We start from the raw sequence: 233,026 nt of genomic DNA, 5'->3' as shown, positions 1-233,026 counted from the left end.
AACATGAAATTAATATCAAAAATATTTTTTTCTGTTAATAAATTGTGAAAATATAAAAATTATTATATTACAAAATTGAAATATTATTGATAAACATATTTTTTGCATTTTAAAATAAAAAACGAATTTTAATAATTTTTCTTTTTTTTTTTCATTTGTTCCTCATCATTTTTGGGGAAGAACATTTTTGTTTTATTGTTCCTTATTTTTTGAAGAATATAAAAGAATGTGAAGGAAAAAATATTACTTTCAAATGGTAAAAAATTTGTGTAATAAAACGGAATATCACATTTCTCCTCGTTCTTAACCTAAATTGTGGTTACCTTGAAAAAACAAAAAGAAAAGTAATAAAAAGAACAATGTGGAATAGAATAAACAGTTTTTGAGGAATGAAAAGAAAATCTGCATAGTAGGAACTAGGAACAAAACAGTAAATGGTAACCAAACAATAAAAATGTTTTTAAAATATATTAAATATTAAATAAATTAAATTTCGATGATAATACTAATATTATTTTTAATGTACACATAATAAATTTTAAATTTGATTTTAAAATAAAATTTGTAAATTAAGTTTTAGATATATCATATTAAATATTGATAATTAATATGAACATACAATAAAATTTTAGAGTAATTTAAATATGTTTTACTGTTCATACAGTTTTCAAATAGAGTCTTAAGATTATTTTAAGATAAAATTCCTATCAAAATTTTTTTTATTTCAATACATGGTGAAAATATGAAAGTTTTTATATTAAAAAAATTGAAATTTTATTAATAAACATATTTTTTATTTATTTTACAATAAAAAAACGAATTTTAATATTTGTTCTTTTTTTTGTTCCATTTGATCCTCATCAATTTTGGGGAGGAACATTTTTGTTCTATTGTTCCTTATTTTTTAAAGAATATAAAAGAATATAGGAGAAAAAATATTACTTTTAAATGGTAAAAAAATTGTGGAATAGAGAAAAATGTGATCTTTCTCTTCATTCTTTTTTTTAATTTTGGTCACCAATTGAAGTTATGTTAGAAAAAGAAAAAAAAACAAAAGGACGAGCCAGTTAAACCTTTATAGTGGTGTGGATATTGATAAATAAAACTAGCTAGTTTCTTGGTTAACAATCTTAACACATATTTTTTTTTTATAGTTACAAGCATTAAGGATAAGTTCGTTATAAAATATATTTACGTACGTACTGTAGAAGGATAAAGAGGGTTTTAATTTATTTTCGGTTTTCAGGAGATAAATATAAAACATTAACCAGTAAAATTTGTATATGATTTAGTGAGTTTTATATATCTTGCAAATTACATGCAGTATATATTATCAACATAGGTTTGGAACACACAAATCTGTGAACAAACAACCATGGGAGCGCCTTTATGTCTTGCCGTGAGGAAAAAGAAAAAGATAGCGAAGGAGACCATTGCCTTACCGGAGATCCCTGAGCAAATGTTAATCGAGATTCTGATAAGACTGCCGGCGAAATCTCTCATGAGATACAAGTGCGTCTCAAAGCTTTGGCTTTCCCTTATCATCTCTCCATACTTCACCAACCTATTCCTTAGATCCTCACCACCCCGACGTTTGTTCGCGTATATAGCGGATGACAGACACAGGATCGGCAAGTATGCCTTGCTCACATCATCATCATCATCGAGTCATGATCACTCAGTCGTCTCAGTGATCGATCAAAATCTGTCTATGCGGATAATAGGAGGCTACTTTGTGAACGCTGTTCGTGGCTTGGCGTTTTTCAGAGCTGGGAGAAGAGTGCAAATATGTAACCTTCACACGAGGCAGCATGTGGAGTTGCCTATTATAAGATCTCAAGTAAAAGGTAACAGCGTGTGGAACTATTCTGGACACGATCCTGTTCATGATGTATACAAAGTGCTTAGCCTGGTTTGGGAGTTCACTAACGAACGTAGAGTGAGGTTAGAACATCATGTGTTGGTACTTGGAGCTGGAGCATTATGGAAAAAGACTAAATGCCACATTCCTCATAGTCCTTACAAACGAGGTATTTCCATTAACGGTGTTTTGTATTAGAGTGCTCGGACTGATGAGAACAACAAATATGTGCTTATGAGTTTTGACTTGACTTCTGAAGAGTTCAATTTGATTGAATTTCCCAATGGTCCCGGCTTCGGGAGCTTGTGTCAGATCGATCTCATGAACTACAAAGGAAGAGTAGCTATTTTTAACAGATACAGACTACTTTGGACCCATTCAGCAAGTTCTCTTGTGGTGGATGTTTGGGTTCTTGAAGACTCTGACAAGAGTCAATGGTCCCTCGCCAAGACTATTGTCTTGCCTGTTTCTCAGATGGATTTCACGCTTAAAGGTTATCAGTTGCATACGGATGGCACTAGTCTCACTGGCCAAGTTTGGTTGAGAAACGGAGATCCCATGCCCGTTCGCTTATACGGTTATGATACAGAGAGGAATGAGATAACTCGAAGGATTGAAGTAAAGCTATCATTGCTTGGTAGGTTTAAGAAGACAAACCATTGGTTCTGGTCAACATTTTGGGATGATATTGAGAACATCATGTACTTGGAAACCTAAATACAGTAAAACCTCTATAAATTAATACTCTATAAATTAATAATCACTATAAATTAATAAATTTTGCTGGTCCCAAGTCGGGCCAGTGTAAAAATTAACAATATTCGATAAGATAATAAGATAATAATTTTTTTGAAATCTTAATGTAAAATATGGTCCCAATAATATTATAAATTAATAATCATATAAATATATATATATATATATATATACTGATATAATAGTGTATGTTTCTCCTAAAACTCATTTCTATAGAACATTTGTAATGTTGTATTTTCAAACTATAATAATATCTCTAAAATATTTTATAACATGTCATACAAATAATTAAATTTTAAAGTTTTAATTTTTAGATATGCATCATTTACAATTTGATAATTAGACAGATTATTAAAATATGAGAATTAATATTATTATTATTCATAAATTTGAATTTATGTATGTCATGTGTATAAGTCAATTTGTTTATAGTATTTGTAATTTATTGTCAATAATGCTTTATAAATATTACAAGTTCAATTCCTAAACCATAAAATTTATAACATCCGAAAGTTTAATCTTATTTTGCTATAATTGTTCCAATTCATAATTTTAAAAAAATAAACAATTAAAAATATATCTATAATTAATATCACTATAAATTAATAAAATGTCTTGGTCCCAACATTATTAATTTATAGAGGTTTTACTGTATAGTAAGTCATTTTTTTTTTCATTATAAATTAAGTGGATATACATGGAAAATGTAGTTTTAAAATATTTGAATTTGGTACATGAACTTTTGATTTTGTGCCTAAATATACATAAACGTGTTTAATGACTAAGGATACCTTTGAACCCAAGACCTTTCACATACAGAAGAAAGTTAAATACCACTAATCTACAGAAACTTTTGTTGTAACATCAACAAATATATATATATATATATATATAAATAACAATGGCGGTTCATCTTCTTCAATCTAACCCCACATCTTCTTCCTCGTAGTAACCATGGGAACTATATCCAGAAATCAAACTGTTCCAAGACACAAGATCTCTACCCAACAATCTCATTCTGGCATACATATCCACAACTGCATTACCTACAATACAAATCCGATTCAAAACCCATCTCCAGCATCTATTCATAAACCAATTCTCCAATCTCGCACAGGCTTTGATAACCGAAGGAAACCTGTACTCATCAGGAGAAACCTTGCTTTCCTTGAGAAACTCGCCGGAAAACAGAGAGGGAAGAGGCAGGTTCACGAAAATGTGCGATTAGAGAGAAGAAGATGAACCACCATTGTTATTATTTAGCTTTCCTTTGTATGTTGAAGGTCTTGGGTTTGATGGTAGCCTTAGTCGATTTGCTTCAATTTTTAATTTCCCAACATAATCCAAAACGACGTCGTTTCATTATTTCTGTACACGTGGATTCCACGTCATAGTGAATTAACGGAAAGACAAACAGAGTTACTCATTAAACACGTTTATGTATATTTAAGCACAAAATCAAAAGTTTATGTATATTTAGGCACAAAATCAAAAGTTCATGTATGAAATTCAAATATTTTAAAACTACATGTATGTTTAAGCATAGTCAATAGTCCGATGTATGAATTCAACGTATCGTAATTGTCCAGGTATGAATAAGACGTTTTCCGGATATACATACATAAACAAGCAAACACTACATTCACACAGTAAATGCAATGCCTTTTTTTTTGGTATCTAAACTTAAGTTGAAGAGTGGAGCTTCATCCTTCGAAGAGAGAGGTAGGCTAAGAGACGGTAGCCTATAATCATAGCTACAAGAGCGCTCACTTCCTTAATCCCACTCTCAATTTCTTCCCCGTTTACGTTTTCCATGATATCTTGATATTGTACCTTCACTAGGAGCTTGTATGTGTGGTAGTTGAATGACATGAAACGTATCCAAGCGATGAAAACTGGAACTTTCTGCCAAAGTATATAAGAGTGTCAATTAATGCATTAGAGCTGTCAAATTCCTCATAAGAAAGTTCTTGACTTTAATTTGGAAGCTGAGTATTTTTACCTTCACGAAAAAGCCACCAGCGAGCATGAAAGTCATTACAGTTACTGATGCTAAAGTTGTAGCCTTCTTCAGATCCATTAAGCTCGCCCCTATTGCTAATCCAAGTCCCTAAAACAACATTCTCATCATTAGTTGTTAGCATTTTCTGTTCAACATGTCCTTTGTTTATATGGACATACCTGAGCTGCAACGATGCATAGGAAGACCGTGAGCACACTTAGGAAAAAGGATTCAGCACTTAATCTCAATCCAGCCATAAAATATACAACAACTAGGAAAAGGACAGGTAATATCAAGTCAAGTGGCAGGTCGCTTGTGGTTCTAGCCACAAAATATGCACTTAATCTGTACATATTTGACTCTCGTTCCTTGCTCAGCATTGCTCTCTCTTGAGGAAAAGTGAAGATCGCTGTGAATACAGGAAAGAATCCCCAGAATACGGCAATGAAGAAGAGTAGCCCTACCTGAGATGCAGAGGGAGTTCCATTTTCAAGATAAGAGATGATCAATTACAGCTCATTTCTAGACCATAAACATGTATCTATACGACTATACCTGATCTTGTAGGCCTTTGGGATGATGAATGTCTGATTGCCACCAGAGTAAACCTAAGATGATGGCAGTTGAGAGAACTTGAGTAACTCTCAACCAGCTGAAATAGTCATGTCTCCGTTCTTTGATTCCTCTTAAGGAAAGTAAACAATACTGTTCCCACCAGCTTAATCCCCATTCTCGTTTGGGGCAAGTTATCATCAATTTAACTTCTTCGTCAAGTGGAACTGGTGCCATAAGTTTCTTCTTTTCCACGACTGAAATCTGTGTCTTGTAAGCTTCCTCAAGATACTGTGTTTCCACATCAACATAACATTTCTTATATATAGATTTAAAGGAATCTTTTCTTAACGGCTGTAGCCGAATTATCTTGGTATGTTAAGGTAGCTCATCCTTATCTCACCTCATATACAATTGTAGGAGTTGGCTTGGAAGATCTTATCTTGCTGCAAGACTTTTCCATCTTCATTTTCTCTTTAAGAGCTGAGGGAATGGAAATATCGTTCATGTTTCCATTAGCTAAGTCCAATAAGAATTCTGCAGGGTTCATGGCGAGTAGAGGAGAACATCCTATGGAAGAGAAATAAGACATTGCGTCTGATGCTTTCCCAAAGTAAAGCAAGCTTCCTCTACTGAGTACAACCAGCTTGTCAAATCTGTGAAAGAGCCTGCTTGACGGTTGGTGAATTGTTGTTACAACAGTTTTCCCCGCCTGCATGCCAACAAATAAGAACTAGGATATGATCAAATCCAGACCAAAAAAGGATTTGGAGCTGAAAAGAGTGGATGTCTCACCTTTGCTATACTTTGTAGCATCTGAACAATCTTAAGAGCAGTAGTAGAATCCAAACTAGAGGTGGGTTCATCAAGGAGAAGAAGTGAAGGATTAGTCATGATCTCATTCCCAATACAAACCCTTTTCCTCTCCCCTCCTGAGACACCGCGCACAAATGACCCTCCAATCATTGTGTCTTGGCACCTAAAAGAATAGTCACAATCTTCTAATTAGGATCCATTCTCAAGACTTAGCTTTATCATAAGATGAAGTGCCTAATTTGTTAGATGGTAGTACTAGACAATAATGTACCTTTCCAATCCAAGCTCTTGTATCACACTAACAGCTCTTTGTTCCTTCTCCTGCTTTGTGAGAATTCTAGGAAGACGTAAACGAGCTGTGTAGGTCAGTGTCTCTTTTACAGTTAAGTGAGGGAATAGAGCATCATCTTGAGTCACAAATCCAATCCTGCCATGGTGCTTTCCCGTGTCAACTGTACACGTATATATGAATCTACATATTCATCAAAAGACCAAGCTGGAATCTTCTAACTACCTGGTTTTCAAGTGCTTAGAATATGGCTTATCATTGTAGTTAACCAACCCACCGATGTTTTGCTGATCAAATCTGCCACCAAGCACATTGAGTAGTGTAGTTTTTCCACTTCCAGAAGGTCCCATGAGAGCTAGAAGCTCCCCTGGATATGCTGAACCACTAATCCCATTTAATATGCTCTTTTCTGATGAAGATGTCATACCTTTGGTCGTTACCTTATATGTGATATCTATGAACTGCAAGCACATAAAAATATTTGATTTGGTTATTAAGTTTTGTAAGCAAAAGTTCCCATATGCCTGAATTCTCAAGAAAACCATTATGCCTGAATTCACATAAATATGACTTAAATTATCTCTGATTTATACAAGACATTGCCAATATAACCATACCCTTTTGGTCCAGAGCTTCACATGTTGCCGATAACCAGCAAATGGTAGTTGAGCCTCCTAAGCTTGACTTTTAGGCACCAATGTTAGACCAATAAAGAAGGCAAACAGAGGTTTCCAAATGTCTTAATGCAATGATGAAGATTATTCTAAATTTAGGGATTTCTTCATCATGGGAGATAATTCTTATTTACGAAGCATCATATGAGATACAACAGACCCATTGAAGTTTGAACTGATCAATGGCAGCAAAATTTAATATATTTCTATGGACTTTTTGGTGTTGGTGGTTTAATTAGATATCTCCATCAGTGCCTGCGCTCAAATAGAGATATCATATAGATCAATTTCCCATGTTTTCCCATAATATTGTCTATCCACGGAAATGGGTTACCTTCAGATATATCGGAAAGGTTGGTTCTGCCTGAAACTTGACCACATTATTGGTTGCTGCTTCAATATCTTCCACTGAAACATGAACGATAGACGAGCAAAGAACCCAATAAACTCCAAAGTTGACATCAAGACTTCAATCAGGTGTTGTGTTAAATGGTTTTCTTACAGATATCTTCATTGCTACATCGTTCTGAAGCAATGATCTCTTCGTGTGGCACAGTAAAGCCAGTGAAAGAGAAGGAAATTCCATGGGAAGCACTGGAGGCTCGGCTAAGAGCAGCACCACCAGTGAGACCAGCAAGGTCAAGAGCAGGGTGTGCACTCTTGGCCTTCCTTATGTGAGTGTTCCTTCTGTATTTGCTGCTGCTACTGTGGCTCGACGATGATAATGTCCTTGCCATCACATGCTGCTTGCTCCCATGGCTGCTTCCATCATCGTTGCTGAAATCAAGTGAACTAGACTTAAGAGCTTCTGCGAGTGTCTCAGATTTGGCCTTGACCAAGCCGGATGATGATGATGAGGTTCCCAAATCCATCTTGTTTTCCCTACAGTTGTTACAAAATCATAGGTCAAAAGAATTGTACTTTTTCTGTTGAACCATTAATTGAGCATAAAGTATCATCATTAAAAGGGTTTACCTTGTGTTGAGGTTATGGGAAGCTCCCTGTTGTGTAGTTATGTTTGGAGCTTGGACACACACAGATACATCACCTATTTGTAGAGTTGGGAATGGGAGAGTAAGTAATACGAATATACGGTATATACCACTGGATTGATATGTACATGCTAAAACCCTTTGGGACTTAGACACGTGATAGACATGAGAGCTACGAGCTAATATCTGGCTAATGCATTTTACAGATACACGTTTTACTTTAAAGAAGAAAACTAGTCTTATCTTCTTTGATAACAATTATTAGGAAAAGGCCAAAACCTGACTTTCGGTTCAACAAAGAGGGTAGGAGAAGAAGAGCACGTGGATCTTGATTTCTCTTACACCAATAAAGAAAGATTTGTCTTCCCACTTAACACTAATAAGCATTATGCTCTAAGCACATAGCTAATCAGTATTGGTTTCGTGTAAGTATTATACAAGCAGTAAGATGATGAACTCTAGGTTATCAAAATGCAAATAGATAGGAGCTTCAGTTTCTTACCATGGTTTTCACCCTGGCCTAGATTCCAGCAATTTTCTTGGACAAGTGTTATATTTATGTTGGTTGCTCAATTCCTCTCATCAATCTAGACATCATAACCTTCAAAGCAAGTAAAGTTGTATTTGGTAACCTTTGCTCCTATCAACTGGCTCATTCCCATCTGCAGATTTGGAAATCAATTCCGATAGACAATCACAAAGCATCAGACCAGACATGATTAATTCCGACAGAGACTAAACGTGAAAACAAATTACATATAGCAGCAATTGATTATAATAGTCCTCGACGGGCGGTGCGACTACAGAATCGAAGATCTCACTCACCTTCGACAGTGCCAGGCTCCATCAAATAAGCTCTCGAGTTGAGCCATAAGCATACACGCGCTACAATGTGTATCGAAGATCGTGTTTTTGAAATAGATTCAAATTCATTGCAGAAATTAGCAATTTTATGTCTTGTTGAAAGAAAGGTTTCAGTTTTTGAGGAACGTAAATCTGATATCTGTGTTTCTGAAATCCGGTTCGAAGTAAACCGAAGACAGAACAACAAACCTACAGACTTATCAACCAAAAATTTGAATATCATAGTTGGTCCAGAATTGGTTAACTGATACCCAAAAAAAGTCAATGAGTTAAACCAAAGTTGACTCTTATTGGGTATCACTATCTTGTTGTTGTTAGAATGTTAGCTAAGAAGAAGGAAATGCAACAACAAATCTCACACGACACAGAGCCTTAACAATGATAAAATTGAGGAGATCTTTTCACTCTTATTATTTACTGTAGAACAAAACGAAACAATTTTATGAAATTGATAAACTAAAAACCAAATCGGTTTATCATCACTGAATCTCCAATGAAAGATCTCAACACTGCTTAAGTGAATGGTGGTGTACTTATTATTATTGTTATCATTGGCTCACAAAATCACAGTAAGAGAAGAACAGAGACAAGAGAAAAAGAGAGTGTTGTTTTTTCCAGGCCGGAGATTAGAGAAACATGATCAGTATCCCCAGTTGTCATTACGGATTTCGTCATCAAACTTCTTTTTGAGTTCTGGGTGCTTCTCAAAGTACTCGTCTGCTGTCATGGTGCTCAGCTTTTTCTGATTACACGCCAACACACACAAGATAAGATGATCATTATATCAGAATCAACACATAGATAAGAAAGATCATTATATCATAATCTTGAGTTCAAACAAAATACACAGTAAATCAAACTTCATATAAGAGGATTTGTTTTTATTGGGGTACTTACGCTAATCTCTTGGACGTCAGCAATTTCTTTCTCCAATCGTTCAGACTCCTTCAGCGATTTCTGTTCTGCTTCTTTCAGTTCCACCAACTAAACATAGCACGAAACAAAGCACAAAACAACCACTGTGTTAACTGAAAGAACTCATAAAAGGGAAACTTATAAGAAAACAAACATAAGAAGTCAAGTTCCTCAGGTATTTGCTCACCAAAGCATCAAACTTTGGCTTGTATTCAGGAGTGACAGTGTCAACGAACTTTGGAATCTCAACGCCTGCAGCAAACAAATAACATCAATAAAAGATACAGCTTAGTTTCTCATATTCTCCTTTGGTAAATGTCCACAATTCAGTTGCAAGCCACACTACAGAGCAGATATCTCTCAACACTTTCTAGTAAGGTTTGAGAATCGAATAAAGGCAAGCAAAGACTTGTGTTTGCTAAACAAACTAGATAAAAGAAAATACATCTTTTGCAAATGTTAACAAGGCAAGGGTCTATTCAACATTAAGAAATGCAAATATATAGAACTTACTGTCATAAGCTTCCTTGTACATGTCCACAATGCCAGACCCAATACCCTTTCTGTAGAAATCCCAATCTATGGGTTCAGGTTCCTGGATAAAAAATCAACCAAAACGAAAAACTCACTCCAAAAACCAAGACATTAAACAAGAGTTAGGGATATGTTGAACTAATCAGAGTACATGGGCAGAACTAGGATATCTATCAATAGAACAATGATCAACAACAGTGTATTCCTCAACACAATCCCAACATTTCAAATGCAAATGAGCGATAAAACAAAGATCAATCACAATGTTCTCTGATGAATACATCTTTAAGGAAATAGATCTTAACCAAAATATTCAACTATGGGGACAAACACCAACAACAACATCAACAAGATATAAAAACGAGTGCCACCACAACAACAATCTGAAAACGTAAAAAAAAAAAAATCGTGAAATGGATCACCTGATCCACAGATTCCAGAATATGTACTAATGGCAAATCGAAATGATAAAAGATCTAAAAATTCCCAAACCCAGCAGTGACAAAACCAGATCAAAGAGAAGATCAGAAGAAGGTAAATCGAGAGAGAGAGAGACCTGGCTAAACTTGGTCTGGAGCTGCGTGTTAACCTCATCGAAAGCACGACGAAGGTTAGAGAACTCTCTGCGAGCCTCATCGGTGACAATAACCTTAGCCATGCCATCCCAATCGATCGTCCTTGAAGCTTTGAAAGCCACATCCGCGATTTTCTTACCGGCTCCGCTCATTTTTTTCTCGGCTCTTCTGCTCTCAATTTAACCCTCAGAATACACACACTGACGAATGCGAAGATGAAGAAAAGGAGGAAGAAGATGTAAAAAACGTCGTCTGATCCGACCAATGAAGGAAAGCCCTAGAATCCTTAAAAGGCATACATGCCCTTTTATTTCTCTTTCTTTCCACATTAACCCCTTTATTATTTAATTTTTCTGGAAAAAACCCCCCATTAAGTTTCAGTACTGTGATTCTTCTACGTTTTAGATTTACTTTAGCATTAGCAACAAATCTTAATGGTTTACACAAACACATTCTTATAGCCGTAATAATGAAATAAAGAACCAATGAATTATGTGCAAATCAATCATTAATTTTGCTTTTATACTTGTCTCCTCAAAGTTACAGACATAATCAGATGTTATTAACCAATTGAAAAAAAAAAAATAACAAATAATTAAGTTTTGTAGTAGTCAAAAAAATTACCCAAAAAAACAAATAAAAGCCAATAGTTATTATAAAACAAAGACATAACAGAATCTTCTCTGAATTCACCTCTCTGCATCAGACTTTTGCCTAAATCAACCAACGTCAGATATAAACTATGTTATCCATGATCCTCTGCTTAAGCAAGATTAGTATCTTTCTTAGTAACATTGCTTTCCAGCTTCGGAGGACCTGAAAACCGCCTTACAGTCTTTGGAGATCCCGGGAAGGAAAGCCGCTTTTTCGCTGTCTTCTCTGAGCTTAAAGGACTAAGGTTTGAGAACCGAGCTCTTGCTTTGGCCGCTTGTGTAGGCGCCATGTAGCCTGGAACTGACTGAGAGAAACTACTGGTGAAGCTTTCATCGTCTCTAGTTGATGGAACTGATCCACAAGTGCTATGCCTACGGTTGCAAGGTTGTTCTGATTGGATGCTCAACATGCTCGTCGAGTCTTCGCTAGGGGCTCGCCTCACTCTCGGGCTTGATCCTCTTCGACTGTTTGGTGTCTTTCCTCTTGGTGAAACGTTTTTACCACGTGGAACAATCTCAGACATGGCACGGCTAGCTACACTCTTCACAGAAGAGTTTTTGTCTGCATTGTCTGGTGTGACTGCCTGGTTTTCGTTTGGTCGAGCAGCCATCCAACGTTCTAGCCAACTCCAACCCCAATGTGGATTGTTAGGGTCCATGAATGTCTGAGAACCCAATTTACTTGAGTTTTTCCATGTATTCTGCATAATTAACAGTTTTCACCATTTTGAGATTTGTAAGTCCTTCTGGTGTAAAAACAGATTAGAGTAAGGCAGGAAACTATGTTTGGTACCTGATGAGTATATGCATATGCAAGAGCTTTTTCTCTTCTCATTGTTGCTACTTGCTTGTTCAACATGTTTGCTTCAACTTTATCCCGCGACAGTGTACTATCATCCCAATTTTCTCCAAGCTATTTCACAAAATGTAATTACAAATCACTAAGTTTGTAAGCAAGAAACAAACTCTTCACAGGCTACTTTGAAACCAAGATCACAATGTGACTCTCGCAAGCCTCTCGAGATCAAGAAAAAGTCAAGTTTGTAACAAAATCTATAACATGTTGCAAGGATTTGGTTACCTTATTAAAGTCTTTATTGTGCTTTTGTTGGAGCTGCCGCGTTAAAGCCTGCTTATTCTCTGACAACCGAAGCCTCCGGTCACGTATCTGATATTGTAGTCTAGCTAGTGTTTGCATGCTTTGCAATGTTGATGTGGCTTGACGTTTCACACATTTCCCCTGAACTAAAGATTTTAGCCTCACAAGGCCTCTCAGCGCACGCAATGCTCTTCTTGCCTGAGAAAAAAAGTAACCAACACAACAAGTATGAACATTTTTCAACAAAAGTATGGCCTTTACAGTTACTAAACTTGGAAAAAAGTGAGGAAAACAAAATAATACCATATATCCTCTAAATGATGTCTGAATCTTGATAGCTGCGATCTCTTCTTTTGATTTCCCAGGGAAACGTGACAATGCAGAGAGACGAACAACTTCAGCAGCAGCTTGAGCAGCTGCAACGGCTGCCTCTGCAGCTGCAGCAGTAGCAATAGCGACAGAGTAAGCATGCCTGCTCTGTTGCTCCTCAATCTCCTTTAGTTTCGCGTCTTGGACAGCACGAGAAGAATCTGCTTCACCAGAATTAGTAACAACATCCAACTTCTTGGATTTACCAAACCATCTCTTGGCCTTATGTGGCTTCTTCTAATAGAGTTAAAAACAATACCATTTTCCGTGTCAATAATACAATTACATCAAATTCTGGTGAAGATAGTGTTTAAGTAGCAAAATACCTGTTCTTTCTTTTGTTTTGGTTCAGGACTTAAGGCTTTCTTCACAGCTGAAAACCAACTCTTACCCATTTCTTTTTTCCAAATGTATCCTGCAAATGCAAAACCACAGAGGTAAATTCCATGACCTATCTTGATATAAATTGCTCAATTAAACCTAAAGATTCATCAAGACTTAACCTGAATCTAGAACATTAAGGGACACATTGATACAGCTTAATTCAGAATTACAAAAACTTGAGCTTTAAATGGAGTGTATAAGACTCTCAATATTATAAATCAAGCTAGGATCTTCTTGAACAGAGAAAGCGAGAGATAGCAACCAAAGTTTTTTTTTTTGAAGGACAAAAAACTCGGAGAAAAAACCAAACTTTGAAGACGTTCTTCTCTGTACAGTAGATCAAAAACTCAGAATCTGAGAGGTAAAGATGAATTCAGTTTCAAGAAAGGCAATGAAAGACACAGAAACACACATATAGACACTTGTGTAAACTGCGTAGTATGCACGCGTACTTACACTTGGGAAGTGACAATTATTGAAACCCGGAAGAGAAATCCAAAAAATAATACTAAAAAAGAAGAAAAAAAAAATCCAAAAGAATGAAAAGTGAGAGAGTTTTTGTAAGGATTCAGACAAAGAAAGATAAAAAGGATATGGAAGTGAAGGGATCTGTCTGGTACAATACAAAATCTGGTAGAGAAAAAGAAGGAAGGCAACAGATCTTGAAGAAGAAGGGGTCCAAGGGAATGAAACAGTGCCCGTGACAAAAGGTTATATATATAAAAAGTATAAAATATACCTTTTCTTCTTAGTTGGACATATTACCAACTTGTACTTATTTAATTTCTTGTACCAAATGTTTAATAAGTTTTGTTTTAATGGGGGTTGCTTTCAACTTCAAGTGTCCTTTGTGTAACGAACTGTTATTTGTTTTTTGTGCTTTGGTCGGTTTATTTTTGTTTTATAAAGTCAATTTTATAGTGAACTGGTAGGTTTAAATTTCAGTCTAAACACACAAAACAGTATAAGAGTTTTTCTTCTTCTTCTTCTTCTTCTTCTTCTTCTTCTTCTTTGGTCTATAATTATATGACTCAAGATTGAGAAATGACGACGGCATGGCAATTGAAGAAGAAGAAGAAGTGGATGGACTGCACGTTTATTAACGTGTCGGTGGTTGTTGGACTATAAAACTACTTTATCTATCCCTTTATCCGACGAGTTCACATAAATAATCTCAAGTACATCAACTAAAATTTAAAATTTGCATATGAGCAATGTGTACTTTAGAATAAAGTATTATTATATAATATTATTAATTAGGTAACTTCAGAATTAAAAACGAGACTTGAATGATAAAGTGATTTAAAACAACTTTTCTTTCCTGTTGGAAGTAAAAGAAACCATATCAGTTCACCTTATGGAGTTTAATATCTCTTTCCTTCTTCTTTTTCGAGATGCCTTTGATTGCTTCTTCACCGTGGTGGTGGTCAGACTGTCCAATCGAACAACTCCGGCTTGCTTATTCAAGTTCAAGTTTACAAACTCACTCATTAATTGCATTAAGAAGTTTGAGATATTAAGACCTTCCTTTGATAGCTTTTTCACCGCAGGGGAATAACGAGTTCCGGATCCCCGTTCCTGATTCAGGTAGTAGTAACCAGTTCTAAATGCCTGATTACAAACCAACAACCATCAAGTTAGTAAGTATAAAGAGGTTGTTCAATCACAAATGTACTTCATGATGACACAAGCAGCGAGCGAGAGGGGATAATAAAGGATACTTACTCGCATTACATGTTCTTTTCCTCTTATATTAATGTCAAAACTTTCATAACTTTTGTAAGATAAATCACAGGATGTGCAAATAAAACAGTTAGGTCTTCTTGTCTCCAGTCCATTACCACCTAAAGGAACTATTGCAAAGAAAAAAAAAACAAACAAAACTAGTTCATAAACAAAACTACAATTAGCTCAGAAAACAGGGTTTCAACAAAGAGGACAAAACATACCTTCCAGTGAGGTTCTCCAGGGCCACCCTACATAACCGTTAAGAACTTTAGCCAGAGTATGTGTATATCCCAGAAGGATGTTGTATCCTTTCTCTCGAAGAGAGTGAAGAGCGGGAGACATGCATTCCAAAAAAGAGGAATTGGTTATAAGCATTATATTAGCCGGAGGTGGATTAGTATTTACCCAAGTTAACACATCTTCAACAATGCTTGCGCAACCTGTTTCAGTCAATACAATTAGGAAAGCAACTCAAATACTGCCAATTGAGAATCCAAACCCCTAGCTTATGAATAAATAAATATATATAACAGATTAAAACTAAAGAAGATTAATGAAGTACCAAATGGGACATGCTTAATAACTATTCCACTTGAAGCGATCTCACTCATGACGCGAGAAGAGGTGTTACTTAGGCTGGCACTCTTGTCGCCATAAGAGGAGTTTCTTATTCTTAGGCTGACACTGCAAATGGCAGTGATGGTAAGAGGATCAGAGTAGCCTAAATTCAGCAACATCTGATTTATACGCAGAGACACGAGAGAAGCATCATAACCATCAGGAACAGGACATCTGTCCATGTCCCACCACACCACCCCCTTGTTCGTCGGCTGGGAAGAATCAGCTACAGGAGGATTAATAACCACCACATCCTCCAACGTTTTCTACAGTGTGTTTTTGCATCAACCAGAGTCAGTCTGGTTAATCATTATTATAAACAAAACAAAAAAAAAAGAACTTGCACAATCGTTTCAGAGAGCAATCAAATTACTTGCCTTTAATTGTTTCCTCATCGTGATGGCAATATTTGACTCCAGATAGGGGGAATCAGGTCCAAGTAAAAATTCCTGGATACATACGGTCAAAATTAGATGATTTTTCTTTGAAAGGTCAAGAAGATAATCAAGAGACAAATGTCGTGTATACAAGAAGAAGATAGGAGGCAAAAGGATGCTTAATTTACTCCCAGTTCATGTTTTTCACCCTTAAGATGATTTGTGAAATCTTTACGGGTCTCGAAAGCCACATGGCATAGTGTGCAAGAGAAACTGGGAGATTCTAGAAGAAGCTGTCTTTTTCTTGTCAGCTGAAAATTATAAGTATTTGCCAGTAAGCTTTCCCAGAGCCACCATTGAAAAGAAGTGATCACTCCAGGCTGGGGTTTATGGGGATAAACAACAATGATGTTGTATCCTTCCTCTTGTAGTAAGTTAAGAAAGTAAGCCACCGTGTCCGGTTTAGCGGAATCCGATATGAGCATAAACGTAGGCGGAGGTGGATTACAAAGTTTCCAAGGAATCAGATGGGTGGCAACACATCTTAGATATTAAAACTATATAGTTTGGGACTCTCACTCACAGTGTAGAAAATTAAGAGACAAAGAAGAAGACTAACCGTTTGGGACGTTTCTAACTTCGATCCCAGAGGAAGACAGCGCTGTCAAGACGTGATCAGGGATGTATTTTAGGTTGCCAATGGCAGTGATGGAAAGAGGACCAGAGTAGCCTAAACTCTGCAACATCCGATCTATACACCGACCGACAAAGGAAGCATCATAACCATCGGGAAGCGGACACATGTCTATGTGCCACCACACCGTCGTTTTAGATTTCCTATACCTACGAGCCGCTAATTCAGTACTTTTATAGCCAGTTACATGGATGACTCCTTCATCCATGGAGTGAGAGAGCATGAAATCTTTCTCTGAGCTTATATTAAAGGAAATGAGAGGAAAATGCTTTCGAGAAAGAATTGCCAAAACGTATTTCTTGTTATCAACCTTGGCATACAAGTAAACCGGACCATTCTTGTTTACACCTTTACCGAAAAAGGCCTAGTAGATTACACAGAGACAACAAAATTTGAGTATGCTTGATTTCATGATCGGCAGGGAAAGTAAGAGAACCTAAGGAGTTTGGAAAATTACCTAAGAAAGGTGGATGGTCCCGTTGAATCCACGCTCCACTTTTAAAGACTCCCCTGCCTTCACTTTCACTTCTAATAATTAAATTAGAATATATTTATAGGAAATTAAACATAAGAATGACTTCAAAACCATACATAGCTAAGAATCGACAAGAAGAAAAGCTCTCACCCCAGAACTCCATTTGTGTTGGTACGTCGCAAGCTAGTTTGTCTCCAGGCAGAGAGACACCGACCTCGATCCGTCGCCGCCCTTTTATGCTCCAAGTTTGCATACATATAGGGGTTCGAAACGGGCCTAACTAAATGAGCTATAAATAATTTTACACGATGCCATCCAAGACAGGAAATAATTAGAGATAAATATTACAAAACGTAATTGTCTGACATCTGGGCGTTTGGTCTAGTGGTATGATTCTCGCTTAGGGTGCGAGAGGTCCCGAGTTCAATTCTCGGAACGCCCCGCTTTGGCTATTCTTTTTGACTTTTGATTATTGTTTCGTCGTTTTGCTGCTCCTGGTAGAATTTATTTACACAATTTTGTCAATATAACCATTAATAAAGTAACGCTTGGTACGACTTTTTTCTTTTTTTTTGGACGAATGACAAAAGTCAAACAGTTTATATAAGTTAATAAGAAAATAAGAGATTAGATTTTTTTTTTTTTTTTTTACAATCAATCTTTAGCTACAAGTACGACATTTTTTTGGGATCTTAGCTACAACAAGTACATCATAACATATCTAGTAGAGTTGGGGGTAGATCTGTCCCCAAAACAATGGGGTTGTCTTTTCGTTTAGTCGTCGTCGCCGTAAACGAGCTGAGTAAGATGAAGAAGAAGAAGACGAAGGTACAACTTGGAGGAGATAAAAGAATAAGAAGAAGAAGAGCCCTCTTGAAGCCCAATTGCGAAGCGTGCGGCTTTGAGAAGATCCCTAAGCATTTGTTGATGGATATCCTGGTAAGATTGTCGACGAAACATGTGTTGAGGTTAAAGTGCGTCTCAAAGATCTGGTCTTTCCTCATCTCCTCCCGATGTTTCACTTGCCTTTTCCTTAATAAGAAGACTCCGTCACCACCAGCACGACGTCTGTTTGTGTATATTGTGAACGAGGAGAAACAATCCGAGTTTCCGTTGCTCTCATCATTGCCGAATCCTGGCTCGAACGACATCTCTTTGCTTGACCAATATATTAAAATGCAGGGGATTGGAGGTTACATGGTGAACGCTCTTTGATGTTTGGTGTGGTTCAGAATCGGTACAAGGCTGCAAATTTGTAACCTCACAACCAAGAAGCACGTGGAGTTGTCCGTTATAACATCTAACATTATATTTCCCGAAGACAACGAAGCAAATCTGTGGTCCTATTTTGGGCACGACTCTGTTCACGATGAATACAAAGTGTGCTTACCACAGTTTGCGAGGTGAGCAAGGAAGATGGGATGCTGAGATCGGAACACCAGGTGTTGGTACTTAGTCCTGGAGCTTACTGGAGAAGCACTCAAAGCACCATCCCTCATTGTCCTTACACACAAGGTTTCTCCATCAAATGTTGAAAGAATTGACTGTCGAAAAACGCTCTCTGTCCCTTTTCCCGAGACAACCCGAGTTTTTTTCCTCCGCCTTGTTTCTCATCGTCGGTCGGTCCCTCGCCGACTTGGGGCTCCTGTTAATGGGTAAAAAGAAGAAACCGCGTCCCCTGGTCCCACCTCAGCCTCAGTTCCCTCGCCAATCTCTCAGTAAGTCATCCTTGAAAGCTGCTCTGACTGTTCTGTCCATCTCGTCGGCGACTTCTTCCGTCAAGGGATCCACCTCTGTCCAGGCGGGTTCTTCCCCTCAGGTTGTGTCTGCAGATCTCTCTCAACCCCAGGTTGCATCAACAGATCTCACTCGCCCTGTTCCAGATCTGGATCTGACCCGTACCCTATCTGCGAAAACTCCACATTCTCCAGCTTCGGCTCAGGTTCCTATTTCTCCTCCGGTGACTGCTAAGGCGCCGGTTCTAAATGCGGCGACTAAGGCCTCAACGGCTAAGGATCCGGTTTATGCCGTAGGCACCATCCCCTCTGCTCCGGCGGAGGAGGACTCCATCTCCTCCTTCTCTCCTCAAGAGTCCCTTCCTGTGGCTATTTCCACCAAATCAGATAAGGCGTTTGTTATTCTCCATTGTTCATACGCAAGTGTGGCCAAGCCAGGAACTGTTTTGGGGAAAGTTGGTTGCCCAACTAAGCATGTTTCTGGTGTCCCGTTCATTCTCATCCCAGATGAGAGTGTTGCGGCAGCCAAGGTGGAATTCAAGGACTATGTATACGCTCAGTTCCACGGCCCTCCTCTGGAGATGGGTCGAATTATAGGCGTTGTTAATGCTCTTTGGGCTCGCTCAGGCCCCAGAATCTTCGTCCATCATATTGGTCCTGGTACATTTCTTCTGCGTGTCACCAATACCAAAACTCGCTCGATCCTCTTGAGTCGGAATCTATGGAACATAGCCGGGCATCCCATGTTCGTCGCTCCTTGGTCTCCAGACTTTACTCCAGAGAAGCCCCCGCTAACTAAAGCCCAGGTCGTTGTGGAGTTTAGGGGCATCCCCTACTACTTGTTCACCGATGAGAGTCTAGCTAGAATTGCCTCAGGTGTGGGTGAGCCTGAATCTCTTCATCTGGAGACTGCGAGGAAGGGGACATTTGAGGTTGCTAAGGTTGTTGTTGAGGTTGATTTGCTCTCGGAGCTGCCTTCTAAGCTGGTCTGAGGTTTCAGCGTCGGGAGAGAGCTCCAGATTGATGTAGCATACCCGTGGCTTCCTACCAAGTGCACTTTGTGTGATGATTTTGGCCATTTTGTTTCTCGTTGTCCCAAGCTCCTACCAAGAGGGGATCAAAGCACACTCACTAGATCAAAGAGTAGAGAAGGACGTGGCGCCAGGAAAGGGCCTCATCAAGGTAGGCGTCCTGTAAGATCCAAGAGCCCTGGTAAAGAGGTTCTTCCTCCCAATGTTTCACGGGATCAGGCTCTTGATAACCAAGGAGATTCGCATGTTGAGGGGCAAGATCCACTGGAACAATCTAAGTCAGCTCACCCTTCCTCTTATGTGCCGGTTGGCGTAACAAAAGTAGAGGAGCCGTTCATTTTGGTTAGGCGTAAGCATAGCAGCCGTAAGGCTACGAGTAACTAATTATTAGCCGGTAAGTATGTTTTTTGGATGGAACATTAGAGGTTTAAATAGCCATAGAAGGCAAGTAATGACGAAGGAATGGATTAATTTCCATCGGCCTCTTTTTGGAGCTTTTTTGGAAACTAAGATACAACTAAATAATTCTCGGAGAGTTTTGAAAGCGGTTCCTCGTGCTTGGAAGTTTTGTGGGAATTTCGACTATCATAATACGGCGAGAATTGTGGTGGTGTGGGATCCTAGAGTTACAGTAGTGGTTTATCACAAGTCTGCTCAAGCTATCACCTGTGGCTTCTTTTTGCAGGTGGAGAACATAAACCTCACAGTCACGTTTGTTTATGCTTTTAATCTTACAGAGGAGAGGAATGCGCTATGGGAGGAGTTGATCCACCTTCATGCTTCTACCCTCTAGCGTCTAATCCATGGGCAATGATAGGAGACTTCAATCAGATCCTTCGTAGTGAGCATCACTCCGGTTTTCCAGATGAGCCTGTGGATATTATAGGAGTCAATGACTTTGAGTTAACCCTCCAGGGATCAAATCTCTTTGAGGCACCATCTAAAGGCCTACCTTTCACCTGGTGGAACAATAGAGATGAAGATCCAATCTCTAAACGCATAGATCATGCTCTGATTAATGAGCATTGGACTCAGAGCTTTCCTGATGCATTTTCGGAATTCTTGGAACCAGGTCAGTCTAACCATGCCCCCTGTTTGTTCTCGGTCCCAAGCCTTCACAGAGTGGTTAAAAGGCCTTTCAAGTTCTATAACCACATTGCGGAGCACCCGAAGTACTCTGATCTCATTGAGTATGAATGGTCAGCCACATCCATCATTGGTTCTGCCCAGTTTAAGTTGGTGCGTGCGCTAAAACTTCTCAAACCTAGTCTTCGTTTACTAAACAGGACGCATTTTAGTGGGATCTCCTTGAGGGTAAAAGAGAAAGCGGAGGAAGTTGCAGTAATCCAGAGTCAGTTGCTTATTGCACCATCGGTGGAGTTAGCAAGAGAGGAGAAGTTAGCTTCTGAGGAGAAGTTAGCTCCTTTCTGCAGAGGAGAAGTTTTATCTGCAAAAGTCTTGTATCCAGTGGTTGGCTTTAGGAGACAGGAATACCTCCTTCTTCCACAAGATGGTGATGCAGAGGAAATCCCAGAATCATATACATTTTCTTACGGATGGGAATGGAAGCAGAATCACATCTCCGGAGGAGCTCAACTATCTTGCTGTTGATTATTTCAAGTCCGTGTTTGGTTCTACTGACTTGCACGAGTTGCCTGCTACCATTGAGGATCTGCAAACCCTGATCCCATTTAGATGTTCGCAGTCTCAGATATTTGATTTGCTGCGGGAAGTGTCTGTAGAGGAGATTAGGGATGCACTCTTCGCCATGCCTGCAAACAAAAGTCCTGGACCGGATGGCTTCCCTATAGAGTTCTACAAATGAGCTTGGTCCACTGTTGGGGATGATCTAATAAATGCAGTGCAGGAATTTTTCCGTAATGGTCGTCTCCTCAAGGACATGAACACTACTGTAATCTCTTTTATACCAAAGTCTCCTCAAGCCTCTGCTCGTTCGGAGTTCCGGCCTATCAGCTGTTGTAATCTTGCGTACAAGATTATTTCTAAAATCTTGGCAACTCGACTCAAGCCCCTGTTTATGGAGTTTATATCCCCGAATCAAACAGCTTTTCTAAGTGGAAGGAGTTTGGGGGAGAACATATTGCTGGCCTCTGAGCTGATCCACAACTATGAGAAGGTGTCTTGCCCTAATAGTTCCCTCCTCAAAGTTGACATAAGGAAGGTGTTTGATTCAGTTTGTTGGGATTTTGTTCTTAAGATTCTGGAAACTCTCCAATTTCCACCGTTTTTCAGAACCTGGATCAAGGAATGTATCTCCACTCCAAGGTTTTCGATTTCCATCAACGGCGAGCTAACAAATTTCTTTGAAGGGAAGAAGGTTTTAAGACAGGGAGACTACATTTCTCCGTATTTGTTCATCATGGTCATGGAGGTGCTATCTAAAATGTTGGATCAGGGATTAGTAGATGGTGTGTTCTCTGCACATCTTTTGTGTCTCTCCCCTCAACTAACTCATCTGGCTTTTGTTGATGATCTTCTTGTCTTCTCTGATGGTGCGGAACACTCTCTGGTTGGAATCTCTGATATTTTACAAAAATTTCGACACCTTTCAGGTTTGGATATGAATCCAACAAAATCAGAGCTTTTCTTAAGAGGGTTTGAAGAAGCAGAAGCCGTTAGGCTTTCTTACCTTATTGGGGTCAGGCTTGGTCAGTTTCCAACTCGGTATTTGATTCTTCCTTTGAGCCCTACCAAGCTTACCATGGCTTCTCTTCAGCCTTTCATTCAGAAGATTACAAGCCATCTCCACTCTTGGACCGTGAAATATCTCTCTTATGCTGGAAAAATCCGGTTGATAGTCTTGGTCATTTATGGGAAGGTAAACTTCTGGAGTCAGGTGTTTGTCCTTCCAAAAGGGTTTTATAAGAAGGTTGATTCTTTATGCGCCGCTTTTCTTTGGAAGAATGCGACTGAGTCTGCTAGAGGAGCACGAGTTGCTTGGAAGGATGTTTGTAAAACGAAGCAAGAAGGTGGACTGGGTATTCGTTCTCTTGAGGAGTTTGCCACTGTGTTTAGGCTGAAGCAAGTCTGGTATCTATTCTCTAGAACGGGGTCTCTTTGGGTGCGGTGGTTAGATCACAACATCTTTGGGAGGAGGAATTATTGGCTTATGGATGTTTCTCCTCGGCTCTCTTGGAATGTGAGGAAGCTGATTGAGATCAAGCCCATCTTGAAAGAAATGCTTAGGTGTCAACTCAGGAACGGAGTGAATGCTATGTTCTGGTATGATCCTTGGACATCTCTAGGACCACTCATTGATCTCCTCGGTACAATGGGTCCTCATGAGCAGCGAATTCGTAGGGAAGCTTCAGTGTTCGAAGACACCCGAGACGGTCATTGGTGTTTTCCAAGTGCTAGAGGTCAGGATCGCTATCAATGGAGGCTGCCATCAGGTACGTTTTCGGAAAAATTCTCTACCAAGGGTACTTGGCAACCAATGCGGGAACAAGGCCCTTTTGTGCCTTGGTACAAAGGCGTATGGTTTAAGGAATCCGTTCCGAGATTCTCCTTCATTCATTGGCTAGCAGCTCAAGGTAGACTGACAACCAGAGACAGGCTTAAGACGTGGGGAATGAATGTCCCTTCTCTTTGCGTCCTCTGTGACTCGGGTCTGGACTCGCATACCCATTTGTTCTTCGAGTGCGACTACTCCAAGGCTATATGGGTTGCATTGGCAGGAAGAATCTCGCTGAACCCTCCGTCTACGCTTTCTGCGACATCAGGTTGGGTTCTCAATGTCCAGTCAACTCCACCTCACTATGCAAGCAAGATCCTTAAACTTCTCCTGCAAGTCTCAATCTATATGATCTGGCAAGAGCGGAACCACCGTATCTTCTCTGCATCACGGTCACCGGTCTCTGCTACTAGGATTCTTGTTGATCGCACCATGCGCAAACGACTCATTTACTTCTCGCCGGAGGATCCCTCTATTGACCCTCTACTTGGGTTTTATTTTGGTTGTGTCTCTCGCCAGGATTTAAACATGGTTTAAGCTCAATACTTTTTCATAACTTGTTCCATGGTTCTCTCTATTTAGAGCTTGGTATGTTTTTGGGTTTCCATTGTACAATGTAGACCTTTTTTATTGGTATAAATTTTAACATTTACCCAAAAAAAATGGTTTCTCCATCAACGGTGTCTTGTATTATGGCGCTCGGGTTAGTAATAATAGCTATGTGGTGATGAGTTTTGACTTGTATTCTGAGGAGTTCACTGTCATCAAATTACCCGTGGATGAAGCGAACCCAGGTCTCATGAACTACGGAGGGAAGCTAGCTGTTTTTGAATATTCCACCAAATCTCTTGCCTCTGATGGTAATATAGACCTATGGATTATGGAGGATGCCGACAAAAGTTTATGGTCCAGCAAGAAGTCTTTTTTTTTTGCATGTTTCTCAAATGAATTTTGTCAGTTACTATCACATGGTGATGCAAGGCACGAGCCGCAGGAGTGAGGTTAGGTTGGCATGTGCAAATATAGGGCTTGCTCAACCAGTCCATTATGTCACTTATGATTTGGAGAGGAGTAAGATAACAAGAAGGGTTGAAATAAGCCCATTACGTGACAGGTTTGGAGTAAGAAAGGGCTTGCAGTCGGATTTTTGGGAGGATATCGAGACCGTAATGTATTTGGAAACTTAAAAATGACTATGTCTCTCGTCTTCTAACATGCGTCCATCCAAATGTGTTTTGTGGATAGCTTCTTTCTTTTGTTTGTCTTCCGTTTACGCAAGTTAGCTTTGATAGCTTTGCCCATATTCAGCTTTATTAGTATAAAACATGGATTGACTTCAAAGTTCAAACTTAGCATGGGAAAATTCGAATTATATCCTCATGAATTAGAGAGGTCTGGTGTCCAAAGAACATAATCAATGCAGCAAATGGTACTCAAAAAGCTGTACATGTGTTTCCCTCTTAACAACTCATGTAGTATTGAAAAAATCATACATGTCATCAAAAATCATTAAGTGAATAAGTGAAAGATAATTAAAGATTGCTAGAGAGTTTTGTTGATTAGTTTTCTAAAATCTTGTAAAATCCTCCAAACAATCCATGTATTTTTATGATACTTTCCATGACTTTATTTTGTAAAAAAAGTGTCTAAAATCATGAACCAATAACAGAATAATTGAACTCATTAACAATCCTAGATTCTTTTGTTTTAATTGAATAACACAAAACTTTTAATGACTTTATAAAAGTCTGAATCCAATAACCCAAATTTGTAAAGATTTTAAATGATTTTTTATAAATCACAATCTAATTAACACTAAACTTGACTTTTTACAAATCACAATCTAATAAGATTAAACTTTAACGGAGTATAATAAAATTTTGATCTAATAACACCAGATTCTACGTAACATTTAAAATCTTTAAAACTCTATTCAAATCTTAAACCAATAATCCCTCATAAATATTTACCAAATTTGAACCCAAGCCCAAACAATAAAATTGGGACTTTTATATTATTTTCTCTTAAACTCAGCGTTTGGAAAGATATATGTCGTTTTCCATCCCAAAAAACGACAGGTAGTCCACCAGCCTCCCTAGACCGCCACACGGCTCTTTCCTTTTGTACAGATACACAGTATCCACAACCATCGTCGTCATCATCATAATTCTCATAACTCCATAGCCATCGTTCTTTGTTTCAATTTGTTCTTTTTTTTTTCCGGGGATTTAATTTTTGTTTGTTGGTCGAAAAACCTGTAAATGGCTGACTCAGAGGCAGAGTTAGGTCATGCCGCCGGCGAAAATTCACAAGGTTTCACTGTTGACAACGAGTGCATCAGCAAGCGCGTCGACGAGGTTAAAAATTGGGTTGATTCGGTAATATAAACTCTTCTCCTTTTAATAAGAGTTTTGATTCAATAATATATTTCTTTGTCTTTAGGGTTTTTCCGATCCTGATTGTATTGTCTTTCTTGATTCTGAATTTGGGTATTTTTTTTTCGTGTTAGTTACGATTGCTTCTTATAAAAATCCTATTAATTTGGTATGGAGATTTTGATTTTTGGATGTGGCGGCATAGGTATATAATGTTAGATTCAATGGATGGTTAATTTGGTTGTGTTTGCAGCTTGCGGATAAACTGAAAGAGGTAGAGGAGTTTTACTCAAGCATTGGTGTCTCTATCGGGAAAGATTCAGAAAAAGGGAGACATGTTGTTGGGATTAGGAAGCTTCAACAAGAGGCTGCACGTAGAGATGCTGTTGCTGCTAAAAGAATGCAGGACCTCATGCGTCAATTTGGATCTATCTTCCGTCAGGTTTATATATATAAAAAAAAAAATATCATCTTTTTTCACCTTGTGTGCTTCTTCAGCAAGGGTTTTAAATTCATTGGTTTGATTGTGTTGTGTTTTTTTTTTTTTTTTTTTGGATTTCAGATAACTCAGCATAAGTGTGCATGGCCATTTATGCAGCCTGTCAATGTTGAAGGTCTTGGTTTGCATGACTACTTTGAGGTCAGCTTTCTGATTTTCTTGTTGATTTCTTCTTTTGGTATTATAACGTATAACTTTAAATGCCTTGTTAGAGCCTACCAAAATTTCACCTTTTGATTCTTATTTTGGTAGAAGATATAATTCGACTTTACAGTTGAGTAAACGAACCTCGGAGCTACCAGAATTTCATCTTTCTTTATTGTGATATTCTTAGGGTATAATAGCAATGTACATCTGACTAGATAGCTAGTGATCAATGCAGGTGTAACTTGCTAAAACGTCTTATCAAAAGTACACTACTATGTTTTGCTCTGTAAATATGTTTGAGGTTTTGTGTGTGTTTTTTCCTCGGTCTTACATTCTAAGTTATGAGATTATCTTTTTTCTGAAGTGGATCTCCTTATAACATGTTATTGTCTGATTGTAGATAATCGACAAGCCCATGGACTTCGGCACGATAAAGAATCAAATGGAGGCTAAGGATGGTAACGGGTACAAACATGTTATGCAAGTATATGCTGATATGCTGTTAGTGTTTGAGAATGCAATGAATTATAATGAAGAATCAAGTGATGTTTACAATATGGCGAAAAAGTTACTGGAAAAGTTTGAGGAGAAATGGGCACAGTTTCTTCCAAAAGTTCAAGAAGAGGTAATAGTGTTTATATTATCTTTCACTCTATATTCTCTTCATGAAGCTTAGCACCAAGGCTTGTTTTTAAGTTAGACAAGTTCTTAACATAATTGATTACAGGAGAAAATACGGGAGGAAGAAGCGAAGCAAGCAGCAGCGGAGGCGCTGCTAGTAAAAGAAGCATCTCATATCAAAACAACTAGAGACTTGTGCAATGAGGTTATTATTTTCAGATATTAGTGACCCTTTTGTATTTTTAACCTTCTTAACTAATAAACCGATATATTTCTGTCCAGATTTGCCATGCTGATGACGAGCTGGAGAAGCTAATGCGTAAAGTTGTGGAAAGATGCAGGTAGGCCTAGTCACTCTTAAATTTTAACTTTTGTGTCCTCTGGTCAATGTGTCATTTTTACTCATACCCCGGTGAACGATTTTGACAGGAAAATCACAACCGAGGAGAAGCGTAGTATTGGGTTAGCATTGTTAAAACTGTCTCCGGAAGATCTACAGAAAGTGTTGGCTATAGTTGCTCAAGCTGACCCGAGCTTCCAATCTAGAGCAGAAGAAGTGAATATTGAGATGGACGTACTGGTAAAAGTCTCTTACTGAAAAGCTACCGTCATTAGTGTTTTCTGGTTCTTTTTTCTTAGCTAGTTTTCTTTGTATGGCAGGACGAACCAACACTATGGAAGCTAAAGTTCTTTGTGAAGGTTGCGTTGGAGAATACAATAAAGAAGAAGAAAGAGGAAGAGACAAAGAATTTGATACAGAAGAAAGAGGCTACAAACAAACGAAATGCGACTAACAAGTTAGCTGAGAGGAAAACAAAGCGGCCACGCCAATGAATCCACAATTTCTCATGAGACCTCCTGAACTGGAAAATCTTCAATGAGATGAATCTCATTTGTATATACGTTTTTGTAGTAGTCTTTCTAAGTTCCTGGGTTCTACTAAGTACTAACATTTGACGAATGCAAATTATAAATAATGCTTTTGCCCTCTATTTATGATTCTATTTTGGTTTATTTAGACAAGTTTATTTAATTAAATTTACATAATAAAATGGGGAAAGCTCGCCTCAGATTAAGTATATAAAGAGCGCTTTGATTTCCTCTGTCTCCATCGTCTCCTCTGTCTAAGAGAGTCTGAGAAAATGGAAGATGTTAAGGTAGAGATTAAGGAGGTAAAGAAGATTGAGAATGAGACTTTGGAAACGGGTTTGGCAGAGAGATCGATGTTGCTAATGAAAGCTCCTTCTCTCGTCGCTCGCTCTCTCCAATCTCTTCCTTTTCCTGATGATCCGTACCGTCCTGACGCTAAAGTCATCCTCTACCTCGATCTTATCGCTCACGAAGACGAAGAGACCAAAGTATATATGCTTTTCATCTTCTATCCTTCTCTGCATGCGTATCTCGTTTTGTTGATTCTTTCTCCTCAGCAATGGGAGTGATTCTCTCTATTTAGGGTTTTGTTGTACCATTTTTGGATATTTCATCATTTCAGAGTCTTGCTTTTACATTCTCATTTTGATCAGAGATCACTAAACATAGGTTAAGTGTATAAAACCATTTCTGCTAATTAGAGATCTTTCTCTGTTGCCTCTAGATGCTGTCTTGTAGGTTTCTTTTAACTCTGCAAAATGCTTTTGGTAATTTTTGAGATTGCTTTATATGTGAACTTTTTCTTTTTAGTCACTTAAAATGTGTTTAAAAATATGTTACTCTTTTGCCTTTCACAGTTCGTTATGGAATTAGCTCGAGCTGAATCTGGAAACATGCCAAGGCGTTACACTTTAGATATGTCTAAAGAGTTCGTCCCTATGAATGTTTTCTGTGAATCTTCAGATGGTAAGTAGAACACTTGTCCACACATTGTATTCTGAAATTAATATTACTACCGGTTGGTTTGGTTCTTTTCTATGGCATGAATCTTGGGTTACGTTCGTTTCATAATTGGCATTCTCATATCCTTGTTGTTGCGTTACGTACGTTTATAAGATTTTGGATCATTATGTGAAGAATTTAGCATTAATTTGTTCATTTACACTCCAGAGGTGTACGGTGTACCTGATTTTGTTTGACAGTTATGTCTTCAACAATGTTCTTTGTAGGAAAGATGTCAGTAGAAGGGAAGATAAAAAACAAATTTGACATGAGACCTCATAACGAGAACATTGAGAGCTATGGTAGATTATGCCGTGAAAGAACAAGCAAATATATGGGCAAAAATAGACAGATCCAGGTTGTTGTAAAGATGTGTGTGGTAACATGGATTTTCAAACAAACCTCCTCTGCATTTTTGGATGATCATGTTTCTGGCTTCTTGATCAGGTCATTGATAATGCCAGAGGAATGCATATGAGGCCAATGCCAGGAATGATAATCCCAACGGCGGCTCCTGTATTTATCTTTTCCCAATTGAAAACACACACATTACTGTTGCTTAAGGATCTTGACATTTTTTACAAGTCGTTCATTTGTATCATCAGGACAAGAAGAAAATCACAAACAGGACATCAGAAATGAAGAGAACAAGAAGGGACCGTAGAGAGATGGAGGAGGTCATGTTTAATCTCTTTGAAAGGCAATCAAATTGGACTCTGAGGCAGCTCATTCAGGAAACTGACCAACCTGAGGTAAGCAGAAAGAAATGATTACAGACTTTTTTGTATAGTGCTTGACTGAGAATTTTGGAAAGAGAAATAAGAAAACAAATACCAAAACAATCAAAGTTTCTGCTGCTTAAGGTATGGAATGTGGATTTGGCGCAGCAATTCCTGAAAGACTTGCTGAGAGATCTTTGCATATACAACAACAAAGGGAGCAACCAAGGAACTTATGAGCTGAAGCCTGAGTACAAGAAAGCCACACAGGAATAGGTTTGGTCAAAACAGGTTTTGGATAATAATTTAACTAAGCATGATCTGATTTTCTAGTAAAGGTTAAGCTTAGTTAGTTACATGAATTGTAACTGCTCTTCATGACTATAACAAGAAATGAAAGGTTCATTTAATAGTAGGCTTTAAATCTTCACAATATTAAAAAATATTTTCTAGTCATGTTTTGTAAAGTAATTTAGGTTCCAAACTCATAAATCCAAAAGTTGTGGCTTTACTTGTGCTTAAAGATAATTTACATCAACAAAGTAAAACATGAAGAATTGGATTCGAGAACTATCTAACCAAAACATTTAACCATTGTTTTACTTTTTTTACAAAAGAAAAATTCATAAGCTAAAAAGGTTAATTTATCAAAAGATTTTTGAATAACCGAGTTTGGTATGGGCTTCATAAGCAAAATCTTGAAAATTTGATTATTATGTAATTTAGGTTAGGATTGGTCTATTTTGGTTTGGTTCAATATATTATCCTTCAATTTTTGGGGTTTGATTTGGTTTAATTTACTCGACGACTTAAAAAAAAAATGGGTAAAAAAAAAGACATAACAAACAAAAAAAAAAAAACTCGCACCGGTGGTCCCGGTTAAGATGTCGCCGCCACCGTCGCCGCCGCAACAACGTATCGGATTGCCATGGCCCGAGCTCAACGATGGTTTGGAATACAAGGACATCGTCTCATCTTCTGAGTCAGGTCTGCCAACTATTACTGCTTCAGGATTCAAAAAGTTTTTGGTTCTTTTGTTTTGAAATTGTGGATTTTTTTTTTTTTTTTTTTTTTTTTTTTTTTTTTTTTTTGTTGTTGTATACAGAGTTAATGACGGTGTCAGAATTCTATTTCACCAAGTACAAGAGCTCAGCTCCACTGCTAGGGTTCCAATCTTCTTCCCCTACTAGTCTACAATACCGTTTTCACGTTTCATTCTTTTAAATTCTTTTTTGTTTTTTTTGTTTTCAGGTGGATTCAACGAATTCAAAACGGACAGGTTTGCTCTTTATAACACATTTTTGTCATGCTTGATTCTGGAGAATTGTGTAATTTTATTTCTTATACGAAACGTTTTTGCAGATACAAATCGATGGGGAAGTTGTGAAAGATCCAAACACAGTTCTTAGGTTCAGTTTTACTAGTACATTGATTTGAACAATTACAAATTGTTTAGCTTTTTGTAAAGGTGTTTCATCTTTGTTTCTACCTCAGGAGTGGTTCGAAGTTAGTTTACCATAGGCTTCCTTGGAAGGAACCTGACACGCCTTACTCGCTAGATATTTTGTATGAAGACGATGATTTGGTAACCTCCTTGCTCTGAACAAAAACATAGAAAAATCTTGTCAAGTTGTTTAAATTTGGTATTGTAATAAATATCGTTTTTTTTCTCTTAACTTTGTCCCCAACAAACGAGTGATGTGTGTCAGTGTGTGTATTTGGTGGATTTCATATGATGCAGATCGCTTTGAACAAGCCTTCTGGACTTCAAGTATTGCCAGGAGGACTTTTCCAGCAACGGACTTTGTTGACGCAGTTGCATTGGTGGTTTGGTAAAAAAGATTCTTCCACCGGTGCACGTGAATTACACCCTGTCCCTGTACATCGACTAGGTAGAGGAACATCAGGTTAGTTGTATAGACTATTTCATTTGCCCAACTAAGATGCTAGTGTATTCTCTGCACCTTCATAAATTTTGCACTCTTTCACTAGATTTCTCAGTTAACATTGGGAAAGCATCTCTACATTTGTTTGAGTGGATGGATTCTTTTTTCAGGTATACTTCTCTGCGCAAAGACAAAGCTTGCAAAAACGAAACTGGCAGCTTATTTTGCTGAGGGAACATCTCTTGTCGGGTCCGGGTAAGTTCAAACATTATATCTGGCTTACTTTTTGTCCCAGCTCATTCTTGAAAGATTCTTGGTCTTATATGTATACTTTTCTCACTACGTTCTCAGGAACTATTTTTTTTATTCTTACAGTAACTTGGATCAAGATTGTGGAACCGGAAGAAAACTTACAAAGATATATCGAGCACTGGCAGATGGTATAATTGAAGAAGATGAGGCAAGGCCATATTATTGTTTTTGCTGAGAATTCATTTTCAAATGCTATGAATATACCTAAATATGCTACTGAAATAGCGTCAGTGGACATGATCCTTCTTTGTTTACATTTTGAAGGTAGTAATCCAACAGCCTATCGGAGTGGTTCGATATCCTGGGGTCGCAAAAGGATTATATGTTGCTTCTCCGGAAGGTTAGATCTACTATCTTCTACCATTAGCTAGAGTGACAGAATAATCCACACTAATTATGATTTGTTCTCACTATATAGCGCCTTTTTTTTTGTTTTCGTCAGGCAAACCTGCTTTCAGCAAATTAGCTGTTCTGGCGAGGGACAGGCAAAATAATTGCACCCTAGTCAAGGTTTTCGTCTGTTCTATCTTATTTCTAATGTCATATGTCACAGAGGGATAATGCAGAAAGCGTATGAGATAGTAAAAACCAAAACGAATTTCTTCACAATCACCTGTTTTTATTCCAAAACAGGTAGATATACAATCTGGAAGACCACATCAGATCCGGATTCATCTTGCATACATTGGACATCCCTTGGTAGGTAAAAACTTCTGTTTCCTTCTGGTCTGCCACACGTTTTGAGCTGGTATTTTGTGTGGTTTTTGGATATATAGTCCCTCGTTATAAACAACAGATATTTTCTTGCAGCTTAGTTATTTATCAACTAGGCAGTTGTGGTGGAACAACTGAATAGAAAGGGTTGGAATCATGTTTTGGTAGATAAAAATGCCTTACTCCCACTTGATGATTCAACAAGTTATAATTATGAGCTATATACATATAGTTACAGTCTAGGACATGAGTTGCTTATTGCATAGTCTAGGAAGACTGTTGCTACACATAATGTTAATAGGATATCAGTGTAAGTCAGCAAACATGAACCTTAGAAACAGGTGGCTTACGTTCTGATCAAAGTGCAGGGGACCCTCTTTATGTTGCTGGCGGACAACCAAAGTGCTTTGATACAGATCTTGTAGATGATGCTGCGGCCTTTGCCGAAGATGGGTACGAACTCGGATCACTTTTCTTCCTACTTATATTTTCCTATACGTTTTCTATATTAAGTCAAACAATATCCAAGCTAACAAATGTAGTACAATGTAATCTGATAGGTAGTTAAGTAGTTCATGTGGAGTGTAGATTGGTCTGTAAACTAGATGCGATAATCTGTTATGACAAATGTCGTAATAATATTGAATTAATAAATGCACTATGGCTGAGTATATCGCAGGGGATACAGAAGGCCAAATCAGCCTGTTCCTGGGGATTGTGGATATCATCTGCATGCTCATCAAGTGGAGCTACTTAACCTGTTGAACATTAATAAGGTAACTCATCTAGATCATACTTAAGCCTCAGTGGTCTATTAGTGTCTTTACAAAAGTTGACAAGCTTTTTACCAGATCTCTTAGTCCTTATATCTAAACCATCCGATTGTTCATGTCCTTACCATTCTGCAGGTAGTAAAAATTGTAGCTCCACTACCAACAATTCTCCAAACAAGCTCCGAGGCACAAGAAAAAAGTCTACCTCCTGCAAGTTAAGTTGAATTAATCTTTCACTGTACAACATTAGACATGCTTGTTCATCAAGTGTTATCCTTCTTGAAAAACATACAGAGAGCTAAGCCTAGCTCTTAGACTCTGTTATTATCAGCAATATTACAAATACAAACATCAGCTATGAATTTTTTCTGCAGGCACCTAACTTAAGCTGAACCAAAAAAAAAAGTTGCCTATATTAACTGACATTCTAAATTAAAAAAAAAAAAAAAGATGTTAAAAGAGATATAATACAGATAGGATGGACAAAACAAAGAATATGCCAATCCTCCAAAACAAACTAATCATGACCCTAAGAAGCTTTTAAATCACGTGGCTGCCTCTGCTACACCATTTACCCCTCCTATGTTACCTCCATCCTTAGCACTTGAGGCCTCTGCTCTATCTTCGTTAAGCTTCCCAAAGCTCAAAATTTCACCACCATTAACATCCAGCCGAATCTCTTTACCAACTTGCTGCTTAAGATGCGAGGAAAATGCTTCAGGGCAACTTGCAAGCAACTTGGCTGACTCCGGCAAAGATGTGAGCCCGGTTTGAATTCTGTTGCCATCCCAAAAACCGTAGCTCGTAATAGGAACATTCTGAAGGTGTTGCTGATTAATGCAATGATGTCTTGTATCATGGTCTCTGCTCAAGGTTGATGATGACCTGACACTTCCACAAGGATTGTGTTTTTGTTTTATTCCATTCTCATCAGCAGTAAGTACTGTACCAAACAGCTTCACATCACCATTCTTATCGAGTCTCTCAGTATCAGACAAACTAAACGAATGGCTCCTGCTATGACCAGATCTGCCCTCTTTATGGGATACTGCCAGAGGATTAGGAGCTGAACTAGTACATTTGTTGAGTGAGAAACCTTCACCTGTACGTTGGGCTTTCACAATCAAATCAGATTTTGACCTACTTATCCTGCTCGGAACTTGGATGACTGATCTCTGGGGAATTTGACAAGATTCCGCATAGTTTGCATTTAGATGACCATTCTGCTCAGGGTTTACATCTCCTATCACCTGAAGTTGCCGATCGAATTCCAGATTGTCCTTGGAAGACTGCCAACCCAAGTCATGTGTTTCGACAGCTTGTCCAACAAGAGAATGTCCAGATTTGCCCTCTGTATGGCAATTTGGATTTCCTCGTCGTACACTGACACCTATAGGGTTTTCTGTACACACCTCAATCGGAACATGGTGCAGACACTCAGGGTACTTGAAACCTGAAGGTGCACTTTCAGGTTCAAGGCCAGAATTTTTGGTTTTATTTGCAGCTTGCATCACTCCATCCTGATTCTTTGAACTAAGTTTAGGGATTGCAGAGCCTTGATCTCCTGAGCCCTTTCGTGAGCTTTCTGCAGGGGTTTCCACAATAACACTGGAAAGAACACTTAGGCCACAATACAAGGGCTCAGAAGATACAGCAACAGATGTTAACACACCTTCATCAATTTCCATTGACAGTAGGTCATTGCTCTTGCTTTTCCCGGCAGCCTGAGACTGGCTCTCAACAGTATTAATGGCTACCAAATCTCTGCAAGATTCTGAAATTAGACCCGGTAAACCACCATTGATATATGCATTGTTCACGGGATTACTACCGTCTTGCATATATGTCAACCCATTCTCTTGCTCTGATCTACTAAGGTCGGCTTTCACATTTGCAGAGCCTGAATGATTAGCACCATCCTGATTCATATTAAAAGGTGATGTAGGAGAATTCATATCCATCTTTGCACAAACTCCATTATTGCATATGCCAGAGTTACTCTCCATAGGACAAGGATCTTCCAAATCGCTTCCACCACCCTCATTGCCATTATCAACACTTACAGATGTGCTTACATTTCCAGATCCAGACTGTATAAATTCCAACCCAAGACATTTCCGAACTTTGCTAAAAAAAACCCTACACTGATCCGGAGACCTTGATCCGACATACCTCGATATTGAAGCAAAATTCTTGCCAAATAACGAAAACCCCTGTATAAAGGCAGACCTCTCATCATCTGTCCAATGAATAGGACCCGTTTCCCCACAGCTCTCTTCCGAACATGAGTCATCTTCTTCATTGCTGTTCTCATTATGTAGAGTATGAGATATCCGAGGTTTCTTCACAACAGGGTTAAACTTCAGATGATCCATACACCTCTCTCTCGAGCTCACGGAAGTCCTTAAACAAGAATTTATTTGCTCTGATAACAAAGGACCAACAGCTAAAACATCTGCACCAACAGTTCTCTTACGAGGGAAATCAAAACTGTAGGAGCAACCTTCAGAGTTATTTCCATCATGCTGCAATGAATTAGAACTGCTGCAACCTCTAAGGGTGATCCTTTTGGAAGTGATCGGCCTTGTTGGTGCATCCTTTCCCGCGTTTGCTGCTACAACGGAGACAGCCCCTAAAAGATCAAGAGAGGCAGCCCCCATTTCACGTTTCCACTTTTTCCGTGGCGCCAACATGTAGGTATGCTTCCCTTCCTTACCATAAGCACGCTGCTTCTTTATTTTCCCAAAACAATCAGACTTGTGATTTTTGTAGTAGTAATCAATACAGTCCGCAGTTGTCTTTTGTTTAAGATATGAAGCAATCTTCTTGAAATCCTTCCCATGCAATGCTAGCATTTTGAGAAATATCTCTTTCTCCTCTGAGGTCCAAGGATTAATCATTGTTCTTTCCTTCTCAACGTCACATGGATCTTCAACCAGTCCATTGCTAGAGATAAACCTCGAAATCACCCTCTCTTTCTCATCCAAAATCATAGCAGGCATTCTCAAAATGTCTCTAATAGGCTTTAGATGGGTACCCGGAAGTAGCTTTTCCATATAACTTACAAGTTCAGTTGTGGGGACTACACTATCCCTTCTTGGAGCTGCACATGTAGAGTAAAACAGTTATTAGCTTCAAAATTTGATGAAAAAAAGACATCAAATTTGATCATTATCCCAAATTGTAGATGTTTTCTCTCAAGAATTCACGCCCTTGACAAATCACACATTTCAAGTCCTTACAACTGAGTCAGTATTTACCTCAGGAAAAGCGAGAAAAATTAAACAGAGTTAACTATTCTACAGAAGGACATACCAAGACTGACACCTTACTATGACAATATAAAAGCCAAATTTTATCTCAGACAAAGACAAACCACAAAAAGCATAAAGTACCAGAGTAGATAGAAGAGAGAAAAAGAGATTTGAAAACTTTACCTGAAGAAGAGAACCTCAGGCGTACAGGTTGGGGAAGCTTCAGATATCCTCCATTTTTTGCATTCGGATATAGTTCTGTTTTTTTGCTAGACTTTGATTGGTACTTTGTTGACGCTAGCTGATGCAAATCTTTCTTCCATGAGAGCTGAAACGCTTTAAACTGAAGGAGCAAAATTTTCTCCCGAGCTCGCAAAAGCTCTACCCTATCTGCAATTTTTTCTTTGACATGAGAATCAAACTGCGTCTGACATATGCTAGGGAATCTTGAGTCATCAAACGAACAGAAATTTCTTGGAAGCAATTCATTGAATACTCCAGAAGATTCACAGGCATATTTCTTATTGGAAGAATACAACGTAGCACAGAGTAAGTCCTCATTGGAGGCCATGCTATCAGCAGCAGCAGAGAGCTCAATAGTTTCCTGACTGACAAAAGCAGGTGTGTTAATCTCTTTGGAAGAAGCAGCTGCCTTCATAGACGTCATGGGCAGTAAATCTTCATTGCTTTCGACAGTGGCAAAAGATTGGGATAGGGATTTAACTTCTCCAGGATTATCTTCAAAAACATCCACAGGAACCTTGGCTAAACCGGACTGATGAACAGGAGATCTCACCAGTGTTTCAGCAACACAGGGAGCTGCTACCTTAGGACCTAAAATACAAGAAGCTTCCTTCTCCTTGGGCACATTTGCATCTCCCTCACAAAAGTGTGAACTGGGTCCAACAACATGGCAGTGTCTTTCACCTTCAAGCTTTAGTGCCCTATGTTTGTTTTCAAGGAGATCAATTTCCGATTCAGTCATCTCCACAGCTTTCAAAATTTCACTTTTCCAGGAAAGTAATCTGTTCATTGATGTCAATTGGACAGAACTGGAATCCCCTGTACCAGGATCATCAGTGCAAAGCAACTCATTGAGCAAACAGCCAAAACGTTCCATTAAGATGTTATCGAGCTCCTCTATATTGATTGGAAATTGTTCAAGGTGAAAACTAGACACGGGACTAGGTGAACGGCACATGTCACTGACATCACAACCAGCTATAGCCGCCTTCGCAGATGATTTATCTGCAAACCCTGGAGACACACACAAAAACAAAAGTAAGTTACATTGTCCCCTGGAGAAGATATGGAGTGAATGTATACAAAAACAAGTGGAAAACATGGTAGAAAGAGAAAGGGAAATCAGTGTCTACAAGAACAGATACATGATGGAAGAACTCCAAGTAATAGGAAAGCAATGCAGGTAACTCCAAATAAAACAAAGTTGAGAATAGCATGCAGAGGGAAACATTAACAAACTGTACCATACCTGGTGATGAACTGCAAGCTACAGAGGATGGAGTTGTAGGTGAACCATAATCTGGAACAGTGGCTGCTGTAGGACTTTTATCAGCAATATTTTTGTTCAAAGAATGCAGTTCCTCTGAACCGTTCTCCAACAATGTTGTTCCATCTTCATTTGTGTTAACATCAACTCTCTTTTTCTCATATTTTGCAAGGCCCTCACCCCACCCGAGACGTTGTTTCTTTCTAGAACTCATCTCCTCAGAAAGATGAGTAGTTGTGGCACAGGCAGTAGCATCTCCTGAAGAAGATTGAGTCACAGTAACAGTTTTAGGAAGAGCCTCAGTCTTCCGATCACTGGAGTCAACAGCCCCCAAGCTTTTTAAGCTACTTGAATGACTAAAACCGGAACTCTGAGATGCAAAACTCCCCGAACTGTTCCACAGTGGAAGTTTCCCAATCGCTCCCAGAGCACTCTCCTTTGCACATTTCCTAGCACCGTCTAAATCACTGATACCATGTAACCTATTATCTTCTTGCGGGTCTTTCAGATGAGGCTGTTCCCAAGACCCCTCCAGCTCTGCATTGAGGATTGGGGGATCTAATGAATTATCATTAGCTATCCTTCGACCATACATCAAATCGTTGCATTGCTTTGCTGGAGAACAAACCTTATTGCCATAATTGTTCTCCGAAGATGGCCGTTCAAACAAGCTAACACAGTCAGAATGGGGATCTGAAGGAAGTGATAGCCTTTGATCTGAAAATTTCTGCTCACTTTTAAACTTAAGTGACCGTACTGGGGTATAGGCCATAGGGTCCGGCTGATGAGCAGAGTTGGTTGGATCGAAAGAGTTCACGGCAGTAGTATGAGTATCAGAAGCGTGTAGCGGCCTTTCATCAACTGACCTCCGACCATTTCTAATACCAAATTGCCTCTCAAAACTTCTAGAAGATCCGTTGCTCATCTCCCATGTATTGCATTTCCATTCCTTCTGGCTTACAGAAACTCTATCATCCCGGCAATTCCTGGTATATCTCCAGTCTCCACGTGATGCAGATGGCCTATAGTAATCATTGTCAAAAATACGGGCACTGGACCGAGAAGATGTGTATCCATGACTACTCTCCTCCGCAAACTGGTGCCGTCCACCCTGCTTACCATGACCTTCAGAAAAAAAAAAAAAATTTGAAGAAAAAGGAATATGAGAATCAAAAACTAAAGCAAGACCTATGTACATCCAAATATATAACTTGCAAAACTAAAAAAAAAAGGCATCTCTCCACAAAATTAAATTTGTCCTTTTACTGCTGGCAAAACATGTAGTATAAGATTCTCCAAAAGTCAGTCAAAACTGAGGATCATCCAAACGAGAAATCAATTTTAGTAGACAAAATAAAAAAAATGCAACAAAGCTCACACAGGGGTTTCAAAACTGCAAGATTATGACTTATCTCCATCCAAATCTATAACATGTAAAACGAAAACTAAGAGAACTCCACGCTGTTAGGCTCTTTTATTTGTTTAGAGATTACAAAAAACACAATTGAAGCTACAAAAGTCCTCTCGCTATCAAACTATATCTACCTGAGTATTAAAAATTGCTCCTTTCAATAGTAACATCATCAAATCACTTCCTGTCAATCCTCAGAGCTGGGGTAATGCTCCCAAAAAAAAAAACCTAAACTCAATCTAAGAAACGAGGATTCGCCTCTAAATCAACAAGCCCTTTATTTTTTAAAAAAAAGGGAAAAGTAAATATCTAACAAAATCCATAGAAATAGAATCTACCAAAAACGGAGCCGGCGGAATCAACGCCCTAATTAGAGAGAGAAGAAAAAAAAAAAGAGAAAGAGAGAGAGGGGACTTACAAGAAGAAGAAGAAGAAGAAGAAGGCCGGCGGAAGTCACCAGATCCCCAGCGAGAAAACTCGCGGGGAACATGGTGAGAAGAAGGAGTAGAAGAAGGAGAATCCCTCCATCGAAAAGGCGAATCAAAAGAAGATGGTTCAGGCCTATCGTGTTTCCTCTGCCTCAAGAGCTCTTTCCGATCCCACGATGCGTGATCCTGCGGCATCAAGTTATCCAGAAGAATCGCATAAGAGTAACCTTCCCTTTTTAATCCCCCAAACTCCAGATTCCCCCTCCCCCCTTCCCGTCGTCACCCAAAAAAAAAGAGATAAGGCCTCGAAAAAAAAAACAAAAAAAAAAATCAAAAGAGCGCAGCAGCTGAGGAGGGGAGGAAACCAAAACCAATGGAAAGGCTTCTTCTTCTGATAAACAAAAATCAAACTTAGGGTTTCGTCAATCCGAAGTAAACCCAGAAAAACAGAATCAAAAACAAGGCGGAGGTGGTGGTGGAAACCTGTAGAAGAGAGAGAGAGAGAGAGAGAGAGAGAGAGAGAGGAGCCCAAAGCTGTATTGTAAAACAACAACACTAGTGAGAGAGAGAGAGAGAGAGAAGAGAGAAAGAAGAAGAAGGATGAGAGAGAGAGATTTCGCCGGTGCTAAAAAAAGAAGAAACCAAAAGTTGGATTTTTTATATCGGCGATTTCTCTCTGTATATATGTATTTTAGCTTAGCTCCCCAAAAACAAAAAAGATAGAGAAGAAGAAAGAAGGATTGAAAGAGAAAAAAATAATTATCCCTCTCTCTCTCTCTCTCTCTCTCTCTGTAACCTAAAGATGCCAATTAAACTCTATTTCATTTTCTTTTTCGCGTCCGCTCTCTTCTTTTTTTCTTTTATATATATATATATATATATTTTAAATAATTGTAAATAATATGGCCAAAAAGTAAAAAAAAAAAATGATTTTTACTTTTTTTTTTTTGTCTACTACAACGAAAGTATTAAATTAAAAAATTAGTAAATAATTATAACCAATGAGAAGAGTGATAATTATTTTAATTAAAAATTAAAACAAAACTTTATCTTCTTCATTGACTTGTGTTAGTTGATTGATTAAGCTAATAGAGAGAGAGAGAGAGACGCCTTCACACCGCAGGCTCTTCTCTTAAAAGATCTTTTCTTTTTTTTGGGTCTTCTTTGGTGTGTGAGATGGCGCATCAAGACAACTTTGTTCATCATCATCATATGTATAGTTTCTGTCTTTTTTTTCTTCTTCTGAATCGAATCACATTTGGAAGGTGGTTTTTGATCTGTTATTAGGAGTTGATGTTTGGTTTTTGGTGCATTGTATAATAGTAGGTCTATTGATTCAGACGCACGAGATCCTACTTTAGTGACTATTGAATTTCTTCGTGCTCGTTTACTTGCTGAAAGAGCTGTTTCCAAGAGTGCTAGAGCTAAGCTTGATGGACTCGCTGATAAAGTTTGTGTTCCTTTTTCTTTTACATCATATTGATGCTTATTTGTGTTTTGCCTGTGAAGTTCTTTTTTGTTTGAGCTTATGTCTTGTCTTGATCTTTTTTTAGGTAGCAGAGCTAGAGGAACAGCTAAAGATTGTATCTTTACAGAGAAAAAAGGCTGAACAGGCAACTGCTGAAGTTCTTGCGATCTTGGAAGAAAATGGATACACTGATGTCTCTGATGATTATGATGGTTCCAACTCTGATCATGAATGCTACTCTCAGACCAATTCGGGTTAGAGTTCTATCTGACTGGAGCTAAGTTTTTTTCTGAAGTTATATTGAATTTGGTGGGAGGGTTTAATGAGATCGAGCAAACTCTCAGTTTTGGAGTTTTTATTTCTTTTCTAGTGTTTGGCAAAAGTTTATCCTGGAAAGGTCGCAGGAGGGAACCGGCTTCTTTTGACAAGATCAAGGAGAACCGGAATAGGAGACATCTTAGAGGTTTCGAGTCTCCTTATTTTTCCTCACCGAGACACCGACAAGGAAGATCTTGTCGGCAAATAAGACGCAGTGAATCTAGGTCTGTTTGTTATCTTTAGCTGTTCAGTGATGAGTAGCTATCATTGTGTGCTTGCCAATCAAAAACCATATTGTGCAAGCATTTCCTTAGAGATTTGAGATTGAAGGTTTTTTTTGTTATCTCCTGCTATATACATCATATATTGGCCTGATGGACTTATTGGTAAAGCTATTGTAAAACTTGCTTGTATATGTTGTGTATTATATAACCAACATTTTTGTACTTTTCAGAATTGCATCTGAAGATTACAAGAGAGATGGAAACTCAGTTGACTTTCAAGAAAATGGAGTTCGCACTGATGTTCTTCCTCAAACGAGTGAAGAAGCATCCCAAACCGTGGTTGATGTAACTGCTGTGAAGGGAGACGAAAGTTTGAACAAGTTGTCAAATTCAAACGGTTTAGACAAGGATAACAGTATGGACATCAACTTGGAGAGAGCGTTAGAGAATCGTGCCCAGGTTATCGGGTCTTTTGAAGATATGGAAGAGACTCAAAGGGAATGGGAGACAAAGTTCAGAGAGAAAAAATCATCTGCCCTGGTATGCCCTATGTCTCAATTTTTTGACCTCTTAATAATGTTTGAGGGATCTTATATGTAAACTACAACATCAGTTGTGATTATGATATTTTCATGCTTATATGAATCAAAACTTCAAAATGTTTAAAAGGGAGTTCATGATAATTGTGCATATATTTCACCTTTTCTGCATTTGATGCACTAGCTTAGCATCCATCACGAAAATGCATGAGAATACATTGAGTTTTTTTATCTGTCTTTCCATTGTGGTAAAAAGTTATGGAAATTGTTTGCATTCCTTCTTCTTTGTATTTACTCTCTTATAACCATCTTGTTCTTGAAGACATTATCTTTAATTCTTTAGTTCACAAAAATGAATAAGGTCCAATAAAATTAAGTCTCGGTCATACACACATCAAGTAAAGTTAGCAAACAGACCAAAAAATTTCAGTGAGTTCATCCTGATTAACATTTCTTGCCCTATCTTGCAGGATTTATGTGATGTAGGAAATCATTCAGATGTGACGGATGAAAGTAATGGGGAAATGGCCCAGGCTCAGCTTCAAGATTCTATGGTAGTCCCCTCACTCCGTGATACAAGGTCTATAGCCAATGAAGTTGACTTTAGGGAACCGTCTGAAACTTTGTCGCATGGTTCGCCTGATAATTCAGTAACATCACCTGATAAGTGTTGCAAAAGTTGCGGTTCCAGATCTGTGGAACAAGATGCTTACCCTTCTGGAGACAAAGGAAAACAAATTTCTGAGAGCCCTAAAAGTGAGTATTCCCGTTCACAGAGCAGTAAAGGTATCAATGAGCACTCTTCATCAACTATTAGGTCACCTCCTGTAACACAACCAAACTCGAGAGGTGGTTCCTTTTACAGTACTACCACTACTATCCAGAAAGTAGAGTATCCATTAGTTCCGCGGAAAGAGGAGAAGGCTGATACTTGTGAAACTGTACTCACCGCTCTAAAGCAAGCTAAGTTATCTCTGCAAGAGAAAGTCAATAGCCTACATATCAGAAAACCTGAAAGCTCATATCCTTCAACACCAGGTTCATATACGAACACATACACACTACCAATAGAACCAGCATTTAGTACTAAACCATCTCTCCCTGCTTCCATGTTAGAGTTTCCTGTTGACTGTGCTGGACTTTTCCGTGTACCCACTGTTATTCCATCTGATGCGTCAAATAGGAATAATTTTCTAGCTTCAAGTTCTCAGAAAGCTTTTGTTACCCATATGCCTGAGCGAGACATTGCCCTAGTACCTGGAAATCTTCTAAATGCTGGCTTCCAAAGCCAAGTAGATACTAGTCCTCCTTTGTCAGTGGATGACCGACTTTTGACCACCCCGTACATCGGTGGACCAAAACTATGGTCCAGCTTCAGGGCCGATGGTCCACCGATGGTTGATGTTCCAGGATTCAGACTTTATAAAGGTACACCAAGAGTTTCAGGCGGTGCAATCTCTGGTGGAACATCTGGTTTTGAAGGTAACCAAGTATCCTCTACTAGCTTCAGCTTAGATAGACGAGCAAGTATATATACTCCCGTGAATCCTAGTAGAAGCTTGTATCCCGATTCAGTTCAAAGTAGTAGAGAATTGTATTCGACTCCTTATTACACCCGCCCGATTGGGCTGCCTCCTACTGGTGGTTCAGATGATGGCTTATTTAGGCGAGTATGATTCTGCTGGATGGTTGTGATCAAACCTGCATACCGTTATTGGTCATTTTAGAGTGTTGTTTGTATACACTGTTTGTAGGCTATGTCAGCTTTGTATGGACTTGGCAGAAACAACGTCAAAAACTCAAAATACTGTAAAAGAGAGATGCAAAACTTGTGTATTTGATTCATAACTCTGTAACCCCATAGGATCATCTTGGTCGTTGATAATGTATGAAGTCCCGTTTATTGATTAAGTTTGTGCGTTCATATGATCAATTTATGTTATTCAACAGGCCAATGTGTGCAAAACGATTATCACAAGCCGGAAGCCAATGATACTGTGCAACCATATCTCTAGAACACAAAACAAGAAAGAGATTTGTCCAGAAAAGCAAAAAAAAAAAGAAAAGGGAGCTTTTTTTGTTTCTTTTCTTTTTTTGAGCGTAGGAGAATTATATTCCTTACAGAAAGAGATGAAACTCAAGACTCAAGTACATACAATGGAAAATAAGAAATCTTCACCCTTAAAAGTTTTCGGTGTATTTTGCTATACAGAACCAACATGGGCAACATTTCATCGTGTTCACGCAATATGACTAGTTTTCATCCCCATCAGAAGATTGATCGTCATCATCTTCTTTAGGAGAAGGTTGATCATCATTACCCGTCGTGTCGTCCTTCTTGCCACTTCTCTCGTTCCTCTTATTCCATCTCGCCCAGGCCCATTTCAGGACAAGAAACCCTCCAAGTGCATATACCTGAAACAGTTTTAGGGAATAATTCAGCTTTTTGCAGGAATTGAACAGCATCAGAACAAATAAAGCACACCACAACCTAAACATTTACAGGTGCAGGTACCAAAGTCATGCTATTAAATTATCAAGCTAGCCATTGACGCTCTGCTTAATAACAACCTTGCAATCCATTGGGAAAACTGATCACACTGTGGAATAGTTAGGAACACAATTGAAAAGAAGCACAAACCAAATAGCATGCTACTCCAACCAATCTCCAATAACCCACACAAATGAGGCATCAACCAGCTAAATTGTTAAAGGTCATCTTAAAGCATTCTAATGCATACAGCTGGTAGAACTTAAAAGACACAGAATCATAACAAAAACTGCAAACATTTTTCAACATTCAATGAAACACTGAAAACTAAATCAACTTTTGCAAATCAAGGATATCAACTTTTGCCTATTGGAAAAGAAAAAAGGCAGAATTGTTTCAAGTAAACAGGACGCGTTAATCTGAGCCACGCATAGAGTCATAATTATGAGAGCATCTGCCTTGAATCAGCCATGGTCCCTACCATTCACATTGCTCCCCACATAACAAATCACCTCTCAGCTCTCACCAAACCTCAATTCACAATTTATCTAAAGAAAGCCCTAAATGAAGTACACATCTGTCATCAAAATCACCTGCCAAAGGATGACGGAGTTGGAAGTCCTGCCGGAGCTGGGCTCAGCTTCAAACTTAATCGGCTCTGCGCTTTTGGGTGGATTGTAAGGGAAAGAGACAGCTTCGTAAGTCGACGACTTCTGAGGCTCCTTGTCGCCGGAGACTGCCATGTGTTTAGAAACACCACTGGCATCAGTAGCAGGCTTAGGTTTGAGAAAAGGGAACAAGTTGGTGACGAAAGGAGGAAACTTTAGGGTCGGAGATGATGAATCAGAGCCATGAGAACGGTCTTGAGCTTCAGCCATTGTTCCACCGTCTTTTAGGGTTTTGAATCGGTGGTTTGGATTAGGCTTCTTTGCCTTACTTAGTAGGTAGATAGATACAATTGTCTGGTGGTCACTTCTCTCCACTTCTCCTCCTTTGTGTATCGACACGTGTCACATGTGTTGTCTTTTCTAGTTTTTGTCTCTATTAATTACCCCTCAATGGGCTGGAAAGCCCAATCTGGCCCATCAATTTTTTTTTTTTTTTTTTTTAAAAAAGTCACCGTCTTCAATGTTTTTTTCTTTTAATTGAACCAGAATCTGAGAAATTCGTAATCATCAAGTTCTCAAGCCTTAGTTTCGCAAATTCAAAGGTTGTAACTTTCTGGGGATTTCGATGTATCATCCGACGAGGGGTGGTGTTCGTGGTGGTCGAGATCGTAAGTTTTCGTTATTTATTTGTTTTGGATTTCGCTTCTATTTACAAGATCTGATATCAAGTTTTCAATTTTAGGGTTTCTATGTACATTCATCTCAAGTTCTTTGCTATTTCTTTAATTTGATTTTGATTTTGGAGGGTTTTTAATGAATGATCTAGGGGTTTGAGGTTTGTGGGAGAAGCTAAATTTTTTTCATAAGATGTAGTTAATCGATTGGGATCCTCATTGTTGCCCTATATGGTATTTTGGTTTTAAATTAAGATGAAGAACATGAGTTGCTTATATTGATTATGCATAATGGAGAGACTGTATTACTAATTGTGAATATGTTTATTAAAATGTGCAGAATTCAGTTGGGATGAAGTGAAGGCTGATAAGTACAGGGAGAATTATTTGGGTCACAGTATCAAAGCCCCTGTTGGAAGATGGCAAAAAGGTACTTTATCTTATGACACTGAACTAGTCAATCGTTAAGTTACTCCTTTTGATATCTTCGCTACCTTCTGCTTTTCTCTGTGAGGAATCTGTGTGTATTTTATCATGATTTTACTATCCTTTCTTGCTTTTGGATTTTTGGAAATTGATTGAAGTTTAGGGAGTTTTGACTGACATTCATTTTACACATACAACAACTGAACAGGTAAAGATCTTCACTGGTATGCTAGAGATAAAAAGCAAAAGGGTTCTGATACGGATGCTATGAAAGAGGAGATTCAAAGAGTTAAGGAACAAGAGGAACAGGCCATGAGGGAGGCTCTTGGCTTGGCACCAAAGTCCTCTACAAGACCACAAGGCAATCGCCTTGACAAGCAAGAGTTTACTGAACTTGTGAAGAGGGGTTCTACAGCAGAGGACTTGGGTGCAGGGAATGCTGATGCAGTGTGGGTTCACGGCCTTGGCTATGCAAAGTAAGTTCTTTTTTTTTTTTCTGTGTGATGATCTCTACTTTTTTAAGTCTGTTAATATTTTTGGTCGCTTCATGCATTCGTACTTGTTAGTTTACTTTTGTTTTTCTTCTCACATTTTTAATGCAACCTTGTACAGAGCACCACGACCTTGGGAAGATCCCAGCACCCTTGCATCCTCTCAGAAAGAAGACGCAGAGCCAGCAGGTTTGCCAGCAGAAACATTTGGGGTCAAAGCTGTTGAAGATGCACCGGATGATGTTGAGAGGGACCAGAAGAAAGATAGGCATGAGGAAAGGAAACCTTCAAAGAGAGATAAGGAAGAGAGGCATGATAGGCGTGAAAAACGCGAAAGACATGAGAAGCGACGCACTCGTGATTCAGATGAGAGAAAGAAGCCCAAGAAAGAGAAGAAGGATAAAAAGAGGAGGCATGACTCTGATTCCGACTGAAGTTAATTGCAACGGTAATGGATTTTTTTTCTCTGAGGGAGAGTGGTCGGTTCTTGTTTCCAAAATAATAAAATCCAGCTGTGTTGCAAGAGTTAAATCTGTTGGTCATTGCGTATCAGATCATGGAGCAAAGATATCAATGTGCTATTGTTGTTGAATATCGATGGAAATCATTTGGAGAACTGAGTCAATGTTTTTCTTTAAATATGTAAAGATAATGTGATTTGATATTGTAGCAAAACCAGATCTGTGTTGTTTAAAAACCACTTAATGTTACATCATGACCAAAGCATTAGTGTTCATAAAGAAAAAGGGGTATCACATTGCTTCAGAAAAACGTAAATCAGCAGGGCCTGGTCCCAATATTCCTTTCTGTTCACTAATCTTCCCTAGTCCTTGTGATGAATCTTCCGCACTTGTGTCAGTGTTTACCGGCAATTCTCTCTGCACAGATCGTGAAGAACGATTTTAAATGGACCAAATATAATAAAATCCGGGAAAGGAGCTGGAGATTAAGGCAACAGTTGTGTTAATAACTAAAGCATAGTTTTTCTAGTCATGCAGTCTATATACTAAAGCCATAGCCAGAATCTTTTTGTCAAGTAACAGGGAAGTAGAAAGTAGTAGGACTTGCCTCATCATGATTATTGGAAACCTCAAAAGGTACAGGGGTTGTTAGAGGAGGTTCAAGATCTGGGTCAGGCTTTTGAAATATGAATGTTGCATACAGCCCTGTGAAAATAAGGATAGATAAGTATCTAAGAAAAGTGTTGAAACTGGAGATTAGATAAGATAAGATGGCATAAGATGATGACAAGGTTACCTAACAAATCTAATGCTCGTGGAAGAAGTTTTCCCCTAGGGTCAACTAAGTTCGGGCCAGCATTCATCAGCAAACTTCCAGTGTGGGCTCTGACAATGATCAGAATCAGCTATGTACTACAGCCTTAGAAAGAAACCACTATATGTAAGAATTTCTAACCTGTTATCATCATAAAAATCTGTTAAACTTTGAATCTCCACATACTCAAGGCCAGCCTCCCTTGCTAACCTGAATAAAAGATACCAAAAACAAAAAAGAAGAAGATTGTAAATCGAATGTTACGTACATATTTGACGTCATTTGTAGCTCAACTAGAAGCAATGTCACGAGTGCAATAAAGATCTAATTTACGTAAGATGTTTAAGAATAATTAGAATCCCCAAGGTAAACAAGTGCACATTGTTGATGTGGTAATGCCATATCATCCCATTAGTGCTACGCTTTGCTGAACAAATAGGTAATATCATAGTGCACGAGAACCCACCTGATTAAGCTTGGGAAGTGAACTAAGCAATGGTCTTCAGAAGCATTTTCACCAGAAAATTTCAACTGGTACTTCTTTCCAAACAGCGGAAATCTAAAAGAAGGCAAAAAGCCCAAGTTCAGAAAAGGAACTAATATATATGGCAAAATGAAGTTTTCTCAGAAAAAGAATGCTCACTTTTCTTCCTCCAATTCGAAAGTGATCACGTAACTTTCAGACCGAATGTAGTTGGGGAAAATATTAGGCTTTGTACCGCTCCTGTTGTGGTATGCTTCAACATTTTTCTGGTACTTTGCCCTGTTTGACGAGAATGTTAAGGAGCACAAAATATATAGGCAGTCAAATGTTGAACTTGATGAACTGAAAATCTTTTTATCAATCGACAGAGGAAACATTAGAACAAATAAAAATTACCCATTCTAAAACAGTTCCACACAATATAGGTACTCAAAAGACAAACATACACCCTTCCAATCAATTGAGATGATTTCTCATGTATAATTTAATACTAAACATACACTTGACAGTACACACATCAAACTCGGTGGCAGGTATTTTGTGATAAGTTTTCATACACCAGTAGAGTGACATGAAAGGGATTAACACCAGACAATCTTCTCTAATATACAATTAGCACACAAACTGGCACAAGATTCATTTGGAAAAGAGAAATTAACAAGGACAGCAGAAGAGCACAACAGGCATTCATGCTAAGACACAATAATAGATAGGAAAACCTCATTACCATATAGTGGACGAGTCAGGAGTAATACCGAAAAAATAACCCCCAGGTTTCAGTAAACATGCTACATTAGTTAGGAGTCTTCTCGCACTCTCCTCAGTTTCAAAGCATAACTACAGAAAATAATATTTACTTAAAAAAAGGAATTTAGACCATCTCATCCTTGCTCTGCTACATTCCATAGGCACAGAGAAAACAAACGACAAAATCTCAAACCTGCAAATGGCGCCAACAGGAAACTAAATCAGCCTGCCCCAATTTCTTCTGTAGCTGGGTTTCAAGATCGTCCTGTAACACCAGTGAAGCAACAATTAAGAAATGAGCTCCAGATTACTTAAATTTAGCTGATACACAATGGAATAAAACAAAGCAGAGCAGGCCTAGCCTTGGAAGGATCAGCTTCAAAGAACTCCACATCGTAATTCTTCCTCTGACTCTCCCAAGCTTCTCGTACAGAAGAAATCCCAGAAGACGATGTGTCTAATTCCCCCAAAAAAATAAAATTAAAAAAGCAAACCCCATCACTCGGCCGTACTGATATATTATACAGTATCTAACACTGAGTATATAAGTTAAAAAAGGATGGTAGTAATACCAATTCCGATGTAGTGACCAATCGGAGCAGCTTCCCACTTGTCGGTGTCAGGAGCTTCGCCACAGTACAACTCGCAAACCTAAAAAAAAAAACACGGAGAGAGAGAGAGAGAGACATAAAGGTTGAGACTTTGTAAAGGAAAAGGAATTGAAAGTAAGAGGGATTGTTGTTTGTGTTAGATACAGTGGTATAAGGATGTGCGAATATGTTGATTATGGCCGTCTTTGCGATATCGAAGAGACGATGATGACTCTGCTCCGGTTTTGAAACCGCGAAGCCGCTCATTTCTTTCTTCTCCGGCCGAAGTTTTGAAAATTACAAGTATAGCAACCCATTTATACTTTTTTCTCTTCTTGTCCCAATAATATACACATTTGTTTTTTATGTTTTGAATATTTCTTTTATATCCTAAAACATTTTTAAAAATTACTAAGTACAACCCTATTTTGCAACGCATTACTCCGAACTACGGAGGACCTCTATAAAATTATCCAAAAGTTTGTAATTTTTGAATTTAAAAACTTTACCGATATTTCAATATTAATTTTGTCTAATGCTCAACTTCAAACCCATGATACTGATATGAGAGGTAAAAGGACCTTTTATCATTTCACTTTCACCTGTTTTGTTATCGACAGCTGAAGTTATTTATTTTTTCATGAGACTGGACAAACAAAAAATACCTCAGGAAGAATTGTGAACCAATCTGTAGGACGGATTGTAAACCAAACCCATTTTTTCGTAGTAGGAACCAAATAGAAAAAAATGAAACATGTAATCAGAGCTCATCCTGTATAGCAGCAGTTCTAGTTCTGGATGTGCACGTGGGTCGGTTCCAACTCCAAGGTTTATTATGTAGCAATCCAAGATCCATTTGATAAACAGTTGAACCTTCTTACAGAAGAAGTCTTCGAATATCCTCAAAGTTTGAACGCAATTCAGACAGAAACGAAGCTGAAATGAAACCGGTTTCATAAAAAGCAATTAGTAACAAAAAATAAATACAGTGAATGATAGCAGTAGAAACTAATGAATGTTGCATTACCTCCAACTTGTCCATCAAAGATCCGATGATCAGCGGATAGTGTTACATTCATCTTCGTTACAACCGAAGGCTTCTCAATTCCTGAAACAATGATAAAAACATGTCATAAACTCATCAGACTGGTGTACCAAAGGTGGATATCCAAAAGGATGTTACTATCTCACCGTCTATTCCCATAACCGGCTCAACCACTTTATTTCCTCTACCAATTGCTAGTATTCCAGCCTGCAAGACAATTGACGGTCCTGGAGTTTATTATCCAAAAACATATATGCGTCTCTATAGAGGCTAAACTAAATATTCCACCACACAAATTACAAACAGCAAAACTAAATCTTCAGTCTGTAATTTAGGGAGCATTTCCAGGGCTATGATTACCTGAGGGGGGTTAATGATTGCGCAGAAACTGTCCACAGGATACATTCCTAGATTTGAAATGCTGGAAAACAATAAAGTATGGTTTCTCGGTAAGTAGGAAAAGTTTCACATAATTGATAATTTCAGACGATGCTTAATAACTTTAAAGAATGAATACCTGAATGTCCCTCCTTGGAACTCATGAGGAGCAAGCTTTCCAGACCGCGCCTTTTGTGCCAGCTCCTTAACCTGCACCGCAGATCAATTTCAAAAATCAAAATTAATATAACTATTGATAAACAGCACATGATATATGGTAAGAACTGATCAAACAAGTGAGCCTCTATAGCCTGCCATATTGGTCAAACTTCAGAGAGAATAAGAATTACCTCTAAGGAAATACCAGAAATAGATTTCTGGTCTGCATTCTTGATAATTGGAGTCATTAAACCCTGCAACACATGCCAAGATGATGAGGGATAAACTGTTGACGTAATCAGAAAATCGAAGACACAAGTATACCTTCTCAGTTGCAACTGCAATGGATATGTCAACACTGTCACACATAACAATATCTCCTTTCTCAGCATCCCAGAAAGCTGCCAGTAATTGAGAAAGAGAACTTTAAGCAACCGTAACAAAGGCTTGAGCAAGCAAAAGAGAAAAAACAACCACATGATTGCAATCTACAAATCATTACATCAAACTCAAACTGAAAATATCCTACTCGTAAAGACTAAAACCGAGTCTAACATGCATTATCAGTCATATTGAATGATACTGTATTACAATCTCAAAACATCTTTAATAATTACTCTCAATGGGGGCAAAAGGCATTGCAAGTAAAATCCAACATGGGAGCTGAATTTCCTTAAAGAGGACGAACTAAGGTTTTAATCTAGCTCATAACTAGGGATGGGAACAAACCATGGTTATTTTTTTGCTGAATCATTTACGAGGAGAAAATAATTTCTCACCATTAGCTTGTCGTACATTCCTCAGTGCGACTGCCACTGCTTTGATAACTATGTCATTGACAGACACTTTAACACCATGGTTTTCTGCAGATCATGAAAGCACAATTCAGTCTGAGCCTCCCAGGCTGTTAACAACTACCAGGATGTGTGGGATAAGGATGTAGTCTACAAACCTTGAAGTTCTTTTCTAAATGCAAGAAGAGGATCCAATACTACATCTGCAGACACAAGCAAATGCTTAAACAGCAAATAAATACACAAGGAAAATACAAAGGTTGTGAATCACCAACCTGATTGTAAATATAAATGGGGTATCTTCTGTTTTGATTCCAATAAACGTTTTGCTATAATCTGCCAAGTGGAAAAGGTCAAACAGAAGACAAGATATCATTATGATCCTAACAGCAATAATCAATACAGAAAGTACGCTCCCCTTAAGGAAGAATGCTTCAACAGGAAATATTTATCATTCCACATAGAGAGCAATAAATATTTCAACTACCTTGCGAATTTGACTATTGGGAAAATCTTCATAATTATCTGACTGAGTCACAGGAGACTTTGATGTAGAGGAGGATTTGGACAAGGTTTCCTTTGATGGTTGTTTCTTTTTCGTAGATGCAGATGATTTAGAAGCTTTGCCAGAAGCAATTGCGGCCACAACGTCTGATTTCAGTAATGTACCGTAGGGACCCGATGCCTCAATTGATGATGCCTCCAATCCATGTTCTAAAATTAATAGTTTTGCAGCAGGACTGATCTTTGTGAAACCTGCTTTCCTCCCTGTAGGTTTATCTACGACACTGTGAGGGACTTCTTTAACTGTCTCAACCTCAGAACCACCTGTGGAAGAAGACTTGATGGCTTCAATACTTTCAGCATCTTCAACCTGCAACGAAGAAGGATTAGTATCTAATATCCCTCAATCTGCAAGCAATTGCATTTTCAAAGATTTTTTGTGCAGGCATAACCTTAACTTCAGGCAATATAACGTAGATTTAACTAGAAGAGTGCCGACCAACTTATACACAAAAGGCATTACCGGCTAACAAATGGATTAAATAACCAGTAGTAAAACAATTTTCTGGCATCAAGAATTTAGTCAGTGTACTTTTGAACTAAAAGACTTACTATAAGGGCAATCGGCTTTCCGACCGCCACATCCTTGGAACCTTCAGGAAGTAGAATCTTAGCCAAGTACCTACACCAAGAGTCATCCATCAATCTTTTACTATTAAGATCATTCATCAAATACTAATGCAGCAGTCCAGGTACATCTTTTTTTATTGAGGAAGCCCCTACTCATACTAAGAAATATGTAATCAATCTTTAAATCAGTAAACACTATAACAGTGATAGTATCACTTAATCCAAACAAAAAGAAGTGATATCCACAGATTATGAATGCTATATAGAATGAGCATCAACAGTTTGCCTAGAAATAGAAATATTGTTTATGCTCCAAGTGATTGCTAATAGGAATAAGGCAACAAGATTTTTAGTATACCCCTCTTCAAGGCATTCAAATTCCAGAGTGGCTTTGTCAGTCTCGATCTCACCTATGACATCACCCACTTCAATCTGTTGACAAGGAAATGAGAAGAATCAACACAGGCAAGTCCGCAAGTGCATAATCACCAGATTCCGTGTGGTGGAAATTACACAAATCTACTCTTCAGACTTGGGTCACCAGAAACTAACCTTGTCACCCTCTTTTTTCCACCATTTCGCAATGTTACCTTGGTTCTGCACATCAATTGACAAATAAATGATTCAGGGTCTCAGGATACAAGTGGATGCCTTCTCTTCCAAAAAGCTAGCACAAAATATGGAATCTCATACCATTGTAGGAGAAAGTGCTGGCATTTCTAAGACGACATGTGGAGGAAGATCTGATGCAATGGGCTGACTGGAACTTTTTTGTTGTGTGCTTTCGTCAGGTTTCATCTCTTGATGAGCTGATGTTTCCTCTTTACCAACTTGTCCACCCTCTACTGTGGCAGGAACGTTTTGAATGTCATCTTCCTCCTCAACCTTAATTACAATTATATAGTTTCTGGGAAAGTTAAACTCGTATCCATCAAACTTATGAAGCAAATATGTTGACCAAACCCTAAACTCTATACGCTACACCCTAATAAACCCTACCAAATATCATGTAGGGGACATGACGTGAAAACTCAGTATTACATGAGGTAATATTAAGAAGAAACAGCATGAGGATTGGAGTTATTTTTTCCACCATAAATATTGACAACAAAACACCATAGATCTCTTTGATTCGTTAACTCTTCCAAGATGTAAACCCAGGAAACAAAAGAAAATGAAGAGGCCAAAACCAGACTAGATAAACAAAGAGGAACTTCTAATGAGCGTAGGTCGATGCATGCATCACCTTTTGTGAGATCGTACTTGATTTCTTTAAATGAATAAGATAGCCATTGTGCTTACCATTATTGCAATCGGTTCATTAACAGGGATATCCTTTGATCCTTCAGTGACTAAAATCTTGGCCAGAAATCTACAGGATCATGCTTCATTGTAAGCCAATTGACATTTGCATATACTTGTAATGAGTCATATGAATTGCCAAGGTAAAATGGAATAAAACTATAAATCAAAACACAGAAATCATGAACCGGATTTTTTAGAATTACCCTTCCTCTTGACTCTCAAATTCTACAGTGGCCTTGTCTGTCTCTATCTCACATAGTACATCACCCACCTCTACCTGTCAGGATGAACCAAAATTCATACCTGTTACTGAACTTCCACATTTTTTTTTTGGGTCAGCTATATAATATATTATATCGTATTTCTTGTATAGTGATCAGTCTAAAATAACATCATACAAGTCGACTGAAGTTTTGTCAACCAGAAATTAGAAATAACACACCTTGTCACCTTCTTTCTTCATCCATTTCACAACATTTCCATGACTCTACAAAACCCCAAAAACATAAAACACTGACTTCTTGCATGGAGGCCAAGTTTCTTTTACAATATTGAAGTCCAATTTCCTACCATCGTGGGAGACAACGCTGGCATTGCAAGAACCATCTGTGTTGTGGATCCTACAACCCAAAAACAAATGAATTACTGGAACAATTTTGTATATTCGGTTGCCTCTCTAGTCGCTATATATTAGAGTATGATGGAAGCAAAAACATCAGAGAAAATAGTGCTATGGGAATTTTTTTGCACCTGCATCAACCAACATTTCCTATAAGATAAGCGAAAGTTGCCATCAATTATTCTTATCACCCACTTAATATTTTTGTCTTGGTAACTTTAATGGGGCTAATACAATTTTACAACTGCAGCAGGTTAATTTATCAGATGAAAGTCCCACAAATCAACTAGTTTAGTTATTCTAGTATGAAATTGCTTTGTAGATTCATTTTATGAAGATCGTTATTCCATAAGATGACATAACAATCTAGGAATACCTGTTGATGAAAAGTTTTGCACGCCAAATCGCAACTACAAGAAAACAGTGTATGTGAGATCAAGGGATCAATGAAAGTCAATTAAAAAAAAACATTACTAACTTTTGAACTTACAATTGGCTTTGGAGGACTATCATCCATTCTTGTAATCATGTCTATGGAAGCAGACCTGAAAATTTAGATGAGAGAAAATCTGAAAAAGGACAAACAGCTATTCCCCCCAGTTATTCCCAAAAAAAAAAAGAAAGGAAACGAGCTCAGTGGATACTAGTGAGAAACGGATTAACAAATGAAAAGAATTACATAACCATCTTAATTTCAATTTAAATATAACCTTGAGTGCCTACGATCACACTGGTTTCAATATAAAGAAAACCTTTTCCTTAATTTTCAAGGTAAGGGGAAGTCATCATTGTATAGAAAAACTCCTCGTCAAACAAAAAAGAGAGATCTTAAAGGAAAAATCTACGGGATAGAACCAAACCTAGAGAAAACGATGAAACAGGAACTGGAATAGACAGTTAATGCTGTTCTTAACTAAATATTGATTTTACAACAATATAGGTAAACTTTTTCGGAAACCATGTTAAATTACCAAGATTTGTGGTATGGAACACATACCTCACACCGTTACTGCTACCAATCTTGTCGTCCAAGTGGTATAGTCCATTGGAAAAGCTGTATCAGAAAGTTCATGGTCAAAATTATTGGATAGCTAAATAAATCACACCAACTTCGGTTCAATATTTTTTTCTTTTTCGTTTCCGAAATCCATTCATATAATCCAACATCTATCAGATGCTTCTCGTTGCAGAATACTCAACGACTACGACTACGCTGATTACTTGCATATTGTTAAGAACCACAATGCCAGTTAAACAGGATGGAAAATTCATCCTTCATAATTTTCAAAAACTTGGCAGCCAGTTGGTGCCAATACTGAACAACCAAGAAGATTATCTAGCTAAAGGTATTGGAATTAACAGATACTCGAAGGACACTCACTTCCTCTTCGATGCGAGTAACATAAAATGGAAATTTCATCTCACAGACTGGAGAGATAAACATCGTAATGCCATTTCAGAAAACAAACTAGTTTGATTGGTTCCAGCAAAAAGAATCCAATTGATATCGTCCAAAATTAAACTACTAAAAAGCACTTCGAGAAGTCAATGGCGGATTGTTCAAAAACGAGAAAAAAACAAATTTTGAAATTCAACTGGAAGACTAGGTCGCTTATCAAATTGCCAAGGATCGCACAAGGAAGAGAAACATCAAAACTTAGGCGGGACGAGAGAGAGAGAGAGGGGGGGGAGAAGACGCGTGAGCAAAAAAAAGCGTACCGAGTATGGAATCCGGAGGCAGGAGCAAAAAGACGAGCTCTGAGAAGCGAAGAAGTGCGGGTGATCGCAGAGCGCCGGAAGAGAGGAAGCACCATGACAGCACTTCGAGAGAGAAAAGGGTTTGACAAATCACAAATGGGAGCAGAGAGAGAGAGAGAGACGATGGAATCGAATCGTAACAACTTTAATTTTCTTTTTTGGTCAGATCGCAGCGACGGCACGAAACGATCCTCATGAAGGAAAGTGTTCTGAATTCATCAGATACGGCCCGGTCCGACCCGAATCGAAATCCGGTAATCGTTACTGAACCGGAATATCACCCTTTTAATATCGTATTTAATTGTTCGGTTTGATTGAATGAACAAAGTTTTATAAACATTTATTTTGGCAGTCCCCTCGAATAAGGGTTTAATTGGTTGTCTGCGACCACCTTTTGCGTTTGCCAAAGGTCGCGGTTACATAATAATAAATTGCTCTCTTTATAGTTCTACCAATCTAGCCAAACAAAAAATGGAGATTGTTCTCTATAGTCTAAAGTGCATAGTCCATACCGTTTAAAAGTTGGTGCATTAAATTAAAGGAGAATTACAACCCCTGAATGGGGCGATAAGATTAAGGAAAATCTATGACTAATCAGAAAGATTTACCGTTTTTAACCATAATCAGAAGCTTTGCCGCATATAAATAAACTAGTATTAGACCCGTACTACGTACTGGAAATTATTTTCTAAACTTAAAATGTTATATTTTTAACAACTAAATGTATTTAAAATGTTATAATTGTTTTATCAAATTACCTAAACAAAAAAAAAATGTTGATCTATCAAAACAATCAACACATCACCACAAATTCAAGGGGGAAAAGTCTGTTGCATAAACAAAACCCCTTAATACGTGATGATGCATCTACTCATGTGTTTAATTTAGTGAATTTTGTTAAATTATTTGGAAAATAAGTAATTATCACGTATACTAAAGATAATATATATAGAAAAGATTTGCATTATAGTAAGGAACTAACCTTGTTTCACTTTTCCGTTCAAGGTATTGAATTCATGTATCTGAGTCGTATATACATGTTTCCAGTGAATACCTATAATAGAAAAGAAAACAGATGAAAGAACGATATACAAACTCTATATAATAATTGTCTAGAAAGAAAAATGACAATCTTAGATCTTTTGACTTCATCAATAAAATTTGCCACCCTATTTCACGTAGACATAACAGAAGAGTTCTAATATATATGATTGTGCTATTTTGGATCTAATGATGTAGTTGTTTTACCTCTACACTCTCATTGACCTTGTTTTGCCAATGGGTCGATGTTGTTTGTTGTTTGCTTTGGGACTGTATGCATCTGATATAGTCATTGCTGATGGTTCCGTCTGTAGTTTTTGTTCATTAATGCTTCCAATATGAAGAGAGATTGAAGTAAAGATATTTGAGGTGATGGAGGGATCTTGGATGAACCACACTTACCCAATTTCGACAGTAGAGGCGTGGGAGTTTATTCTCGGAGGCGGATTGCTTTGCGTTTCTGTGTAAGCCTAATCTTGATTTGAAAAATAAATTGGAAGTTTTTGTTAAAAAAAGAATAGTAATTGATTCTATATATGCAAGTAATTGTTTGAAATTTTAACTGAGAGCGGTTGAGAAAGAGATAGTGGGTGGTTTTGCTACTGGATAACTGTTAGGTTTTGTAATAATTATTTAGTTTGGAGAGATTAAGCAGAAAATTGTAGATGCTAGCTTCTTTGATTAATATTGTCCTTTTAATGATTATTTAGTTTGTAAAAATACATAATTAATAATTGATAAATTTAAAATGTTGACAAAAAAAATGATAATTTTAAAATATATACGTTAATTTTTTTCCCAAAAATATGGTTAAAAATACGAAATTTTAAAACCATGAGTTGTTAAATTAAGAGCGAATTTTATAACTCTTTCCTTCAAATTAGGAGATGTGGTCTTAGAAAAATTGAATTTGCAGCATGATTAAAAATTAATAGTTTTGATATATTATTAAAAAATCTTTTATTTGAGGCAGTTAAGTTATTTCACGTTTTCTTGTTCTGTTAATTATTTAAACTATGAAGTAAAAGCCACATGTCACAAATTTATTAGCTAAGTGACTTGTGCTTTATATTATAAAGGATATTTTACAAATTAATTTTCAGAAAAAGTCAACAATTATTTTGGCTCTAACTATAATTGTCTTGATGGTCAAGAAACTCAAGATCAAAGTCTTAATAGTTATTAAATTAAAAATAAAATATCTTAATAGTTATTAAATTAAAAATAAAATATGTTGTAACTACAAAGTATATTATAATACAAATACGTCTTTATCCTAACATAAGTCTAATCCTCAAACTTCTTTTGTTCTTAATTAGTTGTGATCATGGCTTCCATCCTAATCAATAAACATATATGACTTTTTTGAAATCCACGTAGAATCGAGTCTTGTTAGTGGTGTTCACCAGAGATCGCCGGACTTGTGCAAATAAAATGGAAGCGATTTGACCAAAAAGTGGTGGATGCTTCTGAACGGTTTGTTCTTGAAGGGATGTGCACGCCTTCGACATTATGCCAGTATGACTTTCAAGAAGACATATATATTTGAGGGTTTTTTTTAATGCTCTCTTAGGCTTAACCTAAAACGGCTTAAGCCATAATATAAAAAGATCTCACGATTAGTCAAAAACCTGAAAAATTGGGAGGAGAAAAAGGAAAGGTAGGATTGTGTTCTCGTGTCATGGTAGGGGGAGATAAGAGATCTACTTTATGGTGAGCTCAAAAGAGGATGTAGAAGGGGTCCTTCAAAGGGATGTTAGAATGTCTTTACATGTAATTGGTGGCTACATGGTGAAATCTCATGTCTAAAATATGAGTCCTTATGAACAGTGCCGGCGCAATCAACGGAGTGACCCGGTGCGATCACAAAAAAAGTCCTATATTTTACTAAATAATCAGACAAAAAAAAATATGTCACTATTGCTTGCTGGAGTTACATGATTTACCCATCGGATAATGAAGACCACCTGATTAAAAGGAAAATAAAGCTGTAATATTTTGCTTGTTGAGGATTGAGAAGCAGGTGAGATGGAATAAAAAGAGGAAAAGAAGCAGTGATAGTTTAGTTTTAGGTTTAGGAAAAGAAGCAACAGTTTTTTGGTCTCTGTGCAAATGGACTTGTTGCACTGGTCAATCGCCGGGCCTGCTTATGAATAATGTGTACGTGCATTGCAATATTGAGAGATTCTTTCTTAGAATCTACACCAAATGTAATGAAGACTGAAGAGTATTTCATATAATTCCGGATATCGGGAATATTTCAATTCAATACTAATTTGGTTTCGATTTTTGTGGTTATAAAATTTTACAATCCATTCGTATAATTTGATTCCTTTCGATTTAGTTTTGGTTTGATGTATTTTATTGTGTGGGAACAATGAGATTGACACGAATGGGAAAGTCTGCTATATAGATCACGGAAGCACGATGTGACCGTAGCGTACTTCGGTACTTTGTATTAAAATTGGTATCGGAACAGGATCTTAGGAATATCCTCTCCCACCACCGGTCTTTGACTTATGTAATTATCTCTAACTACACGACTTTTTTTATAGTTAAAAACTTAAAAACAACAGCTCAAAATCTCCGTTTGTTTCTTCTTTTTGTCAAATCTGAGATTTTTGCAAATCCCATTATCATTATAATACCCCAACAAAACCTATCTGTCCCTAATTTCCAAAGTCAACTCCTTTTTTGTTTTTGTTTTTCTCTCTTCTGCTCTATATATAAAGGTTCCAAATTGGTGAGGAAGAAGAGAAATAGACCAAAGGAGAAATATATATATATATATATATCAATCCAAAAAGGAATGGAGATTGAAGAAGGGAGTCGTGAGAGTGGGCATGTTGTATGTGGATCATGGATCCGTCGCCCGAAGAAAGTTAACTGGGTCGTTATCGCTAAAGCTTCTAAACGCCGTGGCTCTTCTCCTGCTCTCCTTAACATCTTCTCTTTCGACCCCGTCACTGCTTCTCTCTCCTCCTCTCCTTTGGTAAATTTCCTCTTTTTACATGATTGGTTTTTTGAAATTTTAGAAACTGGAATGATACGTGAGCGAAATTTTTAATTGGGGTTTAGGGTGAATCAATAGTCTAGTCTAGTTATTTCGATTGGGAAATTTCGGTTCTTTTGAAAATCATGTAAGAAATCTAGGGTTTTTTTCAAGTTGTTCCCTTTTGATTCTGTGAAAGGTGTTAACTTGTGTCGACCAATGAAATAAAAAACAAACCTTTTCTTCTTCTTTGATCAAAGGCAACGCACACGCTTAAGGAGAGTGATGGTGATCCTGTGACTGTTACAGTGCATCCTGGTGGCGATTATTTCATCTGCTCAACCTCCAAAGGTGGTTGCAAGTACGTCTCTCTCTCTCTCTCTCTCTCTCTCTCTCTCGCTTTTATATCCACAAATTATTATATGATTAAAAGACATTCTATAGTTCCTTCCTCTGATACTATGTTTCTAATTTTGTTGAGTTGGTATTGTTAAACCTATGACACGTTCTCTCAATCTAGTCATGAGAACTAGGCATCAAATGACTAGAGCTTAACATTGCTTCTCTCATTACCTCAAACGATTTTCTCTACCCCTTATGTTTGCTGATGTTGAATTAATTGTACTAGTGCTTGAATTTATTGTGTTTTAGGTTTGGTTTATTATATTATCTGCATCTACTTTTGTTGGAGATTGTTTGATGCCTTTGTATAGTTGGTCTCTTTCTAGTTTAATCTTTGTATAATATTTTGACTTTCCTTTCTTGCATCTCTTTTGCAACTCAACTATTCTATCTGTTACTTGCATGCTAGATAATTGGAATCGACTTCCACCATTTTTGGACACTATCTTGCGCCAATACAAATTTTGTTTACGGTGTAGATGATAAAGAGAATTTATCTGATTTTGCAGGTCCTTTGAGATTGTTGGAGGAGCAACAGGTGTTACGATCTTAGCCAAAGAATTACTTCCTCTCCAAAATGCTGGACTACAAAAGTGTATGGCCTTCAGTTTTGATGGGTCTAAATTAGCTGTTGGAGGATTGGTAAGGAACTGCTTTATAAGAATTTTTTTTCTTTCACTTTTGCGAAAATTTTAGTTGTAGCTTACTACAAGCTTTATTCAGGATGGATGTCTCAGAGTTATGGAGTGGCCAAACCTAGGTGTAATTTTGGATGAGCCAAAGGCACACAAATCCATCCGGGATATGGATTTTAGGTAACGGCCAGAGTGTTCTCTACCATCATCTTCCTTTTATATTCTTTTCAGTTTAAACCATAATTGAGGTGGTAAAAAATGGTATTCTGTATTGGAACTGGGACTAGGGTCATACAACACAAATAGAAGTTAATGGAGATTGTGAAACGAGCCACTCAGTGCACCTTTCTCATATTTGCACCCTTTTTTTTTTTTGTAGTCTGGACTCAGAGTACTTAGCTACAACATCAACTGATGGATCAGCTAGAATATGGAAAGCAGAAGATGGTTTTCCTTTGTCTACTTTGGAACGTAGTGGGGTATGTGATTGAGAGAGTTGAAGTTTGCATTTGCATCCCTATATTGTAAATTAGTAATATCCAATGAAATCTGCATGGAAGAGGAGTTCCATATCGATGGTTTCTTCCAACAATATAATTCTGATTCCTCTCTGTCTAAATTATGTCTTTATCGTGTTTCTTATATTGGCTCCTGATGTATCTTTTGCCTAATTCTGATATTATTCATGTCTGCAGGATGAGAATATTGAACTGTGCCGTTTCTCTAAAGATGGAACTAAACCTTTTTTGTTTTGTGCTGCTCAAAGAGGTATATAATATTTAACACTTATGAGTAAACTATTTGCAAGCATCACTAGTGTTTTGAATTTATAACATCAGATGAAATCTTAAACAATTGGAATCAGGTGAGACGCCTTTGGTCAATGTTTATGACATTAGTACATGGAAGAAGCTTGGGTTCAAGAAGCTGTCAAGAAAGACTGCATCGACAATGGCAGTGAGCTTGGATGGGAAATATATTGCTTTGTGAGTCTTTCTTCATCCCGGGCCGGTTATTGCTGTCATGCTTCTGATTGTGCAAAGATTAAATCCTCAAATTTTGCACCTTTTTTTGTAGGGGTGGCAAAGATGGAGATGTATCTGTTGCTGAAGTTAAGACAATGGAAATCTACCACTACAGTAAGAGGCTGCATCTTGGGCAATCTATTGCTTCACTTGAGTTCTGCCCGAGTGAAAGGTATGGCGGATCAGTTAAAAAGAGAATGATAATCTAATTCCTTTAGAGTAAATAGCATTGCTTCTATTGTTGATTTTATCTAATTGGTTTTTTTTTTTGTTAACTTGGGGCTTAGGGTTATGCTGACAACTTCGAGCGAATGGGGTGAGATGATGACCAAGCTCAGTGTACCAAAGGAGTGGAAAGGTTTGTTGCTGATCTCTCTCTTTGTGGCACATATATAGCTTTAAATACCTCTCTCACTAATATTATCTTACCTGTTTGATGTGCAGAGTGGCAGATTTATGCATTGTTGTTTTGCTTGTTCATGGCATCAGTCGTTGCTGCATACTTTTTCTTCGAGAACTCGGATTCTTTTTGGAGGTTACCAATGGGGAAAGATCAAAAAAGACCAAAGATAAGTCTTTTTGGAGATTCATCCACGCCTTCTGAGGATCATAGTAGGTGGAACTTGGACCTATAGAACGGTTTATGTAAATTTATGAGACAATTCCTCTGTTTCATTTTTTTTTCTCAAACTTTGTTGCAATGTTTTATTTTTCTTTTAAATCTTTCCTCGGTCTCATTATTATTCTGATTTCACCTGACAATCTTTTGATTCTAAAATTAAAATTCGTTTTATGGTTTTGGCGTTTTGAACGGTCTTTGATTTCATTATTGATTGTCATTACTGTTGCAAATTACTTGTGAGTTCTGATTGAAAAAAAAAAATATTGAAATACACATTGAAAGATATTTTTGTAAGTGATGACGTCACGTGATTTGTCTCAACTCTTGGAAAAAACTACATTGAAAGGTTATAAGACTTATATATATACGTGGGTGTAATCGCATCTTTGTTATCCAAAGTTTTTTAAGAAAGGAAAAAAAGTCTAAACCCTAAAAATCGAAAAGATGACGAAAACAACGAAACCTAATGCTGCTTATTCTTCTTCTTCTCATCAGAGCCTAAGCTTAATGAAAAGACAAGCGACTGTGTTTAAGAAAGCTCGCGAGCTTTCTGTGCTCTGTGCGATCGAAGTTTGCGTGATCTGTTACGGAGCCGATGGAACGCTTAAGACATATTCAGAAGAGAGGGAGAAGGTCGAAGCCATCGCTCGAAGGTACGCTGCATTGAGCGAGACGAAACGACGCAAAAGAAGCGTTGATCTTCACGAGTTTCTCGCAAAATCCAACAAGAAGAAACTGGTGAGACCGAGACGTGTATCCAAGTTTCCAGTTTGGGACCCTAGGTTTGATAATTACTCTGGTGCGCAAGTCACGGGACTGGTTCAGTCCTTGGAGCGTAACCTAACCAGATTACAAGATAGGTTTCGCGCAGTTGAGGAACAGAGGAAGATGAATCAAGGACCGAGTGCGAGTAGTAGCACTACTACGAATACGATCAATCAATATCTGCTTCCACAACAACAACAACCAAACCAGTTTTCCATGTTTCTGTTTAACCATGAGAACGGGAATGTCTCGCAAATCCCATTAGGTTTGATGAACCAAGGGCAATCTCTGATGGCTCCGATTCCGCCTGAACTACTAATGATTCACCTGAATGCTGATGTGGGAAACTACAACTTGGGGTCACTTGGGGTACAAGGAGCTTTTGGTCCTCCACTTTATGATCTCTCACAGCCTCTCTTTTCTTGATTTGATTAGTGCAAATTATCTAGTGATTTTTTTGGATTATGTCTCTCTAGTCTAGTGTGTAATATGTTTTTTTTGAAATATGTCTGTCTGTCTGTCTAGTGTGTAATAGATTTGGTGACTTGCTGCAATACTCTCTCTACTGCTGTCATCTATACTTGTAAAGCCTTAAGTGGCTATTTTTAATCAATCGATTTAATCTAATCTCGAGCTAATTCATCTTGTTTCTAGTTACCTGCAACTATGAGTCCTTTGAATCATCACTAGTCGTTTTGAAATATATAACAAGGTTGGTTGTTCCAAACAAGGTAAGTGATGATGAATGAGGTCGTGTCTCTAACCGATTGGAAGTGGGCTGTGTCTTTGATCTGCAGTCACTGATGGTTCAAACCTTCACGTGTTACTTGAACCTTCACGTGTTGAAGATGTTGGGGCTGGAGAATCAAGTTTTGTGTTACGGTTTGTCAAAGATCAGTTAGGTGAATTATTCACCAGGTTTATGGTAGTTTCTCCAATGGTCTTACCTGCCTTGTTTGTTGTTTGTTCACATTCTTTGTATACTTCTTTGACTTTTATAAATATATATATATTTTTGTTTCAGGAATCAACCATAGGTGCAGATTTTTTTCTCACAAACACTTTCTAACATTATATACGCTTCATCCCCAGGGATAATGGTAAAGCCCTTGAGACACATCACTAAAGCATTAGTAAAATAATGAAGTTAAGAAGAATACATCACATCACTTAATTTACCACACACGTCTCTGTGTAAGCTCTTTTATCTACCTCAAGTTGAATTGTGATCTTATTATTAAATCTTTCCTCGGTCGCATTATTATTCTGATTTCACCTGACAATAACAATCTTTTGATTCTAAAGTTAAAATTCGTTTTGCTGTTTTGGCGTTTTGAACAGTCTTTGATGTCATTACTCATTATCGATTGACTTTACTGTTGCAAATTACTTCTGAGTTCTTCTTATTGCAAAAAAAGAAAGTTCAAAGATATTTTTGTAAGTGATGACGTCATGGGATTGGTCTCATTTATTTTATTATTTTTTTTTTTTGTCGACCTTGAAATTTCCAAGTCGTCCCTGCCATGGTCTCATTTAACTCTTGGAAAATATATAAAAAACGAACCTCTTACTTTTCATATTAAGAAAAGAAACTTCCAACAAAAATAATTTGCAAAAATAACCTACTTTAAAATTAACGGTGCTCAATTAAGAACAGACCCTAAAAGCCAGTTCTGAATCTAGAAACAAAGCTTATGTGTTAAGAGGGTGTTTTTGGATTAAAAAGAAGTTTGAGGTTATTTATATAAATAATATTTCCACTTTACGTAAGAACCAAAAGTGATTGCATTCCCGGTGCGGACCGTGGGGTCCCCAATGGGATCGTCGTGACCGTCGGAGTCACACTCACCAAACACATTTTTGGACCTTTAATTAATTGAAAATTATTTTTATCACCAAAGATCTTTTCTTTTATCATCATAGACTCAAAAAGAGTGTAGTAGCTTCGTCTGCTTCTTCTCAGATTTTTTTCCTTACACTCTCTCAAAAGATGAATTGCCTTCAGAATCTTCCCAGGTATCTTCTTGCTTTTCACAAAAGTAGCAATCTTTTTTTGAAAATGTTGTTGATTTGATTCGATTTTGAATTTTGTGTGTTTGATCGTTACTTATTTCAGATGTTCTGTCTCACCTCTGCTGGGATTTGGGTGCAATCAAAGAGATCTTTCTCCGTCTTCTTTGAAGATGATGGTACCATTTCCGACCAAAGCCAATGATCCTAAATCTCGGCTCTTTTTACAGGTTTTTCAATGATCCATATTCCTGGCTGTTTTCACAAGTTAATCAGTACTTTTGAGAATGTTGTATAAGTAGATTCCTTTTTCTAAATCAAGAAAATGTTGAAACTTGTGAAAATGCTTGGACTGAAGGCGGTATCAGAGTCAAAATCCAGCTCAGAGATGAGTGGTGTTTCAAAGGAGGAGGAAGAGAAATCTGATGAATATAGCCAAGACATGACTCAAGCTATGGGTGCTGGTAAGTCAAGTTTACCTGTATATGTTTTAAACCATTCAAACTCTATTGATGTCTACCAGTTGTTGCCTGATATTGGAATATTAATTTGGTTCATTAGATTTTGTTTTCTACTCCTATTGATTTGTGCACTGATTGGTTCACATGTGTTTTCATTTCAGTTTTAACTTACAGGCATGAGCTTGGAATGAACTACAATTTCATTCGTCCAGATTTAATTGTTGGATCGTGCTTACAGGTCTTTTTTATAGTCAAATGATGATTTCTTTTTTTTTTTATGGAAGTGTGTTACTTTATTGGTGTTCTTACTGTCTGCTCTGCTCTTCTTAATTGCTAGACCCCTGAAGATGTTGACAAGCTTCGTAAAATTGGGGTCAAAACCATATTTTGCTTGCAACAAGATCCAGACTTGGAGTATCCTTCCAAAGCCCTCTTTTTCTGTTCATGTTTATGTTTTCTTCAGTTTCCTTCGGTTTGGGTGAGAAAGAATGATCTGCAGTGAAAAAAAATACCTTGACCAATACTTCCAGATATTTTGGCGTAGACATAAGCAGCATTCAAGCATATGCTAAGAAATATAGTGACATTGAGCATATTCGCTGTGAAATCAGGTAAGGCCTTGGTAAACCAATGAGACATCTTTTTGATGATCTAGCTGTGAATTTTTGATATATTGGTATTAGCGGACGCTAATGAATTGAGGGAGAGATCATGAGTTGATTTTTAGTTTCCTTAAGACCTTTCTTATTGCTTCTACTTCATGAAAAGCCTATGAGGTAGGGTGTTTTTTTTTCTTCAAAATTATCTTTTAGGCAAGGGGACAAAAGTTCACTGTTGGAGGGTAGTTTCAGTATCCTTTTAGGAAAGCTATCTTTAAATTCCTATTGTTTTGTCAGTAAAGTATTATACTTTCTTTTTCTCTTTGGGCTCTTTACTTTTATCACTTTTCGTAGGCAAAATGAGAGCCAGTACACTTTTGTTTGTCCACCTATGTCTATTTGCGAACTATAATAAAGTAATGTGGAAGTTACTCATCATCTTAATCTCACTAATTCTTTTTACTCCTAAAGACTTGGAAGTTGGAACCACCATTATCCCTTTTCATCATATATGATATATATGAGACTGTTCAGGAGCGCATGCGTAAAAAAATTCACCATGAAGGCACTCACTCACAACGTATGGCTTGAAACATTGTAGTCTTTGATGTAACAGAGACTTTGATGCATTTGATTTGAGAATGCGTCTTCCTGCCGTGGTTAGTATACTATACAAAGCTGTTAAGCGAAATGGAGGAGTTACATATGTGCACTGCACCGCTGGAATGGGAAGGGCTCCTGCAGTTGCGGTATGTTTCAGAAACTTTGTTACTGTGCTATTCTCTTTCTCACCCTTTTGTTTCTGTAGCACATCCTTCACTGTGATTATTCCATGAGCGTAAATGTATTGCTTTTCAGTATTGAAATTGAAACAATGTTTCAGTTCTTGGAAGACTGTTGCAAACAGTAGTTGTCTTATTTTTATGTGTTTTTTTTGGTTGACTAATGAAGGAATGAACAAGTGTTGCCTTTATGCTTATATTAATTTCAATTTCAGTTGACATACATGTTTTGGGTGCAAGGCTATAAACTTATGGAAGCTCATAAATTACTCATGGTAAGATACTAATGTACTTGTGGTTTCTATTTTCTCCACATGATTTTCTTGATACCTATATAAACTTATAAAGTAACCCAACATGTTAATTTATTGCAGAGCAAAAGGTCGTGCTTTCCGAAGCTGGATGCTATCAGAAATGCAACAATTGATATTGTGAGTCATCGTTTAACTTTCACAATGCTTGCTATGTTAAGTTTATCACTTCCATTGATTAGCGTTAGTTACAACAATTTTTGTTTAGTTCCTTGATTCCTGATTATTGTTTCATATATGAACATAAAAGCTCACAGGACTCAAGAGGAAGACTGTTACTCTGACACTGAAAGATAAGGGGTTCTCCTTGGTAGAAATTTCTGGCCTTGACATTGGATGGGGACAGGTGAATATATTTCTTCTCTTTTTTTTTTAATTAAATAATATATTATGATGCCTTGCTCTTATACTATGGTGTCACATATAAGCTTCAAAACTAGGATACACATTTCTCATTGCTACTGAAAAGAAATGCTTCTCTGATAAAAGAATTGGAAGAGATAAGGGTTGCATATCAGAGAAGCATTTGGGATTAAAAATATGTACAATGCAGATATTTTGTTCTAATTTTCACCATTTTTTCCCTTGATGTAGAGGCTACCTCTAACACTGGACAAAGGAACAGGATTCTGGACCCTAAAGAGAGAACTGCCTGTGAGTTTTCGTAATGAACTGGAAATCTTAGTGTCTGATTTTGTTATCATTTTCTGACTAGGGGGCCACAATTTTGAAACGCAGGAAGGACAGTTTGAATATAAATACATTATAGATGGTGAGTGGACACACAATGAGGCTGAACCGTTTATAGGACCTAACAAAGACGGCCATACCAACAATTACGCAAAAGTAAAATGTCTCTGTCTCTTGAAACATAGATTTAATGAATGAGTTACTAATGCTGTGATGTTGTTGTGTACTAATGAAACAGGTAGTGGATGATCCAACAAGTGTGGATGGTGCAACTCGGGAGAGACTATCGTGCGAAGACCCTGAGCTGTTTGAGGAAGAACGGTCAAAACTAATCCAGTTCTTGGAGACTTGTTCTGAGGCTTGAGAGTTAAAGAGCATCCGACTAGACTATGTGAATGTACAACTTACTAGTAACACACACAATAAAATGCTTCGTGTAACATACAGTAATGTTTTAAGCAGCAAAAAAAAGCATGAAGTTAGTTGAATTATGTTCAAGTATAATATATACATAGAGTTCATCACCATGTGAAGAAGATTTGTGAGGGTCGAAATTGATTACTGGGTAGAAAGTAGTCAAAGTGAAATCAGTGAGGGTCTACATTGATTAAAATAAAGTATTTGGGGTCAAATTGAAAATTAAATAAAGAAGTAAGGAAAAAGAAGATGACGATTTTGCCACAAAAGTTAAAATAAATTACCCAAAACTCCCGCTTGCGCCTCCCAACAACACACACTCGCACACAGTGGTGTTCTGTTGTCTGTGTGTACTGGGGCGTAGGGTTTTAGTCCATTTGCAAAGATGAGTCGTGAATTCTAATCTCTCTCTCTCGCGGTGGTAGGTAAACCCTCGTCGTCTTCGTCTTCTTCTTCTTCTTCTTCATTTCTTATCTCTTCGTCTTTATCGATGGAGTTTTTGCTTTTCAATGATTCAGTTGGGAATTGTCCTCTCTCTTTAATGTGTTAAGAATTCTGATTGAGAGTCTTCGTTGTGCTATCTGCTGTTACAAAATGATGAAGTAAACGGATCTGTCTTAAGGATTTTGTTTATTTGGTTAGACTTGTACTGTGTGGATTTTGTTTATTTGGTTAGACTTGTACTGTGTGGGTTCTTGTCTGATTCTGATTTCACTGTAGTTCATCTGCAACAGGATATATATAAAAAAGGATAAAGAGAGAACATGCAATCTATCAAGACTAGTTACGTTGGGCAAGTATTTGCTCTAGCTAAGCCTCACGATTCTGGAGGCAAGAGGACTCGTAATCGGATTCCCAAAGAGGAGAGAAAAACACTGGTGGAGTCTTTTATTAAGAAGTATGAACCTAACTCTCTTCCTCTAACTAAAATTTTGATTTTTTTGCCTTTTTTAATAATAGCTTTTTGTAATTGGTGTTTTGTTTTCAGGCATCAGAAACTAAACAATGGGACTTTTCCTTCACTTAGCCTCACTCACAAGGAGGTGGGTGGGTCTTTCTACACTATCAGGGAGATTGTCAGAGAGATTATCCAAGAGAATAGAGTTCTTGGTTCTGGTGACTTGGTTCTTGAGGGAAATGGCTCCTCTGACCGTTTGCAAGATCAGGGTCTTTCAAGTTCAATCATGATGGATCCTGTGCCCCCTTTATTTTTGTCCCCAAACGGATTCCATTCTGCATCAGATCAAAGTTATGATTTTTCTTCCGAGGCTGAGGAGATGAAGTCACCTGAAATTGGTAGCCAGGCTGCTCCAGAAGACAGAGGATCTGATTGCAGGGAAGTGAACGGAAAGAAAATTTTGGAAGAAGACATAGGGCTCGTAAACCAGTCAATGGACTCCACTGACATATCCATGACTCAGCTTGCAGCATCTAGCAGTGAAGAAACTGATATCAAGCGTGCTGCAGAGCTACAAGATATAATGGATACAGTGCAGGATAAAGGACTCGATGTGGACAACAAAGACGAAGAAATTGAGGAACTACCTTCCATTGAATCAGACGGCACAGAACTTAACAACGAAGAAAGAGTGAATGATGCTGAAGCAGCAATGACCGAAACTGTGAACATAACGGTGAACACATTAGGCACAATTGATAAGCCAGCAGAAACAGTTGGTGAAACTGAAACATTTCCAGTAAGATCTGTAACTTCAACGATGGACTCACCGGATGCACAACTTAGTGAGTTGGTCAAACTTTGTGAGGGTGAGAAAGGAACTAAGACAGAGGTGGAAGCTGATAGCAGCAAAACAAATCATGTTGAACTTGGGGAGATTTCTTCATCCACTTCTCCTTTACTTGAAGAAAAGAAGACTGAGGTCATTGTTGAGAAAAGGCCAAATCATATTTCAGTCCCTGTGGAAAAGAAAAATGGAGAGAAAATTGTTAATCCTGCTTCAGTAGATGTTGAATGTGCTGACACCGAAGGAACAGTGGTTGTGAATCCTGTGATTGGCAACATCCATGAGACTAAGGAATTTAGTAATGGGTCATTGAAAACTGAGCAGACAATGACAACGTCTGGCACTGAGGTAAGCTTCACCAAGTATATTTATGTTTTTACATTCTATTGCATACTGAAACAAAACAGTCTTTATGGATTTGGTGTCCAGGCAAAAAAATTGTTTGTGTTCAGCAGGTTGTCCTAATTTAGTTATGTTGGCTGCAGGATTTCTTAGTTAGCATCTACTAATTCCTTATTTTAGTTTAGGATAAGTATTTCATGATCCTGGCAGAAGAACATTAGTGATGACATAACCTCTTGAATGTTTTTAGATGTTTTGGTAGTCAATTTTTATGCTCTAACTGTGAGATTAAGGTCTGTATATATATGAGAAGCTGTTATTTGTACTGTTCTTAATAACTGAGTTTAACTACTTGGTACATGAAATATCCACACAAGGATGATAACTTTGTAACCTTTTAATTTTGTAATAGTCGGGAAATCATAAGCACGACAGAGCAAAAATGGAAACTATGAGTAGCTATACCGGGAATGAAGTGGCAAGTGTAGAGAAGAAGGCAGCCATGGAAAAAGTTAAAGTCGATGCTTCAGATAGTTCCAGCTCTCAAAAAGAAAACAATGCAACATTGAACAGAATTAAACCGTGAGTAAACACGCTCTGAATTCTCAATCTTGTTTTGGGGTTGTTGGTTTATTGTGTTTGGCTCTCCAGAGGGTTTCACATGCCTTACCTTCCGTTCTTCTTCTTTTTTTTCTTTTTTTTGCAGTGAATCGTGGAAAGGGGAAAGACGAGAAACAAATCCGCTTTTGGCAGTTCTCAAATCTTTCTTGACAGCCTTTGTGAAATTTTGGTCCGAGTAATAATATTGCAGAGATCTGTTACATTAGCTTTTAGTAGTTTTCATTAGTGAGAGTTAAGGTTAAAATAAAATATGGTTTAAAATGTCATGTACAATTTTTGTGATGAGTGCTTCGGTTATATGTAATGGGTTGAATCTTCTATTCAAATATAGTCTAATGAGAGAGGAAACATCAAAATTCTGAGGATAATCCTTTTAGAACATTTCAACACACTAGCGTATCTAAACATCATGGATTCCAATTCTTAGAACCAGCAAAATCTCGAAGTATTTGATTATCTTGTTTGTTGTATTAGATTTGCCTGGAGAATGTGAGCTTACATCTCATTGGTTCATTGTTAACTACATGAACCGAGCTTTGGTTTAGTTACACCACACCAACTGAATGATGCAGCAAAACCCGCCACTTCAACGGTAACATGCACCAAAGAAGCCATCTTTCTGTTACAATGACTCATATTTTTATTTGATTATTTAAACAAAGAGCACAAGGTTTTGATGCTTATAGTGAAATGGAAAAAGAGGCAACAAAGATGGTGAATGGTGGAGTTAAGTCAAAGTCACGCAAGGGCCTTCCTGATTTCCTTGGATATGTGAATTTGAGATACGTCAAGCTTGGTTACATTTACCTTCTCTCTCTCTCCCGTTCCTTTTGTTACTTCATTCCTCCTTTTCTTCTTCTCTTTATCTTCGTTTCTAGATTTCTCCCAATCTTGGCTTTTCCTTTATCCATCTTATTGCTCCTCCTCATCTATCATTTTCTTACTCCTTCCTCTGTTTTCCTTCTCGATTTCTCATGTTACCGCCCACCCGATCATCTCAAGGTCATGTCTCTTCCCTCTCCATCTTTCTTGACTCTCTTTCTCCTTCTCATTGTTGTGTTTGTGGGTGAAAATTGTACAGATCACAAAAAGCGACTTCATCGAGATGGCAATAAAGTCTGGTAACTTCAACGAGACTGCCATCGAGCTTCAAAGAAAAGTGCTGCAGCAATCAGGCATAGGAGAGGAGAGCTACATGCCAAGAGTGGTGTTCAAGCCTAGTCACAAGGTCAATCTTCGTGATGGTCGTGAAGAAGCAGCAATGGTGATCTTTGGAGCAATCGATGAACTTCTTGCAGCGACAAAAATCAACGTGAAGCACATCAAGATCCTGGTTCTAAACTGCGGAGTCCTCAACACCACGCCTTCTCTATCAGCCATGGTTATTAACCATTATAAACTGAGGCATAACACAGAGAGCTACAATCTTGGTGGTATGGGGTGTAGCGCCGGAATCATAGCTATTGATTTAGCCAAAGATCTTTTGAATGCTCATCAAGGCTCTTATGCTTTGGTGGTGAGCACTGAGATAGTGAGCTTCACTTGGTACTCAGGCAATGATGTCGCATTAATTCCACCAAATTGTTTCTTCCGAATGGGAGCAGCTGCAGTTATGCTCTCTAGTCGGCGTATCGATAGATGGCGATCCAAATACCAACTTATGCAGGTGATAATAACAAACAAAGTAACAGTTTGGAATTCTCTTGCTCTGTTGCTTGGTTTGACTAATGATGACACTGTAATTGATGAAACATAACAGTTAGTAAGAACCCATAAAGGCAATGAGGACAGAAGTTACAAGAGCATGGAGTTGAGAGAAGACCGAGATGGGAAACAAGGACTGTATATATCTAGAGATATAATCGAAGTTGGTCGCCAAGCACTCAAAGCAAACATTGCAACACTTGGTCGCCTTGAGCCTTCTTTTGAGCATATATGTCTACTGTCATCGAGTAAGAAAGTGCTTGATGAGATTCAAAAGGATCTCAAGTTGACGGACGAGAATATGGAGGCATCTAGACGGACACTGGAACGTTTCGGGAATACATCAAGCAGCAGTATATGGTACGAGCTGGCTTACTTGGAACACAAAGAGAAGATCAAAAGAGGTGATAGGGTTTGGCAGATCGGTTTCGGGTCAGGGTTTAAATGCAATAGTGTTGTATGGAAAGCCCTTAGAAACATTGACTCTCCAAGGCACAATAATCCATGGAATCTCTAAGGATTCGTCTATACCCCAACTTAAACGTTAACTACAGTGTATGATACCATTAATAAAAGGAAACAGAGTCACTTGGTAAATATGCACACTCAATTTATATAAATAATGTGATTGCATTTGAACATCTCTGCGATGCTAGGATCTTACATAAGGCAAACATCCAATAAAGAGATGCAATCCACTCTTGCGTTGTTCATCTCATCAGCTAAAAACTAAGCATAGCTACATGGTATTGAGAATTGTACACAAGGATGAAACTTAACCACCTTTTATATATTGTGTAAACAGTAAAGTAGTTGTAAGAATGATACACTGTAGTAGCAGAAGCTGCAAGCCTAGAGGAGAAAAGCAACCATGAAAAAATGGTATACTAGAAGCTTCGGATGCTTGCTACTACACATAGATGCTACTATCTGGAGCCACTACACCCTCAAGTTTCCATCCGCCAGTCCCCGAGAGTGCAAAAGCCTGTGATGGGCAAAAGAAAGTTTGGTGACTCCAGAACAAAGAAAAAGCAAGCTCATGAATATCTGAAAAAGGGATGGAATCTACAAACTTCATCCCAGGAGTCACCAAAAGCCTGAAGCAAAGCAGCATTGCATGTTTTCAACTTAACAGAAGCTCCAGAGAGCATAGAGGCTGCTTCTTCCCAACCTTTATTATGCCCCATACACCTGTGTAGCAATTGGGTGAAGAATTGATAAGACAGCACAAAGAAGATGAAGCAAATAAAGAGTGACAGAGAGAAACTAATAATTAAAACTAACATGACAGTAGTAATGTCAGGTGTTGAATATTTGGAGATAATCTGATGAAGATGCTCGGCTGTTTGGCCGTCCATAGCAGCAATGGAGTAAAAGCTCGGAATGAAATGTACATTTGCCTCCATAAACTCATCCACTTGCGCTTGCATTGACTTCAGTGTCTCCCGAGTTCGAGTGGCGTCGCTGTGAAATGAAACATTTTACCACAATTTCTCAATCACAGAAACGAAAAAAGCAATTTGAGGAACTTAGGGTATTGGAATTAAAAAACCTTGAGAGAATGAGTTGGGGAAGCCAGCCAAGTGAGGAGAGGATTTGAGCAACCTTGGCAGCATCAACTTGTCCGGCTTTACTTAGAGGACGATCATGGTCTATCCTTGACACACATAGAGAGACATAAAGGTTTGGTTTTTTTAATCAATTTTGAGGATAAAGAAGAGAAAGAGAAGATTACCTCTGAGGGAAACATCATCCCAGGAACTGTGAGCATGACGGAGAAGGATAAGACGGCGAGAGATTGGTGTAGCAGCAAAGTCAGTGGTCGCACGAGGTGGAGCAGTTGAGCAAGGATTAGAGCTCCGATTTGGGATGGAGATGAAGGAAGGAGGAAGACTCTGTAAACTAAGCATCTCCTGGCTCCGCTTTTACCTGATTCTATTAAGTGAAAAGACTGGTACTTTATTGCGTAATGATAAAACACAAAAGCAAATTATGAAGATAAGGTCGATTGATAAAAAGGTAGAAGAAGAAGGACCCAGAAAGAGAAAAAAAGATTTGAACTTTGAGATTTCTGAGAATTCGTTAGTTGAGATTCTGATCAGTTTTGCCTACGAAATCTCCGATGAGATTCGACTGTGTCTCGAAGCTCTGGTCTTCCCTGACCGTCGGTATAAGTTATCAACTAACTTAAGCCAAAGGTATAATAAATCTATAACCCCAAACGTGATTTTTATGAGCAAGCTTCACTCTCACTTCCAACTTCCAAGTACGGACTTGATCATGTTTGTCTAACATCAATTTACATATTGTCTAGACAGGATCGATCAGAACATGAATGTTCCATTGCATTTCTCTTGAGTTTGTTTTAACCTACTATGCGTATCATTGAGTTCCATCAACATCTTTTCAACTTTAGAATGAATACAAGATATTTCCTTGGTTATCATCATTGAGTGTCAACATACTTTTTTAAACTTAGAAAGAATACAAGATGATGATACTATGCTCTAATGATTTGCATAACAAACTCCTCAAAAACGATTCTTTTCACGCTCTTATGATGTCAAAGGCTCGTCTTACACTACTACGCCTTATTCACCCGAATCTTCTGTCCTTCCAGCAACTGCAGTTTAAAATCTCAGCGTGAGAAAAGGTTTGATTCTGCACACTCTATATTTGTAAGTGAAGAAGTATGAAACACTTACAGAGTTGTTAAGAGCCAAAATGGCAGCTTCCACATCTTCTTCTGAAGAGAACGTAACAAATCCAAACCCGGTAGATTTCGAAGTTCCAGGTACTCTTGAGACCTTGGCACTTACTACTTTCCCTTTCTCAGAAAACAAATTCTCAAGCATCTCTTTTGTAACAGTCTTTGCTAGATTTCCAACATACACTTTGTAAGGGCTATCTACAAATGCGGAATCTTCTGACTGAAGCAATGATAAATCAGGAGACGATGCTATAGGTTTCTCTGTAATGTTAACCTTTATCTCACGCCCTTCAACGGTCTGAGGTAATATACAAAACATACGCTCTGTCATCTCTTACAACTTAAAACGAACAATACGAAGCAATTAGGGAGTTAAGAAAATAGCTCTTACATTGCCATTCAATTTCTCAACCACAGCATTGGCATCTTCAACTGATTTCATTGTAGCAAACCCAAATCGGCGGCTTCGTCCTGAATACTTATCATACATCACCTGATTAAAAAACCAACCCCAAAACATGACCTCAAATCACTATTCTTGATGCGGGCTAAGTAACTAAAGAAGGAGATGTAATTAAGAATAAAAACCTGAACTTTTTCAACAGCACCGTGTTCTTCAACAAGTTTGGTGAGCTGCTCGTTGTTCACGGTCCTGGGTATGTTACCGATGTAGACACGCCTGGCGGCTTCTGAATTAGGGTCCAAAGTGGCGGCTTTTTCTTCTGTCTCCATTACTGCATAAGGAATGAACCTTGTTCTAGAGCTCCGGGAGATGGTTCCGGCGAGAGAAGAAAAGGATTTTGAGGAGAATACATTGACCCGTGTTAGCGAAGGGGTGAAGGATTCGGACTGGAATGAGAACACTGTAGGTTTGATTGAAACAACATTTGTTAGAAAAGTCGCCATTGTCGGAGGGAGTGAAAGTGTTGATAAGGAAGAAGAAGAAGAAGGAGTTGTGGTATCATTAAGTGTCTCTCTCTACATTATCCATTAGCCGTCTCTCTCTCCTAACCTCTTTGAACAATTGGGCCTTAAAAAAGCCTTAACTTTGGGCCTAGAAATCTTCTAGAGGGGGAAAGCTGTGACAGGACCAGAGTGACCGACTCTCTTTGAGCCTCGCTCGACTCGTCCCGGCTTTGACGCTTGGTCGGTTGGTCCTACTTTGAGCCTGTCTGCTGTTTGGGGTAGACCCGGGTTGTGGAAGACTTAAGTTTGAGTAGGGTTGATCGCTTTTGGTTTAATGGTGGGTGAGATTTTAAAGTACTCACACCATCTAGAACAAAACAAGCCAACCCCTAAAACAAAACAAGATACTTTTATTATGTAAACTATTAAGCATCCAAAGTGATGCTGAAAAGACAGTTACATTTATAACTGTAAGATTGTGAGCTTATTCTAGTACACAGGGCTAGTAGTAGTAACTAGAAAAATCAATGACGTTTTTGCGGAATAAAATTACATCCGTAGAAAAGTGTGGGGAAAAAGAGAGAAAAACAAAAAAAAAACCAGACATACCTGGATGGAGGCCTTTACCCAAACCAAATCATTGAGAAACATAATGGGAAGAAAACAAAGCTTTTAAGGTACAAAAGTGTTGTCATGTAATGAAATCAGCAAGTGGTTTATCGACTTCCAGCGACAAAAAACCAAACTTCACTACTTAGAATCCTGCACTTTCCTTTCTTATTTTTTGGATTTTTGCTTCTTCCTATCCAAAGATGCTAAACCGGCACCTAATCCTGCAGGAGCCAGGTTCTCTGTTTTCCCATTTTCAGAGGTTTCTTTCTTCTCTTGTACCTTTGCCTCCCCGTTTTCTCCACCTTTCTCAGAAGAATCTGTGGTGGCGGTATTGATCATGTTTTGGAGTTGAGAGAGCGGTGGCATGGGTTGAACTGGAACACCACCATGTGGGCGAACCAGTAGCCCCTTCGCAGCTGCTTTCTTCCTAACTTCAGCTGCAGCCCGAGCTGCTCTTTCATCAAATCCTCTGCCCCGAGGTTGAGTCTCCCCAAGGACAGCCGAGTTCAGTGCATTAGACCTCCCAGTAGCTGCTGCGTTTTGGAACGCATGTATCAGGTCTGGATGTGCCTATTGCATACCAATCAGGAATATGATTTCATTAGTATTTCGGTGAAGAGCCTAATTATGTATATGTTCCAACTCTATAGCATCATTAATAAAGGAGTTTTTGATTTTCAGTAAAATACGCCAATATCTAAAGCCGCGAGTATACCTTTAGGAGATCAATAGCCTTTTGTGTGTTTGCTGCATTGGCTGCCTGTCCTTTCTGCTTTTGTGCAGTCATCTGGCACAAAAAAACAACCAGAAAATTTGAGATATACAACCAATATATCTCATAAAAGAACAACCATAAATAAAAGAGGTTCTCCTAGTCATTATCATTGCATCAAACCTGAAGCTCGCGCATCTTAAACGTCTTCATCCAGTTTAGAGAGTCTCGTGTCCTAGAATCATCGTCTCCCAATTGTTTGACAAGTATGTCATAGGTTTTCTTCTCATGCTGACAAAGAAAGAAAAATTAAATCAGAAGGTGAGACAGGTAGAGGGTCTAGAAGCCTTTAGAAAATTCTTAGTACCTGGTGTGAGAGCTTGAATGCGCCCATACAGTTGAATGCAATGGCAAGAGCGTGATAGCATACTGCAGTCTGAATGTGTTCAGCACCAAGAAGTCTCTCATTTTTCTTCAAAGCCTCTTGAAGATAACGTAGAGCAGTGTCCATTTTGCCCATGTCTTGATACATCATGGCAACATTTATAAATGTAGCTGCAACATCTGGATGATCAGGGCCAGATGAAAGGCCAAGTAGAAGCAAGGCCCGACCCATGTTCTGTAGAGCAAGTTCTGTCTGATTCAGTCCATGGTAGAAAAGAGCCATATTGCCATAGCTGCAGTATTAAACATTTAAGTCAACGGCTGAAAGTACAATAATTTCAAACTCAGGTCGAGAGAGAATATAAACACAAATGAAACATAGTTGATACCTGTGAGCAGTGTCAGGATGGTCCAACCCAAGGCATCGCTCATTTATAATGAGCTCCTTGTGTTGCTGCATTATTGCCCCAGCCATATCTCCTGCATGGTACAAAACCATGGCCAGGTACCTGAAAAGCGAAAGAAGACAAAAATCTTAAGGCAAATAAAACGGAAGTCCATAGATATTTTTCCAGTATAAAACAAAAATCAGCCAGAAACATACCTGCAGCAGTTTGCAACTTCCCTGTGCATAGGACCAGTCACCTGAATCAGAAAAAATAACATGAGCACCTTTGGTGATATATTATTTTGACAGTATAAGATGCATATACAGACTACTTACCTGTTGAAGTATCGAAAATGCCTCTGAAAAGTATGTGTAGGATTCACTAAGCATGCCCTACAAAAGTTTTAATCATTTTGGTAAATACAAGACAATGAGTTTTCGCCATGATGCAACTGACGCAAACAAAAACAAGAAGCTTATGGAAGAGTTGAATGTCAACCCAAATCAATATAAAATTCTCTCGAACTTATCCAATACAAACATATTGTCAAGAATTAGCAAGCAGAAGTATCACTGCTATCAGGATATAAGAGCATAGACGAGCACAACAATGTAAACACAGACGGAATAGCTAATGTGAAATAACAAAGGTACCTCAGCCAGTTGGACCTTCCCCATCTCAACAAGATCTTTAGCCTCAGAGCATACAGGCACAGAGTGCTTGATTACTGGCCGAATATCCAATATATCGGATGTCTCAAAAGGCGATGTTGCACTAAAATCGTATTTGTGAGCAGCAATACTGATACCAACCTATTAACAGAAGAATGGAGAGATTAATAACAATAACGAACTGGCTAATCAGGGGTTCCCTCATAAATAAATTATGAAGCAACGAGAAAAGTGTATCTACTTAATATACCTTTTGGCAGAGGTTACGAAGAACTGATACTTTTTTAGCTGTAGTTCTTGACAGCTCGGGCAGCTCAAACTGAAAATAGACTCACATCAATTACAGATGCTTAGGTAACCCAGAAGGTAACAACACTTCCATAGACAATGAATTAAATGATCTTAAACTTGATAATGACTCTTTGGCTTACCTCATATTTGGCTTTGGCAAATTCCTGAATGTCAGACCACAGAATGTTGGAATCAACCATCATATACGATGAGAAATTTTTCTTTGCAGAAGCTTTTCCTTTCCCTCTTCCTTGAGCCTTCTTGGTGACGGATTGATCCTGTCAAAATTCAAGGGTCAGGAAAAATAAACAGGATTTGGTTCATGAGAAACTTTTATCGATGGATGCAAAGATTAGTATCCTACTTCAAGATGAACAAACATAGAACTATAATAAACAAATTATGATAGCACACAAGAACCTTCTTTTGATTTTTGGCATGCGAGCTATTGGCGCTAGCTTTTCCACCAGCAGCTTGATAGCTTCCGAAGAAACAATTTAGGAAATGAGCTACTGCTGATCCAATATCGTGGTCCTCTATATCTCTTAAAATGTCCTGCACAATGATGTAAAAACTACTATAAGCTTGTCCACAAATACCCCAAATCTTATAGTATGATTTTTACAACATTCAGAATTACCTTCAAAATATGCTTTGCTGATCTCACGGTAATCTCATTAAGACATAGATCCCACAAATGAGACAAATGCTTCACCCCATTAGCAACCTGGTTGTGCAGTGCTTCAATTAATATAGCCAAACATGGAGATAGCTACCAAAATCATAATGACAGGTGACGAACTTACTCTTCCAATGTACCGAACATTAACACCATGAGCATGGAGTGCTTCTGTCAAAGTTTGACCATCCATTGGAGAAACTTCGAGAGTGCAAAGATCTTCTATAAATTTTGGAAGGACCACATCCACAAGGTATGAACTAACTTTCTTCACATTTTCTTCATCAGCAGCTATCTCCTGTTTAACCCAAAAAAGAGTCCAATCATGTAAATAAATTGTAAATATCTGAAAAAAATAACTTATAAGCAATATAGCCTACCTCTTGATTGCCACCTAGTGTGAAGTCAGTGAAGACATTGGGGTTAAATGCAATTTCATCACATGATTTGGCACTTTCAGAAGACTGGGCTGCAGAATCTTCGGTGGTGGTATTTTCCTTTTCAGAAATAGTTTTCTGTAATGAACTCGCAGATATCAGCAATGACAGTTTCAACTCAGATACAACTGTTCTCAGACATTTCTATCCAACAGTAGAAAGCAAGGATGGGAAAGCATCTCAAAGCAAAAACAAAAGAGAATTCAACAACCCATTCCAATTGTATAATTCAGTCTAATATAAGTTAAAATGTTATTTCTATCATTGTTACAGGGTTCAATCCTATTTCGTATTTTGTCTATCTGCCTTTTCACTTGAAAACATTCTACGTCGATACAAGTCGAAGTGAGACACAGCATCCCCATAAACTAGTAGCAGTCAGTGCACACAATAAACAGAGTATATCAAGCAGATGTAAAATGCAAAATATCAGCATAGCATACAAACAGCCACTCAAAATAGAGACATCAATTAGTACGAAATAAGCTAAAGCTTAATGCACATATCTATCAGGATCAAGAAGTGAAACATATACCTGATCAGAAGTTGAAGCCCCATTTTCCTCTTCATCTTTCAATGCATCACCAACTTTAGAAGTATCAGCAGTAACATTAGAAGAATCGGAAACGATATCAGTCCCTTCGTCAGTCTTGGTTTTACATTTTGATTTTTCCAGTGATTCCGCCTTCATGAAGAAAATACATGTTAACAGAAAAGTCAAGTGTATACTCTCTCTAAGGAATAAAGAATTTGTACCTGGCAAAATGATGTGATCAGTTCTGGTCTTAGGACACAAAAGCGTGACTCTGGACCCGTATAATTGGCATCACGAGGCGTCACTCTCATCAAGTCCAAGAGATAATGCCTGTTATCACTCCCAACAATCCCCTTGCACTCTACTGGTGCAGCCAACTTGAAGACATTTTCGGATGCATCAATGACGGAATGTTCCTTAATGTGAAGAAGTTTTGCAGCCTCTAGCACCTGAAGAAGGGATTAATCACGATTAAAGAGTTCAGCTAGGAATAAAGCAGTGTTATAATAATACACAGATATTTATCACTAATATGTAGTTCTAGAGTTTTCACATTCAGCCTACATTATCCAACAACAAGACAGACTATATCAATTTACCTTAGCATGAAAATCTTCATTCCAGCATATTTTCTTGCCATTGTCGACTGAACCATACAAAAGCGCATCTGATTTATCCCCTTGAAGAATTCCCGGTAGCACACTCTAAAACATTTTTTTACACATTAAAATGCACACAAGCAAGACACATACAATCTCAAGAATAAGGACTTGGCAGTTCAAGTATTAGAACAAACCTGAGCAACAACCCTATGACCTCTGTAATCAATAATGGCCATTGCCAGATTATATAGCCCTGGGACATCTGCTTCTTGATATAACTTTGTGCCTTTCAAGTCATTGTTTGCAGAAGCGTATGTTGCCTGCTCATTTTCAACAAGTGGCGCCTCATTGCAGCTGTTAGGCTCTTCATTATCGCAGGTTCCTTCCGCGCATGAAACCTTTTCAGATGAGGACACCTTCTCAGTCACTTGATTAGATGCACGTTTCTTGGATAGCTGTTCAACATCGGCATCAACAGCAAAACTGAAAAATATATTGTTGTGCACATACCTACAACAGTATAACAATAACAAGTTTTTCAGATATACAAAAACTCATGCATAAACGCAAATCTGTAAAAGGAAAATATTAGATGCTCTATCATTTCTCCACTTTTATAAAAACAAAGGGAATTACTCAACTGCCAAAAGTTTCACGCAAGACAAAAGCTAGAATTAATAAAACATATGTGTTGCCTATGGAGAATCAAATATAAAGGCCAAACAATTCACACTGACATGTGCAGACATTCTGGATCAGTTGGGTTTATAGGTGGTATGCATCGGCTGATTACACCAATAGCTCCGTTAAGCGCTGCATCGACAAAGTCAGAAGACACTTTGTAAAGTGCCCTGTCACGTAAGATCCTGCAAAAAAAGGAAATGTTTAATAAAGGAATAGAATCCCACAAGAATAACTTTATGCTACCAAAAAATCAATGTAGTCAAATATCACATGTACCTCTCCTGAGGAGAAGTGTGAGGGAACTCTCTGCATGATTGCAATTCTTCATTCCAATCTCTTTGCATACCAATCAGCTCACTACCATAGGAAATGGTCAATGCTTCTTCGGCTCTAGCTGCATCGCGCTTGTGATCTGAGTCCAGATACAAGAGTCCTTGCTCAGATATAACAGAAATAAATCTTATACAAGTGTATCTTTTGTAGAAATGGGGAGCCAAGGCCAAATAGTTTCGAATTTCCTAGTTTATCAATCACATATAACAAAAATTATCTTCTCATACATCAATAGTTATAGCAGAAGTACATGTTCAACATATAAACCAGAAAATTAGTACGCTGTCGATAAACAAGCAACACAATTGACCACATATTACCTCTAAATTAATTTATAAAAATTTGTCAAACGAAAAAACACCAGAATGATATTATCTAAGGTAGTGCAAGATACGTCTTGGGACTTAAGAGTCACAAAAGGAACTTCTAAAATATATCACATATAATGCAATCAAGATCAAGGCAATCTTTTACCCCACTACTATGGCTTCCATGTGAATATTTTAGAAACATTATTATCACTGCTTAAAACAGGATCACACATAGTAACAGCCTCTGAAAAAACAAATGATCTACTAAATCAAACTCACCGGGAACAGGATACGTTCTTAGCCATGAGTGTGGTGGCAAAAGCGATTGGACATTTTCAAACGGATGTGCAGAGGCTTTCTTTTCCATGACTTCACGGAAAGCTTAAAAATTAAAAGAAAAATAGAAGCTAATCAACAGACTAAAAGCCTATCACATCATAAAGAGTAACTAATAGACTTAAGAAGAATGGTGTCTATACTGTTTCCCACCTTTTTTAAACTTAGAGCTAAGTTTTTGCAATAGTCCAATCAGTGTCGCAGCTTCTAATCCAGATTTGCTTGGCCTTGGATCGAGAATATTCCCTGAGCTAGAATTAACATAAAATGTTTTTGTTGTGCCCGTAATGCAGTACTTGTTACCTTCCAATGACACGACATCCAGGTATATTAAATCTCCTACAAGCCTGAATCAAATAAATTCATAAGAAACAGCACAAAATGGTAAATTTATGGCTTTACGAAATTCTAAAAATAGGTTGTTCTATACCTTCTGTGGCTGGGAGGAGGATTGAATGATGAGAATACAATGTTTTCCACGCATTTGATCTCTTCTGATGCAGAATTTATCAACTTCCTGAGAGAGCCAGGCACATCTTCCATAAAACCCAAACATTCAAGTTCTGGAACGTCAGACTTTGGTTTATCTGTTTCAAAATAGAGGCCATAAAGAAATCGTTCGAGATCACATGAAAAGATTAGTAAAGCAAAACACCATCAGGAAAAAAGATTCAGATTCAAAACCTCCAGGATTCTGAACTTTGTTCAGTGCTGCGTCATACTGCAAGGCAAGTGTTGTTGATAGGGAAGAGTGAAGTGTTGAAAGAGACAAAAGATCTCTGGCTCGGTGAACATGAGCCCTGATAGATCTATCGTCATACAATGCTGTCCAAAGAAACAAAGCAAGTCAACTTTCAGTTTTAAGTCTCAAAAAAAAAACAAAAAGACGAAGAAAAGGACAAACTTAGCATACCTGCAACCATCTCTAAAGAGCAACCACCAGTGGTAATGTCAGCTACTTCGGAAATCTCATTGTAGTCTTCCAAATGGTGAGTCTCTCCATCTTTATTGCGGAGTAACAACTCATAACAAGTGAAGTAGCACGTTTCTGGAGCATCAAGAAGGAATTGCCTTATATCCATCACTGAGTCTCCAGGATTCAACTGTAAACAGATCCATTGGAGAGATTCAATAATAATTCACACCAATATAAGAAAAAAAAAAACAGTTGGAAAGGGTAATGCTTTACAAGTATTAAAGCCCTGGAGAAACTGAAACACTAATTGACTGGCCAATAGTATATAAGCGAGAAAGAAAAAACAAAAAAAAAAGTCGAACTCACTTGAAGCTCCATTTTACCCGCACTTTGTGTTTTGACAGACACAGGATAAAGACGGAGCTCACCTGTAAAAGCCAAAGCATATTACACATCAAATTGGAGAGATATAATATAGATTAGGTGCTTCTCAGAAAACGCATTAGAACTAACCTTGCTTGGGTTGGGCATCGTTATTTGCTACTTGTGATTCGCTTTCGTCAGCCTTAGGAAGCGGAGGAGGAACTTCATTGGCTTCAGGCACGACAGAGTCAACAGCAGCAGCATTGAGGGTGCCATTATCGGGAGCAGGAACTGTAGCTGTAGCAGGAGCAGGAACAGAAACAGGAGCAGGAGCAGTAACAGGGGCAGTGACAGGAACATCGGATTTAACATCAGTTGAAGTGGTGGCAGAGCTCTGAGCAGCCGCTCTCTTGGCCTTCGATTTGTTCGACTTCCCAGCCATTTCAACTAATGGAGTAAAGAATCAGAAACGATTTCAAAAAAAAGTGATTGAATTGGAGAAATAAGAATCATTAGACGGAAACAGAGTAAAAGAAGCCAATACAATCCAAAAGGGGGAAAAAAAGTCACAGATACGTAGTGAGATGGAGAAAGACCAATTCGCAAAATACTAAAAGTAGAGGGTAGTGTAGAAGATCTAAAAGGGGAATTTTACCTGGAGGGGGTCAAGAGAAATGGAGCGACGGCGGAGAGAAAGCGGCGGAGTAGTAAACAGATGAGGTTTAAGGAGGGTTGAAGTGAAAGAGGCGGCTGATGATGTTCTTCTTTCTTTTCTTTGTGTTAGAGCTGCTAGTAGTTTAGTAAGAGAGAGACCAATCCTTAGATTTATTTTCTAATGGGCTTTGTTTGGGCCATTTCAAGAGCTGGAAATAAAGATACCTGTAATTTATTTGCAAATCATTGAATTTATTTATTTTTCGTCAAAAAAAAAAAACATTATTTAAGCAAGTTTAGAATACATTCATTATACACCACATTAGATCACAATTAATCAATGCCGGCTAATCCAATCCATCATCATTTAGTAATTTAGTATCGATCTAATTGCTTCAGATTCCTTTTGGATTGTGGCGAAGTAACTAATAATAAGAATCCTCATCATTCTACTTGACAACTATGGTTTTGTGGTGTGTGCCATTTCAATAAAGATAGCCTGTTCAGTTCCACTTTACAACTACGGGGTTTTGTGGTGTCATTACCGCTTTTTATTAAAGCTTTTAGAAGTCTTTTTTTCTATATATTGATAGTTTGATACCAAAGAAGTATCTTTTTTTGTTTAGCAAAAAGTAATATTTGGTTTATAATGGAGTATATGTACAACAATTCCATAATCAGTACTATAATAGCATATGGGATTTTTATTAATAATGTCATTTTCATTCAAAAATTTCTCCCAAATGCCAGTTTTTTGTTCTCCCGTCAAAAATGTCAGTTTTGTGGGGTAAGTAGAGAACAAAAAGACCAATATACCCTTGAACTAAAGAAATAGATGATTTAAGGAAAAAAAAAAATTGGAGGAGTGGTGAATTTTGCAGCATAAAAAGTCACATATGTTGAACTTATGGTGGACCAGATCTAATGCTCAATCATGTTTAGTCCATCTCCAATTTGTCCTTTGACCTCTAAAGTTGACCAAATCTGCTTGGTTTGACTCTACTTGTCCATCACCAGGTCTGATTACGTATGTACCAATCTTATTATGCCTTTAGTGGACCAGATTTACTGCCCGAAAAGTTTTTGTCCACCACATTTATGTCCTTCGTTCTTTAGTAGACAATATCCGCTTGGTTGACAACATTTGTCTATCCCAATTATGTCATTCGCTCTCGTAATGGACCATACCGCTTGGTTGACGATACTTGTCCATCAGTAACATGAAACCATTTTCTCCACCCTGCAGGCTTTCTGCCGCAAACCAATCTCATTGTGCCTCCGGTGGACCAGATTAAACGTTCGAACAGGTTAGTGGATAACATTATGTCCTTCCGTCTCCTTAGTGGACCAATCTGCTTGGTTGACAATATTTGTCCGTCAATAACTTTAACTTGGTCCACCTCTACAGGTGAAGCACAAACAGAATCGTACGACCAACCAGTGGATAAACAAGTTATTCACCAATGTAAGCTGTCATCCTCAACCAAGTGAGGTGAATATTATAGAACACTAGGGAGGTTCGCAACACCGCCGTACAGAGCGACTGAGATGGAAGAAGATGAGTATAGAGGTTCATAGCACCACCATAGAGAGCCACTGAGAAGGAAGAAGATGAGTATGGAGGATAGCAACACCACTGTGTATGGCAACTGAGATGGAAGAAGAGGAGAAGTCTTGAGCTAGAATAAGAGATCTAGGACTTGAAAAAAAAAGAGATCTGAAAAAAAAAGAGTTTACGTTTCAACTCTCAGAAAAAAGCTAAATAAATGAATTAGTTTTAGGTTAAAAGGAATAAGGGTATAATAGTCTTTTAGATATAGGCTTGTGACATGCGAGAAAAGGTTTTAGGAGAAATGGCATTGGGAAAAACTTTTGGTACTGTGTATAGCAAAACTAATAATTTTCTCATAACATATTATAGTAGCCACAATATTGATGAAAATCATTATGGCAGAAACACATCATATTAGTCGGAGTGTGCTTATGAAACATCAGTCACATAAACATATCATATTTGTTTTGGCTTTTTTTTTTGTTTTTGAATTTTTGGTAAAACAGATATTGATATAAAAAATAGATTACCGGATACATAATCATTTCAAAACAATTATATTTATGCAAGCCTAAAAAATTATTAGTTCGATGAAAAAGTGGAGAATAACCATCTTTAGATTTATAGGCTTATAGTTGATTGGTTATGTTTTCCTTTTGCATACTTTTTTATTGGCTATCAGCCTATAGGTACAACTCCAAAATGTTTTTAGCATAACTTTAGTTAGTAGTAGTACAAACAATAATTGATTAAAATAAGTTTGTAAACTGTCTTCTGAAGAGTTTTAGAGCATGTGATATTTGCCAACCACAACTTTGAAAATTATTATTAGAAATCTAAATATATGTATGAATAATATAAGAAACAAAGCCGATTACTAATGCTAAAAATACTAATGTCGGCTGTTAACGGTAGAGAGCAACGAGGTTAGAAAGAGATGAGGTTTAAGGAGGTTTGAAGTAAAAAGAGGCGGCTGATGATGTTCTGACTCTCTTTTCTCTATTGTGTTGGAGCTGAGTTTGTTTAGTAAGAGAGAGAGAAAGAAACAAAACTAATCCTTCTTTTGGGTTTTGTCGTGGTTTTTTTTTTTTTTTTTTGGTAAAACAAATATTGATATCAGAAATATATTATCAGATACATAATAATTTCAAAGCAACCATATTTATGCAAGCCTAGAAAATTATTACTTCGATGAAAAGTGAAGAATAACCATATATTATATTTTGATTTATAGGCTAGTAGTCTATAGGTACAACTCCAAAATGTTTTTAGCATAACTTTAGTTCGTAAAAAACAAAATTATTGTTTGAAATGAGCTTGAAAACTGTCTTCTGAAGATTTTTAGAGCATGTCAACCATAACTTTAAAAATTGTTAGTACAAATCTAAATATATCTATGGAATAATATAAGAAACAAAGTTGAAGATCGACACTAAAGAAACTGATGTCGGACCGTAATGGTAGAGAGAACTGATTTTTATTTTTTTTGAAAAAGAACAATGTATGAGGCTTTTTAAAAGCCGGAAAGAATATTTAAGTTGAAAAGATGCGTAAGCTGGAAAGATGCATAATTTATTGCAAAGAATGTAAAAAAAAAAATCATCTGAATTTAAGCAGATCACAGTTAAACACTAACCATAAGATGTGAATAGTAAATGTAAAATTAGACATATATATCTTAACATATCATTTGCAAATATCTTTAAATGACTAAAAGTAGGAAAAAAATAGACTTATCATATATCTGATGGTACTGATTAAAAATTATATTGTAGGATTAAAAATTGAAGTTTTGACCCTTATGCAAAGATCTTACCAACCAATAAGGTAGCCTATGAATTCATCCAATCCTTTTTTTCTTTTTTTCCTTCCGACTCTTTCTTTGAATTCTTTTTGACATTGTGTCTTTCTTTCCTCATATCACTTATCCTTGGCTCTCCCTTCTCTTACCATAGACTTGACCCACCCACCTTCAACAAACTGTTAAACCAGCCAAACATCTTCATCAGTGGGAAGAGTTTACACCCTCTGACATATTACAAGTATGTTTTTTTCTTTTTTTTTTTCTTTTTATGGTCTTGGTTGATTTTATTTTAACTATTACTAATTTTCAACATGCAAATGAATATATATGATTTTCCTTCATATTGGCTCCTATGAGCTGATTTTTTTGTTGTCAAAAAAAAAATATATATATATATATACTTTAAAACTTTAAAAAATTTGAGAATATTGTTGTTAGTGTTAAATTAACACTGTTAATGTTAAAGTATCATGATACCAATTAAAAACAAGAAGGATTTGTACATATTATCTAAAGTTATAATATACTGTAAATAATTACAATAATAACAATTATTTATCATTTCTAAATTGAAAAATGGTGATTTTTTGAAAAAAAGAATGTTAATGTTAAAGTATCATGAATTGATACTAAATTATTGTGACATAAATAGATAGAAATTTTTAAAGAATCAAGAGAACATAAGAATCAGTCGGCTTTGTACAAAAAAAAAAGTTGGCATGCTTTTGGGTCAATTAATATGAAAAAACTTGTTTGAAATGAGTTATGCATTGATATATTCTAGACTCAAATTAAATACAATTTTCTTTCAAAAACTATGATTTCAAATGTTTATAGCAAAAACTGAACATAATTGACACACATGGTATGTGTTCCGTAATTAGAAAGTAACTAAAATTTATATAACCATAATATGTAATTTCTGATTTAGTTTTGTTATTTAAAGCTCTGTTTGATTTGATGGATTTGTTTTTGTTAATTTAGAATGGATTCGAACCACAACAACGTTTACAAAATCAGAGAGGTTGATATAAGCTTCCCTTATGAAGTCTACCAGACCCAACTCTTTATGATGGAACATGTAATCTCTACTCTGGAATCTGCTCTTAAAGATGGTTAGTCTCATGGTCTGCTAGAGTCTCCAACTGGTACGGGAAAAGTCTTTCACTGCTCTGTTCCATCCTCGTCTGGAGATCTCATAAATTCAAACCTCATTCAGTTGCTCCAAAAGTTTTTTATACCACGTAAGTTTTGATGTTCTTCGGTAATCGGGTTTTTTCTCCATTTGTTAATTATATGAATACGAATGTAACTACTTTTCTTTATTTTTTATCTTGTCTTGTATAGCCGATTGTCAAGGAATACAAAAAATCTACATACAGAGCAAAAATGACAATATTGGGTTCACGACAACAATACTGTAACAATCCTGATGCACTTGAGCATTATGATATAGATGCTCAATCGTAAATTTCTTCCAAATCATTTGATTATTTAATATGTGAATTTATGAGCTATCTATAATACGCGTTTCTAACTTTTCAGCCATGTGCTAGTAAATGTTGCACAATGTGAGCCTGAAACATCAAAGTCACATAAACATATCATATTTGTCATATTATAAATTTATAGTAATAAACTAATGAAAGTAAAGTAGCCATCAGTTTTACACATGGATGTTGTAAGATTTGTGAACTTGATCGAATATTGAAGCTCTAAAGAGTGGGAAACACACGGAGTAATTGTGAAGCTATTTTGGTTGTGAGGTAGGAGAGAGGTGTGAAACGGCATGACATGCACACCTTTTAATAGCATGTATATAAAGAAGCATGATCTCTTTGTTGCGTTATCTCACTACCACCAGTGTTTACATGATGATGAAAGCTATGAGAGTAGGGTTAGCAATGGCACTGCTCATGACCATAACCGTTCTTACCATAGTCACAGCACAGCAAGAGGACCTGCAGCAACCACCTCCACCACCGATGTTGCCTGAGGAGGAAGTGGGAGGATGCAGCAGAACATTCTTCTCCGCTCTGGTGCAGCTGATACCATGTAGAGCAGCTGTAGCTCCTTTCAGCCCGATCCCACCGACCGAAACATGTTGCTCTGCCGTTGTCACACTTGGTCGTCCTTGTCTTTGCCTTCTTGCCAATGGACCTCCACTCTCTGGGATTGACCGCTCCATGGCTCTTCAGCTTCCTCAGAGATGCTCTGCTAATTTCCCACCCTGCGATGTCATTAACTAGAAAGAACATATCTTCCTTTTCTTTTTTTAATTTACCTTTCAATCTAATAAACACGCTGTTTTGTGTATTAGGCTTCCAAATCATTAATAAATGACAATCGATTAAAAATCTTAGTCGTTTCCAATAATAAATCCATTGTAATGTATATCAACTGAAATTTCTGTCAAAGATATATATTTGCACACTGAAACGCAAATTTAATCCATTACCAACACTTCAGTTTATCATCAGTCCAAAAACTTGAACATTCTTTTTAATAGAATAGCAAAGCTCAGCCGGTGCTGAGATGAGAGAAAGGTAATAGTTGTGCACAGCATGCTGATTGATCCTTAGTAATACGCCTTCCTGGGATTTCCCTGTAGAGAAATAGACGCAAGGTGAGTAAAAAGATGTGCTATTACAAATAGAAAGGAGCTAAAGATAGCACACGTACCAATGGATTGGGTCTGTGTTTGTAACCCAGCATCATCCGCTTCTTGTACTGCTCGTATATATCATCCTCAGGCATAACTTCTCCTGGAGCAGAAGCCCCAACTCCCAAGTTGTTTGTCTTTACATCTCCTGCCATTATAGGGTCTGCCATCCCCTTTCTGGAGCTTCCTATACCTTCACCTGTAATCCAATCCTCCAATTTTCTAAGCTCCTTGTCTCCATAGAGACACAAGATACAGAAAGTAACAAGGGCACAAGTTTACAGATAAAGTGAGGCAAGTAAGCACCTTCTTTCCAACCCATCTTTGACAAGAGCTTATGTCCAACATTATCTGCTTGAATCTTGGCCTTCTCAGCAGCCTCCTTTGTGGCTTTTTGTGCAGCTGCATCGTTACACTTCGCAAGGAACTTATCTAACTCCTCGTCAGGGATATAGTCACCCATGTGATGACCTCTCTTTCCCGGGTCTGTGGAGGGAGTTGCTGAGGACAAACGTGGTTGCACAATATAAGACATCACAGCTGCCTAAAACAAGAAATAACAATAGGATTCATTCTCACCAGACGGGCCTTGAAGTGAGGCTGGCGGGGGCATTTCATCTTTCGACTGCCTAGGACGTCTCATCTTTTCTTCTTGGGCAGCCTTCTTCATGTAAAACTCCATCATTGATATAGGGTCTGCACCCCTCGGCCCACTAGAGGAGTCACCTGCAGATCAAACACATGTAACCCACAATCAAAGCTAGATACCAGTGATAGGAGGGAAACCTAGGCCAATAAAAGCGAGTGAACATACTGTTGCTGGGTCTTGTAATTGCTGCCTGAGAATATCTAGAAGAAGCTCCAGGTTCCTCAGGAGCATCATAGAGGGCTGAGGCAGGGATCTGATAACCTGTTTGTTGATGAGCTGGCTTTTGCAAAGTGATTGCTGCTGTGGACATTCGCGGGCCTGCATCACCTGTAAAGATAAAACGAAGGAAATTGGCACTAAGAATACAGTTAGATATGGTAGCAGGAAGAGCAGCCTCACATAATCTCACACTACATAACACATATAAATTATATTGTAGGATTAAAAAAATTCGGAAAAAAAAGAAATGAGTCAAATATTTTCTGCACACGCTTGGCTAAACATGTTCCGAAATAAATATATGGATAAATAGAACAGCGAAAATCAGTTGCACGGCTTTTGTTCTATAGAAATACAGAAATCTAATACTTACTACTGTGAAGTACACCAGAATCCTTGGTTTGTGAAATTGATTTTTCCTCTTCAGACAGCCTGAAGACATAGTACTTGTAGTCCGCACAGTCCTCGTCAAAAAGAAATCTGTTTAGGAAACAGGACACAAGATACATAAGGTCAACAAACAAAACCAAGAAAAAGAAAATACCGATGAAGTATGTGTATAAAAGAGGGAAACCAGAAACGTTAAACTGTAGATGCTCCAAAAGCAATGAAATACATACTTGAATGGTGTCTCCCCAGGATTCTTTTGCCGTGTAATATGCTCAAATGGCCTTCCATGCTTAGCAACAAAGCTTGCTAGTTTATCAGCAACTTTCTTCACAGTAGGATCACTGGGCGGAGGTGGTGCTGCATATCACTTATAAAACTGATTAATACCGAGTCCATGAACAACGAATGCAAATCACTCTTGTAGCAGGCGTGGGAGATATGCCAAATCATTCCAGCAATTGGATTGTTGGTTAAGGAAGACACTGCATTTAAGTAGACAATTAAATTTCCAGACTGTTTTGTCCTTTCCATTCCAAAAGAAAAACGCAGGTCCATCAATAAAGACATATGCTGACAGGAACTTGGGACTATTGGCAACGTAGGACTCCTAGGCTTTCCTCGTGTCATATAAGACACACCGATTCATCAATAAAGACATACAACAGACAGGAAACTCGGGACTCTTGACATCATATGGCATAACTGTTCTTAACCCTCATGGATCACTTACTAAATGGAATGGAACCATAAAAAAGCAAGATAAACTAGAATTATCACAGAGACTTCCACAAAGAACACTCAAACAAAGATATCTAAATAAACAGCCATTACCAACATCAGGCACTTTTGCTGACTTTACAGGCGTGTCTCTCTGCTCTAACTTTTGACGCTTGGCAGATCCAAAGCCATGATCATTTTTAGCATCCTCCTCATCCTCATCGTCTTCTGTACCAAGCTTTATAGGAGGTGCAAGAAGCTTAGACTTTTGCTTCAAGCTGAAAGCAAGCTTCCCACCTTTCTTCTGGGCATCATTGGTCTTTAACCCAATGGAAATCTTACTAGCAGAAGGTCTGGGATTCGAAACCCCAGTTAAAATCTTCACCGGCTTAGAATCCTGTACAGATACAACCTTATCTTTCTCTTTATCTTTTTCCTGTTGAAGCTGTCTGAATCTTTCCATGAACGACCCATCATTCACAAAGATGCTAGGAGGTGCTCCTTTCTCCATTGCCAATAAACCAAGTGCAAATACTTGTATCGAAATAACTGTTGAACAGATAAGCTCTCAAACTATTTAGAAACCAACACAACCTAATTGAGCTCGATATACATATAAGAAAATACAATCGCACACAAATTCGTCTGATAGGATTCAATAAAATCAAATTCTAAAGGAGCATTAATCCATAGAAGTAACAAGGTCGAACAAACAAATCTAGAAATCTAAAAAACCAAGCTTCAGAAATTAATCAACAAAAAATCCAGAGTCCACTAAGAACAACAAAGGAAAAAATTGCACGAAGAACCTAGGTTACAACGATTCAATCGAGTCGGAAACAAACGAAATAAAATTAAGATCTATAAAAACAATTGATTCAGAGAATAGAAAAAACAAATCGAATCAAACGGAAAACAGATTAGCGATCTTATCACCTGCGTTGATTTCCCGGTCAGAAGTCGTCGGACAAAACGGAAGCGGGAGGCCAATTGATCGGAGGAGATTGAATCGGAAAAAGATGAAGGTCGTTTGTTGTGCGCCTAATAATCTATACACGCAAAGGACTCCCTTATTTCTTTTTCTTTTTCAATTAGGTACATAAAGTTTCTTATGTCTATAGTAAGGCCCGAAAGTTTCATAGCTGTTTATTTTTTTTCATCCTGGTAGAGTTTAACTGATTGATACATTAGGATCTAAAAATAAAATTAGAATAACATATTATAGTTGAATTAAATAAATCATCTTTAGTTGATATTTTCTTCGACAATGAAGAAAATAAATTTCATTGTGGTCTACCTATCCAAAGAACCAAACATATACAAAATCACATTTCGGATTCAAACCCGATGTTCCAAAATCCTTCAGGAGTCATTGGAGGAGCGTATCTATAACGATGCCTCGACACGCCTTCATGGTGCTCACATCTCAAGCTTTTGTTACCATTTCCATCATTCTCAGGATGAACAGCATCATAGAATTTCTTGCATTGTTTACACTCTACCCCTTTCAAATTCTCCCTCTCAGCTTTTTTCCTCACCGACTCCACATGTTTGAAACTTTTCTTACTCGTTTCTGCAACTTGAATTCGCTGCCTTGATGGACTCGGTTTAGGATTCATGTCCTGTGTCTCGTCGTCTGAATCATCTTTCTTAGCAACATTGTCAACATGTTTTATTTCCACAGCGCCCCTTTTGACATTCTCAATGGGAGTATCTAGAAAATCATCATGAGGATCATTGCCTCCAGGAGATTGTCGAGACCTTGTGTCTCTCCAAATGGAAGCTGGACGCTTTAATCCGCTTAGCTGTGGAGATTTTGCAGCAGAAGGGCCACTTCTAACACCAGGTGACTGCACCATTGGAGAGATGGAAGTGATAGGTGTCTGCACTGTTTTGATTATACTCTCTTTCCCACAGTTGCTGCCACTCGTGCCAGTACCAATTCTCACTTTATCTGCTCCTTCATTAGTTTCTGAGTGTTTCCTTTCAAGAGCTGTAATTTAAAAAAAAACAACAAAAAAGTGGATGATGGTTTTACTAATGGCACAAGAAGCAGTCAGTTGAAGCATCATGACCTATTAAAGCAATTAATTGAACACAAGAAGTTTAATTAGGAGAGTCAGAGACTGCCAAATACTTACAACTCGGGATGGCTGGTTTCTCATGTTGTCCCATTTGGTTATACTCACCGTCAAGGCTGCTTTCGTGAAAAACACTGTCAGCAGCAAGACCAAACTTTTCGCAGAGATAACCATACTGCTCTTTCAGCTTTTTGTAAGAACTATGGAGCTCTTTTCTTTTCTTTCTCTCTATAGCTAACTCAGATGATTTCTCCTCACTTCGGCAACGTAAAGCTTCCAAGTCAGCAGCCAAGTAGCTTCCGTGTCTGACCTGCTTCAAAGGCATATCGTCCTTTGCTTTACCCATAACCACTCTCTTTTCTTTCTCGTGATCTGCAATCTTCTGTTTACACTCCAACACTTCCCTCTCAGTCAAGTTGAGTCTACCCTGCAAAACCTCAAGAGCCTTCTTCCCTTCCTCAAGCTCGTCGCTCTTCTGCCTAAGTAGCTCTTCAAGTCTACCAACATTCTCCTCAAACACCTGCGACCTAATTGTCAACTTTTGTTTCTCTTCTTCAACCCAGCTTAACTTCCTCTCACTGTCTGCTACCTCTGCAGACAGATACTCCATTTTCTTCAGAAGATTCTCAGTCACCAATGTCTTCTTCGAAACATCCTCAGCCTTCACCTTAAGGCTCTTCACTTCGGTAAGAATCATATTTATCCCATCTTCACTAAGCTCATCCGAACCTTTAACCTGTAACAACTGAACTAACCCACAATACAAATCTCTAGCATCATTAACTTCCTTAGATCTACTCTTGAGCTTCTTTTTCAAATGATCAATGTAGTCTTGTAAACTCGTCAATCTAAGAGGCATAAAGGCAGTGTTGTCAAGTTGTTCAGCTAGCTTCTCCTTATCCTTGATCAAATCAAGATTCTCAGACTTAATCAGCTGATTCTCAACCTTAAGCTCCTCAACCTGAGATAACAGAGATTTCTCTCTCTCTTTCCACGCATCACAAGCACCAAGACGAGCCTCTGAATAAACCTTTTCCAATGCTTTGGATCTAGATTGTATATTTGGAAACAACTGGCTACAAAAAATGTACTCGATCTGAGATATTCGATCTTTGGCTTCTTGAATTGTAGCAACCATTATGGTACTAAGACCAGTTATGTACTTGGCTTCAATACCATCAACTGTTTCATCTCCCATCTTCATTCAAACTGTAAATCAGAAAATGCAAAAAATGGATCATCAACAAAGCCCCAGAAAGTTAGGGTTTCTAGTCAGATTAATCGATTACATTACTAGGGTTTTCAATTTCCTGACATGTCGATCTCGAATCAGTTCTTCTACAAATCAATTGGATCTATAAACATTGGAGAAAACGAAGAGGTGTAAACTTACATTTGGAAATGAAACGACCCAGAAGCTTTTGATTGACTGATTCGGGAAATGTGAAAACACCCAGAAAAGACTAATCTGGGAATTAGAGAGTATCCAAATTGGTTTTAAGATTATCGCGGGTCTCTTTCCCTCTATAATTTCGGAATTTTCGCGCGTTGAGATTTTTTAGTACTTCGAAATTTCAAGTTTCAGTGGAGGGAGGAGGCTTGCCCGAGAAGCTTGCTAGAAGACCCGACCCGATTTTAAGTTTGTTGGAGCGGATAACTCGCAAATCCGACCCGATGTTATGGCCTGTTCGGGGTAAAGGTAAAGGCCACAGAAGCCCATAATATTACACAACAATTCCCACGTCTCGTATTTTTCCACGTGGCGTGGCTTTTGGGATTGTATTAAATGATGAAAAAATAGAAACCCCAATGGACGACGAGAGGTGTGAATAAATAAAGCTGCAACGGTAACAATAGAGAGAGCCACGTGCACATATGGCCTTGTAACGTTCACTCCCAACGGTTACAATCTTCTTCTCCTTCTTTTTCTCTCCATCCAAGAATTCTTTCTCTCCTCTCTGTGTGTCTCTCTCTCTCTCTCTATCTCTCTGTATTTCTCTAATGGAGCCTGCTCAGATCGATTGGAAGCGAATCGATTCTCGTTTTGTTGAAGACGTCTTCTACGAACACATCAGAGCGCCTAAGTGGTTCGATTTCTTGGCTCCAAGCCATTTAGACACTGTTGACGACGATGCTTGGTTCTGCAAACCTGGTAATATTCAAGAAACTCTCTCTTTCCCCAATCCTTCGTTAAATCTTCTGCATATCTTTTGATGGTTTCTTTACTAATTCTGGCTTTTATCTCAAATTCAAGACTGTAATCACCCCAAGAGACCTGAAGACTTTTTCTCAACGCCCACTTCTTCCAAGGTTTGCTTCTCCTTCTTCTTTTACTTTCTTGTTTCCTCACAAAGATATGAATCATAATTGAAGTTATAGTTTCTTTGGCTGCCCAAAGGTTTAAACTTTACTTAACTTTCCCGTGTTTCTTTCTGTTTTTGAAGCATCCGGGTCTGAGGGATACGAATGAGACTCTAGGAGTTGGAGAGCAGAATCAGAGGTACAATTGAGAGAGATGCTCTTTTTAACTCTCTACTTGACTCTATGGCCTTTGACTGACTCTTATAATCCCATTTACTTGTAGGAGGAGGGGATATGGCTTATCACCGTCTACTCCAAAAACCCAAGAAAGTGAAAATCAGAACCCAAACTTAGCCACACCTCCAAGCTACCAAGTCAAATCCTGGAGATCAGCAATTAAATCAACTTCCGTCAAGAAACCGAATAAAGAAGCACCGAGACTAAAGAGCACACAATCTGCTAGGCATCTGTTTTCAGGAAGAGACATATTTGGGCACATCTCAGATTTCTGCTATGAGTTGAAGAGATTAGCCACAAGGGTAACTGAGAGAGAAGATACTGGGAAGTCCGAAGTGAAGGAGACTCATCATCAAGTGGGTGGTGGGGTAATAAACCAGCCTTACTCTGCTCATGACTTGGAATTGAAAAAAGAAAGAAAGCCATTGCTTGAAGTAAGCAAAGATAAACTCCAAGAGTCCACGGATGTTAAAGGAAGCACCTTTAAAGAGAACCGTAGAAGAAAGAAGTAAGTTTTACCATGTTGCTGCAGTATAATTGTGTTTATGCAAAAACCAACATAGAATTTAGTTACTAAAACTTTGGGGATTTCTAATTGGGATTTGCAGGAGAGTGGATGATGCAGAGAACATTCCTGTCTCACTTAATGTGGAGACTGTACTAAAGAACAAAGGAGAGGATGGTAGAAGAAACAAGTACGTTTTTGCTTCTCGATTAACTTTCATTTTATCTGTTTCAAGTCTAAGATATACTACTGATGAGGTGAGGTAAGTAAATAAAAGTACTAAACTTTGGATTCTGTGATGATGTTTTCAGGAGAATGGATGATGCAGAGAACATCCCTGTTCCTCTAAAACTGGAGACTGTAAAGAACAAAGGACACGAACGATTCCTGCAGCAAATCAGAACAAACCCACCATCTCCTCAATGCTTCTCAGAGAACCGGACAGCTTCTTTGAAACCCTTGAGGACCAAACCTACGGTATGTTATCAAACCCTTTCCTTTTCCTTGCTAAAAAAACAGCCACATACTAACCTTAATGTCTAACCCTTTAAGTCAAATTCTGCAACACCAAATTGAGTAGTGGGTTTCTGTCTTTGTGTACACAGGAAGTGTTGAAGAGAAAAGAGGATGAAGCAGAAGAAGAGAAGAACAGAAAGAGTGGAGAAGCCAAGGAAGCAGCAAGGGGATTGGACGTTCTCTGGTTCTTAAAGCCTTGCACTTTAGCCAACTAAAAACAACTTTTTTCAAAAATTCATTCGATATTTGATTCATTCTTTTTGTTAATTTCCTTTGTTTCAACTGTAACTACTACTAAACGAGATGATAATTTTGCTCAGATTCCCACATATGTAATCCCTGAGCAATTTGATTCAATCTCTCACTTTTCTTTACACATACACCGATTTGATTTTAAAAATAAAACAGAGATTAGAGAACAAAAAGAGGGAGATCTGTCTCTAATCATTATTAAGATCAACAACCACCAAAAAAAAAAAAAAAAAACACCTAAAAATCAAAAACATAATATATGTGATGAAAAAACACAAGAAGGAAATTACATATATATCTACAGAGAAAGGAAGAGAAGACGAACACAAATTTTTTTTAAGAAGCGAGAGGGCGAGAAGTGGAGAAGAAGCAATCAAGAAGCCTAGACCAAGCAATTCTAGCGCGAGGGAAGAGTCTCCGGCTATAAACCCTACCTTCCATTCCCATCTCTTCCATCGTCTCCACGAACACCGTCAAACATCTTACCGGTGGTATGTACAGAGTTAACGGCGCCGCCGAGAACGCTATCGTGAAAAACAGCTGTAACATTCTTTTTTTCTTTCTCTCTTTTTTTTTTTGTTTGGGTTGTTTCAGGGGAAAAACGCAGATCTTGATTTTGTTATTCTTTTGCTTTTGTTTGGGTTAGTATTATTATTACAAGTACCAAACAAAAATAATTGTAATAACGTAATATGATTCGATTACTAAGAAAAAAAAAAAGAGATAAAGAAGATTTGGTTTGATAATCACGTGCTATCTATCCTTCTTTGAGTTCTTTCCACAACTCCCAAATTCAATTTTAACTTTTTATCATATGTTTCCTGCGATTTCTAGTATCTACTGCTTTATTGTAGAACCGGACACTTTTAATCCCTAGTTCTGGTAGTATTTATTATTTGTCGTATCATAAAAATGCTTTACATTCTTATCCGTAGAGGTCATACGACGTCACGTCTGTTGTTAACGCGTGGCAATGTCCATGAGTTGACTTTTCATATCATTGGTTAAAAAGGATTAGGTTTCACACAGAGACAACAACACAAGATCTTTTTAGACACATATTGATGTTATTCAGACATAAAATCATGTTAATTGCATGTTCGAATTCATCCTTCTAACTTTTTATCAAATCTATTACAATTTTGAAACTCTTATTTCCCTCAGCAGTTCTTTTATACTTGTTCCCAGGCAAAAAAGAAAGAAGCTAAAGTTACATACAGATTCTAAAGGTATAGAAGGTAAAGAAGAAGAAGAAGAAGCTCACGTTGTTTCCAAATATGGGTTACTTTTAAGAATACATATCCCTCACGTTCTTGTCCTCTTTTGTTTCTGATGAACAAATCGAACCCCTTGCTTCCCGAGCTCAACAGTCTTCACTTTTCCATTCTCCAGCGTCACCATCAACTTCGATGTGCCTCCTCCTCCTACTTCACTTACCACTCCTTTCTCCCTGTTTTCTTTGTTTGTTACCTTATTTGTTAGGAACCCTGAATAATTTAAAGGTGTTTTAAGGTAAAGACAAAAAACAACAAATCACATATACCATGAATTATCCGAGGCCTCGTGTATTTGAACCTTTTTCCCTTTCGCATCTTTCCCCAATTTCTTCAGAATCCAACTAGCATCAAGCATTTCGTCTAACAAACTGTCTTCACGTGACAGCGATGCATCTTCATCTTCATTGAACCCTGACTTTTCAGCTGGAGGTGATGCTCTTTTCCTCTTAGACCTATGTCCTTTACCAGATTTACCTCTTTCATAGACAATGCTAGGGGCTTCACCTTCTTGGCTCTCCGGATTATGTTTCTTTATTTTCAGTTTCAACAATCGTCTTGAATCTTTCTGCAATGAATCATGCGAGCCACTATTTAAATCTCCTCTGCTATCTGAGTGTCTCCCTATGATTCCGCCCTCAGCCTTTGAAGTGGCCACTTCACCTCGAGACCCTCTCTTTTCGTCATTATTCTTTCCCAACAAACTGCGATGCGGTTCTTGGGACAACATTTCTTCTGTTTGCAATTTCTCTTGCTTTCCTGAAATCACCAAAGCTCTTTTTATTACTAATATCAATTATAAAAAAAAGAAGAAACTGAAGAAAGTTTAACGTAAATCGTAGAGAGTATATTTTTCTTATATAAGTTTATGATAAGATGCAAAAATTTACGCTAGACATACCATTGGATTTGGAAGAAAGCTTTGATACATCGCAGCTCGTAGAGTTTGTAACCCCTGTCTTTCGAGGACCTATACTTATCACCAATTTTTTCGCCTTCACAGTATTCAGCTCTGTAGTGTGTTTTCCAAATTTCTCACTATCTGAATCTTGAGGCTTGCTAGTTTTTATCCTGAGAACTCTCAATGGCTTCTCTTCTTCACCATTGACCACAGCCTTCTCAGAAACTTTTCTTTCCACAGATCTAGGCTGATTGATAAGAGAGGCACCACCAGTTTGCCCAACTACCCCAGCACTAGCTTTCAGGCTAGCAATTAGCTCTTTCTCAGCAATATCTTTTCGCTTCCAGATTTCCTGTATAGCATCATCAAGATCCTTGACCTGGCATTATAAACAAAAATCAGAAAGAGAAGATGGGGTCACCAAATTATCATTTATGGCAATCCACTAGAGCATCGGACAGATTTAAGAACAAACACTTGAAAAAGACAGAGGACCCATGAAACCTACCTGGTAGCATTCCCCACGGCAAGTAGAACATTTGTATTGAAGATTCCCATCCACTTGAAACTGCATGTATTTCTCTTCGCTGTGATATTTGTTTGCAAAGTTAGTGTTATTTAAAATAGTTGGAGACACACTTGAAAGACATGCTTACATGACACAAAAGTAATATTGCATTATTAAATAAATTAAAGATATTGACCTGATTCCATCACACTGACAATGAACCCAGCGCTGGCAAAAGTCACAACACACCATTGGTGTTGCTTCCGAGTCCCTGTAAACCTACGTAACGAAATCAAAATAAATTACTCAACTTGATTCAAAGGGAGCCAAAGAATGTAAGAAAATGCTGCATTTAACTGCCTTTGCGATACAGATGTCTGAATAGTATAGGATAACAACTCAAAAATACATAATAAACCTCGAACAATTAACTCTGGGCAAACATAACCAATTATGATGCATGGAAACCGAGTACATGGTTCACTATCAACAAGAAGAAGAAAGAGATACCTTCAAACATACAGGACAATAATTTCCCTTAACAAACAACCTTCCACAAGCATCACAACAAGTATGCCCCAAAAACCACCTGCAGAGTTAAAAAGGAATGATAAGAGATTAGTGCACTTTACATGTATCAAATAATAGTAGGAATCACAAAGCAAAAAGAAGTTAAATACCGTAAGCTCTGGCCATTCCCAGGGACTGTAGACCCACAGCTGTAACACTTGGTGTGCTTCGGACACAAATAGGGTCCAGAACTAACATTCTGTAAACATTCAGAGACGAGAATCAACCAATTTGCAAAAGATAGGAACCTTATATAGAGAAGCAACAAATACTACCTTGTGCCGAGGTTGTTGGCAATCACAATGATAAGCAGCATCACATCTTTTGCAGAACATAAACTTCTTTGGATCCCCTAAAGTCCCGCAGCCCTAGAGGAAACATGACCAAGAGAATGTAAATGATCAAGAGGTAGTTAAACCAATTAATTAAAATGTTCCAAATCATCTTTTTTAGATATATCAGATACATGATGAGGAAAAGTCAAATGTAACCCAACATGTAAAAGAGCAGGAACACTTGTTGAAAAGGAAATAGAAGTGTAGGAATAGTCATTGCGCACAAAGTAGTGTCCAAACTAACCTCACAGATTCGGCAAGAGGGGCAAGCCCAAGAGCTCCAATTAAACAAATCTGAAAGAAAAAAAAAAAAGCTATAAGAATCTAGGCAGTTGGCAGAAGAAGACTCATAAGCATTACATTCCAATGAAAACGATACCTCTATGTTGAGCCCAAGTCTTCAAGCAGTTTCTATGATACTTCTTGCCACAACATTTGCAAGAAAGCATCTTGGCTTTCTCACTCTTCCCAACTTCAACCAAATAGCACATGTGACACGTTATGCTTCCACTGTGATGGTCATGATCTTCTCCACAGAGCTCTTTGACAGTAACCTACATAAAAGACATACACAAGAAACAGACTTATCAACATTACTGAATACACACGATATTTCACAAAGACAGAGATGTATACCGTTCCACTCAATACTCAAACAAAGGCTGCAATATCATATAACCAATAGGCATGTGCAACTACCAAGTCTAGCCTAACTAAATCATTATCTCAAGTTAACCACACACTCGTTCAATTCAATTGACAAAAGCAGCAAGCAACCACACCTCTAAGTCGTCAGAAGCATCATTAACAGCACAGCAATCCACCACAGCTGCTTTCTTCTGCAACACAACAGTGCGTTTGGCTGGCACCAAATCCGAAGATGCAGCAGCAGCAACAACCTCAACCGCCGAATCATTCCCTCTAGCCGCAATACGAGGACCAGTATCAAACACAGCGAGCTTAGGGACATGGATCTGAACGGTACCACCGTCCGCCGAAACCTCATCACCCCAGGGGTCTCGCAAGAAGTCTTGAAGAGAATGGATCTCGTTGAGAAACACATCTTTCACTTGTTTACAATGAAGATTCCGAGAAAAACCCAACACGCAGAAGCAAATTTTCCGGCTGCGAAGAAAAGAAGAAGAAGAAAACCCCCAAAAATAAAACCAATTTGAACAATTCGATAAGTAACAAAAAAAAAACAACAAAGCCAGCCGAAGACTATAGAAGAGTAACGACGAGGCGCCAAAAGAAAAAGAAAAAATTAAAGAGGGTACCATGTAATTGGACAAGCTACGTGAAAGGCCATAGTCGGTTTTCAAGTTTTTTACGCGTTCGGGTTCGATTTTTAGGGATCTGACTTGTTGTTTTTTTTTTTTCTTTCCTGAAATTTTTTGTTAGGTTTCTCCCACAATTAAATCACACGCTTGTGTAAATAACATAAACCTAAAGGTCCAATTTGGTAATACTTTTTAAGAGTTCGGCCCGATCCGAGCCAAAGGATTTAAACCAATAAGAATAGAACACGTGGACTACTATGGTTTTCTTTAACTTATAAGACGAAACGTCGTCGAATTATATTTTCATTGCCGAGAGAGAAAGTGAAAGGTCTCTCTGCTCTGCGGCGAAGGACGCTTGAAAGTTGAAACCTCCGGTTAAGCCATGAATGCTCCTGACCGATACGAGAGATTCGTCGTCCCTGAAGGAACCAGGAAGTAATGAAATTCGAAAGCTTCTTATCGATAGTCTCAGTTTTTTAATTACTGTGCTAAACCCTCGATTTTTTTTTTTTTTTTTTTGGTCGTATGTTATAGGGTTGCTTATGATAGGGACACGAAGATCATCAATGCTGCTTCCTTCACGATTGAGAGAGAAGACCATACCATTGGTAACATTGTCCGCATGTACGTCTTTGTCTCTTTTTTCTCTCAAGAGATAAAAATCCCTAAATTTTTGTTCTGAATTTTATTTTATTTTTGTTGAAGGCAACTTCACCGCGACGAGAATGTCTTGTTCGCTGGATACCAGCTTCCTCATCCTCTTAAGTACAAGATTATTGTGAGGGTAAGCTCAATTTCCTCAAGTTTTGCATGTTACTACTGTAAAGCATGTTGCCTTGAAATTGGAAGGATTAATCCTGTTCTCTGTGTTTTTGCCATTTCGTTGATCCTTGTATTCATTTTAGGAACTTCAAAACAGTGTCTGATTGTTTGAGATGTGTGAAAATTTCTGAGTAGTATAACAAGTGGGATACACTTGTTGATTTTTAGGACTCTTGGATGTTGTTGTTTAAGTGTGAAAGTGGTTCTTCTGTGTGTAGATTCATACAACAAGCCAGTCTTCTCCGATGCAAGCATACAACCAGGCCATCAATGATCTTGACAAGGAGCTCGATTATCTGAAGAACCAGTTTGAGGTACCTTGGTTTCTCTCTTCACACTTCTGTATCAGATTTTATTGTTTGTAACTCACTTATTTCATCATGTGGTTGATCAGCTAGACGAATATCAAATGCTATTGATGTTGTTTGATGTACCTCGTCTTATGGTATATACCCTTTTGTGTTTTCAGGCAGAGGTAGCCAAGTTTTCAAATCAGTACTAAGGAACTCAGAGGTCTCCATCAGAACTTCGGGAAGAAAACGTTTTGCATTGTCCTTTGCTAAGCACCAATCACAAGACTTATAATGAGCTTGTGAAATTTTCCCTAGTTTATGCTTTGTGTAAATCAGAAACAAATCGCCCTGTAACTTGTTTTAACTCTATGTTTTAAACACCGCTTCAGGCTGCTAAGAAGTAATGCTTCGATACCACTTCTTTTTACCATTCTATCTACATAAACCACTTAATGTTTGAACTATTGTACAAAGTCTCTTTAGAGCTGTGATGGTTAGGATACTACTCTTCCCAAGCTACTAAAATTAGTGCAATTGTACATATATTCACAGGATGTTGAAATCATCATGGAGCCCATCAAGCTGACCCCGAGTACGCTGCTGCTGAATAATTAACATTGATGTGTTGCGTGAGAAATCTGATCCGGAAAGAACGTCACCTATGGGACCAAGCTCTGGACATTGCTGCCAGTCGTTGAGGCCAGTGGTTAACCCACTGCTTGCTCTTCCCCCTCCTCTTCCGACAATCACCAGCCCATACTCTCCATCTAGTGATTTAAGTGCTGTGAAAGTCTCAGAGGAGTTTGTGAGATGCTTCTCCATGTAAGACACTCTTCCACCTCCAGCTATGTATCTTTCATAGAACTCAGCGAAGCATTCATCATCAAGCTTCATTTCCTCTTCTTGCTCTACCACGCTCGCTCTGTTCAGGATACTACTGCGTTTTTGTGCGTTCTGGGAGCTCTTGTCTTCCAAGAAACGTATCACCTTCAATTTCACAACAGGATGTCGAGCCACTTGTGCCGCGAAAGCCAGTGCCTCCCTGTCGTCTCTGCCACCTATGAATATTATAGCAATGGCCATGGATGCTCCTGGTCTCCATGCCTCTTCTGTTTGCCCGAACGACCTATCCACAAGAATTCCCACCGAACATGGTGCGTTCTTCAGAATCTGCAAACGCAAATGCCTAATTATACCAGTGACGAGAAAGGAAAATAGACTTGTAATAGTACTTGGTGGAACAATTACCTTTCGGTTCACATGACGGAACCCAGCATTGCCAGAGTCAAGAGTGCCATCAGGATTCAGCCGTTTATGGAACGGTAGAATTATAATGGAAACCATAAGTTCATCAGCCAAACCGCAAACGTCCTGAGCCATGGTCATAAAAGTGGACAATGCAAGCATCCTCCGCACTGTCACACCTTGTCCGTTGCGAAGCTCCCCGTACCCATTCACAGCTGCCGTTATACTCTCTCTCATTTCCGCCACCGACCTATCCGTTACCGTCACTGAATCATTACTCTGACCACCTCCTCCGCCCTTTTTCAGCGTGGCAGCAATCTCATCAGTCAGCTCCACCATGTCAGTCGCATAAAATATAGACCCTGGCTCACGTCCCCCATGGCAGATCTCCATAAGGTTGAGCGTGGAACCGATGTTGTGCGGACCGTGAAGACCAATCAAGATCCGAAGTTCAGTTGTTGGATCAAGCCATTGAAGCGCCATGATGTGCACAGGCACCCGCTTTCTAGCACGTTTGATGATGTCCATGACCACAAATGGGGAGTAGATCACTGTGAGGACAATGACAAAAATGATCATTGCACCGGTCGTATTTTTCACCCTGTTTGTCTGCATTTGCATCAAACGGAAAGAACGAGAGTAAGGATCTTGCTATGAAGATAAACAATGAAAAAAACTAAAAGGAGACAGCTTGATGGTACCCGGATGGCCAAGGCTGCCAAGTAGACATGAAAATGGCCTTTAGCGGTCAAAAGCAGTCCTAAAGATGCGGTTTCGGGGACATGATAACCAAGTAGTAAACCACACAAGACTGTTCCGGTGACTTTTCCGACTATGACAGTACCGAGAAGAGAAAAGAACTTTGCCCACGCCATTTTATCCCCGATGTCAAAGTTTCTCATGTGGATTATGAAACCAACCCAAAAGAAGAAGATAGGATAGAAGACCGTGCTGAGCAAGTAATTGATTTTGTTGATGATCCATTTCGACATTCTTCCTTGGTTTGGAAGGAAGAGACCAGCCGTGAATGCGCTGAGAATTGGGTTGTACACTGACTCAGCTGGCCAAAGTGGGAAACTACAGATCAAGACGACAAAAGCGAGAGACATAACAAGGTGAGATCCCTTGAGTGGTTTGCCTTCGGGGTTCTCGTTGTTGACCCAATTTAGAAATATTGGGGATACGATTGAGGTGAAAGTGACCTGAGCGAGGAAGAGGCAAAACATGAGGAGGGCTCTGAAGAATCTTTGGAGAGGTCTAGCGAGAGGTTTGTCCGTAGGGAAGAAAATGAATCCGAAGCAGTAAAACAAGGTAGAGATCATGTCCGTATGGACACCTGCGGCTGATGCGAGTTTCCCAAGATCGGATTTTCTGATTTTGAGATTGGCGATGACGCGGGTTAAGATTGGGGAACCAGTGCTTGATGCCATGAGGGAGAGGGCGAGGGAGAAAACGTAAGGACCAGTTTTGGTGTAGTGGAGGAAAGGAGTTGTGACAAAGGCGAGAACAAAGGTCGTGGTCATGCTTGTGTATGCTATGAATGCGTCTTTGGTTGGTGGTCTGAGAAGAACGCTTGGATTCATCTCTAGACCCATCACAAACATATGGCAGATCATCCCGAATTCGATTATGTTGTTGAGGGTTACAGAGTAAGGGCCCGAGAATGCCTCTCGAAACTTGGGAAGATTACCTAGAATCAGCCCTATCTGATGCATACAAAAATTGAGTTAATATGGAAAGATCAAAAGAGATAATATATACGAAGAACAAGAAGAGATGGACATACAGAAAAGTCGGTGGTGAGGTAAGGTTGGCCAAGAGGCTTCATGAGATGATGGAGGAGAGTTCGGATGACGAAAATGGCAATGAATCCAAGAAACTTCAATGCCTCTTCAGGCTTGTCTAGATTAAGGTACCATTTGTCTCCGCAAACGTTTTTTGTTGTAGTTGTATTCATTTCTCTCTCCCTCGATAGCTGCCTTGTATATTCGTATAGGGCTTATTGTGTCTTGCAGAGAAAGAAAGCTTTTCGATTTTGTGTGTTTGTTTTGTTTTTTTTTTCTTTTTCTTTGAGTTGACAATTTGGTTTAGGTGTTTGAGAATGAAAGGATGTGATTTGTTTTTACTCAGAAATTGGTGGAGACACTTGTGGATCCCTTTATTCGCGTTCCTTCTCAATCTCTCCCCCATTATACATACACCATTCATCCTAGCTGATGAAACTAATATGACTAGTTCAGACAAAAATGTATATTACACCACTTAAATAATATTTACTTTCAATATTCTAACGGTTTATACTATTCTCAAATTTGAGCCTGTAATCTATTTTTTGGCTGTTGTTATCTTTCAGAAGTTTCGGAGTTGACTGGAACGTTAAGAATCAGCTTCCACATTTTTCTCTTCATGACTTGGAACATTTTTTAGTTGTTTTCCGTTACAAGACTTGTTGTACAGAGTGTTTACTAGGAATAATTTATATTTCATCCAAAAATGCAAAACATAAGTTCTCTGCTTAAGTTCACTCTCCTCTCCTCCAAATCCACAACGACGACAAACACTTCATATTAGCAACATTTTGTATGATAAAGCTTGGACGGGGTCAGTCAAGGATGGTAAGTTATATTTTGGATGGTGAGCCATCTCAAAACGGTAGTGTTATTATAACTAAAGGTGATAGTGAAGTTGAGGTCAGTAAGCAGGTCATAAAGGGCGGTCACGGTTCCAAACCATCCAAGTACTTGAAAATGCCTCCGTAACCGTAAGTAACCTTTTAGCTTTCTGCTGATCAGAGATTACTGATTGCTACTGTCACTGGATCCTTGATATGAAATTGGATTCAGAAAATTGGTTAGTTGTAATCCTTGATATGAAAGTGGAATTTGCGTGCTATATAAGAGGGTGGTTAATAACGTAGAAGCGGGGTTCAAATGTGGTGTAAGTTTGGTGAGATTGCAGTTATTTGTATAACACAATTAGGCGAAAAGCACAAAAGTATGCTCCGGATGACAAGCCGATCAGAAGGGAGCTATGAGCAGAGCAAGAGAAAGCTGCCGGATATTTCAACGTCACGGAGTTAAAGCATACTGATTGAGATATGAAAGTGAGAGATTCAATTCTTAACAATTCAAAAAGACCAAAGTGAAAGATCATTAACTCTCAAATTTTCTGGAAGTTGGCAATGGAATCTTTTTTTAATCTTATTAATGATTTGTGCAAGATTAACAAAACCCAATCAAGAATTGGGGAAGCTAAGCGTAGGCTCCTCCTACTACCAAGAGGGATTGGGGAAGCTGAGGTGTTGCCAAGAGAAGTAAGCACAAACCAATAGCTGAGAGATGTAAACATAAACAGCAAAAGAGAGACTCATAAGCATCAGATCCTTCACATCTCCTTTCTTCTTCTTCTCTCCTGTCTTCAGATCCTTACCAAACTTCTCAACCTCTGAAATCAACCTTCTAACTGTCCTCTGTATCACTCCTCCTTGATCCTCCTCACCCGGTAATTTTTGTTTGCGACAAGAAATCACTGTCATAGATCTAACGCCGTGTCTGCTTGTGCTTGGTGCTTGTCTCTTTGTCCGGTGGTTGTAATTCCATAGTGGGTAGTAGAAGGTCGTGGAGATAGCCGCCATGGAGAAGAAAGATGAATAGAATAATCAAAAGCGAACAGCAGCAGCAGGGGAAAGAAACAAAATATCTGAATCTTTGATTGCATGACGACACAAAATGATTAAACAAATGGGTGGTGATAGATCTACTCTAGTCTAACACACACACACCCAGAGTCTCACGTTTGTAAGCCAAGGCAGTCCGGTTTGGTCATTTCGGTTTTTGTTTGTTTTCGATTTTGATGTGAATTTTCGTAAACCGAAATCGTGGATCCGGACCGGTTCAATGTTTTTAATATCATATCCAAGTATCCCAACCCACTTTCTCTATTCACACGCACTGACACACACACACACACCAGATTGATGACTCAGTGGATAAGCATAGAATAAAATATTTCAAAGAAACAAAAAGAAAAAAGGTCCCCAAGAATATGTCTCTGTCCTCTCTCTCTCAAGTCTCAAATCCTATTATTAACTTTAATTAAAATCAGATAACTTTAATTAAAATCAGATAACTTTAACCGAATCAACGCAACAAACAAACAGCGATAGAGCAACTGTGTCGACTCGACGATTGCCCCCAAAAAAACCATATTTATATATTATTTTTTTTTAAAAATAATAATAATTAATTTCACGTGTCCCCATTCGCTGACGTCATATTTCTTTTTTTTTTATTGTCAGATCAGATTTTTTTTTTCCTGATTCATTCATTCAATCTTCAACTTCAACTTCATCTTCATCTTCATCTTCATCTTCTTCCTCGGAGAAAAATTTTCAAATCCTTTGTGTTTGTTTTTTTTCTATCAGAGACAGAGAGAAATGTTCTCTTCATCTACACTCGTGTATTCTCTATCTCTCTTCCTCTCAATTTCTCTCTTCTTCTTCGTCTTCCTTCTCTCTTCCTCTAACCATAACCTCATTTCCACCGCCGATGACCTCGACGACCTCTCTCTCTTCCACCGCGCCTCCGTCTCTTCCTCCTCCTCCAACAACAACAACTACCGTCGTCTCATCTCCCTCTCTTCGTCTCCTCCTCCTCCCTCTAAGATCGCGTTTCTCTTTTTAACAAACTCCGATCTAACCTTCTTACCTCTCTGGGAAAGCTTCTTCCAAGGTCACCGAGATCTCTACAACGTTTACATCCACGCAGATCCGACCTCCTCATCGATCTCTCCGCTTCTCGATTCATCAATCAACGCTAAATTCATCCCGGCGAAGAGAACCGCGCGAGCTTCACCGACGCTGATCTCCGCCGAACGAAGGTTACTAGCCAACGCGATCCTCGACGATCCGAACAATCTCTATTTCGCTTTGATCTCGCAACACTGTATCCCTCTCCATTCTTTCTCTTACATCCACAACCACCTCTTCTCCACCGCCGCCAACTCCGACCAGAGCTTCATCGAGATCCTCTCCGATGAGCCTTTCCTTGAGAAGCGATACATCGCAAGAGGCGAAGACGCGATGCTTCCGGAGATCCGGTACCAAGACTTCCGTGTTGGATCTCAGTTCTTCGTTTTGGCGAAACGTCACGCTCTGATGGTGATCAAAGAGAGGAAGCTATGGAGGAAATTCAAATTACCATGCCTCGATGTTGAGTCTTGTTACCCTGAAGAACACTATTTCCCTACTTTGTTGTCTCTCCAGGATCCTAAAGGATGTAGTCACTTCACACTCACCCGTGTTAATTGGACCGGTAGTGTTGGTGGTCATCCTCACACCTACGGTGCTTCCGAGGTCTCGCCGCAGCTGATTCACTCGTTGCGGAGATCTAACTCGAGTTTAGCCTATTTCTTCGCCAGAAAATTCTCGCCTGAGTCACTGCAACCGCTTATGGAGATAGCTGATGCTGTGATCTTTAGGGATTGAATCGGTGAAAAGTAAATTAGGTAAAAAAAAAAGTCACTGAATCTGAATTGGGAAATGACCAAAATGTGTATATATGAGTTTGTTGTTGGTCAAGTCTCTTATCTATATATCTTCTTGTTGTGTTCAAAGGTAACATCAGGAAGGTTTTTAGGAGAAGCAGTTTGTGTTGGCCCTCGAAGAAGAGTGGCAAATAAAGATGGATTACTCTGAGTGGGTGTGTGTGTGGTGTTTCATTGACCCTGTAGATTTCAAAAGGGTGTGAAATTGCTGTGTGTTTTTTTTTAAGCTTTGTGATCTTTAGGGAAGGTAGATTTGGTAATGGATGTAAAAAAAAAATGAAAATGTAAATAGCCCCAAAGGCAAAGTGAGAGCAACATCATCATTAAGATAAGCTAAATCGGCTTTCTTTTGTATTTTCAGCTCCCTTTCCATGGGAGAGATAGAGAATTTGGCAAAGGTCACTTCTCTCTCTTTTGTTTCGAAAAAGTGTGAATGGAAAAAAAATCTTTGTTATCACAAGTGTTTTTTACTCCATGGATTATGAATTTATTGTTAGTTGCAGCAATGTAGCAATTTGAACAGAGCTTCAGACAGCTTTTAAGATGGGTTCAGAGGAGAGGCTTGAAGTCATCACCTCCCTAGTGTTTAATCTTTAATGTAATGGAAGTTGGTCACGATTGGGTTGTATTTTAACAATCAATAAAGCTTCCGAATTAGCATCAACTTCATCATTAGTTTCAATATAAGTATGCTTTACAAAAGGATTGATAGTGGGACAACCCTCTAAACTTGACCTTACTTTATGTACCCCAGTACAAATGAAATGAGCACGAAAACGATGCATAAAAATATCATCATGGCATTGCTTCCAGATTTTCCCACAACTTGAAAGCTCTTCTGATGACTGGATCAGCTGAAAACCCTTCTGCGTAATCCGCAATCGCGATTAACAGGCTCCTCAATTTCTCTCCATTATCCTATAGCACATCAAAAGATAAACCTCCGTTACTTGTCTCTCTTTCCTTCTTTTTTTTTTCTCAACTAGTATATTGTAGTAGATGTAATCATTCAATCGTTATACAAACCTCTGGTTTCTTAAATGTAAGATCACTCGTGTCAAACGGTACTATGTAATCTGGGAGATCGGATCGTAAAAGTGCCTGCCATTAACAAATTCATCATCCCTACCCTATGAAACTCAATATCTGAAATGAATAAAAGTAGAAGAAAAAAACAAAACAACCTACCAATTTCTTGCTTAGCATGGCTTGCTCCGCGTTAGCTATTAGGGACTGTTGCAAAGACAAAGGAAGAGTTCAAAATTAGGCCTTGCATATCACAAAAGTACTAGCTTGCCTATGCAACATCACTTCACTCACCTCCTTTATTTTTCCTTCCTTAATCTCATCAATCGACTGCAACAGATTCTCTACCGTGCCTGATAATCCAATAATAGTGATTAATAGGAAACATGGGCTAGACGCAAAAAAAAAAAAAAAAAAAAAAGGAAACATGGGCCGCAAATCAATGAATTTAAAGCATATAGAATGGTTCAGTGACTACCAAATCTAGATATCAGTTCCACTGCGTGCACATTCCCAATGCCATCAACTCCTGCATAACACAAACATCATTACATCACTTTAGCCTTTTTCTGTGTGCACTTTTGCTAAACGTTTGTATTTAGCCAAATACACAATGCAGCTACGAAAGGGAATTTCCCAAAAAAATAACAATTTTGTGAGGGGTAGAAGAGGTGGGCTTAACCTGGAATATTATCAGACTTGTCTCCAGCAAGAGCGATGATATCAACAAACTGTGCTGGTTCCAAACTGCCGAACTTTTTAGCAAAATCTTCCATTCCAAAAGAAGCCATCCTGCCACAAGAAGCAGTAGCATTGACACAATTTAGTGGAAGAAAACATACAAGATGCACAGAGCAGCCATATAATATCTTTAGGAAATGTCTCAGCGAAATATTTCTTGATTACATAAGAAAACCTCTCTAGTGTCTAGCAAGGTTTTCAAAATACGCAAAGTTCTAAAACGAGGCAATGATTCATCTAACATGTAATTTCATACTCTGATCCGCGTGGGGTTAGTCGAAGAAGACGCAACGAGGGAGAAAGAATTTGAAAGAAGTCTTTGTCCGGAGAAACAACTCGGACCTGTAAGGGAATAAAAAAAAATATATGATCAGTCCACTTTTAGGAAAAGGAGAAATTGAACAGGCCCTGAGCATTAACTAAGCAGTAAACACTTCTCGAATAGGTGAAAATAAGTACTTTGAAACCGGCACTAATGCTTCGCTTAGCCAATGTTCCAATAACATCATCAGCTTCTACACCTGGCACCTGTCTTCATGGAATTTCTGTCCATTAGAGAGAAATCATCACAATAAAAGGAAATATGGCAATCATGAGTACGCTTTACCTCTATAACCTTTATAGACATTGCCTTGATGGACGCTTTGAGGTATTGAAGTCCTTGTACTATGGTATCAGGTGTGGGAGGACGATTACTTTTATAGGCAGGGTAGAGAGTATGACGGAAGTTCATGCCTATAAATTTTTAACACAGAACAATAACAGGATACTGATGAGATTACATAAAAAATATCCTTCAAACTCTGCACTAAAGGAAGGGAGAATCATGTCGAAATTAATAGAGCATAACGGCCTAAAATCATATTTATGAGAAGCCAGGTGCTACCATCACGTAGAAAGAAAGAGAGTTTTGGATATGAATATCTATGTCAGCATGTATAGAACAGTAACAACAAAAGACAGCAGCATACTGAACGCTCATCATCGGAGATGGCCTAATCTTTAATATAAATATAGCCAAAGATCGCAATTGAAGCGCATATGACTGACCCTCTATCTCTACACCTAAGTTTATGACTGCCCAAAGCTGCAAGCAAAATACCCAAAGGTAGACAAAGCTGGCATTTCACTTCAAATGTCACCCTTGGCAAGTAAGCCATAACTTCTCCTAGACACACAGCAGAAATCACTTCAAACTATGAGTATATGTTTATAGAAGCCATATACTGAAGGCTTATATAGCGATTTGAGATCCTCAGCGATGATAATTACATTCATCACCATCGAGTTAGCATACTAACCAAACTCTCATGCAAAAATAACCATTTCTAATACTATCAACTGATAACTATAGTTTGACTAAGGACATGGAGCTTACCTTTTGCAGAACGATAACCTGTAGATGAATTAGTAGTAGTGCCATAAGGAACTCCTGAAAAAAAGGCTCTATTTTGTTAATAACGAATAAGCTATAGACGTAAAGATCCACAAAGCATTTAATCTTCCTGCCTCGCATATTTGTCAGATCACCACTATCATGCATTACTAGAAGGCTTTCTAAATAACTTAGTAAAAGATCTCATAAATAATACAGCAATGATTATCAACATCAAGTAATCAATTTTTGGTCATATCATTATCTAGACCTCCACCTGCTAGCCTATTGAATACAAGTTGTCAGTAGTGGCCAGAAGTTGTAATCTAGAACTTTTATCCATTCACTAAGAAAAAAATGAAGTTAAGAAAACATCAGCACTCAACATACTCCAAAGTAGTTTTTGGGCCACAACATTTTAACAAGCTGAAGACACTTATTCATCTATTCATCTGTACAAAGATAGTGAAAATAAAATATATAGATGGCTAGCGGAGCAATCAGCATCAATCGATAAGGGGCAAGCATTCACATACTTGAGTAATTAAAATCAGGAAGCAGAGGCCATAACTATCGAATTAGAACTAGATTAAGGGTCTATCGATGAATTTGGTTAAATCATCTGACAGGCACATATAAAGTGGTTAACTATAGACACTAAAAGTCCCCAAAAACCTGAACACTTCCTACCCCACCACAGAAAATAGATAGAAGTCCATGAATTATGGAAGACTCGTAGTCTGGTTACATTAGAACTCACCATCATGGTCGAACACCACCTGCATGGACACAGTTAATTAAGTCAGCAGGGGCTATCCAACATTAAGAAAACTACACAGGCTTCATTCGACTATCACAGATACAAAGAAATGAGATATTCAACAGGAAATAGAATATACCGCCACATGGGATGGGAGAAATTTCAGAACATCAATTAGCTGCAAATGAGAACACAATGAAAGAAACAAAGGTAAGAAAATCGAATACTAAGATTATAACAGGAAACAAGAAAGAGAAACTTTAGCCTTAAGAAACACAATTAAATGCAACCATGTTTACTTGATCAGCCATCGTAAATGCTACAAGAAGCTTTTCACAATCATCAGACTTAAGTACAATATAAAAGAACATCTGGAGAACAATATGAAAGATCTCACTTACAAGAGAAAGAGATGAAAAAATTGTTAAAACCCAGTCCGCGTTTCCATCAGCATGAGCCAGATGACCATGATTCAACCTTGCTGCACATTGCCCAATCAAAATGTCAGAAATTGTGAGACTCGAGGGAAAAAAAAACTTAACATTATATGTAAACATGAGTAGCATCAATACCTAAAAGCTTATAATAAGCCCTGTATATAATAGATGTCCCATCAATAAGCATCACTCTGCCATTTGAAGAAGAAGCAGCAGAAGTTGCTGCTCTTTCTTCTGACTTAAAGGAATTTTTTATCAACTCTGGCGCAACATCTTCAGTTTTAGACGAAGCCAATATACTTCCACTAGCTACCTCATTGGAAAATTCAGAAACAGCTGCCTTCAAATTACAGGCTGAGCTGCAATAGTACTGATTACCACATATGTGGGTAGTAACATTAGCAAAGCCTTTAAGATCAATTTCGAGTTAACAGAAATCGATTTGATACAGAAAAATCTGAGTATTACGAAACGATAACACACTAACCACCAAAGCTTACACTAATCAGCTCAACTGTAGACAAACACATAACAAGAGCAAAAAACACAGCTAAAACGAAAACTCTTAAAAGAGACTTGAACGAAGCGATATAAGAATCACCTTCGCAGAGCGTGAAAGGGAAGGAGAGATGAGAGAGCAGTTTCGATTACACAAAATCGCAACTCTCCGAGGTAAACAGAGATTTCTCAATAGCAAACGGGAGTGATGGTACAGATGCAGCGTCATGACGTCACTGAAAACACTGTCATGAAACCTGAGCAGAAACACATTCACAAACAATCAACAAAATCAGAAAACCAAAAATCGAAAGAAGCGAGAATCCACAACAAAGGATTGTGAAAGAACCTTCCAAAAATGAGAAAAGGGTTTCTACAAGAAGAAGATTTTACCGCTTTCTCTGTCTCCGTGTCTTCCTCGAACAATATCGTCTTCCTCCCAAAGAAACAAAAAAGTTCGCAGTGTTGAATTTAGAAGACTACAGAATGGGCCCAAGAATGAGCCCATTTAAATAAGAGCCCACTATATAGTCGTCTTCATCATACCAACAAAAACCCTTCGTCGACAGAAGAAGAAGAAGAGAAAACCCTAGAAAGTAGAAACGAACGACGATCAAAAAGATGACGCAGAAGAGCAATCAGTTCAAGGGCCAACAGAAGAGGAAAGCTATTGCTCCTAATCGCCATGGCAAATCCATTCAAACTCGCAAAGGTATTTTTACTTTCTTTTTTCTTTACTGCTTACAAATGAATCCCTTTGTAAACTTATCATCTTCCTCCAGGGAAGAGAAATGTGAAACCATCAAAAATGACGAAAGAGATGGACACTGATCGGGTAATCTCTTCTATTCTTCAATCTCCCTTAATCTGAATCGATTTGTAAGTGAAAATTATGAGCTTATTGATTGATTGATTGTATTTGTGTTGAATAATCCTATCAGGACCTTACCAAATTCATAAACCATTGCAATGAAGTGAAAGCAGCTAATGCAGCTTGCAAAGAAGGTGGTCAACTTAATATCATCAAAGCTGAATCTCAAGCTGAGCCATCCAAGAAATCCTCCAAATAGACCAACCAAAAACAACAAATCGCTTTTCTTGTGTTTTCTTTTGTTTCAAGTGTTTCAAATTTTTGTAATCCTAATGCTATATGTTACCACCAGTTTTGTCTCATACAAACAAGCAATATTTTATGATTTTCACCTAGATATTGAATTTCCATACACTTATGAATTTGCCATTGTGAGCTGTTACTACCTTCTTCATCCCAACTGCTAAGCAACTGATTTGAGGCCGAAGTTTCCTTTCGATTTTATCGATTTCGATATCGTGACAAACTCTTTTTCCTCTCCACCTTTTCTCAATCGCCGCTTGGTTGTTGTTACTTCTCAATGTTGTTGAGAGTCCCTTATCGTCCATTATAAATCTGGTTAGCACTCTTCCACTCTTCTGATCTATCACTCGCAGCACACCGTCTATTCCACCAGCAACCATAATCGATGCATCATTTTGCAGCTGTTGTATCGAGTACACCACATTCGGGCTCACTCGTTTTTCCCACAACCTTCCCATTTTCCTGTGATAAGGATTTTGGGTTATTATTTGCACATCTCAAAATTTGTTATAACACAACCTTTGGAACAAACTCAGACATCTATTTCGGCATACCTGAGGTCCCAGCATGAAACATATCCACCAGTTGTTCCAGTGAAGGCGAGATTAGTGCTTTGGTTAAAACTGATGGTCTGTATACCTGTGGAGATGGGAGGTTGCTTTAGGAAATTTCACTGGTGATGCAAATCTGAATTGAAGTTTGAGTTTACCTCCTGCAGTTATCGTGGATTTAAGGGTAGCCACTGGTTGATCCATCAATGGGTCAGATACTGTTACTCTCCCGAGTGAAGACCCACTAAGAAATTTTTGGTTCTCGCTCAAAGACAAGCACGTTATTGGCCCACCGTGAGTCCTGCAATTAGATAGTTGACAACATTAGCCAATTTGGTAGGAAAGCTGTGAATAAGTTCTCATATGAAATTGTAAATCCAAATATCACTCTCAGGAGTTGTACAACATACTAGAGACAGAATATGTAGCTTACCTAATGATCTGCGAACAAGTCTTACTATACATATCAAATACACGAGCTGTTCCATCCTCACATCCAACTACAGCTTCTGGATCAATGTAACTGGTTGATAAAAGAATCAGACACCTGTATCAGTGTGGGTAAGGAAGCCAGCCTTACAGTGGCTAGTAGCTAAGTCGAAGTATCACACAAGTTATTATTATCAGGTAACATGGAATATCAGTTGGTCCTTCTATAGCAAAATGATCTTTAGATTTCAAGAAACGGGGAAGGTTATTAAGAACTCGATATTTCAGGCGTACATACCGCATACAAAGGCCTTTAGGAAAGGTGCCTTCACGTGATGGAAAAATGCTTCTTTGCCCGTTTCTTCTCCATATGCTAATGCGGGTACCAACCAAGCCAACAATCTCCAAACAAAAGAAAGAAAAAAATTAAAATGAAAACAGATTAGACTGCTATACTATAATGGTGGTTTCAAAAATTCAAATGCTTGACTCGGAAAAAGTTTATGTATCATCATTGATCATTCAAAATCCATTTTTTTGAGCTCATATCCAGTTTCTTGAATGTAACCTTGAAACATCCATGAAGGTTAGAGGTTTTACCTTACTCTCATCAAAATCGAAGTCGATCAATGATGAAACATCAGGAAGGGAGTATTCTTCCATGCATTTGTAGCTTTTTAATGACCAGAGGCGCATAACCTGATAAAGTAGTCAGATTACCCTTAAAGCCAACGCTAATGAGAAAACACAGAGAAGACAATACAATACCAAAAAAAATCCCAAACCTTATCACCCACACCAGTAAGAAGCAAACCCTTCTTCATTCGACACTGAGAAACCCTGTACATAGAGAAACCATTAAAAACAAACATGGCAGAGTCCAAACAAACAAACAAACAACAAAAGGGGAAAGAAAAAAAATAGCCTCAGGCTCACCGGTGTGAATGAGCTTCCCATCGCTCAATTTGGATTCGACCCCTTAGTAAAGCCAGCTTGTGATGTTTCATGGCGAAATCCTCAACGTCTACCTCAGCTACTGAAGTGGAACTGCTGCTGGGGAAGTCAGAAGAACCGAGATGGTGCATCTTCCGGCATGAAGCTTGCAGCAGCTTCAGCCTCTTGATTACAACATTCCTCAAAAGAACAATTCGAAAATGGGGTCAATACTGAATTGCAGAAGATTATAGAAATACACAAACCATGAAGCTAGGTATTGGATTGGATTGGATTCGATTGGAGTACCATGAATTGCAGACGACGGTACAGTGAACGAGGTTAAACAAATCAAGGAAAGAGAATATGATGCATAGTATGTCGGCGTCTAGTGATTCGATCGAAGTTGGTGATACTCTAATACGTCTCATCTTTCTCGCCGACGATTCGCCGCCGGACTCTGTTACCGTCGACATTTTTTTTTTTTTCTTTATCGCGTTTTCTGGGCTTGTTATTTTTTTTTATGTTACGACCGTAACCGAAATTTTAAACCAATCTCAATTCCAGTCCGAACCGAATGTTACTACTATGACCCAAACAATAAGAAAATTTCGTACTTAAATTACTGGAACTCAATTAAAAAAAAAAAAATCAAAATTTTGTGTTTAAAAAAACTAAATTAATGAAAATAATGTAATTGTACTTAAAAGTATTAACTAAAATAATTGAGGGATTTGTATCACATTTAAAAAAAAAAACGTTCATCAAAAAAACATCAAACCAAACTAAACCAAAATACCCTGGCCCTATGAGAGTTGCATGAATAACTAAAATTGCATTTAATTAACATGTAACATTTTGCACACAAAAAAAAAATAAATAAAAAAAATAAAATAAAATAAAATCAACATGTAACATAATATAGCTGGACTGTGATATACACAAATGAATGTTGTTACAAAAATCAAGGGGTAAGAGGAAGAGGAGAGTTAAGGAGAAATTGTTTGAAAAGAGTAAGAGCAGGCTTAGGTTTGTACAAAGGTACTTCATGACCAGCTCCTCTCACTGTGGCAAACCTAAAATTGCCTCTGTATACTTCAGTGTAACTTCCCACCTGTCCTTCACTAAACCAAGGAAGCCATTCCTTTACAACCGTTAGATTCATCATCTTCAACGCATACATCGTAACCGTCACCGGAATCACCGCATCCGTGTCTCCACTGAAAACCCAGATTCTAAGTTGCTCATGACTTATCAGCTCTTTGAGAATAGGTAGCATTGATGCAGATGTATCCATCTTATAAGTACTTCCAGCTTCACTACATAGCGTCCACGTGTAGGGAAGTTTCGACGTGAATGGAACGCTGAACCTCGGGCAGGTTAAAGTATGCTGTCATGTAGAACTCCCCGCACGGATCAGACTCCATATATAGCCGTTGTGCATTCTTTGGATTGGTTAGTAAACGTTGGGTTTAGGCACTTAGGACGAATATATATGTTGTATTTGTTCAGTTGTTCTAAGGCATCTTCGATTTTCATACTCATATTGATGCAGTCAACCTCATGTGGAAGGGATTCATCATCACTTCCGCAGCTTTTTCCGTAGCTAAGGAAAGTTTCTTGTGAGATTATAGCATGACTGGCCAAAAACTCAAACCCACCCTTCAACTCGGCTTCCTCGTCCAGACTCGGGTTGCCAATCAAAATCTATAATTGTTAAAATTGACATCTGTGGCAATGAGTTACTAACTTTAAAAACCAAGATTTTAATAATTTCAAACACCTCTTGATTTCATCTATTCCAAACTAAGTCTTATTAAGTTTATTATAGGGGTGACAGGTTACAAATCAGGATGTAATTACAAATCAGGGTGTTTTGGGGAGAGGAGTATTATAGATAAAATTGGTGAAGAGTGTAAGTGCACGTATAGGGTGGTCCCTAGTCACACCATGACCTGCTCCTCTCACAATTGCATAGGACAAGTTTCCTTTGTAATCTAATGTGTAGCCTCCCACCTGCCCTTCGGTGAACCACGAACGCCAATCATTTACAACCGTTAAATTCATATCCTTGAGTGTGGCCAGTGTAGCTGTAAAAGGCACCACCGCGTCCAAGTCTCCACTGTAAAACATCATTCGGAGACCCTTACCCATCAGCTCGTGAAGAAGAGGAATCATTGAGGCATATTTTTCAGTTTCGTTCCAGTCGGGATTCAATTCATAATTGCAATCAGCCCACGGGTACGGTGATTTCGTCGTGCTGGCAATGGCATGTATCGCTTCTTGAACCTTTCTCTTGTTAAGATAAGCATGTATGTAGTTTTTTACGCACGGATCAATGTCCATTATTGTCCTACATTTCTTGGGTTTGATGCTCGATGTGGAGTTTAGGCATATCGGAGAGTGTATGTTGGACAAGTCCACATATTGTAATTTAGCTTGGTGCATTGTATCAATATCCATGCACTTTTCCATATCTTCTGTCTCGGTATCTGTATTCCACTCGTTGCAGAGTTTAACGTTGTCCACATAGACACCACGACTCTTGAGAAATCCTTCGACAGAATCGTCTATGGCTTTTACATCGAGTGCTGGAGCACCAATCATCATACCTCGTAAGTTGATGAAGGTTTGGTTGTTACGGCTAAGGATAATCTGCGCAAGTTGGGGACCATGGTGGCCCGCGTAACTCTGACCGATGATGAAAATTTCTCTTCGTTTATATTCCGGAAACCTTTCAAGCCAATTCACCAAGAACATATAATTATCTTCTGCTGATAGTGTGTCCCCTTGCTCGGCAATTTGTTTTGCATCTAAAGTTTTTGAGTACGAGAATCCTACAGTTGCCGGCGATTCTAAGAACAATATGTTTGCCTCTGCATGTAAATCCAACATACGTGTAATTGCATACATACTAATCTCATTAACTATATATCTTGTGAATTTACACCAAAAATACGAAGTAATTAATAGACTTTGATAAAGTATATATATATGTATGTACTTACCGTTGTTCCATGAATAAGGATTGCGGAGTAGCGTTTTGCTGTCGTCTAGTACGCGGAATGGACCCATTCCTTTAAATGCCACAGATTGTAGAGATGAGCAGCCTGGTCCTGTATGTTTAATTCTCAATGATTAAGAGAAAAAACGATTTCCTAAAAAAAATAAACTAGATGGTAGTTAGAAGACTAATTATCTTTTCTAAGTTTTTAAAAGTCTGATTATATGAATTTAAATAGCTCCAATATAAAAAAAGAGTTTGTACGTAGAGGAATACATATTATCTATGTGTATACCTCCGTTTAACCATAACACGAGAGGAGTAGAGTTACTAGGTTTGACGGATTCCACGAAATAGTAGTATAAAACCCGACCGGCCGTTTCGTTCACAGCCACATGACCGCCGTACTGTCTGAAATTAACGTTAGAAGGTTGCCCGGGGAGCTTCTTGATTAGATCTTTCTCCTTTGGCGATAGGACTTCACCTGACGAACCAACTCCTAGCTTCGACCGGGAGAAATGGGTTTCGCTCGTACTATAGATTTGTGATGCCAGAGACAAGACTAGGAAAACACAAGCGGCCACGGACCAATCTTGACGTTTTCCCATTCTATTATCTTAATTGGACTCCTTTAAGAAATAGGGTTTAAAAAAAAAAAAAGGAGACAAAAGAATTAGACAATGAATGGCAGCATTTTATAGATTTACTTTTTGTTTCTTGACATCTATTTTTAATCACCTGTTAAACAACTTACACAATAAATCGGGCACATATAACTACCAGTGCACCATAGAAAAAGGATAACAATACTTTGTTTCAACCAAGCCATTGCATTCACATTTACAACTGTATTTTTTGAATAAAAGAAACATTAAGTTCTATTTATTTTTAAAGAAAAAAATAAAACCAACTGTAACTAACTTATAATGGACAAAACGTTGCTAACTAAAACATATTAAATAAAACTTATTCTGAACATAACACACACCAAAAAAATAGTGAAAATACTAAGAAGAAATTTGAGGAACCAATTTGTAATAAAAAAAAAACAATTATAATAGTAGTGGTAGATTATAGAATTTTAATTAAAATTTAAAACTAATTCTATTTTTGAATAAAAAAAATTTAAAACTTAGAGTAATATTATGAATTTGTAGATTTAAGAGAATCAAAATAAAAGAATATGAAAATAGTTATGATATGTTTTGATAATCAATATATTATAAGCGAGATAATAAAATGTGAAAAGAGAATGGTTGCAAGAGATGACGAGTATATACCATAAAATGAAGAAAAATTAATTCTGAAATATGTTAAACGAATAGATAAATTATATATATGCTAATCAATAAAATAAATTTGACATCTTTATAGATTTATATTTTTAATATTGACTAATTGTAATTATATTCAACGGTTCATGTTAATAATAAAAAAATTATAGTCCGGCTTGTTATAAATCTAGTATAGTAAGGAGTTTTAAAACGATCAGCTGATTATTATTATATTTCTGTTAGAAAAACAGTTTACTTTTTCATTAACTTTAGAGAATAGATTTTAAAACCCTCTATTTTAATTTGGGTTCTTCCATAAGTTGTAAAAAATAAAAAACAAAACTGTACTATATACTGTATAAATTGGATCAATGATATGGTTTATAAGCATGTCTTGAGTACATTGGTAATCTCATTACACATGGTACATGTAAGACGAAGAATATGTGTGAGCTACCGTGAGTCTGTGAGACTGACAATCTTGAGAATAGGTGTTTTGCAGGAAGATTATTAGTGTATAATTGGTGACTTTAATTAATGACACCTTCTTCATCAGTGATAAAAACTTCGGAAGGAAATGCTTTACAGAATATCATTAATGCACATGTATACGACACTACCATTTAGATCATATCATCTCCTTCCAACTTATTATTCCTTTTTCTTTTTCCCTTCCAAAGTTGAGTAATTATATTTTGAAATTGAATTTTTGATTAGTGAACTTCAAATATAAAGTAAAAATTAGGAAAATTAGAAACAGAGAAATATTTGAAAACAATTTACGTTTAAGATAGAATTTAGAGGTGGATATATAGAGTTTATGAGGTTGGAAATGCTTTTAAGTAATTTTCCACTCTAAACTAAAACATATAAAATATTTTTCAAAACTATTATAACTATTGTAAATTCACATTTTTGTTTAATTTAATTTAATTTGTGTGTTATTAAAATTACGGCAATCAAACAAAGCATATTTTAGAGTATTGGTTATAATTTCATATCCAAACTTATATGAACCAATAATTTACCATAAAATATTGGAAAGATAATTATCGATTTTAAATTATATACAGAAATCAATTTTAATTCGATTGCATAAATATAGAACTAAACATACCAACTTTTTTTGTTGGGACAAAAAGAAGCTATCATACCAACTAAAACGAAAGAACTTATTATACCAACATAATTATTGTAACAGTGTTAGTGCACAAGGATAAGTTTCATTAATAAATACCAATGAATAAATATCAATTTTAAAAGTGAATAGTTTCACTTATTTTCACACATGAATATATAAAATTTTGGGTAAAATTTCATTTTTTTAATAGCTATATTTTATTCTCAAAATCTAATTTGCGTAAGAGCAATTTAGAATGGATAGATATATAACTTTGGAATGGAATAAATTTGAGTATTTTTGAAATTTTTACAGAGTTTTAGACTATCAAAACATAAAATAATCTCTTATCCAATCTCTTAAGTCATATTTTATAGATAAGAATTTTTTTAATTGAAATACATGTTATCTACGGGTTTTGCAAATTCAACATGGCGAATGCAGATATTGCTCATGTGGTTTTCGGGTGATGAGTTTTCCACAAGTACAAAAATAGCAAAACCATTACAAGGTAAGCCTATAAATGTGGGTTTGTCATGCTATACAATTTAAGGTCATCGAGTTTAGGAATTTTAATCATTATAGCATATTTTATTCATTTTGATAGATAATTTTGAGAAATATAAAGAAAATTTGTATAATATCCACTAATTTGTAAAAGTTAATTATCCAAACAAAAATTACATGAAGTACGATTGTACGAGTATCCCATCCGAATCTTCTACCTATTTCTTTATCTATTATACTAAAATATACAATCTTAAATGGGTAAAGTATTATTAAAGTCACAGTTATGAAGTAGAATAAACATGACGTATATGAGATGTGACGGTTTTTTCTGTTCATATATAAACATTCTATTTTCATCTTATTTTTTTAATTGTAGTTGTTATACTTTTCTTCTAAAAACAAAACATATATAATCATTCTTTTCGTCTAAAAACAAAAACATATCAAATGCTATACTAATACGAGTTTAGACTATAAATGTTACTAATATTCGTTAAAAATATGTTTATAAACAGTATTCCGCATATACGTAATATATTGCAAACTTAATAATAACCTTAATTTTTGAAATCAACCCCACACGTACGTACGGATCCACTAATAAAAATTTAAATTGTATGAGATAAAATATATTTAATATCTGTAGCCAAATTATTTTAATTCAAGCTAAATATATTATTTTAGATTTCATTAATTATTTTAATTAGTATGATAGTCTAATAATTAAACCACAGTTATGAAATAGAAAATCATATATGAGACGAGACATACCATTTTTTCTTACTATTTTTTTGTCCCAAACTAGACATATTACCTTTTTTAAAAAAAAATAGTTGCCTTTAGTCAAAATAATAATAATAATAATTTTAGAAAATAACTCCGCAGGTACGATGCCAGTCTGAATCTAGTTTACGTTTAAGATAGAATTTAGAGGTGGATATATAGAGTTTATGAGGTTGGAAATGCTTTTAAATAATTTTCCACTCTAAACTAAAACATAGGAAAAAAATTTAAAACTATTATAACTAAAATAAATACAATTTTACAATAGGTTATGATAAGAACAAAAAAATGACAGTAATGGTAGATGTTAAATGAATAAAATCATAAATTGACCAAACCACAAAAGAAAACAAGAAAAAAAAATGGCTTCAAAGCGAAGCACTTGATTTAAATTTTTTAAAAATAAAAAAAAATCATTCCACGGGTCGACCAACCGTCTCGACCATCATACACGGGTTTCCAATGCTTAACTCATCCCACCGTCGTGACCTAACGGACTTAGTCAACCCCGTGAGCCACCCAACCACTTCTTCCATTTCCGGCCGTTTCTCTCTACACGTTCTCACACACTTAGCCGCCACCAATCCCAGATGATTCCTCACGCTTACATCCATCGGTGGTCCGATTCTCGGATCATAAATCCCACCGATTTTGCCTCTTTTTATCATCGGAATCGCCCAATCCACTATAAACGACGGCGAGTACCTAACGTCGATTGCTTTCCTCCCGCTGATTATCTCCAACAACAAGATCCCGAAGCTGAACACATCCGTTTTACTGCTTAATCTATCAGCCGTTACGTAATCTGGATCTAAGTACCCCATTGTTCCTGCAGGTGGTGTTGATTTCACTTTCTGATCGTTCACATTGCATCTGATCGCTAATCCGAAATCGCCTAGCTTCGCGTTTAGACTCTTATCCATCAGTACGTTTGCTGATTTGATATCTCTGTGTATGATCGGTGGCTCCTGTGAGTGTAGGAGATGTACCGCTTTCGCGATCTGGAGAGCGATTTTGACTCTCTTGCTCCAGCTCGAGATCGGGGCCGAGTTCGAAACGGAATCGGAGTGAATCACGTCGTATAAGCTCCCGTTCCCCATGAACTCGACGACGAGAAGCGGATCTTTGGAGTTATCGGCGCTAAAACCTAACAGATTCACGAACCTAGGGCTACGGATCCTGGAGAGAGTCTCGAACTCGTTGTGGAACTCGCGGCTTATTTCGCGAGATTTCGAAGGTCTCTTGACGGCGACGAGACGCGAACCGATGACAGCTTTGTAAACGCTTCCATGGCTACCACGGCCAAGGAGATTGCTGATGTCGAATCCACCTGTGGCTGATTCGAGATCGCGATGGAGGAAACGACGGAGCCTGGGGCGGTCTTCTTCGGTGGGAGATTCGGGAGGAGGAGCAGAAGAAGCTTTGCTGGAGGAAGATGAGACGGCGATTGCGATGGCGGATCCGGCTTTGCAGGAGAGGTAACCCATTGAGTTGAGAGAGCAACAAGGTTGAAGGAAGACGAAGACGAAGAAGAAAAGGGAAAGGTGTATTTGGGGAGCTTAATGGCGTTAGAAGTCATTTTTGTTAATTAAGGGAACAATTTGATTAGGAAGTGGAGGGGTCATGACTCCTTTATTAATTATGTCTTATTTTAATTATTCGTAAATCATCCCTCTAGTTTATTATCAATCTATTTACTACCGTATAACTAATAAATCGATCAATTTACACCCCTAGTCTTAAGCTAAAGTTTGTATTACAGCGGTCGAGATGCTACCACATGGCATTTTTAATTGTTTAGCGCGATGAAAGGTGACGATGGATGAGATGACGTGTAATAATTTTATTGGTTAGACACGTTGTTAAGGAGTGTTTAGTTTCGTATAAAAAAAAAACCTGAAACAAGAAGTGTTTATGAGTTTTGTAAAAAGGCAAAAAACCTTAAACCTTAGTTTTGTACTGATGAAGTCTAACGCCGGGAAGACTAATAAGATGCCGAAGATTAACTATTTCCGATGTATGTTAGTATTGGTGGTGATGTCGCTGGTGGGTTATTCGATAGCTGAGAAAGTTAATTCCACTGGGGGAATGGTTTGGTCTAGTGCGAGAGATGAGGCTGAATTGGTTGAAGATTCCGGTGTTGTGATCGGAGAGCAAGATCAAATCGACGGTGGATTCTCTTCACTTGATGGGATGTTACACTGGGCTATTGGTAATTTTATTTTTCACAGTTTTGTTTTCTTTAGTCTTTACAATTTTTAGTTTTTTTGGTCTAGATCTGATTGTGTGTTAAGTATCACCTATTATAATAGGTAACTCTGATCCTGCGACATTGAAGGAAGCAGCTAAAGATGCAGAGAAGATGTCTCTGGATGAGTTACAGAAGCGGCAATTGGAGTTAAAGGTGCAGACTTTGCAACTCTGGCCTTAGTTTCTGCTTGTTTTTTTTTTTTTTTTACTGGAATCCCAATCTGAAACTAGTAGTCTTGAGCAGGAGCTGGTGGAGAAGCTGAAAATGCCATCAGACGCGAAGTTGATGCAAATAGCTATAGATGACTTGAAAAACTCGTCCTTGTCTCTTGAAGATCGTCACCGTGCTTTGCAGGAACTATTAATCCTTGTTGAACCGATTGATAATGCAAATGGTAATTGGAATTGTTCCTTTGTTTTACATGAGTATGATCAATTGTTGTTGTTCGTTGAGTTTCTCATCATTCTTCTCTTTGTGTAGATTTGAGCAAATCAGGAGGGCTTAGAGTTGTAGCAGGAGAGCTTAATCATGATGACACAGAAGTGAGGAAACTAGCTGCGTGGGTGCTCGGGAAAGCTAGCCAAAACAACCCGTTTGTTCAAGAGCAGGTTTGTTTTCGTTGGACTTGTAAAGCTGTGTTGAACTTGAAGTATAAGCTGTCTGTAAAAAATCATGTTTCTTGTTCTGTGAATTTGGTATCAGGTTCTTGAACTTGGAGCTTTAACAACACTGGTAAAGATGGTAAACTCCAGCTCTGTCGAAGAAGCTGGTAAAGCACTCTTTGCTGTTTCTGCCTTGATACGCAATAATATAGCTGGTCAGGACAAGTTTTATGCAGCATATGGATACATCATGCTTCAGGTAAATACATCATGTCAAGTTTTGTTCATCATTTCTCTGATTCAGAAAAAAACCAATCACGTTTTCTTCCTTCTGTAGGATGTGATGCGCAATGAGAGCTTGGATATTAAACTGAGACGGAAAGCTGTATTCTTAGTGGGTGATTTGGCCGAGTCTCAACTACAGAACACAGAGAAAGCTGAACTTCCTATTTTCAATGATCGTTTGTTCCTAAAGTCTGTGATCGATTTAACCGCTGTGCTTGATCTTGATCTCCAAGAAAAGGTAGAACTCTAACAGGACCTCATGATCTTTTTTTTCTCTATGAATCTTGACACACATCTCCTTCTCACATATGCTACTCGGAAAATATGTTTCAGGCTCTTACAGCAATCCAGACTCTTCTTCAACTTAAATACTCTGAGCCTCAGATTCTCAAAGAGTTCTGCGGGTTGGAAGGAGCATTAGAGAGAATGAAGCTGCAGCTGGAGGAATCAATGGCGGATGAAGACAAGAGAGACTATGCTGCAGATGTCGAGAGCCTTCGTGGTGAAGTGGAACTAATCTTCCGCCAAAAGCTTGGACTTTTATAAACCATGACCAGTAAGAAAGCAACTCCCTGTGCGTTAATTTCTGGTTGGAAAAGCTTTAGCTGTAGGAGTTGTAGACAAATCTAACTGTCTTAGATAGAGTTAAAGATGTGTAACTTAGGCGGATCCTACTGATCCGTTAAATTTTGCATGTTATTGCCTGGACTTGAGAGGTTTTCTTCCCCTCGTCTAATTCCATATCGTGTTTGCAATGTTTTTATCTTTTATGTGTAGTATTATAAACTTCCACTATTTGTTTGATTCATGTTCCATGTAAATCAAGTAGTTGCAGAAACATACATATTTTAGTGATAGGAACAAAAAAAATAAAAGTCACAATAGAGATCACTCAAGATTTGCAAATGGCAAGTTTAAAAAAGAGAAGCCATCATGCTCCTGATCTCAGCTGCAACCGTGCCTATAGATTTGTACTCTTCAATTGCTCTATCAGCTATGTTGCACCGCTTAAACTCTGGCAAGAACAGCCACAAAGCTGTCACTATCACAAAACCGAGTGTCAATAACTGACTGATTGCTGTTTGGAGTTTCCACCTTCCGTTAATAGTTTTCTTGATGATAATCTCCACAGTCGTGCAGAATCCGTGTATAAGGAAGAAGCACATTACCTTCCAATCTGGCCTCAACCGTCCCATGTAGAAGAAGATGAGCTCGTGCATTATCCCCGAGACAACGAACGTCCCAAAAATGGCAGGAACCCTTGACCAGTTCCGACCCAAGACGGAGAACAGCTGGACCATGGGATCATACACGGTCGGTCGTAGGATTCCAGTGACCATCAAGTTCCATCGTCTCCCCCAGAAATCTTGAAGTGATGTTGCGAGGTATGGCTCGTTGAACTGTGGCTCAAGCTCAAGATCGGACATGGCTCGAACCACAGCAGCCATGGCGGCTAGGATGAGTTCGAGGGTGATATAGATGTGGATCGCGTAAAGAGTCAACAGGGCTTTGTCAGGCAGTTTGCTGCTGTAATCATAGACTTTGATGAGAAGAACCAAAAGAAACGCCTTAATGGTATAACTCAAAGGACCCTCTCTGGATCCTCCTCCATGGGAGCCAGATTTTGGAGATTTAGGGCTCAGCTGAATCTTGATGGGTAAGCAAGAGACAGCTAAGAAAATAGGTAGAGATAGAGGTTTAGGGTCTGAAGAGAGAGGACCACGTCCTAATGCAAAGAGAAAGACCTTAAAATTAGCGAGCCAACCGATGAGGAAAGCCGTGATGCCGAGTAAATGTATGGAAGGTTTCATCAACAAAGGAACAATGAAGAAAAGGAGCAAAACTGGGATGATCAGAATCAGCCGTTGGATTCCTTTTGGAACCAATCTGGCAATGAAAAAAGTGTAACACAGTGAGATAATTACTAAACCCCATGCCTTAATGAAACTCACCATTTCTTCTTCTTGAATCTAAGTCTCGGTAAGGGAAGAAGATGATGACGATGATAAATAATAAATCAGTAAAAAATTGACACCAAAACGTGTTTGCGATAAATTTATGATAAAGACGTGTGATAATATATATATATATGTATTAAATAAACCAATGAGAAAAGTCTTCTTTCTTTTATTTTTTCTATTCGAAAAAACAATTTGACAATTGACATTAAAGAACCAAATTCTCTTTTCTTTTCTTTAATATTAATCATTGGAGATATGGTAAAATGGCTTATTGGTTTATTCCATCGTAATTTTTTGGTCATAAAGATCGTTTCATCAAGGCAAAAGGTAAAATCATCATCGGCTCTTCTAAACTTTTTTTCTGTAATCTCAAAATCACAAAATCCTATCTATCTTTCAATTTGGTTCTTTCATCTTTGCAAGATTTCAGAAGACGACCAAACACTGTAAGATTTTTTCTTCATTGGGCCATCTCAAAACATTTTAAAGATTTGACTACTGTTGTATTCATCCACTATGTTAATCAGCAACATATTCTTCAACACCATCATCATCCCCTTTAACCTTAATAATATCACCCTAACTCTATGTCACAATTTTTGAATAGAACAGGTGTTTTCTTTGGCGATCTTGAAATTAGAATATATAAAAAAAGATGAATATGGGTGAGGAAGAAGTAGAAGTTTGGGGTGGAGCATCGAGAGGATGTAGCCACACTCACAGCTGTAACCCTCCAGGACCAGAAGATGCTTCTCACTCCCACACATGCTTTCACACTCATACTCATCTCATCATCCCTGTATAATACACATCTTTGCTTGATATATTTGATATTATGGTTATGATAATTTGAATGGATTGTTATGGAACATATGAGTATTGATATATTGCAACAGGATCAGCAAGAGAATGATCATTCTGACAGCAACAACAAGAAACGGTCGTGTGGGAACAGAGAGGCAGTGAGGAAGTACAGAGAGAAGAAAAAGGCTCGCACCGCCTACCTTGAAGACGAAGTTAAGAGATTGGAAACTCTGAATGAACATTTGGTTAGAAAGCTTCAGAGCCAAGCAATTGTGGAAACGGAACTCATCAGACTGCGGACTCTTTTGGTAGAGATACAGGAGAAGATTGATGGTGAACTTGGTGGTTTCTCCAATCAGAAGCAAAATAAGCAATGCACCGGTTCTGGTTTTGTGTTCAAAGAAGGTGACATCTCCTATGGTTCTGGTTTTGTGTTCAAAGAAGGTGACATCGCCTACTATTTGGTTTTAGAAGATGAAATTAGTTATCAATATTCTGATATGTTTGATTGAATGGCAATGGAAAGAAGAAGAACTAGAAAATAGCTTATAAAAAAGAGTGGTGATGATAGTAAGTAGAGAATAGCAGAAACACTTAAGTTAAACGTTTTACTCATGAATTTTACAAAACGCTAAAAACAACAAAACTTATAGAAATGCAAGTTTTTTAACAAAAATTTTAACACATAAATTTGAGAAATGTTGTGAATTATTAAAAACCACAAAATCAGGTTATCGAACAATGAATACTATTCTTTCTATACGATTTGTTTAACGTATGTGGAATGGTAACACAATGTAATCACACAGATGGATGCAGTGTGGCAACAAGTAATATATTATGTGAAGCGGCAAGAGTGGAGTGCGAGGATGGCCAAACACTTCATGATGCTGCCATTCACTCCTTTGTTCCTCATTCACCACCATTCTCACATTAAGCTTTTACGGGTTGTGGTATTGCGTATATATATATATATACATTATGGAATTTAAATTAGGGATGTAAAGGTTGGAGTCCCATATAGTTAATATATATGCACAGATTGTAACTTACTCCACACATGTCTACTTTAAGGGTACCAAAACATATTGATGTACATTTTGATTTGGAATGAAGAGGAGGGGGGGGGGGGGATTGTGAAGTTTGTATGTACGACGATGATTGTGGGCTTAGAAAATCTTCGGGGGTCCATTTAAGATTCTCTACATGTGGGTATGGTGAAAAACCCAAGAAACGATATAAGATAAGGTAGGCATCATACATACATACATGTGTTTATCATATTTTTCAGAGGAAAATGAAATCTATTGGTGTGTAATGGACTGCTTCCCCAATCATTGAATTTTTATGCAATTTGTATCAAACATTTGCGCATAGTATTTTAGTAATCATTCTCCCATGTAAAAATTTAGAAGCGAATCAAATATTTATGGATGGGTCAATGATAAGGCCGCAATGTTAGATTTTTTTGGGTGGTAAATAATTAAGCAAAGAGTTTAAAATATTGAAAAACACACATACACATAATCATAGAGTGAGGTGTTAGGTGCCTCGGCTCCTGTGACTAGACTAGACCACTGCTTTTTGACACCCTAAAAATAAACTATTATAATCATTTGCTTTTTCCATTGTGGGTCATTCTTCTTTTACAAAAAGGTCCTTTGAAAAATTTTAAATTTTCAAAAATAATAATTCTTTTTTATCCTACATTAATTTAGAACAATCATGTCTTTTCATCTTTAATCCTACCCCCTCATGTATATAATATACTCCATATTTTGAATATCTTATTAAACAAAAAAAAAAAGTTTGAATATGTGAAAGTGAAACTACTTGCGTAAGATTTTTTTTTAATTATATAGTCCATTATAATCTATTACAGAATAAATATTTTAGTTTCATTGATTCAGATAAGAAACCTATGGAATTGGTCAACACATGCCATGAGATTATTTATTAAGACAGATTTAATCATCATGACACGGTTTTAATTAATTTCATGTGATTCAATGAAGCATGCAATAATGATTGAATCAAAATATTTAAGCCAGTACTGCAAAAAAAACAGTACTACTAACTAACTAAAATTTAAGTGTCTCACCAAACTAATTGAATAAAAGCAGAGAATTAAGCTGGACATGGCATGCTTTTTATGTTTCCCTAATTAGTCAAATTTCATCTTAAATGAACAATAACAAATCCTGCCGTTTCATTTTTTAAGAAATAAGCAAATTAAATTACAAGTTGAAAGATTACAAAAAAAAACCAGGTGTTTTATTTCATTTTTAAATTTAAAGTTTTAAACACAAAAGCTTTATATATACTTAAAATGTGTCCCTACCCCAAAAAAAAAAAAAAAATAATGATGAAAATGAGAAAGAGACAGTAGGAGAGAGTGGGAGACCCCAGCCGATACAGCTGGGCTGCATATATATTAGTATCAATCACCGGCGCGTGAACAACACATCTCAACGGCAAAACGCGTGTAGCTTTGTGTCCGAATGAAATGAACAAAAAAAAAAAATTGGGGTTGTGTCAGAGAACGTGCACTGCAACCATCTTTTGTTTTTTGTTTTTTTTTCTTTCTTGCTTTTAAAACAGTTTTATGTTTTTATTACACAATCTCTATCTACCTCTCTGTGTCTCTCTCTCTTGTTCTTCCACTCGTGAAAGACCAGAGAGTTTTTCTCCTGATCCACAAAGCAAGAACAACAACACAGAGATCCCAAATCCGGAAGATATCTATATATTCTCGTAAACTCAGTTACTCAGATCCACTGAAACTTAGAATTAAGTACGTACTTCTTCTCTTTTTCTCTTCTTAAAACTTGTTTTGATGATAGAGAATAGAAGAATCTAATAATATTGATGATGACATCTTTCTTTCTTCAAAAGGAGCAGTAACGGTCAGTCTTTCACCTGCAGCAAAACAAAAATTCACTCTTTCTACTGCTGCTGCCTTATTAATAATGTTCTTCTCTCCGCCACAGAGATTCTTCAAGTGTCGTCGATCCTTTTGACTTTTTTTCTTTCAGGTAAAAAAATTTACAGTTTTTTATTTCCTCATTCGAAAACTAGTAAACAAAAAGTTACGATTTTATTCTTTATATTCCATGTAAAAATTTCGGCATGCAATAACTTTCTTTTTTTCCTAAAAAAGATTTTACCTTTTTCCTTTTTTCTCCAACTCTTTTTATTAAAGTGTTAATTTTTTTTAACCTTTCTTCTTGTTTGAAGCACGCGAGAATTAGGAAACAAACAAAAATAAGAATATCGTAGTAGTAAACTTTTTAATACTATTTTCTTCTTCTTATAAACTTTTGTTATTTACTGGTGTTTCGCAGGAATCAAAGATGAAAAAATTATAGTTAAGGTTAGTAAGTAGATAGGATTTGAGAATTAAGAAAGAAAAAAAAAACGTAAATAAACCCATTAGACTAAAATCCAACACAAGAAACCAGAGAGACCTCTTAACGACAACAACCTCTCTGTACACAAGACTACAAACACTCTCTCTACAAAAACACACCACTCTTTCCTTCTTCTTCTTCTTCTTCTCTCTACTACACTTATTTCATCTAATCCAAGAGAGAGAGAAAAGCCATGGATGGGTATGAAGCTACTAGGATTGTACTCTCTAGAATCCAAAGCTTAGACCCTGAAAACGCATCGAAGATCATGGGTCTTCTCCTTCTTCAAGATCACGGTGAAAAGGAGATGATAAGGCTAGCTTTTGGTCCCGAGACTCTTGTTCACTCTGTTATAGTGAAAGCCAAGAAAGAGTTAGGTCTCTTGAACGGTTCTAGGTCTCCATGGAGTCATCAAGAGGAGTTAATTAGCCCTAAGAACAACCGTGGCTCTTCTCTCAATCCTGCTTCTTTGCCCTTTTACGCTAATGGAGGAAGGTCTTCTAGGGATTTAACCAACGACTTCGACCTTTTGGATGATGTGAACCCAAGAACTGATTTTTTGGGCTCTGTGCATGCTAGAAGCGGTAGCTGCGTTTTGGACGGTTTAGGGTATGGTGGTGATTCTGATTTAGGGTTTGGAGGTGTGCCCTGTTCTTATTTCGCTAGAGGCTTCTGCAAAAACGGAGCTAGCTGCAGATTCGTACACAGTGATGGAGGAGCCGATTTGGTTGGCTCTCCAAGCAGAATCGAGCTTCTTAGGTCTAATTCGGTTCCTCCTAGACTTGCTCATCACTTCATGACTCGCTCTTCTCTCCCGTCTTTTTCACCTAAAGGTGTTAACTTGCAGCAGAGCGATGCTCAAAGGTTTGACCTTTATTCAACTGTTTTTGATATGTTCAGTTATATTTTAAGTGTGTGTGTGTTTTTTTTTTATAACTTGTGTAAATTTCCTGGGCAGAGCTGCTGCTGCTTTGATGTTAGGAGATGAACTGCAAAAGCTTGGAAGGTGGAGACCTGAAAGGATTGATCTTTCTGCTATGGCTTGTCCAGCTTCGAGACAGATCTATCTGACATTCCCTGCCGACAGTAGGTTCAGAGAGGAAGATGTGTCCAATTACTTCAGGTAAATTGCCAACAAAACACATTCAACTTCTCTTTAGTCTGAATGTATGTTCTTGTGTGTGACATAAGATGTTGTTTTGGTGGGGTGCAGTACTTTTGGACCAGTTCAAGATGTGAGGATACCATATCAGCAAAAGAGGATGTTTGGATTTGTGACATTTGTTTATCCTGAGACTGTTAAGAGCATTCTCGCCAAAGGAAACCCACACTTTGTGTGTGATTCAAGAGTTCTTGTTAAGCCTTACAAGGAGAAAGGCAAAGTCCCTGACAAATACAGGTACTATACTAGTAGTAGTAACTCTCATACTTAAGTTAAGCCTGATTGTTCCATGAATCCTTGTGTTTACCACCCTTTTTATCCGTTTGTGTAGAACTAACCAAACAACGGAGCGTGAATTGTCCCCAACAGGCCTTGACTCTAGCCCCAGAGATGTGTTAGGTAAACAAACACTAAAACTTGTTTCTTTTTGTGTTTACTGAAGAACCATTTTCTCTCGCTGCCATACTGATTTGGTTGTGGTGTTAGGAGGGAGAGGGTTTTATAACAACAACACCCAAGATGTGCTGTGGAGAAGTAAGTTTGAAGAAGAGATTCTTGAGCTACAGAGCAGAAGGCTGATGAATCTGCAGCTTCTTGATGTCAAGAAGCATTTCCAACTCAATTCCCCTACCAACATTCATTCACCGAATCCTTTTAGCCAATCACTTATCTCTCCACGCCCTTTGTCCGTGATCAAGAGAGAGTATGAAGGAGGAGAGAAAGGGAAAGGAAGTTCTAAAGAAGGATCTGATGATGATACAATGAATCTACCAGAGAGGTAATGAGTTTTCTACAAGGAAACTGTTTGTGTGTATTTGAATCTGTGTGGTTGAACTTTTGGGGAGTTGTTTCAGGTTGGAGGATAGCTTGCCAGACAGTCCATTTGCATCGCCCGCCCACCATTTGCTTATGTTTGCTGATTCTGCAGACAATAATGGATCAGATTTATGGTCACCTTCTTCTGATAATGATGATAATTCTACTCCTTCCACACTCTCTGAGTCCTTCAACTCTTTCAACTACCAAATGCCGAGGTTTTTAAGATTCAACCACACTCTATGTTTATGCTATCAAGTAAATGGTATATCTAACATTGCGTTCATGAATAATCTCAATAGGTTGCAGCCGATTGGTATGTTACCCGGTAGGGGTGGACCAACCTGTCGTGTTGGGATATAAACAAAACAGGTAAGAAGAGTATAGATGAATATGGATGGTGGAATACAAAACAACAATCGTGTTAAAGTTAACAGTTTATTTTCATTGTTGTTGGTTGCAGGAAGAGAGAAACAGAGGAAGTTATAAAACTGATAATATAGAGACTCTTAATAACCAAAAAAAATGCAGAGGTGTAAAAAATAATGCAGGTAATTTGATGTACGAGATAGAAGTAGAGAAAGAAGGAAGATTGTTGTACCATTTCTCTAGTTTTAATGTGTAATGTGATGATGGACCACACAAGATGATGTAATATGAATATGATATGGTATGATATAATATATATATATAGGACAAGAAGTGTAATCTCTCTAAAGATATACAAAAAGAAAGAGAGATTATAATTTGAGTTTGAAAAGTCAAATGTGTTCTTGTCCTTGCTAGTTGTTACCCTCTCACTCTAACTACTCCCCAACTTGGAAACCCAGAGATATCAACTTTTGGTGATTTCTTTCTTCAACTATAATCTTTGTTTACTAGGTTTTCTACCCTCGTTTATAAATGCAACTTTGTGAGGTGGAAAGTGTGAAAAAGACTAGGTGATGTATCCATGGTTATTACCGTGATTGAAGGCAAAGAAAAGATGAATGTTAATGGACATATTGCATGTAATTCGATATCATCATTATGTGTATTCTTAATGATTTAGCAAAAAGCAAGGACAGTGTAGTGTGTGGTGGGGCACGCGCGAGAGAGTGAGTGCCAAGAATTATAACACAACATGACAAAAATAGTTTTGTAACTTGTGGTCTACTTACAACTATGTCGCTTCTCTTATGTGAAAGTTGGAAAAGGAAATGTTTCAATTCATTATATCACTCTCCAATGATCAAACGAGTGCCAAGGCAATCTTTCATGTATGATGTGAAGGCCATCTTCTTGCCATGGATAACTGATTTCGTTTAAGGTAAAACTGTTAGTATTGGCTATTCCAAAAGTTTGAAATGGTTCGAAATTAGTTGTGCGGAACTTCACACTTAATGCTGATTATTTTTTGGTCAATTTACACGAAATTATTACAAACACTTGAAATTATATAAAACAAAAGGAATAAAAACAACTTCGAAAATAGAAAAAACAGGAGAGAAAATAATAATGGGATCCCACGAGCCAACACACAGGCCATGTGGTGTGGGGATGTATATTTCAGAAGTTGTGTTTTGTGGAGACATGTCCACATATATACTCCAAATTTCGGTTTAAAAATATATCTGTGTAATTTATAAATCAGATGATACGTGAAATGTCAACTTCATGATGACTTAAATTAGTTTTATTGCTAACTAATTTATCCTATCACCAACTAAAAACAATTTTTTTTTGGACATCAAATTTTATTTCACTAAATTATCGAAAATATATAATGTTTTCTCTAAAGATTATATATATGTGTATGGTAGACGTAGTTGCTAGAAGCCATAAATCTATATTAACATTTTTAAAGTACATTTTGTGATATGTCATTTAAGTTTTGCTTATTTAAAAATTTATTTATAATATTAACCCCAAAAAAATTCTATAAATAACATTGTAGAGAAACTCAAATATAAATCTTTCTTAAATCGACCAACATTTGTTACATTTATTGCCATAAAATGTTAACAATATCTATACATTTTGATTTTTCCAAAAACAGATATACTAATTAAAGTTTTAATCCCATAAAATCACCAAAACTATCTTTAGAACTTTTGTTTGTATAGACTTTCTATAAATATTTTTCCTTTACATATTTTGATTGTAAAATGTAGATTTAGTCATCTACATTACTTGATTTGAGGTACTTAGGAGTTGATTCCTTAGATTTCTCAAATTATAATAAATAAAACTAAATAATTATCCCGTGGTGTTTCTATAAATTGAAGTACATTTGGTGTCCTTTAAGTTATACTTATTTACAAAACTAATCCTTAAAAAATTGCACATACGAAGAGAATCAATTAGATTCCTAAAATGTCTCTACATATTTGGTTTATAATTTCTTAAAACAATTTATATATTAAGAAATTTATTACACTTAATAACATATGCCAAAAATATCTATACAATATTTTTTTTCTTTTAAAAACTCTAATATTCAGTAATAACTATACTGTTTCATATGAACAATTAAAACTTTAATGGTTATTAATATGCTGATAAAAAATGCAAAAATAATTATTTCACGGGTTAAATCTAATAAATTGGAGTATTTATAATATAAATTAATATGCAGTATACTGCAAAATAACTTTTATGAATATAATTCTTTCACGGGTTAAATCTAAATAACTTTAAACTTACGGATTAAATTATAAACACTAAAAGTTTAAAAATATAATAATGTAAGAATAATTCTTTCACGGGTTAAATCTAAAAAGCAGTAAAAATTTATATTTTTATAACCATAAGAATTTCGATACGGTACAAATGTAACATTAGTATAAATAAAACTAAATAATTGTCGCGTGTCTGCGGTATACAACTGATCAAATTTTACAATTAACAATTAAAATACAATTATACAATCTTAAACACTAAATAAAAGAAACTAAATTAACAAACAAATACAACTTTTTAAAATTTAATTTTTTTTGTTGTAAAAATATTGTCTCGCGGTGTACCGTATGTTTAAATCTAGTAGAAATGTAGATTTAAGTTTTTTTTTTTAATTGATCGTCTCCACTACAATACACAGACGTAAACTTACTGTTACGTAAAAAGATACCACTAGTAAATCTCACTAGATAAACTTATGAAAACGGAGATAAGCACTCATATACTTTGTACATTTGCCAGATTGATAGCATCTTTTTGTTTTTGGGGAGTGTTTTAGTGGAAAAGACATAAATTTTCTAAAACTGACCAAAAATGTTTTTACCATTCCTTACGGACAAAGGCACTCACACTTGAGTCATCACTCACGTCCGTACAAATTAGTTTAGTGGCAATTAATTTTGAGGAGAGTGACGAAATAAAATCGGATGGTAGCATCGTTGACCATTCGTAATTGGTTTATTGCACACACTTGGTGGTCGACTCATTAAAAATCGAATCCCTCATCTTACCGAACCCAACTGCAAAGTTTAAATGAAACCAAAAACCAAAAGAGGCCAATGATCGGCGCGTGGGATGTCTGGGAGAGTGGAAGCAATAGAGAGAATAGTTTTTTAAAAAACAAGATATTGTCAGAAGGGGTTGAATGCTGCAACAGAACGTGCAATTACCTTTTATTGTCTTAAAATTTTGGACCCATTTCTTCTCTCTCTCTCTCTCTCTCTCGTTTTTTTGTTTCCTTTTCAAATTATAGCAAATTCTACAAAAGTTGAGTAAGAAAAATCTGTTTGAGTATAAATAGCAATATTAAGAGCGAATAGAATGTGGAAGGGCTACGTCATTTTTATTGATTGGTGGTAGAGTAAAATGAATGATCACTTTCCTTTTATTTATTTATATACAACCATCGTCGACTCAACAACATGCGTGAAGTCATTTATTTTGGTTTCTTACTCCAATATATTTCTTTTAACTTATAAACTTAGATACATGCATAAATCGATACAACAAAAAAGAATAAATTATTTCATCAAAAAGGATTATATATTTTTTGTTGCAAAAAATAAAGGAATATTGAACACTGGAAAAGATAGCTCCAAAGTTTTGATGTTGGTCTAAGAGCAATTCCTAGGATAGGAGATGATATGATTATGATGATCACGTGCATTGTGGTTTCTCATTTAGAAGCATTTGATTTGGCCCAAAAAAAAAAAAAAATCTGGTTCTATGAAATTCAATGACTAGTAAGTTTGATAAGTTTGGTCCCGTGAGCAAGTACTTTTTATTCGACGCAAATGGTCCTCAATTTCATTTGTGACCGGATAGTTTATATAAATGGGTGATTAAGTCTAGGGTTGTTGTTGTTGGTAATCACTTAATTGAAAAATTGGGAAATGGGTCATCTTCCTTGCACAATTACTGAAGTGGGGACATATGATCACAAAGGTCACAAGGCCTTAAGGCCCATTTAAACCCAAACGTAAAAAATTTGGGCCGTTACAGAAACGGGAAATTGAATAGACCACCACCGACCGATTCAACTTCACTGCTCCGTGTGTGCAATTGGTTCCCAAATTTCTCCCGCGGACCCCTAATTGTCTCCAAAATCAATCACCGTCCGTTTGAGATTTTTCTCAATGGGAAAGTGGAATCACCGATCGAGATACAACCGTCGCAGATCTCCTGAGCGATGGTACAGCGAACGTCACTCTTCTTCTTCTTCTTCTTCTTCTTCTTGTGGTATTCTCTCTCTCCTTCTTGATTTCAATATTTTCAAATTTCATCTACTCTTGATTTTGCTTAATTTAGCATCTTACAATTGTATTTTTTTTTTTTCCGAAGGTTATGGTGAAGAAGATGGGATTCCAGTATGGGAAAAGAGATTCTGTGAAGTGATTGGATCAGTACCATGGCAAAAAGTGGTTGAAGCTACTGACTTTAAGAGCTGGTATAGTGGTAATGTTATCACTTGGAACGATTCAGCTTGCGAAGAGACTTTTCATAGTGAGAAGAAGAGGTTTTGGTCTCGTGTTAATGGTCTTCGTTGTGATGTTTCTCTTCCTGATCCGGATCTTTATATTAGTGGAGTTGATTGGGATACTTTTGTTGACCCTGAACTCATTAGGGATTTAGAAACTGCTTACTTTGCTCCTCCTGATGCCGAGGTAGAGTGTGGCTTTAAACGTGGGCGGCGAGATAGGAATTGGAGTGGTTGTGACTTAGTAGTGCCTGTTGAAGAGACTCCATGGGAAGACAGTGCGTTGGGAAATAGATCGAATGGTTGGAATCTATCAGAGAGTGGTGCTGATCATCCAAAAGATAGGGTGAGTTATTTGGAAGCCAAGCCTAGCTGTGGAAATGAGAAAGCAAATGATTCAACATCTTGGGGTTGTTGGACGACTGAGGCTCAGAGGGAGAACCAGTGGAAAACTAAAGATAGGGTTAATGGCAGTTGGGAGAACTCAGGTCAGGGAAACGATGATAATTCAGGGCACCAAAACAAGAAAGCGAGAGGTTCTGAGAGTGTACCAGCTGAAGAGTATGAAATGCTTGACAATCCTTGGGAAGCCAAGCCTAGTTGTAGAAAGGAGACAGCTAAAGAGACCACTTGGGGAGGTTGCTCTGGCAAGGGATGGGAGGATAGAGGTTGGAATAATGAATCTTGGGGCAGTGGCGGATGGGAAAACCAGGAGTGGTCTAGTAAGGGATATAGTCGTGATAGAGGTTGGAACAATGACTCTTGGGGCAGTGGTGGACGGGAAAACCAGGAGTGGCGTAGTAAGGGATATAGTCGTGATATTCGGGAGCCAAAGGGTTATAATCCATGGAAAGCTGGTTTTGTGCCTGACAATACAGCTTTGAGAGATCATAGGGCAAATGCAGGCGGTTGGCAAACACGACGAGCGACTGAGACAAAGCAAGGAAATTGGAATGTGAAAAGATCAAGTGATGGTTGGGGTGGGCAAAACAAGGAAAGAGATAAGGTATATGGACACCATTCTAAATACAGAAACCCTTGGCCTAGAAGAGATGATTATCAGAACAGGAGGGTCCATTTCTCAGCTAAGTAACTCAAACGATCCATTTTTTTTTTTTTTCATGTAGTTTTGTGTTTGGAGTATTTAGCTTCTTGTGGTATGTGCAGACAAGTGTAGTTTAAGCTTAGCTATTGACCTTCCAAGGTAACTCAAAGGCAGGGTTTTTTTTTTTTTTTGTTTCCAACTCAAAATTAGCATATATGTAGATTATATACGAGTACCCTTTTGTGATGATAATGTTCGACACATACTTGACTATTCAAGGTTTTTGGCTTGCCTTTGATGCTGGATTCATAATTAATATGTTAAGATAACCTAATTTATTCCAAGTTCAATAAGAACAGGAATATACACACATGATACACTTATGTTTTGTTTGGCTCCATGCATCCCTTCAAAGCTTTCTCATCTCATTTTTATATTACAAAACTGCGATATTCTGCTTTATAGATTATATTTTTGAATAAACAAAGCTGGGTATATGCTTCACTTTCAAACCAATTGGTTGGTCCATAATGATGGGTGCGTCTAATAATACAAACTATTATTAATTGGACATGGTTAAAGCATTGCGGTGATGGAGAAAGTTGCACAACTCTTGCTTTGCTAATTGGACGGTGATCAAAGCTCAAAAAGAGGCTGAAAAACAATATTTTTGTCCAACGCAGAAGCTATCATTCCCATTGCTACAGTTTCAATACAAAGCAAGGTAACAAAAGCATCAAGACTTCTACTCTATATCATTAGGCACCAAAACAGTTGGTAGACACAAATGTTAACAAAATAAGAATTCAATTCATATATATTTCTTGGAGGAAAAAAACCCCTCATGACTTTACAAAAAATGAATAACAAATTACAAATATAAACCAAAAACGTATGTAATGTATATGTAAAGTAAACCCACAAAAGAACACCAAACACTAAAATCTTTTCACTCAAACCTTTTGCATCAACAATGTCTTAAAACTTTGTTTCTTCTCTTCTAAGTTGTCATGTTTTGGGACCCACCAAACCCTGAGGCTCTTGTCAAGACCTCCACTGTAAAGCATGAAGCCAGCACCGACATTGTTAGGCGAAGCCTGCAAGCATTTGACCGGACCTTCATGGCCATCTATGACTCCGAATTTACAGAGTATTCCACTCTTTTCTCTCCTCCACAACCCAATGCTCTTATCAGCCGATCCACTACACACCATTTCCCCAACCACACACATGCACAGAACAGCCATCTTATGACCTTTCATCTCAAACCCTAATCTCCACTCCTCAAACTCTCCTCCTCCTTTCTCTCCCTTCTCCCATCCCATCACAAACCCATCTGACCCTCCTCCGTATACCCATTTCCCGTCGCCGGAAACCACCACCGAGTTCACTGAAACCTCCGCACGACCCTCCAATGTAGCCTTCAGAACATGTAAAGAAGAAGAAGAAGAAGAAGAAAGAGTAGACTCATTCTGTTTTCTCTTCTCTTTCCCCCAAATCTTGATCTTCCCATCCGCAGAGGCAGAGTACACTCTACCATCTCCGGCTACAAGACCATTGATTGCGTCGTCGTGAGCCTTGATTGATTCAAGACACTTGAGATCCGACAATCTCCAGACTTTGAGAGTCTTATCCCACGATCCAGAGTAGATAATCCCAGCGTGAACCGCAAGGCAAGAAATGCTATCTGCGTGTTCGATCCAGAGACGCTTATGGTTCCTCCTCGTCTGAACGTAATTGCTCTGTTTCATAAACTTTCCCAAATAGTCTTTAGTCGTGGGAAGCGTATCTACAAGCCTGAAAGCATTCTCAGAGTTTCTCCTAGAAACTTTCCAGACTCTGATTCTGCTATCTTGATGCGCCGTAAACACTTTACTTCCGACGCTCACAAGAGCCTTCACAGAGCCATCTCCTTGTCCAAATTTGGCAAAGATCTTGAGATCAGGCTGTTGCCAAACGATAATATCTTTCCCCTGAGACGCACTCAGCAAGAACTCACCACAGAGCGCTAAGGAAGAAACAGAGCCGACGTGGGCGGAGAGAACAGCGAGTGGTTTGTACGCGCCGGTGATCGGCGGACGGATAGTTCCGAGGACGAAGCTTTTGGTGGAGGCTGATGGGCTGAGAGAATCGTCTGAGTCGGTATTGTTGCTTGTTGTGGAGGAAGAAGATGAAGACATCAAGACTCCTTCTTGGATTGATCTCACCATCGCATCAATGAGAGGTTTCGAGACTTGTTTTGTTATTTTTTTAGTTTTGGAACAGAGAAACCAAAAAATGGAGCGTTTGAGGAATTGTGAAAAGAGTATTTATTTTAAAAAGAGGGTTAAAGGGAAGAAGGGGAAGGTACAACGGCTACATTTGACAGATGGCCATAGCCTCCTCTTTTTGCCTTTTGGCTTATCATTTTTTCTTCTTAATGCGCATTTTTATATTTAATAAGGTTATGGAATCTTATAATATATTGAAACCCAACCCAATTCGAGAGTCTTGAATTTAACGCGAGTATATAAAAATTTAGTAACCGATTTGATAATGTGGTCTCTTGTTTGACCAGCGATGTCAATTGGACTTGATAATGTGGATACTGTAACGTTACGGTACGGATTATGAAGATAATTAAGATAAACTATTAATATACCAAATTTGTTACGAGTGAGTTAGAATAAGTCGGTAGTGTTATCAACAGAGAGTCAGAGACCTAGTTACTAATTTAGTTGTTAGCATCGTTAGTTATATATTAGAGTTAAGAGTTAATTCTCAAATGGTACAATATTCCGGAGACGGTTTAGAATGAGTTTATCTTGTTTGTAAAATTGGTAGGCGGTGGTCCATTCTTATTTGTGCTAGTGTGTGTGTCCTTTTCTCCCGTTTATTTGTATTTGTATATGATATGATTGGTTGCTAATATTGGTGGGAGAAGATGAAGATTATTTTACAGGGAGCTCTGCCATATAATACGGGAATCGAGATTATCGGCTTTATAATTAAATCTAAACTAGTGTGATAAAATGGAATATTTGTACTTAACAACAGTTAAAAATAGATGAAAAGGTAAATACAAATTAATTACATATCCCCATTCCCATTCCCCACTAACTTAGAAGCGGAGTGGGAGCGTATAGGTTCACGTGACTCCGATTCCGAATAATTTTTATGTCTACGACTCATACCAGTCTACCACATCAAAACATAATAAAATGTTTATGATAATATGACATAACCCATGTTTTCTTCGTAAATTGTTGAGTTTTGATAACTAGTGAGTACTACTATTACAAGGAGAAGAGCATGTAGCTTAGGTACCAACATAGGCAATGTCGACTCACACCCAATTAAGAATATATAACACCGCTTTATAAACATCCTTCTCTCCAGTCAGCTTACGACCAAAGTAGTGACTAGTGAGGGGCATTTTGATACTATCTAGCCACATTTCTGATGACCATATTGTATAAGGGTAGACACAAAGCAAACCAATTTTTTTCTCAATCTTTCTTTATCCGTATTCGGCTATTAAATAAACTAGTTATCGTATTCAGAATAAAAAGAACATCCAAAATTTCAAATTCTATCATTTCTGATTTGTTTCGTTCTTAACTGATATTAAAAAATTTAGTATTTTTTTAAATATATATTTATCTGGATTTTTTTGAATCTTATGAAAAGGATAATATGTCTCAAGTCTAAACCGATCACTACATCTTTTTATATTTTGCCAAGTCCCCTAATATTGTATGGACACAAACATAAATGACCCCACGATTTGTTTCGGATTAAACGTAATTCACATAATCACATTTATACATTGTTTCGCTCTCACCATATAACGAACAAAAACATAAAGAAGATTTCCAAGGTGAAGACAAGGGTTATAATTAATACACAAGTCTTGATATCCATTCACAACGTCGTCCTCTTACAGAACCGTTTTCTGGACTGCTCTGGAGAGTCATGTTTGTCCGAGGAGAAGAATGTTTTCCTAATTAACTCAATCCGGTTTATCATAGTGATATACCTTTTGAGTCACTTGCAGAAATATTAAAAATCCATTTGTATACAATCTGGTTTGCTTGTTATGGTAACAAGACATACAACTTTCCAAACTTTATTATCTAACACACACTTTCACGAAATGGAATTATCATCTATAACTTGAGAGAAGTTGACATAATTTATCTTTTCTTTTGATTGGATAATTATGCAAAATCAAGGACAAAACACAATGGAAACACAAAATAATAGAAAATCAAGGGCTAATGCAACTTGTTGTTCTTAATGTGCGACTTTTAAATTTTAATACTACTTGACTCTTCAAACCCGAGCATTACTCTACCTTTATTTTCGCAATAATCAAGATCCTAATTTATTTTTTCTTTGTATATTTTTCCAAACTCTATGAAAATAATGAAAAAATAAGCGTTGAAGTCATAAGTTTGAACAAAGACGCGTGACCTGGAGTCATGCTCTAGAAAAAAATATCACAACTAATGAAAACGCAAGGTCATGAGTTTTGACCTTGACCGGGCAAGAGCCTAGAGCCAAGAGGTGATGATGATGTTGATGTACTTATATGAGATAGATGCCCCCTCTTCTTCTTCTGCATCACAAACAGATTAAGAAAAGTTTTAATCATCAAATTTAAAAGAGAGACTTTGACTTTTCTTTGCGATCGAAGATGGCCGATGCTTTCACAGATGAGCAGATCCAAGAGTTTTACGAAGCCTTCTGTCTTATCGACAAAGACTCCGATGGTATCTTTCTCTTTCTTGTCCGATTTGTTACTTGTTACACAAGCTTTACTCAAATCGATTGGACCGATGATGTTATAATGATTGCGTGTGAAACAGGGTTCATCACGAAGGAGAAGCTAACGAAGGTGATGAAGTCCATGGGGAAGAATCCAAAGGCAGAACAACTGCAACAGATGATGAGCGATGTCGACATCTTTGGCAACGGTGGTATCACTTTTGATGATTTCTTGTATATTATGGCTCAAAACACTTCTCAGGTAAATTGATCAAAGAAAGTACCGTTTCGTTATTATTTTCAAGATTTTGGTAATTTTTTTTTTTTTTAAAGTTTTAAATGAAAGTTTTTGTATAGGAATCGGTATCGGATGAGTTAATAGAAGTATTCAGAGTGTTCGACAGAGACGGAAACGGTTTCATATCTCCACTTGAGGTAAAAAAAAATTATAAATTCAACAACTTCTTTTATTATTTTAAACCAAAGATCATAGTCATAACGTAGAAACAATATACATTACAAAGAGTTATATAATAAGTGATAATGTAGATTGGATATTTCAATAGACCGTATTATATCTATCATCCACACGGTACTAAAATTTTTTTTGTCTCATAAGCAACTCCATTGCGCTGACGGTCCTTAGTTTTTTTTTTTCACAGACCGACACCACAACAATTGTCAATTGTACACACATTGTTAAGGCTGACCCATACTATTAAATAACAAAATGTCGTTTGTCTGAATTAATTAGTTTTTATTTATCTTTAAAATGTCGTTTGTGTTTAAAGGACATTTAGCTATTAACTACTAAAGTTGTTGTTGTTGTTGCCATTTCTCCTAATTATCTGTAAACGAAAATGCAGTTGGGAGAAGGAATGAAGGACATGGGGATGAAGATAACTGCGGAAGAAGCGGAGCATATGGTCCGAGAAGCTGATCTCGATGGCGATGGTTTTCTTTCTATGCACGAGTTCTGTAAAATGATGATCGCTGCCTCTTATTAGCATGTTTTTGTGAAATGCCATGATATAAGAGTTGTTTTTTTTGCACTTTACTACAACTACTTTTGAATATGTTAAAGAAAGATCCTATCATTTGTTTCTTCCGTATTTTCCCAACATATAATAAGAGTGTGACTTTTATATCTATGATATTTTTCGAGTCAATAAACAATTTCTTTTTTTCGAACCAAAAATCCCAAACTGAAACAAAATAAAAGTATGGTCTATTTGAACATATATTAATATTTTCTAAACCGACCAAAGCCGAATAAGTGTGAATAGAACCGAACTAATTGCTTATAAAATAAAAAATAAAACCGGAAATAGATATATCTGACTCGGTCACAGAGGGTTATGTTCCATCTCCAACACTAAAATTTGCCACTTGCCAACCCCCTAATCAAGAAGCAGTGTAAAGAACTCAAAACCAGTGGTTGTTCGATATGTGAATGGCGAGAGAAAAATAAAACGGTTGAATCTCTCGAAGTTGTTCATAACCTATCAGCTTTGCTATAAATTGTTGCTCCAATTTCCAATAGAAGTCCCCATCGTTGAAGGTTAAGTAGCTTTGCTTCTTTCTTTTTTTCTGCCGACGGTTGTTGTCGAGTAGGCTTTCAAACGGATTCTATATTTATGGTGTTTCTTGATTCATGTATGTCACTTTCATTGATATTTTTGATCTGTCTCAAATCATGGTTCCATCACAGTGGACAGAAAACGATTGTGAAGCTGAGCTAGAATCTTTACATTGATTGTAGCACTTTGGTACTTGCTATATTTACCTTTTAGTAGTGTCTAGACGACATGTCTTTGGATAAATGGGCTGGGGGACAGATTGATTACAATCTTTAACTCTTTAAGAGTATAAGAAATTAGGGAATTTATAAGCTCTTGAAGAACGGATGTGTTTTGCCTAAGAAATGTATTGATTCTTATGAGGGGGCACAACACACTTATTAGAGAATATTTTGGATCCTTGTTGAGTGTTTACTTCTGTATACATCTTTTCATCTATGTAAGATTCTTATTAATTCTTCTTCTTGACATGATCAATATCAATATCCAGCGTGCCATGTTGATGTATTCTTAACTGAGTTTTACAACAAGATGAAAAGAAAAAGAAAAAAACATTTATGAAAGGCATAAATGAAGATGAAGATGTTGATGCAGTCGCTGCATTAGTTCATAGTACCACAAGAAGTAGTTCAACGAAGCAGATAACATGGAACTAAAAGAAGGTTAGCAGCTAAGGCGATTAATTTTTAAACCATGCAGATTATGAAGAGTATAAGCTTGGAGAAGAGTCTAGAAGCATGAAGAGATTCCTTTCTAGTAGAAAAAGAAACATGAAGAATAATTTTCTATTCTAAAAAAAAGAAAATTTGCAAAGAGATTTGACAATTCCTATTAGGATTATAATAGGAATTTAAGCTTGTATGGCCACGACCTATTGTGTATAAATAGGGGGCTAAGCATTGTAGAGGTTAGCACAAAAGAGCAATAGAATTCTTAGATATTAAGTTTATGTGGTTTCTTGTAGGAAAGCATAACGCTTAAGGGGACTAAGGAGTTTTGTCTTGAGAAGTTCTTGGATTGTGTATAAATCCATAAACATGAGAGATTAGATAATTGATTGAGTGAAACTTGTAAGTTTACTAAACAGATTGTCTAATAAAAAAGTTTTATTTTGAAGAACCCTTATCTTAGTTTGTGACTCAGTTTTGTGTCTCAGTTTCCTTACATATCAATAGCTCTTGCGTTTTCATGCCACTGCTGCTGGAGATGTTGCAGATGGATTGTGATGGAGAGGGAAGATTCACAAGTTGATGTCTAAAGTTTGGGGTTGCATAGATCAGCAACTGGCTGCTGTGGAAAAGAATTTCAGAGCAGAAAAGGGAACTGCTAATCACCGCTAAATAGGTTTCTGTTCTTGAACTTTGTAGCAATTTCTTCATCTTTGATGCTGTTTTTCTGCAAGACTGCAGATCAGATTGCTCACTCATGTGGACTTGTCTTGGCATTGACTCAAGTAAGCGAAAGCTCATCTTGACATTAATGATGTGAGAAAGACAGATCAAATTTGAAAAAACGGTTTAGGGGAAGAGTCAAAACAGAGAAAGAGATCAGCCAACAACATCAATGGGTCCAGGGTTCAGGGTCCAATTCTAAAGGTAACGACAATCATATTTATCACATATATACATAAATAAAATAATCATTACCGTTTTCTAGTTTACACTACTAAATTACTAATTATTTGATAACAAATTATTGTAAAACAACATAAGACAAAACAAAACAATAAAAACAAGGTTATTGTGAAAGAAGAAAGTGAGCTTCAAAAGTACAACTAAAACCAAAAGGGATCCATCTAGTTAGGAAGTAGAAGCCAAACTCTCGTCACTAAGCAGCTCTTCCCAGAAACCATCATCCAACTCTCTCTCTACCACTAAATGATGATCATCTTCTTCCAGCAGAATCCTCTGTTTCCCATAGCCTTGCATCTCCAGAGCCAGAGCCTCCAGTTCCGACACCGAAGAAGAACCTCTTTTCCACTTTGCTGTCTCATCCTCGATCTCCTTAATCCTCTTATCCCTCTGTTTGAGGAGCTGATGCAGAAACGAAGGGCTCTGCATTGCTCTAGCCAAGAACGACATCATCTGCCTCTGTTTCATCTCAGCTCCTTCTATCCTCTGTTCCATAGCTTTGACGTAGCTTTTCGTAGTCTGGTGCTGCTGTCTCAAACTCATCAGCTCCATCATTAGCACCTGCTTCTCCCTGCGGAGCTCGTTGCAAGCAGCGTCATGGCCTGATGGAGTTGATGATGATGATGATGATGATGATGAAGAGAAGTTGGTTCTTCTCTTGATGTTTTTCAGTAACTGTCTTTGTCCCACCAAGAACCCTTCGTTTGCAAATTCCCATCTCTCAGCTTCTATCTTTCTGAAACCCTGTTTGTTTTGTTTTGCACTTTAGTACTCACTCACTCACAATTTTGAATCTGATAAGGTTTTGAAAGTCTTTAACATATTCTCAAGTTGACATAAACAAACATCAATTATTGGAGTGAGTCTTTTTCAATGTTTTTTTTATATACAAGTGGGCAACCTTAAAGCTGATTAGTGAATAAACAATTGGTATTGGTATTGGGATAAGATTGATGACGGTTTCTTGCGAATATTTTACAACGCAAGTTGACACGAGACAAGCTTCTGGAACTTACTAAACCTTCTTTTAGTCCACTACCTTACGGAATCTACATTTTCGATGTTTCTAGAATAGGAAGCTACCAACGGATTTTTGCAGTAAAAAAAAATTGAAATTTTGTTCACATTACCAAGTAAAAATGCAATTTGGTGTAGTTTTCCAGCAAACTATATAATAAGATGAAAGTAAAAGAAAAGGGTAAAACAGAGCAATGCTCTGTTTTTTCGTGTTTGGTCACTCAGGAGAAGATAGAACAAGAAGATGAAACAGAGATAAGAGAGAACACTCACATAAGTATTGAGCTGTCTGATGAAACTTGAGAAATTGCAGTGTTTGAAGTGTCGAGGGAGAAGAACCGTAGAGAAAGAATACAAATCCCAAACGACAAAACTAGTGCCTCCTCTGTTCCAAGATACGATCTGGTCTGTGTTTGGATCATCAACCATCTCAAATGTCTTGGTCAGAAACGGAGGTGGACCAACTTCGTGTAATCCCTCCATTGGTTGTGGTGGTGGTTGATCATAGCCTTCCGGTACAAACGGATTCATCGCCTTTGAATTAAGACAAGGTTCTTGGTAATAATATAATGCGGGTGTTGGATCAAAACAATGATGCCAAAATTTAACCGATCTCCAAAATTGGCTTCATCTTGGGAATTTTTGAAATATATGAACTGGTTCGGTGGAGATTGAGTTCGTTTATGGCAGTTGATGAGGAGAAAGGGGGGCAAAAGTGAGGAAGGTAATGTCCACGTAAGCTATTTGAGGTGGCTTAAATAGGAAGAGTTGAAAGAGAGTGATGACACTAATTTGATTAAAAAATTTGGGAAAAAAATAATATTATAGTACACTAAGCCTTAGAAATAAGAAACTTCTGGAAAGGGTTTGGTGCATTTTCGTAGAGTGGAAACTTCTGGAACTAGAAATTTGCGGGCTGTACGGTATGGTTTCACAAAAGAAGTATAGGACCCCCGCCCGATTTGTTATTTTATTGACAAATATACGACTTAGAGAAGAGTAATGCAATGGCCATTCCTAATTGGTTCAATCTGGCTTTTATGTTGATGTGGCGGCCGGTCCGTCTAGACATTTGGTTTTGGTTCTATGCTTCTTCTTCTTTTTCTCTGGCAAAACGGTTTTGGTTCTCGACTTCTAGTTTAAAACCCAAGTTTACACGGATATAAAAACCCAACAAAAGTATATATATTCCAAGAATTACAAAGTTTCCGTCAATTAGAAAGGTTTTTCCACTAATTTCTGACTAGCAATAATCTAGACATTTTTTTACAAAGATAGTCACTGTTTTATAAAAGTTCTAGCTGTGAAACAAATGTAAATAAGAAATTTTCAAAATTTTGAAAGAAAAAAAAAAACCTAAAGGAACTTTGTAAACGCAAGAGTATAAAGCAAATATTCAAGATTTTTAAATGCCAATTACAGTATAAAAATCTTATTATTAGAATAAGTTTTACTCTTCTATGTAGTTAACTATATTTGTTTATCTTTATCAGTTTGTTCTGTCTGAATTGGCCGGTTGAAACAGTATCTGGAGCAGAACATCGTTGTTGTTTTTTTTAAAACATCCGGAGAACCTAATTTTTTCTTATAAAGAAAAATATAATAGCAAATTCACTTACAAACAAATTATATCGTTTTGGTTTGACCATATAGAACGCATCCTAATTCGTTCGCTTGGACTTTCCCTAGAAACAGTAGGCTCCGTAGCCACCATTTTGCTTCAGATAATCCTTCGGACATGTGTCGAAAATGCTAAGTGACACTTGATGCATAGTGGCGATGCCTCCTGGTACGTGTTAGCGCTCAACATCTGGCTTATAACACGATAGTTTAGATTTACGAATTATTTTAGCATCTTCAAACTTAGCTCAAGAAGCTCTGAACAACATATAGCTTTCTTCTGAACCGAATGTTCTTGTTTAAAATTTTATAAATAGATAATTAAAGAAGAGAATTTTATCAATTATGTCATATACATACAGTATCAATCTTCTGAACCGAAGTGTCATTTTTTTTGAATCATTTTTCCGCCTGTCACACTTTCTATGTTTAAAGACAATTATATTCTTATGCAATTCTTTAACATAACAATTAAAAAATAAATATTAAATTATTTTTTTTTACAAAACCTAAAATTTACTTTTCATCTTCTTCTTTCATCTCTCTTTCTCGTTCCAACGACAAAACTTGGGATTTTTTTCTATCTTTTCTCTCTAATTTTTTTATTGAAATCCTCAAACTTTTCATCTTTTAATCTTTATATCATGTATGTCTCTATTCAACGATGACATACAATTGAGATCAACCCTTCTATAAATCGTTTCTTCATCCACACCATTCTTTGGCCATGTTCTCCATCTGAATCAGATCTAATTGACTAAGTTTAAGTCCATTTTGTTCTAACTTGATCTAGCAGTTTGTCTCGTTCCAGATATGTTTTCATTGAGGTTGGGTATGAGTTTTTCCATGTTAATTGTGTTTCTGCTTTTGGTTTCATTCAAAAACAGTGACTCAACATTGAGCATTCGATAGACCAGATCTAGTGGACCAGATCCGGTGGACCATATTCGATGGAGCAGATCCGATGGACCAAATCCGATGGACCAAATCTGATGAACCAAATCCGATGGACCAGATTTGATGGAATAAATTGTCCATTTCCTGTTTCCTAACTTGTTGTCCATTGTGCATATATATTGACCAACTAATTGCCGCAAGTCATAGACCAGATAATGACACAAGTGATGCACCATCCACATTCCAGCCAGGTTTTACTCTTTGGACCAGAAATTTGTCTTTCGATAGACCAGATCTGGTCCACTTAATATCTGGTCCACTTAATATGTCCATTTCATATTTTTCCTAACTTGTTATCCATCATGTTTTTTATTTTGATCGACAACTAATTATGATTCATAATAGAATGTAATAGCCTTTGGTCTATCTATATTTGACATTTGTCTATTTGTTATATTACTTCTGCTACTTACAACTTCACTTTCACTACTGATGGACAATTGCAAACATTGCACATATTGTCTATCATAACTTGTCTACTACATTTAGTCTATTAAAAGAGAAATATGTGTTGGATGACATAAATGAAAAGACAATAAATGACATAAAGATATATGACATCAAATTATGGACCAACAATTTATATGAGAAAGAGAATTATGTCCATAATTAATGTTGTCCACCGCATAAATTGTCATATCGACATCAAACAATTAATTGTTTTTTTTTCTCCTTCTTACTTATAGAGCTAATATAGTATTTTACTGTTATGGCACATAAATAAAAATAGCATAATCGAAAAGGTAAGAAAAAAAATAGCATTTCTCATAAATTTAATTATGAAAATGGCATTTCTCACCAAATTCCGAAACATGTACAAGTTTGTTTCAGACTATTAACTGAATGTTCTGCCATTTGGTCATTGCAAAAGGTTTCACCTGTTTGAGCTGTTGGTAAGACCCAAATATGAATATTGGGTCAGTTTGGACCTCAAAACATATAAGTTGTCATGTTCAAAACTTATCAAGTATTTTTCTTCACTATGTGATCGATGTAACTGTAAAGTATTATATACTTCATTTTCTAGTGCTTGGGACATATGAAAAGTTCAAGGAAAGATTGATACTCAAATAGTATTATCTTACAATCGTTAGATGATTAACAATTACAAATTGATGTGATTGTGGAATTAAGTTTGTTTACCGAAGTTTGTGATAAATCAGAATTTTATGTTTTGACAAAAGCAAAACCTCAAACATTTTATCGTACAATTGTTAGATGTTTATTATTATTTTTTGTTTTAGAAATATTGTCACACAAAGTCAGCTTAAAAAGTTGATCACATGTTACTAAAAGAAAAGAACAACAATTGAGAGAAAATGAGTGTTGTGTAATGATGACCCGTAGTTTGACTTATAAGACCCATATAAATCTGAATTACTCTTGTACTGATATAAAAGAAATCTCAATATATAAATATGTATGAAATTTTTTAGTACTTGAATGAATGGTGGAGACTTAAAGGAGAGAATGAGAGTAATATTAAGAGAATGAAAGAGTATTTGTAATAAGAAAGTAAAAGTTGTATATCACAATCACGTACAATGTTTCCTCTCATCACATATTTATAGACACACAATTAAGGATGAGTCACTTAATCAAAAGAGAGAAACATGACAAGTGTTAAAACATGTGTCATGTTTAGTGATGAATAATCACTTCTTTATAACACTCCCCCTTGAATATTCATCACTAGAGAATTACGTACTGCCTCGTTAAAAACCTTATCATGGAAAAACCTATTGGGATAAAAACCATGACAAGGAAAAAAGAGTACAGTGACGTAATATCCCCCTGGAAAAAATATGAATGGTCTTTTCTTCAAAGATCTCGTAGATGACGCATTCCGATGCTATGAATATGCTTCCTGAATATGGTAGTCGGAAGTGATTTTGTAAAGAGATCTGCTGCGTTGTCACTTGATCGGATATATTGGATATTGACTTCCTTGTTCTTCTCGAGTTCTTGAGCGTAGGAGAAGAATCTTGGAGGAATATGTTTTGTTCTGTCGCTCTTGATATAACCTTCTTTGATTTGAGCGACACAAGCTGCATTGTCTTCGTATAGTGTCGTTGGCTCCTTATTGCTGACCATTCCACTTGCATCTTTTATATGGTTTGACATGGATCTGAGCCATACACATTCTCTGCATGCTTCATGAAGCGCTATTAGTTCTGCGTGGTTCGAAGAGGTGGCGACCAAAGTCTGTTTTTGTGAACGCCACGAGATTGCAGTTCCTCCAATTGTGAAAACGTATCCAGTTTGGGATCGAGATTTATGTGGATCCGATAAATATCCTGCATCTGCAAAACCAACTAGACCAAACATAGAGTTTCTTCGATACAACAATCCCAAGTCAATCGTACCTTGAAGATAGGGGAATATGTGCTTAATTCCATTCTAGTGCCTGCGAGTAGGAGCTGAGTTGTATCTTGCAAGTAAATTAGTTGCAAATGCAATGTCTGGTCGGGTACAATTTGCAAGATACATAAGTCCACCGATAGCACTCATATAAGGTACTTTGGGACCAAGTATTTCTTCATTCTCTTCACAAGGTCTGAATGGATCTGTATCAACATTCAGAGACCTACCGACCATTGGAGTACTCAAAGGAGTCGCTTTATCCATATAAAAGCGCTTTAAAATCTTTTTCGTATAATTTGATTGATGCACAAATACTCCATCTTGGAGATGTTCTATTAGAAGACCGAGGCAAAATTTTGTCTTTCCAAGATATTTCATTTCGAATTCTTCTTTCATATGAGTTCTAGTATCATCAATCTCCTTTTGAGTTCTAATTATATTGAGATCATCAACATATACAGCAATGATCACAAATCCCGATGAGGATTTCTTTATAAAGACGCAAGGGCATATTTCATTATTTACACACCCTTTCTTCAATAAGTGATCGCTTAAGCGATTATACCACATGCGTCCGGATTGTTTTAATCCGTAAAGTGATCGCTGTAATTTTACCGCATATATCTCATTAGGCTTTTCTTTTAAAATCTCAGGAACCTTAAATCCTTCTGGAATTTTCATGTGTATTTCATTATCCAATGATCCATATAAATACGCTGTCACTACATCCATAAGGTACATTTCTAAATTATTAGAAGCTGTTAGATTCATTAAGTACCTGAATGTAATTGCATCCATGACCGGAGAATATGTTTCCTCATAATCAACTCCCGGCCTTTGAGAAAAATCTTGTGCAACAAGTCGGGCTTTATATCGTGTTATCTCATCTTTCTCATTTCTCTTTCTCACGAAAACCCACTTGCACCCAACAGGTTTTATATCATTAGATGCAGTGACAATAGGTCCGAAGACATTTCTTTTATTAAGGGAGAACAATTCAGTTTGCATTGCGCTTTTCCATTTCTCCCAGTCAGGCCTTTGTTGGCACTCTGACACAGACCTTGGATCAGGATCATCATTTTCATAATCAATCTCTTTAGATACAGGAAAAAAAAATTCCATTATCATCATCGATTTCATCTCTAGCCCATAATTTTCCATCTTGGGCATAGTTAATAGAGATCTCATAATTTTCTGTATCGTCTTCCTGATGACTTTTCTCTTTACTTGGTTTCTCTTGAACCTTTTCATTTCCGTCTCCCATTTTCTTTTTCTTTCGGGGATTTTTATTTTTAGAACCTATTGGCCTCCCCCGTTTCAATTGAACTTTAGGCTCATTAACCTTTTTCCCATCGATTTCCTCTCTAGGAATTGCAACTCTTGATGGTGCATTTGCAGCGGGAATATGTGATTTTGTCACCCTTTTTGTATCTGTGAACGCATCTGGTAATTGATTTGCCAAATTTTGTAAATGTACAATTTTCTGAACTTCCAGCTCACGTTGATTCGTAGGGGGATCAAGATGTACCAAAGATGGTGTATTCCATGTAATCTCTTTTGGTACCTGTTTAATTCCTCCCCCTAACGCTGGAAATTCATCTTCATTAAAATGGCAATCATCAAAACGTGTTGTAAACATATCACCAGCTTGTGGTTCAAGATAATTTATGATACTTGGTGATGCATAACCGACGTATATTCCCAATCTCCTTTGTGGCCCCATTTTTGTTCTTTGCGGTGGGGCTATAGGAACATAAACCGCACATCCAAAAACACGGAGATGAGAAATGTTTGGTTCTTGACCAGGCGTTAATTGTAAAGGGGAATATGTCTTGTATGCAATTGGTCGTATTTGGACCAATGCTGCAGCATGCAATATAGCATGACCCCATATAGAAATTGGGAGTTTTGTTCTCAATATCAACGGTCTAGCAATGAGTTGTAACCGTTTAATCAAAGATTCAGCCATGCCATTTTGTGTATGAACATGAGGGACCGGATGTTCAACATCAATTCCCATTGACATACAATATTCATTAAAAAAGCTTGTGAAGTGAATTCACCAGCGTTATCAAGCCTTACTTTCTTTATGGCATAATCAGGGAATTGTGCTTTTAACCTGATTATTTGGGAAATGAATTTTGCGAAAGCCGTATTTCTTGTTGTCAAAAGACACACATATGATCATCTACTAGATGCGTCAATAATTACCATAAAATAACGAAATGACCCGCATGAAGGGTGAATAGGTCCACATATATCACCATGTATTCTCTCTAACAATATTGGTAATTCATTCCCGACTTTGGTTGGCGATGGCCTAATTATGAGTTTTTCTTGAGAACATGCATCACATGAAAACTCACTAGAACAATAAATTTTCTGGTTTTTTAACGGGTGGCCATTAGAATTTTGCACAATTTTTCGCATCATGATTGAACCAGGATGTCCAAGTCTCTCATGCCAAATCTTAAACGTATTAGTAAACTTTGAGTTTACTATAACATACAATGCGAATACATTTATTTTTGTGCAATATAATCCATAGGATAACATTGGTAACTCTTCCAATATATGTTTTTCCTCGGATTTGATGCAAAGATATTCAATGTCATTCTTATTCATAGTCTCTATAAGATATCCATTTCTTCGGATATCTCTGAAACTTATCAAGTTTCGTTGAGACTTAGGGGAATATAATGCATCTTTTATTTCAAATTTTGTTCCTCTTGGCATTAAAAAATTGGCTTCGCCAAAACCCATTATAATCTTTGCATTTCCAGATATAGTGCTCACGCCTTTAGCGGAGTCATTCATTTTGAGAGAGGAGAAATATTTTTTATCTCTAAATATTGAGTGCGTAGTAGCACTATCTGCTAGACACATTTCTTCATCCTTAATCTCAAAAGTTGACATTTTCTGGAGATAAAACATTCATAAAATATGCATTAATATATAACAAAGTCTTAGGAGATTTAATATATATTACAAAAAGACTTTAAACACCAAAAGTTTTACAAGCATATTTTACATAAAGATTTTAATCGCATGATTTTCCACTCTCTTGATTGACGAGGAAATCTGCGATATCCATATGAGTTTCATCATTGAGACCATGGTAGGAAAGTCCAGCTTCATTTGAGATGAGATTGGTCTCAACGTCTCTTTCTTTTTCCTTTTGAGATGCTTGATATAGATCGGCCAAATGCTTTGGTATACGACAAGTTTGGTACCAATGACCTTTCATGCCGCATCTGTAACAAATACTCTCATCTTTTTTTCTTTATAACGCGGCTGGCATCATTTACACGAAGATCGTTGTTGGCTTTGCCAGCGTTGAAGCTATTAGGATAGTGACATCTTCCTCTACCTCGGCCACGACCTCCTCCACGCCCACGACCACGACCACGGCCTCGACCGCGTCCGCGTCCTCGTCCTTGCCAATTATTATAATTGGATGAAGCAACATTCACTTCTGGAAGTGGAGCTGATCCAGTTGGACGAGTTTGATGATTCAGCATCACGAGTTGATTATTTTGTTCAGCAACAAGAAGAACGTGCATTAACTCAGAATATCGAGTGTATCCTTTGGTCAGGTATTGTTCTTGCAGGATTATATTTCCAGGATGAAAAGTTGAGAGCGTTTTTTCGATCATATCATAATCGCTCACTTCTTCGCCACACAAAGCCATCCTGGAGGTGATTCCGAACATAGCAGAATTAAATTCACCAACACTTTTGTAATCCAAGAACCGGAGATTTAACCACTCATGTCTAGCCTTTGGTAAGATCACATATTTCTGGTGATCAAACCTATCTTTGAGTGATTGCCAAAGATCTACAGTATCTTCTTTCGTGATGTACTCGTTTTTCAGATTATCGTGGAGGTGGTGGCGTAAAAACACCATGGCCTTGGACTTATCCTCATCTGACGTCGTTTCCGACGGATCGATGGTGCTTAAAAGCCCATCCGATCTCAGATGCATTCGTGCATCCGATGCCCATGTCATATAATTTTTTCCAGATACATCAAGGGCAAGGATTTCGAGTCTGGCGAGATTTGACATAATTATCTACATGAATAATAAGTCCGTTATTAATTTATTCATGAGATTTTGAGGGGGCAGAGTCTTCCATAATATAATATAAATCTTAACATATGATCGAGAAGGCAAAGCCTATCTTTCTGATCAAGAATGTAGATCTATATGATCAAGTAGGCAGAGCCTACCATTATGATTAAGGAGAAGACATAGTCTTTTTACTCCGTAAATATCTCATATATATATTCTTGAATTTAAAGGAATTTAAAGAAATTTTAAATAAACAAATTCGACATAAATTAGATGTTATCTCAAAATAGTGATCTGTATAGAAACGGTTGGATTGGTTGGAGCAGAGAGACGATCGTGCTGATAACGTGATATAAAAGAGATCTTAATATATATATACGTATGAGATTTCTTAGTACTTGAATGAGTGGTGGAGAATTAAAGGAGAGAATGAGAGTAATATTAAAAGAAGGAAAGAGGACTTGTAATAAGAAAGTAAAAATTGTATACCACAATCACGTACAATGTTTCCTCTCATCACATATATATAGGCACACAATTAAGGATGAGTCACTTAATCAAAAGAGAGAAAATGACAAGTGTTAAAACATGTGTCATGTTTAGTGATGAATAATCACTTCTTTATAACATGTACAAAATTTACTATAAGCGTGAGGTTTTTGCTAAAATCAAAATAATTTCTATAATCAAAATAACGTGTTGAGATGATGACACTTCAAAGTAAGGAAAACTAACAAAGTAATAGTAATGATTAATCCAGTCGACCAGGCATTTGCGATCCATGTGTATAATTTGACTTTAATGAGACCGCCTGCTTCATCTCCCATGCAAAGCGTACCGAGACATCACACCACTGCCTTATATTCTCCTATCCAAAGTAGTCGGTCCGAATAGCGAATGCCAAGACACAAGGAAAAAAAGGTGAAATTAATCATATCTGACAGAACCATATAACAACAAAAAGTCCCAAGTCTAAATAGTAAAAATTGTATTGTTACTATAACTCTTTTCAATTTGCAGATAACTCGTTACACTTAGCAGATAACTAACCCAACTATATAACCTTTAGTAGAATTCAGTGGGTCCATTGCCCCAATCCATGTATTGGGAATCTCCTTTTTTAGCTAAAGTGGATGGGACTTGAAGAGGACATGCCTATACTTTTTTCAATAATGGGGATTACAACCCAAACTTATGATCATTGTATAACTTGTATTTGTAAATCAGTTATCTATAACCCACGTAAGATGTAATTATATAAAGATTTTACTTTGTGAATGGGAGATAGTTTATTTTCATTGTGATTTCAGTCATAGATGTAGTTAACCACTATCTATACTAGTATTTTTGCACCAGTTTTTGCTCAAAAATACTTTTTGGAAAATTTTTACATTTAATACATTGACTTTAATATTAGTTACCAAAAATTTCAAAATTAATTATAGGTAAGATTTAAAAAATAAGGAAATCTTTCTATCTCATTCAAACATAAATATATGATTCTCTTTCATTTTTATTTGAATTTATATTTAAATTATTTTGAATTATTCTATAATAAATTTAGTTAGTAAAAATTGTGATTTTTTCTTGCATATGATGTAATACAAATTTTTAAAAACAGACATATATTACTCAATAGATGAATAAAAAAATACGGGTACAATATTTCACATCGCCTAAAAAATTGGGCAATAGTTCAGACTCCAGAGTTATACTATAAAAAAGACAAAAATGATTCATAATACAAATGAGTAGAAAGCTTGATTTATCAGACATTCAAACTTCCAAAACTTTTATTTGGTTTATTCCGGTTCTTTATTTTTAAGATTTTTAAAAAGTTAAATATTATAAATATTTAAAATTTTAAAAAGTTAAATATTATAAATAGTATATTTTATAAAAAGTATAAATATTTATATTTTTTAAAAAGTTAAACTTTATAAAATGTTAAAAATATTAATAATATTTAAACGTTTATAGAGTTTCAAATATTCTAAATATTTAAACTTTATAAGAAGTTTAAATATTATAAATATTTCAACTGTTAAAAAAAGTTAGAAGACCTTTAAAATATTAATAACATAATTAAACTTTTACGAAAATTCAAATATGAGAAATACTCAACCATTTTAAGAATTCCAAGTATTATAAATATTTAAACTTTATAAGAAGCGCCAATCTTATAAAATGTAAATGGTTACAACTTTAATAAATAACATATCAACTCAATCTAATATTTATAATATAAAACAATAAATATTAAAAATAATGATCATATAGTGCGAGTTAAAATATCTCGGACAAAGTTATATACCGGGACGGATTTTGTCGATATTTATATAAATTTAAAATATCATTAATTTGGTGTTAAACGGGTAAAACATCATTTCATTATTTTGGTTAACACTATCGGTATCCCAGAACAGACATATCTAATTAAATTGATTAATAAATATTATGTAAAAAAATAATTTATATAGCAGTATTATATGGTTTAAACTTTAGACCATAAAATTAACAATTATTACATAATTATAACATATTTAACCAACAAATATAACTTATAATTTAAATGTTTTAGTTATAAATAATTTGTCTCGCAGTGTACCGCGGGTCTTAATCTAGTGTACGTTTAAAATGACAAGCTTATAAAAAAAACACAAGAAAGAAAAAAGGCAATTGTCATAAATACCACTAAAATAGGTTTTTATTCCAAAAATACCATAATTTAGTTTTTTTTCCAAAAATACCACTAAAATGTAAATTTTTCCAAAAATACCACATAATTGAACTAAAGTTCTAATAATAAAAACTAATTCCTAAATTCTAAATATTAAACCCTACCCCTAAAAAGTATACCCTAAAACTAAATGTGTCAACCCAAACCTAAAAAAAAACTAAAATGTGGTATTTTTGGAAAAAAAAAATTTTAGTGGTATTTTTTTTTGAACAAATATAAACATATGCTATATATTTGTTCAAAAAAAAATAAAAAAAAATAAACATATGCTATATATTGATTCACTCTTTCTTTGTCTAAGAAATTCCAGTTGGTCCACTCCACTCTTTTGGCAGAGACATGCACTCGATATTTTATATATTACCTTGGAAAACTATTTTTAACGGTTGGATTACCGTCTACCGATTTCATATTTATATAAATATTTTCAAATCATTTGACAAGTTAGAAACACAATATTGTTGTACCAAAGATTAACATATATAAAAAATAAAATAAGAGTCTTAAAGTTTCTGTCAACTCGAGTTTAGCTAGTGCTCAATTAAAGGAAATCTACGCAGGCGTTTGAGTAAAATCTATTGATGTTGTTATGTTGTTATGTCCACATCATCTTATACGTTGCTGCCATATAATTTAGTTTATACATATTCAATTACTCAATAGACATACGCACATGTGTACAATTCTGATGGGTCCAGCAAGTGCCGTATTTGTGTCCGCACAATATGTGACTTACAAATTATGCATCCCGAAAACAATGGATACGAATCATGTAACCATGCAACTATAAGGTAGGGGTATATAGCGTTAGCTAGGGTACACATGTGTATGACACTGTAGATTGGTAAAGGGGCCGATGTCATAGTACATATCATTGGGGTGTGATATGAGAACGCATTTATGTTGTCTGCCAGGAAATCACACAAACATATCAGAAACGATACTTCGATTTATATTTGTAGTCAACGAGTTATAGTATATAGCAAAGTCCAAAACACCAGGTACGATGTAAGTGTTATGTACACTTCCTTTGTTTCGGACTCCAAAAATAGAGTTAATAATACGACAATTGTCCGAAGATAGAATTTTAGATTAACAACGCATAAAGTGGTAATAGCCTTTGAAACAATGAAACGACAAAAAGAAATTATAAATCAATATTTGCAACTAGTTGCTATGTTTTGAAGAAAAATCATTAGCTAATCTGCTAGAATTTGCTTTTTGGTAAATTACCAAGGATCTTATCAGTTTTCCTTTTTTTGTCCACAAAAAAAGTATTGTGTTAGTGATCGTTGCATCTGTCCCTAGTGTGAGATTGATGCGATGTATAGTCAATTTAGTTGTTCTCTATACTGTAATCTTGTGGTGGTTGTCGGCTAATGTGTACCATCGTCATGATAACACAGGCCATAACATGTCCTTGTAGCCCAAATTTTGTAATTTTTTTTTTTCTAACCAAATTATATAACTTTAAAACATTTATCCAAATGTTACATCATTCGTATTCACTTGTTTCTATTTTCTTCATATAGGGTTACTCATATAAATACGCACATTAATTCAAGAACTCCACCAGGTAAATAATTAGAAAATTTTGTTTTTAGGTAGTTGCGCTGGAGAAGATTGGTAGAGTGCCCGTAACAATGGTCATAAATGATTTTGCATGTTTTGAAAAAAAAAACATGTTAGTTGCTCCTATGGCATATTATCCAAAAAGAAAAGAAATTGCTCGTATGGCATAATTCAACCAAGTAAAAATATTTTTTTTTAACGCAAAAGCCTATGGCGACGAATTCTTTTTATGACGACGACACATTTGATTTGAGCATCACATTTAACCTTGTGTTATACATTGTTTATTCTAGTATCCTCGCTTTAATTATAACTAAGTTCGGACCCGCACGTACGTGCAGAATTATGTTTATAAACCAATTTATTTAAGTATTTATAATCAAACTCATACTAATTAATATTCTAGTTTGATTTTTGGTTTAGTTTATTAATATTTGAAAATTTGAAATAATAATGGTTTCATCAAAATTTTAAAATTCGGAACGACATAATGATTGGACTGATAACAAACGAAATCAATTGATTAGATTCTATTAAATTTGTGAACTATCAAATCAAATATATAACCGTTAACAACGATGAAAACATGTTTGAGACAAATATGAATATTTAATGGTGGGCGTAATTCTCTTTTCATTTTGTCATGTTCCATCATATCCTATATCTGTTCTCAAATTTCTGTTGCATAAAAGAATACATTCCTAATATGGGACATTTTGAAAATAAGACAAATTTGTATTTTTGATCGAAAACAGGATGGGACCAGACGAAAACGTACATTCTCAAACTCCCGTATGGAATAAACATAAATATAAATTCATAGTATATTTATATATCATATGTTATAATAAAAATATTACAAAATTAATTGACTTCTTTATTCTTATTATTTTATATATGGTTCACCTATATTAGATTATGTTTTTTTGTTTTAATATTTTAAACTGTTATAGAACATATTTTATGTATTTTTTATTTCTAATTTATTTTGAACTTATGCTAGCTCAATTGAAAATAGTAAGATTTATTTTAGAACAATAAATGTATTTTATCATGTAATAGAACATGTCAAGAATTAGAATTATTTATTTAGTATGTGTAAACATATTTATTTAGTATAACATCCGTAACCCAAATTTTTGTCATTTTGGTTTTTAGTTCAGTTTCATATTCGTGTCATTTTTTTAATTATGTAAGTAAGTTGGTATATTTGGCAACATGAATATATGTCATGTTTTTTTTTTTTTTTTTTTTTAATTTTTAAGTGTGCTCCCCATTTAATAGTATAGATGACTAATACATCACATTTACCAGCAAACCTGAAAAATATTAATAATGAATGTCTCAAATGCTTGTCCTACCAATGGTATATACTAGTATATGCTATTGAATCGTCGGAGACCAAACTTAGATAATATATATATATATAACTATATATAAGTGCAGGAAAATGATAAAGCTAAGATATTCAACGGTTTTTGTGTGGAAATAAACTAAACAGGTTAGCACAATCAAGATTTGAAAGTAAGATAGAAAGCTGAAAGTATATGCTAATGAATAATTAGCAAATAATGCAGATTTAAGACTAGGGGTAAGATAACCACATTAAATTTTGTTTTTATTTAACTTCATGGTGTTAGGGAAAAATCTAACAAGATTTTCAGTGGATATTTTAGAAAACATGGAAAAATTATATTGTGTGATGATATGCACGATGATTCGATCCATGGGAATTAATTATAAAGTATATCTTAGATTCAAATAATTATACTATATATTGGTTAACGTAGTTTATTCGGTTAGGTTTAGTGATATCACCGAAACATGTTTTTTATTCAAGATATTTTTTAGATTTCAGTGAAAGGTAAATATATCTAGCAGCACTAAACAATAAACATATTCTACTCGAATGAAACACCAATAAAAACACTAAGCAACACCATCAAGGATATGTTTTGTAAAGATCTAATCTCTATATTTTGATTTATTAGTGACATTGATCGAGTGCACAAAACTTTTGTTTTCCGCTTCAATGTGGTTAACAACCAATTCATGTCGCTAAATCTTATATAAAAATATTTCTGACCATACTCCTTCACAAGTCAAAATCATCTCTAGATCTCAAAAGATCACCCAAAGGTATATTAAGACAACATTAGAGGTTTAGTTTAGATCTTGGTATATTAAGATATCTCTCCCTATACAGTTTATATATTTCATGGATGATCACTATTCATGATAATCCGAAAACCTAGCGCATGCAGATCAAAATAGTTCTTTATATTCTTAAAGAACAATTTTAACTTTGCCATTAAAGAAGGAATTATTTCAATCATGGATACAAAGCCAACTTATATCCGTAGTATTTTGTCGTTGTGGCTAAATCATTTTAAGATAAGCAAAGAATTGGTAATGTCGGTGAGGGCATCTCCAACCCACCTATATATTTGTTTTTTAACTCTATTTTAGAGTAAAATCTACTCCAATCCATCTCTATTTCTACCTTTATAAAAGAGATCTCTATTTTTTCCTCTATATATATAGAGTAATTCTATTTTTTCCTCTATAATAGAGTTGAACTTTTTTATTTATAAAATGGTCCTTAAACTTTAAACACTTTTATATTTATGATCACAATAAATAAAATATATATTTTAAATAGTTTAATAATAATTTAATGAAGTGGAGGTTTTTATTCATACCATAATATTATTTTTAATACAACAAAGAATAATTATTTAATATATAGGTACATTACTTCCGGATCCACCAATATCCCTAAAAATTTGTCCAATCGAACCAAACGACGTAGATGGAGGAGGAGCTTGCTGGTTTTGTTGTTGATCGTTCCGTTTTTGTAAAATTTGCGCTTGTTGAGTCTGAAGATATCCACGAACATTTGAATGTACGAAATTCAAGTCACCAAATAAAATTTTGTTTTCTTCCTTTAGCTCTTTCAAAGCATAATTTTTATTTTGCATCTCCAAATGTTGTTGTCTTTGTTCACTTGTCTTCTTTAATTGCTCCAAAAATTGTTTATTTCCTTCTTCTAAAGTGTTGATAATCGATGTTGTTTGATCACCAATTTTTCTTTTCATTTTGGATTTTTTTACCCCAAGAGGTCGTGGAGAGGAAGATCCACCAACAATCTCATCATCATCATTCCAAATTTAGTGAAGAAGAAGATAAATATAGAGATGCTTGTGTAGGAGAACCAATGGTAGGATTATCTGATTCTAACGAGAAGTTCCACCTCCAGGAGTCCAAATGGCGGAAGATGAAGATATCCGATTCCAAGAATTTCTAGGTCGATTTAGAAAAATCAAAGATAAAGAAGCTCATTTCTCACTTCGAAATGCATTAATTGAGCATTTGTGGGAAAAATACACTAATGTCGATGGTTAAAAAAATCTACTATTTTTTATTATTTTATATGATGCAATGTATTTGTTTTAATAAATGTGATATTTAAATAATATTTATGAATATTAAAAATTTAAATAATATCATAATTTTATGAAAGTTTCAAAAATACTAAAATAAATGGGTTAGTTTGCAACTTTTATAAGTAAAATGTATTTATAGTAAAATAAAAAAGAAATCTCTACGGAATATTCTTTTTTAGAGGAGAAAATAGAGGTATCCATAGGAGCAAAAGTCACTTTTATTATAGAATTCCTCTATTTTAGAAGTAAAAATAGGGAAAATCATTGGAGATGGTATAAGTAAAATGTCAAGGTTGCTTATTGAACCTATACATTAATTACTTCTCTTTTCGTCCAGTCTTTTTTTTTACAGCCGTCTCTTTGTTGAAGTATCGTTATTAATATGAGTGGAGCCTTCATCAATTCTATTATATATGACGCTTTATCCATACATTATTATCTTTGTGATGCATGTGTAATTAGTAATTACTGACTAGCAATCAGAGAGTAACTCTTTCATCATTATTATCATATTTCGCGGTTGTTTTAGCGTGAAACAAAGGCCATTGTAAGTGGAAAAATAAAGGAATTAAGTACGTAGCAAGCTGATCCATCGTTTTCTGTGAGCATTAAAAGAAAAGAAAAGCACATTATTGATGGGAAAAAAAAACAATATACAAAAATACAAAAAAAAAATCCACATGTCATTATTGTGGTGGTGTAGTTAATTTCCGTTTTTAGGCAGAAGCAGATATGGCTGCTGCGGCTGCGATTCGAGCCGCGTCACATATCGCCTGTTTATATTCCGGGTCAACAATCGTCTCTCCTTAACTTGACCAGAGTCTTTAAGTCATTTTCCTTTAGGGTCAAAAACCGTATATGTACTCCGAAACACCTAGCTTTGTTCACGTAAACAACTAAACAAGCTATAACTGGCTGGTTACATCTTCGATTTAGAGTTTCGGTTTACACAACCAATTAATGTTCAACAAACGGTTTTTTTCGTTATATATAGCAGAATTTGTTTATGGGAAGTTATAGAACTTGTGAGGGTTAGACTGTTAACATTACAATACTAGATATGTATAGTTGATTTCACCATGTTTGGTTGTCAAAGCAACATATCAAATGAACTTGCTTGCTACCTATATGCAAATAAAAAGTGTGGTCAGGAAACAAAACAAGTCATATACAAATTTGAAGCTAGAAAGATTCGGTAGGAACAAGTTATACAAAACTTATTCATGTAATAAAAAACAAAAACTAAACCATCGTTTACCACGTGCCCATCCAGCTGTGATTGCACTTCAACTTCTGGCTAAGAAACGGAAAGACAACATACCAATTTCGTCAATTAGGCTCAACTTTTCAATGGTGAAAGTGATTTTGTATCTGCTGAATAAAGTATAGATACACTCATTCATAAAAGGATATAAAATCTTTCAGTTAGAAGGTTAGCTAGTCTTCAGCTTAGATAGATTAGTTTTGGAACGTTCAATCCAAAGAGATTGCTAAAGCAACATTGTGTTTCATGTGTTTGCAACCGTTACCAAAACTCAACAGTTAGGAAACATACAATAATTAATGAAGTGGTGTCAGAAAAAAAAAATGTAAAATATTATATGCCGACTAAAGCATTGCGACCATTAGTTGTTGCTGAAATCGTCATCTTCAACTCCTCTTCAACTCCTAACGTTAGGCACGTTCACGAAAAGTTTTCGAAAAATATCCCACAACGCCAATTTTAAACCCTGAAGATTACATATTTACATTTGTATATATTATATATAGTTTTCTAATCTAAAGGAAAATGTGACATGGCAGTGAGGAGAAACTAAACCATCTTTCCTAATGGACAAGTGTCAGCAGAGCCATACAATTATAAAGTAATATAATGATTAAGGGGGGAGCGATGATGATATCATCAGTAGCTGAGTTGAGGGTAGAATGTGTAATTTACGAAAATGATTGAAAGTGGAAACGTAAGCTTTCTGGCTTTCGCGTCTTCTATCTGTGTCCGGGACAATACATGCATCAGAATCACACATCTGTGAATCGGAGCTTTATCCACTTATTGTAACTATATTTATCTTTTCACTTTCACGGCTAGGTCAAACTAATGTAACTTCAAATTTATTATACCTTCAACTGTTTGTGTAAATAATACACACATTAATCATCTTAATTATAAAAAAAATGTCATTGTGTACTAGTTTATCCCCCTACTGTGTTGTTGTTAGTTGTGTGATCATTTTTAAATGTGAACAATAACAAAATTATTCTAGAACCGGAGTAAAACCAAAAATTAAGAATAATGGATATCTTCTTCAACCAAAACAAAAGAAAGAATAGTGGATATCGTAATTTTTGGATATATGCGTTTATTAAATTATATTATGAGATAGATTAATTAAGATGCATGCATGAGTGTTTTTTTTTTTTTTATAACTTTTCACCGAGTGATCTATTCCTATAGTAAATCCAACGCTTTTGAATTATTTTCTCATATATTTATTTATTTACTAATGCAGACACTATGCTCAAACTCCTATAAAAGGAAGAAACCACCTTAGCACTTCTCCTCATTCCTCACTTCCAACCGTCCAAAGCAAAAAATACCAAAGCAAACAAAAAAAACTTCCTAAACCCAACTCGAGCGGTTTTCAAATGGGCACGGAGGACTACACATTCCCTGAAGGAGCGGAGGAGCTTCACCGCCGCCATCACACGGTGGAGGCTCCACAGCCTCAACCGTTCTTGAAGTCACTTCAGTACTCACTCAAGGAAACTTTGTTTCCGGACGATCCTTTTAGACAGTTTAAGAACCAGAATGCATCAAGAAAAGTGGTGTTAGGCCTCAAATACTTCTTGCCGATTTTTGAATGGGCTCCACGCTACAACTTCAAGTTCTTTAAATCAGATCTCATCGCCGGAATCACCATCGCTAGCTTGGCCATCCCTCAGGGCATCAGTTACGCTAAACTTGCCAATTTGCCCCCCATCCTTGGCCTTTGTAAGCGTGTTATTATTCACTATTTTCTTCTAATAATTAACCGCTAAATTTCTGTATTTATTAAAAATTAGCTTCTGTGATACAACCAAACTCTTAATAGGTTTGTGTATTTATTGTACTGTCTTTGTGTTTTAGATTCGAGTTTTGTACCGCCATTGGTGTACGCGGTGCTAGGGAGTTCAAGGGATTTGGCGGTGGGTACGGTAGCGGTTGCGTCTCTTTTGACAGGTGCGATGCTGAGCAAAGAAGTCGATGCTGAGAAAGATTCTAAGCTTTACCTTCACCTTGCTTTCACCGCCACTTTTTTCGCCGGCGTTCTCGAAGCCTCTCTCGGCATTTTCAGGTTCTTTTCTTTTTTTTTTTACTTTATTTATCCTTATTTCAATTTTGTCTTTTTCATATGGTTTTGCTTGTGTAAAAGTATATGGAGTTATATTATACAGTATATTTGGATCCAAAGCATGTGGACAAAAGATTCTGGCATAAAAAAATATCTACCAAATAGTAACTTTTTCTTACCTTGATTTCTTCCTTTTGTACGTGAAAAAAAAAAGCACTCTAAAATAATTCACAAACCCCAAACTTGGAGTGAAATACGTCATAGCGAGTTCACGTGAAACAAAGATAATAATAGTAGCTGATTAACGAGCCAATATGGACAAAGCTAGATAATTATAGAAAAGCTTACGGTAATATAATTACTCGACTGGTATAATGATTGGTTTAATAAAAATATACTATGCAACAGTGGAGAATCATACTAGAATACTGTAATATAATTACTTTAATTGACTGGTAAGAACGGTTGAATATACATGTATACAAATCATAGTGTCATTGATTCAAAAGAACACGAGAGATTCACTTCTGTCAGCTCTGTGACGTATAGAAATAGTATATTATAGGTCGAATCTTTTATTTGGTTCCCCAAAATTTGGGTATACCTGGCCAGAAATGGATTAGGACCTACAGGCTTTAACTGAGGTCGGTGAGTTTGATCATGATGACATGTATTAAATAATGCAAACTGATTGTAACTGATTGTTAATTAATTAGTACGTAATACACAATATTAAAAATAAAATAAAAGAAACAAAAAATAATGAAAATGAAAAATTTGCAGGTTAGGGTTCATAGTGGATTTTCTATCGCATGCAACGATAGTAGGATTCATGGGAGGAGCAGCGACGGTGGTGAGTCTTCAACAGCTTAAGGGTATCTTCGGACTTAAGCATTTCACTGACGCCACTGACGTTATCTCTGTCATGCGTTCAGTTTTCTCCCAAACTCACCAGGTGTCTCTCATTTCCGCTATGTCTTTATTACTAAATTATTAGTATATCATTAGTTTACTAAATACTCCATCCAAAATATCATCCCCGAGGTCGATGATTGTTCTCTTCATTAAAATAATCATGGTATTAAACAGTAATTAAACATGTGTTTATGTTTTGTTTGTTTATTTGTTTTTTGTTGATGTGTAGTGGAGATGGGAGAGTGGCGTTCTCGGATGTGGTTTCCTTTTCTTTCTTCTTTCAACCAGATTTTTCGTAAGATTGATTCTCTACCTTTATCATTTAAATAAGGGACTACGTAATTAATACTAGTGCATCATTTATTTGGACTTGGACGCTACAATGATCTTTCGTATAATTATTCCATTACTACTTTATTGCTCTTCGTCTTTTTCAATCTTTATTTTCTGGAAAGAATTAAAAAAATAATGTGACGAGCGATTGGAAGTAATCCTTAGATGTAATTAATTACACTATATTAATGGAAAACCTGATTCATGCTTTAACTACGAATTGATGATGCAGAGCACGAAGAAACCAAAATTCTTTTGGGTGGCGGCTATGGCTCCTTTGACCTCAGTGATTCTTGGAAGTCTTTTGGTTTACTTCACTCACGCTGAGAGACATGGTGTTCAAGTGGTATTATTCATTCTCTCTCGGATCACCTTAATTATCTTTCAAATTCGAAAATAAGAATAAATAAACAAAATCATTCTCAATTAATTAAGACATATAGCGTGTATGTATGTATTTCACCAAAATCTATAAACAATTTAATTTAAAGAAAAAGAAATAAGTTAGGTAGAATATTATGGTCAGAAAAGGAACAAGAAGCATGAAGTTGAAGGTATAGACTTATGACAAAAGATGTGGGCTCATGGACTTTTGTAGTTTTGTCCGAAAGGGAGAGAGATATGATAGAATAAAGTAAGGTGTACCGATTGATTGTGCAGATAGGGAACCTGAAGAAAGGGTTGAATCCACTCTCCGGTTCTGATCTCATCTTTACTTCGCCTTACATGGCGACAGCTGTTAAGACTGGCCTCATCACCGGCATCATTGCTCTCGCTGTAAGCCCACAGTCTCTATTTTTTTTGTTTTATTCTAAATTATATACAAAGTTAGAGATATATACAGTATATAGATATGTTATTATTACTATGGAACTATAGACTAGTTGCAAGTAACTGGATATAAGTTTTAAAGCTTGAGAGAGTACTAGCCAAGATATAAGATAAGACGAAGATATAAGATATAGTGTTATCATTAACTTATAGATGTTATATACTCTCTCGTTTCAAAATACAACATGTTTTAATTAAAGCACGCAGATTAAGAAGTCTTTACTTTTAACAAGTTCAACTAATCAGAAACAATACTACATAATATAAAATTCTAAACTAATCTAAAAGTTACATAGAAACTTGAAAATATTCTATATTATGAAACAAAAAAATTCTCTAAAACATCTTATATTTTGAAACGGATGGAGTATAATATATTCCTTATCTATTTACATATATGCTTGTTATAGCAAGTAAATTAACTAACTAAAAAAATCAAGCTACCTATTCATATAAATAACGATTTTGATTGTAAATAGTGAAACTTAAAAACTTATCAAAATAAAATAAAACTCATGTGTAAAATGCAGGAAGGAATAGCTGTAGGGAGGAGCTTTGCAATGTTCAAGAACTACAATATAGACGGGAACAAAGAAATGATAGCGTTTGGAATGATGAACATCGTTGGTTCCTTCACATCTTGTTACCTCACAACAGGTAAGTACTCTACTAACACACAGCATATGGCTTCTATATATGAAGACAATTAGCACATTAGTCACATTACAATACATGCATGTTATATCATTATAGGGAAAATCTTGTAATACAGTATTTAATTAATTACGACGTACCATGCTACTAGGACCGTTTTCGAGGTCGGCCGTGAACTACAACGCGGGTTGTAAGACGGCAGTGTCCAACATAGTTATGGCAATTGCGGTTATGATCACACTGCTCTTCCTCACGCCGCTTTTTTACTACACACCACTCGTCGTCCTCTCGGCCATCATCATATCCGCAATGCTCGGACTCATTGACTATCAAGCTGCCATCCATCTCTGGAAAGTCGATAAGTTCGACTTCCTAGTCTGCATGAGCGCTTACGTTGGGGTCGTATTCGGCAGTGTAGAGATTGGACTCGTCGTCGCAGTAAGTATATACCTTATAGTGCCGAATTTACCTAGACTTCATTATCTTTTTTTTTTTATTATTGCTTTCTATTTGCGTTTGTCATTTACACACTTGCAATTTACCAGAATATTTTAAGACATTTTGCAACTTTAAGAAATATTTTTTCTAAAACAGCTTTAAATGTTATTTTTTTTCTTTCGCCGTGATGAAGGTGGCCATATCGATAGCAAGGTTGTTGCTGTTTGTGTCGAGGCCAAAAACGGCGGTGAAGGGAAACATACCAAACAGCATGATATATAGAAACACTGAGCAGTACCCTTCATCAAGAACCGTTCCTGGTATTCTCATCTTAGAGATTGATGCTCCAATCTACTTTGCCAACGCCAGTTACTTGCGTGAAAGGTAACCTAACCTTCATTCGTATACACATGCCAAAGATTGAGGATTGGTTTTGAATTAAGTTTTCAATACATCTACAGAATCATAAGGTGGATCGATGAAGAGGAAGATAGAGTCAAACAATCAGGAGAAAGCAGTTTACAATATATCATACTCGATATGTCCGGTAATGATATGATACTGATTTTCTCTGACACTAGCTAGTATTGTTTTCGCTCGAGTCTTACTTTGTGTGTGTTTTTGTAAAAAACAGCTGTTGGTAATATTGACACAAGCGGTATAAGTATGATGGAGGAAATTAAGAAAGTCATCGACAGAAGGGCGTTAAAGGTAAACACAATACGTCGCCATATAATATAATTACATTTTAAGGATATATATGCGCTATCCGCCTATCCGTTACCTCATATTATTCCTATTTTTTTTTTATAATCACACAGTTAGTATTGGCAAATCCAAAAGGAGAGGTAGTGAAGAAATTAACCAGATCCAACTTTATCGGTGATCATTTGGGAAAAGAGTGGATGTTCTTAACTGTAGGAGAAGCCGTGGAGGCTTGTAGCTTTATGCTTCACACGTTTAGAAACGAACAACCAGCCTCCACTAAAGAGCCTTGGAACAACGTATAGTACTCCTTATTTTTGTTGTCGTTTGTGTGACTTCTCGTTATTAAGTAGTTTCGATGTAAACTCGTATATCCAGGAAACAAGTAAAACATGAAACACATTTTGTAAGATTTGATTGTGAGTCAAAGTGACTACTTAAACATGATACGAGTTTACGATCAAAGACTACAAAACGAGTTTACAAACATGAAACATAGTCGTTTGTGTGACTATGATAAGAACGTAAAAGACTTCTTATCTGTAAACCCTCATTACAATGAATCAACCCCTGAATTGATAAGGTAGGAGTTACAGTTCTCCTCCCTTAACACCCAAGAACAGAGCACATACGCTCTAATTCTTGTTTACACATCAATGATCACCCAGGATGCCTCTATGTTTCATCTCCATCTCTATTTATACCCTATTCTTCTCATGCTTCTCTTTAAATCTGCACATGTGCCTCTCACATGTGCACACCTATCAGACTACTCCTTATTAAGTAGTTTCGATGTTTATGTTTTCAAGAACTCGGAAGAAGTTGGTTCTGATTTCCACCAGATTATCCGGTTAATTAAGAACCAAACTTGGTATACTTCGGTTATAGTTGGCATTTTAAATTTTGGAGCAGCATATCTTAAAAGGCCACAAAAGCTATAAATAAAGGCCCATCAGGCTAGAGAACAATCAAGGGGTTTGACGATAATAATCCTGTACGTCAAGGTCTACCATACGAAGCTTCTTTGCTCCATACAAAACAAGCCACGTAAGCGTACAATCGGATAGAGGCAGAGATTCACGATACTCACGATGTATTCTTTTCATGACTTTTGTGTCTTTTACTTTACAACCAATAATAAAACGCCACGTAGATGAATGCTTCGTTATGAAAAACCTAGTGTGGACACGGACACCAAAAGCAGAGCAAAGAAGACTTTTGTAAGAAGAAAAAAACAGAACCTAGAGAGAGAGAGAGATGTCGTCATCTTTGAGCAACGACGAGTCAGGACTCGGTGAGTCAAACTCTTCGAGGGGAGCAGATGGTGGTGACTACACGGGTTACGAGTCTCGATTCCAGTCTCAGCGGTTTGACTCGTCCTTCTCTGATTTTGACTCCCAACCGGAGAAAGACTTACCAGGCGACGATTCGTCTCCTCTGTCCAACCAAGGGGATTTACCGGAGACTCAATCACCGCCGTTCATAAACGGTTCTGATGCTACGAACGGTTCGATTTTGCCGCCTCCATCGGATATGGAGAAAGAGGAAGGTTTTGCTTTTAGAGAGTGGCGAAGGTAAGCAGCTTTCTTCGTGCATGCAAGCTTTTTGATACTCTACTTGATTTATCACTCTGTTTTCTTAAACAAAATAATTATATAATCATCTTTGAATTTCTGGATTCGATTCTTAGAGATTTTCGTGAGTTTTGGACCAGTCTTATAATTTGCTTAAAACCTTAATTTAGCAATTGACTTAGTCTAAGTTCTTGACTCCAAACGTTGACCAAATATTACATGGAATCTCTTAGTTTGTTCAGGATAGTAACTTAGATGGAATCTTTGGGTTATGTATGTAGTCCATGTGATTGTGTGGTTGATTATAATATATGTCTATATATATATATTGAATAGCTTACATGAATAAGTCTTGTTATGATGTGTATTGAAGGCTAAATGCTCTGAGATTGGAAGAGAAAGAAAAGAAAGAGAAAGAGATGGTTCAGCAAATTATAGAAACAGCAGAGCAATACAAGGCTGACTTCTATAGCAAGCATAACGTTACTATTGAAAACAACAAGAAATCTAACCGCGAGAAAGAGAAGGTGATTTTGTCTTTGTAAACTTGTTGTTGTTATCATTCAAGATTGTTGTAGATTAGGTCCAAGAATATTGAATTTTGAGTTCTATAACAGATGTGTTTGTTTATTTTGGTCAGTTGTTTTTGGAGAATCAAGAAAAGTTTTACGCTGAAGCTGACAAAAACAATTGGAAGGCGATTGCGGAACTCATACCTCGTGAAGTACCAGTTATAGAGAGTAGAGGGAAGAACAAGAACAAGAAGCCAGCTATAACTGTGATCCAAGGACCAAAGCCTGGGAAGCCCACTGATCTGTCTCGTATGCGTCAAGTGCTCACGAAACTCAAGCACAATCCACCAACTCATATGAAGCCAAAATCACCCTCACCATCCGGAGCTGACTCGAATGGGATCAGTGAACAGGTCACAGCTACAGAGAAGTTGTAGTTTGTGTTTGTGTGACAAGTTAGCTTCTTCTTTATTTAGCGTAAACCGTCTTTGATTTGTCAAGCTTCCACATGCTCAGTCCCGAATTTTTGCTTGTTTTGGCTTACGTCTATGGTCTTACTCTTTTACCATTGTTAGCTTTTCCATACAGTTTTCAACTTTGATGTACAAAGATATGTAACATATCCAATAAAACTATACAAATGCGTGTGAAGTGAACCCCCTCGGTCTATATTATAACTATAGAATAAAATTGACTATTCCAATAAATTAGTAGAATTAGCTATTATTGATTGAAATCAGGCCCATACTATTATGACCAATAAATAAAGTCAAGCCCAAAGAAGACACACACACACACCGCACGTGACACGTTTTGGTCGCATCGCATTCGCATCCTTATCGAATCTCTGTATCATTTGGCGGCAACCGTTTGATCGCAACCGTTCAAATCAACGGACCTTCATTGAGTATGATCATATATAAACCGGCTATAGCAGGTAAAAGCACCTGGGATATTACTGGACCTCTTCCTTCTTTTAATTAAACCGGTGATCGCCAATACTAGGTTTTAACAGGTAACCGGTAGTAAGCATCTCTTTCCTTTTTTTCCCCTCATCTCTTATGCTGCTGCTCTCTTGATCGTCTTCTGATTCTGCTAGGGTTTTCTGAGATCTTCCGTTTCTTCTTCTTCTCGAATTACTCTTACGGTAATTTTTATTTTTTCATGATAAGATTTGGCTTTTAAACTTTCTCTGTTGTATTATATATGTTGAATTTGCTCTGACAATTTTTTTTTTTTTTTTTTTTTTTTAAATTTTCTGAGATGAAATTATCAAAATTATACAAAGATATTGATTCGATTTCGGTTGGTTATGTAGTTGGTGCGATGAAAACAACAAAGGGGAAAGATAAAGTTAAGACCACAAAAGAAGCCTTGAAGCCAGCCGATGACAGGTTTGATCGCCAGTACAAGCTTATAGAGTAATTTTGTGAGAATTTGTGTCTTGCTGAAATTGGCCTTTCAAGTATCCTTTTCAAAACTGGCTTTGCTTCAGCTGTAACTGAAGTAGTTTGTGATCATTAAGGCGTTGTTGATTTTTGTAGCTTTGGTTGGTTAGACCGGTTTTAGCATTTGTTGCTTTGTATATTATTATTGACCAAAAGGTTTGGTGTCTGTCTGTCTGTTTGTTTGTTCAGGAAAGTGGGAAAGAGGAAGGCACCAGCTGAGAAGGCTAGCAAACGAGAGACTCGTAAAGAGAAGAAAGCTAAAAAGGATCCGAACAAACCCAAAAGAGCTCCTAGTGCTTTCTTTGTCTTTCTGTATGTATTCTGCTGGATGGTTTCCTTTGAAAGAAATTGATTCCCACTTGAATTATTCAACTTCTTATAAAACTGTTTTTCATAATTTACTGATTTCTTGTTTCTTCTTGTTTCAGAGAAGATTTTAGGATAACATTCAAGAAAGAAAATCCAAATGTGAAGGCCGTCTCTGCAGTAAGCATTTCGGAGATTCCTTGAAAGTTTACACGTACTTAGTCCTTGTTATATGAAGTTCTTATGGTCTTACCTTGTCTTTTCCTTGTGAAGGTTGGGAAAGCTGGAGGGCAGAAATGGAAGTCAATGTCTCAAGCTGTAAGTATCTGTCGAACTTTCCTCTAAATTAATGCTAAAAGAACTGTTGGGAGTGAGACTAATAAACTTGGTGAATAACATACCGATCCAACCTGTGCTAAACTAATCCATGGAGTTACCAGAGAAATAAAATATTGGTTATAAAGTCTCCGAAAACACTACTTGTCAACGCTCTGTTGTGATGATTATACCAAAAAGGTGTCTACTGTGACATTGACATGTGTTTCACCTCTTCCATTCATAGGAAAAAGCTCCATATGAAGAGAAAGCTGCAAAGAGGAAAGCTGAATATGAGAAGCAAATGGATGCATACAACAAAAACATGGTAAGCCCTAATCCTTTCCTCGCATATATAAAAAACTTTTACATGGCTAACTCTTTTTTATTGCAATGGGAGCAGGAGGAAGGGAGTGATGAATCTGAAAAGTCTAGATCTGAGGTGAATGATGAAGATGAAGCCAGTGGGGAGGTAAAATTCCGTTAAACATTGTAGAGTGTCTCTATAGTGTATTTATACACGACCCATTTTCTCTTGTTGTGAGTGTTTGCTTTCTGAAGATGTATGGTTGGCTTAATGTTTCTCTGCAGGAAGAACTACTAGAGAAGGAAGTAGCAGGTGATGATGAAGAAGAGGACGAAGATGATGATGACGATGATGAGGACGACGAGGAAGAAGAGTAAACCGGGGATGGAAATCAGATTTTGTATCTCAAACTTAACTGAGGGTCTGTAAGCTAAGTATCTTGTAATTTGTGTGTCGTAAACTATAGATCTAAAATCGTGTGTTTTATCTTTTCCTTTTCCTAAGAAAGCGAAACAGTTGTTAGCATCCCTCGGGATGTTTGTTTCAGCTTTTTTGCACAACAAAATGTAACACTGGCTGCTTTAGTGATCATCCAAATCAAAACACAATAGGTATATGATAAACTCTCCCTGTATCTCCGGTCCCTTGACTTTCAAGGTTCTTTCAAAGTTACGTGAAAAGCCTAACTTTGTTTCGCTCTAACAATGTAAACTTCTCAATAAAATGTAAAACTAGCACTCAAGCATAATTATCCTAGCGGCTCCAAAATTTTCAAGTGAAACAATTATGTCCCAAAAGTGGTTATTGAGCTTGGTCTCGACTCCGGTTATCATCGGTGATCTTTTGAAGCTGCTTCTCACTTGTGGCGATAAGGCGTTTTACCATGTCGAAGGTTGTCAGCCTAATGCTGCAAAACAAACATAAACAGCAATGGATGTTTCAGCATGCCTCTACTTATTTGCAATGTGAGTTTCTAACGTTTAGATTAAAACAGTACTCAAAGATCCAAGTTAGAGACCTAAAGAGTCTCAAGGCATATGTACATAACTGTGTTTTGCATATACTAGCATTACAGGTTGATTACAATATTATCATAACAGCAATCTGACATCAGAAGTCTAACCTGCTGTTTGGAAGAGTTTTCAATGCATTGGGTAAAAAGCCACGGTACAAGCCTATAAGCCCATCACGGTCTATAATTCCTGCACAGCCAGATGTAAAGATGATTCAGTTCAAAACTTAAGTCTTTTGCTTCATACACAACATGCACTGTAAGTAAATAGATATCTTTTGATGAAGATCTTGCTACATAATGAGTTGGATGAAGAAATAGACTAATTTACCAGCAAATGCTTCTGGAATTGACTTGTATGGAGTCCCTCTCATTTGCATCTGCCGTCTCACAGTGTCTAGAGGGTAACATGTCAGTGTTGCAATACCAGCTGAAAGAACAGCTGTGAGCAGAGAAGATTGTGCCTTTTGTCTATATTCCTCCGGTAAAGACTTCTTCACCCTGTTGTTAGTTACGGGGCAAAAGATATATATTAGCCCGGTTCAACTTGTTTTGGTATGAGTACTTAAAAACAGATAGGAAGAAAGTTTAGAAAACTCACAAATCGAAAATACAAAAGTTTACAGCAATGTATGGAGCTATCCCTACTAGAGAAGGTCCTAGACCGTAATAGAAAGATGCGATTCCTTCATCACGGAGCATACTCAAAGCAACCTGAAAGAGTTTACATTGCACCATAACTTTCAATATATGCATGAACAATAATGATCAAATGAAAAACCATTTCACCTGAGACATTGTTCGGTACCCAGGTTCAACAGCCAACCTCAATCTCAAAACATCTAGTGGGTATGTCAACTGCAGAAGAATCAAATAACAAGAATCAGACATAGCATACATCAAGTAGACAAAGCATTTTGTACCTATATTTCAGACATACATCAGTACAGCCCCCATCATAAGGATGTGAGCTGCTGATGGAACCATTTAGAGGAAACAGTTAGGCTCCACAAGTAGATAGGTAAGCTTAAGAATTTGCTAACCAGGTAAATATATATCAAACCAGAATTACTTACCAAAGTAGAAGTCATGCCAGCACAAGCACCCGCTGCAAGTCTTCCGATTACTGAGAGCTGGTCATCTTTACCTTTGAACAAGTTCTGAATTCAAAAATAAGGAAGCATCAGTCAAAGGACACAAATAATAGAGAGACAGAGCAAAAAAATGTAGAACTCTTGCTTTAAGCTGAATGTTATCAGTTTCAATACAGGTAACAAAAAAAAAAACAGCTAATGCAATCAAGCAAAGTTTCCTAAAGGCAGTCATATAAGCTAACTCTCACACAAGCTCCCTGTTGATAAATATATCTAGCAACTAATCTGTCAATTCAGATATATTTTATCATCTTGAAGCTATGCTTGTACAAACATTATTTTATTATGTCTGTTTAATACATAAACCAAAAAAATGACACAGACTCACCTTGTAACTCTCGTAAGCCAAAAGCTGAACCGCGCTGTAAGGTAACACTCTTATAACCTGATGCCACATTTTCAAACTCAATATCCAAAAAAACTCACTCTCCCATGTATAAAAAACACACACACACACACACAAGTTTCAGAGCAAAAAAAAAAAAAAACAGTTAAAGAGAACCTGAGGTAAGTTTCCCTTCCAGTAACCTTTCATTCCTTCTTCTTTAGCTATCATAGTAATTGCCTACCAAAAAAATCCATTTCCAAATAAACTCTTGCATCATCTCTAACAAGAAAGACTAATAAGTTACATACCTCTATAAATCCTATAGCCTTCTTTGCACTCTGTTGTCCAAGTCGTATACCTTGTGTCTGCAGATTAAAACACCCTATTCAAGATTAAAATAAAACACTTTCCAAGGTTCACCTTCATCTTCTTCTACTGTAACACAGTAAAGCATAAAAGAGTGTACGGGTATAAAAAACCTGCATAAGAAGCTTGATACGGTCAAGAGGAGCAGTAACAGTTTTAGCGGCGGCTCCGGCGATAGCACCAGCGGCGAAGATTGCGGCATCTTTGGGGACGAGAGCAAGTATAGCAAGAGGATTGTTCAAGAGCTGAGCCATCGTCGGAGCGAGTTCTCTCTGCTCGCACTTCTCCACCATTGAAATGCACGCGAATTTTCGGAAACCGACATCTCCGCGAGCGGACACGGCGCGACGGCGGGGGAAATGTACGGTGCCGGATTTAGCTGGGGAAGAGGCTAGTAGAGAGGAATTGAGGGAAGGGATACGGTGGAATGTGAGAATGGCTCTGTCTTCTTCCATGGTTTTTGAGTAGATAAGGCGAAGTAAAGGTTTTTTTGGTTTCGAAAAGAAGAGAAGCCGTTCTGTGTGATTCCGTCAAATGGCGCCAGTACAGTAGGGGTCGAGTCGATAGCATTATTGGGCTTGATGGGCTTTTTTTACGAGTCTCATAATGGGCTTTTTTTGCTTAGAGAAATCAGAAATGTCTTTTATCTTTTCTCCTCCTACCGTTGAGGGCTATGCTATGAACTTTGAGTCAATGTTGTATGTTAAAACTTAATATACCTTAAAACTTAGGGTCAATTGGAAAATAATTATTTCTTACTCTTTAGAGTTTAGTCTTTATCAATTGAAAATAGCCCTTTATTACTCACTAAAAAAACCATAGGATATACAAGATAAACATAAAATGGCAACAAACAGAAACAAGATACATATAGGGACAGAAATGTGACTTGTACATAAGAAACCTATCTTCATCAAGTTTTCCTCTCATCATTTTCAGGCTGAGGAACCTCTCGGACAAGTCTCTCTGACGAATTCATTCAAATTGTATCGCTGATTTCTGCCGTTACATTTTTGTTTTTTCAAGTCATTTGATGATGATATATATATATATTACTTGGTCTTCATTTTTAAGCTGAGAAGAATCCACTTCCCGGATTGTTCTTGGGTTGAATCCCCACGATAGTTCCATTTGGTTGTTCTGTGAAACAAAAAAGTATCATTTAAGTATTTGATCATTTTTTTTAGTAATGGTTAAAAAGATGGGATTTGTTAAGTTACTTACTTTGGGGGATTTGGTCGACGAAGAAACATGCCGCGATGATGACATAACACAACAATAGAACCAGTCCCTTCATGTAATGAGAAGTTCCATCCTAACCATCCCAAAAAAAACAAACGATGGTTGAGTATATTTATAGGGACACTGAACTTTTAACTAATACTGAACACTCATCAAGATATCTTAATTTGTTAAATGTTCAGTGTTAGATCTCTTGAGGAAGATAGTAGTAGTGTAAGACAAAAAGTTTACCTGTAAAGTGAAGGCTGTGATGATAATGGCCAAGGCTAGAGAGCTTGTTTCAAGGATATTGAAGTTGAGATCCATTTTTATTCCCATGATCCATGCTACTATAACACTCAATGGCACCTGAGGAAACGCACACATTATCATATTGTCTTAGACTTGTTATATTGCATGCAACATTTCGTTCAATCTTTTATTCTTTTATTTAACAAAATAAAAAAGGGAAAGAAGAACTTACCACGAACAAAGAAATCTGAGTTGCAGAGCCCAATGCGACTCCTAGAGATATGTCCTGAATTTACATGTTGAATTTGTATATTAATATATTTGCAACAAAAATATTTGTTTACAATGCTAAATATTGTTGTGGGTTCATTTGGAAAAAAAAAGTGCATACTAAACATTAAACCAAACAATAGAAGGTTAGAAAGCAAAGAAAAAGGGAAACTCACAAGCTTGTTCTTGAATGCGAAAATGATGGCTCCTGCGTGCTCAGCTGCGTTCCCAACAATTGGAAGCAATATGATGCTTATGAAACCCACTGACAGTCCCCATGAATCCGATGCTTCCTGACCAAGATATAATAACATCCATGCAAGTAACTTGAGTCTTTTTCATTTAGGGACTTATTATATAACATATTACATATATATCGACTTGATTAATTACCTCTATCGTAGCCACAACATACTCCGATAGCAATGCGATGACAAGTGTCATCCCAACAAGCCAAGCAAATCCACTCCAAAACCCTATCACCGGAGTTTCTTCAACAGTCACCTCATCATCATAAGCATCATCATCATCATCCTGTATCTGTTAAAATGAATATAGCTAGGTACATTACGAATTCGCATTCTACTTCTCATCGAGCAGAGATAAACATATACTTCTCATCCATGTTAATTGTGTTTCTGCTTTTGGTTTCATTCAAAAACAGTGACTCAACATTGAGCATTCGATAGACCAGATCTAGTGGACCAGATCCGGTGGACCATATTCGATGGAGCAGATCCGATGGACCAAATCCGATGGACCAAATCTGATGAACCAAATCCGATGGACCAGATTTGATGGAATAAATTGTCCATTTCCTGTTTCCTAACTTGTTGTCCATTGTGCATATATATTGACCAACTAATTGCCGCAAGTCATAGACCAGATAATGACACAAGTGATGCACCATCCACATTCCAGCCAGGTTTTACTCTTTGGACCAGAAATTTGTCTTTCGATAGACCAGATCTGGTCCACTTAATATCTGGTCCACTTAATATGTCCATTTCATATTTTTCCTAACTTGTTATCCATCATGTTTTTTATTTTGATCGACAACTAATTATGATTCATAATAGAATGTAATAGCCTTTGGTCTATCTATATTTGACATTTGTCTATTTGTTATATTACTTCTGCTACTTACAACTTCACTTTCACTACTGATGGACAATTGCAAACATTGCACATATTGTCTATCATAACTTGTCTACTACATTTAGTCTATTAAAAGAGAAATATGTGTTGGATGACATAAATGAAAAGACAATAAATGACATAAAGATATATGACATCAAATTATGGACCAACAATTTATATGAGAAAGAGAATTATGTCCATAATTAATGTTGTCCACCGCATAAATTGTCATATCGACATCAAACAATTAATTGTTTTTTTTTCTCCTTCTTACTTATAGAGCTAATATAGTATTTTACTGTTATGGCACATAAATAAAAATAGCATAATCGAAAAGGTAAGAAAAAAAATAGCATTTCTCATAAATTTAATTATGAAAATGGCATTTCTCACCAAATTCCGAAACATGTACAAGTTTGTTTCAGACTATTAACTGAATGTTCTGCCATTTGGTCATTGCAAAAGGTTTCACCTGTTTGAGCTGTTGGTAAGACCCAAATATGAATATTGGGTCAGTTTGGACCTCAAAACATATAAGTTGTCATGTTCAAAACTTATCAAGTATTTTTCTTCACTATGTGATCGATGTAACTGTAAAGTATTATATACTTCATTTTCTAGTGCTTGGGACATATGAAAAGTTCAAGGAAAGATTGATACTCAAATAGTATTATCTTACAATCGTTAGATGATTAACAATTACAAATTGATGTGATTGTGGAATTAAGTTTGTTTACCGAAGTTTGTGATAAATCAGAATTTTATGTTTTGACAAAAGCAAAACCTCAAACATTTTATCGTACAATTGTTAGATGTTTATTATTATTTTTTGTTTTAGAAATATTGTCACACAAAGTCAGCTTAAAAAGTTGATCACATGTTACTAAAAGAAAAGAACAACAATTGAGAGAAAATGAGTGTTGTGTAATGATGACCCGTAGTTTGACTTATAAGACCCATATAAATCTGAATTACTCTTGTACTGATATAAAAGAAATCTCAATATATAAATATGTATGAAATTTTTTAGTACTTGAATGAATGGTGGAGACTTAAAGGAGAGAATGAGAGTAATATTAAGAGAATGAAAGAGTATTTGTAATAAGAAAGTAAAAGTTGTATATCACAATCACGTACAATGTTTCCTCTCATCACATATTTATAGACACACAATTAAGGATGAGTCACTTAATCAAAAGAGAGAAACATGACAAGTGTTAAAACATGTGTCATGTTTAGTGATGAATAATCACTTCTTTATAACACTCCCCCTTGAATATTCATCACTAGAGAATTACGTACTGCCTCGTTAAAAACCTTATCATGGAAAAACCTATTGGGATAAAAACCATGACAAGGAAAAAAGAGTACAGTGACGTAATATCCCCCTGGAAAAAATATGAATGGTCTTTTCTTCAAAGATCTCGTAGATGACGCATTCCGATGCTATGAATATGCTTCCTGAATATGGTAGTCGGAAGTGATTTTGTAAAGAGATCTGCTGCGTTGTCACTTGATCGGATATATTGGATATTGACTTCCTTGTTCTTCTCGAGTTCTTGAGCGTAGGAGAAGAATCTTGGAGGAATATGTTTTGTTCTGTCGCTCTTGATATAACCTTCTTTGATTTGAGCGACACAAGCTGCATTGTCTTCGTATAGTGTCGTTGGCTCCTTATTGCTGACCATTCCACTTGCATCTTTTATATGGTTTGACATGGATCTGAGCCATACACATTCTCTGCATGCTTCATGAAGCGCTATTAGTTCTGCGTGGTTCGAAGAGGTGGCGACCAAAGTCTGTTTTTGTGAACGCCACGAGATTGCAGTTCCTCCAATTGTGAAAACGTATCCAGTTTGGGATCGAGATTTATGTGGATCCGATAAATATCCTGCATCTGCAAAACCAACTAGACCAAACATAGAGTTTCTTCGATACAACAATCCCAAGTCAATCGTACCTTGAAGATAGGGGAATATGTGCTTAATTCCATTCTAGTGCCTGCGAGTAGGAGCTGAGTTGTATCTTGCAAGTAAATTAGTTGCAAATGCAATGTCTGGTCGGGTACAATTTGCAAGATACATAAGTCCACCGATAGCACTCATATAAGGTACTTTGGGACCAAGTATTTCTTCATTCTCTTCACAAGGTCTGAATGGATCTGTATCAACATTCAGAGACCTACCGACCATTGGAGTACTCAAAGGAGTCGCTTTATCCATATAAAAGCGCTTTAAAATCTTTTTCGTATAATTTGATTGATGCACAAATACTCCATCTTGGAGATGTTCTATTAGAAGACCGAGGCAAAATTTTGTCTTTCCAAGATATTTCATTTCGAATTCTTCTTTCATATGAGTTCTAGTATCATCAATCTCCTTTTGAGTTCTAATTATATTGAGATCATCAACATATACAGCAATGATCACAAATCCCGATGAGGATTTCTTTATAAAGACGCAAGGGCATATTTCATTATTTACACACCCTTTCTTCAATAAGTGATCGCTTAAGCGATTATACCACATGCGTCCGGATTGTTTTAATCCGTAAAGTGATCGCTGTAATTTTACCGCATATATCTCATTAGGCTTTTCTTTTAAAATCTCAGGAACCTTAAATCCTTCTGGAATTTTCATGTGTATTTCATTATCCAATGATCCATATAAATACGCTGTCACTACATCCATAAGGTACATTTCTAAATTATTAGAAGCTGTTAGATTCATTAAGTACCTGAATGTAATTGCATCCATGACCGGAGAATATGTTTCCTCATAATCAACTCCCGGCCTTTGAGAAAAATCTTGTGCAACAAGTCGGGCTTTATATCGTGTTATCTCATCTTTCTCATTTCTCTTTCTCACGAAAACCCACTTGCACCCAACAGGTTTTATATCATTAGATGCAGTGACAATAGGTCCGAAGACATTTCTTTTATTAAGGGAGAACAATTCAGTTTGCATTGCGCTTTTCCATTTCTCCCAGTCAGGCCTTTGTTGGCACTCTGACACAGACCTTGGATCAGGATCATCATTTTCATAATCAATCTCTTTAGATACAGGAAAAAAAAATTCCATTATCATCATCGATTTCATCTCTAGCCCATAATTTTCCATCTTGGGCATAGTTAATAGAGATCTCATAATTTTCTGTATCGTCTTCCTGATGACTTTTCTCTTTACTTGGTTTCTCTTGAACCTTTTCATTTCCGTCTCCCATTTTCTTTTTCTTTCGGGGATTTTTATTTTTAGAACCTATTGGCCTCCCCCGTTTCAATTGAACTTTAGGCTCATTAACCTTTTTCCCATCGATTTCCTCTCTAGGAATTGCAACTCTTGATGGTGCATTTGCAGCGGGAATATGTGATTTTGTCACCCTTTTTGTATCTGTGAACGCATCTGGTAATTGATTTGCCAAATTTTGTAAATGTACAATTTTCTGAACTTCCAGCTCACGTTGATTCGTAGGGGGATCAAGATGTACCAAAGATGGTGTATTCCATGTAATCTCTTTTGGTACCTGTTTAATTCCTCCCCCTAACGCTGGAAATTCATCTTCATTAAAATGGCAATCATCAAAACGTGTTGTAAACATATCACCAGCTTGTGGTTCAAGATAATTTATGATACTTGGTGATGCATAACCGACGTATATTCCCAATCTCCTTTGTGGCCCCATTTTTGTTCTTTGCGGTGGGGCTATAGGAACATAAACCGCACATCCAAAAACACGGAGATGAGAAATGTTTGGTTCTTGACCAGGCGTTAATTGTAAAGGGGAATATGTCTTGTATGCAATTGGTCGTATTTGGACCAATGCTGCAGCATGCAATATAGCATGACCCCATATAGAAATTGGGAGTTTTGTTCTCAATATCAACGGTCTAGCAATGAGTTGTAACCGTTTAATCAAAGATTCAGCCATGCCATTTTGTGTATGAACATGAGGGACCGGATGTTCAACATCAATTCCCATTGACATACAATATTCATTAAAAAAGCTTGTGAAGTGAATTCACCAGCGTTATCAAGCCTTACTTTCTTTATGGCATAATCAGGGAATTGTGCTTTTAACCTGATTATTTGGGAAATGAATTTTGCGAAAGCCGTATTTCTTGTTGTCAAAAGACACACATATGATCATCTACTAGATGCGTCAATAATTACCATAAAATAACGAAATGACCCGCATGAAGGGTGAATAGGTCCACATATATCACCATGTATTCTCTCTAACAATATTGGTAATTCATTCCCGACTTTGGTTGGCGATGGCCTAATTATGAGTTTTTCTTGAGAACATGCATCACATGAAAACTCACTAGAACAATAAATTTTCTGGTTTTTTAACGGGTGGCCATTAGAATTTTGCACAATTTTTCGCATCATGATTGAACCAGGATGTCCAAGTCTCTCATGCCAAATCTTAAACGTATTAGTAAACTTTGAGTTTACTATAACATACAATGCGAATACATTTATTTTTGTGCAATATAATCCATAGGATAACATTGGTAACTCTTCCAATATATGTTTTTCCTCGGATTTGATGCAAAGATATTCAATGTCATTCTTATTCATAGTCTCTATAAGATATCCATTTCTTCGGATATCTCTGAAACTTATCAAGTTTCGTTGAGACTTAGGGGAATATAATGCATCTTTTATTTCAAATTTTGTTCCTCTTGGCATTAAAAAATTGGCTTCGCCAAAACCCATTATAATCTTTGCATTTCCAGATATAGTGCTCACGCCTTTAGCGGAGTCATTCATTTTGAGAGAGGAGAAATATTTTTTATCTCTAAATATTGAGTGCGTAGTAGCACTATCTGCTAGACACATTTCTTCATCCTTAATCTCAAAAGTTGACATTTTCTGGAGATAAAACATTCATAAAATATGCATTAATATATAACAAAGTCTTAGGAGATTTAATATATATTACAAAAAGACTTTAAACACCAAAAGTTTTACAAGCATATTTTACATAAAGATTTTAATCGCATGATTTTCCACTCTCTTGATTGACGAGGAAATCTGCGATATCCATATGAGTTTCATCATTGAGACCATGGTAGGAAAGTCCAGCTTCATTTGAGATGAGATTGGTCTCAACGTCTCTTTCTTTTTCCTTTTGAGATGCTTGATATAGATCGGCCAAATGCTTTGGTATACGACAAGTTTGGTACCAATGACCTTTCATGCCGCATCTGTAACAAATACTCTCATCTTTTTTTCTTTATAACGCGGCTGGCATCATTTACACGAAGATCGTTGTTGGCTTTGCCAGCGTTGAAGCTATTAGGATAGTGACATCTTCCTCTACCTCGGCCACGACCTCCTCCACGCCCACGACCACGACCACGGCCTCGACCGCGTCCGCGTCCTCGTCCTTGCCAATTATTATAATTGGATGAAGCAACATTCACTTCTGGAAGTGGAGCTGATCCAGTTGGACGAGTTTGATGATTCAGCATCACGAGTTGATTATTTTGTTCAGCAACAAGAAGAACGTGCATTAACTCAGAATATCGAGTGTATCCTTTGGTCAGGTATTGTTCTTGCAGGATTATATTTCCAGGATGAAAAGTTGAGAGCGTTTTTTCGATCATATCATAATCGCTCACTTCTTCGCCACACAAAGCCATCCTGGAGGTGATTCCGAACATAGCAGAATTAAATTCACCAACACTTTTGTAATCCAAGAACCGGAGATTTAACCACTCATGTCTAGCCTTTGGTAAGATCACATATTTCTGGTGATCAAACCTATCTTTGAGTGATTGCCAAAGATCTACAGTATCTTCTTTCGTGATGTACTCGTTTTTCAGATTATCGTGGAGGTGGTGGCGTAAAAACACCATGGCCTTGGACTTATCCTCATCTGACGTCGTTTCCGACGGATCGATGGTGCTTAAAAGCCCATCCGATCTCAGATGCATTCGTGCATCCGATGCCCATGTCATATAATTTTTTCCAGATACATCAAGGGCAAGGATTTCGAGTCTGGCGAGATTTGACATAATTATCTACATGAATAATAAGTCCGTTATTAATTTATTCATGAGATTTTGAGGGGGCAGAGTCTTCCATAATATAATATAAATCTTAACATATGATCGAGAAGGCAAAGCCTATCTTTCTGATCAAGAATGTAGATCTATATGATCAAGTAGGCAGAGCCTACCATTATGATTAAGGAGAAGACATAGTCTTTTTACTCCGTAAATATCTCATATATATATTCTTGAATTTAAAGGAATTTAAAGAAATTTTAAATAAACAAATTCGACATAAATTAGATGTTATCTCAAAATAGTGATCTGTATAGAAACGGTTGGATTGGTTGGAGCAGAGAGACGATCGTGCTGATAACGTGATATAAAAGAGATCTTAATATATATATACGTATGAGATTTCTTAGTACTTGAATGAGTGGTGGAGAATTAAAGGAGAGAATGAGAGTAATATTAAAAGAAGGAAAGAGGACTTGTAATAAGAAAGTAAAAATTGTATACCACAATCACGTACAATGTTTCCTCTCATCACATATATATAGGCACACAATTAAGGATGAGTCACTTAATCAAAAGAGAGAAAATGACAAGTGTTAAAACATGTGTCATGTTTAGTGATGAATAATCACTTCTTTATAACATGTACAAAATTTACTATAAGCGTGAGGTTTTTGCTAAAATCAAAATAATTTCTATAATCAAAATAACGTGTTGAGATGATGACACTTCAAAGTAAGGAAAACTAACAAAGTAATAGTAATGATTAATCCAGTCGACCAGGCATTTGCGATCCATGTGTATAATTTGACTTTAATGAGACCGCCTGCTTCATCTCCCATGCAAAGCGTACCGAGACATCACACCACTGCCTTATATTCTCCTATCCAAAGTAGTCGGTCCGAATAGCGAATGCCAAGACACAAGGAAAAAAAGGTGAAATTAATCATATCTGACAGAACCATATAACAACAAAAAGTCCCAAGTCTAAATAGTAAAAATTGTATTGTTACTATAACTCTTTTCAATTTGCAGATAACTCGTTACACTTAGCAGATAACTAACCCAACTATATAACCTTTAGTAGAATTCAGTGGGTCCATTGCCCCAATCCATGTATTGGGAATCTCCTTTTTTAGCTAAAGTGGATGGGACTTGAAGAGGACATGCCTATACTTTTTTCAATAATGGGGATTACAACCCAAACTTATGATCATTGTATAACTTGTATTTGTAAATCAGTTATCTATAACCCACGTAAGATGTAATTATATAAAGATTTTACTTTGTGAATGGGAGATAGTTTATTTTCATTGTGATTTCAGTCATAGATGTAGTTAACCACTATCTATACTAGTATTTTTGCACCAGTTTTTGCTCAAAAATACTTTTTGGAAAATTTTTACATTTAATACATTGACTTTAATATTAGTTACCAAAAATTTCAAAATTAATTATAGGTAAGATTTAAAAAATAAGGAAATCTTTCTATCTCATTCAAACATAAATATATGATTCTCTTTCATTTTTATTTGAATTTATATTTAAATTATTTTGAATTATTCTATAATAAATTTAGTTAGTAAAAATTGTGATTTTTTCTTGCATATGATGTAATACAAATTTTTAAAAACAGACATATATTACTCAATAGATGAATAAAAAAATACGGGTACAATATTTCACATCGCCTAAAAAATTGGGCAATAGTTCAGACTCCAGAGTTATACTATAAAAAAGACAAAAATGATTCATAATACAAATGAGTAGAAAGCTTGATTTATCAGACATTCAAACTTCCAAAACTTTTATTTGGTTTATTCCGGTTCTTTATTTTTAAGATTTTTAAAAAGTTAAATATTATAAATATTTAAAATTTTAAAAAGTTAAATATTATAAATAGTATATTTTATAAAAAGTATAAATATTTATATTTTTTAAAAAGTTAAACTTTATAAAATGTTAAAAATATTAATAATATTTAAACGTTTATAGAGTTTCAAATATTCTAAATATTTAAACTTTATAAGAAGTTTAAATATTATAAATATTTCAACTGTTAAAAAAAGTTAGAAGACCTTTAAAATATTAATAACATAATTAAACTTTTACGAAAATTCAAATATGAGAAATACTCAACCATTTTAAGAATTCCAAGTATTATAAATATTTAAACTTTATAAGAAGCGCCAATCTTATAAAATGTAAATGGTTACAACTTTAATAAATAACATATCAACTCAATCTAATATTTATAATATAAAACAATAAATATTAAAAATAATGATCATATAGTGCGAGTTAAAATATCTCGGACAAAGTTATATACCGGGACGGATTTTGTCGATATTTATATAAATTTAAAATATCATTAATTTGGTGTTAAACGGGTAAAACATCATTTCATTATTTTGGTTAACACTATCGGTATCCCAGAACAGACATATCTAATTAAATTGATTAATAAATATTATGTAAAAAAATAATTTATATAGCAGTATTATATGGTTTAAACTTTAGACCATAAAATTAACAATTATTACATAATTATAACATATTTAACCAACAAATATAACTTATAATTTAAATGTTTTAGTTATAAATAATTTGTCTCGCAGTGTACCGCGGGTCTTAATCTAGTGTACGTTTAAAATGACAAGCTTATAAAAAAAACACAAGAAAGAAAAAAGGCAATTGTCATAAATACCACTAAAATAGGTTTTTATTCCAAAAATACCATAATTTAGTTTTTTTTCCAAAAATACCACTAAAATGTAAATTTTTCCAAAAATACCACATAATTGAACTAAAGTTCTAATAATAAAAACTAATTCCTAAATTCTAAATATTAAACCCTACCCCTAAAAAGTATACCCTAAAACTAAATGTGTCAACCCAAACCTAAAAAAAAACTAAAATGTGGTATTTTTGGAAAAAAAAAATTTTAGTGGTATTTTTTTTTGAACAAATATAAACATATGCTATATATTTGTTCAAAAAAAAATAAAAAAAAATAAACATATGCTATATATTGATTCACTCTTTCTTTGTCTAAGAAATTCCAGTTGGTCCACTCCACTCTTTTGGCAGAGACATGCACTCGATATTTTATATATTACCTTGGAAAACTATTTTTAACGGTTGGATTACCGTCTACCGATTTCATATTTATATAAATATTTTCAAATCATTTGACAAGTTAGAAACACAATATTGTTGTACCAAAGATTAACATATATAAAAAATAAAATAAGAGTCTTAAAGTTTCTGTCAACTCGAGTTTAGCTAGTGCTCAATTAAAGGAAATCTACGCAGGCGTTTGAGTAAAATCTATTGATGTTGTTATGTTGTTATGTCCACATCATCTTATACGTTGCTGCCATATAATTTAGTTTATACATATTCAATTACTCAATAGACATACGCACATGTGTACAATTCTGATGGGTCCAGCAAGTGCCGTATTTGTGTCCGCACAATATGTGACTTACAAATTATGCATCCCGAAAACAATGGATACGAATCATGTAACCATGCAACTATAAGGTAGGGGTATATAGCGTTAGCTAGGGTACACATGTGTATGACACTGTAGATTGGTAAAGGGGCCGATGTCATAGTACATATCATTGGGGTGTGATATGAGAACGCATTTATGTTGTCTGCCAGGAAATCACACAAACATATCAGAAACGATACTTCGATTTATATTTGTAGTCAACGAGTTATAGTATATAGCAAAGTCCAAAACACCAGGTACGATGTAAGTGTTATGTACACTTCCTTTGTTTCGGACTCCAAAAATAGAGTTAATAATACGACAATTGTCCGAAGATAGAATTTTAGATTAACAACGCATAAAGTGGTAATAGCCTTTGAAACAATGAAACGACAAAAAGAAATTATAAATCAATATTTGCAACTAGTTGCTATGTTTTGAAGAAAAATCATTAGCTAATCTGCTAGAATTTGCTTTTTGGTAAATTACCAAGGATCTTATCAGTTTTCCTTTTTTTGTCCACAAAAAAAGTATTGTGTTAGTGATCGTTGCATCTGTCCCTAGTGTGAGATTGATGCGATGTATAGTCAATTTAGTTGTTCTCTATACTGTAATCTTGTGGTGGTTGTCGGCTAATGTGTACCATCGTCATGATAACACAGGCCATAACATGTCCTTGTAGCCCAAATTTTGTAATTTTTTTTTTTCTAACCAAATTATATAACTTTAAAACATTTATCCAAATGTTACATCATTCGTATTCACTTGTTTCTATTTTCTTCATATAGGGTTACTCATATAAATACGCACATTAATTCAAGAACTCCACCAGGTAAATAATTAGAAAATTTTGTTTTTAGGTAGTTGCGCTGGAGAAGATTGGTAGAGTGCCCGTAACAATGGTCATAAATGATTTTGCATGTTTTGAAAAAAAAAACATGTTAGTTGCTCCTATGGCATATTATCCAAAAAGAAAAGAAATTGCTCGTATGGCATAATTCAACCAAGTAAAAATATTTTTTTTTAACGCAAAAGCCTATGGCGACGAATTCTTTTTATGACGACGACACATTTGATTTGAGCATCACATTTAACCTTGTGTTATACATTGTTTATTCTAGTATCCTCGCTTTAATTATAACTAAGTTCGGACCCGCACGTACGTGCAGAATTATGTTTATAAACCAATTTATTTAAGTATTTATAATCAAACTCATACTAATTAATATTCTAGTTTGATTTTTGGTTTAGTTTATTAATATTTGAAAATTTGAAATAATAATGGTTTCATCAAAATTTTAAAATTCGGAACGACATAATGATTGGACTGATAACAAACGAAATCAATTGATTAGATTCTATTAAATTTGTGAACTATCAAATCAAATATATAACCGTTAACAACGATGAAAACATGTTTGAGACAAATATGAATATTTAATGGTGGGCGTAATTCTCTTTTCATTTTGTCATGTTCCATCATATCCTATATCTGTTCTCAAATTTCTGTTGCATAAAAGAATACATTCCTAATATGGGACATTTTGAAAATAAGACAAATTTGTATTTTTGATCGAAAACAGGATGGGACCAGACGAAAACGTACATTCTCAAACTCCCGTATGGAATAAACATAAATATAAATTCATAGTATATTTATATATCATATGTTATAATAAAAATATTACAAAATTAATTGACTTCTTTATTCTTATTATTTTATATATGGTTCACCTATATTAGATTATGTTTTTTTGTTTTAATATTTTAAACTGTTATAGAACATATTTTATGTATTTTTTATTTCTAATTTATTTTGAACTTATGCTAGCTCAATTGAAAATAGTAAGATTTATTTTAGAACAATAAATGTATTTTATCATGTAATAGAACATGTCAAGAATTAGAATTATTTATTTAGTATGTGTAAACATATTTATTTAGTATAACATCCGTAACCCAAATTTTTGTCATTTTGGTTTTTAGTTCAGTTTCATATTCGTGTCATTTTTTTAATTATGTAAGTAAGTTGGTATATTTGGCAACATGAATATATGTCATGTTTTTTTTTTTTTTTTTTTTTAATTTTTAAGTGTGCTCCCCATTTAATAGTATAGATGACTAATACATCACATTTACCAGCAAACCTGAAAAATATTAATAATGAATGTCTCAAATGCTTGTCCTACCAATGGTATATACTAGTATATGCTATTGAATCGTCGGAGACCAAACTTAGATAATATATATATATATAACTATATATAAGTGCAGGAAAATGATAAAGCTAAGATATTCAACGGTTTTTGTGTGGAAATAAACTAAACAGGTTAGCACAATCAAGATTTGAAAGTAAGATAGAAAGCTGAAAGTATATGCTAATGAATAATTAGCAAATAATGCAGATTTAAGACTAGGGGTAAGATAACCACATTAAATTTTGTTTTTATTTAACTTCATGGTGTTAGGGAAAAATCTAACAAGATTTTCAGTGGATATTTTAGAAAACATGGAAAAATTATATTGTGTGATGATATGCACGATGATTCGATCCATGGGAATTAATTATAAAGTATATCTTAGATTCAAATAATTATACTATATATTGGTTAACGTAGTTTATTCGGTTAGGTTTAGTGATATCACCGAAACATGTTTTTTATTCAAGATATTTTTTAGATTTCAGTGAAAGGTAAATATATCTAGCAGCACTAAACAATAAACATATTCTACTCGAATGAAACACCAATAAAAACACTAAGCAACACCATCAAGGATATGTTTTGTAAAGATCTAATCTCTATATTTTGATTTATTAGTGACATTGATCGAGTGCACAAAACTTTTGTTTTCCGCTTCAATGTGGTTAACAACCAATTCATGTCGCTAAATCTTATATAAAAATATTTCTGACCATACTCCTTCACAAGTCAAAATCATCTCTAGATCTCAAAAGATCACCCAAAGGTATATTAAGACAACATTAGAGGTTTAGTTTAGATCTTGGTATATTAAGATATCTCTCCCTATACAGTTTATATATTTCATGGATGATCACTATTCATGATAATCCGAAAACCTAGCGCATGCAGATCAAAATAGTTCTTTATATTCTTAAAGAACAATTTTAACTTTGCCATTAAAGAAGGAATTATTTCAATCATGGATACAAAGCCAACTTATATCCGTAGTATTTTGTCGTTGTGGCTAAATCATTTTAAGATAAGCAAAGAATTGGTAATGTCGGTGAGGGCATCTCCAACCCACCTATATATTTGTTTTTTAACTCTATTTTAGAGTAAAATCTACTCCAATCCATCTCTATTTCTACCTTTATAAAAGAGATCTCTATTTTTTCCTCTATATATATAGAGTAATTCTATTTTTTCCTCTATAATAGAGTTGAACTTTTTTATTTATAAAATGGTCCTTAAACTTTAAACACTTTTATATTTATGATCACAATAAATAAAATATATATTTTAAATAGTTTAATAATAATTTAATGAAGTGGAGGTTTTTATTCATACCATAATATTATTTTTAATACAACAAAGAATAATTATTTAATATATAGGTACATTACTTCCGGATCCACCAATATCCCTAAAAATTTGTCCAATCGAACCAAACGACGTAGATGGAGGAGGAGCTTGCTGGTTTTGTTGTTGATCGTTCCGTTTTTGTAAAATTTGCGCTTGTTGAGTCTGAAGATATCCACGAACATTTGAATGTACGAAATTCAAGTCACCAAATAAAATTTTGTTTTCTTCCTTTAGCTCTTTCAAAGCATAATTTTTATTTTGCATCTCCAAATGTTGTTGTCTTTGTTCACTTGTCTTCTTTAATTGCTCCAAAAATTGTTTATTTCCTTCTTCTAAAGTGTTGATAATCGATGTTGTTTGATCACCAATTTTTCTTTTCATTTTGGATTTTTTTACCCCAAGAGGTCGTGGAGAGGAAGATCCACCAACAATCTCATCATCATCATTCCAAATTTAGTGAAGAAGAAGATAAATATAGAGATGCTTGTGTAGGAGAACCAATGGTAGGATTATCTGATTCTAACGAGAAGTTCCACCTCCAGGAGTCCAAATGGCGGAAGATGAAGATATCCGATTCCAAGAATTTCTAGGTCGATTTAGAAAAATCAAAGATAAAGAAGCTCATTTCTCACTTCGAAATGCATTAATTGAGCATTTGTGGGAAAAATACACTAATGTCGATGGTTAAAAAAATCTACTATTTTTTATTATTTTATATGATGCAATGTATTTGTTTTAATAAATGTGATATTTAAATAATATTTATGAATATTAAAAATTTAAATAATATCATAATTTTATGAAAGTTTCAAAAATACTAAAATAAATGGGTTAGTTTGCAACTTTTATAAGTAAAATGTATTTATAGTAAAATAAAAAAGAAATCTCTACGGAATATTCTTTTTTAGAGGAGAAAATAGAGGTATCCATAGGAGCAAAAGTCACTTTTATTATAGAATTCCTCTATTTTAGAAGTAAAAATAGGGAAAATCATTGGAGATGGTATAAGTAAAATGTCAAGGTTGCTTATTGAACCTATACATTAATTACTTCTCTTTTCGTCCAGTCTTTTTTTTTACAGCCGTCTCTTTGTTGAAGTATCGTTATTAATATGAGTGGAGCCTTCATCAATTCTATTATATATGACGCTTTATCCATACATTATTATCTTTGTGATGCATGTGTAATTAGTAATTACTGACTAGCAATCAGAGAGTAACTCTTTCATCATTATTATCATATTTCGCGGTTGTTTTAGCGTGAAACAAAGGCCATTGTAAGTGGAAAAATAAAGGAATTAAGTACGTAGCAAGCTGATCCATCGTTTTCTGTGAGCATTAAAAGAAAAGAAAAGCACATTATTGATGGGAAAAAAAAACAATATACAAAAATACAAAAAAAAAATCCACATGTCATTATTGTGGTGGTGTAGTTAATTTCCGTTTTTAGGCAGAAGCAGATATGGCTGCTGCGGCTGCGATTCGAGCCGCGTCACATATCGCCTGTTTATATTCCGGGTCAACAATCGTCTCTCCTTAACTTGACCAGAGTCTTTAAGTCATTTTCCTTTAGGGTCAAAAACCGTATATGTACTCCGAAACACCTAGCTTTGTTCACGTAAACAACTAAACAAGCTATAACTGGCTGGTTACATCTTCGATTTAGAGTTTCGGTTTACACAACCAATTAATGTTCAACAAACGGTTTTTTTCGTTATATATAGCAGAATTTGTTTATGGGAAGTTATAGAACTTGTGAGGGTTAGACTGTTAACATTACAATACTAGATATGTATAGTTGATTTCACCATGTTTGGTTGTCAAAGCAACATATCAAATGAACTTGCTTGCTACCTATATGCAAATAAAAAGTGTGGTCAGGAAACAAAACAAGTCATATACAAATTTGAAGCTAGAAAGATTCGGTAGGAACAAGTTATACAAAACTTATTCATGTAATAAAAAACAAAAACTAAACCATCGTTTACCACGTGCCCATCCAGCTGTGATTGCACTTCAACTTCTGGCTAAGAAACGGAAAGACAACATACCAATTTCGTCAATTAGGCTCAACTTTTCAATGGTGAAAGTGATTTTGTATCTGCTGAATAAAGTATAGATACACTCATTCATAAAAGGATATAAAATCTTTCAGTTAGAAGGTTAGCTAGTCTTCAGCTTAGATAGATTAGTTTTGGAACGTTCAATCCAAAGAGATTGCTAAAGCAACATTGTGTTTCATGTGTTTGCAACCGTTACCAAAACTCAACAGTTAGGAAACATACAATAATTAATGAAGTGGTGTCAGAAAAAAAAAATGTAAAATATTATATGCCGACTAAAGCATTGCGACCATTAGTTGTTGCTGAAATCGTCATCTTCAACTCCTCTTCAACTCCTAACGTTAGGCACGTTCACGAAAAGTTTTCGAAAAATATCCCACAACGCCAATTTTAAACCCTGAAGATTACATATTTACATTTGTATATATTATATATAGTTTTCTAATCTAAAGGAAAATGTGACATGGCAGTGAGGAGAAACTAAACCATCTTTCCTAATGGACAAGTGTCAGCAGAGCCATACAATTATAAAGTAATATAATGATTAAGGGGGGAGCGATGATGATATCATCAGTAGCTGAGTTGAGGGTAGAATGTGTAATTTACGAAAATGATTGAAAGTGGAAACGTAAGCTTTCTGGCTTTCGCGTCTTCTATCTGTGTCCGGGACAATACATGCATCAGAATCACACATCTGTGAATCGGAGCTTTATCCACTTATTGTAACTATATTTATCTTTTCACTTTCACGGCTAGGTCAAACTAATGTAACTTCAAATTTATTATACCTTCAACTGTTTGTGTAAATAATACACACATTAATCATCTTAATTATAAAAAAAATGTCATTGTGTACTAGTTTATCCCCCTACTGTGTTGTTGTTAGTTGTGTGATCATTTTTAAATGTGAACAATAACAAAATTATTCTAGAACCGGAGTAAAACCAAAAATTAAGAATAATGGATATCTTCTTCAACCAAAACAAAAGAAAGAATAGTGGATATCGTAATTTTTGGATATATGCGTTTATTAAATTATATTATGAGATAGATTAATTAAGATGCATGCATGAGTGTTTTTTTTTTTTTTATAACTTTTCACCGAGTGATCTATTCCTATAGTAAATCCAACGCTTTTGAATTATTTTCTCATATATTTATTTATTTACTAATGCAGACACTATGCTCAAACTCCTATAAAAGGAAGAAACCACCTTAGCACTTCTCCTCATTCCTCACTTCCAACCGTCCAAAGCAAAAAATACCAAAGCAAACAAAAAAAACTTCCTAAACCCAACTCGAGCGGTTTTCAAATGGGCACGGAGGACTACACATTCCCTGAAGGAGCGGAGGAGCTTCACCGCCGCCATCACACGGTGGAGGCTCCACAGCCTCAACCGTTCTTGAAGTCACTTCAGTACTCACTCAAGGAAACTTTGTTTCCGGACGATCCTTTTAGACAGTTTAAGAACCAGAATGCATCAAGAAAAGTGGTGTTAGGCCTCAAATACTTCTTGCCGATTTTTGAATGGGCTCCACGCTACAACTTCAAGTTCTTTAAATCAGATCTCATCGCCGGAATCACCATCGCTAGCTTGGCCATCCCTCAGGGCATCAGTTACGCTAAACTTGCCAATTTGCCCCCCATCCTTGGCCTTTGTAAGCGTGTTATTATTCACTATTTTCTTCTAATAATTAACCGCTAAATTTCTGTATTTATTAAAAATTAGCTTCTGTGATACAACCAAACTCTTAATAGGTTTGTGTATTTATTGTACTGTCTTTGTGTTTTAGATTCGAGTTTTGTACCGCCATTGGTGTACGCGGTGCTAGGGAGTTCAAGGGATTTGGCGGTGGGTACGGTAGCGGTTGCGTCTCTTTTGACAGGTGCGATGCTGAGCAAAGAAGTCGATGCTGAGAAAGATTCTAAGCTTTACCTTCACCTTGCTTTCACCGCCACTTTTTTCGCCGGCGTTCTCGAAGCCTCTCTCGGCATTTTCAGGTTCTTTTCTTTTTTTTTTTACTTTATTTATCCTTATTTCAATTTTGTCTTTTTCATATGGTTTTGCTTGTGTAAAAGTATATGGAGTTATATTATACAGTATATTTGGATCCAAAGCATGTGGACAAAAGATTCTGGCATAAAAAAATATCTACCAAATAGTAACTTTTTCTTACCTTGATTTCTTCCTTTTGTACGTGAAAAAAAAAAGCACTCTAAAATAATTCACAAACCCCAAACTTGGAGTGAAATACGTCATAGCGAGTTCACGTGAAACAAAGATAATAATAGTAGCTGATTAACGAGCCAATATGGACAAAGCTAGATAATTATAGAAAAGCTTACGGTAATATAATTACTCGACTGGTATAATGATTGGTTTAATAAAAATATACTATGCAACAGTGGAGAATCATACTAGAATACTGTAATATAATTACTTTAATTGACTGGTAAGAACGGTTGAATATACATGTATACAAATCATAGTGTCATTGATTCAAAAGAACACGAGAGATTCACTTCTGTCAGCTCTGTGACGTATAGAAATAGTATATTATAGGTCGAATCTTTTATTTGGTTCCCCAAAATTTGGGTATACCTGGCCAGAAATGGATTAGGACCTACAGGCTTTAACTGAGGTCGGTGAGTTTGATCATGATGACATGTATTAAATAATGCAAACTGATTGTAACTGATTGTTAATTAATTAGTACGTAATACACAATATTAAAAATAAAATAAAAGAAACAAAAAATAATGAAAATGAAAAATTTGCAGGTTAGGGTTCATAGTGGATTTTCTATCGCATGCAACGATAGTAGGATTCATGGGAGGAGCAGCGACGGTGGTGAGTCTTCAACAGCTTAAGGGTATCTTCGGACTTAAGCATTTCACTGACGCCACTGACGTTATCTCTGTCATGCGTTCAGTTTTCTCCCAAACTCACCAGGTGTCTCTCATTTCCGCTATGTCTTTATTACTAAATTATTAGTATATCATTAGTTTACTAAATACTCCATCCAAAATATCATCCCCGAGGTCGATGATTGTTCTCTTCATTAAAATAATCATGGTATTAAACAGTAATTAAACATGTGTTTATGTTTTGTTTGTTTATTTGTTTTTTGTTGATGTGTAGTGGAGATGGGAGAGTGGCGTTCTCGGATGTGGTTTCCTTTTCTTTCTTCTTTCAACCAGATTTTTCGTAAGATTGATTCTCTACCTTTATCATTTAAATAAGGGACTACGTAATTAATACTAGTGCATCATTTATTTGGACTTGGACGCTACAATGATCTTTCGTATAATTATTCCATTACTACTTTATTGCTCTTCGTCTTTTTCAATCTTTATTTTCTGGAAAGAATTAAAAAAATAATGTGACGAGCGATTGGAAGTAATCCTTAGATGTAATTAATTACACTATATTAATGGAAAACCTGATTCATGCTTTAACTACGAATTGATGATGCAGAGCACGAAGAAACCAAAATTCTTTTGGGTGGCGGCTATGGCTCCTTTGACCTCAGTGATTCTTGGAAGTCTTTTGGTTTACTTCACTCACGCTGAGAGACATGGTGTTCAAGTGGTATTATTCATTCTCTCTCGGATCACCTTAATTATCTTTCAAATTCGAAAATAAGAATAAATAAACAAAATCATTCTCAATTAATTAAGACATATAGCGTGTATGTATGTATTTCACCAAAATCTATAAACAATTTAATTTAAAGAAAAAGAAATAAGTTAGGTAGAATATTATGGTCAGAAAAGGAACAAGAAGCATGAAGTTGAAGGTATAGACTTATGACAAAAGATGTGGGCTCATGGACTTTTGTAGTTTTGTCCGAAAGGGAGAGAGATATGATAGAATAAAGTAAGGTGTACCGATTGATTGTGCAGATAGGGAACCTGAAGAAAGGGTTGAATCCACTCTCCGGTTCTGATCTCATCTTTACTTCGCCTTACATGGCGACAGCTGTTAAGACTGGCCTCATCACCGGCATCATTGCTCTCGCTGTAAGCCCACAGTCTCTATTTTTTTTGTTTTATTCTAAATTATATACAAAGTTAGAGATATATACAGTATATAGATATGTTATTATTACTATGGAACTATAGACTAGTTGCAAGTAACTGGATATAAGTTTTAAAGCTTGAGAGAGTACTAGCCAAGATATAAGATAAGACGAAGATATAAGATATAGTGTTATCATTAACTTATAGATGTTATATACTCTCTCGTTTCAAAATACAACATGTTTTAATTAAAGCACGCAGATTAAGAAGTCTTTACTTTTAACAAGTTCAACTAATCAGAAACAATACTACATAATATAAAATTCTAAACTAATCTAAAAGTTACATAGAAACTTGAAAATATTCTATATTATGAAACAAAAAAATTCTCTAAAACATCTTATATTTTGAAACGGATGGAGTATAATATATTCCTTATCTATTTACATATATGCTTGTTATAGCAAGTAAATTAACTAACTAAAAAAATCAAGCTACCTATTCATATAAATAACGATTTTGATTGTAAATAGTGAAACTTAAAAACTTATCAAAATAAAATAAAACTCATGTGTAAAATGCAGGAAGGAATAGCTGTAGGGAGGAGCTTTGCAATGTTCAAGAACTACAATATAGACGGGAACAAAGAAATGATAGCGTTTGGAATGATGAACATCGTTGGTTCCTTCACATCTTGTTACCTCACAACAGGTAAGTACTCTACTAACACACAGCATATGGCTTCTATATATGAAGACAATTAGCACATTAGTCACATTACAATACATGCATGTTATATCATTATAGGGAAAATCTTGTAATACAGTATTTAATTAATTACGACGTACCATGCTACTAGGACCGTTTTCGAGGTCGGCCGTGAACTACAACGCGGGTTGTAAGACGGCAGTGTCCAACATAGTTATGGCAATTGCGGTTATGATCACACTGCTCTTCCTCACGCCGCTTTTTTACTACACACCACTCGTCGTCCTCTCGGCCATCATCATATCCGCAATGCTCGGACTCATTGACTATCAAGCTGCCATCCATCTCTGGAAAGTCGATAAGTTCGACTTCCTAGTCTGCATGAGCGCTTACGTTGGGGTCGTATTCGGCAGTGTAGAGATTGGACTCGTCGTCGCAGTAAGTATATACCTTATAGTGCCGAATTTACCTAGACTTCATTATCTTTTTTTTTTTATTATTGCTTTCTATTTGCGTTTGTCATTTACACACTTGCAATTTACCAGAATATTTTAAGACATTTTGCAACTTTAAGAAATATTTTTTCTAAAACAGCTTTAAATGTTATTTTTTTTCTTTCGCCGTGATGAAGGTGGCCATATCGATAGCAAGGTTGTTGCTGTTTGTGTCGAGGCCAAAAACGGCGGTGAAGGGAAACATACCAAACAGCATGATATATAGAAACACTGAGCAGTACCCTTCATCAAGAACCGTTCCTGGTATTCTCATCTTAGAGATTGATGCTCCAATCTACTTTGCCAACGCCAGTTACTTGCGTGAAAGGTAACCTAACCTTCATTCGTATACACATGCCAAAGATTGAGGATTGGTTTTGAATTAAGTTTTCAATACATCTACAGAATCATAAGGTGGATCGATGAAGAGGAAGATAGAGTCAAACAATCAGGAGAAAGCAGTTTACAATATATCATACTCGATATGTCCGGTAATGATATGATACTGATTTTCTCTGACACTAGCTAGTATTGTTTTCGCTCGAGTCTTACTTTGTGTGTGTTTTTGTAAAAAACAGCTGTTGGTAATATTGACACAAGCGGTATAAGTATGATGGAGGAAATTAAGAAAGTCATCGACAGAAGGGCGTTAAAGGTAAACACAATACGTCGCCATATAATATAATTACATTTTAAGGATATATATGCGCTATCCGCCTATCCGTTACCTCATATTATTCCTATTTTTTTTTTATAATCACACAGTTAGTATTGGCAAATCCAAAAGGAGAGGTAGTGAAGAAATTAACCAGATCCAACTTTATCGGTGATCATTTGGGAAAAGAGTGGATGTTCTTAACTGTAGGAGAAGCCGTGGAGGCTTGTAGCTTTATGCTTCACACGTTTAGAAACGAACAACCAGCCTCCACTAAAGAGCCTTGGAACAACGTATAGTACTCCTTATTTTTGTTGTCGTTTGTGTGACTTCTCGTTATTAAGTAGTTTCGATGTAAACTCGTATATCCAGGAAACAAGTAAAACATGAAACACATTTTGTAAGATTTGATTGTGAGTCAAAGTGACTACTTAAACATGATACGAGTTTACGATCAAAGACTACAAAACGAGTTTACAAACATGAAACATAGTCGTTTGTGTGACTATGATAAGAACGTAAAAGACTTCTTATCTGTAAACCCTCATTACAATGAATCAACCCCTGAATTGATAAGGTAGGAGTTACAGTTCTCCTCCCTTAACACCCAAGAACAGAGCACATACGCTCTAATTCTTGTTTACACATCAATGATCACCCAGGATGCCTCTATGTTTCATCTCCATCTCTATTTATACCCTATTCTTCTCATGCTTCTCTTTAAATCTGCACATGTGCCTCTCACATGTGCACACCTATCAGACTACTCCTTATTAAGTAGTTTCGATGTTTATGTTTTCAAGAACTCGGAAGAAGTTGGTTCTGATTTCCACCAGATTATCCGGTTAATTAAGAACCAAACTTGGTATACTTCGGTTATAGTTGGCATTTTAAATTTTGGAGCAGCATATCTTAAAAGGCCACAAAAGCTATAAATAAAGGCCCATCAGGCTAGAGAACAATCAAGGGGTTTGACGATAATAATCCTGTACGTCAAGGTCTACCATACGAAGCTTCTTTGCTCCATACAAAACAAGCCACGTAAGCGTACAATCGGATAGAGGCAGAGATTCACGATACTCACGATGTATTCTTTTCATGACTTTTGTGTCTTTTACTTTACAACCAATAATAAAACGCCACGTAGATGAATGCTTCGTTATGAAAAACCTAGTGTGGACACGGACACCAAAAGCAGAGCAAAGAAGACTTTTGTAAGAAGAAAAAAACAGAACCTAGAGAGAGAGAGAGATGTCGTCATCTTTGAGCAACGACGAGTCAGGACTCGGTGAGTCAAACTCTTCGAGGGGAGCAGATGGTGGTGACTACACGGGTTACGAGTCTCGATTCCAGTCTCAGCGGTTTGACTCGTCCTTCTCTGATTTTGACTCCCAACCGGAGAAAGACTTACCAGGCGACGATTCGTCTCCTCTGTCCAACCAAGGGGATTTACCGGAGACTCAATCACCGCCGTTCATAAACGGTTCTGATGCTACGAACGGTTCGATTTTGCCGCCTCCATCGGATATGGAGAAAGAGGAAGGTTTTGCTTTTAGAGAGTGGCGAAGGTAAGCAGCTTTCTTCGTGCATGCAAGCTTTTTGATACTCTACTTGATTTATCACTCTGTTTTCTTAAACAAAATAATTATATAATCATCTTTGAATTTCTGGATTCGATTCTTAGAGATTTTCGTGAGTTTTGGACCAGTCTTATAATTTGCTTAAAACCTTAATTTAGCAATTGACTTAGTCTAAGTTCTTGACTCCAAACGTTGACCAAATATTACATGGAATCTCTTAGTTTGTTCAGGATAGTAACTTAGATGGAATCTTTGGGTTATGTATGTAGTCCATGTGATTGTGTGGTTGATTATAATATATGTCTATATATATATATTGAATAGCTTACATGAATAAGTCTTGTTATGATGTGTATTGAAGGCTAAATGCTCTGAGATTGGAAGAGAAAGAAAAGAAAGAGAAAGAGATGGTTCAGCAAATTATAGAAACAGCAGAGCAATACAAGGCTGACTTCTATAGCAAGCATAACGTTACTATTGAAAACAACAAGAAATCTAACCGCGAGAAAGAGAAGGTGATTTTGTCTTTGTAAACTTGTTGTTGTTATCATTCAAGATTGTTGTAGATTAGGTCCAAGAATATTGAATTTTGAGTTCTATAACAGATGTGTTTGTTTATTTTGGTCAGTTGTTTTTGGAGAATCAAGAAAAGTTTTACGCTGAAGCTGACAAAAACAATTGGAAGGCGATTGCGGAACTCATACCTCGTGAAGTACCAGTTATAGAGAGTAGAGGGAAGAACAAGAACAAGAAGCCAGCTATAACTGTGATCCAAGGACCAAAGCCTGGGAAGCCCACTGATCTGTCTCGTATGCGTCAAGTGCTCACGAAACTCAAGCACAATCCACCAACTCATATGAAGCCAAAATCACCCTCACCATCCGGAGCTGACTCGAATGGGATCAGTGAACAGGTCACAGCTACAGAGAAGTTGTAGTTTGTGTTTGTGTGACAAGTTAGCTTCTTCTTTATTTAGCGTAAACCGTCTTTGATTTGTCAAGCTTCCACATGCTCAGTCCCGAATTTTTGCTTGTTTTGGCTTACGTCTATGGTCTTACTCTTTTACCATTGTTAGCTTTTCCATACAGTTTTCAACTTTGATGTACAAAGATATGTAACATATCCAATAAAACTATACAAATGCGTGTGAAGTGAACCCCCTCGGTCTATATTATAACTATAGAATAAAATTGACTATTCCAATAAATTAGTAGAATTAGCTATTATTGATTGAAATCAGGCCCATACTATTATGACCAATAAATAAAGTCAAGCCCAAAGAAGACACACACACACACCGCACGTGACACGTTTTGGTCGCATCGCATTCGCATCCTTATCGAATCTCTGTATCATTTGGCGGCAACCGTTTGATCGCAACCGTTCAAATCAACGGACCTTCATTGAGTATGATCATATATAAACCGGCTATAGCAGGTAAAAGCACCTGGGATATTACTGGACCTCTTCCTTCTTTTAATTAAACCGGTGATCGCCAATACTAGGTTTTAACAGGTAACCGGTAGTAAGCATCTCTTTCCTTTTTTTCCCCTCATCTCTTATGCTGCTGCTCTCTTGATCGTCTTCTGATTCTGCTAGGGTTTTCTGAGATCTTCCGTTTCTTCTTCTTCTCGAATTACTCTTACGGTAATTTTTATTTTTTCATGATAAGATTTGGCTTTTAAACTTTCTCTGTTGTATTATATATGTTGAATTTGCTCTGACAATTTTTTTTTTTTTTTTTTTTTTTTAAATTTTCTGAGATGAAATTATCAAAATTATACAAAGATATTGATTCGATTTCGGTTGGTTATGTAGTTGGTGCGATGAAAACAACAAAGGGGAAAGATAAAGTTAAGACCACAAAAGAAGCCTTGAAGCCAGCCGATGACAGGTTTGATCGCCAGTACAAGCTTATAGAGTAATTTTGTGAGAATTTGTGTCTTGCTGAAATTGGCCTTTCAAGTATCCTTTTCAAAACTGGCTTTGCTTCAGCTGTAACTGAAGTAGTTTGTGATCATTAAGGCGTTGTTGATTTTTGTAGCTTTGGTTGGTTAGACCGGTTTTAGCATTTGTTGCTTTGTATATTATTATTGACCAAAAGGTTTGGTGTCTGTCTGTCTGTTTGTTTGTTCAGGAAAGTGGGAAAGAGGAAGGCACCAGCTGAGAAGGCTAGCAAACGAGAGACTCGTAAAGAGAAGAAAGCTAAAAAGGATCCGAACAAACCCAAAAGAGCTCCTAGTGCTTTCTTTGTCTTTCTGTATGTATTCTGCTGGATGGTTTCCTTTGAAAGAAATTGATTCCCACTTGAATTATTCAACTTCTTATAAAACTGTTTTTCATAATTTACTGATTTCTTGTTTCTTCTTGTTTCAGAGAAGATTTTAGGATAACATTCAAGAAAGAAAATCCAAATGTGAAGGCCGTCTCTGCAGTAAGCATTTCGGAGATTCCTTGAAAGTTTACACGTACTTAGTCCTTGTTATATGAAGTTCTTATGGTCTTACCTTGTCTTTTCCTTGTGAAGGTTGGGAAAGCTGGAGGGCAGAAATGGAAGTCAATGTCTCAAGCTGTAAGTATCTGTCGAACTTTCCTCTAAATTAATGCTAAAAGAACTGTTGGGAGTGAGACTAATAAACTTGGTGAATAACATACCGATCCAACCTGTGCTAAACTAATCCATGGAGTTACCAGAGAAATAAAATATTGGTTATAAAGTCTCCGAAAACACTACTTGTCAACGCTCTGTTGTGATGATTATACCAAAAAGGTGTCTACTGTGACATTGACATGTGTTTCACCTCTTCCATTCATAGGAAAAAGCTCCATATGAAGAGAAAGCTGCAAAGAGGAAAGCTGAATATGAGAAGCAAATGGATGCATACAACAAAAACATGGTAAGCCCTAATCCTTTCCTCGCATATATAAAAAACTTTTACATGGCTAACTCTTTTTTATTGCAATGGGAGCAGGAGGAAGGGAGTGATGAATCTGAAAAGTCTAGATCTGAGGTGAATGATGAAGATGAAGCCAGTGGGGAGGTAAAATTCCGTTAAACATTGTAGAGTGTCTCTATAGTGTATTTATACACGACCCATTTTCTCTTGTTGTGAGTGTTTGCTTTCTGAAGATGTATGGTTGGCTTAATGTTTCTCTGCAGGAAGAACTACTAGAGAAGGAAGTAGCAGGTGATGATGAAGAAGAGGACGAAGATGATGATGACGATGATGAGGACGACGAGGAAGAAGAGTAAACCGGGGATGGAAATCAGATTTTGTATCTCAAACTTAACTGAGGGTCTGTAAGCTAAGTATCTTGTAATTTGTGTGTCGTAAACTATAGATCTAAAATCGTGTGTTTTATCTTTTCCTTTTCCTAAGAAAGCGAAACAGTTGTTAGCATCCCTCGGGATGTTTGTTTCAGCTTTTTTGCACAACAAAATGTAACACTGGCTGCTTTAGTGATCATCCAAATCAAAACACAATAGGTATATGATAAACTCTCCCTGTATCTCCGGTCCCTTGACTTTCAAGGTTCTTTCAAAGTTACGTGAAAAGCCTAACTTTGTTTCGCTCTAACAATGTAAACTTCTCAATAAAATGTAAAACTAGCACTCAAGCATAATTATCCTAGCGGCTCCAAAATTTTCAAGTGAAACAATTATGTCCCAAAAGTGGTTATTGAGCTTGGTCTCGACTCCGGTTATCATCGGTGATCTTTTGAAGCTGCTTCTCACTTGTGGCGATAAGGCGTTTTACCATGTCGAAGGTTGTCAGCCTAATGCTGCAAAACAAACATAAACAGCAATGGATGTTTCAGCATGCCTCTACTTATTTGCAATGTGAGTTTCTAACGTTTAGATTAAAACAGTACTCAAAGATCCAAGTTAGAGACCTAAAGAGTCTCAAGGCATATGTACATAACTGTGTTTTGCATATACTAGCATTACAGGTTGATTACAATATTATCATAACAGCAATCTGACATCAGAAGTCTAACCTGCTGTTTGGAAGAGTTTTCAATGCATTGGGTAAAAAGCCACGGTACAAGCCTATAAGCCCATCACGGTCTATAATTCCTGCACAGCCAGATGTAAAGATGATTCAGTTCAAAACTTAAGTCTTTTGCTTCATACACAACATGCACTGTAAGTAAATAGATATCTTTTGATGAAGATCTTGCTACATAATGAGTTGGATGAAGAAATAGACTAATTTACCAGCAAATGCTTCTGGAATTGACTTGTATGGAGTCCCTCTCATTTGCATCTGCCGTCTCACAGTGTCTAGAGGGTAACATGTCAGTGTTGCAATACCAGCTGAAAGAACAGCTGTGAGCAGAGAAGATTGTGCCTTTTGTCTATATTCCTCCGGTAAAGACTTCTTCACCCTGTTGTTAGTTACGGGGCAAAAGATATATATTAGCCCGGTTCAACTTGTTTTGGTATGAGTACTTAAAAACAGATAGGAAGAAAGTTTAGAAAACTCACAAATCGAAAATACAAAAGTTTACAGCAATGTATGGAGCTATCCCTACTAGAGAAGGTCCTAGACCGTAATAGAAAGATGCGATTCCTTCATCACGGAGCATACTCAAAGCAACCTGAAAGAGTTTACATTGCACCATAACTTTCAATATATGCATGAACAATAATGATCAAATGAAAAACCATTTCACCTGAGACATTGTTCGGTACCCAGGTTCAACAGCCAACCTCAATCTCAAAACATCTAGTGGGTATGTCAACTGCAGAAGAATCAAATAACAAGAATCAGACATAGCATACATCAAGTAGACAAAGCATTTTGTACCTATATTTCAGACATACATCAGTACAGCCCCCATCATAAGGATGTGAGCTGCTGATGGAACCATTTAGAGGAAACAGTTAGGCTCCACAAGTAGATAGGTAAGCTTAAGAATTTGCTAACCAGGTAAATATATATCAAACCAGAATTACTTACCAAAGTAGAAGTCATGCCAGCACAAGCACCCGCTGCAAGTCTTCCGATTACTGAGAGCTGGTCATCTTTACCTTTGAACAAGTTCTGAATTCAAAAATAAGGAAGCATCAGTCAAAGGACACAAATAATAGAGAGACAGAGCAAAAAAATGTAGAACTCTTGCTTTAAGCTGAATGTTATCAGTTTCAATACAGGTAACAAAAAAAAAAACAGCTAATGCAATCAAGCAAAGTTTCCTAAAGGCAGTCATATAAGCTAACTCTCACACAAGCTCCCTGTTGATAAATATATCTAGCAACTAATCTGTCAATTCAGATATATTTTATCATCTTGAAGCTATGCTTGTACAAACATTATTTTATTATGTCTGTTTAATACATAAACCAAAAAAATGACACAGACTCACCTTGTAACTCTCGTAAGCCAAAAGCTGAACCGCGCTGTAAGGTAACACTCTTATAACCTGATGCCACATTTTCAAACTCAATATCCAAAAAAACTCACTCTCCCATGTATAAAAAACACACACACACACACACAAGTTTCAGAGCAAAAAAAAAAAAAAACAGTTAAAGAGAACCTGAGGTAAGTTTCCCTTCCAGTAACCTTTCATTCCTTCTTCTTTAGCTATCATAGTAATTGCCTACCAAAAAAATCCATTTCCAAATAAACTCTTGCATCATCTCTAACAAGAAAGACTAATAAGTTACATACCTCTATAAATCCTATAGCCTTCTTTGCACTCTGTTGTCCAAGTCGTATACCTTGTGTCTGCAGATTAAAACACCCTATTCAAGATTAAAATAAAACACTTTCCAAGGTTCACCTTCATCTTCTTCTACTGTAACACAGTAAAGCATAAAAGAGTGTACGGGTATAAAAAACCTGCATAAGAAGCTTGATACGGTCAAGAGGAGCAGTAACAGTTTTAGCGGCGGCTCCGGCGATAGCACCAGCGGCGAAGATTGCGGCATCTTTGGGGACGAGAGCAAGTATAGCAAGAGGATTGTTCAAGAGCTGAGCCATCGTCGGAGCGAGTTCTCTCTGCTCGCACTTCTCCACCATTGAAATGCACGCGAATTTTCGGAAACCGACATCTCCGCGAGCGGACACGGCGCGACGGCGGGGGAAATGTACGGTGCCGGATTTAGCTGGGGAAGAGGCTAGTAGAGAGGAATTGAGGGAAGGGATACGGTGGAATGTGAGAATGGCTCTGTCTTCTTCCATGGTTTTTGAGTAGATAAGGCGAAGTAAAGGTTTTTTTGGTTTCGAAAAGAAGAGAAGCCGTTCTGTGTGATTCCGTCAAATGGCGCCAGTACAGTAGGGGTCGAGTCGATAGCATTATTGGGCTTGATGGGCTTTTTTTACGAGTCTCATAATGGGCTTTTTTTGCTTAGAGAAATCAGAAATGTCTTTTATCTTTTCTCCTCCTACCGTTGAGGGCTATGCTATGAACTTTGAGTCAATGTTGTATGTTAAAACTTAATATACCTTAAAACTTAGGGTCAATTGGAAAATAATTATTTCTTACTCTTTAGAGTTTAGTCTTTATCAATTGAAAATAGCCCTTTATTACTCACTAAAAAAACCATAGGATATACAAGATAAACATAAAATGGCAACAAACAGAAACAAGATACATATAGGGACAGAAATGTGACTTGTACATAAGAAACCTATCTTCATCAAGTTTTCCTCTCATCATTTTCAGGCTGAGGAACCTCTCGGACAAGTCTCTCTGACGAATTCATTCAAATTGTATCGCTGATTTCTGCCGTTACATTTTTGTTTTTTCAAGTCATTTGATGATGATATATATATATATTACTTGGTCTTCATTTTTAAGCTGAGAAGAATCCACTTCCCGGATTGTTCTTGGGTTGAATCCCCACGATAGTTCCATTTGGTTGTTCTGTGAAACAAAAAAGTATCATTTAAGTATTTGATCATTTTTTTTAGTAATGGTTAAAAAGATGGGATTTGTTAAGTTACTTACTTTGGGGGATTTGGTCGACGAAGAAACATGCCGCGATGATGACATAACACAACAATAGAACCAGTCCCTTCATGTAATGAGAAGTTCCATCCTAACCATCCCAAAAAAAACAAACGATGGTTGAGTATATTTATAGGGACACTGAACTTTTAACTAATACTGAACACTCATCAAGATATCTTAATTTGTTAAATGTTCAGTGTTAGATCTCTTGAGGAAGATAGTAGTAGTGTAAGACAAAAAGTTTACCTGTAAAGTGAAGGCTGTGATGATAATGGCCAAGGCTAGAGAGCTTGTTTCAAGGATATTGAAGTTGAGATCCATTTTTATTCCCATGATCCATGCTACTATAACACTCAATGGCACCTGAGGAAACGCACACATTATCATATTGTCTTAGACTTGTTATATTGCATGCAACATTTCGTTCAATCTTTTATTCTTTTATTTAACAAAATAAAAAAGGGAAAGAAGAACTTACCACGAACAAAGAAATCTGAGTTGCAGAGCCCAATGCGACTCCTAGAGATATGTCCTGAATTTACATGTTGAATTTGTATATTAATATATTTGCAACAAAAATATTTGTTTACAATGCTAAATATTGTTGTGGGTTCATTTGGAAAAAAAAAGTGCATACTAAACATTAAACCAAACAATAGAAGGTTAGAAAGCAAAGAAAAAGGGAAACTCACAAGCTTGTTCTTGAATGCGAAAATGATGGCTCCTGCGTGCTCAGCTGCGTTCCCAACAATTGGAAGCAATATGATGCTTATGAAACCCACTGACAGTCCCCATGAATCCGATGCTTCCTGACCAAGATATAATAACATCCATGCAAGTAACTTGAGTCTTTTTCATTTAGGGACTTATTATATAACATATTACATATATATCGACTTGATTAATTACCTCTATCGTAGCCACAACATACTCCGATAGCAATGCGATGACAAGTGTCATCCCAACAAGCCAAGCAAATCCACTCCAAAACCCTATCACCGGAGTTTCTTCAACAGTCACCTCATCATCATAAGCATCATCATCATCATCCTGTATCTGTTAAAATGAATATAGCTAGGTACATTACGAATTCGCATTCTACTTCTCATCGAGCAGAGATAAACATATAACTCTTAATTAGGCACCTCTTGAGCCTCAAACAATTGGCGGTGAGTCCACAGCTGGAAGATGAGGTAAGCAATGTAAGCAATAAGCATAACGATGCTGCTTGTCCGCGACAGGTTAAGAGACATGTTGTTAATCAGAGAGGTCGATACTTCTCCGGTCGCTGCATATTTTAGTAATAATGGCAGTAAATGACATAACAGACCCATAAGTAGCAAGAAGAAGTTCACGTCGGCTTGTTTCTGTAACAATCAAGAAGAGAAACATCACATAAAACATCTTTAACTACCGGTTATTTATATCCGGTTAACAACCTGATTTTGTTTACTTTAAGGGTTACATACCGGTATGGTTATACTAAATTTGGTTTTGTCCCGAATTGTATTTAATTTGGTATGTTAAATTTACCATAAGAATTAAACTAAACCGGGTTTTAGTAATGAGCGAGGGTGTATATGTACCCGGTCGAACCGTTGCTCGCGTCGGATATTGGCGATACCACCACAGAAGAGGGAAGTGCCGAGAACCAAGAGAAGGTTTGAGAGAATTGAACCCAATAAAGAGTATTTCACCACTGCCACTTTGTTATTGGCCAACGCTAGTATCGCGATTATCAGCTCCGTAGCGTTTCCACAAGTTGCGTTTAACAAACCGCCCACTACCAAAGCAAAAATCAAGTGACGTTTTCTTAAATACTGATTTGATTTGGAGATAAATAATTTAATGATATTTAACGTTACCTGTTGGACCGGTGTAGAAAGCTAGTTGCCTGTACAAATGAAAGGGACGATCATGTTATATACAATCAAATTGTAACTAAAAATGTAATTGTTAGCTTATTGAAAAATATGATTCTTGGTTTGTGTCTAAGTATGTCCTCCTTTAAGAAATTGGTAAAATAAACAGAAAATAGCTTTTTAACATCGTTTCAAACTGTAAAGAATCTTAATAGTGATTTCACAAACGATACATAATTGACACTTTTGTCAACACTACTAAAAAAGATTCCATTCAATATCCAATAACTTGTGTACTAAACGATACATATGAATATATAGTAAAAGAAATATCAAAAGAACACTTGGAGTATATGAAATAGTGAAATAACGATAAATATGAAATGTGGGACGATAATTTTACTTACTCTGTCAAAAAGCTAACTCGCTCAGCTAGAGGTGTCAGCCCAATCAAGCTCAGTCCAAATATCAACGGCTGTCACACATTTACAAAATATAAAAAACAAGAAAATATTTTAGTAAATAAAATAAAGTTTTGACGAATAGTCGGTAACGGATAAGCACGTTGCAAGAATGCACCAGAATCGGAAAACACATAAATCATGAATACTCCACAAAGAAAAAACAAAGTAGTAATCAAAATAAATCACGGGATTTAGGTAGTAGGATAATACAAAATATCCTGCTCAGGAATTTTTTTTTTGTTTCTAAAAGATTAATGTTTTCAAAATTTTAATATATATTTTCCTTTTTTTAATATTTATTTGAGTAAAAAGTGAAAAATAGGAGAGATAAGAGAGGTGAGAGAGAAAAAACTTACAACTTTACCTAATTAAAATAAAAAGTAAATAATGAATTCATTATATTTCTTTAGAGAGTATAACCTATATAGTGTTGCCCGAGACAAACCATTTAACACTATTCGACAGATGTATCCGTATCATGAAACCATTTAAATTGCGCATAAATACGTATCTAACTCCAATTAAAGTTTGCTTTAACGTAATACAAGAACAAGTGATTTTGTTCTTTGCTACTAAGCCTACTATCTTGATCAATATAGTGCAAACTAAATCTAAAAACCTTAATCAAAATTTTGTCTTATATAATTAGATAAAATAAACCTTAAAATTGGTTGGGAAAATTCTTAGTAAAAATTAAGGATTATATTCATTGGGAAACTGAACAAGAATTGTCTAAATTCTCTGGAAAAATTCACCAAATACAAAAATATAAGAGAAGAGCTTACACGACCGTAGTGGTAAGAGTTGGCGAGAATGGCGAGAGGGATGGCGAGAAACAAGAGAGTGAGCTTAGTACCAAGAATGACTTCTTGGAAGTTAGAGAGAATGTTCTTGAGAGTTTTGCATGGGACTTTTTGAATCAGTCTCAGGTCTGATTTCTTCCTTAGAGACGATGAAGACATGTTGTGTGCTGTTCTCCCATGTCGCAGCTCTCTGTTCGACCCTTTTGCCGTCGCGTTCCCGTTCTCGGCGGTCACCCATGGCTCCACGATACTTCCCATAGCTTAAAGACTTTTGTGATTCTACATCTGTTTGTGTCGTGTCAGATTTTGTATAAATAGGTGGCGACTCTGTGTTGTTGTTATGATTTATGTTGGGTCCATCCATGTACGCAACTTCCCGGAAGTTTCCTCTCTTTTTTTTAATAGAAATATTTGTTTTGGTAAGTTCTTGCTTTGTTTTGACGATTTTAAATTTTTATAGGTTTGCTTCAAATATGTATGTATATCTCTTATCATATATTCATATCCTCTCTTTCTAGGGAAATTTGTATTTGAGTCAATTAGTAGTAAGTACACCAATATACTACATGGGAGTTGTATCCATAGTTTTGTTTTTATCACACTTTTTCAAAAGTAATAATAACTAAACTAATTTATTAAGTTATTAAATACATATATGAAAATAAAATGAAACCTATATTATATTTTGCTCATATTTTCCTTATATTTTGCTTTGTTTTTGTTTATATATTGTCAATTTACCTTTTAATATCAAAAGGTTAATTAACTGCTGCTTAAATGCAAAATTATGTTGATGTAGTGAGCTGTGCAAGCCTGCAATCTTCATATTAACCGACATGTCTAATTTGTGTTTTCAAACCAAATACGCAATTAATTTATTTAATTTCATTTTTATGCTTTGATAATTCTTAAATTAAATAAATCTAGTTAACTAATCTCAGCGAGATATAATCATTTTTTCACTTTATCCGATCTACTCTTCTGCCAACATAATTAACAACAATCAAAACTCACCATATATTTTCGAATACAATTGTCGCGATGATTGGGACATATATACCAAAATCTAAACCTAGAACCAAACCATTTCCAAAGAATTTCAAAACTCTCGAAACATTCCACGGAAGAATTTCCGTTTGCCACACAAGGAAAAGTTTTCCTTAGAGATTTTATATATCAGTGTTGGTGCGGGATTGAGCACCCCCGACATACCGAACTAAACCAGAAATACAATTTGGTTATTTAACTGGGAATCCGGTTAAGTACTCAGTTAGGTCATTTAAGCTCACTTCGGATAGAAGAAGCCCAGCCTCGAGGGTGAAGAACCGACTTCCACTTCGCCCGGCGGCCGATCTAAGAGATAGAGTAACTTTCCTTATTTCAGTTCGTCTGATAAGGAAAGTTAATATATTCTGCGATTTATGAATATGTATAAAGGGGGAAAGACTTCTCCATTGTAAAACATCATTTATTGAATACAATTATTCAGTTCTCTTCTTGTTCTTAGCAATAAAAACCCTAATTCTTCTAATATCAAAGCTTAGGTTAGTTTTCTAGAGAGTTTACTTTACTGAATTTGTTTTCCCCCAAAAACAAATTCATTGTGGAAATCCAGTTTCTACAATTGGCGCCGTCTGTGGGGACCGCAAATCGTCTCTAAAAGTTATTCTCTAAGAAAAACAATCTCATCCGAAAAAGTTCTCTGAAAAGTCCACGATAATGTCTTCACTCATCACCGAAGTCACCGGCGCGAACCGTACCACCTACAACACACCCGACGTCACGGGCATTGCACCTGCTCAAGACAACGTTGCAACACAGAGCGGTGTATAAACCAGGCCGGCTACCGCCGTGTATGTTCGCCGCCCCGTCACCGAATCGAGGAACCTGACTGATGTCTCCTCCGAACTCCCAGTTGAGGCCAGATCTGAAGGGGAGACCAGCCAGGAGGCAGGGCAAACTCGCGAAGAGACAACCAACCGCGACACGGAGCTCTCCGATGAACAACCCCCAGGCGAGGAAGATGCACGTGCCACGGAGCAGCGGCTCCGCGCACAAAACGGGAACCCCCTGTTCGCACCACGACAGCGGTCCAAAATCCGCAAGTTGTCTCCATGGAAGATTTCAAGATCCTGTTCGGCACCATGACGAAAGAGATCTACCAGATGATCTCCGAAACTAACCGCAGGGTCGACGCCGTCATAACTCAGACAACCCCATCACAAATCTCTGCTGGACAGTCACCCATACTCGGCACTGACGGTCTCACTCGTCGTCTTGACTTTTCGGACGTCCAATACGAGCGGAGGAATCCTCCCCCTCAGACGACATCGAGTATTCGACCAACAAACCCAATTTCACATATGCACGAGAATTCGGCCACCCCGGTCGCCCGCTTCACGAATGCAGGGTCTTGCCTCGAAATCGAATAAATCAAGACGCAGATCAGCGGTATGAACACGCTTCTTCATCGGGCTATTAGCACGGCTCCAGAAATCGACAGGATTGTCGAAGTAACCCGGCAATCCCCTTTTACTCAACGGATCTTGCGGGCCGCCATCCCAAACGTCAAGCTGAAACTCCCAACCTACCTGGGCGACAAAGACCCCGTCCAATTTATGACGTCCTTCATGGCAACCATGACCAAGGAACGATTCACCGAAGAACAGAGGGACGTTGGTTGTTGCCAGCTATTCGTCGATAGCCTCTCCGGCCCTGCCTTGGTGTAGTTCACAAGGCTCGAACCGAGTTCAATCGATAACTTCGACCAGTTGTCTACGGTTTTTCTTAAGCATTATCGAATTCTCATCGAACGAGGCGTGACAAGCTCAGACCTTTGGGAGATGACCCAGGAACCCGGCGAATCCATCGGCAGTTTCCTGAGCAGATTCAAGGAAAAGCTAACGCGCGTCACCGTCCCAGAGGATGCCGCAATGGCAGCCTTCAGAAAGGGGTTGATTCCCGGGTTGCCATTACGGAAGGATCTTAACATACGGGAACCCAAGAACCTCGACGACGTACTACATCGAGCCTCCAGATTCGCGCTCGACGAAGATGAAGACGCCCAGTTAGCCGGAAAAATAATCGGGCAACCGTCGCACCCCCTAAGGCTATAAGCCGGGAAGAGCACCACGAACCTCGCAAGCATCACGACCCCCAAAACCGAAAAAAAGGTGTCGTTCACGCGGTCTCCGAAGTGGAGGACCAAAACAAACAGCCATCCGACCCAAAGGAGCTGTACTGCGATTTCCACATGATCGTCGGCCACTCTACACACGAATGCGTCCATCTGAAGAATTTCCTGTACGGAACGTATCTTTCCGGCGAAGTCGAAGCCACCTTTCAGGCGAAAAGCAATCGTGGAGGCAGAGGTCGTCGAGGGGGATGGCGTGGTGGACGATCTAACGGCGGCCGTGGCGCCGGAGGAGGACGAGGCTACAACGGTCCGGCCAACGGAGTTCAACAGCCGGCAAACCAAGTACTGGCGAACCATCAAGAGGAGATGCTCCATGCGGACGAGCTGCCTGGCCCACCCAAGCGACAGAGAGGGAAAAATCCCGAGCGGGCCAATTCTCGTGTCCGAGGACGAATAACCATGATACTTGGCCCACCAGAGGACTGCGTCGACTCCGTCTGCGCACTAAAGAAGAGGGCGCGTCAAGTTTGCAGCCTTCAGGCAGCCCCAAGCGAACCTCCACTCTGCTCGGACCCCATATCGTTTACTTCAGAAGACGCCAAGGGAATCCAACACCCCCATTCGGACCCTTTAGTCATCGAAGTCTCCATGGGCGATTTCGACGTCGAACGAGTTTTGGTCGACACGGGAAGTACCGTCAATGTAATATGCTGGCAAACGCTAGAAAAAATGGATGTCACGCCGGAACAACTGAAACCTGAAACCTGAATCTCGAACATTGACGGGCTATGATGGGGTCGTCAAACTTTAGATGGGCGACGTAAAGCTGCAGGTGCGAGCCGGCGGATTGTCCTGGAAGACCAAGTTCGTAGTCATCGTCGCGCCTCCAGTCTACAACGCCATTTTGGGGGTACCGTGGATATACGCGATCCAAGCCGTACCATCGACCTATCACCTCTGCATCAAGTTCCCAACCACCACGGGAATCTGCACACTTTATGGTGACCAGAGAGTAGCCCGAACTTGCTCTGTTATCGAGAAGAAGCAGAGGAAGACTGAAGACGCGTAGCAACTACAGAGCGGGGACCATCTTACCAATCCCCATCAGCCGGAGAGAGATCGCCTCAAGTCTCCAGAGTGTCGAAATTTACAGGTGAACATCGATCCCTCCGACCCCTCACGAACTGTTGGCGTCGGTGCCGAACTGGAGGAGCACATGAAGTCAAAGCTGATCGCTTTTCTGCAATCTCGGTCTTCCACATTCGCCTGGTCAACAAAGGACATGATCGGGATAGACCCCGATGTTATCTGCCACAAGCTCAACGTCGATCCCACATTCAGACCAGTAAGGCAGAAACGACGACGCCTGGATCCAGATCGGGCCAAAGCAGTTCAGGACGAGGTCGAGCGGCTGCTCAAAGCTGACCAGATAATGGAGGTCCAGTACCCTGACTGGCTGGCAAATCCAGTCGTGGTCAAAAAGAAGAACGATAAATGGAGGGTATGCGTGGATTTCACTGATCTCAACAAAGCTTGCCCCAAGGATAGCTGTCCTTTGCCACACATAGACCGTCTCGTCGAAGCCACGGCTGGAAACCAACTGCTCTCATTCATGGATGCCTTCTCAGGTTACAACCAGATCGCCATGAGTTCAACTGACCGCGAATAAACGGCATTCATTACGGATAGGGGGACCTATTGTTATAAGGTCATGCCGTTCGGACTAAAGAACGCTGGAGCAACCTACCAACGACTGGTAAACATGATGTTCGCTAGTTTGCTTGGAAGAACCATGGAAGTCTACTTCGACGATATGCTGGTTAAATCTTTGATCGCAGAGCAGCACATCGAGCATCTCGCTGAGTGTTTCGATATCTTGGATCATTTCCAGATGAAACTGAATCCAACGAAGTGTACATTCGGAGTCACTTCAGGCGAATTCTTGGGGATAGAAGCAAACCCTAAACAAATCGAAGCCATATTGGGACTGCCGTCACCGACCAACAAGCGAGAAGTGCAACGCCTGACCGGCTGCATTGCAGCTTTAAATCGCTTCATCGCTCGATCAACAGATAAATGCCTCCCTTTCTACCAACTCCTCCGCGGAAATAAGGATTTTCACTGCGACGAGGAATGCGAGGCCGCCTTCCGGCAATTGAAGGAGTACTTGACTTGCCACTAAGTATTAGTCAAACCAGAAGACGACGAAACATTGTATCTCTACGTCTCGGTCTCTAGTTCGGCTGTCAGCGGCGTGTTGGTTCGAGACGACCGCGGGGATCAAAAACCTATCTTCTATACGAGTAAAGCACTCAACGACGCGGAGTCACGATACTCCACGCTGGAGAAGCTCGCACTCGCAAGGATCATCGCCGCACGGAAGCTCCGACCCTATTTCCAGTCACATTCCATCGTCGTGTTAACCGATCAGCCACTATGAACATTCCTCCATAGCCCCCTCCAATCCGGACGCATGGCGAAATGGGCAGTCGAGCTAAGTGAGTATGACATCGAATACCGCTCCCGTCCAAGCTTGAAGTCGCAAGTCCTGGCCGACATCATCATCGAGCTATCTCTTGACCTCGACGACCCCAATCCTAGGGAAGAGCATTGGGCAATGTTCGTCGATGGTTCGTCGACGAATGTAGGATCCGGAGTGGGAGTCATTCTCCGGTCCCCCACCGGTGAAGTTCTAGAGCAAGCATTAAAACTCAACTTCAGAGCATCAAATAACGAAACGGAGTACGAGGCCGTCCTTGCGGGGCTTCGGTTAGCACGAGGACTCAGAGTGACACATTTTCAAGTCTTCTGTGACTTCCAGCTCGTAGTCAGCCAATTCAGTGGAGAGTTCGACGCCAAAAATAAGCGAATGGGGGCGTATCGGCAATTGGTCCGAGCACTGTCCGGGGAATTCACGTCTTTTTCTCTGACGAAGGTCCCACGGAACGAAAACGCGTCAGCCGACGCCCTCGCAGCCCTGGCAAACAGCTCCAACCCTGATTTACGGCGCATCATCCCGATCGAATGCATCGACGCTCCCAGCATCGACCCCGACAATCAGATAACAGTAATCAACGACGACTCAGTTCCGATGGAGGTCAACGAACCAGTAGAGGATCTGACGGACGTCACGAAGCCTCCGGACGACTGGCAAATTGAGATCAAACTCTATATCTCCGACGGCGTCGTCCCACCAGACAGATGGGCAGCCCGACGCTTAAAGGCTCGAAGTGTCAGATACATCCTCTTGGACGGGGAATTATTCCGCCGAAGCGCGTCCGGAGTTTCCTTTACCTGCGTCACTCGGGACGAGGCCGAGCGAATCATGATGGCGGTGCACGAAGGCGTAGGTGGCAATCATTCTGGCGGACGCGCACTCGCCCTCAAAATAAAAAAGGATGGACACTATTGGCCGACCATGATGGCCGACTGCGTAGCCTTCACGGCAAAGTGCGAAGCCTGTCAGCGCCATGGACCAATGCGGCACATCCCGCCCGAACTGCTAAACACCATGACAGCTCCATATCCTTTCATGCGCTGGCCCATGGACGTTATTGGTCCTCTGCCGGCGTCAAAATCCAAGAAATACGTCCTGGTGCTGACCGATTTTTTCACCAAATCGGTCGAAGCAGAGTCCTTCACAAGGATCCAATCCTTGGACGTAACCAATTTCATATGGAAGAACATCATATGTCGGCACGGACTTCCATACGAGATTGTCACCGATAACGGCACACAATTCACCTCGATGATCACCAGACGTTTCCTGACGAAGTGGCAAATCCGCCTCAACACTTCGACTCCCCGATATCCGCAAGGAAATGGACAAGCTAAGGCCACTAATAAGTCGATCGTCGACGGACTAAAAAAGAGACTTGGTCGAAGAAAGGGGGCGTGGGCAGACCACCTTGATGGCGTATTGTGGTTCTATCGAACAACCCCGCGGCGGAGAACGGGACAATCCCCTTTTTCCCTTGCATATGGTCTCGAGGCACTCGCCACTGCCGAAGCAGGAGTTCCGACACTCCGACGTAGCATAATGGTCGGCAATCCCGAACTTAACAACAGGATGCTGATTGACCACAACGATCTTGCCGAAGAGCTGCGTGATAAAGCCCTAGTCCGAGTACAGCACTACCAAAATGCAGCGGCTCGGTATTATAACAAGACTGTTCGTCAGCGGCGTTTCAACGAAGCCGATCTGGTTCTACGGAAAGTTTTCGAGAACACCAAAGAAGTCAACGCCGGTAAACTCGGCGCTCGGTGGGAGGGTCCATACCTCGTATCCAAGGCAGTTCTCCCAGGCGTCTACGAACTTGTAACCATGGCCGGAGAATGGATCAAAAACTCGTGGAACGCAACCCACTTGAAGCGTTATTACTGCTAAGTCGTCTTCACGACCCTAACTAGGAGTTTTCGGGAATCCGAACTCCATTCATCTTTCCTTTGTAATACGAACTACGGTTGGCTTGATCCCCGTTTCGGGATAATACGAATGAGCAAATTCTTGATCAATCGCCATTACATGCTTTGGAAATTTGACCGATTGATAAGATAAAAAAAAGAGGAGAAAAGAGACGCAAAGGAGAAAACCCTTCCTTCTAGCGCCAGTTCTCTTGGAAAAAAAAAAAAAAAAAAGAAATAAAACCACCCGTTTTCGGAGTTCGGCGCGGTACGAGGCCCACCATCACCGTTTTGGATTGTCCTACAGCAGAAGTGGAGGACGAGGACCAGACAAATCGTCCTCCAACGGTTCCTCCACCTCCATCTTGATTAGTTCGGCTCGCCAAAACAGGCGTGCCTGCCTTAAGGCCTCAAGTCTATCCGCCGGAACTGCGAAGGCAATAGATACCAAATCTTCCAGGAAGGTGCATGGGCCCTCGACCATATGCCTTTCGCGAAAGATTGGGCCAGCCGAATCCAAAAAATTGGCATATTGCCTCAACCTTTCCAGGGAAGCCCGATAGGCCCAAATGTCCGTGATAAACGGATGCGCGGTATCCTCCAAAGTTTGGCAGTCGGCCTCGAGTAGGGCAGGCACATCCATGCGCGCAACCTGTTCCTGGCACGTCGCACGCGCGGCAAGCAACCGGGTCATTCGCCACTTCGCCAAGAAGAAACCTTCGGCGATCATCTCGTTCAGAACCCAAACAGTCCCGTCCAAGCGGTAGAACCGACAAATCTCGGTGAGCCTAAGACGTCTTGCCGTAAGATGAGCCCCTAACCTATTGCGGCGAGCTCGTTACCGTCGGAGCTCCTGGCATATAAGACTCCCCTCCGCCCCAGTCATATCGACGAAGGGGACAGGTGCACGAACCAGAAACGTCTCAGCCCGATCTAGAGCGGAGGGATTATCCGACACTTCAGTACACCCGGCATTGCTCGCCGAAGCAGCTATTCTTTCCCGGGCCCGTCTTAGCCATGCGGATCGAGTAGTTATCATCCTTCTTTTTCATGAAATTGTGAAAGTTGGAATGTTTCTTTCTCCCAACCCTCAACCCTATTTATATAGGGTCGTGGGAAGTAACCGCCGCTAAATCCACCAATCACAATACCGCGAAATTTTTGCCGCGTCCCGAAAATAATTCTCAAAGACCGAGTAACACATTTAATGCAGCGCATCTTTTTATTTTTTTTGAAAAAAAAAATATATATACCGAACCGGGTTAAGTACTGGTATATACCGAACTCACTCTTCGTTGACACCCTGGCCAGGTGATCAACTCGCGTAACTACGCACTATTTTTCAGGATTAAGCCGAACCGAGAGTTGTTATTTCGCACCTGACTTTCATATGTAGGGATAAGCCGGACCCAGAGTATTTATTCCGCACCCGATCTTTTAATTTAGGGATAAGCCGGACCGAGAGTATTTATTCCGCACCCGATCTTTTAATTTTGGGATAAGCCGAAGCTAGAGTATTTATTTCGCACCCAAACTTTAGTTCGGACGGAATGGTTAGCCGAACCCAGAGAATAATTTCGCAGTCCGGCATCCGAACTAAAGCAAATCAGATAAGCCGAGCCCAGTATCTCGCCCTCCGACCAAACGGTGCCCGTTAGGGCTAAATAGCTTAATTTTTAAAGTTTGATTGATGTTTTCTACCATTATTTGATAAAAATTGTCGGATATAAGCCGGGAGACGTCTCGCTTCTGGTACATTTTTCAGCAATAAAAATAGCAAACTTTAAATACTCAAATAGCATAATTCGCCTGCTACAATGCGGCTAAATCTTATTAAATACTCAAATAACACATATTAATTCCGAACTGGTGCGCCATTCGCCGCGATCTCACGAACACTCGTCTTGAGTCGTTTTGGCATCGGCCACAACAGCTGCAGCCCGGTCTTCTCCCAGTCCTCGGGGCGAGTTTCCAATGCCTTGGCCTTCTGTTCGCACTCATCCAGCAAGTCAATAGTCCTTCAGCTGGCGGTCGATCCTACCTCTTTTCATATGAAAGTACTGGAGATCCTGGTTCAATTCTTGATGTGTACCTGCGATCTGCATAAGCAAAGTTAAAAACGGATTAGTTTGGAAGCGGACATTGCAGGATGTCTCGCGATAGTTACCTGACGAAAGAAGGTATCGGCTTCAGCAAGCTCGGCAACATTAGCACGCCTGTTAATATAAAACGGCTTGATGTTTCCTGGAATGAAGTCACCAATCAGGGTAGGATCCATGTGTGTCGGCTTCCGATCTGCTTCCTTTCGGCACTTGTTGCAGTACGCAACCAGGCATGGCGGCAGGGCCGCTATCCTCTCGAATCCATTCTCGATCCAATATTTTGGGTGGGATTTAAGCATCTCAAGCTTGAGCAGCAATTCGCATTGCGCTTGTTCGAGTGCGGCGAGTCGATCGCGGTACTCCGTGTGACGGTCTTCCACCTGATGAAGAAATTCTTCCAGGTCACGTCTTTCTTCCGGTTTGACGCGGAACATCAGCATCCAAGGAGCTCGGATGTTCGGATAGTAGGCCATCCCCCTTTCGATAGTTTCGGCATTCGAGAACGTCGGGACACCATTCCTGCACTCCGGTAGCCTGGTTTAACAGGTCTTCCAAGGGGCGAATCTTCTCTTGTTCGACTAAATAAGCCTTGACCTTATTCAATCGAGTCTGCGCTTTCTTCGCTGATCGCTCCACCTTTTCCAAACGATCCCGCCGAAGTCTTTTAACTTCCAAGTCGAGTTGGATTTTCAACTCGTTGCATGCTCCCTCCAGTTCGGATTTCTCTTCTTCGAGAGTAAGCGCTCGGGAATTCAGTTCGCCAATCCTCAGTTCAGATTTAGCGATGATACCAAGCTCCTTGATCCTCTCGTCCTTAGCTTTGCTGGCAATTCGGATTTGTTCCGCGCATTTCTTGACTTTTTCAAGCTCGAATCCAGACTTTTTATCGCTTTTGATTCGCCTATCGTACAACTGAGTCAGTGTATTCATCCTGGCGGCAGTCTGTGAATTCAAAGAACATACGTTAGTTTTGCCCGCACAAAGTTAGAACAAGTTAAAGAAAATGATAAGGCTAACCATTAAGTGGGATTCGGCGACGTCAAGGAACGCTTGTTGGAACTCCAGTTCGTCCACTGACGGAAGAATTCGACTGGAAATCTTCAAGGTTCGGAAAAGTTCGCCTGAAGCATCACGATTTGTGACCAAAGAGGTATCACCGAAATACTCGAAGGCAAACCGATCCGTTTTGTCATTCTCTCTTGCCAGACGGAATGATTCCAGTCGGCAGATTCCAGTCCGGCGTCTTCAGCTGAGCGTTTGCGGTTTGCTGCTGGCTGCGGCGCCTTCTTTTTGTGTTTCCTCTTCTTCCTTTTTGGTCCAGCTCCAAGCTGAGCGACATCCTCTTCATCGTTCGGAGGGTCGGCATTCCCTAAAGCTAGGGGAGGGGTATCGCTTTTCGCAACATCGACTGTGTCGACGTCTTCTTCGGAAGCCCGAGTAGGATCGACGACGGTCCGATCCTGAACAGGATCAACATCAGACCGGTCCTGAGGAGGATCGATATCGGCTTCGATGGCAGCCTGGGTTTCTCGGCGAACGACCTGGAGATTGTTGGATTTAACGACACGTGACCCGGCTGGCTCTGCAGTTCGTCCCAGCGAACTCGCGAAACTTGGGAATGTTGTCCTGGGTTTGCCCATCGCTGTTTCAACACGGATACGGGTAATAAATTCTCACCGACGATTATTCCCGGATAGTAGAGCGTTCCTGACAGGGGGATAGTCCGGAGCTAGACGTGTTGCGCAAAATGGACGATCTGGAAGCAAGACATGAAAAAGTTAAAATTGGTCAGAGGTGCCGAAGTCAATTAGAACGTACTGGAAATATAAAATCTACCAGGATTTTCATTCCACACTCTCCGATGGAAACCCAATGGAT

The 233,026-nt window shown here is 37.2% G+C and overlaps 54 protein-coding genes, 2 long non-coding RNA genes, 1 other non-coding gene and 7 pseudogenes across 87 annotated transcripts; 31 read left to right on the top strand and 33 right to left on the bottom strand.

Annotated features, from left to right (window-relative positions):
* The first annotated feature begins 1,375 nt into the window (after positions 1-1,375).
* On the top strand, positions 1,376-2,578 carry LOC104699083 (putative F-box protein At3g52320 pseudogene; annotated as a pseudogene).
* Positions 2,579-4,092: 1,514 nt separating this feature from the next.
* Positions 4,093-8,977, bottom strand: LOC104791484 (ABC transporter G family member 27). Of its 5 annotated transcripts, none has more exons than XM_087453344.1 (15): positions 8,768-8,907; positions 8,445-8,604; positions 7,926-7,998; positions 7,453-7,832; positions 7,285-7,358; positions 6,894-7,205; positions 6,704-6,737; positions 6,502-6,573; positions 6,259-6,414; positions 5,967-6,150; positions 5,575-5,883; positions 5,175-5,462; positions 4,799-5,083; positions 4,620-4,727; positions 4,093-4,522 (listed from the first exon to the last, which is right to left on the bottom strand). In XM_087453344.1, exons 10-15 carry the CDS (start codon positions 6,135-6,137, stop codon positions 4,301-4,303), a joined length of 1,383 nt encoding a protein of 460 aa, XP_087309470.1. In that variant the 5' UTR covers positions 6,138-6,150; positions 6,259-6,414; positions 6,502-6,573; positions 6,704-6,737; positions 6,894-7,205; positions 7,285-7,358; positions 7,453-7,832; positions 7,926-7,998; positions 8,445-8,604; positions 8,768-8,907; the 3' UTR covers positions 4,093-4,300. The 5 variants fall into 5 exon arrangements, with proteins under 5 accessions (XP_087309470.1, XP_087309471.1, XP_087309468.1 ...); XM_087453345.1 differs by having other exon boundaries at positions 6,894-6,960; XM_087453342.1 differs by having other exon boundaries at positions 6,502-6,737; positions 8,768-8,977.
* A 208-nt stretch (positions 8,978-9,185) lies between these two features.
* On the bottom strand, positions 9,186-11,226 carry LOC104791483 (ATP synthase subunit d, mitochondrial). Its single transcript, XM_010517390.2, has 5 exons — positions 10,812-11,226; positions 10,235-10,316; positions 9,909-9,973; positions 9,704-9,790; positions 9,186-9,548 (listed from the first exon to the last, which is right to left on the bottom strand). The coding sequence occupies exons 1-5, from the start codon at positions 10,980-10,982 to the stop codon at positions 9,447-9,449; spliced, it is 507 nt and encodes a 168-aa protein (XP_010515692.1). The 5' UTR covers positions 10,983-11,226; the 3' UTR covers positions 9,186-9,446.
* Positions 11,227-11,320: 94 nt separating this feature from the next.
* Positions 11,321-14,040, bottom strand: LOC104791481 (protein IQ-DOMAIN 3-like). Of its 5 annotated transcripts, none has more exons than XM_010517386.3 (7): positions 13,792-14,037; positions 13,455-13,689; positions 13,278-13,366; positions 12,886-13,188; positions 12,565-12,780; positions 12,277-12,396; positions 11,321-12,184 (listed from the first exon to the last, which is right to left on the bottom strand). In XM_010517386.3, exons 3-7 carry the CDS (start codon positions 13,344-13,346, stop codon positions 11,594-11,596), a joined length of 1,299 nt encoding a protein of 432 aa, XP_010515688.1. In that variant the 5' UTR covers positions 13,347-13,366; positions 13,455-13,689; positions 13,792-14,037; the 3' UTR covers positions 11,321-11,593. The 5 variants fall into 5 exon arrangements, with proteins under 5 accessions (XP_010515688.1, XP_010515691.1, XP_010515689.1 ...); XM_010517389.3 differs by having other exon boundaries at positions 12,886-13,185; XM_010517387.3 differs by lacking the exon at positions 13,455-13,689 and having other exon boundaries at positions 13,792-14,040.
* A 3,557-nt stretch (positions 14,041-17,597) lies between these two features.
* On the top strand, positions 17,598-17,669 carry TRNAP-AGG (transfer RNA proline (anticodon AGG)). The gene has a single exon. It is a non-coding gene; the product is annotated as a tRNA-Pro (tRNA).
* Positions 17,670-20,445: 2,776 nt separating this feature from the next.
* Positions 20,446-21,819, top strand: LOC147942802 (uncharacterized). The gene is made up of 3 exons (XM_087456188.1): positions 20,446-20,642; positions 20,732-21,454; positions 21,567-21,819. Exons 1-3 carry the CDS (start codon positions 20,446-20,448, stop codon positions 21,817-21,819), a joined length of 1,173 nt encoding a protein of 390 aa, XP_087312314.1.
* A 2,377-nt stretch (positions 21,820-24,196) lies between these two features.
* LOC147942801 (putative F-box protein At3g52320) lies at positions 24,197-24,656 on the top strand. The gene is made up of 2 exons (XM_087456186.1): positions 24,197-24,375; positions 24,428-24,656. Exons 1-2 carry the CDS (start codon positions 24,197-24,199, stop codon positions 24,654-24,656), a joined length of 408 nt encoding a protein of 135 aa, XP_087312312.1.
* Positions 24,657-25,480: 824 nt separating this feature from the next.
* Positions 25,481-28,103, top strand: LOC104791480 (transcription factor GTE6). Its single transcript, XM_010517385.3, has 8 exons — positions 25,481-25,847; positions 26,098-26,286; positions 26,407-26,484; positions 26,891-27,115; positions 27,218-27,316; positions 27,394-27,452; positions 27,541-27,691; positions 27,772-28,103. Exons 1-8 carry the CDS (start codon positions 25,731-25,733, stop codon positions 27,943-27,945), a joined length of 1,092 nt encoding a protein of 363 aa, XP_010515687.2. The 5' UTR covers positions 25,481-25,730; the 3' UTR covers positions 27,946-28,103.
* Positions 28,104-28,181: 78 nt separating this feature from the next.
* LOC104791479 (uncharacterized) lies at positions 28,182-30,225 on the top strand. Of its 2 annotated transcripts, none has more exons than XM_010517384.3 (6): positions 28,182-28,469; positions 28,839-28,947; positions 29,211-29,341; positions 29,431-29,499; positions 29,589-29,735; positions 29,871-30,225. In XM_010517384.3, the coding sequence occupies exons 1-6, from the start codon at positions 28,254-28,256 to the stop codon at positions 29,976-29,978; spliced, it is 780 nt and encodes a 259-aa protein (XP_010515686.2). In that variant the 5' UTR covers positions 28,182-28,253; the 3' UTR covers positions 29,979-30,225. The 2 variants fall into 2 exon arrangements, with proteins under 2 accessions (XP_010515686.2, XP_010515685.2); XM_010517383.3 differs by having other exon boundaries at positions 28,183-28,469; positions 29,847-30,225.
* Positions 29,190-29,953, bottom strand: LOC147942800 (uncharacterized). The gene is made up of 2 exons (XR_015559228.1): positions 29,818-29,953; positions 29,190-29,730 (listed from the first exon to the last, which is right to left on the bottom strand). It is a non-coding gene; the product is annotated as an uncharacterized LOC147942800 (long non-coding RNA).
* Positions 30,226-30,546: 321 nt separating the features above from the next.
* On the top strand, positions 30,547-33,749 carry LOC104791477 (RNA pseudouridine synthase 5). 2 transcript variants are annotated; one of them, XM_010517379.3, is made up of 14 exons: positions 30,547-30,689; positions 30,808-30,868; positions 30,954-30,981; positions 31,065-31,111; positions 31,197-31,287; positions 31,444-31,609; positions 31,759-31,843; positions 31,964-32,048; positions 32,165-32,240; positions 32,343-32,410; positions 32,534-32,603; positions 32,983-33,067; positions 33,294-33,390; positions 33,523-33,749. In XM_010517379.3, exons 1-14 carry the CDS (start codon positions 30,587-30,589, stop codon positions 33,604-33,606), a joined length of 1,146 nt encoding a protein of 381 aa, XP_010515681.1. In that variant the 5' UTR covers positions 30,547-30,586; the 3' UTR covers positions 33,607-33,749. The 2 variants fall into 2 exon arrangements, 1 of the variants encoding a protein (XP_010515681.1); XR_015559227.1 differs by having other exon boundaries at positions 30,555-30,689; positions 32,534-32,599.
* Positions 33,647-40,813, bottom strand: LOC104715571 (uncharacterized). 2 transcript variants are annotated; one of them, XM_010517382.3, is made up of 5 exons: positions 40,474-40,813; positions 39,981-40,381; positions 38,134-39,276; positions 36,825-37,898; positions 33,647-36,490 (listed from the first exon to the last, which is right to left on the bottom strand). In XM_010517382.3, exons 2-5 carry the CDS (start codon positions 40,183-40,185, stop codon positions 33,933-33,935), a joined length of 4,980 nt encoding a protein of 1,659 aa, XP_010515684.2. In that variant the 5' UTR covers positions 40,186-40,381; positions 40,474-40,813; the 3' UTR covers positions 33,647-33,932. The 2 variants fall into 2 exon arrangements, with proteins under 2 accessions (XP_010515684.2, XP_087309465.1); XM_087453339.1 differs by having other exon boundaries at positions 39,697-40,756.
* A 114-nt stretch (positions 40,814-40,927) lies between these two features.
* On the top strand, positions 40,928-44,450 carry LOC104791476 (uncharacterized). Of its 2 annotated transcripts, none has more exons than XM_010517376.3 (6): positions 40,928-41,204; positions 41,314-41,440; positions 41,544-41,712; positions 41,829-42,000; positions 42,231-42,540; positions 43,010-44,450. In XM_010517376.3, the coding sequence occupies exons 1-6, from the start codon at positions 41,167-41,169 to the stop codon at positions 44,213-44,215; spliced, it is 2,022 nt and encodes a 673-aa protein (XP_010515678.1). In that variant the 5' UTR covers positions 40,928-41,166; the 3' UTR covers positions 44,216-44,450. The 2 variants fall into 2 exon arrangements, with proteins under 2 accessions (XP_010515678.1, XP_010515679.1); XM_010517377.3 differs by having other exon boundaries at positions 41,045-41,204; positions 41,317-41,440.
* On the bottom strand, positions 44,439-45,968 carry LOC104791475 (uncharacterized). The gene is made up of 2 exons (XM_010517375.2): positions 45,624-45,968; positions 44,439-44,954 (listed from the first exon to the last, which is right to left on the bottom strand). The coding sequence occupies exons 1-2, from the start codon at positions 45,906-45,908 to the stop codon at positions 44,793-44,795; spliced, it is 447 nt and encodes a 148-aa protein (XP_010515677.1). The 5' UTR covers positions 45,909-45,968; the 3' UTR covers positions 44,439-44,792.
* LOC104791472 (uncharacterized) lies at positions 45,565-47,952 on the top strand. Its single transcript, XM_010517373.3, has 5 exons — positions 45,565-45,974; positions 46,185-46,306; positions 46,653-46,742; positions 46,947-47,214; positions 47,351-47,952. Exons 2-5 carry the CDS (start codon positions 46,264-46,266, stop codon positions 47,661-47,663), a joined length of 714 nt encoding a protein of 237 aa, XP_010515675.1. The 5' UTR covers positions 45,565-45,974; positions 46,185-46,263; the 3' UTR covers positions 47,664-47,952.
* Positions 47,837-50,705, bottom strand: LOC104791473 (mRNA cap guanine-N(7) methyltransferase 2). Its single transcript, XM_010517374.3, has 11 exons — positions 50,491-50,705; positions 50,308-50,386; positions 50,098-50,192; positions 49,929-50,000; positions 49,716-49,825; positions 49,148-49,267; positions 48,971-49,063; positions 48,646-48,714; positions 48,487-48,575; positions 48,298-48,395; positions 47,837-48,107 (listed from the first exon to the last, which is right to left on the bottom strand). Exons 1-11 carry the CDS (start codon positions 50,590-50,592, stop codon positions 47,982-47,984), a joined length of 1,053 nt encoding a protein of 350 aa, XP_010515676.1. The 5' UTR covers positions 50,593-50,705; the 3' UTR covers positions 47,837-47,981.
* A 185-nt stretch (positions 50,706-50,890) lies between these two features.
* LOC104791471 (dihydrolipoyllysine-residue acetyltransferase component 1 of pyruvate dehydrogenase complex, mitochondrial) lies at positions 50,891-57,931 on the bottom strand. The gene is made up of 23 exons (XM_010517372.3): positions 57,479-57,931; positions 56,757-56,813; positions 56,250-56,304; positions 56,136-56,169; positions 55,711-55,760; positions 55,583-55,627; positions 55,344-55,417; positions 55,138-55,207; positions 54,529-54,720; positions 54,388-54,432; positions 54,194-54,267; positions 53,818-53,887; positions 53,189-53,575; positions 52,977-53,037; positions 52,860-52,904; positions 52,687-52,770; positions 52,232-52,308; positions 52,099-52,161; positions 51,888-51,958; positions 51,731-51,791; positions 51,517-51,577; positions 51,353-51,433; positions 50,891-51,261 (listed from the first exon to the last, which is right to left on the bottom strand). The coding sequence occupies exons 1-23, from the start codon at positions 57,571-57,573 to the stop codon at positions 51,203-51,205; spliced, it is 1,911 nt and encodes a 636-aa protein (XP_010515674.1). The 5' UTR covers positions 57,574-57,931; the 3' UTR covers positions 50,891-51,202.
* Positions 57,932-61,055: 3,124 nt separating this feature from the next.
* On the top strand, positions 61,056-64,410 carry LOC104791470 (SEC12-like protein 1). Its single transcript, XM_010517371.3, has 10 exons — positions 61,056-61,550; positions 61,811-61,911; positions 62,462-62,594; positions 62,676-62,767; positions 62,967-63,066; positions 63,283-63,355; positions 63,453-63,573; positions 63,665-63,784; positions 63,900-63,970; positions 64,057-64,410. The coding sequence occupies exons 1-10, from the start codon at positions 61,368-61,370 to the stop codon at positions 64,245-64,247; spliced, it is 1,185 nt and encodes a 394-aa protein (XP_010515673.1). The 5' UTR covers positions 61,056-61,367; the 3' UTR covers positions 64,248-64,410.
* Positions 64,411-64,676: 266 nt separating this feature from the next.
* On the top strand, positions 64,677-65,626 carry LOC104699082 (agamous-like MADS-box protein AGL103 pseudogene; annotated as a pseudogene).
* Positions 65,627-66,774: 1,148 nt separating this feature from the next.
* LOC104791469 (phosphoglucan phosphatase DSP4, chloroplastic) lies at positions 66,775-70,340 on the top strand. Of its 2 annotated transcripts, none has more exons than XM_010517370.3 (13): positions 66,775-67,015; positions 67,116-67,239; positions 67,368-67,473; positions 67,632-67,708; positions 67,808-67,884; positions 68,001-68,081; positions 68,686-68,818; positions 69,067-69,126; positions 69,226-69,282; positions 69,413-69,508; positions 69,757-69,816; positions 69,901-70,008; positions 70,091-70,340. In XM_010517370.3, the coding sequence occupies exons 1-13, from the start codon at positions 66,990-66,992 to the stop codon at positions 70,214-70,216; spliced, it is 1,131 nt and encodes a 376-aa protein (XP_010515672.1). In that variant the 5' UTR covers positions 66,775-66,989; the 3' UTR covers positions 70,217-70,340. The 2 variants fall into 2 exon arrangements, with proteins under 2 accessions (XP_010515672.1, XP_019082466.1); XM_019226921.2 differs by having other exon boundaries at positions 66,864-67,015; positions 67,332-67,473.
* Positions 70,341-70,529: 189 nt separating this feature from the next.
* On the top strand, positions 70,530-73,345 carry LOC104791468 (uncharacterized). Of its 5 annotated transcripts, none has more exons than XM_087453336.1 (5): positions 70,530-70,694; positions 70,788-71,167; positions 71,258-72,362; positions 72,769-72,938; positions 73,063-73,345. In XM_087453336.1, exons 2-5 carry the CDS (start codon positions 71,034-71,036, stop codon positions 73,154-73,156), a joined length of 1,503 nt encoding a protein of 500 aa, XP_087309462.1. In that variant the 5' UTR covers positions 70,530-70,694; positions 70,788-71,033; the 3' UTR covers positions 73,157-73,345. The 5 variants fall into 5 exon arrangements, with proteins under 5 accessions (XP_087309462.1, XP_010515667.1, XP_010515670.1 ...); XM_010517365.3 differs by having other exon boundaries at positions 70,552-70,694; positions 70,990-71,167; XM_010517368.3 differs by having other exon boundaries at positions 70,563-70,690; positions 70,990-71,167.
* Positions 73,346-73,599: 254 nt separating this feature from the next.
* Positions 73,600-75,278, top strand: LOC104791466 (3-ketoacyl-CoA synthase 15-like). The gene is made up of 3 exons (XM_010517362.3): positions 73,600-73,979; positions 74,059-74,643; positions 74,737-75,278. Exons 1-3 carry the CDS (start codon positions 73,668-73,670, stop codon positions 75,196-75,198), a joined length of 1,359 nt encoding a protein of 452 aa, XP_010515664.2. The 5' UTR covers positions 73,600-73,667; the 3' UTR covers positions 75,199-75,278.
* On the bottom strand, positions 75,271-77,078 carry LOC104791467 (uncharacterized protein At3g52155, chloroplastic). Its single transcript, XM_010517364.3, has 5 exons — positions 76,417-77,078; positions 76,234-76,333; positions 75,966-76,145; positions 75,755-75,872; positions 75,271-75,666 (listed from the first exon to the last, which is right to left on the bottom strand). Exons 1-5 carry the CDS (start codon positions 76,589-76,591, stop codon positions 75,592-75,594), a joined length of 648 nt encoding a protein of 215 aa, XP_010515666.1. The 5' UTR covers positions 76,592-77,078; the 3' UTR covers positions 75,271-75,591.
* LOC104791464 (small ribosomal subunit protein cS22) lies at positions 77,067-78,676 on the bottom strand. Its single transcript, XM_010517361.3, has 4 exons — positions 77,980-78,676; positions 77,783-77,884; positions 77,387-77,689; positions 77,067-77,304 (listed from the first exon to the last, which is right to left on the bottom strand). The coding sequence occupies exons 1-4, from the start codon at positions 78,295-78,297 to the stop codon at positions 77,266-77,268; spliced, it is 762 nt and encodes a 253-aa protein (XP_010515663.1). The 5' UTR covers positions 78,298-78,676; the 3' UTR covers positions 77,067-77,265.
* An 11-nt stretch (positions 78,677-78,687) lies between these two features.
* Positions 78,688-87,379, bottom strand: LOC104791463 (clustered mitochondria protein). The gene is made up of 28 exons (XM_010517360.3): positions 87,208-87,379; positions 86,703-86,999; positions 86,556-86,617; positions 86,187-86,376; positions 85,958-86,098; positions 85,704-85,860; positions 85,427-85,620; positions 85,217-85,318; positions 84,570-84,705; positions 84,347-84,475; positions 83,804-84,119; positions 83,607-83,711; positions 83,229-83,456; positions 83,008-83,157; positions 82,416-82,550; positions 82,163-82,333; positions 81,997-82,083; positions 81,777-81,911; positions 81,497-81,634; positions 81,316-81,384; positions 81,048-81,206; positions 80,730-80,786; positions 80,610-80,650; positions 80,395-80,514; positions 79,989-80,298; positions 79,805-79,912; positions 79,625-79,696; positions 78,688-79,479 (listed from the first exon to the last, which is right to left on the bottom strand). Exons 2-28 carry the CDS (start codon positions 86,992-86,994, stop codon positions 79,075-79,077), a joined length of 4,209 nt encoding a protein of 1,402 aa, XP_010515662.2. The 5' UTR covers positions 86,995-86,999; positions 87,208-87,379; the 3' UTR covers positions 78,688-79,074.
* A 5,002-nt stretch (positions 87,380-92,381) lies between these two features.
* On the top strand, positions 92,382-93,001 carry LOC104791462 (uncharacterized). The gene has a single exon (XM_010517359.3). The coding sequence runs from the start codon at positions 92,392-92,394 to the stop codon at positions 92,809-92,811; it is 420 nt and encodes a 139-aa protein (XP_010515661.2). The 5' UTR covers positions 92,382-92,391; the 3' UTR covers positions 92,812-93,001.
* On the bottom strand, positions 92,913-96,372 carry LOC104791461 (SURP and G-patch domain-containing protein 1-like protein). Its single transcript, XM_010517358.2, has 9 exons — positions 96,136-96,372; positions 95,314-95,748; positions 94,713-94,839; positions 94,466-94,572; positions 94,039-94,200; positions 93,804-93,950; positions 93,531-93,725; positions 93,245-93,423; positions 92,913-93,167 (listed from the first exon to the last, which is right to left on the bottom strand). The coding sequence occupies exons 2-9, from the start codon at positions 95,708-95,710 to the stop codon at positions 93,141-93,143; spliced, it is 1,341 nt and encodes a 446-aa protein (XP_010515660.1). The 5' UTR covers positions 95,711-95,748; positions 96,136-96,372; the 3' UTR covers positions 92,913-93,140.
* Positions 96,373-96,392: 20 nt separating this feature from the next.
* On the bottom strand, positions 96,393-98,484 carry LOC104711760 (protein gamma response 1-like). The gene is made up of 2 exons (XM_087453324.1): positions 97,341-98,484; positions 96,393-97,192 (listed from the first exon to the last, which is right to left on the bottom strand). The coding sequence occupies exons 1-2, from the start codon at positions 98,482-98,484 to the stop codon at positions 96,525-96,527; spliced, it is 1,812 nt and encodes a 603-aa protein (XP_087309450.1). The 3' UTR covers positions 96,393-96,524.
* A 607-nt stretch (positions 98,485-99,091) lies between these two features.
* LOC104791458 (uncharacterized) lies at positions 99,092-101,264 on the top strand. Its single transcript, XM_010517355.3, has 7 exons — positions 99,092-99,432; positions 99,535-99,590; positions 99,725-99,780; positions 99,865-100,326; positions 100,427-100,513; positions 100,635-100,800; positions 100,929-101,264. The coding sequence occupies exons 1-7, from the start codon at positions 99,282-99,284 to the stop codon at positions 101,052-101,054; spliced, it is 1,104 nt and encodes a 367-aa protein (XP_010515657.1). The 5' UTR covers positions 99,092-99,281; the 3' UTR covers positions 101,055-101,264.
* Positions 101,169-101,640, bottom strand: LOC147942799 (uncharacterized). Its single transcript, XM_087453325.1, has one exon. The coding sequence runs from the start codon at positions 101,638-101,640 to the stop codon at positions 101,428-101,430; it is 213 nt and encodes a 70-aa protein (XP_087309451.1). The 3' UTR covers positions 101,169-101,427.
* A 498-nt stretch (positions 101,641-102,138) lies between these two features.
* LOC104699080 (uncharacterized) lies at positions 102,139-106,127 on the bottom strand. 2 transcript variants are annotated; one of them, XM_087453333.1, is made up of 12 exons: positions 105,957-106,127; positions 105,462-105,804; positions 105,059-105,233; positions 104,924-104,973; positions 104,620-104,712; positions 104,455-104,543; positions 104,285-104,363; positions 103,971-104,053; positions 103,775-103,853; positions 103,267-103,645; positions 102,635-103,124; positions 102,139-102,548 (listed from the first exon to the last, which is right to left on the bottom strand). In XM_087453333.1, coding segments are annotated over exons 1-12 (1,893 nt in total). In that variant the 5' UTR covers positions 105,989-106,127; the 3' UTR covers positions 102,139-102,547. The 2 variants fall into 2 exon arrangements, with proteins under 2 accessions (XP_087309459.1, XP_087309458.1); XM_087453332.1 differs by having other exon boundaries at positions 102,139-102,541; positions 105,957-106,121.
* Positions 106,128-106,213: 86 nt separating this feature from the next.
* On the top strand, positions 106,214-107,491 carry LOC104791456 (DNA-directed RNA polymerases II, IV and V subunit 11). The gene is made up of 5 exons (XM_010517352.3): positions 106,214-106,394; positions 106,494-106,583; positions 106,665-106,743; positions 107,000-107,095; positions 107,251-107,491. The coding sequence occupies exons 1-5, from the start codon at positions 106,342-106,344 to the stop codon at positions 107,281-107,283; spliced, it is 351 nt and encodes a 116-aa protein (XP_010515654.1). The 5' UTR covers positions 106,214-106,341; the 3' UTR covers positions 107,284-107,491.
* Positions 107,468-110,557, bottom strand: LOC104791457 (cation/H(+) antiporter 28). Its single transcript, XM_010517353.3, has 4 exons — positions 110,106-110,557; positions 109,021-110,025; positions 108,323-108,928; positions 107,468-108,244 (listed from the first exon to the last, which is right to left on the bottom strand). The coding sequence occupies exons 1-4, from the start codon at positions 110,274-110,276 to the stop codon at positions 107,621-107,623; spliced, it is 2,406 nt and encodes an 801-aa protein (XP_010515655.1). The 5' UTR covers positions 110,277-110,557; the 3' UTR covers positions 107,468-107,620.
* A 937-nt stretch (positions 110,558-111,494) lies between these two features.
* LOC104791455 (uncharacterized) lies at positions 111,495-112,084 on the bottom strand. Its single transcript, XM_010517351.3, has one exon. The coding sequence runs from the start codon at positions 111,951-111,953 to the stop codon at positions 111,591-111,593; it is 363 nt and encodes a 120-aa protein (XP_010515653.1). The 5' UTR covers positions 111,954-112,084; the 3' UTR covers positions 111,495-111,590.
* A 395-nt stretch (positions 112,085-112,479) lies between these two features.
* Positions 112,480-114,320, top strand: LOC104791453 (glycosyltransferase BC10). The gene is made up of 2 exons (XM_010517350.3): positions 112,480-113,824; positions 113,934-114,320. The coding sequence occupies exon 1, from the start codon at positions 112,755-112,757 to the stop codon at positions 113,802-113,804; it is 1,050 nt and encodes a 349-aa protein (XP_010515652.2). The 5' UTR covers positions 112,480-112,754; the 3' UTR covers positions 113,805-113,824; positions 113,934-114,320.
* Positions 114,321-114,517: 197 nt separating this feature from the next.
* On the bottom strand, positions 114,518-119,345 carry LOC104791452 (uncharacterized). 8 transcript variants are annotated; one of them, XR_015559221.1, is made up of 16 exons: positions 119,094-119,243; positions 118,804-118,957; positions 118,338-118,572; positions 118,167-118,246; positions 117,905-117,943; positions 117,766-117,784; positions 117,009-117,062; positions 116,238-116,365; positions 116,090-116,162; positions 115,887-115,972; positions 115,572-115,681; positions 115,368-115,418; positions 115,184-115,242; positions 115,052-115,096; positions 114,890-114,964; positions 114,518-114,781 (listed from the first exon to the last, which is right to left on the bottom strand). XR_015559221.1 is itself a non-coding variant. In XM_010517347.3 (16 exons), the coding sequence occupies exons 2-16, from the start codon at positions 118,927-118,929 to the stop codon at positions 114,659-114,661; spliced, it is 1,299 nt and encodes a 432-aa protein (XP_010515649.2). In that variant the 5' UTR covers positions 118,930-118,957; positions 119,094-119,345; the 3' UTR covers positions 114,518-114,658. The 8 variants fall into 8 exon arrangements, 4 of the variants coding, with proteins under 4 accessions (XP_010515649.2, XP_010515650.2, XP_010515651.2 ...); XR_015559222.1 differs by having other exon boundaries at positions 119,050-119,136; XM_010517347.3 differs by having other exon boundaries at positions 116,090-116,158; positions 119,094-119,345.
* Positions 119,273-119,933, top strand: LOC104791450 (uncharacterized). Its single transcript, XM_010517345.3, has 3 exons — positions 119,273-119,412; positions 119,483-119,535; positions 119,642-119,933. Exons 1-3 carry the CDS (start codon positions 119,322-119,324, stop codon positions 119,768-119,770), a joined length of 273 nt encoding a protein of 90 aa, XP_010515647.1. The 5' UTR covers positions 119,273-119,321; the 3' UTR covers positions 119,771-119,933.
* On the bottom strand, positions 119,768-122,330 carry LOC104791451 (F-box/WD-40 repeat-containing protein At3g52030). Its single transcript, XM_010517346.3, has 9 exons — positions 122,037-122,330; positions 121,731-121,928; positions 121,580-121,634; positions 121,395-121,493; positions 121,093-121,196; positions 120,799-120,888; positions 120,524-120,666; positions 120,369-120,453; positions 119,768-120,276 (listed from the first exon to the last, which is right to left on the bottom strand). The coding sequence occupies exons 1-9, from the start codon at positions 122,201-122,203 to the stop codon at positions 119,904-119,906; spliced, it is 1,314 nt and encodes a 437-aa protein (XP_010515648.2). The 5' UTR covers positions 122,204-122,330; the 3' UTR covers positions 119,768-119,903.
* A 361-nt stretch (positions 122,331-122,691) lies between these two features.
* LOC147942798 (serine carboxypeptidase-like 39) lies at positions 122,692-123,024 on the bottom strand. Its single transcript, XM_087456185.1, has one exon. The coding sequence runs from the start codon at positions 123,022-123,024 to the stop codon at positions 122,692-122,694; it is 333 nt and encodes a 110-aa protein (XP_087312311.1).
* A 493-nt stretch (positions 123,025-123,517) lies between these two features.
* Positions 123,518-125,521, bottom strand: LOC104791449 (serine carboxypeptidase-like 38). The gene is made up of 3 exons (XM_010517344.3): positions 125,027-125,521; positions 124,736-124,843; positions 123,518-124,603 (listed from the first exon to the last, which is right to left on the bottom strand). Exons 1-3 carry the CDS (start codon positions 125,337-125,339, stop codon positions 123,594-123,596), a joined length of 1,431 nt encoding a protein of 476 aa, XP_010515646.2. The 5' UTR covers positions 125,340-125,521; the 3' UTR covers positions 123,518-123,593.
* Positions 125,522-128,633: 3,112 nt separating this feature from the next.
* LOC104791448 (serine/threonine-protein kinase-like protein At3g51990 pseudogene) lies at positions 128,634-129,905 on the bottom strand (annotated as a pseudogene). Its single transcript, XR_015559219.1, has one exon. The product of XR_015559219.1 is annotated as a serine/threonine-protein kinase-like protein At3g51990 pseudogene (transcript).
* Positions 129,906-130,106: 201 nt separating this feature from the next.
* On the top strand, positions 130,107-132,394 carry LOC104791447 (hsp70 nucleotide exchange factor FES1). The gene is made up of 7 exons (XM_010517341.3): positions 130,107-130,630; positions 130,731-130,822; positions 130,913-131,063; positions 131,150-131,277; positions 131,372-131,530; positions 131,609-131,794; positions 131,890-132,394. The coding sequence occupies exons 1-7, from the start codon at positions 130,333-130,335 to the stop codon at positions 132,100-132,102; spliced, it is 1,227 nt and encodes a 408-aa protein (XP_010515643.2). The 5' UTR covers positions 130,107-130,332; the 3' UTR covers positions 132,103-132,394.
* LOC104791446 (acyl-CoA--sterol O-acyltransferase 1) lies at positions 132,314-133,709 on the bottom strand. Its single transcript, XM_010517340.3, has one exon. The coding sequence runs from the start codon at positions 133,509-133,511 to the stop codon at positions 132,471-132,473; it is 1,041 nt and encodes a 346-aa protein (XP_010515642.1). The 5' UTR covers positions 133,512-133,709; the 3' UTR covers positions 132,314-132,470.
* A 73-nt stretch (positions 133,710-133,782) lies between these two features.
* On the top strand, positions 133,783-135,639 carry LOC104791444 (basic leucine zipper 24). 3 transcript variants are annotated; one of them, XM_087453323.1, is made up of 5 exons: positions 133,788-133,844; positions 133,941-133,963; positions 134,130-134,316; positions 134,414-134,726; positions 135,131-135,639. In XM_087453323.1, exons 3-5 carry the CDS (start codon positions 134,173-134,175, stop codon positions 135,256-135,258), a joined length of 585 nt encoding a protein of 194 aa, XP_087309449.1. In that variant the 5' UTR covers positions 133,788-133,844; positions 133,941-133,963; positions 134,130-134,172; the 3' UTR covers positions 135,259-135,639. The 3 variants fall into 3 exon arrangements, with proteins under 3 accessions (XP_087309448.1, XP_087309449.1, XP_010515640.1); XM_087453322.1 differs by lacking the exon at positions 133,941-133,963 and having other exon boundaries at positions 133,783-133,844; XM_010517338.3 differs by lacking the exons at positions 133,788-133,844; positions 133,941-133,963 and having other exon boundaries at positions 134,173-134,316; positions 134,414-134,765.
* A 1,138-nt stretch (positions 135,640-136,777) lies between these two features.
* LOC104791443 (zinc finger CCCH domain-containing protein 46) lies at positions 136,778-140,469 on the top strand. Of its 3 annotated transcripts, none has more exons than XM_087453319.1 (10): positions 136,778-137,115; positions 137,217-137,356; positions 137,666-138,595; positions 138,690-138,854; positions 138,945-139,130; positions 139,225-139,292; positions 139,380-139,671; positions 139,748-139,927; positions 140,012-140,081; positions 140,173-140,469. In XM_087453319.1, the coding sequence occupies exons 3-9, from the start codon at positions 137,925-137,927 to the stop codon at positions 140,070-140,072; spliced, it is 1,623 nt and encodes a 540-aa protein (XP_087309445.1). In that variant the 5' UTR covers positions 136,778-137,115; positions 137,217-137,356; positions 137,666-137,924; the 3' UTR covers positions 140,073-140,081; positions 140,173-140,469. The 3 variants fall into 3 exon arrangements, with proteins under 3 accessions (XP_087309445.1, XP_087309446.1, XP_087309447.1); XM_087453320.1 differs by having other exon boundaries at positions 136,783-137,115; positions 137,223-137,356; XM_087453321.1 differs by having other exon boundaries at positions 136,830-137,115; positions 137,247-137,356.
* A 3,676-nt stretch (positions 140,470-144,145) lies between these two features.
* Positions 144,146-145,965, top strand: LOC104791442 (uncharacterized). Its single transcript, XM_010517332.3, has 2 exons — positions 144,146-144,386; positions 144,489-145,965. The coding sequence occupies exons 1-2, from the start codon at positions 144,284-144,286 to the stop codon at positions 145,715-145,717; spliced, it is 1,332 nt and encodes a 443-aa protein (XP_010515634.2). The 5' UTR covers positions 144,146-144,283; the 3' UTR covers positions 145,718-145,965.
* Positions 145,966-146,459: 494 nt separating this feature from the next.
* Positions 146,460-147,979, bottom strand: LOC104791441 (protein JINGUBANG). Its single transcript, XM_010517331.2, has one exon. It carries the CDS (start codon positions 147,877-147,879, stop codon positions 146,623-146,625), a length of 1,257 nt encoding a protein of 418 aa, XP_010515633.2. The 5' UTR covers positions 147,880-147,979; the 3' UTR covers positions 146,460-146,622.
* A 2,027-nt stretch (positions 147,980-150,006) lies between these two features.
* Positions 150,007-151,567, top strand: LOC104791440 (calmodulin-like protein 9). Its single transcript, XM_010517329.3, has 4 exons — positions 150,007-150,423; positions 150,520-150,680; positions 150,776-150,853; positions 151,285-151,567. The coding sequence occupies exons 1-4, from the start codon at positions 150,348-150,350 to the stop codon at positions 151,423-151,425; spliced, it is 456 nt and encodes a 151-aa protein (XP_010515631.1). The 5' UTR covers positions 150,007-150,347; the 3' UTR covers positions 151,426-151,567.
* Positions 151,568-151,809: 242 nt separating this feature from the next.
* LOC104791439 (uncharacterized) lies at positions 151,810-153,117 on the top strand. Its single transcript, XR_768913.3, has 2 exons — positions 151,810-151,979; positions 152,489-153,117. It is a non-coding gene; the product is annotated as an uncharacterized LOC104791439 (long non-coding RNA).
* A 468-nt stretch (positions 153,118-153,585) lies between these two features.
* Positions 153,586-155,440, bottom strand: LOC104791438 (heat stress transcription factor A-7a). Its single transcript, XM_010517328.3, has 2 exons — positions 154,920-155,440; positions 153,586-154,373 (listed from the first exon to the last, which is right to left on the bottom strand). Exons 1-2 carry the CDS (start codon positions 155,175-155,177, stop codon positions 153,798-153,800), a joined length of 834 nt encoding a protein of 277 aa, XP_010515630.2. The 5' UTR covers positions 155,178-155,440; the 3' UTR covers positions 153,586-153,797.
* Positions 155,441-162,627: 7,187 nt separating this feature from the next.
* LOC147942797 (uncharacterized) lies at positions 162,628-163,654 on the bottom strand (annotated as a pseudogene).
* Positions 163,655-170,710: 7,056 nt separating this feature from the next.
* On the bottom strand, positions 170,711-171,333 carry LOC147942796 (uncharacterized; annotated as a pseudogene).
* A 2,467-nt stretch (positions 171,334-173,800) lies between these two features.
* LOC147942795 (sulfate transporter 3.1-like) lies at positions 173,801-179,091 on the top strand. The gene is made up of 12 exons (XM_087453317.1): positions 173,801-174,410; positions 174,546-174,753; positions 175,534-175,705; positions 175,895-175,960; positions 176,231-176,344; positions 176,659-176,775; positions 177,360-177,486; positions 177,635-177,921; positions 178,115-178,305; positions 178,383-178,468; positions 178,556-178,632; positions 178,743-179,091. Exons 1-12 carry the CDS (start codon positions 174,065-174,067, stop codon positions 178,929-178,931), a joined length of 1,980 nt encoding a protein of 659 aa, XP_087309443.1. The 5' UTR covers positions 173,801-174,064; the 3' UTR covers positions 178,932-179,091.
* A 600-nt stretch (positions 179,092-179,691) lies between these two features.
* On the top strand, positions 179,692-181,368 carry LOC147942794 (clathrin light chain 3-like). Its single transcript, XM_087453318.1, has 3 exons — positions 179,692-180,200; positions 180,574-180,727; positions 180,841-181,368. The coding sequence occupies exons 1-3, from the start codon at positions 179,884-179,886 to the stop codon at positions 181,147-181,149; spliced, it is 780 nt and encodes a 259-aa protein (XP_087309444.1). The 5' UTR covers positions 179,692-179,883; the 3' UTR covers positions 181,150-181,368.
* Positions 181,369-181,561: 193 nt separating this feature from the next.
* Positions 181,562-183,711, top strand: LOC147942793 (high mobility group B protein 1-like). The gene is made up of 9 exons (XM_087453316.1): positions 181,562-181,727; positions 181,812-181,859; positions 182,031-182,106; positions 182,350-182,472; positions 182,589-182,646; positions 182,740-182,784; positions 183,029-183,109; positions 183,185-183,253; positions 183,373-183,711. The coding sequence occupies exons 3-9, from the start codon at positions 182,039-182,041 to the stop codon at positions 183,463-183,465; spliced, it is 537 nt and encodes a 178-aa protein (XP_087309442.1). The 5' UTR covers positions 181,562-181,727; positions 181,812-181,859; positions 182,031-182,038; the 3' UTR covers positions 183,466-183,711.
* On the bottom strand, positions 183,654-186,490 carry LOC147942792 (putative envelope ADP,ATP carrier protein, chloroplastic). Its single transcript, XM_087453315.1, has 10 exons — positions 186,062-186,490; positions 185,891-185,947; positions 185,757-185,819; positions 185,583-185,639; positions 185,177-185,260; positions 184,890-184,958; positions 184,702-184,814; positions 184,432-184,601; positions 184,212-184,290; positions 183,654-183,995 (listed from the first exon to the last, which is right to left on the bottom strand). The coding sequence occupies exons 1-10, from the start codon at positions 186,401-186,403 to the stop codon at positions 183,890-183,892; spliced, it is 1,140 nt and encodes a 379-aa protein (XP_087309441.1). The 5' UTR covers positions 186,404-186,490; the 3' UTR covers positions 183,654-183,889.
* Positions 186,491-186,723: 233 nt separating this feature from the next.
* On the bottom strand, positions 186,724-188,249 carry LOC147942791 (vacuolar cation/proton exchanger 3-like). The gene is made up of 6 exons (XM_087453314.1): positions 188,085-188,249; positions 187,868-187,984; positions 187,654-187,707; positions 187,422-187,538; positions 187,173-187,263; positions 186,724-187,088 (listed from the first exon to the last, which is right to left on the bottom strand). Exons 1-6 carry the CDS (start codon positions 188,133-188,135, stop codon positions 187,018-187,020), a joined length of 501 nt encoding a protein of 166 aa, XP_087309440.1. The 5' UTR covers positions 188,136-188,249; the 3' UTR covers positions 186,724-187,017.
* Positions 188,250-193,829: 5,580 nt separating this feature from the next.
* Positions 193,830-194,856, bottom strand: LOC147942790 (uncharacterized; annotated as a pseudogene).
* Positions 194,857-201,912: 7,056 nt separating this feature from the next.
* Positions 201,913-202,535, bottom strand: LOC147942789 (uncharacterized; annotated as a pseudogene).
* A 2,467-nt stretch (positions 202,536-205,002) lies between these two features.
* Positions 205,003-210,293, top strand: LOC104791436 (sulfate transporter 3.1). Its single transcript, XM_010517326.3, has 12 exons — positions 205,003-205,612; positions 205,748-205,955; positions 206,736-206,907; positions 207,097-207,162; positions 207,433-207,546; positions 207,861-207,977; positions 208,562-208,688; positions 208,837-209,123; positions 209,317-209,507; positions 209,585-209,670; positions 209,758-209,834; positions 209,945-210,293. Exons 1-12 carry the CDS (start codon positions 205,267-205,269, stop codon positions 210,131-210,133), a joined length of 1,980 nt encoding a protein of 659 aa, XP_010515628.1. The 5' UTR covers positions 205,003-205,266; the 3' UTR covers positions 210,134-210,293.
* A 600-nt stretch (positions 210,294-210,893) lies between these two features.
* On the top strand, positions 210,894-212,570 carry LOC104791435 (clathrin light chain 3). The gene is made up of 3 exons (XM_010517325.3): positions 210,894-211,402; positions 211,776-211,929; positions 212,043-212,570. Exons 1-3 carry the CDS (start codon positions 211,086-211,088, stop codon positions 212,349-212,351), a joined length of 780 nt encoding a protein of 259 aa, XP_010515627.1. The 5' UTR covers positions 210,894-211,085; the 3' UTR covers positions 212,352-212,570.
* Positions 212,571-212,763: 193 nt separating this feature from the next.
* LOC104791433 (high mobility group B protein 1) lies at positions 212,764-214,913 on the top strand. Its single transcript, XM_010517323.3, has 9 exons — positions 212,764-212,929; positions 213,014-213,061; positions 213,233-213,308; positions 213,552-213,674; positions 213,791-213,848; positions 213,942-213,986; positions 214,231-214,311; positions 214,387-214,455; positions 214,575-214,913. Exons 3-9 carry the CDS (start codon positions 213,241-213,243, stop codon positions 214,665-214,667), a joined length of 537 nt encoding a protein of 178 aa, XP_010515625.2. The 5' UTR covers positions 212,764-212,929; positions 213,014-213,061; positions 213,233-213,240; the 3' UTR covers positions 214,668-214,913.
* Positions 214,856-217,692, bottom strand: LOC104791434 (putative envelope ADP,ATP carrier protein, chloroplastic). Its single transcript, XM_010517324.2, has 10 exons — positions 217,264-217,692; positions 217,093-217,149; positions 216,959-217,021; positions 216,785-216,841; positions 216,379-216,462; positions 216,092-216,160; positions 215,904-216,016; positions 215,634-215,803; positions 215,414-215,492; positions 214,856-215,197 (listed from the first exon to the last, which is right to left on the bottom strand). The coding sequence occupies exons 1-10, from the start codon at positions 217,603-217,605 to the stop codon at positions 215,092-215,094; spliced, it is 1,140 nt and encodes a 379-aa protein (XP_010515626.1). The 5' UTR covers positions 217,606-217,692; the 3' UTR covers positions 214,856-215,091.
* A 233-nt stretch (positions 217,693-217,925) lies between these two features.
* On the bottom strand, positions 217,926-222,001 carry LOC104791432 (vacuolar cation/proton exchanger 3). The gene is made up of 11 exons (XM_010517321.3): positions 221,489-222,001; positions 220,647-220,714; positions 220,243-220,271; positions 219,964-220,160; positions 219,523-219,744; positions 219,287-219,427; positions 219,070-219,186; positions 218,856-218,909; positions 218,624-218,740; positions 218,375-218,465; positions 217,926-218,290 (listed from the first exon to the last, which is right to left on the bottom strand). The coding sequence occupies exons 1-11, from the start codon at positions 221,762-221,764 to the stop codon at positions 218,220-218,222; spliced, it is 1,383 nt and encodes a 460-aa protein (XP_010515623.1). The 5' UTR covers positions 221,765-222,001; the 3' UTR covers positions 217,926-218,219.
* Between the last annotated feature and the right edge of the window lie 11,025 nt (positions 222,002-233,026).

Source organism: Camelina sativa, chromosome 6 (genome assembly GCF_030686135.1).
Source record: "Camelina sativa cultivar CO46 ecotype springtype chromosome 6, ASM3068613v1".
Taxonomy (NCBI): Eukaryota; Viridiplantae; Streptophyta; class Magnoliopsida; order Brassicales; family Brassicaceae; genus Camelina; species Camelina sativa.
This window is presented reverse-complemented; position numbering and strand designations above follow the sequence as displayed.

What these genes read in the sequence shown, in the direction of transcription:
- LOC104791443 (XM_087453319.1), top strand. Translation starts at nt 137,925, where the DNA reads ATGGATGGGTATGAAGCTACTAGGATTGTACTCTCTAGAATCCAAAGC. An exon ending in TAGCCCCAGAGATGTGTTAG is followed by an intron (nt 139,293 to 139,379) that starts GTAAACAAACAC and finishes TTGTGGTGTTAG; the next exon opens with GAGGGAGAGGGTTTTATAAC. An exon ending in ACAATGAATCTACCAGAGAG is followed by an intron (nt 139,672 to 139,747) that starts GTAATGAGTTTT and finishes GAGTTGTTTCAG; the next exon opens with GTTGGAGGATAGCTTGCCAG.
- LOC104791466 (XM_010517362.3), top strand. Translation starts at nt 73,668, where the DNA reads ATGGAAAAAGAGGCAACAAAGATGGTGAATGGTGGAGTTAAGTCAAAG. An exon ending in GCCCACCCGATCATCTCAAG is followed by an intron (nt 73,980 to 74,058) that starts GTCATGTCTCTT and finishes AAAATTGTACAG; the next exon opens with ATCACAAAAAGCGACTTCAT. An exon ending in CCAAATACCAACTTATGCAG is followed by an intron (nt 74,644 to 74,736) that starts GTGATAATAACA and finishes GAAACATAACAG; the next exon opens with TTAGTAAGAACCCATAAAGG.
- LOC104791435 (XM_010517325.3), top strand. Translation starts at nt 211,086, where the DNA reads ATGTCGTCATCTTTGAGCAACGACGAGTCAGGACTCGGTGAGTCAAAC. An exon ending in GCTTTTAGAGAGTGGCGAAG is followed by an intron (nt 211,403 to 211,775) that starts GTAAGCAGCTTT and finishes TGTGTATTGAAG; the next exon opens with GCTAAATGCTCTGAGATTGG. An exon ending in CTAACCGCGAGAAAGAGAAG is followed by an intron (nt 211,930 to 212,042) that starts GTGATTTTGTCT and finishes TATTTTGGTCAG; the next exon opens with TTGTTTTTGGAGAATCAAGA.
- LOC104791481 (XM_010517387.3), bottom strand. Translation starts at nt 13,346, where the DNA reads ATGGGTAAGAGTTGGTTTTCAGCTGTGAAGAAAGCCTTAAGTCCTGAA. An exon ending in ACAATAAAGACTTTAATAAG is followed by an intron (nt 12,397 to 12,564) that starts GTAACCAAATCC and finishes TTTGTGAAATAG; the next exon opens with CTTGGAGAAAATTGGGATGA. An exon ending in CATATGCATATACTCATCAG is followed by an intron (nt 12,185 to 12,276) that starts GTACCAAACATA and finishes TTAATTATGCAG; the next exon opens with AATACATGGAAAAACTCAAG.
- LOC147942794 (XM_087453318.1), top strand. Translation starts at nt 179,884, where the DNA reads ATGTCGTCATCTTTGAGCAACGACGAGTCAGGACTCGGTGAGTCAAAC. An exon ending in GCTTTTAGAGAGTGGCGAAG is followed by an intron (nt 180,201 to 180,573) that starts GTAAGCAGCTTT and finishes TGTGTATTGAAG; the next exon opens with GCTAAATGCTCTGAGATTGG. An exon ending in CTAACCGCGAGAAAGAGAAG is followed by an intron (nt 180,728 to 180,840) that starts GTGATTTTGTCT and finishes TATTTTGGTCAG; the next exon opens with TTGTTTTTGGAGAATCAAGA.
- LOC104791447 (XM_010517341.3), top strand. Translation starts at nt 130,333, where the DNA reads ATGAGTTTTGTAAAAAGGCAAAAAACCTTAAACCTTAGTTTTGTACTG. An exon ending in GATGTTACACTGGGCTATTG is followed by an intron (nt 130,631 to 130,730) that starts GTAATTTTATTT and finishes CTATTATAATAG; the next exon opens with GTAACTCTGATCCTGCGACA. An exon ending in ACCCGTTTGTTCAAGAGCAG is followed by an intron (nt 131,278 to 131,371) that starts GTTTGTTTTCGT and finishes ATTTGGTATCAG; the next exon opens with GTTCTTGAACTTGGAGCTTT.
- LOC104791451 (XM_010517346.3), bottom strand. Translation starts at nt 122,203, where the DNA reads ATGTCGACGGTAACAGAGTCCGGCGGCGAATCGTCGGCGAGAAAGATG. An exon ending in ACCGTCGTCTGCAATTCATG is followed by an intron (nt 121,929 to 122,036) that starts GTACTCCAATCG and finishes TGTTCTTTTGAG; the next exon opens with GAATGTTGTAATCAAGAGGC. An exon ending in ACTTGTTCGCAGATCATTAG is followed by an intron (nt 120,667 to 120,798) that starts GTAAGCTACATA and finishes ATCTAATTGCAG; the next exon opens with GACTCACGGTGGGCCAATAA.
- LOC104791452 (XM_010517347.3), bottom strand. Translation starts at nt 118,929, where the DNA reads ATGACGCTGCATCTGTACCATCACTCCCGTTTGCTATTGAGAAATCTC. An exon ending in CCCTTTCACGCTCTGCGAAG is followed by an intron (nt 118,573 to 118,803) that starts GTGATTCTTATA and finishes TGTGGTAATCAG; the next exon opens with TACTATTGCAGCTCAGCCTG. An exon ending in TTACATTTAAGAAACCAGAG is followed by an intron (nt 114,782 to 114,889) that starts GTTTGTATAACG and finishes GATGTGCTATAG; the next exon opens with GATAATGGAGAGAAATTGAG.
- LOC147942795 (XM_087453317.1), top strand. Translation starts at nt 174,065, where the DNA reads ATGGGCACGGAGGACTACACATTCCCTGAAGGAGCGGAGGAGCTTCAC. An exon ending in GCCCCCCATCCTTGGCCTTT is followed by an intron (nt 174,411 to 174,545) that starts GTAAGCGTGTTA and finishes TTTGTGTTTTAG; the next exon opens with ATTCGAGTTTTGTACCGCCA. An exon ending in TCGACAGAAGGGCGTTAAAG is followed by an intron (nt 178,633 to 178,742) that starts GTAAACACAATA and finishes ATAATCACACAG; the next exon opens with TTAGTATTGGCAAATCCAAA.
- LOC104791484 (XM_087453341.1), bottom strand. Translation starts at nt 7,822, where the DNA reads ATGGATTTGGGAACCTCATCATCATCATCCGGCTTGGTCAAGGCCAAA. An exon ending in ATGTAGCAATGAAGATATCT is followed by an intron (nt 7,359 to 7,452) that starts GTAAGAAAACCA and finishes TTCATGTTTCAG; the next exon opens with TGGAAGATATTGAAGCAGCA. An exon ending in CCAAAGGCCTACAAGATCAG is followed by an intron (nt 5,084 to 5,174) that starts GTATAGTCGTAT and finishes TCTGCATCTCAG; the next exon opens with GTAGGGCTACTCTTCTTCAT.
- LOC104791479 (XM_010517383.3), top strand. Translation starts at nt 28,254, where the DNA reads ATGGAAGATGTTAAGGTAGAGATTAAGGAGGTAAAGAAGATTGAGAAT. An exon ending in ACGAAGACGAAGAGACCAAA is followed by an intron (nt 28,470 to 28,838) that starts GTATATATGCTT and finishes TGCCTTTCACAG; the next exon opens with TTCGTTATGGAATTAGCTCG. An exon ending in TAATCCCAACGGCGGCTCCT is followed by an intron (nt 29,500 to 29,588) that starts GTATTTATCTTT and finishes TTGTATCATCAG; the next exon opens with GACAAGAAGAAAATCACAAA.
- LOC104791456 (XM_010517352.3), top strand. Translation starts at nt 106,342, where the DNA reads ATGAATGCTCCTGACCGATACGAGAGATTCGTCGTCCCTGAAGGAACC. An exon ending in ATTGGTAACATTGTCCGCAT is followed by an intron (nt 106,584 to 106,664) that starts GTACGTCTTTGT and finishes TTTTTGTTGAAG; the next exon opens with GCAACTTCACCGCGACGAGA. An exon ending in ATCTGAAGAACCAGTTTGAG is followed by an intron (nt 107,096 to 107,250) that starts GTACCTTGGTTT and finishes TTGTGTTTTCAG; the next exon opens with GCAGAGGTAGCCAAGTTTTC.
- LOC104791442 (XM_010517332.3), top strand. Translation starts at nt 144,284, where the DNA reads ATGGGAAAGTGGAATCACCGATCGAGATACAACCGTCGCAGATCTCCT. An exon ending in TTCTTCTTCTTCTTCTTGTG is followed by an intron (nt 144,387 to 144,488) that starts GTATTCTCTCTC and finishes TTTTTTCCGAAG; the next exon opens with GTTATGGTGAAGAAGATGGG.
- LOC104791457 (XM_010517353.3), bottom strand. Translation starts at nt 110,276, where the DNA reads ATGAATACAACTACAACAAAAAACGTTTGCGGAGACAAATGGTACCTT. An exon ending in ACCTCACCACCGACTTTTCT is followed by an intron (nt 110,026 to 110,105) that starts GTATGTCCATCT and finishes TGTATGCATCAG; the next exon opens with ATAGGGCTGATTCTAGGTAA. An exon ending in TCCGTCATGTGAACCGAAAG is followed by an intron (nt 108,245 to 108,322) that starts GTAATTGTTCCA and finishes TTGCGTTTGCAG; the next exon opens with ATTCTGAAGAACGCACCATG.
- LOC104791453 (XM_010517350.3), top strand. Translation starts at nt 112,755, where the DNA reads ATGTTCTCTTCATCTACACTCGTGTATTCTCTATCTCTCTTCCTCTCA.
- LOC104791473 (XM_010517374.3), bottom strand. Translation starts at nt 50,592, where the DNA reads ATGAGCGGCTTCGCGGTTTCAAAACCGGAGCAGAGTCATCATCGTCTC. An exon ending in TCGCACATCCTTATACCACT is followed by an intron (nt 50,387 to 50,490) that starts GTATCTAACACA and finishes TTTTTTTTTTAG; the next exon opens with GTTTGCGAGTTGTACTGTGG. An exon ending in CACTTCCCAAGCTTAATCAG is followed by an intron (nt 48,715 to 48,970) that starts GTGGGTTCTCGT and finishes TCTTTTATTCAG; the next exon opens with GTTAGCAAGGGAGGCTGGCC.
- LOC104791441 (XM_010517331.2), bottom strand. Translation starts at nt 147,879, where the DNA reads ATGGTGAGATCAATCCAAGAAGGAGTCTTGATGTCTTCATCTTCTTCC.
- LOC104791476 (XM_010517376.3), top strand. Translation starts at nt 41,167, where the DNA reads ATGGCGCATCAAGACAACTTTGTTCATCATCATCATAT. An exon ending in CTACTCTCAGACCAATTCGG is followed by an intron (nt 41,713 to 41,828) that starts GTTAGAGTTCTA and finishes TTTCTTTTCTAG; the next exon opens with TGTTTGGCAAAAGTTTATCC. An exon ending in AGAAAAAATCATCTGCCCTG is followed by an intron (nt 42,541 to 43,009) that starts GTATGCCCTATG and finishes CCTATCTTGCAG; the next exon opens with GATTTATGTGATGTAGGAAA.
- LOC147942792 (XM_087453315.1), bottom strand. Translation starts at nt 186,403, where the DNA reads ATGGAAGAAGACAGAGCCATTCTCACATTCCACCGTATCCCTTCCCTC. An exon ending in AGGCTATAGGATTTATAGAG is followed by an intron (nt 185,820 to 185,890) that starts GTATGTAACTTA and finishes TTTTTTTGGTAG; the next exon opens with GCAATTACTATGATAGCTAA. An exon ending in GGTACCGAACAATGTCTCAG is followed by an intron (nt 184,815 to 184,889) that starts GTGAAATGGTTT and finishes AAACTCTTTCAG; the next exon opens with GTTGCTTTGAGTATGCTCCG.
- LOC104791455 (XM_010517351.3), bottom strand. Translation starts at nt 111,953, where the DNA reads ATGGCGGCTATCTCCACGACCTTCTACTACCCACTATGGAATTACAAC.
- LOC104791468 (XM_087453336.1), top strand. Translation starts at nt 71,034, where the DNA reads ATGCAATCTATCAAGACTAGTTACGTTGGGCAAGTATTTGCTCTAGCT. An exon ending in GTGGAGTCTTTTATTAAGAA is followed by an intron (nt 71,168 to 71,257) that starts GTATGAACCTAA and finishes TTTTGTTTTCAG; the next exon opens with GCATCAGAAACTAAACAATG. An exon ending in TGACAACGTCTGGCACTGAG is followed by an intron (nt 72,363 to 72,768) that starts GTAAGCTTCACC and finishes ATTTTGTAATAG; the next exon opens with TCGGGAAATCATAAGCACGA.
- LOC104791469 (XM_019226921.2), top strand. Translation starts at nt 66,990, where the DNA reads ATGAATTGCCTTCAGAATCTTCCCAG. An exon ending in AAGCTCATAAATTACTCATG is followed by an intron (nt 69,127 to 69,225) that starts GTAAGATACTAA and finishes AATTTATTGCAG; the next exon opens with AGCAAAAGGTCGTGCTTTCC. An exon ending in ATACCAACAATTACGCAAAA is followed by an intron (nt 70,009 to 70,090) that starts GTAAAATGTCTC and finishes CTAATGAAACAG; the next exon opens with GTAGTGGATGATCCAACAAG.
- LOC104791480 (XM_010517385.3), top strand. Translation starts at nt 25,731, where the DNA reads ATGGCTGACTCAGAGGCAGAGTTAGGTCATGCCGCCGGCGAAAATTCA. An exon ending in GTTTGCATGACTACTTTGAG is followed by an intron (nt 26,485 to 26,890) that starts GTCAGCTTTCTG and finishes GTCTGATTGTAG; the next exon opens with ATAATCGACAAGCCCATGGA. An exon ending in CTAGAGACTTGTGCAATGAG is followed by an intron (nt 27,317 to 27,393) that starts GTTATTATTTTC and finishes ATTTCTGTCCAG; the next exon opens with ATTTGCCATGCTGATGACGA.
- LOC104791470 (XM_010517371.3), top strand. Translation starts at nt 61,368, where the DNA reads ATGGAGATTGAAGAAGGGAGTCGTGAGAGTGGGCATGTTGTATGTGGA. An exon ending in AATTAGCTGTTGGAGGATTG is followed by an intron (nt 62,595 to 62,675) that starts GTAAGGAACTGC and finishes AGCTTTATTCAG; the next exon opens with GATGGATGTCTCAGAGTTAT. An exon ending in GAGTTCTGCCCGAGTGAAAG is followed by an intron (nt 63,785 to 63,899) that starts GTATGGCGGATC and finishes CTTGGGGCTTAG; the next exon opens with GGTTATGCTGACAACTTCGA.
- LOC104699080 (XM_087453332.1), bottom strand. Translation starts at nt 105,988, where the DNA reads ATGGCCTTTCACGTAGCTTGTCCAATTACATG. An exon ending in CCTCTTGCCGAATCTGTGAG is followed by an intron (nt 104,713 to 104,923) that starts GTTAGTTTGGAC and finishes TGTTTCCTCTAG; the next exon opens with GGCTGCGGGACTTTAGGGGA. An exon ending in GCCGTGGGGAATGCTACCAG is followed by an intron (nt 103,646 to 103,774) that starts GTAGGTTTCATG and finishes TTATAATGCCAG; the next exon opens with GTCAAGGATCTTGATGATGC.
- LOC147942801 (XM_087456186.1), top strand. Translation starts at nt 24,197, where the DNA reads ATGAGTTTTGACTTGTATTCTGAGGAGTTCACTGTCATCAAATTACCC. An exon ending in GATGCCGACAAAAGTTTATG is followed by an intron (nt 24,376 to 24,427) that starts GTCCAGCAAGAA and finishes GAATTTTGTCAG; the next exon opens with TTACTATCACATGGTGATGC.
- LOC104791464 (XM_010517361.3), bottom strand. Translation starts at nt 78,297, where the DNA reads ATGGCGACTTTTCTAACAAATGTTGTTTCAATCAAACCTACAGTGTTC. An exon ending in GTGCTGTTGAAAAAGTTCAG is followed by an intron (nt 77,885 to 77,979) that starts GTTTTTATTCTT and finishes TTTTTTAATCAG; the next exon opens with GTGATGTATGATAAGTATTC. An exon ending in TTGAGAAATTGAATGGCAAT is followed by an intron (nt 77,690 to 77,782) that starts GTAAGAGCTATT and finishes ATATTACCTCAG; the next exon opens with ACCGTTGAAGGGCGTGAGAT.
- LOC147942791 (XM_087453314.1), bottom strand. Translation starts at nt 188,135, where the DNA reads ATGACACTTGTCATCGCATTGCTATCGGAGTATGTTGTGGCTACGATA. An exon ending in TCGCATTCAAGAACAAGCTT is followed by an intron (nt 187,708 to 187,867) that starts GTGAGTTTCCCT and finishes ATGTAAATTCAG; the next exon opens with GACATATCTCTAGGAGTCGC. An exon ending in CTCAGATTTCTTTGTTCGTG is followed by an intron (nt 187,539 to 187,653) that starts GTAAGTTCTTCT and finishes GCGTTTCCTCAG; the next exon opens with GTGCCATTGAGTGTTATAGT.
- LOC104791433 (XM_010517323.3), top strand. Translation starts at nt 213,241, where the DNA reads ATGAAAACAACAAAGGGGAAAGATAAAGTTAAGACCACAAAAGAAGCC. An exon ending in AGTGCTTTCTTTGTCTTTCT is followed by an intron (nt 213,675 to 213,790) that starts GTATGTATTCTG and finishes TTCTTGTTTCAG; the next exon opens with AGAAGATTTTAGGATAACAT. An exon ending in GGAAGTCAATGTCTCAAGCT is followed by an intron (nt 213,987 to 214,230) that starts GTAAGTATCTGT and finishes TTCCATTCATAG; the next exon opens with GAAAAAGCTCCATATGAAGA.
- LOC104791446 (XM_010517340.3), bottom strand. Translation starts at nt 133,511, where the DNA reads ATGGTGAGTTTCATTAAGGCATGGGGTTTAGTAATTATCTCACTGTGT.
- LOC104711760 (XM_087453324.1), bottom strand. Translation starts at nt 98,484, where the DNA reads ATGAAGATGGGAGATGAAACAGTTGATGGTATTGAAGCCAAGTACATA. An exon ending in GAAACCAGCCATCCCGAGTT is followed by an intron (nt 97,193 to 97,340) that starts GTAAGTATTTGG and finishes TTTAAATTACAG; the next exon opens with CTCTTGAAAGGAAACACTCA.
- LOC104791471 (XM_010517372.3), bottom strand. Translation starts at nt 57,573, where the DNA reads ATGGTGCTTCCTCTCTTCCGGCGCTCTGCGATCACCCGCACTTCTTCG. An exon ending in CCAATAGTCAAATTCGCAAG is followed by an intron (nt 53,038 to 53,188) that starts GTAGTTGAAATA and finishes TCCACTTGGCAG; the next exon opens with ATTATAGCAAAACGTTTATT. An exon ending in GCCGGTTATGGGAATAGACG is followed by an intron (nt 51,434 to 51,516) that starts GTGAGATAGTAA and finishes TCATTGTTTCAG; the next exon opens with GAATTGAGAAGCCTTCGGTT.
- LOC147942799 (XM_087453325.1), bottom strand. Translation starts at nt 101,640, where the DNA reads ATGTTACAGCTGTTTTTCACGATAGCGTTCTCGGCGGCGCCGTTAACT.
- LOC147942802 (XM_087456188.1), top strand. Translation starts at nt 20,446, where the DNA reads ATGACGAAGGAATGGATTAATTTCCATCGGCCTCTTTTTGGAGCTTTT. An exon ending in ACAGTAGTGGTTTATCACAA is followed by an intron (nt 20,643 to 20,731) that starts GTCTGCTCAAGC and finishes TTAATCTTACAG; the next exon opens with AGGAGAGGAATGCGCTATGG. An exon ending in GTTTTATCTGCAAAAGTCTT is followed by an intron (nt 21,455 to 21,566) that starts GTATCCAGTGGT and finishes GAATGGAAGCAG; the next exon opens with AATCACATCTCCGGAGGAGC.
- LOC147942793 (XM_087453316.1), top strand. Translation starts at nt 182,039, where the DNA reads ATGAAAACAACAAAGGGGAAAGATAAAGTTAAGACCACAAAAGAAGCC. An exon ending in ATGCATACAACAAAAACATG is followed by an intron (nt 183,110 to 183,184) that starts GTAAGCCCTAAT and finishes CAATGGGAGCAG; the next exon opens with GAGGAAGGGAGTGATGAATC. An exon ending in AAGATGAAGCCAGTGGGGAG is followed by an intron (nt 183,254 to 183,372) that starts GTAAAATTCCGT and finishes GTTTCTCTGCAG; the next exon opens with GAAGAACTACTAGAGAAGGA.
- LOC104791450 (XM_010517345.3), top strand. Translation starts at nt 119,322, where the DNA reads ATGACGCAGAAGAGCAATCAGTTCAAGGGCCAACAGAAGAGGAAAGCT. An exon ending in ATCCATTCAAACTCGCAAAG is followed by an intron (nt 119,413 to 119,482) that starts GTATTTTTACTT and finishes ATCTTCCTCCAG; the next exon opens with GGAAGAGAAATGTGAAACCA. An exon ending in AAGAGATGGACACTGATCGG is followed by an intron (nt 119,536 to 119,641) that starts GTAATCTCTTCT and finishes TAATCCTATCAG; the next exon opens with GACCTTACCAAATTCATAAA.
- LOC104791434 (XM_010517324.2), bottom strand. Translation starts at nt 217,605, where the DNA reads ATGGAAGAAGACAGAGCCATTCTCACATTCCACCGTATCCCTTCCCTC. An exon ending in GGAAGGGAAACTTACCTCAG is followed by an intron (nt 216,842 to 216,958) that starts GTTCTCTTTAAC and finishes ATGTGGCATCAG; the next exon opens with GTTATAAGAGTGTTACCTTA. An exon ending in TGGCTTACGAGAGTTACAAG is followed by an intron (nt 216,463 to 216,784) that starts GTGAGTCTGTGT and finishes TTTTGAATTCAG; the next exon opens with AACTTGTTCAAAGGTAAAGA.
- LOC104791449 (XM_010517344.3), bottom strand. Translation starts at nt 125,339, where the DNA reads ATGGGAAAACGTCAAGATTGGTCCGTGGCCGCTTGTGTTTTCCTAGTC. An exon ending in CGTGTTATGGTTAAACGGAG is followed by an intron (nt 124,844 to 125,026) that starts GTATACACATAG and finishes TTAAACATACAG; the next exon opens with GACCAGGCTGCTCATCTCTA. An exon ending in TCCTTATTCATGGAACAACG is followed by an intron (nt 124,604 to 124,735) that starts GTAAGTACATAC and finishes ATTTACATGCAG; the next exon opens with AGGCAAACATATTGTTCTTA.
- LOC104791483 (XM_010517390.2), bottom strand. Translation starts at nt 10,982, where the DNA reads ATGAGCGGAGCCGGTAAGAAAATCGCGGATGTGGCTTTCAAAGCTTCA. An exon ending in TCCAGACCAAGTTTAGCCAG is followed by an intron (nt 10,317 to 10,811) that starts GTCTCTCTCTCT and finishes TTTTTTATCCAG; the next exon opens with GAACCTGAACCCATAGATTG. An exon ending in CTGACGTCCAAGAGATTAGC is followed by an intron (nt 9,549 to 9,703) that starts GTAAGTACCCCA and finishes GCGTGTAATCAG; the next exon opens with AAAAAGCTGAGCACCATGAC.
- LOC104791440 (XM_010517329.3), top strand. Translation starts at nt 150,348, where the DNA reads ATGGCCGATGCTTTCACAGATGAGCAGATCCAAGAGTTTTACGAAGCC. An exon ending in TGGCTCAAAACACTTCTCAG is followed by an intron (nt 150,681 to 150,775) that starts GTAAATTGATCA and finishes GTTTTTGTATAG; the next exon opens with GAATCGGTATCGGATGAGTT. An exon ending in GTTTCATATCTCCACTTGAG is followed by an intron (nt 150,854 to 151,284) that starts GTAAAAAAAAAT and finishes ACGAAAATGCAG; the next exon opens with TTGGGAGAAGGAATGAAGGA.
- LOC104715571 (XM_010517382.3), bottom strand. Translation starts at nt 40,185, where the DNA reads ATGCCGCAGGATCACGCATCGTGGGATCGGAAAGAGCTCTTGAGGCAG. An exon ending in TTCTTCTTCTTCTTCTTCTT is followed by an intron (nt 39,277 to 39,980) that starts GTAAGTCCCCTC and finishes TTTTTTCTGAAG; the next exon opens with GTCATGGTAAGCAGGGTGGA. An exon ending in AGCTTGCAGTTCATCACCAG is followed by an intron (nt 37,899 to 38,133) that starts GTATGGTACAGT and finishes GTGTGTCTCCAG; the next exon opens with GGTTTGCAGATAAATCATCT.
- LOC104791461 (XM_010517358.2), bottom strand. Translation starts at nt 95,710, where the DNA reads ATGGAGAAAGGAGCACCTCCTAGCATCTTTGTGAATGATGGGTCGTTC. An exon ending in CCTGGGGAGACACCATTCAA is followed by an intron (nt 94,573 to 94,712) that starts GTATGTATTTCA and finishes TTTCCTAAACAG; the next exon opens with ATTTCTTTTTGACGAGGACT. An exon ending in AATTACAAGACCCAGCAACA is followed by an intron (nt 93,951 to 94,038) that starts GTATGTTCACTC and finishes TTTGATCTGCAG; the next exon opens with GTGACTCCTCTAGTGGGCCG.
- LOC104791432 (XM_010517321.3), bottom strand. Translation starts at nt 221,764, where the DNA reads ATGGGAAGTATCGTGGAGCCATGGGTGACCGCCGAGAACGGGAACGCG. An exon ending in GCGAGCAACGGTTCGACCGG is followed by an intron (nt 219,745 to 219,963) that starts GTACATATACAC and finishes TGATTGTTACAG; the next exon opens with AAACAAGCCGACGTGAACTT. An exon ending in TCACAGCCTTCACTTTACAG is followed by an intron (nt 218,466 to 218,623) that starts GTAAACTTTTTG and finishes TGGGATGGTTAG; the next exon opens with GATGGAACTTCTCATTACAT.
- LOC147942798 (XM_087456185.1), bottom strand. Translation starts at nt 123,024, where the DNA reads ATGGATACATCTGCATCAATGCTACCTATTCTCAAAGAGCTGATAAGT.
- LOC104791438 (XM_010517328.3), bottom strand. Translation starts at nt 155,177, where the DNA reads ATGAATCCGTTTGTACCGGAAGGCTATGATCAACCACCACCACAACCA. An exon ending in TCAGACAGCTCAATACTTAT is followed by an intron (nt 154,374 to 154,919) that starts GTGAGTGTTCTC and finishes CAAAACAAACAG; the next exon opens with GGTTTCAGAAAGATAGAAGC.
- LOC104791462 (XM_010517359.3), top strand. Translation starts at nt 92,392, where the DNA reads ATGATCTCTTTGTTGCGTTATCTCACTACCACCAGTGTTTACATGATG.
- LOC104791436 (XM_010517326.3), top strand. Translation starts at nt 205,267, where the DNA reads ATGGGCACGGAGGACTACACATTCCCTGAAGGAGCGGAGGAGCTTCAC. An exon ending in ATCTTGTTACCTCACAACAG is followed by an intron (nt 208,689 to 208,836) that starts GTAAGTACTCTA and finishes CCATGCTACTAG; the next exon opens with GACCGTTTTCGAGGTCGGCC. An exon ending in TCGACAGAAGGGCGTTAAAG is followed by an intron (nt 209,835 to 209,944) that starts GTAAACACAATA and finishes ATAATCACACAG; the next exon opens with TTAGTATTGGCAAATCCAAA.
- LOC104791467 (XM_010517364.3), bottom strand. Translation starts at nt 76,591, where the DNA reads ATGCTTAGTTTACAGAGTCTTCCTCCTTCCTTCATCTCCATCCCAAAT. An exon ending in CCCCAACTCATTCTCTCAAG is followed by an intron (nt 76,146 to 76,233) that starts GTTTTTTAATTC and finishes TTCATTTCACAG; the next exon opens with CGACGCCACTCGAACTCGGG. An exon ending in CCTGACATTACTACTGTCAT is followed by an intron (nt 75,873 to 75,965) that starts GTTAGTTTTAAT and finishes ATTGCTACACAG; the next exon opens with GTGTATGGGGCATAATAAAG.
- LOC104791475 (XM_010517375.2), bottom strand. Translation starts at nt 45,908, where the DNA reads ATGGCTGAAGCTCAAGACCGTTCTCATGGCTCTGATTCATCATCTCCG. An exon ending in ACTCCGTCATCCTTTGGCAG is followed by an intron (nt 44,955 to 45,623) that starts GTGATTTTGATG and finishes AAACTGTTTCAG; the next exon opens with GTATATGCACTTGGAGGGTT.
- LOC104791472 (XM_010517373.3), top strand. Translation starts at nt 46,264, where the DNA reads ATGTATCATCCGACGAGGGGTGGTGTTCGTGGTGGTCGAGATC. An exon ending in TGTTGGAAGATGGCAAAAAG is followed by an intron (nt 46,743 to 46,946) that starts GTACTTTATCTT and finishes ACAACTGAACAG; the next exon opens with GTAAAGATCTTCACTGGTAT. An exon ending in CACGGCCTTGGCTATGCAAA is followed by an intron (nt 47,215 to 47,350) that starts GTAAGTTCTTTT and finishes AACCTTGTACAG; the next exon opens with AGCACCACGACCTTGGGAAG.
- LOC104791463 (XM_010517360.3), bottom strand. Translation starts at nt 86,994, where the DNA reads ATGGCTGGGAAGTCGAACAAATCGAAGGCCAAGAGAGCGGCTGCTCAG. An exon ending in CCTCCTCCCAGCCACAGAAG is followed by an intron (nt 85,621 to 85,703) that starts GTATAGAACAAC and finishes TATTTGATTCAG; the next exon opens with GCTTGTAGGAGATTTAATAT. An exon ending in AAGAACGTATCCTGTTCCCG is followed by an intron (nt 84,706 to 85,216) that starts GTGAGTTTGATT and finishes ATCTGGACTCAG; the next exon opens with ATCACAAGCGCGATGCAGCT.
- LOC104791444 (XM_010517338.3), top strand. Translation starts at nt 134,173, where the DNA reads ATGAATATGGGTGAGGAAGAAGTAGAAGTTTGGGGTGGAGCATCGAGA. An exon ending in ATACTCATCTCATCATCCCT is followed by an intron (nt 134,317 to 134,413) that starts GTATAATACACA and finishes ATATTGCAACAG; the next exon opens with GATCAGCAAGAGAATGATCA. An exon ending in TGGTTTTGTGTTCAAAGAAG is followed by an intron (nt 134,766 to 135,130) that starts GTGACATCGCCT and finishes GTAATCACACAG; the next exon opens with ATGGATGCAGTGTGGCAACA.
- LOC104791477 (XM_010517379.3), top strand. Translation starts at nt 30,587, where the DNA reads ATGTCGCCGCCACCGTCGCCGCCGCAACAACGTATCGGATTGCCATGG. An exon ending in AGCTCAGCTCCACTGCTAGG is followed by an intron (nt 30,869 to 30,953) that starts GTTCCAATCTTC and finishes TTTTGTTTTCAG; the next exon opens with GTGGATTCAACGAATTCAAA. An exon ending in GCGGCCTTTGCCGAAGATGG is followed by an intron (nt 33,068 to 33,293) that starts GTACGAACTCGG and finishes AGTATATCGCAG; the next exon opens with GGGATACAGAAGGCCAAATC.
- LOC104791458 (XM_010517355.3), top strand. Translation starts at nt 99,282, where the DNA reads ATGGAGCCTGCTCAGATCGATTGGAAGCGAATCGATTCTCGTTTTGTT. An exon ending in TGCTTGGTTCTGCAAACCTG is followed by an intron (nt 99,433 to 99,534) that starts GTAATATTCAAG and finishes CTCAAATTCAAG; the next exon opens with ACTGTAATCACCCCAAGAGA. An exon ending in GAGGATGGTAGAAGAAACAA is followed by an intron (nt 100,514 to 100,634) that starts GTACGTTTTTGC and finishes TGATGTTTTCAG; the next exon opens with GAGAATGGATGATGCAGAGA.